At 43.4% G+C, this 288358-nt stretch overlaps 1 protein-coding gene and 1 non-coding gene across 2 annotated transcripts; one reads left to right on the forward strand and one right to left on the reverse strand.

Annotated features, from left to right (window-relative positions):
- Positions 1-32174: 32174 nt before the first annotated feature.
- ADAMTS18 (ADAM metallopeptidase with thrombospondin type 1 motif 18) lies at positions 32175-188546 on the reverse strand. Its single transcript, XM_066242865.1, has 21 exons — positions 188407-188546; positions 107323-107609; positions 104817-105010; positions 104483-104566; positions 101033-101192; positions 99525-99630; positions 95601-95738; positions 92609-92762; positions 84829-84924; positions 79256-79404; positions 72885-73057; positions 69038-69168; positions 68106-68229; positions 67172-67416; positions 50788-50929; positions 48229-48355; positions 44639-44843; positions 42435-42620; positions 39800-40012; positions 35973-36120; positions 32175-33736 (listed from the first exon to the last, which is right to left on the reverse strand). Exons 2-21 carry the CDS (start codon positions 107582-107584, stop codon positions 33621-33623), a joined length of 3153 nt encoding a protein of 1050 aa, XP_066098962.1. The 5' UTR covers positions 107585-107609; positions 188407-188546; the 3' UTR covers positions 32175-33620.
- On the forward strand, positions 163727-163802 carry TRNAN-GUU (transfer RNA asparagine (anticodon GUU)). Its single transcript has one exon. It is a non-coding gene; the product is annotated as a tRNA-Asn (tRNA).
- Positions 188547-288358: the final 99812 nt, after the last annotated feature.

The following is a 288358-nucleotide window of genomic DNA, read 5'->3' on the forward strand; positions in this document are numbered from 1 at the left end:
GGACCAATTTTGTGCTTCTCTGTACCTGGTGCGATAACTGTGGAAGTATGTATCCAGTGAGATATTGACATGTGTATAGTGTACTTCTGTGAGAGCAGTAACTTTATCCCCCCTTTACACTGTAGGCAACTGACTCTTAGTGTCTCTACTTAGTTACTTCTCCATTGTCATAAACTGCCTAGTGATAGAAAAGAGATTCAATCCCAAATGTGGGTTGATTCCAAATACATACTTGTTCTTTCAACAGCCTTTTCCTGCTGCTTACCCTACAACACGGGAACCTTCGAATCTCTAAAGAAATATTCAATTCTCTGAAAGAAATTTAGTGTCACGTGCAATCGTTTTTTCTTTTCCAGATAGAATACAGTTGCATTAAACAAAGACTTTTGCCAAGTGCTAAAATAGGAACTTTCCTATGAAGGCAGGTTCTAGTTAAGAGAAATGTAGTATGGACTTCTGGCTTACTGCGAATTCACAGGAGCATTGCCTAACTAACACACCATGTTTTGGAATCACAGTTAACACCTTTAAAAGTTCAATTACTATATAAATTTTAAAACAGAGCTACATGAAAATGGCCGTGCTTGTTCTCTAAAATGTTAGTAAATAACATAAAATCAACTGCATGTTCTCAGGTTGGGGTGAGAGATGAATGAATGCCGACCCAGAGATCTCTTTCGCACAGGCTGCTGGGGGCTACACTGTAATCTGCACAGTGAGTCTGTCCAGTAAATCTAGACACATTTCCAGGGCAGTAATAAAGGAACAAACATCCTAAATAATGGATGTGATCATTTTCCTCTACCCTAGCTTGGTCAGATCATTCCTGGCAGTGCTAAGATCTTATTGCCACATTCTGGCAAGGGGACTAGGTGGCCTGGTGAGGGGATCAATAAACACTTGATGAACTGCTGAGATATATAAGCGGAAAATCCTTCCCACACATGACAGGTGCTAAACTAAATCTGGGCACACAACAATGACTGGCGCAAGCTCTGTCCTTGCCTTGTCGAACCTTCAGTCTGATGGGAAAACAGTCTGATGGGGTATAAAATGTATTATAACAGGAGAAAGACCTGGGTGGGTGGTCCAAAGCCCATTAGGGAAGCACCTACCCCTACCCCAGAGAAGACTTCTCAGAGAAAGGTTGTCTAATTTGAGACCTGAATAGTGAATAGGAATTGGTTAGATAAAGAGGGTGGGAGAGAGTGATGATTTTCCCTGGAAATAATCTACTTTCCCATACACAAAAGTTCTTGTGACTTTCTATATGTAAATGATCTTTCTGAAATAGCAAGGAAAATGTCTTGTGTGTCTGTTATCTATTGCTGCCTAACAAATCAGCTCAAAATCTTGTGTCTCAAAACCAGACCTTGTATTTGCTCATGATTCTGTAGTTTGGACTGGGCTCAGCTGTGCGGTTCTTCTCTTGGCTCATCTGGGAGTCACGCAGGGGCTGCTGCTGTCATCTTTTAGCCTGACTGGGGTGGATGATCCAGATGGCTTCAGATTTCTGGCAGTTGGTGCTAGCATTCTTTTGGGGGTACTTTGTTTCCTCTCTACTTGGTTTTGCATCCTTCAGTAGGATAGACAGATCTTTCTCATGCCAGCATTTCAAGAGGATGAAGAGGGACATTTCAAGGCACCATGAGGACTGGACTGTAGAACTCACATAGTATCATTTCCACCACATTCCACTGATCTAAGCATATAAGGAAACAGACTCCTACTGTTGGTCAGAGGCACCACAAAATATCGTGACTATGTTTTTCAGTCTACTTCAGTCATGCTGAGAAAACCCAAACTAGTCTTAATCAACATGACTCCAGAGAGGTGAAGCTTGAAATCAGACTTTAAGGATGAATAAGATTCCTTAAGGAGAGCAGAGGAGGGCACAGTATGCCAGGAAGAGATAGGACAGCATGGCTGAATTGTTTGGAGAAGTTTGCCGGGTTTGGTGTCAAAGAATGAGGCGCAGTGGTGAGAAGACCCAGCAGCAGGAGGAGACCATCATTCCATCTAGCACTGTCCCCAATGCACTGTGCTGCCTGTGAAATGGTCAGTAAATATTGACCCTATCTGGAGAAGCATGAGATCATGAAGGGCCATATATGATCAATATAAGAGTTCTGCAAGAGAATATTGACATCAGGGGGATCGAGACGGTGAGTTTTGTTTCTGTAGATCTGATATGTCGTTTCACAGACCCTGCATAAAGTAACCTCAGAATTATTTCATTCCTATGGATCAGGTTGGGCCCTGAATTATTAATCCCTGCTATGTCTCCCGGTTGGAGCACTGCTGTGAGTCCTGCCTCGTTTCGGTCCTGTTACTTCACTGGGAGTGGTGGAGAGCGCTGTGCTTTAGCTGGCTGCAAACAGTCCTTCTGGCTTCCTTGCGGACCCTGAAACCAGCGACTCAAGACAATTATGAAAGCACGTGGACTTCAGCTTCAGGGCAGAAGCCACCGAAGCCAACATGTATCTACTGCCAGTTGGATATCCACGAACCCTCCCCACCCCCCATCTATCTTCAATCAGTGAGGAGAAGACATGTTATTGCTGAGCGACCTTTGAGAGGAAGAATTGAACAGCAATCAACTTTTTAACAATCAGGCCAGAATAGAGGTGACTTAGATCACCAAAGGTCATATGATAGCCAAATGATCTAAGCCACTGGGGATGGAGCAAACGTTTTCCCCACATATTTGGTTGTTCTGTGGGCAAGAACAAAGCATGACTGAAAATTAAAGTTGCAAGCTCTCTTCTTTTGAGCAAACCTTTGTCATTTTTTGAAGCGGGCTGGCAACCCACCTAGCCTTTATGTTCAGAAAGTCTTTTGAAAATCAAGTAGAGGCATGTCCTAGAAGCCATAGCAAGCATAACAAGTGTCTTCCGCTTCCTAAGTATACCCCCTTTGTTCCTGTCAACCCAGAGGAGCGTCTGTAGAAATACCAACCAAGAATCCAGCCATTCTTAATAATTGGCAGTTGGGGTTTACGTTGTTCAATCAACCTTAATGCTGGCAAAAAATGACTCCTTTGTTTTGCTCTGGGGAGAAATAGTCTCTTAGAGGTGGTGGGAATAAAGACCTGTTGATTCAACACAATTTTTTGTGCTAGATTAGCTAGACTCGACAGAGGGACATGCCCCTGCGCCTCAGGTTGCCTATGTTTTGCTAAGATAGGAAGGATTCCCTCAGGGACCGACAGGCCTGGGGCTAATTATGCTGTAGGGTGAATTCATCACTAAATCTTTTTCGCTAACAAAGACAAATGACCTCATACATTGTAAAAGGCCCTAAAAAATTAGGTGAGTGATTCTAACTTGCAGCCAACACATGAACCCAAAGTCAGCAGATGGCAGCCCGCCAGAGAGGCTCCTCATTGTTGGTTTGCATAGACAGAGATGAAAAAACTAGGCCACCATCGTGGGGCATGGAGCTTCGGAGATCTTTCCCGTACCCTGAGCTTCACTCCAGTCCTCAGGAGGGAGCCACTGCTATTCCGTTCACGGGCGAATGAGGAAATCGTGGTTCAGAAACTTCAGAATCACAGACTCCAAAGAGTTTGTATACTGGCCGGTTGGCTCAGCTGTAGAGCGTCGGCCTGGCGTGCGGGGGACCCGGGTTCAATTCCCGGCCAGGGCACATAGGAGAAGCGCCCATTTGCTTCTCCACCCCTCCCCCTCTCCTTCCTCTCTGTCTCTCTCTTCCCCTCCCGCAGCCAAGGCTCCATTGGAGCAAAGATGGCCCGGGTGCTGGGGATGGCTTCTTGGCCTCTGCCCCACGCGCTAGAGTGGCTCTGGTTGTGGCAGAGCGACCCCCTGGAGGGGCAGAGCATCGCCCCTGGTGGGCGTGCCGGGTGGATCCCGGTCGGGCGCATGCGGGAGTCTGTCTGACTGTCTCTCCCCATTTCCAGCTTCAAAAAAAAGAAAAAAAAAAAGAGTTTGTATTTTGCAGACAGAGCTCTTAGCTCCAATTCTGTCTCAACTGTTCAATTGCTTATAGAGTGATATGGAACAAATTTTTAAATCTCTTTGAGAGTCAGTCTCCTCATCTGTATAATGGGGATGATAATACCTACCTCATAGGCTTATGACAACAGAAGAGAATTCATTCACAGTTACACATAAAATACATGCACCGCAAAGCATTTATGAAGCAAAGAACTAGTTTAGCTTCTCTGTGTTCACACTTTTTCTTATAAAATGTGGACAACAATAACAGCTGCTGCGATGTTTGGTTGTGGAGTTTAAAGCTGATAATGGTAGGGAAAGCCAACCAGTAAGCACTTTGATTGTGATAGTAGTGACTCTCCTATCCCTCGAATGAGTTGTCCATCATGTAAGGTCCACAGCCCGGGTCCAGCCCCAGAAGTTCTAACTTTATGTTTGAAGGTTTTTCTATTGTGAGAACAGAACACAGAATTAAGGGCAAGGATGGGAAACAATGTGAAATCCTAAGAGATGGGATTTCCTGATGGCAGAAAAGACTTGAGCAACTTTCAAGAGACAATGGAAGTGTGGGAGGGCTAGGCTAACGCCTTCCTGTTGGCCAGGATGGGGCCTCTCAGGATTTCATCAGGGAGGCTCAGAATGACATTATGTTGCAAGACTTGCATCACCTGTGTTGGTCATGGGACAGAATTAGAGAGCTATCCTGTATGGAGTGGGGTCTTCAGCTCACGTCTGAGAGAAGGGTCTCTGCGGTGATCCAAGGGGAACCATATCTTTTATGATGTCTCCCTTTTATAACTTCCTCTTTTGGGGTAAGAATTTGGGGGGCCATTATTTATATCTGTCTTAAAAAGTGTCTTATCCTTTATATTATTTATTTCCTCATTTCCCATGTACTACCACTTGCTCAAGGTCAAATTGCTGGTCTGGAGAGTTTCTATTTCCTTAACCATGAAACTGGTAATAAGAGTAACTATCCTTTAAGTTTTTAATCAAGATGTAAGTGAATGCAGCTAAAACCCTGAGCTGTTATTAGTCACTGCCTTACTAGTTATCGATAACTCCATTAAACACCCATTAGAGCTATAACAGAAAGAAAGGATTTGGTCCTTTGGTTACTGTCTAAAGGTCTAGGTTGGAGTCCTGGTTCAGCTGACTAGTGTGACCCAAGGAAAGTCACCTTCTCTCTCAGATGTGTACTTTTTTTTTTCTCATCTGTAAAACTAGGATATTGGAAAAGGTCAACATTTAAAGGTATTTTCCAAGAAGCATTCATTATCATGAGATGGTCCTTAGAATGAAAAGGCGTTCAGGGGACATTCAAGTCTGGGAAAATTTGTATCTTACGTTCCTTTCCTAGAAATTGTCAATGCACACGAGCCTAGTAAAGACCCCGCAGTAAAGGAGTCTTCTAGGAATGAACCCTGTTTGATTGGGATTCAAGTTTCCCAAAGTCATTTGACCTCGGGACCCATTTCTCTCATAGCAACAGACTCCTTTCCCACAGATTATTTTTTGGGACATGTTGAGCTAGGTAATCTCCTAAGAGCTTTTTCAACTCTGACAATCTTTTCTCTCTGCCAGCATACCTACATCTGATGTTTCTATGGTTTCAGCAGCAGGTACATGCGGGGTTATTCTCCTTGTTGGTAAGGGCCATATCTGTTGATCCCAAACCATGGGCACAGGCAACTGGCAGGTTTATTAGTTAGACAGAGCTGCCTGGATAAAGTACACATCATCAGTGTGTGCACAAAGATGATAATAGGCAAAATCTAAAATGCATTCTGCAGCATTCTTATTGCTCCTAAAACTGTTTGAGTTCCCTCCCTGACCCCCATTCCCTGGGCAGCTTTTTCTTCCAGAACTGTATCCCATTTTTCTCACCCAAATGGAAAGAAAAACTTGGAACCAGACACCTTTCATTGCTTTCTGAGTAGCTGAGCCAAATCAGAGTGATGGTCTGGAAACCAGAAAGTTTAGATTCTAGTTCTGCCTGTGCCATGAACTTGACCTTGATGAGGAGCAAGTCATCTGTCCAATCGAATCTGCATTTCTCTGTCTAGAAGGTGAGAAGTTGAGTTAGATTAGTCTCTGTGTTCTCACCCAGCATGAGAAGTGGTTTCTTCTGGATAATTGGCATCCGAAGGCTGCTTTGGGTCCAGCGGCCCCACAGTGTGTCCCTGCAGCCTTCTGTAGTAGCCATTGCATTCTGTATGGTTTACATTAGGCTCTCTGCACCAACAAGCAATAGCAGGGGATGGGAACGGCTCGAGCCCATCTGGCTCTTTTAAAAGGGGCTGCACTTCACACCCCACAGGCCACACCCACATTGATGTCATCTTCATTCTTGGGGAAGATGCTGCCTCCATCTGTTGGGACAACCTGTGTCCACTAGATCAGTGGCCTGGATTTTAGGGATTTGAGTGTTTTTCTTTCTCACTGCCCTTCCCCCCCCCCCATATTATAACAAAAAAAAATTACAAAGACAAAACCTAATTTAAGTTATGGGAAGGATTTCACTTAAATCCACAAAAGCAATGAGAACCAGACCTGGGCCTGCAAGTAGGGCCAGACACAATGGATCCAATTAAGGCATGCCGATCCGCTTCAGTTCGGAGGTTGGAGATGGTTCTTCCTTCTGTGGCTCTATCCGGCCTTACCACCACTTACGCATGATTGACTTGGGGGAGCTGAATGCCGTGAATGTGTACATTGGCTTCTGTTTCTCCGAAATTGTGCTTTAAAGGAGCTCACATTCCTCGAACTGTTGAGCACGGAGATCTTCTCTTCAGAAAAAGCCTCCACAGTGTTGATGGTGAGGTTGTTTTCAGTGTTCCTCTCCCTGCTCCATGGGTGATCAGCTAACTAAGACATGCTGGGGGCTTGTCTGGATCACTCAGTAACCTCCTGCCACCCCCAGGAAGGGGGTCGTCTCTATACAGCTGCAGGTAGAGGAGCATCAAAAACCTGGGATGTGTCTCTGGGGGCTCAGTGATTTTACCACCCTGTGACCCTGGGCCAGATATTTAACCCCTCTGGACCCTGCTCAGCTTCCCTTTCTGTACAGTAGAGCAGATAATCCCTGCCATGACCCCTCCTGGGAGGCTCTACTGGGACACCTCTTCCTTCCCACGTCCCCAGTTTTCTGTACAATATGGGTGGACTTTCTTGACTGGGTCTTACTTACTCTACCTCATTCTTAGTGTCTTTGATGCTTGGCAAGGGCTGTCCCCTCTTCTGCTTGGTGACCATGCATTCATTCTTCCAGATTCAAATAGAGTGTCTTCTGTCCAAGTAGTATTTTTGTGACAGTCCAGGTTAGACTTCCCTGGTCTGGACCCCTCCCTGTATTTACATATGTCCGAGCACTTAAGAAACCTGAGGTCCATACTTGTGAGAGATGTGTCATATTCGTCTGCAACGGTATGCTTCCAGCATCCCATCTCCCAGGTGGTGGTTCAGTGCTATTCTAGGCATATCATAGTTGATGAAGACACATGAAGAATGTGACTTGCTTTTACACACCAGTGATGAGAAATATCCTACTAGTGAGCTGAGTGAAGGGGAAAAAAAATCTTGGTGACAGACTCCTATGAACTGAGGAACATTATGTATTCCACCTCATTTCACCTCTTCAGATTCTGATGATGTACGCGGGAGCTATGGGATTTGAGAGGGCAAGAAATTGAATCTCAGAGAGTTTAAGTCATTTAGTCTGTCAGATCCTTTGGGAGCAGACACTGAAATGGAATCAACAGTTCAAGTGGTTGTGTGTGTGTGTGTGTGTGTGTGTGTGTGTGTGTTGGAGGAGTGAGCTTTGACGAAGTATAGATCGACTCAGCAGGGAACTTCAAAGTAAAATTGTCTATTAGGGATGCCCCACATTGAGCAGAAATGGTAATGAAGGTACTGTGGCTGGAAGGTCTCAGCTACCTGTGTTGCTTGTCATATGGAATCTGAATGTCCCAACAAAGCCATGGTTTGAAAAAGTGGGTCAGTCTGACTTTAGAATCCAGTATTTTGTTTTGTTTTGTTTACTGTACTACACTTCTCAGAATTCAAGGGCCTCCTAGTTCATATCCTGACACAGTTTTAAAGATCACATGAATGACCAAGATCAGTACAGTACCAGCATAAATATGGCACTCGTGTTTGAGTCCCCCTGAAAAAAGAAGATAGAAGGTGACCTTCTCATTCACAATCTCGCTTCCATTGCTCTGTTTCCTCTCTTTCAAAACTGTGTCTTGGCAGAACCTACGGGGATCATATGATACACTGAATGATTAAAAGTTATTAAAACCCCAGATGATTGAACCTACTGATTAAGCAACTGTATGGACAGCCAAATCCTTTAACAGGACCCCGCTGGTGGCCAAGTGTTGTAACCCTGGACTGGAAAGGCAGGGGATTTATACAAGCTGGAATGCTTCTGATGCTTCCTCTACCAGAGCTTGGGTCGAGCCAAGTCTTGATTAACCATGACCTCATGTTCATTATAGACATCCTGGGACTGTAGCCTTTCAACCACCTCCATCTATGGCCACTTGAGGGCCATCAGAGTGGGATGGCATGGGGTCTATTATAGTATGCACTCTCCGAAGTATTCAGAAAACTACAAATCAATACAAAGCTTTAAATACAAATCCAATGCTTTAAAATAGTTTCAAAATAGGATGTCAGGTAGAGAGACAGACACGGGTTCAGCTTTTCCTCACATGATGCTCCATTTGGCAAAGCCAGGTCTACGAATGGTAGCAAGGGTAAAAAGTCTCAGTCACTATAACTTTGCAGACTCCCAACCTGAAGTTAATAAGTATCTCCAGGGTTGGAGCTCAGAATCATAGCTTTATTTTACTGATGTATGTGAGTTCGTCTCACAAGAGTGAGCAGACTGGTAGCAGGCCCTAGAATCCTGAACCCCATCCAAGTTCGTGTTGATCATAAGAGTTCTAGTCTCAAGGTCACCAGTTCTTCCGTGGGAGAAACAAGCCTACAACCCAGTCCAGTAGACTGTCAGATCTATATGGAATCATACAGATCTTCCACATGTTGATGGCTGGCTCAACTGGTGCTGAGTTTTCCAACCCTGGAGATCTTCAAGCAAGAGGCAGAAAGGTCATCTGTCAAGTAGGCTGTGGATAACAGTCTTGAAGAGGGAAGGAAATTGGAAACCATAAATTCTCTTGCAACGCTGAATGACAGCCTCTAATAAAGGGAGACGTAGACAATCCAGTAGAAGAGAGAGTTCACTACAATTCATGCCTGATATATCTGCCCACACCTTTCATGATCTAGTGTCCAGGCATTTACTGTCCAGCTCACAAATTCAATGCCAGCGCTTCATTGCTAATATCAACAATAATCCCTTTTATAATTCTCTGTGGTTCACCCTGAATACAAAATCTTTCCAGTTAGATCTCTCCCTTTCCCCTTGTACCCCCATCTCTTACTGTTTTCCTTCTTATATCAGAGCATAAGATAACCATAAATGCCACCTATATTGGCTATCTATTAGAGTGTACCAAATTACCCCCAACATGGTGGCTCGCAGCAATCACGGGCGTTCAGGAGTGGTGAGCTGTAGGGTTCTGGTTTGAGGTCTCTCATGAGGTTGCAGGAAAGAGGTCGCGCAGGTCTCAGCTCTGTGAACACTTGGCTGGGGAATCTGCTTCCAAGATGGCGCTCTCACCTGGTTCTAGCTGTTGCAAGGAGTCATGAGTCTTTCTTCCTGGGTGCTTATTCCTGGGCTGCCTGAGCATCACCAGAGCCAGGTGACTGTCTTTGACCAAGTGTGAAATCCAAGTGGGCCCAAGACAGACGCCACAATATGTTTTTATGGCCTGGTCTTGGAAATCACACACACACAATTCTGGCAATGTTTTGTATGTTACACAAGTAAGCCTTTGTCAATATGAGAGGGGACTACACAAGGTCACGAACACTAGGAGGCTGCGATCACTGGGGGCTTTCTTAGAGGTTGACTGCTGCACTAAAAACTTTGAACATGCTGTTCCTTTTGCCTGGATCACCCTGGCCTCTTCTTTACTTAGGACTCTCCTATGCATCCTTCTAGAACCATCTCTAATGCTACCACCTTTGTGAAGTCTTCTTTGAATTCATTAAACAGAACAAATATTCTTTTCTGTTTTCCCCTATTGCACATATTTCTATTAGGCTATTTCTTATAAAAATGCATTTTATTTCAAAGTACATTTTTATCTCTTCACCAAGAGACATCTAAAAGTGCCAATAGGCATGTAAAAGAAAGAGCCATGTCTTACCTAGTTTTTTAAATATCATTAGGTTAAGTTTTGGCAAATAACAGGTACCTAGGAAATATGTCAATGAATTAGTATCATTCCCTCCCCTCATCTGATTATCCCTCATTCACTTTCAGGGATCAAAAGTAATGCTAAAGAGGCAAGAACGCACAACAGCAACTAAGATACAGTAAAAGGCACCAAGTGTTATTTCTCCTTTAAACCCCAAACTTTATCATTTTAATAAGAAACAACCTTCTATGAGGAAATGTTGAGCTAAAATAGAAATCACAACTGTGAAAGCAGAAAAAAACCTTACATATTCTATTGCCCAAATTTCTCCTTTTGGAAATGGGGAAAATTGAGGCTTGATTTTAACAAAAATTTTTCTGGCAGAAACTAGAAAAGAAGGTTAACTAACCTTGTTAGGAAGAAGAGAATTAGCCTGACCGGGTGGTGGCGCAGTGGATAGTGTCGGACTGGGATGTGGAGGACCCAGGTTCAAGACCTCAAGGTCGCTAGTTTGAGCGTGGGCTCATCTGGCTTGAGCAAAGCTTACCAGCTTGGACCCAAGGTCACTGGCTCGAACAAGGGGTTACTCAGTCTGCTGAAGGCCCACGTCAAGGCACATATGAGAAAGCAATCAATGAACAACTAAGGTGTCGTAACAAAAACTAATGATTGATGCTTCTCATCTCTCTTTATTCCTGCCTGGCTGTCCCTGTCTATCTCTCTCTCTGTCTCTTTAAAAAAAAAAAAAAAAAAAAAAAAAAGAGAGAGAGAGAGAATTAAATGACTTGGTTAGATTTTTTTTTCCTGTTTTATCCCTTTCATAATCCAACATCTTTAATTTCATCTCCATGAGTCTTCCTTGAAATAAAGCAATTAATGGATTGAGTCACAGGGGACAAGGAGAGCAGATGTTAACTCCAAAACATGAAGCAAAATCTCGGGCACAGGTAGAGAAGGTTCTTTAAAGAGAGAGCGAGAACTTGCAGGAGGCCATCCACCTCTCCTCGAGCTTCTGTGTTCTCCAGCCTTGGTGGAGAATCCTAACTTCCTGAGGGGGGGGGGATTTTCTCTGGAGAAGGAAAAATAAACACCATAGTAAAGGCTTTCCAGGTAAGTCCTGGAGATTACCCTTCAGCAATGAAACTCCCTTTCTTGTAGGAGCGGGAAATCCAGAACACTGGAAGGGGAACAGAGAGAGAACACTGCCTTTTCCAAATCGATCTTCAGGGTAAGTTTTATTATTATTATTTTTCTCAGAAGAGATCAGGACTCAGTGATGCCCCTATGTCATTCCTCTGTGACCTCCACTATCCAAAAGAGATACAAGTCGTTTCTTCTTGTCAGGTTTATACCAATATCCATGTGGGTTTTCAGATGTTCCTGAGCGAAGAGAAAGAGAATAAGGTATCTGTGAACCAGAGATCTCTAGTGGCCGCTGCACCAAACTCACCAATAAGGTGTAGGCAGGGCATTGGCTGCTCGCACCATAGCAACAGTGACATCCATCTAAACAGGTTTGCATTTGAGTTTTCCAACAACAAGCTCCCTGAGAACCACTTCCCCCATTCTCATTGTGTCCCATGCCACCGCAGCAAGTAGGATTTGGCACAAATGTTTTTAATTTTTGTTTGTTGAACCCACCCAGGGAAGATAAATAAATTGCTTTAGCAATTGTACTTTCAGGCCGCTTACACAATAGGCTGAAGTCATTCTTAGATTTTTCAGTGAGAATAGAAACCATCGTAAAATTATGGAAGATTCAAGGGCTTGGAAGAGCCCTTAAATGACTCATCTACAATGTTGTTGGAGTTGGACCAATAGTTCCCAGCCCTGCTGAATAAGAATAACCTGGGGAGCTAGCAGCTTTGTGTCAAATCGGTGTAATTAGAATTTCTGGAGGTGAGGCACGGGCATAATGTTTTTTACATTCTCTCTGCATTATTATACATTCAGGGTTGAGTATCACAAGATCTAATCATATCCTGGACACCAGGAGGATATAAGAATAAAACAAGTTCATCCAGAGGGTTACCTCAGAGCAAAGTTTAAACTCCACGTTTTCTGTCTTCCTTCTTTTAAAGGCACCATAGTGATGCACTTAGTAATTAATGCGCTAAGTAATGCTACTTAATTCAGGGAACAAAGACAGTAAATCTTAAGATATCTAAGTAATGAACCTCGGCCATCCAAGATCCTCAGTGACCAGAATATTGGGCTCCAATATGTGTTGATAATTGGGCTGAGTGTATTATGTCTGAGAGGCAGAAGAGTGCGCAGAATGCACACTGGGCTGCAAGTCAGGTAGAGCTGGGCGCCGGTCTCGGCTCTGCCGGAGGCTAACCACGTAGGCTGGATGCATTCAGTCTAGAGCTGTGGTTCTCTATGCAGGCTGTATACCAGAATCACCTCTGGAAGCTTAAAGAATATAGAAGCTCCGACTCTCAGGTATTCTCATTTAGACGATCTACAGTGGCTCAGGAATATGATGTTAGAAGATCCTCCAGTGATCCTGATGTCCATCCTTAGCCAAAAGTCCCTGGCCTAATGACGGCCAGAGAACTTTCTTTTTTTCCGTTCTGATATTCGGTGGGGAAAAGATTTCCATGTTCTGGTGCATGCTACGCTACTTCAGCTTTCTTTTTTCCCCTTTTTTTACAGCTTTATTGGGATATAATTTAAAAGCACACAGTTTATCTATTTAAAATGTACAGTGCAATGGTTTTGATATGGTCAAAGATATGTGCAATCATCACTATAGCCAATTTTAGAACATTTTCCAAATCCCACATGCTTTCTCAGTCACCTCCCAGACTCCCAGCTTCCCTCTAGCCCTAGGCAACCACTAATGTGTTTCTTGTTTTGTTTTTTTAATTTTTTATTTATTCATTTTAGAGAGGAGAGGGAGTGAGAGAGAGAGAGAAAAAAAAAAACGAGAGAAAGAGAAAGAGAAATGGGGGAGGAGCAGGAAGCATCAACTCCCATATGTGCCTTGACCAGGTAAGTGCAGGGTTTCGAACCAGCAAACTAATGTGTTTCTGAATCGATAGATTTCCCTATTCTGGACACTTCCCATGAATGGAGTCATATGTAACCTTCTATGAGTTACTTTTCCATTTAGCATAATGTTTTCAAAATTCCCGTTGCAGCATATGTCAGTACTTCATTCCTTTTTATGGCTGAATAATATTCCGCATAAAGGTGAAACTCTACTTTAGTTAACCCTTCTTCCATTGATGGACATTTGGGTGGTTTTCAACTTTTGACCATTAGGAATACAACCTGCTAATACTAAATAACAAAGAAAAGGAAGCCTAAACAGAAAAATAACAAGCAAGAAGATTGAAGCTTTAGTTAAAAACCTCCCAACAAAGAAAATTCCAGGACAGATGGCTTCATGGATGAATTCTTCCAAACATTTGACAAAGAAGTAATGCCAAACCTTGTCAAACTCGTTCAGAAGTTGAAGAGGAGGGAACACGTCCAAGCTCATTTTACAAGGCCAGCATTACCCTCATACCAAAGCCAGATAAGGACACTATAAGAGAAGAAAATTACAGGCTATGTCCTTGATGAATATGGACGAAAAAAAAAATCCTGAACAAAATGCTAGCAAACTGAATTAAACAGTGCATTAAAAGGATCATACACCATGATTAAGTGGGATTTATCCCTGGGATGTAAGGATGGTTCAACACATACAAATCAACAAATGTGAAACACACATTAACAGAATGAAGACTAAAGATTATATCATCCCAATAGATGCAGAAGCATTTGACAGACTCCAACATCCTTTCATGATTAAACAAAACAAAACTATCAGCACATTAGTCATGTAAGGAATAGACCTCCACATAATAAAGGTTATATGGGACAAACGCAACAGCTAACATCATACTCAATGGTAAAAAAAAATATTCCAAGATCAAGAACAAGGATGCCCACTCACACCATGTCTATTCAACATAGTACAGTACTGGAAGTCCTCGCCAGAGCAATTAAGCAAGAGAAAGAAAGAAAAGGCATCCAAATTAGGAAGAAAAGGGGTGAAATTGTCTCTCTTTGCATGTGGCATATTATAGAAAGCCCTAAAGATCCGACCAAAAAACCTTTCAGAACTACTCTACAAGTTCAGTAAAACTGCAGATACAACATACAAAAATCAGTTGTGTTTCTATACTAACAACAAACTATCTGAAAAATAATTTTTTTAAAAATCTCATTCACAATAGCATCAAAGAACCACAATAATTAGGAATCAAATTTAACAAAGGAGGTGAAAAAAATCTATACACTGAAAACTCTTAAGACATTGATAAAAGAAGTCGAAAAAAATACAAATGAGAAGATACCCTGTGTTTATGTATTCAAAGAATTAATATTGTGAAAATGTCACTACCCAGGGTGATCTATTTATATATAGAATCAATGTGACCGCTATTAAAATACCAATAATATTTTCACCTAAATAGTAAAAAACAACCCTAAATTCATAAGGAACCATAAAAGACCCAAATAGCCAAATCTGAGAAAAAAAGAACAGCCAGAGTCACCACACTTTCTCATTTTAAATTATATTACAGAACTATAGTCATCTCAACTGCCCTGTGCCAAAATTTGTTGAATCTTTTGCCTGCTCAAATCTACTACTTCTCCCTGCTTCTAATTTTTTTCTTCATTTCAGTTATTGAACTTCTTAAGCTCCTGAATTTTTTACTGGTTTCTTATTTCCATCTTTTTATTGACACATTCTCTACTTGGGACACCCTTCTCATGCTTTACCATCACTCCTAGTTACTTTATTTCGTTATACATGATTTCCTCCCCCTATTCTTGAAGTCTTTGAAATAGCAGATTTGAAACTTTTGTTTACTAAGTCTGACCTCTGGGTTTCCTCATAGACGGGAAATGAAAGGAAAAGCAACTCACCCCTTGGCCACGTGCTTCTCCGCACTCTGGCTCCCCTCTACAACGCTCTGCTCATGTTTTCTTTCCAGATATTTTGGCAGGTGTTTTTCATAATTTGTCCAAAGCTCGTCTGTCTCAGAGTTGGTCCTTAGAAGGCTTCTACCATGATCCTATAAGTGGAAGCCACGTGGCAATTTTTAAACATATCTTATTATTGGCTTTTTTTTTTTTTTTTAAAGTGGGCTCTTCTTTCTTAAGTGGAAAGATTTTTATAACCTGAAACAGACCTGTATTCTAAGCCCTGTAATGTCACATTTTACTGTTTGACCGTAGGTGAATTACTTACCTCTACTGAAACTCAGTTTTCTTGTCCTGTAAAGGGAGGAAATGGTAATAAGGGATTTGACATGAGAATTAAAGGAGAGAGGGCTGGTGAAGTGCGTGCCTGGGGCAGGATCTGGCACGTGATCAGGGCTTTGTAAATGTCAGCCTGCTTTTCTCTGCACAGCAGGGAAGGTTTTGGGAAAGAACTCCACCAGCTGCTGCTTCTCTGGCTACTTCATCTAAAGGCAGTCTAACCGACATCTGAATTATCCGGGTTGATAAGATTATCTAGATCACCGCTAAATCTCCCTGCCACTTTGTAGTGGGGATACTGAGACACCTAACTCCCAAACGTCATCTTCGAAAAAGCAATCCTTACTGAGGAGCCCTGAAAGCCTCTTTGTGCTAGCACACAATACCCAGAATGTGCCTCCCAGATAGACAATATGGTAAGGCAGCGCATTAATCTCCCCAAATCCTATTTCATGTCTTCCGGGCCTTGCAGCGGGAGATAGGTGGAAACAATCGATCCATTGAGAATCACAGGCTGACCCCCAACTCAGACTTCTACCTGGGTGCGTAAATTTGGATGGAGAACAAGTGCTTTGGCCCCAGCCAAAGGCTGTTTCCTGTTCCCCGACTGCGGCTGGCTGCAGTTCAGTTATGAACTCCGCTAGTGAGACTGCCGCTGGAAAAGACGTTAAAGGTGCCCACCCAGTTAGGATTTAATTGTCACCCAGGAACCAACTTTCTCCCACTCTGGGGAGAGGAGGAGTTTGGCAGCTGGCCATTCCCAGGCTGCCAGCTCCCAGTCCTTTGAGGACCTCAGCCCTGTACCTGTGCCAGGGGGCTGGCAGTGGGCGGTCAGATCCAGCACCTCAGGCAATCTTGGCCACAAATGGACTCGCTTCTCACTGTGTTCTGAAAAGATTCAAACTTGTCAAACTCTTCTTTTATGCTTCTGATCTCCTTCGTGGTTGCAAGAACATTCTGTGGCCCTCTCCACTATGCTTTCTCTTTTCTCCCCTTGATTGTCCTTGTTGTAGTTACCATTTGTGGAGTATTAGTGAGTGCCAAGCCTTCCTGCTCAGTGCACCATGCCTTATTGAATATTTGGACAGTTTTAGTTACTATGGTTACTCCTGACTAGGTCAATCACTAATAAATGAATGACACCTTGGTTGAGGGTCTTCCCATGATGGAGGGGGCAGTACATTTCTGGGCACCTGTGGTTTTCTGTGTTGGCAGCTGCAGCAAAGTTGTTACTGGCCGCAAGAGCCTGACCTTGGAGAAAGACGTGCAGGTGCTGGGTCTGGGAGTGAAATCACACCAAACACTGGTGTGCAAGAAAATGAGGCCCTGGCCTGTTGGCTCAGCGGTAGAACGTCGGCCTGGCGTGCGGGGGACCCAGGTTCGATTCCCGGCCAGGGCACACAGGAGAAGCGCCCATTTGCTTCTCCACCCCCCCCCCTTCCTCTCTGTCTCTCTCTTCCCCTCCCGCAGCCAAGGCTCCATTGGAGCAAAGATGGCCCGGGCACTGGGGATGGCTCCTTTGCCTCTGCCCTAGGCGCTAGAGTGGCTCTGGTTGCGGCAGAGCGACACCCCGGAGGGGCAGAGCATCGCCCCCTGGTGGGCAGAGCGTCGCCCCCGGTGGGCGTGCCGGGTGGATCCTGGTCGGGCGCATGCGGGAGTCTGTCTGACTGTCTCTCCCCATTTCCAGCTTCAGAAAGATACAAAAAAAAAAAAAAAAAAAGAAAATGAGTGAGGGTTCCAACGACCATGTAGCTCTGCTACAACCATTCACCTTTCTGCTTAGGCCTTGTTTTGTGTTTTTCAATGAGGCATCTTGGTTAATGGCTGGCCTCATCCATGAAGCATAGGCCCAGTGAGGGCAGAACTCTCATTCTCCTCATCCTTGTCCTATGTAGCACTGGTGGCGCAAACGTTGCTGGGTAGACGATTAAATGCCGTTCCTAGATTAAGAAATTAAGGCTCAAAGGAATGAGGTGACATTGTCAGTGACCAGATGAGTCTTTTGGGGAAACTCAGGATATGACTTTGAGGTTTGTGTGGATACAAGTTTCTTGCTCTTAGTCAACATCATCGTGTCTCCATGAATCCAGTGTCACCATAGGAAATGTCTATGAGCTGCGGCTCCTATGCAAAACTGGGGGAGTTAATAATTTCACATGTTGTGTTAAGATTCAGACAACTACAGAAATTCAGATGAATGTATGGGAAATACAAAATATCTCCTTGTGCACAGCAGGCTTGCATTAATGTTATTATACCATCATCATTATGTCCCACTCATTCCTATTGCTAGTCTTTGGGAACCCAAGCATCTTATTACATTATTATTCCTGATTTTTCCAACTGAGTTCTAGGAAAATTTTTATGAAAATAAACAAAACATTTCAATTTCATCAGCTAACTCTTAAAACATAGATTTAAAGAAGATTCAATTTATAGAATCCACAAGATATTCAAGAACACCGCCCAAATAACTTCCCCAGGTATATTGCTTTTTCTCTATTAATGCATGGTGTAGAGAAACGAGAATAAGATCAAATTAGTTTTTCCTTGCCTCCAGCCTTTCTAACTTCAATCTTGTCATATATCTATTTCCCCTCTTAGGATGCAAGTGGCTACAAATACAGACGTAGCTGCTCCTGTCAAACTCTTGGAGTAGGCTAAATGAGTAATGCATAATGTTCCCATTCTCTAAATTGTTTTCTGTAACCAGAGCTCAGAACTCTGACAATGCTTCCCCCTCGATTCTTATCCGGTATACATAGTCTTGTTTCTGACAGATCTTTATCCTTCAGTGACATCACAATAAAAATGAAGGGCTTGTTTCCAACCTGGTCCATTTCTTCATATGACCCAGTCAGCAGCAGGAGGATTTGATTATTACTGTCTCAATTGTTCTGTTTGTTCTGTGTTTAGTTGTTTTTTGTTTTTTTTTTTTTAACACAATAAGCATAGTAAATCAAACGACTCTTCACTGGACATATATGGCCATTTTAAACTTATTGGTTCATGATTTGATTTGTGTGAAAATGTGCTTACTGTCTATATTCTTAACAGTAATACTGTGAGTGTTTCTCCTTTTTGAAAGGGTTTAGGAGATCAACTTAGAAAGTGTTTTAAACAAATGCTAACATTAAATATATCTTTTTCTTCTCAATGATTGAGTTAAATAATCACAGAAGGGAACTTGAGAAGCAGCCTCAGGTATTGTAGTGCTTTTTTTACCTGCCTCTACAGGGCTATCTTTCATAAGTAACTCTGTATATAAAATACGATTTGATTTTCTGAATCTCTAACTAGATTATAAACTTGAAGAGGCAGAGATTGTATCTGTTTAGTTCCCCTATTTATTATCAATTTAAGAAATGGTAGGTAATGGTAATATTGTATTAAACAAGAAAGACTCCCACCTTAATTCTAACTGTATCTTTGGTACCAAGCACAAGGTCGAAGTTACCATTCTGTAGTTACTCGTTGTGTGAAATAGCAAATGAATAGTTGCCCTTTCCATAATCCAGGTTTGTATGGGGTCCTGTATTGTACCAAGTAAATATCCCCAAGGGGGTGTGAACAGTACAGGAAGAATCGGCACTACACAAAAAAATTCCTGTGTGACCCTAGGTGTGACCACAGACAGCCCTCATTTCAAGCACATTTCTTTTATTTAACGAGCTTCATTGAGATGTAATTTACACGTCATAAAATCCACTTAAAGTATCCAATCCAATGACTTTTAGCCTACCGTATTTACAGAGTTTTCCAAATTGTAGTAGCCTTCTTAATTCATGGCAAAGGGCAAAGCAATAGTTCAGTTTCCTGAAGAATACCAGACTTTTGGGAAAGGGAAGGGTTGGGCAGTTTTAAAAATGTTTACTTTCATGAGGTCACCTTTACCCTACACAGAGGATGTATGAGAACATTTTTATGCTTCTTAGGGTGCTAGGGCATTTCTTCTAGGGGAGGGGAACTTAAATTAATATTATAGGTATCCTACGAGCTTAGTAATGTTTCTTATTAGGTTTCAATTTCAAACTCACTAATTAAAATTGTCTTTAAACTCAGTGAAAGTGAAAAATTCGTATTTTATGAGACAGTGAAAAGTATATTTACATGAAAATCATTAAAACCGACTTTATAACTGGACTTACCATGAATTCTAAGTAATTTTAGGAACGCTCCTCAGATGTTTGGGTCTCAGTTTCCAGTTCGTTAATTTGCAAGTGGACCACTTGCTCCCTAATGTGATTTTTTTTTTTAACTTTAGAAGGGGAAAAAAACACATCTGCAGTCTGCATGACCTTGATTAGTATATGTGATATTGAAAATAAGAAAGACTAAAAAACAAGCTTTATCTAATATTGACTGGAGTGAATGTAAAAGTGAGGAATTAAAAAAACAAAACTCAGGAGTATATGCCCATGGACCAATACCCGATTGTTGTGTGGATAATTATCTGTATCTTCCAAGTATCAGGTCCTTTGGATCAGGAATAAGGTCTGTTTCTATGGTTTCTATGCTTGGATTTCACCTGGGAGTTGTTGCTCAGTAAATATTTGTTGAAAGAATGAATATACTGTATTTGTGATAGGAAAAAATGTAGAAAATTTAAGCAGTAGAAACTACAAAAGGATGAGTGTGACTCTGGATGTCAGAGATTTTTAGCATGAAAATAAATACTAACCTCTAAGAAAATGTGAAACCCTGAGCAGACCTATTTGCAGGTAATAAAAGCCCTGGAGACATCATAAGAAAGGAAGAAATTTGTTGAATAGAATAATAATTCTTGTATTGGCTTAGAACTATGCAGATATATAAATAGACATGTTCATTTTATTTATTTTCAATTAAATGTTTTTTCAATTCAAGTTGACATCTAATATTAGTTTCAGATGTACAAGTCAACTAATGACTTGACATTTATATACCTTATGAAGTGATCATACCAATAAGTCTAGTAGCCATTTCTCACCATACATAGTTATTACAATATTATTAGCTAGATTTCTTATGCCGTACTTTCCATTCCTGTAACTATTTTTGTATTTTTCTGAAGCTGGAAACGGGGAGGCAGTCAGACAGACAGACTCCCGCATGTGCCCTACCAGGATCCACCCGGCATGCCCACCAGGGAGCGATGCTCTGCCCATCTGGGGCATCGCTCTGTTGCAACCAGAGCCATTCTAGCGCCCGAGGCAGAAGCCACAGAGCCATCCTCAGTGCCCAGGCCAACTTTGCTCCAGTGGAGCCCTGGCTGCGGGAGGGGAAGAGAGAGAGAGGAAGGAGAGGGGGAGGGGTGGAGAAGCGGATGGGCGCCTCTCCTGTGTGCCCTGGCCGGGAATCGAACCCGGGACTTCTACACGCCAGGCCGACGCTCTACCACTGAGCCAACTGGCCAGGGCCTCCTGTAACTATTTTTATAACTGGCAATTTGTACTTCTTAATCTTGTTCACATTTTTTACCCATTCTCACAACCTCCCTTCTATCAGGCAACCAACAAACTGTTCCCTGTCTTTGTTTCTGTTTTGTCTGTATATTTAGTTTGTTTTTTTTAGAGTCCATATAAGCAAAATCATATAGTATTTGTTTTTCTCTGACTTATTTCACTTAGTGTAATACTTTCTAGGTCCATCCATGTTGTCACAAATGGTAAGATTTCATTCTTTTTTAATTACTAATATTTTATTGTATATGTATACTTCTTTATACATTTGTCTATTGATGGACACTTATGTTATTTCCATCTCTTGGCTATTATAAGTAATGCTATAATAAACATAGCAGTGCGTATGTCTTATTCAATTAGTGTTTTGGATTTCTTCAAATAAATACTCACAAATGGAAGTGCTAGATCATAGAGTAGTTCTAGTTTTAATTTCTTGAGGAACCTCCATATTGTTTCCCATAGTGGCTGCACCAGTTTACAAACCTGCCAACAGTGCAGGAGGGTTCCCTTTTCTCCACATCCTCGCCAACACTTGTTGTTTGTTGATTTATTGATAAGAGCCATTCTGACAGGTGTGAGGTAATATCCTAAAAAATTGCAGTTTTAGTTTGCATTTCCCTAAACATTGGTGATGTTGAGCATCGTGTGTGTGTGTGTGTGTGTGTGTGTGTGTGTGTCTAACAGAGAGAGGGACAGACACGACAGGAAGAGAGAGAGATGAGAAGCATCAATTCTTCATTGTGCCACCTTAGTTGTTCATTGATTGCTTTCTCATATGTGCCTTGACCATGGGGCTACAGCAGGCCGAGTGACCCCTTGCTCAAGCCAGTGACCTTGGGTCCAAGCTGGTGAGTTGTGCTCAAACCAGATGAGCCTCTGCTCAAGCTGGCAACCTCGAGGTTTTGCACCTGGGTCCTCCACATCCTAGTCCAATGCTCTATCCACTGTGCCACCACCTGGTCAGACGAGCATCTTTTTATACATCAATTGGCCAGCTCTTATGTCCTCTTTTAGAGAAATGTCTATTCAGGCTTGCTATCCATTTTTTTAAATTGGATTTTTTTATGTTAAGTTGTATGAATGTCTTATATATTTTGGATATTAACCTTTTAGTCAATGCATCATTGTTAAATATCTCAGTAGGTCACCTTCTCACTTTTGGCTCTATTTGTTTTTCTTTTTCTAGTTCCTTTATGTGTAAATTTAGATTGTTGGGATTTGTCTTGTGTCTTGGGGTAGTTCTGTATTGTTATGCATTTCTGTCTTAGAACTGCTTTTGCTGTATCACATAGATTTGGAGTCATTGTGTTTTCTTTTTTTTTTTTTTTTTTTTTGTCTCAAGATGTATTTTGTTTTCTTCCTTTAATCTTGTTAACCTGTTCACTTGTTCACTGTTTAGTAGCATGGTGCTTAGCCTCCATGTTCTTATAATTGATTTCTAGTTTCATAGCATTATTATTGGTGAAGATGCTTGATATGATTTCAGTCCATTTAAATTTATTGAGACTTGTTTTGTGGCCTAATATGGTCTATCCTGGAAAATGTTCCATGTGCACTTGAAAAGAATGTGTATTCCACTGCTTTGTGGTAGAATGTCCTAAAAATATCAGTAGAGTTCATCTGGTCTAATGTGTCATTTAAGGCTATTGTTTCCTTATTGATTTTCTGTCTGGACGATTTATCCAGATAAATCATGTCATTAGGGTATATAATAAATATCCCCTACTAGAACTATATTACTGTCAATCTCTCCATGTCCACCAGTATTTGCTTAATGTATTTAGGTGTCCCTACATTTGGGCACAGATGTTATAAGTGTTATAGCCTCTTGTTAAATTGATCTATCATTATGAAAAGCCCTCCTATGTTTCTTATTATAGCCTTTGATTTCAAGTTTATTTGGTCTGATATAAGTATTGTTTCCCCATCCCTTTACTTTCAGTTTTTGTCTTCCAATCTGATGTGGGTCTCTTGTAGCAGCATATGTATGGGTTCTGTTTGTTTTATCTGTTCAGCCATTTTATGTCTTTTGATTTGAGCATTTAATTCATTTATATTTAAAGTAATTATTGATAGGTATTATTTGTTTTCTGATTGCTTTCGTAGTTCTCTGTTCCTATCTTCCCTTGCTCGTTTCTCTCATATGTTAATGACTTTCTATAGTGTTGTGTTTGGATTCTTTTCTCTTTATTTCTTGTCTGTCTTTAAGAAATTTTTAGTTTGTGGTTACCATGTGCTTCCTATATACTAAGTTTATGTTTATAGTTGTCTAGTATTTTAAGTTGATGGTGCTTAAGTTCAAGCGTATTCTTTTTTTTTTTTTTTTTAAGTGAGAGGAGGGGAGATAGAGAGACAGACTCCTGCATGTACCCCAATTGGAATCCACCCAGCAACCCTACTCTGGGGCCAATGCTCGAGTAAACCGAGCTATTCTCAGCACCTGGGCCAATGCTTGAAACAATTGAGTCACTGACTGTGAGAGGGAAAGAGGGAGAGAAGAGGGAGAGGGAGGGGAAGAGAAGCAGATGGTTACTTCTCATTTGTGCCCTGGCCAGGAATCGAACCTGGGCTGTCCATACCCTGGGTCAATGCTTTATCCACTGAGCCAGACAGCAGGGCAATTCTTTTTCCTTTTTGCTGTTCAGATTGGGTGTTTTGTGCTCCCTTGACTTTCAGAGTGATGATTTTGTCTTTTGTTTCATTTAATCTGTTGTTGATTCTCTCTAACTTATTCTTTATTTCAGGCACAATATTCTTCATTTCTGACTATTTCTTTTTTATATTTTCTCAATGAGTCCATCTGTTCTTCCCCTAAGTTTATTGAGCATCTTTATAAGCAGTGCTTTGAACTCTGTATCTATGTAGATTGCTTGTGTTGATTTCATTTAGTTCTTTTTTTGAATTTTGTCCTGTTCTTTCATTTAGAACATGTTTGTCTCTTCATTTTGACTGACTCCCTGTGTTTGTTTCTATATATTAGAAACAAACTGGATGGGTAGATCTGCTGTGTCTCCCAGTCTTGACAGAATGGCCTTATGTAGAAGGTGTCCTATAGGTCCCAGGGGCACAGTCTCCCTGTTCACCTGAGCTGGGTGCTCCATGGGTGTCCCCTTTGTGGGTTGTATAGCCCTCTGTGGTAGCCGAGTCTTGATCAGTTTGATCAGTGTACATAAGTGGGTAAGGTTGACTCTCAGCTGATTGGCTGTGATGTTGGTGTGACTATCTATAGTGGATGAGTTATTGTGCAGGGGCTGACCCCATAGAATAAGAGTTGTTTATGCAGGACTCTGGTGCTAGCTGAGTCCATCCTTCAGGTGTGTCAATTATAGTGCTTACTGGGTGGTGCTCTGGTGTAGTCTGAAGCTGGCCATTGAGTTCCTGAGGGGCTCCAGTGCAGGCCAAGGCCAGCCAATGCTTGTGCTGGGCTTGGGGCCTCTTGGAACTGCAAAGTGATCTGCAATGGGTTGCTTCTTCTCTGGGCTTAGTGGTGTGTGGGAGAGGCTATGCTGTGAGCTGAGGCCAGCTGCTGCACGTGCTCAGCTTATGGTCTCTTAGTTGAAGCTATGTCCAGACCCAGACTGGCTGCTCTTTTGCCGGGCTCGAAGCCACCTGATGGGATGTGCAATGCAAATTGAGTCTGATCGCCATTTGTGCCAGGCCTGGGGCCACTTAGCAAGAGCTAGAGGGCACTCAAAGGCTGGCTACTGCTTGTTTGGAGTTTGTGGACCTTTAAGAGATTTTGGGAAAGTTTGCAATGCAAGCTGAGGCGAACTGCTTATATGGAGGAATTGCTGAAAGAGACGGAAGACGGACTGGCTAGTTGGGTGAGTGGGATCTCAGGGAATCACCAGGGCGGAGGAAAACAGCATTATCCAGGTTAATGGAGAGCTCAGATTCGGCTCCCCTATGCACTGGGCTGGCTGGATGGGAAGAGAGTTCAACAAAGGAACAAATGGCACCTAGTAGTTCTTCCATTTCCAGAAAGAGCTGCCCCCCCCCCCCCAGCCTCACCCTGGAGATAGTCGAGTTCCTCCCCGTCCTTCCGTGGCACGATTGAGCTGCTGCGCCTGTGCTGGAGCTACAGGGAGTGAGTTTGTGAGCGAGTCTTTGATGGTCCCTTTAAGAGAAGCGCCTCAGTCTCTAGCATCCCTTTGTCTTTCCAGACACTGTCCCTGCTGGTTTCATAGCCACATGCTCTGGGGTCTCCTCTTCTGGCCCTGCGTTGTGAGGCCCAGATTGAGGGGTGAGGCTATGACCCCTCGCTCCTCCAGGGGGACCTCCCCAGCTGAGATATCCCTCCTGGTTCTTAATCAACACACTGTAGGCGTAGGCGTGGGACCTGCCTGTTCTGCAACTCCGCCCCTTCTGCCAGTCTCCTTGCTGCTGCTTCTTTATCTCCTTAGTTATAAGACTTCTGTTCAGCCAGTCTCAGGGGCTTCTCAGTGATGGTTGCTCTACAGTTTAGTTGTAATTTTGATGTGGTCATGGAAGGAAGCGAGCCCCGAGTTTACCTGTTCTGCCATCATATCCAAAAGTCCAGACATGTTCATTTTAGATACTTTGAACCGATCTTTAAAAGAATCCTGTAAATGAATGAAATTAACCATTAAGCAAGGACAATCGAAGACCCATAACAGCACCACCAACCATGAAATAAACTTGTTTTTACTTTAGCCTGGCCCAAAATCACCAGCCTAGCATCTCTTCCCTATATTAGCAAAGATGTTGTTTCCTTTATCTTTCACAGTACAAAAGCTGAAGTCACTATTTTCATTCAGTTGAGTCAGGAGTCAGCCAGCGCATTTCTGGCCATTTGTAAGGATGTGAGAGTTGGCCTGATTCACAAAAATGATTAATTTACCTCTTGGCATCTAATCACTGGGCAGGAAATGGGACAGGAGCCTTCATTCTGCCTTGACTCTGGGTCTCAGAAGTGTGCGTGCGTACACACACACACACACACACACACGCATGCACACTATCTCTGTCTCTGTCTCTCTCTCTCGGGTCCTGGGAGTAATTTGTCAGGAGACACTTTCTGATGGGGATTTCACCAGTTTTTCTATTGCCTGCTTTTTCCTTTAAAACACACACTCACACAGTACAATAGCTCTTGCATGTGGGTGTTTGACTGAGAGAAATGACCCAACACAACTGATTCACTGCCCATCAAACCCTGCTACAGGCTACTGATGTGCTGGAGAGTGAGAAGAATCAGAGAGAAAGATGACAAGGGACCTGGTCCCACCTGTGAGTCCTCCTCTTGACCCATTATTTCCTGCCCGTGAGTTTCCCCGGTGAAACATCATCCATGCAGAGGGTGAGACGGGGCCATGGCCCCTTTGTTGTTAGCTAAGTTTGACCCAGACCACCTGGGAGCTGCACCAGGAGGTGTGTTACCAGGAGAAGTGCCCCCCTACATAAGGCAGGCAGGCCCAAAACACTTCTTCATTTGCCTGAGACCAGTGGTTCCAATACTCGCTATTCCTTGAGAAACTTGAATGCCTTTTAAAATATAAATTCCCAGGCCCTACCCCAGGCTTAATTAATTAAATTTCTGAAATGGGGCCTGGGAAGTGTTTGTAAAATGATCCTGTGGTTGTAATGTCACTAATTATTTAGAAACTATTGTCTTGAGATTCACTCCAGATCCAACTTGCTTTCAAAGGGGATGGGGCAGGGGAGAGAGGACCCGCTTTCTGAGAAAGGGGAGACACTGAGCCCCACAGTATATGGAATGAGAATGCAAGGACAGTGGAGCTGGCGAGGCCTTCATCCAAGAGGGGGCTGCCCTGTGCTTCCTGTGCGCCAGTCACATAAAAGAAGAGAGAGGCGGGAGTCAGAGAGAGACATGTCTGGGCCTTGTCTGTAGCAGGAATCGCCTCTGGCCCTGGTTCACCTTCAAAGACCATCTCCTCCAAGGGCTCTGATTGCTAACTTATTCCAACAAAAATGCTCCCTTTCGTACTACACACCGGTGTTAGGAAGTCTTGTAGCCGTGGGGATAGAGGGTTAAACAGTGCCAAGTGTTCGGTTAGTGTTTTCCAGCATGCAGTCTGGGCCTGGCGGTGCAACACGCGGTCACGTCAGGAGGTCTCCTGACCTGCGGGGCAGAGGCAGCCCAAGCAGGGAGGCCAAGGCCGTGCAGGCAAGAAGAGAAGAGGGGGGAGGGTAGAAAGAAACAGAGGGGCCTGCAGAGAAACGGCCTACAGGATTTCTTCTCCCTCGACATTGGTTCCTCTTTCTCAACCCAGTTAGGATGCTGGACACACTCCTTGAACCTCATTTGTCCATGAAACAAACCAACAATTCTATAAATTATTTATACTTTTTGTTATTGAATGACCTATGAACTCAGCTGTGACCCTTACTAAACACAGTTCAGAAAAACACTTAGAAACATCTTGCAAGTGTCTCTTCATACTATTCAGACAGGATGAGGGTTGTGCGTGGGTAAGGCAATTTGCTATTACTTTGCAGAAACTAACAAATAACTGGACACATCCAGAAAAATATACTCTGGATATTGCTCTTGATGGCTTCTCTACACAAAAATTGGTAGAACAAAAGTCATATCATGATTCTCAATGTCTACCTCTATCAGCAAAGGTACAGTTAGTGCATATAATTTGCCTTTTCTATGTACAAATACAAGGTGGGATTCAAGATAAAAATAATCTTGACAGAAAAATTCCATCTTTATCCTAGTCTTAGTGATGCTAAATGGAATATTTCTGAGGAACTCTGAACTTAGTTCACTTATTTTCATTGAGGATTTTTTCAGTATGAATTCTGCAAGCCAATTCTAGTGTCAATGTTTTACTTTTAATAAAATTAACAATTTGAACGTGAATAGTATTTGACAGTATTAATTTAATAGTATTAAGTTAGTGGGCTTACGTTTATAGCTACTTTCTATTTATGGCAAATATAGATTTTCCATTTAAATGGGTTATAAAAAGTTTTGCTTTTAAAATAATTTATTAGATCAAGCAATTTTTTTTTTTTACTTAAATAGATAAATAAGAAATTTAGCAGTGGTGTTTTGTGTTTACAGGGAAACTCAAGATGACAGTAAATGAATGACAGCAGTTTGAGAATCACTTCTCCCTGTGGTCCGCCCTGGAGGGGGAAGACGAAGTGACCCAGATCCAGGGTGACTGACACAGAGTTACTTCCAGTGATGACCCCAGCATCACTGGAGGCTGTAGAGGTGTTGAGGGCTTAAGATCTTCTAGGGGAGATAAAGTAAGGTAGACAAAACATGACATTCATATATAGCAGGTCCTCGAATAACATTTGTTTTGTTATAACCTTGATAAGATGCTGTAGGAACCTACCTCTTGTTTATATCTATCTGCCTGTGGTGAAACTGGCTTCATTATGTGTCATTTCACTTAATGGTGCAGAACCTATTGATGATATTAAGTGAGGACGTATGGTATATACTTTTCATTCCTAAAATAATCCCATAAGTAAATGGCCTTTTCTACACTGTATTTAGTAATAAGGGGTTCTATGCTGGTACTTCCCTAAACTATTTCTTGCATGGTACACGCTGTTGTGAGATCATCCTTCCCCTCCCAGTTAGAATATAGAATCCGTACCAAGAGCACTGTTCCTCACTCTCTCTTGCTTACTTGCTCTCTTTCTTGTTCTCTCTGTTCCTAATGGACTTGGCGTTGTGGGCTCCAGACTCTCAGATTCTGTTGCTCAGGAAACACGATCATCCCAGAGAGAAGCAGTTATTAGAGGATAAAGACAGTTACGCAACAAGTCTTTAAGCATCCTTTATTGAAAAGACAGGCTAAGTGGGAATTCATTACCTCCCATTCCCAATTCCCTATCTTAAATCATCCCAGCTCTGCCCATAATTCTTCCTTGTTAAAGCATTTATCGCCAGATCCTCTGCACAGGCTCGAGTTCTAAGGCCTTCATGTCCTTTTCACTCCATCTCTCCCAGAGTGATGCAGCACAGCAACCAGAGAATGATAACACTGGAAGTCCAGTGGACCGGGTTTGAACCCTGACTCATCACTCCGCCGCCATGTGCCCTTGGGCCCAGCGTCAGATTCCAGAGTCCTCCTCTGCAATGGGAAGAGAATGCTGTCTTCTGAACTGGGTTTTGTGAGGATTAAATGCGAGAACACATAGAAGGGCTGGCACCCCGTAAACACTAACATATGGTTATTTTTACTAATATTTACTACCAAAAGGTATAAAGATACTTTCTCTTTTCTGCCATCTCTACCATTCTTAATGGAATATATATATATATATATATATATATATATATATATATATATATATATATGTATATGTAGGGGAAAGTACTTTTTATTCGGGTCAATTGAATTCACTTTACCTGGATAGTTTCTTTTCTCCACTGATCTGATGATTCAAAATTTGAAAAACCTGAGTAAGAAATGTTTTTTTTTCTTTGTTTGGTTTTTTAGTTTTAAAAGAATTTGAATGTTTATTAGGGTAGTAAATTGATGATTACACAAGGATTTGGTGTAGTAATCACTAAAAAGTATTGTCCATAAAGTGAGTAAGCATGGCCTACAAATCCTGAGCTTGGCACAATTATATGCTAATTTCAGAGACTTATGGATAGGGGATTGTGGAGTACTGAATTCTGGAGAAATAAATTCACTACAAGTAACCTGGAGCGGGGCCCACACTTTAGAGTAAGAAATTAGAAATGAACTTCTCGGTCTTTGATTCTCTTTCTTTTGAGATTGCTGCCTTTGAGGTTGATGTCAGGGCTCTGGGCCTTATCTCCAATTATCAGGCGCTGATCCAGGGAGACCAGCCAAGGGAACATCTGACACTTTCTTTCTTCTTTCTGGGGTCATGTTCTTCTTTCGTCTTTTAAAAAAATATTGTTTTTCAATTATAGTTGACAAATATTATACTGCTCACAAAAATTAGAGGATATTTCAAAATGAATATGAAGCAATAAAAAAAAGCATTTGATTTTTTAAAATTAAACAAGATCATCAGAAAAGCAGACAAATCAAAGAAAGTTGTTTGATTATGCAAATGAGATGCAAAATCAACTTTTATTTATTTTTTTCCAACTTTTATATCATGGGTGAAAATGCACTATACAAAAGGTTGAAAATACTAGAGTATCTGCACGTTCCCTCACCCCCTAATTTTTGTGAGCAGTGTAGTTTCAAGTGTATGACATAGTGATTAGACATTTATGTAACTTATTAAGTGATCAGCCCAATAAGTCTAGTACCCGTCTGACAGCATACGTAGTTATTACAATATCATTGACCCTATTTGCTATGCTGTACTTTATACCCCTGTGACTATGTAACTGCCAATTTATACTTCTTAATCCCTTCACCTTATTCACCCATTCTTCTAACTTCCCTCCCATCTGGCATCTATCAATTTGTTCTTTGTATCTATGAGTTTTTTTCTTCATTTATTTTTGTTTTTTTTTAGTTTCCACATAGAAGTAAAATTGTATAATATTTGTCTCTTTTCATTTAGCATACTACCCCCTAGGTCCATCCATGTTGTCCCCAATGGTAAGACTTGATTATTTTTTAAGGCTGAGTAATAATCCACTGTACTACTTCTTTGTCCATTCACCTATTGATGGACACTGAGGTAGCTTCCATATCTTGGCTGTTAATGCTGCAATGAACATATGGGGTGCGAATATCTTTTCAGGTTGGTTCTTTGGGTTTCTTCAGGTAAATACCCAGAAGTGGAATTTCTGAATCATATGGTGGTTCTATTTTTAATGTTTTGAGACCCTCCTGACTGTTTTCCACAGTGGCCGCACCAGTCTGCATTCCCACCGACAGTGCACGAGGGTTCCCTTTTCTCCACATCCTCATTGTCACTTGTTTGTTGACTTATTGAGGATCGCCATTCTGACAGATGGGAGGTGATATGTCATTGTGGTTTTAATTTGCGTTTCTCTGATGATTCATGATGTTGAGAATCTTTTCATCTGTCTATTGGCCATCTGTATGTCCTCTTTGGAGAAGTGGCTATTCAGGTCCTCTATTTTTTAATCAAATGTTTTTTTCTTTTTTTGGTGTGAAGTTGTGTGAATTTTTAAAAATATATTTTGGAGAGTCTGGATGTATCTCTTCTAAGATAATAGGTTGTCTTTTCATTTTCTTGATGGCTTCCCTCACATGCAAAATATTTTTAGTCTGACTTAGTCCTATTTGCTTATTTTTTCTCTATTTGCCTGATGAGACATATCAAAATACATATATACATATATATACATGTATATATTATATATATATATACACACACACACACATACATATCTCACTATGAGTGATGTCAAAGAAGCTACTGCTTATTTTCTTCTAGAAGTTTTATGGTTTTGGATTTACATTTAAGTTTTTAATCCATTCCTGAGTTTACTTTTGTACACGGTATAAGAAAGTGATTATTTCATTTTGTTTTTGCATATATCCGTCCTATTTTCCCAACGCTATTTATTGAAAAGGCTGTCTTTACCCCATTGTATAATCTTGCATCCTTTGTCAGAGAGTAATGGACCATCTAGACATGGGTTTATTTCTGGGCTCTCATACAGCTTTTTCTTCCTTCCTTCCTCTCTTTTTTCTTTTTGCAAAACCCATTTTACCATAACGACTTTCAACTAGAAGAAAAAAGAAAACCAAGTACATTATGGTAGGTTTGTCTAACTAACTTGGCTCATTTCTATAAATGTTTACATGACAGTACAGAAAGTTCATTTAGTATCCTAGTAAATAAGTCTATTTCATCCCAGTGTTTTGACAGTTTCTGATTTTCTCATACACAAATAGGAAAAATTAATTGATCTTCCCCCCTATTTGTTTTCATTGAGAAATTAATTAACAAACTTCTCACTAATTTATTCAAGAACTTAACAAGTTTCAAAGATAAAGAAACAGAACACTTTATTATAAAACTTATAAAATAATTAAATATTACACATATATTTTGACTTTTTTTTCTCTATAACCCATGGTTTTATTCAACACTTTTTCTCAGAATTTAATATTACTCAGAGAAGCAAGTGAGAACATATAACAATAGGCTATTAATAAATTAATTTTTCCATAAAATAATAAAATGATAATTATATAAACAAATAACTTGTAATTTTCCAGAGGGTGGTGGTATAGAACTTTTTTTTTTTTCTGATGATAAAATGACCACTGCTCTAGGCCAAGAGACTAGTCTAATCATTTCTCTGAGATTCGGGACTGCATGATTTTAATTAGAATGGGAACAAAGGATGCTCTAAACTTCATAACCACTGTCTAGTTGGTTGTGCTGAGCTGGCAAATTACTGTTGGAGCTGAGAGTCTTTAAAGCAGTAAAACTGGGTTCTATTTGTCAAACAAATTGAGGAACAGAGGAGAATTCTATAAATACATCTTTTATAACCATGTCTCAAAAAAATTACAGAAGGACCCAGTCTTGTAAGTTGCTTTGGTTTTGGCAAAATAGTGTGGTGTTTTTGCAATTGAGAACAATTTTAAGCTCATTAGTGCCAACCAACAGCTGGCTTTTGAAGACTGAAAATATCATCTAAAAGATTGTAAAATACTCTTATTCATTGAATGGTTTTGGCATATAGTGATTTATTAATATTAACATAGCAGGAAGACAGATGGATTTTCCTATTGCCACTATGACTTTTTCTTGTTAACTAAATCCTAGGGCAAATTTAAATATGTCAGTTGGTAGGGGAAAAACCACAAGTGGCCTTTAATTTTCCAAGCGGCTATGATAATAAGCAGGGAGCATTACAAATAATGGTCTCCTCTCCTTCAACATACTGCTATTTGGTTATTTAATTCCTCCTAGATTTTTACCAGAAATGAACATTTCACCAATTCTGATTCCCAAAGAGCGGACCCGGGGATCCTGTCTAGCACCAAAAGTTACGAGGTTGATATAATGTGTAGGGCATCAATATTTACCTTTCTTATGAGCTTTTTTTAATTTTATTTCCAGAGTGTGAATTTCAATTAAATGAAAGTCTTCAATAGTCCATGTTGCCCTGTTTTTAGAATATTCCAAGGAACACTCTTCAAGTTGTGAATTTTAGTCTTGGAGACTCTCTATAAGCGGATTATACTTTAAACAAAATAATAAAAACAACACACGCACACTAAATAAACATGACGTGAAGCTTGCTAGTCCAGCAGCAAGCATGAACATGAGCACCATTTGGCTTCTTGTGTAACTCCTGGTTTGGGCTGTCCCCAGTTTTAGTCAAACTGTGGACTCCAGGTAAACGTTCCATCCATGTCCGATTCCTCCAACTCTTCAGTCCATGACCCGAAGTCTTCAAGGACCATTTCAAAACAGATGTCTTTGCCACGAAACCCTTTCAGCCTTTCAGATCCAAAAGGGGATGTGTCCGAAAGCTAACCAGATTCTCATTTGGACAAAATGAAAAGTTGACGTATCTCGGTGAGTCATCGCTTCTTTTCATGTAACAGTGCAAACCAACGTTTTTATGTTCTTAGGTCAGATTTGTCATCTCTTCCCATTTTCAAGTGCTTCGGAGTACCATGTGCTTTGGGGAACTGAAAAAGAAGCCCATCTGTTCCTCAGAGCTGGCCCCCCAACACTGCAAGCCGCTGGAGAGCTGTGCGGTCTTCAGCTTGCCATCCGAGAGGCGCAGGCTGTCAGCTCTTCCTTGTGCATGACTTACAGCACTGCTTGCCGTAAAACTTGTGGTTGCAGACCCCGTGCTGAGGAACTAGGTGACACCAGCTGAAGAAATCGACACAGGTTGGGTCCTCTAAAATGAGAAAACAGATTTAGCATGTTAGGAGAAAGCTCAGTCTCTTTTCTTAAAGATCAAAGACCTTGGGTCTCCCTGTTCTTCTGAGTGGTTTTTCTTCTTACCCATTAGGACTTTGGTAGGAGGGCGGGGAAAGCAGGATGAACACATCAAAAGAGACAATAGCCATTAGCGAAGTTTAAACAGGTGGAGGAAAGTGGACGGTAAGAGAAAAAGTCCTGTCCAGCCAGAGAGGATCTGATCCTCCCCGAGGAACCTGGAAGGTACCATTTTGCATCCTAGAGAAGTACCTAGAACAGCACATTCAGAATCGCTGAAGGATCTGGCTAAACCACTGGTTCTGATCCAGAAGGTCTACAGGGAGTGCTGGGACTCTATTATTTCTAACAAGCATACAGGGGAAGGCTGATGGTGGTCCCTGTGAGTTACTGTAGGGAAGGAGCCTACTGGACTGGGAGTTGGGACACTTGGATTGGAGGCCCAGCTGCCACACTATAGGTTGAAATACATCTCAATTTGCAGCTAAATGCATTTAAGTCAACAACAGTCCTAACTTCTATAAAGTAGGATAACGTGATTATCAATTGGAAGCAGGACATTGTACATCAGGACTTTTTACCCAGGAGGGCCTCATGAGATACAGCAGCCACAAGGAGTTGTAAATACATGTCTGAGGAGTGAGGGACCAGTCGTTTCACTGGACTCTCAAGGGTTTTTGAGGTCCACTGTCTGCGTATTCTCATGCATAGCTGGGGTGGTTTGCCCCTCCTCTATACAAGCCATAAGTTGCTTTTACCTTCAACTCTCCCAAACCGCCCACAGCCCACCCACATCTACTGACCTGCCTTCTGAATTCCTCCCTCAGGGGCCCTCCACAGTGCCTGTGGTCACAGCATGTGACCTTCACTCTCCCACTGCTCCCAATCTGTAGTCTATCTTTCTATGATTCAGAACTCCCTAAAGTTCTTCAAGCCTTGGTTCTTCTGCCTAAAATGCTGCTTACACACACATATCCCATCTCATAGTAGCCCCAGCAATTCTTTGAAAAATTGAGCCTCTGCCCCAAACTGTCCCCTTTGCTCCCAGCCACTCAGAGTAAAAGGAAATTCTTACACTGGCCGACGAGACCTCAGGACCCAGCTCCCACCATCCTTGTATGGGTGGCTGCATCTCAAGCCATCTGATTCGGGGTGGAAATCAGAAGTCACTGATAATGAATCAAGGAGGAGGTGGTCTGGAAAAGTATGACCACTTGCTCAAAAATGTGTGTCTTTTTCTCCCATAAGCTTTCTGCTGAGAAAGGCTGCAGGTCTGTAGACTTCCAGCACAGCCTAGAGGGGTTCCTGCTCTGAACTTCCACTGTGTTACTAGCTTCCTGGTCTTGAGCAAAGCCTCAGACAGGATAGTGGGGAGAGCCCAGGATGGGAAAGTGATGCCCAGAGCCTGGAGCCGAGGCTCTAGAAGTAGATAAACAACAACATACAATAGAAAGAGGTGGGAAGTGAGGAATCTCCTGAATCCGATTCTCCACACATTGGGAAGTGTAGGGGGAAGAGACCGGATAGTCTTAGAAAAAGCTGTGATTACATAGAAAGAACCCAGCAGGTACATGATTCTTCAGCCCAAAGAAATCTGATGAGGCTGAAAAAATACTTCCTGGTGGTGGTTGTCAGATTACTTTGCAATAAGTTGCACATGCAAGGAACGGCATCATTCATTCCTATAACTGACTCTCCCATTTCCGCATCGGCACGCGCTGCACTGCATTTGGATCTAAGAAAAACACTTAAGCTGCCGTCATAGGACAATACATAGTCACTGTAATCGACTGTGATTCACCTATATATCTGCTCAAGTGAGACGTGAGCTCCCTGCAGGCAATTCTGTCCCCTCTTGCACGCCCACTGATAAAAATAAAACTCTGGCACACAATGTTTACTTCTTTATGTGTTTGTCCAATTAAAATTTAGTTTAGAAAAATGGACTTGCAAGATTACCAGTTCTCCCTTTTGAAGTAAGAATGAATAACTGAAGTGCCTTTTCATGGAATTACAGAATTAAATGTTCCCTGCATAGGAGATCATTGAGCAGGAATTGCCTGGGTGTGTGCCTTGTACCCTTCCAAGGAGCACGGTTCACAGACTGTGATGTGACTGGCACCCCCAAGTGGGGCAGGTGTTTGAAACCTTCCCTGAGGACCAGCAGAAGTGACTGGAGGGTGGGGTCCTTTTACCTCTCTTTTCAGGAGCTGGGCAGAAGTTCGTATTGCAGGCTCGCATCACTGGAGGCTTCTGTCGGAGCAGACAACTGGAGGAAGGCCGGCCCTGCTGAACGCAGTGGACAGATCGGGTCTGGACCCCTCCTCCACAGGTCACCGTGCACTGCGCGAGAGGGGAGGAGGAAGGAGTCAGACACTCGGCTGGCTGCTAGCCTTTTCACGTCGGCGACAGCAAAGAAAGGCTCTCCTTGCTTCGTGACATGACCAAGATGCCTGCTGATAGCCACAGTCGTCCAGAGCCAGGTACGTGTGCTTGTGGCCCACAGTCTCATCTAACCCGATTAGAAGGGTCTTGGGCTCATGCTTTCTAGCTCACCTGTGTGCGCGTCTCCCAGTTAAGTGACTCAAAGAAAAGAGAGCTTCCAGAAATACAGAAGCTGCTGTAAGAATGTGGAAGCAAATGCAGACACATCTAGGCAATTAATCATAGTAGTTAAAGAATTCTTAAAAAAAAAAAAATCTCTGCAGATGCCATTGCGGAGGGGATCATTTAAAACAGGGGTCTCAAACTCAACTCAGCATGTGGGCCGCAGAGCAAGATCACAGCCGTTTCGGCGGGCCGCACTAGGTCTACAAAAGGCAACTGTTACGCAACACTTTTCTCACTGCAGTTGAAAACAAAAAAAAAATCAGTACAACAAGCACAATCGTACATGCAGTTTACTCAGTGTCACAAAACGACCAGAAACTGTAGTTCGCATCACAACTGCTGTTAACTAAGCTAATATCTAGCTAGGATGCTAGAGAAATGAAAAATACAAGTAGGCCCCTAGGCTTACTTAATTTTATCCAAAATATTTTGAACTTCGTGGATTAGTCTGCGGGCCGCACAAAATTGTTCGGCGGGCCGCGAGTTTGAGACCCCTGATTTAAAACCAGGACAGCAAAAAGAAACCGTACTCAGCTCTGGAATTACATACGCCCTCGGTGCCCACCCAGAGGCCTAGTTAGCATGGTGACTCTGGTGCTTCCCAGAAATCAGTGCTATCACTGTCCAATTAGAATTTTTTTTTAAAAAAAAATAGATGACTAACAAGAACTGTTGATGTTCTTAAGTTTTCATGTGAGTCTGAACAAGATAACAAATGGGGTTCATAACAAGAATAAAGATCGGGGAAAAAGACACATTTAAATTATTTTTTGCTTTTTAAAATTTGCTATGTTACAGTATTATTGCAGACAGGCGAAGATCTCATGTTGGGCAGTAATCACTGTCTACACTGGTATTTGGGATGAAAGATTACCATATTTCCCCATGTATAAGACGCACCCTTTTTTGAAAAATTTGGGGTCTAAAAACTGGGTGCGTCTTAATCAGTGGTTGTAGATTTTTTTACTTTCATTTCTTGCTTTTTCGCGCTTGTTTTGGCGCTCATTGTTGAAGACAGTGATTCGTCATCAGACACAGATCAGGACAAGCTAATGCAGGGGTCCCCAAACTTTTTACACAGGGGGCCAGTTCACTGTCCCTCAGACCATTGGAGGGCCGGACTATAAAAAAAACTATGAACAAATCCTTATGCACACTGCACATATCTTATTTTAAAGTAAAAAAAACAAAACAGGTACAAATACAATACTTAAAATAAAGAACAAGTAAATTTAAATCAACAAACTGACCAGTATTTCAATGGGAACTATGGGCCTGCTTTTGGCTAATGAGATGGTCAATGGGCTCCTCTCACTGACCACCAATGAAAGAGGTGCCCCTTCTGGAAGTGCGGCAGGGGCCGGATAAATGGCCTCAGGGGGCCGCATGCGGCCCGCGGGCCGTAGTTTGGGGACCCCTGAGCTAATGGATGGGAGTTTTGACAGGGATGAGGAAGAAGTTGTATGAATTTTATGATGAATAAAACTTCAGTTCAATAACTTTATAGAATACATTTTTTTTCAAATTTCAGGCCCCAAAATTATGGTGCATCTTATACATGGGGAAATATGATATGTTCAGGTAGAAAGAATTTGAGTTTGTAATTAGCCCCAAATTCAAATATAGCTGAGTGAGTATATTGCTGTACAGGCCATTATCAAATCGCCTATAGCAGGAGCTGGCAAACTTTCCCTGTGAAGGGGAAGATAGTAAATGTTTTTAGGCTTTCTGGGCCATTTGCAGCAATTACTCTGCTTCTGAGGCACAAAGAGGCGGGGCCCGGGGGTGGATTAGGCATGCTGGCAGCTCCTCACTGATCTAAATAACAGATTTGGAAGTTGATTTTTACAAGGTTAAATGAGTAAACTAATGATAAAAGTTTCAAAAGCAATCATAGCAATAGGTTTGCATCCAGTACAGGTAACCACGTAGCTCATTTCCTTTCCTCCATATCTCACTTCCCGGCTCTTCCCAAACACACACACGGCTGACTCTCCAACAATGCAGGGTGAGGAGGATGAGGAGGCCTCAGTTGAAGACCCGCATACAATCTGACTCCCCCAAAACTTAACTACTAATAGCCAACTGTTGACCAGAAGCCTCACCAATAACAGTCAATTAACACGTACTTCGTGTGATGTGTATGGTATACTATGTTCTTAAGATACAGTCAGCTGGAGAAAAGAATGTTATGAATGAAATCATAAGGAAGAGAAAATACAGTTATAGTACTTTTGAAAAAAAATCTTGCGTAACAGTTGGGCCTGCACAATTCAAACCCATGTTGTTCAAGGGTCAACTCTGTATACATACATGTATACTTACCAGTCAGAGGCATATACACTGCTCACAAAAATGAGGGGAGCAGGGAACCTGCAGATACTCCAGCACTTTCAGCCTTTTGTCTACTGCATTTTCTCCAATGAAATAAAAGTTGGTTTTGTATCTCATTTGCATAATTGAACAACTTTCTTTGACTTGTTATTTGCTTTTCTGATGTTTAATAAAAAAAATCAAATGCTTTTTTTAATCGCTTCATATTCATTTGAAATATCCCCTAATTTTTGTGAGCAGTATATATATATATATATATATATATATATATATGCAAATATGTGTAAACATAGAACACCCCCCCCCCCCCATGTTTCATGGTGACGTGTGGCAGCACCTCGCTCGCCAGCCAGCTCTAGCCTGCGCCACCTCTTGTTGGGACGCTGCAGGCCCCAGAACACAGCTGTGGATTTCTGAGGACATGCTCTTCTCTCAGACTTAGCATCACCTGCTCCTCCCAGGAAGAACCAAACCGATGTGACCAAACTGCATGTAAGTCTTCCGAGGAAAAGGGTGGCACTAACATCTGATGAGCTGAAAAAGCTGAGGCATCCCAAGCTGAATTGCTTAATTCTGAGCCTTACCCACCTCACCGCAAAGTAGGGATGAGAACACCCACTTAAGACCACTGAGAGGCCGGGAGAGAAAAGCGAATGCATGAAGTGTTTAGCACAGGGTATGGCAACGGTTTGACAAACATTAGCTGTTACTGTTCAGACATAAAAACCAAACGAGTCAAGGCTGAGCAGTCATCATAGAATCTAGACGCCCCCAGTGGTGGGTGTAATAACAGCGCAACTGTGAACATTAGCACTATGGGACAAGCCAGGTACTGAGGACTTATGTTATTTACTCGTGAAGAGCAACAACAAAACTTGCAAGATTGTATCTTGTCAATTTCTGAAATTGAGCCTCAGACATGATGGGACCTGCCCAGGCCACACGGGACGTGGAGGCGACCAAGGGGCCCTGCCGGAGCTCTTTACACTTGGACAGGTCTCTAACGGCAGCCCTCAGTGGACCGCCTTTTTTTTGAATCTCACTTAAATACAAACCCCGTACATCTGTGTATGCTAACCTGTTGCCATGGCGATGAATACCATCCAGCTGCCACACTGTACACTGGACGGGCTGGGCAGGCCCCTCGGTTGCAGGTTTCTTCCAAGTCCAGGTTTGGCTTCTTAATATTGCGGCATCTTCGCTCCGGGAACGTTATCAGCTTTCCCTGGAAGGGCTTCTCGCCGCATTTCAGGTCCCTCTTCCTCACGCCCGGGCCACAGGTCGCAGAGCACTAGGGGCCGGGAAAGGAGGCGTGAGTGTGCAGAGCCCACCGCCAGGTCTGCTCAGCAGATGTGTTCCAGCCTAAGGACGCACCGTCCACGTGAAACTACAGGGACTGGACGATGGTCCGTCAAGCGCGCGCATGCACGCAAGGAGCCTACAGATGTGGCACCAGGCCCCTCGTGCTACAGGCGAGGAAACCAAAGTCACAGAGCGCAGCAGCACCGTGAAACAAAACGAGGCTCTGTCCACTGTCCCTACAGATGTGAGTGAGGCCACGTCCACACAAAGATGAGGCGGCCGAGGGCGGGGTCAGGGCCTCTAGGTGCTGTCTGTTTGGATGTCCCCATCTAGCTGAGGCCTGAGGAGTTGGGAACCCGTGCCAAGAAGGCAGGGCACAGCGGTGAGAGTTAGAGGCTCCTGAGTGGGAAGAACGACCCCATATATACATTATTTTTTACCCTGCCTCGCTCCGAGATCTCTGAACCTCTGAGAGAAAACCTGATACTGTGTTATGACAGGGGAAAAAAAAAGAGAAGGATGGAGACTGATGAACGTAGTATGAGAAAACTTGTGTTTAAGTTTTTTAAACACTATTCTGGGATAAAGTGCAGCGCCATCAGTGTAACAACCATAAACAACAAAGGATGACACTGACTGAAGCCCTGGCTGGATAGCTCAGTTGCGTTAAGAGTGTCATCCTGAAGCACAGAGGTTGCTGGTTCGATCCCTGGCCAGGGCACATACAGGAACAGATTGACTTTCCTGTCTCTCTCTCTCTCTGCCTCTGTCACTAAAACCAATAAATAAATAAAAACCAGAAAGGATGACCCTGAGCCTCACACTTCAGCAGCTCTAGGGGGAGGGACGGGTGCTGGCTCCATTGCAGACGAGGGCAGAGAGGCTTAGCCACGATCTGCATCAAGGCCAAGGTCACACCTGTGGTAAACCCTGAAAGCTGCCTTCAAACAGGGTAGGTCTGATTCAAGCCCAAGCATGTAGCCATTAGGGTTTTAATGTCTCTTAAAGAAAAGGAGTGAGGACTAGAGAGATGAACATGCCGCTCTGTCCTTACTGTTTAGGCAGGAAAAGGGCGCTGATGGGGAAGAGCCAGAGGCGGCTGAGATAGAAACCCCTCCTCTGCTGAGCCTCACTGACCGTCCCTACTGCTGGCCTCTCCTTTCTCTCGGCATCTGTCTTCCTCACCAGGTGTGAACTCCTGAAGCGCAGAGACCGTCTCTCAGGTTCCCGAAGTCTACTTCTGGCCTGGTTCTTTGCTCACGTTTGCTGTGTCTGTGAACTCAACTGAGCTTCCAAGCTAGGAATCCAGGAGGCGTCTTCCAGTCCTGCCCACCTATTCCTGACGGTACCACATGGCTGCTCTTGGAACTATCAAAGATATTGCTTCTCTCCAGCCCTGAAATACTTGCATCTTTTGTCTTAACTACAGGCAGTCCCTGGGTTATGAACGAGATAGGCTCAGTTGGTTTGAAAATGTGTCAATACATACAGAAAGGTAAACATATTATGTTAACACAAACATCTAAGTTGCACTTAATAGGCACCTGTTCCAACTGACATACAAATTGAACTTAAGAACAAACCTGTAGAACCTCTCTCATCGTCACCGGGGACTGTCTGAACTGTGATACCCGTGCAAGCGCCTCCCCTGCCTCTGGGCTTCTCCGTTTTGCATGGACTCTCCTTCTCTCTAAAATGAAAGCCTGTTTGTCCCACTTCTTTAACATTTTCATTGGCTCCCCAATACTGAAAGCAGTGGTGCCGGTCCGCCGGAAATTCCGTGCCCTGATGTTGTATGATTATAGTCTATAATCTTCATACTACATCAGGGTGGTTAACTCTTCCGTGGATATGCAGTTGAAAAACACTGGTGTAAAGGATATATTTCTCATCTGTTACCCGTGGCCCTCATGCTCTGTCCCTGATGACGTTTCCAGCTGCACCGTGCCCCGTTCCATCCTGACCAAGTGTGGCAGTCTCTCTCCCGTGTCTGGGGGAACCTCTGTCTGGAACTCTTTCCCAGCTCCACCTCTGCTTGATTCCTGATCCTCCTTTAGGCTCAGACTCCTTGGAAAGGCTCTTCTGACAAGGATTCCTCCCAACGGCGGGCTGGGTAGACCTCCAGGTGTCCCATGGAATGACACACCTCTGTCACAACAGTCCGCATGCCTTTACCCATGTTCCTATATGGAGCTTTAAACCTCCACTGCCCAGGTGCTACCTGATCAGTGTGATGGGTGCTGTATCCATATTTGATAAAGAAATCAGGCGGGAAGGATGAGTAATTAATTAGAAGGTACCTGGTATGTGCGTGTCGAACTCAAAGAAGCTTTGAGCACCGGGATGCTGGGGGCTGAGCTGAGCATTAAGAAAATGGAACCCAGAAGCCAGCGGAACATCCAGACTCCTACCTCACTCCACGAAGAGATGACCCACTGCAGCCGGGTGTTTTTGGGGCACCGTCCCAGCACACAGCCCTCCTGCGACTCTGGCCTCGGGACACGGGCACACAGGCTCTCGGGGAGACCCTCGGCCAGGGGGGCGCTTTTACACTGCACTTCCCGCCTCCTCACCCCACGCCCGCAGGTCTTGGAACACTTGAGAAAAAAAAAAATGCCATGAGCAGTTTCACATGATTTTCAATTTCTCAGACATACTTAGTTTTAGCAGTAAAAAAAGACAAGATTAAAAAAGAAAAAAAAAAATTTCCATGTGAAAGCTGGGGTAAACTCATGAACCACGGCTCCTTGTCATGGAAAACGCCCCCGCTCCCTGTACCCACGCCCGCCATGCAGGTTTGGCTGAAACACCTTTTCATGAGAAACGCCCCCACTCCCTATACCCACGCCCGCCACGTAGGTTTGGCTGAAACAGCCCTTTGAATTCTCCTTCTGTAAACGGTAACTCCTAACTGCAGAGACACACCGGGCTCAACACCACATACTACTGAGCTTTAGCCTCTGTGATAAATGAACCCAGGCCCTCATTCTACAAGGACACCTAAGGATGCTCAAAGACATTCTGCCCCACTCTAGTCCCCTAACACAGTGGTCCCCAACATTTTTTGGGGCCACGGACCAGTTTAATGTCAGAAAATATTTACACGGACCGGCCTTTAGGGTGGGACGGATAAATGTATCATGTGACCGAGACAAGCATCAAGAGTGAGTCTTAGATGGATATAACAGGGAATCTGGGAATTTTTAAAAAATAAAACATTGTTCAGACTTAAATATTTATATAAATAAAATGGAAATAATATAAGTTATTTATTCTTTCTCTGTGGACCGGTACCGGTCCATAGCCCGGGAGTTGGGGACCACTGCCCTAACAGACTAACAGAACAAAACCTTATTCTCAATTCTGACCTCTGTTGGGGACATGGTAGTACACTGTGCAACTCAATTAGAGATCAACACCCTCCACAAGGTAATGTGTCCTATGGTAGGCATGACTGAAATGCAGTCAGGGGCTGTTACCTGGCTTCATAGTTCAGGCGGTCAAACCCCGGAATTTTTATTACTATCTCCTAAAACTGTCTTGCCATCTGTGGCTTAGCAGAGCCTGGGCTAGTTCAGAGCCGAGTTCTCACCCTTGGACAATTTGGACCAGATCATTCTTGTACTGGGGAGCTGTCCAATCCCTACCGTAGGATGGTTATCTCACCAGCAGTAACCCCCCCCCGCCCCCCACCGCGACAATCAAAAATGTCTCAGGATATTGCCAAATGCCCACCCCCCCGCCCAGTTGAGAACCACCGAGTTGTAAATGACAGGTAGTTTTTTTGTTTTTTGTTTTTTTTGTATTTTTCTGAAGCTGGAAACAGGGAGAGACAGTCAGACAGACTCCCGCATGCGCCTGACCGGGATACACCCGGCACGCCCACCAGGGGGCGGTGCTCTGCCCCTCCGGGGCATCGCTCTGCCGCGACCAGAGCCACTCTAGCGCCTAGGGCAGAGGCCAAGGAGCCATCCCCAGCGCCCGGGGCCATCCTTGCTCCAATGGAGCCTTGGCTGCGGGAGGGGAAGAGAGAGACAGAGAGGAAGGAGGGGGTGGGGTGGATAAGCAAATGGGCGCTTCTCCTATGTGCCCTGGCCGGGAATCGAACCCGAGTCCCCCACACGCCAGGCCAACGCTCTACTGCTGAGCCAACCATTCAGGGCCGACAAGTAGTTCAATGCTTCTTCCAACTTTAAAACTTTGTACCTTTCACTGGGAGTTTGTGATGAGAGCAAAGTTCAGGCCCAACTGCTCTCTGGATTCCTTAACCTCACCTCTTTCATTGAAGCAGGAGTTGTAATCCTTTTCCTGCCTCATTCCGTGTCTTTCCTATTGGCTTTGGAGAACTCGGGAGCTAGTTTCACCTGCCAGTCCTCTGCCCCGAGAATCCTGTCTGGCTGTGCTCCAGAGTCTAGCCTGCAAGTCTGCTTTGGACTTCTAAGGACTCCCAGAAACACTGATTAAAATGCCCCCCCCCCCCCGCATTCCCTCAGTGTGTTTCTCCTGAAGGTGCAAACAGCTGAGGGCCTCTTGGGAAGCGAAGATACCACCTGTAGTTTTGTCACCTTTGTTTTCCATGGGGAACAGGACCAATGCCCTCAGTCTGTCCAGTTACCTGAGACCAGGCCCCGAGGCTCCACTCTGGTGGGCAGGCATGGCCGTTGCAGACTTGAACTTGAGTGGGTGTGCTCACTGGGCAGAGGGAATGCAACACAGCCGCCTCCTTTTGGAAGGGCTTCTTCTGGACACATTGGATCTTGCGGCTCTGCTGGCCCCCCGCGCACGGCCGGCTGCACACGCTCCACTCGCCCGGCTTCCAGCTGTCAGTGGCAAGTGACAAGCACAGTTACTTCCAGTGAAGCCCAGACTGGGGCTCGTGACTTCCAAAGCCGTTGCTGCGAAAGATTAACCACCTGATGAAAGCCGGTGGGCCGGTTTTAGACCCAATGAGGGCAATTCACACTAATCTTTTATAGATGCTGAAGCCCGCACGAATGTGGTCCAATCACGGGGAGTCACATTCAGTCACCACAAGGTTCTGGGGAAAAATACATTCCTGCTCTCTGAAGAAGCAGCGTGTGCCATTTGGAAAGCTGAGCAATCCATTCATTCAGCCAAATTTCTCAGGATCCTAACTTTGGTGCCAGGGACTCTGCTAGGCACTGGGGTTGGAAAAAGGAATGATACAATGTTCTTTCCATTAAGGAGCCTACACCACAGGGAAGTGGCAGATGGGTGAGCACATCAAGACAACACTTTCTGATCATTGCCACAATATCAGTTAATATATACATGATGATAATGCGATTAATGGAAGTGATCAATAAAAGGTGTGTGTGTGTGTGTATGTGTGTGTATGTGTGCGCACGCGCAAGAGAGGTGCATTCCGAGGAGGTCTCACAGATGCAACTCCCAACGAGGCAATTCCCCCAACTACTTTTCTGGTTAGTCATAAAATTTACTGACGGCTTAGAGCTATAACCTTATTTTAAAATTGCCAGGCCACCTTTTTCGCAGCAGTCTGAGACTTGGCTTATATTTGAAGGGTAACCAGCTGAAACTATTAATCCTTTTCAACAACTACTTTTGGTTCATTGAAATTCTGCGATTTGAAGGCCTAGCATTAATTAGAAAGCTCTGTCAGATGTGGTCGTTAATACACTTGAATCAGCGCGGCAATGTCTCAAGCTCGGCTTGCTCTACCAATATTCTAAGAAATGAAACATCAAAAATGTGTTCTTGTTCTATCTTCACATTCCCCCCTCACCCTTTCTAGTCCTGTCGGTTGTTTCTCTGGTTTCCCCGTAAGCCTGACATGTGAAATTAAAGCCCTTTAGTCCAGAGAATTTAGAACGTGCATCCAAAAATTTTACATCTTCTTCACCATTGTATAATTCATATTATTTACAGATTGTATCAAGTAAAATAATTTCTTATGTTTGTACAATTATTTGTTCTAATAATGAGATGTAAAGAAAACATTATGAAATCAGTAGCTTTAACCTTTGTCTATAAAAATGTTTTGGGGGGGTGTCTACAAAATTTGAGTTTTTTTCCTTTATGTGGCCCTTGTAAAAGGACAAGAAAAAGCATAAGACAAACAGACTTCTTGCAGGACAGGCACGATGCTCCACGCCTGGGCTCTAGGTTCGCTCTCCCCTGGCCTCCTTCCCTACCCACCCCAACCTCAGAGCGTCCATTCCTCCCTTAGGGCTTTCTCTACAGACTTTTTATTTTTTTTAATTAATTAATTAATTAATTTTTTACAGAGACAGAGAGAGAGAGGGATAGACAGGGACAGACAGACAGGAACGGAGAGATGAAAGCATCAGTCATTAGTTTTTCGTTGTGCATTGCAACACTTTAGTTGTTCATTGATTGCTTTCTCATATGTGCCTTGACCGTGGGGCTACAGCAGATGGAGTAACCTGTTGCTCGAGCCAGCGACCTTGGGCTCAAGCTGGTGAGCTTTTGCTCAAACCAGATGAGCCCGCGCTCAAGCTGGCAACCTCAGGGTCTCGAACCTGGGTCTTCCGCATCCCAGTTCGATGCTCTGTCCACTGTGCCACCGCCTGGTCAGGCTCTACAGACTTTTTAAATAGCATGTATCTCACTGCATCTCAGTTATTTCTTCACACATCTTCCACGTGGCTGTGGGTTCGCTGATGGCAAGAAGTACAAGTTATTCACTTCCATATCCCGGTCCTCAGCTCAGAGCTGGCTCACATTAAGTGCACACGGGCCCTGACTGCTCCATGGGAAGAGTGGCGTTAGCTCAGCTCAACTCTTCTGTCCTTCTCAAATACCATTGAGTCTAAACTTTATGTCTAGTATATCCCTAGGGAAGAAGAGTCCCCGAGAGTCCCAGTTATTAGAAAAGAAAGTGAGACATAAATAATAGGGTGAAGAAGAAAAGAAGGCAACAAAGGATCCTGGCAGTGACTGAGAAGGGCTCTTCTACTTTTAAATACCCACTGAACCTGTTACGGCACAGGGTTATCACTTCTGCGTTGGCTCATCAGGAAAGTCCTAGGAGTTGGCTGGGACCCAGGCTTTCTCCCTTCTCATGGACGCAGATGTAAATGGGGTCCCTTTCTTTGGTTGGCTGAGATAACCAATGATGTGAAGGAGGTTTAAAATAAGAAAACATCAGCTTGCCATTCAAACCTACAAATCCTACATGTACACACACACACACACCACCTAAAGGAGAGATTACTCCACAAGGGTCAATAACACTGTCTGGTAAGGTCTTAAAGACATATTTCTTAAAACCAGGTATTTCTTAGCAAAAGGGGAAAATCCATTAAGAGCCCCCAAATTTCCTTCTCTTTTCTATGTTTAGGATATAGCTGACTTCAGATTCTAAGAGAAAAACTGGGCTGACAGTTGGGCATATGGGATTGGTAGATAGCTAAAGCCCCACACAATTATGAGAAACATACTATTTAAAAAGAAAAAAAAATACATGTATGTGTATAAAAGGATTGTGTAATATTACTGCAATACCACTAAAAAAACACTACTTATTAAGATGATCTGAAACATTAGCTAACCCAACATTGCTTCAGAAAGAACTTGGTCAGTTCTATATAAATACATTTGGCAGAAGATAAATCACACAAGAAAAGACTCCCATTTGGCTGGGACGATTACTTAAAATTATTGTGCAAACAATAGTGTGGCTAAAATCCATCCAAAAACAAACCCACTGAGCTCCCCATAGGTTAGTATCATCAGAAGCAAATTACCACTTGGCCTCTTACCCCTTTCTTTTTATTTTGTGTCTTGCTACTGTGTAATTTGCATCTGGGTTTCATGGTTGGCATCGTATTATGATTTTTAAGTTCTTAGACAACTATATAAAAGTTAAGCACACAGCCACATGTAAATTTAACTAATAGAGGAATCTGTTATTTGAGTATCTGTTTGATTTAGTCTCTATGTAAAAGTTAAAAAAAAATACCTTTATATTCTAAGGTTAGGTTTGCATAGCCAGAGTTGAATGTCTAAAGCAAATTTGTGATTTTCAAGTTATATAGTTTAACCTCAACTACCTTCTTCTATTACATTTTTGGGCATTCTGTCTATCTTAACATTACTTTTGATCAGAAGCACTGACCTATGGTCTTTAATTATCTCATACCAACAATAAAGGCATATAAAGTCCAAATGTAACCAGAAGGACATTTCCAGATGACTTACTAGGCAGGGCAGGAGAAAGCATTGCATACTTTGGGCTCAGTTGCTGGCTTGGTTCTTGCATTGCAGAATGAGGAATTGACTTGAGTATTTTGATCTCGTAAGCAAATGGCCTTTACACTTATGTAACCTAATAAGACAAAAGTTATGAAGTAAAAAGTATAGATAACCAATTTAATTTCATTTCCAGATTTACCTTCTGACTTAACAGGAGTCTGATATTTTATTCAAGATACAGTATCCATATATTGTGTGAGAACGCCTCCTTTTGATAAAACCTGCAACTCATTTGATCGCATTCCCCCCCAAGATAATAGTTTTCATATCTTAATATTTTTAACATGTAGCTTCATTTTCAAGGCAGCTGTGGGTTCCAGAATCACACTGTGATACATACAACCTTTTGAAAGCAGGGCTGTTGTAAGGGAAACATCCTACCAACTTGCGCTAACATTGCACACATCAAATGGAAAATGTTCTTCAAAGAAATACCATTGGTGATTTATGTGTGGAAACACTAAGGTTCTGCCTTTCCATGAAGCATCTTCTACTTCCGTAATGGTCTGATGGATATACAACAAAGTGGAGCTCACTGAATATGTATGGATTCGTACCTGTTAGCTAGAACTGTTTTGTTTGTTTGTTTGTTTTTAAGCAGCATCCTAAGTCTTGCTTGCAATGTTCATTTCAGGACCTCTCATCAGAGGAATAAATTTGATGAATAACTATCTGTTAGTTATCTGTTAGTTCCCTAAATAGGAATTCTGCCTCCTCTTTGAATTGCTTGTATTTACATGGTGCTTTTTCTTAAAATGAATCTGAGAAGCAATAAAAAGTCACCCCTGCTATTATGATTAGGTTAGAGGAGGTTTGCCTTCAGGAGGCACATAACAAAACCATATCGGGAATCCCTCAAGTTAAAGAGTTTACTTCCAGAGAACTTATTCATTTGAACTCTTCTTCTCATATGCCTCAGACACATTATGGCCTGTGGGTCACGTGAAGGGGTTGCTAAGTCAAGGCAAGAGGGAATCCCACAATGCACTTCTCCAGCATCCTCCCGTTGGCTGGATTCATTCCCTGTAGATGGAAGAGGGATCACCGCTCTCCTTCCCAAGAAACTGTGCTCTCTCTGGAATACCAGGAAGTCATTGCAAATGACCTCAAAGAACACTAGATGTGTGAAAAACTGCTCATGCTCCAAAACTAAGTAAAACAGTGTAAAGATATGTCTATAGAAGCAATTTTCAACCGGTGTGCCAGAAGAATTTTTAAAATACACAATACCTGACTATTTTGTCAGGGGCACTGACCTCTTTTCCTTTAGATTGTCTAATTAAAAAAAAAAAGACAACTAACACAATAGCCATCTGGTGTGAATGAATTAAAATTATACCTATTTGTTTTTTGTCACATCAGCAAAAATATATATTTTGGTGAGCCGCAGACTCTTAGTTATTTATGTGTGCCCTGAGATAGAAAAGGCTGCAAATTGCTGGTCTACAGCCTGGTTTCTGTTCTGAAAAAATAACAAAAGGATACATAGGGCATGTGACTGAGAAGGTCAAACCCACGTGTTCTTAGGTTTGTGTAATGAAAGGAATAGAATGATACAGACCAAAGTATTTAACGTTGGCTGTTGATGATTAAGGGATTATGGAAGATTACTTTTCTTCTTTATAACATATTGACTTTAAAAATGTTTATCAGTAAAAGCATATTACCTTTTAAATATTTAATTTTTTTAAAAAAGTATTTTCTCATGTTAATTAGCACGAGCTCCTGAAGAAGAGGCGTTACAGACATAAGAATGCCTTCATTTTCTATAATTCTGCTGTCTCTGGTTCCCAGATGCCTTGTTTGCCAAGTGCAATGGGCAGAGTTAGGAAAGCCACTGTCACCATGTGCTCTGAACATGAGGACATGAGTGCCCAGCCACTTTATGGACTTTTATTCCTTTTCCCAAGTGTGACAAAAACTGATTAATAAAAAAACGTGATGTTTCTGGATCTCAATAAAATGCCAGCCTTCCAGCTGATGAGAGGATAACCTGTTTTTCCCTCCTTACAAGGGCTATTTCTCAGAGCTAATCCATTTCCCTCTGGGAGGCTGTGACCTCAGCCGTGAGGGGGGTGGAGTGGCACAATAGCCACATTTTGGAGCACGTCTACAGTCTGCCTTGCATTGTTCTCACTTCTAGAACTCCCAGTGGGGGGTCTTTACCAAAAGAAAAGTCATGGTTGGGAGAAACTAAAGTATAAGCTGAAAAATTAAAAATATATATACAAGGACATATGCAGATATTCTTATATTTATACATAGATTCTATATCTTTCCCTCCTGTAAGTTTCTGATGTATAACATTTGAGTCCTGGTTGTGGCTCACTTGAGTTTTGTAAGCATCAGTTCTTTTCTACAATACTACTTGCTTTTTACAGTGATGTTTCCCATAAGAGACAGTTCTTTTCTTGCTTATTCAACCCCTACAATTTAAAGAGGCCCAGAGTGAAAGAACCTGTTTTAAGGAGAGACTTGGAAGATGGAATTTAGAAATCCCCTCACCTCCACCGCAGGACATGGAGCAGTCGGACTGCACTGTGCTCCAGGCATAGGTGGGTCTCTTCGTGGCTGGCTGAGTGCCGTTCATGACCTTGGGAAGCGCGTACTTCCAAGCGATGCCCGGATTTTTGCCCTGCATCAGAAGCTGGACAGTGTAAGATACAAATCAGAGACCAAGATGCAGGTCAGACCCTGGAATTCCAGAAATCTCACTGAACATTTTAAAGATATTTGTATGACATTTTGACCTTAAACTTGGTTCACATCATGGTTCCCAAGTATGTTTTATGTTGATTTAATGTTTTCCCATGACGCTTTAAAATGTGTACCGCCACACCATCAAAAGTGTGATTAAGATAAATGCATAGGGAAACATGACTTGACATTTGCCACAAGCCCCAAGCCCTCAACTCTAGGTACAAAATAATTGCATTAATACACCAAAAGTTGGGGTTTTTTTACATTATATTAAAGGAAAGGTTATATTATGAGGTCTTAACCAAATAGAATGTGTCTGTTAACTGTGTACCAAGATGAGCAACAGATAAGACAGAAATATGATAAGATTATATATATACACATGTGTGTGTGAATGGATCTAACCTTAAAAGGGCAAAGCCTTAGGATAAATCTGATCCTGTAAGATCTGACTACTAAAATAAAAATCATTTATAGGCACATTCTAGGGACCAGGCACCTTGCTGATTTTTTTTCTGTGCATTATCTTAAAACATAGCTCTAATTAACCACTTTATAATGGAGGTGTCTACTTTTTCACTGAAACAAACAAACCTGAGAAGACCTTGTACAAATCACACGGGTGAGGAGTGAATGAGCTTAAAACAGAACTTAGGACAACAGAATGTGTCTAAATGCTGCAATGGGTCACCTTGTTTTTGGTGGGCGAACATTATTCGCCACCCTTCCCAATTCTCTCTTAACTACCCGTCTCTTCTCTTCTTTCAAGCTCCAAGCATGAATATAAATAGCTGCTTGTCTCTGCCCCATGAGTCTTGTGGAAAATTCTTTACCACCAGCACTGGGTATTTATGCCTATGAAGCAAAGCAGATTTCCAGTTAAAAATAGAAACCTTTGGCTCTATCTCTGTCTGGTGGGATCCCACCTCAATTAAAGTTGGGTGAGTGGCAGCTGTTCAAGGACCTCCATTAGACCAGACCACTCCTTAGGATGCTACAATATGGTTTATACTTTGTGATTAGCTTAAACGTATCCAAAATTATAATGGCTTACTTGAAAGATTCCATGGTGTGAACATCATCTGTTGCACAACAAAACAATTTTTTAGGTGAGAGGAGGGGAGATAGTGAGACTCTAGTGTGTGATCCAGCCAGGATCCACCCAGCAACTCCCATCTGGGGTGATGGTCAAACCAACTGAGGTATTTTTAGCACCTGAGGCCGATGCTCGAACCAATCGAGCCACCGGCTGCAGGAAGGGAAGAGGCAGAGAAGGAGGAGAGGGAGGAAAAGAGAAGCAGATGGTCACTTCTCCTGTGTGCCCTGACCAGGAATCGAAACAGGGACGTCAATACGCTGGACTGACACTCTATCCACTGAGCCAGCTGGCCAGGGTCCAAAATACATTTTGATGCTTCCCAGAAACAACCAAAATGTTAATGATGGGTCTTTGTTCCCCTCACCCCCATCCAAAACAAAAAACACAAAAATAACAAACAGGGAGCGCTATTAGTATAGACAAATACCAAATTCTCACTAGTCCCCAATGAAAACCTTCTTAGAGCTAAGGTTCTAGGAGCTTTTTAGTTTTGAGAGCTTTTCAGTCTTTGTTTTTCTTATTTTTACAGCTAAATCATGCAACTGTTCTTAGAAGCATGTGTCCAGTTGTGTCATAGCATTCCAAACATTTTGAATAAACAGTATGCTTTCCTTATTTGAGATTTTTGCAGTGTTTCCGTAAATGTCGTTGTGTGCTATTAATGAAATAGACACTCCAGCGCCACCCCCCCACACACACAATTCAACTAGAATTTTGAGAGCTTTCTTATTTTTTTACACTCAGTAGATAATCTTGATGGTCACTGATTTCTCAACTCAATTTCTCCTTCAACTAAAAAGTAGTATCTCCGATGCCACATTTTGGGTTGCTGTTTTATTTCTGCACCAGGAACGCAGAGATCTCGTAGGGGAGAAGATAGTGCAGGGCATCACATGCACATGGAGTAAAAGACAAGCGGCCCTGGCCGGTTGGCTCAGTGGTGGAGCGTCGGCCTGGCGTGCGGGGAACCCAGGTTCGATTCCCGGCCAGGGCACATAGGAGAGGCGCCCATTTGCTTCTCCACCTCCCCCTCCTTCCTCTCTGTCTCTCTCTTCCCCTCCCGCAGCCAAGGCTCCATTGGAGCAGAGATGGCCCGGGCGCTGGGGATGGCTCCTTGGCCTCTGCCCCAGGCGCTAGAGTGGCTCTGGTCGCAACGGAGCAACGCCCCGGAGGGGCAGAGCATCGCCCCCTGGTGGGCGTGCCGGGTGGATCCCGGTCGGGCGCATGCGGGAGTCTATCTGACTGTCCCCGTTTCCAGCTTCAGAAGAAAAAAAAAAAAAAGACAAGTGAACTGCCTAAGGGTGAGAGTGAGCTCAGGCTCATGGGGCAGGATGATATTACAATACAGTGCAGGAGCATGACGCATGCGTGTGTGGAAGGCATATTCAGCTGTATGCGGGATAAAGAAATCTCACTTATCTCCTCTTCCTAGGACCACCCATTTCCCTCATTCACACTAGATCCTGACTTCTGCTGCCAAAGGGGAAAGTGATCCCTAATGGAAATGCAAAGAAAATTAAACTTTAGTTCTTGCTCTGGGGATTTTCAAGGACTTCTATTCTGGTGATTTAACACATTTTCAAAGGGCATTTAACATATACTCTGCTTTCATCTTTCAGATAGCTTGTAGGACTTAAGCCATACATGGCATGTGGTTTTACTGTGAAACATTTTAAAATGTTGCCGTGAACAGCAGAATGCATTTAAAGAAAATTAGACTGTGAAGATCAAAGTGTCATCACGATTGAACAAACAGAACCAACGGGGATGTCAGGTTTCTCCAAGTCTCCAGGAAAGCCAACCATAAAAAAATTATCAAAATTATCCTGCTACTAACACGACAACTGAGACAATCTCCCCATCAAACCTGCTTCTGCATCTACACACACACACCTCCTCGCCTGTGACCCGGCGTGCCCTGTCCTGACTCTGCTGGGAGTCCAGGTTGTCCCCACGCTCCGGTTTCCACCTCCCTCGCCTGTGGCAGGACATCGCTACTACAGCTGACCTCTCTTTCTTGAGCCTTACCTAAAATTCCCTATCAGTTGGATCATTCCCATGATGCATGCAAATATGATATTATAGCTCTTAAGAAAAAACTTACCCTCATATATCCCTCCAGCTCTTGTCTCGTCTTTCTTTTTAGAGCAAAAATTCCTCAAGAGGTGCCTTTAGTCTCTGTGCCCATGTGTGTCCTCATTAGCCCGTGACTCCTTTCTGTCACGTGTCCCTCCCACCACGTCACCGAAGCTGCTCTTTCACGAACGCCTTGTGATGTTCAGTAGCTGATGGACCTCATCTTACTCAACCAGTCACCAGCATTGGACATGGTCCATCACTTCCTCTTTTCTTTGCCACCAGAGACTCATTTCTTCAGTTCCTTTCCCAACTCACTGACCTTCCTTTCTAGTCTCCTTTGCTAAGTTGTCCTCATCTCCTGACTATTCAATACCAAAGTGACCTCCAACCTCTGGACCATTTCTCTTATTTATCTGAACTCTCCCTTCTAGGTGACTGCATCTAGTCCTGTGATTTTAAATGCAACCAACATTGGTGACAACAACCAAATCCCCTAATTCTACATCACTTTCCAACAGCACGTTCCGCAATGATGACAATACACTATAATCCTGCCTTGTTCCATAGGGTAGACACAAGCCACATGTGGCTACTGAGCACTAGTATACTAGCGTGATAGAAGAACACTAGTGACCTTAACCATGCATGGATAGTGCTTGCCATATAGGACAACACCCCTGTCAATGAACCCTGTTTTCTGACTTCCATATTCATATGTTCACTGCCTACTTGGCATCCATACTTGAATGTTTAAAAGGAGTATCAACATCCCACACTGAATTCTCAATACTTCTCCCTTTTCTTCCCAATCTCATAAAATGGCAACTCAATTCTTCTAATTGTTCAGACCAAAATTAAAAGTTGGAGGCACCTTGATCTATCTTTTCCTCACACGCCATAGCTAATCAGTCAGGAAACAGTGTTAACTTCACATTCAACGTATCTCCGATCCGGCCAGGTCTCCCTTCGTCTATCGTCACTGCTGCTGCCCCAAGCCACCACCACCCCTTCTTATGTCCCCGGTCACGGCTCTCTCTCGATGAGGGGAGGCATAACCTCCAGCAGAGGAAGTGATGCAGGGCCACACAAAAGTAATACAGTCCCTCAAGAGGTTACAGAGTACCATGAACCCACAAAAAGAAACCAAACGCTGCTGTAAAATGGGAGGAGGGGGGGTGTCACATGACGGAAGCAGCCATGCCACTGTCATTTAATTAATGCAGCATTTTGGTGGATGATTTCATCAAAAAAGCCACAGAAACAATAAAACAGAACTTAAGTTTTGGTTGAGGGTTTGTATTCCTCTCAAAGGACAAACTTCTATACAGAGTTTCCCATCTGCCTTCCTTCATAGCTTAAACAAAAGTATGTCAAGATCCCTTGAAAAGTAAAATTATTGAGCAAAAACTAAAAAGAGTAGCAAACAGACTAACAGCAAGAAGGCAATGAATCCATTTCGTATATTATCAAGGTAATGAGAAGTTTACTTACGTAGCCAAAGCAGGCGAAGAATAACTTACACAATTTACTGCTATTGTTCGTGGGATTATGCAACTTTAAATGACTAACCATGAAACACATAGAGCTGGATATCATCGTATTACTGTTATAGTTTTATAGCCGATAGCATAAAGGATATATTCTTATACTTTGTTGAACATCTTAATGCATTCAATGAATGCATAAGTAAATAAAAGTCTCATTTAAAAGAAGAAAATCAAATGAGTCAAGGCCTGACCGTAACATCTGTGCAGCTGTAAGTTCACATATAGAGTTGTATGCGTGCTCACTCACATACACTAAAAAACAATATTTGTATAAACTAGCAGAAAGCTGATATAAGAATTTATTTTAGTAACTCCTCCTAAAAACCTCTGAAAGATAGTAATTATTTAAACAAATACAAACCAAGACGAAATATATATATAATAGAAGACGAGCATTGCCAATTGTCATATTATTTGCTTTTCGAAGATGAGTAAGATCTATCTCTGTTCTTTTCTTTACCTTGTATTGAGCACAATACACAGGAATAGTATTCTCTCTTAGTTTTTTCTGTTTTTACTATTTCCTTTGGAAACAGACTATCTATGTGATGAATAAAATAGTTTCAAAAAGACTCTACTTGCCTGACCAGGCAGTGGTACAGTGAATAGAATGTCGGACTGGGATGCGGAGGACCCAGGTTCAAAACTCTGAGGTTGCTGGCTTGAGCGCAGGCTCATATGGTTTGAGCAAGGCTCACCCGCTTGAGCAAGGGGTCACTCAGTCTGCTGTAGCCCCCTGGTCAAGGCACATATGAGAAAGCAATCAATGAACAACTGAGGTGCCGCAACAAAGAATTGATGCTTCTCATCTCTCTCCCTTCCTGTCTGTCCCTATCTGTCCCTCTCTCTGTCTCTCTCTGCCTCTGTCACACACACACACACACACACACACACAAAGAATGGACTTAAAAAAAAAGAAAGAAAACCCAATCCTATTCAGGAATGGCTACATGATTTCTGGGGCTCAGGGCAAAAATTAAAATGAAAAGCTGCTTATTTAAAACAACTAAGAATTTCAAGTTGGTGACAGCACAGCATTAGAGTAAACACAGGGCCCTCCTGAGCACGAGGTCCTGTGCGACTCTGCAGCCTGGTATTCTAAATATGGCATTGCCTGCTCTTCCTAGATGAAGACCACAGCCCCCAGTGTGGTGGGCTTGTTTATACCTTCATACCTCAGAATAACTATGGCCATCATCTTGACCCCAGTCGGCCCCCACCAGGATCTGGGAAGGAGCAGGACCACGGGCGACGTGTGATAACCGCATAGCTGAGATTCTAACTGTGAATGTTGGAGAACACCCCTGGGACAATACATAATTTGAAAATAATTCCCATCACTCACATCTATTTTACAACATGCTCAGTGACTTTGCCAGGAGCAGTCCATAACTTCTCAGAGCACGAGTGGAGGACATAAACGCCCCGCAGGTCACGGGAATGCCACACTGGCCCCTTCCCACCTCCGACAGGTTAACATCACAACGGCGTGGCTCCTGAACCAACCCACACTGCGTGTCAGACGATACAGCTGTGCTGCTCAATGTACACATTTGGAAAGACCGCCAGCGATTCAGTCTACTTAACTGGTCGTAGACCAGAGAATTTTCCAGCCAACTAGCACTGGGTCTCTAATTTACAGTTGGCAAGCAACCTCCTTAAATGCTTCCAGGTCCTCGGTAGAACTGTTTAATGTCTACCTTTAACACAGGAACCACCTGACTTCAGACACAACACTCAGCAGCTTTGACCACAGGGTGCAGAGCTATAAAATTTACAGCTTCTTAAGCTGGAACACCACCGACGGGGGCTGGATTCTACAACCGCCCTCTGGAGGCACGGGGGGGGGGGGGGGCGGGGGGGGCGGTGCAGCTCCTGCTCAAGGGACACAGCGTTCAAACAAAGGACGGGCGAGTCATTTTGGGGAAACGGGCTTCTTTCTTTTGCTCTCATGTTTAATTTCTAGTGTTAAAACTATAAACGACCAACCAGCTTTGTATTTGGTTCTAGGCCCTTGGGTGGGGAGAAATATATAAATATATATAATATATATAATATATATATGTCATATATATTATATATATCATATATATATCCTATTTCTTCTCTAGAAATCAAAGAGTTATGGAGAGGCTGGAAAGACTGGTTTTTCATTTAATGTGTGCTAGAAAGCATGTTTCTTATCTTTAGTAATGCATTTTTATTTTTATTTTTTGTATTTTTCTGAAGCTGGAAACGGGAAGAGACAGTCAGACAGACTCCCACATGCGCCTGACCGGGATCCACCCAGTACGCCCACCAGGGGCGATGCTCTGCCCACCAGGGGGCGATGCTCTGCCCCTCCGGGGCATCACTCTGCCGAGACCAGAGCCACTCTAGCGCCTGGGGCAGAGGCCAAGGAGCCATCCCCAGCGCCCGGGCCATCTTTGCTTCAATGGAGCCTTGGCTGCGGGAGGGGAAGAGAGAGACAGAGAGGAAGGAGGGGGTGGAGAAGCAAATGGGCGCTTCTCCTATGTGCCCTGGCCGGGAATCGAACTCGGGTCCCCCGCATGCCAGGCCAACGCTCTACCACTGAGCCAACCGGCCAGGGCCTAGTAATGCATTTTAATGCTTACAAAATACTAATAGCCATACTTACCGCATGCCCGGCACCATACTGCACATGTAGTATCTCATTTGAAGTTGATAACATTATGAGGAAGGTAAAATGCTATTAATGTTCCGATACTGTAGATGAATGAACCAGTAAACCAATGCACAGGATCAGGGAGCTGGTAAACAGAAGCACCAGACTAGAGTCTCTAACGTGGCCTGACTCCAAAACTCGGCCTCTTAATTCTCGCGACACTGCCTCCCCAACTATGAAACACGACGTCTGCGATCCTAACTTAAAATTCTGAAAACGGTCTCAAATGTTGAAAAGGTTTTGTCACTAGGATTCAAGAGCATACTACGTATGCTGTGGGCCTTGTGCTACGGGGTTCGAACCCTGAACATTTTATTCCTTGAACAAGCAAACATCTGATTTAAGCATCCCTGACTTTTCATCTCCTAAATCCATTTTCGCCTGGGTTTGTTTAGATGTGTTATTTAACCACTGCTTTAACAACTGACACGCGATGTACTTTCTAGATTGGCCCTTCCCGATAAGTCACGAACTGCGCCACGTGTTCTGTGCGCACTCACGCTCCTCCGGGAGAGAGACGTCGGTGATGCGGGTTCGCGTTTGTGTACGTTCTTGCGATTGTTGGAAGCCCTGGTGATGTGAAAAGCCAGGCTGTTGTCGTTGCCTTCTCGTTTGCGTCAAAGCTTGAAGACAGAGCCGATGCCCTCCCTGCTATTACGTGTGAGTGAGCCGGACCTGACGAGAGACAGCCACGCAGAGGTGCGCACGGGGACTGGCAGGGACGTCTGCTAGGCAGCTTCAAAGGTGCGGCTGACACACTGAACCCCGGCTCCGGCTCTGATTCAACTCATCGACATTCCTCAGAGTTCAGTGAGGAGGAATAGTGTCCTCCCACCCGTCACAGAAGTATTTGCCGTGAATTCACCGCGGCCGACGTTTCTAATAGAAGATGGCACTCTCCAGACAGACCATGTGGCATCGCCAAAGCACCTCGGAATTGTCCCCTGGAGTCCGAGAGTTTCTGTTTTTAATCATCTGTTCTGAATTAATTCTCCATTATGTCTCTGCCTCTTCTGTGTTCTGCGTCTTCACTCAGCTCATGCTACTTGGCTAATCTTCCCCTTACACTGAGTTTATCTGGAAGCTCGTCTTCACTCCCTGCAGCTCCTCTCCCTGGGGGGAGTTCAGACAGCAGGGTCACGGGGAAGGAGCTAAATGAGAAGGTAATGCTCTGTCCCTGGCGCTCACACACTGTCATCTCACTGATCTATGTGCCCGTCCACCTGGTCTTCTGCCCCTCTATCATCTCCGTTTGCCAAAGAGCGGAAGAAGTTGTTTATTATAGTAATTTTCTTTAGATGTCTCTTTCTGCCTTGAAAGTGGCCCGTGGTTAACCTATTTCTCACTTACTGTCATTACAAAGGCCGCTGTCCCGTTCAGCATCAGGAGTCTCCCTTGGTACCCTAGTAATTGGGGAGGAGGTTTCAAAGAGTGAAACGCCCCTTTTGCCCCTTTACAGAGAGGGGAAAGAAAACCTTCACATACAGGAGTGCTTTTCAAGACTTAAAAAAAAAAAAAAAAAAAGGAATCCTGTAAAAACACAGGTGATCATATTTCAGTCTTAGAATAGCAACCTGTGTTATCATGTCATTCTGAATCACCGTTAATCAAACAGAGATGAAGTTACTTTATAATGAAACACTCATGATGAATTTTCTCACCCACCCTCCAACTGCATAACAGTTTGATAGAGAATGTGACTCATTCATTGTTTAGTGTGGGGGGGGGGAGAAAGAGACAGAAGCAGACAGATGGAGAATGAGGGAGAGAGAGGGGAAGTGGAAGGAGAGAAAGAATGTGGGGAGAGAAGAAATGGAACAGAAAGGGGAGAGGTGAGGATGTAGGGGGCAGAGAGAGGGCATCAGCTAACAAAATGGCTCATCTTAGACAATTTTGAAGAATGTAGCGTCTCTAAGTAGACACCTTGGCTAATTATGAAAAAAAATGTTTGTGCTCTTAATTATCGTTGTCAAGGCCCCCTAAAGTTACATATTAAACAGGCATTTCGCATGGTGCCTAACCAAGGAAGAGTCAGTGGCCTGACATGACTACAGCAATCTCAAAATGGAAAAAAAAAAATCAAGTTTTTAGCCACACTCCAAAGGCCAGTGAACATACATCAACTTCAGATTAAATGATTATTTTCCAACAAGGCATGTGTAAATTTCAACTCTGATCTTCAGTTTTCACATTTCTGTCACTTCAAAATTTAATTCCTTACACTGCACACACATGCACACACACAATGTGGGGTGTGGAAGTAACATAGACGTAGTTTTCCTTGATCTTCCCAAACACAATGAAATAAATAGTGCAGTGGACTATATATAATATCCTAAAGACTACTGAAATATAAACTAACTCTTAAATCTTTCAAATAACTGACAAGTGCACTAGTTCGATGAGAAAGTCCTCAGACTTTATTTCAGGATTATCTTGTGCGGAATGAGTTGGCTAAAAGACATATGTGGAAATTATCTAGTTTATAATAAATAACTGTATCCGTGGTGACCTCAGAAAGTGTATGATAGCCAAATCAATACTGACTTCTTTTGGTGCTGGGGAGGGGGGTGTGTGTGCATGTGGATGAGGTGTTTCTCCCCAGGCAATGCAGAAATGTAATACAGCGTCATAAAAAAATTAGCTCCTTTTCTCCAACTCACTTACATATATATGTGTATTTCAAAATAAGAAGTTGATTGGTGGACTTAAATAATGCCTAAACATTGTAAGATCTGACAATCATATAAATCTTCGGTTACCCCTCTGAATTTCCCTTGGTGACCAAGGAAACTGACAGGGCCAGCTCTGTTTAAATGATCACACAGCCCTTGCACGTGTTGAAACATGCAGAGCCAAGCTTCTCAGGCGAATGGACGCTTATAAGGAAGGCTGTATGTTAAAACTGGGTGGGCATACGACTCAGTGATAAAACCAAAGGTCTGTTTTCCATTTAAACTGAGCTTCCCTATGAAGATGTTCTATAAAGCTTTGACATATAAACACAACCAGAAACACAAGACCCTTTTATTTGGTGTCAGGCCATGCATTTTTTTTTCCCCCTTGGAGTTAACTGACAGCAGTCAATCACCGCCCCCCCCCCCCCCCAGGATGGCAGCACAAACTGCCTTGCACTAGAAAACGATCGGACATAAGCAAAAAGGATCTGGGAAACCCACCACCTGGGAAGGCAGATGGAGGGGGCGGCTACTGTGAACTGGTCAGTGACTTCTTACGCGTAAATGATTCACGTGGGGGAAAGGCAAGCATTTTAGCAACCATGTTAATTCCTCAAATGCGATTCAGGAAGATCATATTTCAATACTTGAAATGCTAGTCACTGCACCCAACTATAAACTCTACGCAGTTCTAAGACTAATCCTAAAACATGACGAAATCCCGTGGTTTTGTAACTGTGTACTTTAGAGGTCTGGGCTTTTTGGAGGACTCCAGATCACAACTGCGGCTTGAGACAGAGGGAAAGAAATGGGGTGAGAAGAGGCAGGCCTCTGGGCCTGTCCCTCCTGACTCTGGTCAGAGACACTCTCCTGTCATTCAATTTGTATGGATCACCTTTACATATGATTTTTCAATTCGGAAAGAAGATTCTACTTTTTAAATGTATCAGTGAATTTTATCATTGGATGTCCTTCATCCAATAAATATTACTGGGAGCATCTACCATGTTCTAGGTACTATGGCAGCCCTGGGAGCTACAAAGATGAGTTAAGTCATTCTGCTAATATATGCTTTCAGGTGCTATTAAAGTGCTTAAGGATAGTGCTCTAGGATACAAGGGAAGACATTAGTTTAGCATTAGTTTGGGAAATCATTTCCCAAATGAGAAAATTGGAACCTGGATAGTTTCAGTGACTCATGCAAAGACGCACAGGGTGGAGCACAGAAACCCGCAGTGCCAACTATGTCTACTCATGCTCTCTGCTCGAGCCCACATTGCTTCCAAAGGAATGGGATCCAAGATCCAAACTCACTCTTTACATCCGCTACAGACCTGAGGCATAACTCATGCCTTAGCCACTGGGCACTTCCCACGTCTGGTACAAGGCACCCAATATGTGTTTAATTTCTTCTTCTCAGACATCAAGAGAAAGCAAGCAGAGGAAAATTACTTTGAAGGTAGTAACCTAAATCAATACATACCAAGGTGTTTGAAGATGGGAACTAGGTAAGACATTGGGAGGACTGGATTAATATAGATAAACGGGCCTGACCTGTGGTGGCGCAGTAAATAAAGCGTCGACCTGGAATGCTGAGGTCGCCGGTTCGAAACCCCAGGCTTGCCTGGTCAAGGCTCATTTGGGAGTTGATGCTTCCTGCTCCTCCCCTAATATCTCTCTCTCCTCTCTCTTTCTCTCACTCCCCCCTCCCCTCTCTAAAAAGAATAAATTACAAATAAAATAAAAATATCAATAAATGAGACAAAAATAAGGACATTATCCTTAAAAGGCCACCCTCATGTGTTCTGGCAAATATACGCTTCTGCTGAATTTTACACAATAAGAACTCAGTGAACACGCGAATATTTTTTACGTGGCCAAGAAGAGTTTTCCTTCACAGACGTATACTTTCTGTGGATGGAACAGCATCTTTTATTCTGGTCATTCCCACATTTTGTCAGCATTCCACAGGATTGTAAAACACATTCAACATTTTTATATTGGCGTGAACATATTTTTGGCTTCCCAAGTATTCATTTTGGTTCAATTCATAGTTGTGTGAAAAGGCACACAACTATGAACTTGAACTTCCTTTAAAGAATGCAGCCACGGACTACTTGGATATGGATATACACTCTAGTTTTGGAAAAATGTAATTTATTGCTTACTCTGATTTTCACTTTTTCTTAAAATCACTGCGTTATATTGATTCAGGAGAGGTCTGAACGCATGATAAAAAACTGGCCTGAAATGTGATGGTCTCCTGAGAGGAATAAAGTAATTTAAATATTAAAGTCATTAACCCCACTATTTTTAAAAGATAAAACAGACATAATACTAGGTCACTGGATTTGATTTTTTTAAAGCTCCTAGCATATTTGTAAGTTTTGAATGAAACCATAACGCCTTTAAAAATACAAGTCATTTGTGTCCAATTAATCACTTAAGTTTCCCTCTAGATTGCTCTCAGACAGGTCACATTCCTAGGACATTAATTCAAGCTTTCATTGATTCTATAAGTAGAGTGAGTGCAGAAAGTGTGGCTTCATAAAGCAATAGCTAAGCAAACGTGACCTTACCCCACTGCAGTGAAACTATGATTTTTGTATTGATAGTGATATTACTGTAGTTCTTATTTTTAGTAATAAAGTAGTCAAAATTAATTTTTAAAATATATTATACATATCTGATTGAACCTGGGAAAGATTTTTATAATTTTAGCATTTTATTTAGATCGATCTAATATTTCCCCTTATATTTTAATTGGGTTTCCCCCCCCCCCCAAGGTGCTGCCTATATTTGCAAATGGATATAGATGATGAACTTGCCCAGTTTGGGAGAACCCCATCACCAACTGAGGCCATCCTTCTATGTCTCAAAAATAGCTCCTAAACATCAGGAAAAAATTGTGAACAGCCCAAAGAGTTCATTTTCGCCAGAACTAAAAGATATTAGATGCATAAAGCTACAGAGTTATGCTTAGAGTAAGCAAAGCCCAGATGAAAATTCTCAGCTGGAAGCTGGCACAACGCTCAGGGGCGGTGCGTGTCGATTATCCGGTTCACTCGGTCGGCATGGACGGTGCCAGGGGACGTTTGGGGCGCTGCGGATGAAAGCCAGGAGGGGCTCCGTGGTTCTGCTGTGCACTTGCTGCCACTCTCGCCACACTCTTTGTTGTGGTTTTCCTACAGATGATGCATGTTTAACGGCAAACCTTAAATTACCAACAGGACTGTCAACACCTACTGGAATGGCTTTGTGTTGATGCACAAAACTGGAGAAACAACAACAACAAAAAAAAAACGGCTGCTTGTCGCGAAGGAGTAAAACACACATTTCTCCCGAGGGATGAGTTGCAAGTGGCTCGGACGGCTCGCAGCTGCAGCTGTGAGGGACACTGCACCCCGCTTCCCCGGTCGATCTCATTTTTCAGCCACCAAACCTGGTGTGCGTCCGTGTGCTCAGAGATGAAGCAGAGACCTCCCCAAAACTGAGGAAGCCATGTGGCTCTAAAACACATGCCGTGCAAGCTGAGTATATATACCTCCCGACTGAAAATACACCTTTTCTAAAGGATAAAAGAAGATGTTTGTGGCTTAGATGCTGGATAGAAAGGAAACAGAGCAGACAGACACATCTAAAAAAAAAATAGTTTGAAAAAATGCCTAGGAATCCTTACTCAGAGAGATCAACTCCTGGGCCTCAGGTCTAATGAAGGTGCGCGTCAGGGGCTGAATTCTCCGTTGAGTTCCAACCAGCCTAACCTCCGTCCAGTTGGATCGGAGGTCCTATGCTCATCCTCTGAAAGGCCTCAGCGGGCTGGAAGAAGCTGGAAGGATGTTTTATGCTGACAGCTCATCTCAGGGTTAGCATTGTGACATCTCTGAGGGCCCTTCGGTCACCCGGACAGAGCAGATAGAACCGAGCACCTCAAGTTTATAAGATAATGGAAAGTTAACTCACGGACGGGACCTAGGTCCTAGTTTACAAACTCAAACACTGCTCTTACTGGGCCCAGAAGTTACTTTTTCTTAAGGGATAGCAGAAAGCTATATTTTCAACAACAAAAAAGTAAGAAATCACCTTACATTAAAGTACTGATCCATCTTGTTTTAATATGCAGATTGGGGAGCTGGGTGTGGCTTGTGGTCAGCAGTTTGCTAACCCTGGTCTGAGGATCAGATTTACAAAATGTATGTGTGAGGTGCTCAGAAGGCAAAATGATAATCGTGCTTGTAAACACTGAGTGCCAAGTACTTTGTAAACACTGAACCTATCTTAAATTATCCTTCCAATAGCCCTAACAGTTAGCTGGTATTGTTGGCCTGTTTTACAAATGTGGGTATTAAGTGACACAGAACTTAAGAAACTTGGCTGAGCCTGACCAGGCGGTGGCGCAGTGGATAGAGCGTTGGACTGGGATGCCGAGGACCCAGGTTTGAGACCCCGAGGTCACCAGCTTGAGTACGGGCTCATCTGGCTTGAGCAAAATAAAAAATGCTCACCAGCTTAGACCCAAGGTCGCTGGCTCAAGTAAGGGGTTACTCAGTCTGCTGAAGGCCCGCGGTCAAGGCACATATGAGAAAGCAATCAATGAACAACTAAGGTGTCGCAACGAAAAACTGATAATTGATGCTTCTCATCTCTCTCTGTTCCTGTCTTATTGTCCCTATCTATCCCTCTCTCTGACTCTCTCTCTCTGTCCCTGTAAAGAAAAAAAAAAGAAACTTGGCTGAGTGTACAGCTAGTTAACTCTTAGCCTTATGTGTACAGTATCTGACTCAGAATCCAAAATTACAGGTGGTCATTTTTTTTTTAACTTTCTACTTATTTTCCTCAGTAAATGATTAAGGCTAACACTTTTAATAATAATAATAATAATAATAATAATAATAATAATAATAAACAGTATGATTATTATTGAATTAAGCTAATGTTGCCCTGAATTAGAAGAGCAGTATGGCTGGACTGAGCGTAGCTAATCCCACCCCGTAGACGGGAAAGACCTAGGCTACAGTTTCCCCGGGCTTTTCCCTGCACTGGGTGAGCTAGGCAAATCCCATTATGCTTTCTTCACACTTCATTGCTTATTTTTCTGGTGCATCAGGGAGGTAGGTTTTCTATCCCAATTCTGTGGGTGAGAAATTGCAGCTCCAAAGGACCAACGTTGAGGGCCTGGCTACGTCAGCCCTCAGCAAGTGGGAGCCAGTGGGAACCGCGCAACCTGAAGCCCTGAAAGTGAATGGTCCGCCCCATCCAGTGTGAAGTAAACATTACGCGGACCAAAGAAAATGCACACACAATCGTCTGCAAAGTCGTCGCACATATGTTGGCTGTTTTGATATAATTATTACTCATTAACTATATTTCTTACCTCTAAGAAAATGACAACCTACCAAAGTGAGGTGGTTTGCTGTAAAACAAAACAAAACAAAAAAAAACGACCCACAAAAGTCAGGTGCTTTGCTCTGTGATTCAAACTTGCTTGGCACTCAAGTAAGTGTCCTTTCTACTCTATCACTGCCTCCCGGGCCAGTAGACTTACGTGGTGAGTTGGTACAATGGACCACCCAAATGGCAGACATAGAGAAATTAGAACAATGTAAAAAGTATTTCTGTAGCCTGGCCAGGGGTGGCGTAATGGATAAAGCCTTGACCTGGGATGCTGAGGTTGATGGTTCGAAACCCTGGGCTTATCCAGTCAAGGCACAGACAACAAGCAATCAATGAACAACTGAAGTGAAGCAACTATGAGTTAACACTTCTCGCTCTACCAACCTACCCCTCTGTAAAATCAATCAATAAAAATCTTTAAAAACATATTCCTACTCTATATACTCCTTAGCATTCAGGACAGCCTCGTATAGCAGAGAAAGGTTGGCATTTAAATATGAAAACCATACATTTTCTTGGAGCCCCTTTGGATTCCTGCCCCTTGCCCCCGAAATGGCATTGCTGTTTTTTTTCCCCTTTGCACTCTGGCATTTAACCAGTTAGGAAACGTGAACTAGAAGGGCCGGAGTTCAGCCAGCTCAAGGTGGGATCATCATTATACACTGAGCAAGAGGCACTGAGAACTGAAGGAACAGAAGGGGCTTACTTCAAAGACCAGCGTCTCGTTAGTGGGTCCTGGTGCGTACAGACGTTCCGGGCGGTTGAAGGTGCGCTGGTATTCAAACACCGTCCCAGCGAAGGGGAAGTCCCCGGGCCAGTCGATGCTCCAGCCCCCTGTTAGGTAATACTTTTGATGGAGGCTTCGGACTGCGAGGTAACTGGAGGATATCTGCAGTTCCTGGATCTCAATGCTTCGGGCCCCCGCCGGAATGACGACGACTGGGTAATATTCTAGGCGGAAAGAACAGAACATTTCCGGTTTCCATTGAAGGTGACCAGAGACGCTCAGAGACATGTAGTGGCCATTTTTTATAAAGTGGGGTTTCTGAATCATTCACGGACATTCATTTCTACTTTTATGAAGTGAAAATGATCAGTCATTTCATTTTGCAAGTGGTAGGAGCCCCAGAGAGATATATGTGGCTTCCCCAAGCACTTGTGTGTGGATAGAAGCTACTCGTGAGACGCAAGAATGCTTCCAATTTTTCATCTGCCTACAAGAAAATTAGAGCCATGTAATCACAGTGATATTCAAAAAGCAGGGCTCAAGGTTTAATCTTACTAAAGATGTTTAGATAATTGCTTCAAACATTACAAGGGTGTATTATCTAACTTTCATAATAAGTTCTTTGTTTAACAAATGAATGTAGGGCATATGATAGCCTGGTGAGCACATTAAAAGTGCCAAGCAGAAGAATATTTAACACGTCTAGATGTATGTATTGATAAAAACACTCCTTACACTGAAAACCCATCTGTCCTCCCTAACTCTTGCAGAAATGTCAAAAGCCATCATCTTCCATGTGTCAGGTAGCCAGGTAGAGGCTCAACCACATTTAGCATCACTTGAACTTGAACTTGCTCAGTCACAAAAAATGTGTCCCATCAGTAACAGCAAAGAAAACAGCAGCCTCTCTTACCATTTGCTTTATGCTGGTTGAGGTACAGGCCTTTGTAAAACTTGCAGGTCGAATTATCACCTTTGCAAATACCACATGCATCAGAAACTGCTTTAGAGCCAAGTTCATGATCACATCCCACCGGCTGTGACAAGAAGGAAAAAAAGTGAAAGAAATCAAAGGTCGGAGAAGCCAGTGGCTGAGAATTTTCCTGTATTTACAGAACATTAGGAAAGAGGGTCAGCTATATGGTTAAAAGCACAGGGTCAAGTCAAGTGTGACTGACTCGGGGATCAATTCCTTCTTCTGTCATTACTAGATGGATGCCTAGGCAGTTATACAACTTATCTAGGCTTCGACTCTTCATCTGTAAAACCAGATAAAAAGTCAGCATTGCTACCAAAGGCAGGTGACCTTACTTGGGCCCAGCTCTACTAGTGAAACGTAAAAATGCTACACACACACACACACACACACACACACACACACACACCCTTAAGAGATCAAAGATCTCTCAATTAAATTAAAAGAGAAAGGAGATACCCAAACAGAAAACAGAAATAAATAGTAGTACTATTTCAATTTGTGAGGTTCTAATCATATAATGTATATACTTAGTGAATACGCAATAAAAGTTCACTATTACATACATTCTTATTTAATATTTACAACTACTAGGTGAAGTGGTGTGTATTATCTCCATTCTATATAGATATAAATGGAGTAAGAAGGAAACTACAAAAGCAGATGGCGGCCATGCGGCAAGGAAGTGGGGAATTCGAAGACAGTCCTCATGTTCAATCTGAAAAGGTTGACCTTGAACCCTCTGTCACCTGCTTTTCTGCAGACAGAGTCTCTGGCCACACGCCTCACACATCTCACACTCACACTCACACTCGATAGGAGGAAACACAAGCATGATCAGACATCCCAAAGCAGAAAGTTTCTCTTACTTCACAAATCCCATCAATACAAACATCATTTTTGTTTGGGGAGCAAGGAGTTCCGTCCTTCACCTTGCTGGACATTGCGAAAAAAAACTCGAAGTTCTCAGCCTTGCAGTACAGTCTGCAGCGGTCCTCCTCTAGAAGCAAGGAGAGCAAGACAGAACACGGTCAGGGGAGATCGGGGAGAAGGACACGGCCGAAAGCTAGCAGGATCAAAACTGAAGAAGTTATTTACAGTTTGTGTGTGCTTATGCATGTGGCTTTAAAAATTATGAATGCCATTTAGTAATCCATATAAAACTGCTTTAACATTAACATGTCTGGTTTTTTTAAATTTTTGTAATCCTTAATACTAGCCCCGATACACAGGTGGGGATATCTCCTTGGGTAGCAAATATTTGAGGCTTCACAGACCCTATGGCCTGCCACTGACAATAGATAAATTATGGGGTGTTTAAAGTTCCAATAAAACTTTATTTTTATATTTATTTTTTAAATTCTATTTTTCAATTACAGTTGGCATTCAATATTATTATAATACTTCCCAGTATATGGAACATTGGTTAGACAATTAAATAATTTACAGAGCGATCCCCGATATCTCAGGTACCGACCTGGCAACATACGTAGTTATTACAATCTCATTGACTGCAGCCCCTATGCTGACTTTACATCCACGTGGCTATTTTATAAATACCAGTTTGTACTGTAAATCCCTTCACCTTTTCACCCAGTCCCCAGCCCCCCTCACCTCTGGTAACCAACAGTCTGTTCACTGTGCCTAGGGGTCTATGTTTATTCATTTATTTTGTTCTTTTAGATTCCACATATAAGAGAAATCATATGGTATTTGTCTTTTTCCAATAAAACTTTGTTTTTGTTGCTGCTGCTGTTTTTAAAAAAGCAGGTCTGATTTGGCCCACAGGCTTTAGTTCGCTGACCTATGATTTAGAACATGGCTTATTTCAGATATTTCTTCAATCAATTAAGAGAAAAAACTTTAGGCATTTTAGAGAAAAACAGAGCTGAATCATGTCAAGGAAGAGGAGGCAAAGAAACTGAACCTACAGGCTACCACTATGTAATTGTATTGACCACTACGTGTCTGGGAAGTTTCTGGCATCAAAGGCAAAAAGAAAAAAAAGTATTATATTTATAGAGCTCTTGTTATTGGAATGAAGCTATTAGGCTAATTTCTCACACACAAAGCATCCCTTTAAGCCAGGAACCCCAGATGACATTTCTCACGAGACCTGAAGCAGGCAACACTGTGTGATATCCCAGACAACAGTCTTACAACAAACATGTAAACAGTCTACAAATAGTTGTGCTTCAGAAAGCCTCTCAATAAAGGACAAGGCCAAAAATGAGAAAGAAGTTCAATTATTAGGTTCCAAATATGCAGATGTCTGGGTGGCTTAAATTTTTTTCTCCCACCTAGAGATTTTTTTTTTAATAGCAGCTTTATTTAACACCTGCTAATTTGCTAATTTCTACATGTGAAATGAGAGAGACAGAATTAATAAGTTCTAGAAGTGTTGGGGGTGTTTCTGGTTTTCTGTTTGTTTATTTGTTTAGCACAGGTTCCTGAGCAAGTTATAAATTAGTTCATGAGAAACACACAAGGAAAAAAATCTCACTACCGTAAGACAAAGATGGCCTGCATTTATGAATGTCATCCCTTATTTTTCCCAAACTCATAAAAGTCGCAAGACCTTCAAATCATGATCAGTCTTTTCTGATCTAAGTGTCAAAAGGAGAATGGGGAGGAACATGGCCTTCATTTTCTGTCTCCTCCCACAAGGATTTGGGTTCCCAAGGCCAGGGTCTCTGTTTTGCCCAATGAAGTTTCCTCTGCATCAGGCAGGGTGTCTGCCATGCAGTAAACGCTCAGTGAACAGCTGTTGAGGGAATGAATGGAATGGCATGCTCCTTACTCAGTAAAAACTCCCAACAAATTTAGTCAAAGAACTTTGAGACCAGAAAACATCTTATAAGTTACAAAGTTGATTTGCTTAACTTCCTCTCTCTCTATATATATTCAAGATAGAGCCCATTTAAAGAATGATGATAATAATCTATTAACAGATTCCATAAACACGATATTTGAATGAAAGATGTCATGCGGGAAAGGTCAAGGAATGCCCAAGATGGCAAAGCAAAGAGCAGAGGGGAAATGAAAGAAAGGACAACAAAGTCTTGGAGAAAGAACCACAGATAGGAAACATGGAATTATGGAAAAGTACTGCCAAGAGAAAATAAATCTTCAAGTATTAGATTTGAATGCAACTGTTGCTATTCTATCTAATTGTCCACTAGGACCTGTTGTAGCCTTCCTAGGCGATTACTCAGTTGATAGAATGCCTCCGGTGACGAAGAGCTTACAGCTCATAAAGGGACATACAGTATTTCCAGTGTGGACAATTGATATTTATCTAGTCATTCATTCCAAAAGTAATAAATGAGTACAAAGTACTGTTCTTCCATGCTGGAGACATAAGCATGCTCACAACAGACAAAGGTTCCATCCTTGTAGAACCTAAATTCTTATGGAGAAAGAAAGTAATAAATAAATGGCTGTACAATTACAAATTCATGCACTGATAAGAGATAATGAAGAATAAAGCAGATTAAAGGCTCAAGGAATAACACAAAGAAAGTATATTTTGGAAAAGCCAGCAAGTCAAGTCTCTCTGAAGAGGCGATACAGTTAAACAGTTCTTAGCCCTTAAATTAATTCTACCTGCTGAAACAATTTTAAATAAATCTAAATCCCCTTCTATTCCACAACTCTTTGAATTTTTGAAGGCAACCAATTTCTTTTCTACAGGAAACATCTATGTCGATTCCTCACTGCTTCCTCCTAAGACACAGATTGTAGAACTTTCCTGTCTGTCTTTGTGTTTCGGACACTCATGACCCAGAAACAGATCGCTGCTCCTACAAGGGCTGGGCTGGTGTTGAGTCGAGTTGCACTACCATCTTCTTTGTTCTAACAATGTCTCTAATTACGTTGGCTGCTTTATGGTCATTGAAAATCCAGGTTCATTTTGAGCTTTGGCAGTCTTATTTCCCATGAGTTGTCCTTAACTTTAGTCTCCTTCCATTGTACACACGTGCAGCTGGCTTCCCATTTATCCATTCTCAAGGGAGCATGGGTGAGGTCTGATGAACCAAATGAGTACACATATAATGGAGAGGAAATAACCGGAACAGTGACAGCTTCTTCTGCACATTACATTTGCATTTTATAATAATTAAAATGAATGTTTTGATACTTAACCAAAATAAAAACAAATTAATTTGAAATTAAAATACAAACCATTACTTTAAGTTATAACAAGTACTAAGACCCTAGTACAAAAATATTTTTTATTCGTGTGTGTGTGTGTGTGTGCGTGTGTGTATGTATGCGTGCATACTCTGCAAACAGGCCTTCCCATGCCTGTAATCATCTAACGTGTCAGTTACTGAGTATGGTGTCTCAGTGGGGCATATATGGTTTCACGAGTTTTGGTCTGGATAATTCATACCAATTTCAATTAACATCCCTGGGAGACTTCATTGCTGAAATGTCAAAGGTAAGTTTAGAAATATAAGTGCATTCCAAACACATGAATACTTTGCCTTTCAGATGTGGGAGACAAGGGGTGTCTTGTGAAAAAAAAATAAGTGTGTAAAAATAAACAAAACCTATGGAACTGAATTTTAAAATGGGCCAGGGTGGGTCTGGGGGGACAAGAGATAAAAACAGAATCTCTTTCATATAGGCAGCGAGTTCTTCCATGTGGTTCAGTCACTTTACCGTCCACATAGAGGCACATTTATTGGAAAAGCACAGAGACCAAATTACCTTCCACTTTAGTGTAGGGTTTCCACTGGTAGAACCATCCACGAAAAGGTTTGCTGTTATACTCTGCACACTGCTGGGCTCGAAAATCCAAGCTATTTTCATTACAAGGGTTAATATTGCACAGCTGATAAATGCGGCTAGAACCCGGACAGAACTTGCCACCATACTGAGGTCTAAAAATAAAATGAAAGAACTTTAATGCTAGCAGTCAAAGGGCTCACAGTCACACAGGATAATAAAAGGAACCATTCAGATGAGGGTTGTCACAGGGTACACAGTCTATTATGAGAATGGAAGCACGTAGCAGACAACTTATCACATCCCCTCTCGGATCTGTGGCAGACATAACTAATCAATCAGAGCTTATGCTTCATTTTATTTTTTGGAGGAGCCTGACATGTCCTCAAAATCCCTCTCAATGTAGCCCTCAGGTAGCCACTACCACTGTTCATCCATTGAAATTGGAGGGTTAGATGAAACTTATTTTGTCATCTCTGATCCAACGTCTACATTTTGGCAATTTCCTTAAAGACAACAGCATATTCTTAATACTCATTCTATCACCTTATGTGTTAGAAAATCTGTCAACACATATCAACGTTCTTATTAATGTAGACATGTGCTACCCACACAAACACATATACCCCCAACACTGGCATCAAAATTCTTCAAATGTGAAGAATTTGTCCACTTTTGTCCCATTTCTAAGCACCCACCTTCCTATAGGTCTCCCTGTACCTGCTGCTATTCAGAAATTCAGGACACTGGGGAGAAAACAAAAATCTCATCTGCCATGTTTTTCCAACCCAGCTTTGTCAGTCACTGAGCTGATATTTTGATTACTGTCTGACTCTTGCGTGTTCTATTCTAATTGCTCCTAAACTCCAAGGCAAAACATTCCCTTGTTTTCATCTGTACAATCGCTTTTTAACTTTGCAGGTGGCCTACTCTTTTCCTGCCAAGCACGATGGGAAATGAATTTCAAGAGTAGGGAATCCCATTAGAACATAAATAATTAGGATCTAATGGCAAGCTCTTTCAGATCTTGGTAGGCAGGCTGCAAAGAGCCAGAAAGCAAAATAAAGAAAAAAGGAGCACAAACCACACTGAAAAATCACCAATCGCATCTTATCCAATTCAATCTGGGCACAAAGCAATTGCTTCCCTTTCTTTTCCACTTTTTTGTAGTTTTCTCCAAAGGCTAAAACCCAATGATGGATCAACTCACACCATGCAAACATATAACATGAAAGAAGGCTTCAGGTTAATAAATTTACATGATTAAAATTCCTTGTCCCTTTAGGAAGCACAAGAATGCTATAAGACACCCCTGGAGTTGCTTCAGCATATTTGATCAAATCCTCTTAGAACTGCATGCGAAAATGGATTCAACAGAAACGGGAAGTGTCATGCTGCCAGATTCAGATTTTTCTGCTATTCAAAACATTCTGTTGTAACTACTTAAACATCCAGCAGTCATTGTGCGAGATCAAATCCCTGAGGACTTCTTAAATCATCATCTACAAAGCATTTAGGAAAACTTTCAAGTGGCCTCTGCCAGTCTTCCTGTTGCCGGTCACCTTTGCAAGGCAAATCTCAAACTTTCTCAGTGGAAGACCCTCTGTCTGCGATTTTACAAATAGCTCTCATTTTAGATGCCTTAAATGCAATAAAAAGAAAGAAGACCACATGTGTTGCTTTTTCAACTCAAGAGATTTTCACATGGGAAAGACTTCAAAACTCATAGAATGGTCTCTTCATTCGACAGAGGAAGAAAAACATGGCTGACAGAGCTCATCAACATTGCGGCATGAAGGTCACATGGCCAGAGGAGAGCAGAGTCTCTGGACTCTGTATGATCCCCTGCCCGCTCCATCCACCCACACTTCACTGAGTCGGACCACGGACCAGGCATGGAACAGGAAGGGAGTAACACCCAATGGTTGGGGAGAGGGCTTTTCTAATGAGCCTGATCTGGGATGAAATATTCTCTGCCTCTTTCCAGCTTGTCTGTAGGCAGTTTTATTTAACCTTTTGATCTCTAAAGTGGGGGCCACTGTGACAATTAATCAAGACAACATTTGTATAGAATTTAGAGCAGAATCTAGGGCCCGGTTAACACAAATATATCATAGCTATTTTCAGATGCTTTCTACTTTTAATGTTTGGAGAGAATTTGGACTTTTCCATCAAACCCACAAACACAGGTACATTTTTCTGCAGCTATGCACATAAGCGTTAGGCTAAATTAACTGAAAAATTTATGATGACATCCCTTGGTAGAATAAGCTCTTTAAGATAAAAAACAAAAATATAAACAGAAAAAAAATGTCTAGGCATATGATTTTGTATTTGTATTATTTGTCTATTATAAAATTTGTGTTTGTATTAGACTATTATAAAATAGAACTATAATTTGTTTATTGAGCGAAAGAGAGAAGGGGTGAAGGGATAGAGAGAAAGAGAAGCATCAACTTATTCTACTTAGCCTGTGCACCGTTGATTGCTTCTCATATGTGCCCTGACTGAGGCTCCAAGTGCGACCTTGAGAGCCCTCGGGATCGAACTGGTGACCTTGGGATTGAGCCAGCCACCTCCATACTCCAGGATGACACTCTATCCACTGTGCCACCAGCCAGGGCTAAATACGTATACCCATAATTTTGCTTCTGCATAATTTATCAGGTCCTCCCTATAAATAGTTATAATATTGGCTGGCCGGCTGATATTAGAATCGTTTGGGGTGCTTTGGTAAATACACGTAGACACTCTCAGGCCCCTCCTCCTACATTTTTCATAAGAACATATAATGAAGAAAGATCTGGAAATCAGTTTTTTAAAGCACACTTGGTGATTCTGACAATCAGCTGAGCCTGGAAATTACTGGTTGGGAAAAGAGCCAGATATTTGATTCAGCTATTATTCTGGAGCTATGACCCTGGTGGCACATTATTCTTTCTCAAACAGACTCACATTTTCGGAAAGTTCTAGAATATCTTAACATGTCTAATTTCCACTATTTTAATTTCTCTGTTTTCTTAAACAGGGTTTATAGGCATTTTACTAGGCTCCCTTAAGTGTAATAATTAAATAGTCAGGGAACTAGGAGAAACATCAAAGGATTAAGGCTGACTATGGGCTCATGGTATGACCCTATCATGACCAGCTTGGTGATGCGGGCAAGAACTGTTGCTGTGAATGGTGCCTGCCACCTGTTACCCTATAAAATAACTGAATTAGACCACAGGTTACAACTCACATATCTGTTCTAACCTGGTTGGGAGCAAAAGCCTGGAGAAGTGTTTGGAGAAGGTTCTTGAAGGCTCAGTAGAAAATAGGACTTCGAACAATTAAAAATGTCTGCCACAGACATGGGAAAAATAAGCCAGGGCTGTCGGTACCTGGGACTGGCCGCTCCAGAACCAGGTAACCTATAAACTCCTGCAAAGAGGGAGAGCTTGATACAAACCCATGAATCGGCCAGAGATAATTTCAGTTTGTAGGAAACAAAAATATGTTCTGGGAAAACCATCACTGTGTGAAATAAAAAGCTCAAACTGCTTTCACATGAAAAAAAGAAAAAGAAAAACGGCTAGGCTGAATGATGTGAACAGACCAAATGCCTAAACTGAAGGAAGAGAGAAATCAAGAACTTGAATTGGGGTGGGGGGAAGCCCCCGGACTACTACGAAGTGAAATAAGAACAGAGAACAGCTAATTCCATTGTCCTGGGATAGCTGATCGCTTACTTGTTTTCTTTGTGACTTCAAGCTTAAATCTAGCAAATGGTACCCTGATTAGCCTTAATCTTGTTTAAAATTAAAACTGCACCAAGTGTAACTACTTTAGTGATGAACTCTCCTATTAGGCATCTCTAAAATTACAATATAATATTTCCACAAATAATGCCCTTATACAATGAGAGCACTCGATCCCACAGATATGGGAGAGATTTTCATTTAAATCTCAGGGGCATCATTAGTGCACTCTACCAGCTATTAAATTAGATGATCTATTTCTTTCTTGGGAAAATATCGAGATTGTAAAATGCCGTGATGTATGAAAACCAGATCCATGAAACACACTGCAAAAATAAAGAGTAATATAATGAATTTTAACAACTCTATCCAAGACATGGGCTATGCTCAAAGTAGAGGAGGGTGGTTTTAATAATCTCATAGAAATTGTCTATGTATCTATCACAAACCTCTGTACCATTATACATAGTTGCTGGGTCTGGTTGGAGTAGTCAGTCCCAACTGATGGCTCTGTCCCCTACAGGACATTTGGCAAGGTCTGGAGATATTTTTGGCTGTCACAACTTGGAGACTGGGGGCAGGGAGATTGATCCTACTGCCATCTAGTGGGTTGAGGGTAGGGGTGAATGCTGCCATGTCCAGGACCAACCCCCACACCAAAAAATTTTTTCAGCTTAAAATGTCAATAGTGCCAAAGTTGAGAAATCCTACATTAGCCTGAGATATTCCAAAGAATGCCTAACCAACCACAGTCACTCTATCTCCTACCCTCTCTTGTATTTTGGAACAAATTGGCCTTTTGATACAGCTCAGCCTGCTCACTTACACAAAGTGTCATTTGTCTCTTTAAAAATTTGCTTGGGCTCTAATTTTATTACTTATTTCCATTCTCAGTCTACCAAACGTTTATGCAACGTTTACAACCTGCCAGGCACTTTTAAAAGGCACTTTATAACTATTAACTCAGTTGATGAAGGTACCATCTTTATCCCGTTTTTACAAACGAGGAATCTAGAGCAGGAGAGTACATTGCCTATGGCCACAGAGCTGGGAAGCGGCGAGCCAGGAGGCAAACCCAGGTTATTGGGATTAAGTCTGTGTTCTTATCTCCCATGCTATGGCAGCACTCAAATCACATTGTAAAATTAACTCTACTATTTTCCAACGTCCCATCACATTCTCCCTGCTCCATAGCATCCTCCACAATCCAGTTTCATTAGTAACTGTTACCCTGTGTTCTTAATGAGTTTTAAGATGAAATGATGAAAACCACATGGACTCCGGAACCTTTGTGGCATGCCCAGTGGATGCTCCTCAGTGTGTTAGACATTCTACAGATGCAATTTTTAATCCTCCCCAAACCTTCAGAGGTGAGTATTATTATCTCCATTCTATATACAGAAACCCAAGCTCAGAGTTCATGCAATCTTCCCAAAGCCACACAGTTAATCATTGGCAGGCCGGACGTTTGGAGTCAGATCTTTCTGTCTCCCAAGCCTGGGCTCCTTCTACATAACCATGCCAGTCAGGAAATATACCAGTGTTTTCTGTGGGAATGGGAGCCGAGGAAAGTAACATCAAACAACTCCTTTACACAGCACAACCTGTAGTTCAGAACCCCAGGATTAGGCTGAGAGTGCCCACAGTTATCATGGGCCAATTTCTTTTTCTTTTTTTTTTTTTTTTGTATTTTTCTGAAGCTGGAAATGGGGAGAGACAGTCAGACAGACTCCCGCATGCGCCCGACCAGGATCCACCTGGCACGCCCACCAGGGGGCGACGCTCTGCCCACCAGGGGGCGACGCTCTGCCCACCAGGGAGTGATGCTTTGCCCCTCCGGGGCGTCGCTCTGCCGCGACCAAAGCCACTCTAGCGCCTGGGGCAGAGGCCAAGGAGCCATCCCCAGCGCCCGGGCCATCTTTGCTCCAATGGAGCCTTGGCTGCAGGAGGGGAAGAGAGAGACAGAGAGGAAGGAGAGGGGGAGGGGTGGAGAAGCAGATGGGCGCTTCTCCTGTGTGCCCTGGCCGGGAATCGAACCCAGGACCTCTGCACGCCAGGCCGACACTCTACCACTGAGCCAACCGGCCAGGGCCTATCACAGGCCAATTTCAACCCACAGATGTTTTGCTTAATCCTAGCATTTTTTTTTTATTATTATTATTTTAAGAAAAATTGAATTTGTGTCGATGTTTTAGAATTTGGGAAATTTCACACACAACATTTTTTTAGAGTGCTGGTTTCTCTTGAAAAGTCAGGCAGATCTGTCAACACGAGTTGATGTGTACATTCCTGCAAGGCAAAAATCAGCATACTCTCTCCAGTTCATCAGTTTGAGAGAGAGACACGCTCCACCAGCCAAGCCCGTCTGTCCCACAGCCTCCCAGGCATGTGGCTGTGTGACTGTAGCCTGAATTTACCTTCAGAAAGCGGCTCGAACCATTACTCTCCCCAGTGCACACAACCTCTAGACACAACAGTGGAACCCTAGTTGATGGCTATGAACTATGACCCGGAGAGAAGCAAGCTGCCCTTAAGAACAAAACAGGACCAGCACGTTACTGGCCGCAAGGTGAATGAATGCCTTACAGGCGCCGACTTCCCGGGGAGCCTTACTTGGGGTTGTTGCAGTGTCTCTCTTGGTACTTGACTCCTCCACCACAAGTTCGGGAACACTCTGACCACTTGGACCAGGCGGACCACTGGCCGTGGATGGGCCGGGGCCCATGCTCCCCGAACTTGACACACTGGCCTTGCCGACACCACTGTGAAAAGAATAGAAGACATGTGTCCTGTCAGAAACCACCTGGGAATGGACAAGGGGACGTAGACAGCTGCACAGGAACCGGAAAAACGAGTCTGCCGGCAAGCGGGGGTGGGGAGGTGCAGCTGGGGGTGGAGGTGGGGGGTGGGGGGATGACACCCCGACGGAATTCCTTTGCTGGCTGCGCTGTGCAGACAGTGGTAAACCAGGGCCTTTGGAAAGGCAGATATCTAGAGAAAAAGGGCGCCTGTCCCTGACAGATGCTCTGTGAGCTGTGGGGGTACAATGCTCAGACAGGGTCCCAACCCACAGAGGAGGGAGTCAGAGCAGAAAAAGGACAAGAGAGGCCCCTGTCCATTTAGGAACAACACTGCGCGTGGAGAGCAATTTGGATCATGCGCTCAAGGAAAACCAGTTTTCAGATATTAACAGAATTCCTCATTCCGAACGGATATCTCATCCTAAGATACAACTACATGTATATTTTTGTTTATTCCACCTACAGAACATTTCTTATAAAACTGGATAGCTAGCCTGCCTGACCTGTGGTGGCGCAGTGGATAAAGTATCGACCTGGAAATGCTGAGGTCGCCGGTTCGAAACCCTGGGCTTGCCTGGTCAAGGCACATATGGGAGTTGATGCTTCCAGCTCCTCCCCCCTTCTCTCTCTCTCTGTCTCTCTCTCTCCCTCTCTGTCTCTCTCTCTCCCTCTCTCTCTCCTCTCTAAAAATAGATTAAAAAAAACTGGATAGCTTTCGGTCTAAGCTCACTGTGCTTTTAGAAAACACCTGTTAGGTTACATAAAAGGTCCCTACTTAGGACTCCTGGATGACTGGGAACTCCGAGTGTCTTTTATGAACTAGCTTTGGGTCTCCCGATTGTCAGTGATCGGCTCCAGCCTGGGTGAGAATGGTTTTCAAATGCTAACCTCTTTGTTTTTGTTTTCTTCTATGATGAATTCCAGGCTTTGCTGGCCATCTCTGCCCTGGGGGTTGCATTAACCTCTCAGAGTGGTTTCTCTCCTGTGGTGCTTTTATTATGAGCACATTCTGCATGGCTTACCATACTGCACACTTTTCTGAAAGCCTCTGCAATCAGGTCCAAAGGGTTGGGGTTTGGGCCGTGCCCGGTTCTGCCGAGGAATGGGGGTTCGGTTACAGAACTGTGGGGAGGCTTGACTTTCACAATGCATTTGGCTTGTGGCTGTTTGTTGAGCTGCCAGTGCACTTTGTCTAGGTCAAGATCTTGCTTCCTGCCTTCAGAATCTTCATGAACTGATTAACTCTTCTGTTTACAATTCTTCTTTCCCTTGGATTAATGGCCATTTCAGAGTTTACATGAAATCATATAACGCTGTTGAGGACTTTGAGAGGGAACCAATCTGTCATTGAGGATCTTGTCTACCATAAGCACGAATTTGAATCTCCCTGACCAGGAGTCCCCGGGACTGTCCTGGACAGACCTCAGTGGCTGAGACAAAATAACAGCCACAACAGCCCACAACAACAGCTACAGTGTATGAAGTTGCTTCTATGTGCTCCAAATGGTGTAGACAGGGGAAGGAGGGAGGACTTCCTTCACAGTGTCTAATGTAATCCCTACAAAGCATTCAGGGGTCAATAACTATTTTCTGGATGAGAGAAATCTAGATGTGGGCAACTAACTTGTCCACAGTCACACATCTAGCTAAGGAAGGGGCTACACAACTAGCTGAGGCTGGATTTAAATTCAGCAGCCAGGCCCTGGCCGGTTGGCTCAGCGGTAGAGCGTCGGCCTAGCGTGCGGAGGACCCGGGTTCGATTCCCGGCCAGGGCACATAGGAGAAGCGCCCATTTGCTTCTCCAACCCTCCGCCGCGCCTTCCTCTCTGTCTCTCTCTTCCCCTCCCGCAGCCAAGGCTCCATTGGAGCAAAAGATGGCCTGGGCGCTGGGGATGGCTCTGTGGCCTCTGCCCCAGGCGCTAGAGTGGCTCTGGTCGCAATATGGCGACACCCAGGAGGGTCGCAACATGGCGACGCCCAGGATGGGCAGAGCATCGCCCCCTGGTGGGCAGAGCGTCGCCCCCTGGTGGGCGTGCCGGGTGGATCCCGGTCGGGCGCATGCGGGAGTCTGTCTGACTGTCTCTCCCTGTTTCCAGCTTCAGAAAAATGAAAAAAAAAAAAAAAAAAAAAAAAAAAAAAAAAATTCAGCAGCCAAAACTCCTAAACAGGACACATAGACATCTCACCTCAGTGGCAAATTGCTGACCAAGGTATCTGAGCTCTGATCTAATTTCTTTTTTAGAAATGTGGGTTTTAGATCTATTCCAACCCTTTAATTACTTTGACTCCAGTACATTGACAGTCTCCTCTGGGATCAGGAACATATAGGAATATATACCTATACACACACAATCCACATGTATCTATAAAATTCTATATATAACATGTAAATATGAAATAGATACACATACAACTTTATCCGTATAGCTGTATTTCTAGCACTGCTTCTAATTTCAAGTGGAATGGCCATGACTGGCCAAATGTCTTTTATGATCGACAGCAAGTACAAACGTTTCTTTGCACACATCATTTAGACAAAAGAATGTGGCTTTCACATCCTCACATACTACTGAACATTCATGGTACAACTATCATTGAGGGACCAGGGAGGGATGGGAGAAAGATGGGGAAGGATTCAGCTGGGTTCCAAATCATGCAGAAACAAATAAAACATGCAGTAGCTCCTATCCTGCAAGACACTCGAGAGAAAGCATGAGTAAGATATAACCCTGGGCTTATGAAGTTTACCATCTAATAAATAGCCAGTTACATCCCCCTGTGCGGGGAGGCTCAGAGAACCATTGATATGAATGAGGAATAGTGATGATGGATAAAACTTATCAGAATGCCTCCTGCTGAGGTTGGCCTTACAATTAAGGTCTTTCCCCCAGTAAATCTCTCTCTCTCTCTCTCTCTCTCTCTCTCTCTCTCTCTCCATGGTCTGGTCTTTCGAAGTAATGGGGCGGGGAAAGTGGTATTAGGACATCTGTTTTCTAAACCCTGGCTTGATTTGTCTCATGTTTTATTAGCCGAAGTCTAATCCAGGGGCATTTTCCTCCCACTGGAACTAGACTTCGAGTATATTTATGTAATAAACCTTAGACCTATGCCATTGTGTACTTATTTTTCCTCATTCATTATATCACTCTTTTCTTATACATTCCTTTTATATTTAATGCTGTTGCTTTCTTAGTGACAAAAATTCCTATAAATTCGCAAGTCGCAAGTTCTAAATTTTGATGCTTTAAAAATATAAATGACCAGAGCAGTACCTGTATTTCCAAACATTCAATTAATTCCTTGTTTTGTGCACAACTAAACACATCTATGCATGGTTTCAATGAGAATCCTTATTGTGATTTCCCAAGACAAGTGCCTCCAATTAAAAATTGCATGTAATGCCTCAACGTTTTTGTTTTTGGTATTTTTTTGTGACAGAGACAGACAGAGAAAGGGACAGATAGGGACAAACAGACAGGAAGGGAGAGAGATAAGCAGCACCAATTCTTCATTGCGGCACCTTAGTTGTTCATTGATTGCTTTCTCATATGTGCCTTGACTGGGGGGCTACAGCAGACCGAGTGACCCCTTGCTCAAGCCAGTAACCCCATACTCAAGTTGGTGAGCCTGTGCTCAAGCTGGATGAGCCCACACTCAAGCCGGCAACCTTGGGGTTTTGAACCTAGGTCCTCCACATCTCAGCAACGCTCTATCCACTGCACCACCTCCTGGTCAGGCAAAAAGATTTGCAACTTTTAACATTTTTTTTTACATTAAAGAAAGTAAATGTTTTAAAAGTTGAGGCATTACAGCCTGACCGGGCAGTGGCGCAGTGGATAGAGTGTTAGATTGGGATGTGAAGGACCCAGGTTCAAAACCCCGAGGTTGCTGGCTTGAGCGTGGGCTGGCTTGAGTGTGGGATCATAGACATGACCCCATGGTTGCTGGCTTGAGCCCAAAAATTGCTGGCTTGAAGCCCAAGGTTGCTGGCTTGAGCCTAAGGTCATTGGCTTGAGCAAGGGGTCATTTGTTCTGTACTGGCCCCCTGGTCAAGGCATATACGAGAAAGCAATTGTTAAACTAAGGTGCCGCAACGAAGAATTGATGCTTCTCATCTCTCTCCCTTCCTGTCTGTACCTCTCTCTTGACTCTCTCTGTCTTTGTCAAAAAAAAAAAGTTGCAAGTCTTTTAAGAGATGCTACATAAATGACTTAAGAAATATCAGAAAGCAAAATCTGACACATTTATTTTTGTGTGTGTCTAGCCTTGTCTTTGAGAGTCTCCTGCTCATCCAACCAAAGAACTTCAGTTCAAATTCTAACATCTGCCTTGGTGCACCCACTCATTGTAGTTACTCTAAGCACACGCCTGATCCCATGCAAGATTCACTTCTCATTCATTTTGGGCCTTGATAGTAATTCTGTGCTTAAAGACCATGTGTTTATAAAGAAAGTTGGAGTTTTGGTTTCCCCACTAGACTGTGAGTTCTTGAAGAGCTAAAACTGAGTTTTCCTCATCTATGTCTCCCCGGAGCTTCTGGTCTCTGATATCTGGTCATCAGGAAATTACTGTGGAATCGAATTCACTTTCAATGACCAATTCTTCTATGCAGGCTTTTGCTGCCTCAAGAGAGCCACCAAAGGCAGAGATCAAACATCTGTAATATTACATGGTCTTTCATCAATCATTGCTCTCTTTATCTTGGACTTTCAAAGGAACACCCCAAATCTAGACCACTTCCTGGACTTCAAGTGTACCTTCCCCTCTGGATTCTATGGGGAAAGGGAAAGAAATAGGGAAGCTAATATGGGAGGGTTCTTCATTCAAAACACAAAAATCTCCCATAACCTCCCATAATGGAAGTGGTTCTGAGGGTGGAAGGCACTGGCCAGCCAGAGACTTTCTGGTACAATGGAGATGGGAGATACGGCTTTCTTTTCAACAGCATCACTACGTGTGGTGGGTCTCTATCGGGCATATCATCAGCACTATGACCAGCCCCTTAGATGGAGGGACAGTCTTTTCTTTGCTACTCAAAGGACCCTCTGCTCCCTGAGGCCTTTCTATGCTGAATCAAGTTTAAAAGGCAAACAGGATATAATGAAACCTACCAGCTCACTGAAAAAGAAAAATTTTTTTTTGACCCAAACCTCCATCTAAAAATGAAAAATAAAGGCCAAAAGTAAAAAACAAACAAACAAAAATATCTCCTTAAACCATTGAGCCAACTGGGTTATGCTAGCATTGAGGTTAATAATAGCTATTGGGTAATGCTGGTTAATTTAAAGAGAGGTCAGGAAACATATGCAGCCAAGGCCGAGAGAGTTTGGGTTCTACACTTCATCAAGTTTCTAGAACTAAAAAGCTAACAAGTAGGCAGTTTACCATACTCAAGCCACAAGCGGTTCCTTCTGCGGCAGGCATAAATTTGGTCTCACACCTATGGCCCACTCGATGGCACCAAAGTGACTTGCAAATGTCCTGAAAAGAAAGAAGGTGTTGGTAAGGGTGACAATACAATACAAACAGAAGTATCCAAAGCTTTGTACACATATGATATATATTAAAGTGGCTGAAATGAGACATGGACCGGAACATGGAGGCGAGTGAAGTTGGTAGTAGCGAGGTAACCAGTAGTATGTTCTAACCAGTGACGTTTCTCTACTACCCACGTATCAGTGTATGTTTAGGAATGACTGGGAAACATCAACAGTTGATTTAGAGGTCATTTGGCTTAAAACAGAGATATCTGGTTTCCAATAACAACAAAAACAATATGACAACCAGTGAGGCAGAATCGACCAGACTGTAAATAGAGCCTGATTCAGACCCTTGTCCTGGAATGCCAGGTTGCATGACCTGTGGGTTTGTCATAGCAGCCTGTAAATGCCATTTCTTCCTCTGGGAAATAGTGATAAAATTAGCACTTCCCCGATAGGCTTCTTCTCAAAGATAAACAATGCACACAATCACTGTCATCCCCTTCTTTATCTGTACAGTAATTTTCAGGCATTCAGACAATTTAGTTCCCATGCTAGACCTACAAAATAATGAAACTCCCATGCTAGAGGGTGGGAGGTAGAATATGCCCCCTGCCAACAATCATGCCCTCCTAATCCCTGGAAACTCACTACGTGAGGTTATACAGAAAAGAAGAATTAGAGTTATAGATAGAATGATGGTTGCTAATCAGTTGCCCTTGAGATGGGGAGACTATCTTAAGTTTTCCGAGGGGACCCAAGATAATCACAGGGTCCTTAAATGGGGAAGGCAAAGACAAAAGAGATACAGGGAGATGACGGTGGGAGGAAGAATTGCGAATGTTGCTGGCTTTGAAGATGGAGAAAGGGGCCATGAGCCAAGAGATGCACGAGGCCTCTAGAAGCTAGAGAAGGCAAGAAAATGCCTTTTCTTCTAGAACCTCCAGAAGGAACACAATACTGCCAACACCTGACTCATGTCAAATGTCTGCCTAGTGCGACTCATGTCAGATGTCTGCCTCCAGATCTCTAAGAAAATAAATGTGTGTTGTTCTAATTCACGAAGATGGTAGAAATTTATTATATCAGCCACAGGAAACTAACACGGTTACTTATGCCTTTAGTGGTGGACACCAAACCAATTCCTCATAAAAACTCATTTGCATGAGGAAACTGAGAAAGCTACTGACACTTTCAAAGCTGCGAAGTCATCATGTAGCTGGTAGGCAGCAAAGGCAGGACTCCAAACGGCCTGGTTCCAGAGTGCAGGTCCTTGACCACTGCTCTGGTCCTGGATTTGCCATCAGTAGGTGTGAGAGAGCTCTCAACTCCTCCAGGCCTGAGCTGCCTGTCTATAAACTAAGGGACTGAACCACACTTCCAGCTCAAATAGTAGAAGCTGCTCTTCAGAAACACGTCGCTCATGGAACGTCCAAATCACCAAACGTCCAGGTGATTCCATTTGATCTGCTACCTTCTACTGACTAAGGTAGAAGGGTGAACACATACATTTTGGGGAAAATATTAACCACCAAGGAGGACACAAAATGATTTGCATGGTCACTTGTTGGAACTCTGAAAATTCACTGAACTAGGCGCCCCCAAGTCCCCAAGCAACCCGGTTCATATAGATTTCAAAGTTGGAAAATACGGCAAAGAAATGTTCAGAAACATCTCACAAAAAAGTTTCCCACATGTCTGAGAAAAGAAAGCACCGGGAAATCAGAGACATGCGCAGTGAATCTGCTCTTGTAGACCATAAAATCCTTCATTCCCCCACACACACCTTGCCCCCAAAGAGGCTGGAAAGATATTCAAGACACTGCTTGGGGACACCACTGCCAACAGACAGGCACCACCCCATTTGGAGATTCTCAAATCTCCAAACAGCTCAGGAGACACAATATGTAAAAGTTTCCCATGGAAATGAACCTGCCAACGACATGAGCAGAAAGCATAAGGCAGCCTTCCAACAATGTTGAGTCCAGTGTGCCATCTCTGTGTGCCACTATACTGTGTCACCTTGGGTCTCAAAAGGACAAGTGAAAGGGGGAAAAGAATAGTCTTCATCAAAATGGAAGCCTGGGATGTAACCACTGCAGTGAGGAAAGCCACAGTGAGAAAGTCTTTCCAAATTACATTGTTTTCCTTCTCACACCCAGGAGGAAGCCATAATGCACACCCAACGCCAATGTGACAGCTGCCAAAATGACCCAGGAGCAGATTGGAGCAGAGCGGCCAGAGTCTGCGGCCAGTGCCAAGCCACAGGGCCGAGGGAAAGGGGCAGCTGGAGAAGACTAGGAAAATAAATCAAAACACAAAAACATGAGAGCCCAGAGTGAAAGCAGGCAGGCTGTCCGAACACGGCATCCTTTTGTGGCAAAGTACAGAAGTCAAATGTAATTACAGCCAACTGCCTGCTCTGATGACCACAAGAGCCCTCGGAGAAAGCTCCCTTTCAAAGTAAGCAGAAATGAGGGTTGGCACCTTTCTTTTTTTTTTTTGCTTGTTCTTCCCTCCCCCCCCCAGCCCACCCCCCAGAATATTCCACTAACTTTTCCTTATCTGTAATTCCCTAGACTTAAGTCATAATTGGAGGGAAAAAGAAATAGCCACCGAGACTTCGAGGACTCCTCTGTGATTTTTAAGAAAAGAGTCCCAGTGCCATGCATTATTCTGTCTTGTCATTCCTTCGTCATCTTCTCCAGTTGTGGTCCAAAGGTCAGCTGTCTCTTCAAGGAAAATGTGACATGCTAAAAACATTCGTGGTCTTTGCAAAAAATTTTAAAAAGCATCTCAAACTCAACACATCCAAAACAGAGCTCCCCATCTGTCCCCCGAAACCTCTTCCACATTCAGCCTTCTCCGGATCACTTTACGACACTGCCGTACTGGCAGCTGCTCACCCAAGAAATTCCCCATTCATCTCTGACTCCTCTCTTTCTCCCCAGCAAGTCCCTCCTGTTTCCTTGAGGTGAGAGGAGAAGGGGACAGGGGCAAAATCCTCCACTTTATGAAAATGGGATCCCTAAAGAATGTTTTCTCTGCTTAGCATTGAAAATCCAATAAATAGCTACTGAGTATTTGCTAATATGACAGCTGTATGCTTGGCATCGCAGACATCTACTGGGACAAGAGACCTACACAGACAGTTATAATACAGTGTCACAAGGTTATGACGGTGACATACAGGGTGGAGATGGAGCCCAAAGAAAGGAATGTTTAAATCTCCCTGGGGAATAAAAGAAGGAACACTTGAATTGAATCTAGAATGGCAATAAAAATTGATTCGACAGTTGTCACATGGATGACAGCTTTCTAGGATGGGAAGTATATATGCAAAAACTCATAGACATCAGAGCGGGAAATGTTTGAAAATCATACCAGGAACCAATATAGTTGGAACATAAGTCCCTGGGGAAAGTTAACAGAAATTGAAATGTGATGTAAATTTAGTAGATTACAAAATAAGTGTGATTTAGATACTAGAAAGTTCATCTTTCTTCTCCATTCTTTGATGCCGATGTCAACTTTTTTTGTTTGGTTTTTTTGTTTTTGTTTTGGTGAGAGTGACATAGACAGAGAGAGAGACAGAGAGAGGGTCAGATAAGGACAGAAAGACAGGAAGGGAGATAGATGAGAAGCATCAATTCTTCATTGCGGCACCTTAGATGTTTATTGATTGCTTTCTCATATGTGCCTTGACCGGGGGGCTACAACTGAGCTTGTGATCCCTTGCTCAAGCCGCTGACCCTGGACTCAAGCCAGCAACCTTGGGGCTCAAGCTGGTGACCTTGGGGCTTCAGACCTTAGTCCTCTGAGTACCAGGCCAACACTCTATTCACTGTACCACTGACTGGTCAGGCTGATGTCAAATTCTTAAAAAAAGAAAGACATGCCTATCCTGTTATATTTGGCATGCCTTTTCCTTTGAAGAGAATGCTCTCTAAGGTGATGTACCCGAAAATATTCAGGAGAATGCAAATACATTTCCCATAATTCCTATCCTGCTTCAAACACTTTTGGCGTGTCTATCATGAACATTTACTGAGCTCCTGCTATGTGACAGTAATCATGCTGGCTACTGAAGCACAGCGTACAGGGCTGGTCATTTCTGACACAGTAAAATAACCAGCATGGAAACATTGGCCAGTCTTTTACAGAGCTTGGGGCATTCTGACAAAAAGCACCAACTCACTCACTGAGTCAGTAAACAGTGAATAAGCATATAATAACCAAATGCAGCTCCCCCCTCCTAAGATCTGTCCAAAAAGATCTTCAACCATTAGCCAGACTAACTCATTTTCTTGAACATGTTGAAAGAGAATAAATGCCCAGCTTGATATGCTGAAGAGACCCAATAGGAGGCTGGGAGAGGCAGGAAGACAGGACAGGTGATAAGAAGAGCCAGCCCCATGCCCTCTGACAAGGATGCCACCGGCACATGATGGTGATGATGCTACTGGAGATATAAGGAGAGCAAGAAAACCCTTATTATTTATTGAGTGTTGAAACTGTCAGAAAGGATGAAGGCTCCCAACAGAGAAGAATTATTATCGTTGCCTATAAATGTGGACATGAAAGCTGAGAGGAGTCTTTTGTTCAGGGTTCTAGGAAGGGGTGACATCAACTTGTAGTTGCTTCACTTTAGTTGTTCATTGATTGCTTTCTCATTTGTGCCTTGACCGGGGGGTTCCAGCTGAGCCAATGACCCCTTGCTCAAGCCAATGACCTTGGGCTCAAGCCAGCGACCTTTGGGCTCTAGCCAGAGACCTTGGGATCATGTTGATGATCCTGCATTCAAGCTGGCAACCCCACGCTCTAACTGGTGACCTTGGGGTTTCAAATTGGGGACTTCAGCATCCCAGGCCAATGTGCAATCCACTGCACCACCACAGGTTAGGCATTAAACTCAGGGTTACCTAACTCCAAAAAGCCAGATGTATGTATGTATGTATAAAATTTAAGATTGCCTACTTCAGTAGCTCTCCACCTGGAGCATGCATCAGAATCACTTAGAGCCCATGTTCAAACACAGATCGCCAGGCCCTACACCAGCGTCTTATTCTCTCGGCCTGGGGTGAGGCCTGAGCATCTGCATTTCTACCACATTCTAGGTGATGCTGATATATTGCATCTGTGGGTTTGAGAGGACACTTTGAAATTTTTCTTTTTTTCCTCTTTTGTTGCTTCTACGCACTATGCAAAACTGTTTTTCTAGGAGGAATAGAAGGGGAAAAAAGGCAGTAAGGAGAAAAGGTCAGAAAAGTAACATAATGATAGGACAATGAAGACCCTGAATAGAAACTTCACCATTCTCTTGTGTTGCTGGGCTCATCTAACCTGTTGGGACCAATAGGACAACAGGAGATTTTGTTGTTTTGAAAAGCCCTCCTACAGGCAGGCATGTATTTATGGTCCTCAGAGATGTAGTCATGGTTTAATTTATAAGTACGTTTGGGAATAATACCAAAAAGTTGGCCGGGGGTGGGAGCTAGATTTTCTACATTCAGGATCCACCTACCAGCCCTACCTTCTCTAACGTACCTTACAGTCATCTTCAGTGGTCTCTCCCTAATCCAATCTCCCCGCCCCTCCACGCAGTCCCATCTCTGTGCCTCTCCTTATTTTACTCACTCCTTTAGTCTGCACTTTCCATTTCCCTTTGCCCCGCTTCCCAGGGAAGACCGTCACACCGAGACGCTGTCTTTCAAAAACATGGTGTGTTTTGAGAAAAAAGATGTATAGTTTAAGAGTGGCTGTTTAAGCCCTGCACACTGTCTGACACAGAACAGGCACCCACACATGTTTCTCGGATGTATGGTCCTGAAGGAATGAGAGTAATTTTAGAAACTTCCTTTGAATGTCTAAAGAAAATCAGACTCATTACCAATTACGCATTTACCACATAGTAAGTGCTTTATAGATATTTGATTAATGAATAAGCTAGTGAATCTTTTAAGAATGAAGTGACCAGGAGACAACAATTGCAAATATTTTCAACAGTGAATGGCTACTTACTTCTGCCAAATCCATCAACTTAATATGCAATTTGAAATAGTTATAAATTTGTTAGTTTATACATATCATACAGGTCCATGTACCATGGAGAAACACACCCCAAAAAAGCAACAAACCTGTAAACTTTTCTAATAGTTATATATTTAACTTGTATTATAAAAATATGTCATCTCATATCAAACCTGTGATTTAATGGTTATTTTTTCCCTAGGACTGAACTTACTTTTTTTTTTTTAAGTGAGTTGATTTATAGAAAAGCAACAAGTGAATAATAAAAAAGAGATACAACACAACTAATGAAGGTAACTGTTAATGACTGGATGTTAATGACCGAAGTGTAGGAAACACTGGTGGTAACTAACAGAGAGACAGAGAAGGAAGCCTGACATCGGTGTGGACGATGCGTTTTACTTAGGCTCCACCATTTAAAAGTTTTGTGACTTTAGGAAAATTAAATACTTTCTCTGAGCTCCAGGTATAAAGCGGTGCTAATTCTCACTTCTAAGGTTTAGGGGAAGATTGAAGAAAAATAATAGAAGTCTAAGTAAAACACCTTATGTGGAATAGAGGCTCACTTAGCAACTGCTCCAAATGATAGTAGATGGTGGTAAATGAGGAGAAAGTAGTGATGACGGTGGTGATGGTGGCAATGATGGTGACAATGATGGTGGCGGTGATAGCAGTCACAATGGTAGTGTTGATGTTGATGGTGGTTGTGGTGCTGTTGGTAATGATGGTGGTGGTGGTGGTGATAGTAAGAATGGTGATGGTGGCAATGATGGTGACAATGATGGTGGCGGTGATAGCAGTCACAATGGTAGTGTTGATGTTGACGGTGGTTGTGCTGTTGGTAATGGTGGTGGTGGTGGTGATAGTAAGAATGGTTGTGGTGGCTGTGGGTGGTGGGTCAAGAAAGAGGAAGAGTAGGAACAGAGAAGAGAAAATAAGCCAAAGAAACTCCATGATCTCCCTGCCTCCAGACCTAGGATTTCCATGTTTCTCTTGGGTACTAAGAATAAACCAACTAAAAATAAATCGACTTCTTAGTGATGTTGAGACTATCCGCGATGAAGTTTTTGATCAGCTGGAACAATGCTTCTCCCATTTCTACATCTTTGACTTTTGCTTTTCCCCATCTATCTTCCTCGAAATACTGAACGGAAGACTTGGCACAAATATCTGAGGGGTGCTCAAGATACACTTGGAATTTTTACATATCAAAAACGGTTGGCTGTCATCAAGAGTTTTTATACAATCTAAAAGGCACATGCATGTATTTGGGGTGGTGGTTATTTCCAATATATCACATTAAAAGGGACTATGAACACAATGATACTGAAAAAAAGAGATGAGTAGTAGGGAAAGGCTATTGTACCCAGATTTACTACTTGTGATAAAAATCTCCGTCTACAGCAGAGGAATGTTCGTTGGCATTATGAGGCAGTCAGATGGTATTAAAGCCAGGCCTGGTCTATAGGGGATAAGACTGGATAATTCATTGATGGTAAAATTGCCACTCAATTATCATGCCAAACAACTGACATTTTCGAGATAACCCAGATGCTAACCCTTGGCCTTAGCAAACTAAATGTTTATACATCGGTTAGGTATATAGACACATCCCAGGATCTTAATGTTAAGTTTCAAACCACAAGCAAACATACCTTCACAAAACCGAGGCTGCACAACTTGGCTTTGGCTCCAAACTGCCACTTGCACTGTGTGTCAGCATCATAAATCTGTCCTGGTAGTTTGTCCGGATATTTGTACTGTCCTGTTTGCTTGGGCTCATCCACCAAGCACCCAGCCTGAGGTGTGCTGCAGTGATAACACAGCCTTGTTAATGACCTTGTTTATCTGGAATCGACCACTTAAAGAAACACGCCTCGGGATGCAGTCATGCAAAGGAAAATATAATATAACGTGGCTAAAGAAACGGGTATATGCTTCAAGTTAAAATGGATATTCATTGCAAATAGTGAGTCCTGTCCTGTCGAAGATGAAACTGACACAGTCATAAAGGGTTTCACATGGTACTGAAGTTCCAGCCATCTGAGTGCTGAGAGATGGGAAAGGTCAATATATTAGACAACTCTCCCCGACAGTCTGTTCAACAAGTGCCAATGAGTTTTTATTGCGTGCCTACTCTGTGGACAGCATGAGGCAGGCAGTACAGGCATGGAGTGAACCAGACAGGGACAGGGCCTGTCTTCAAGGAGCTGAGAGTCATGCTGTACTATTTACAGATAACAGGGCAGTAGTCAAAGAGGTGCTCTACCTCAAATGAGCTTTCCAAGTAAAGAATGAGTAAGGTTTTCGAAAGAAATCAAGAGGAAGGTCGCAGAGGGGTAGGCATAAGGCAGAACAACTTCCCTGAGGCGTGTTTCACTGGGACATGCTGAGAAAAAAAATCAGTTTTCATAGCATGGATATTCATAGAGAGTACCTTATCTTCACTGACTTAATTAAGCTATGATATCAATGAAGGTAAAAGAGCATGTGGTTACGTGGAACTTTGGGAGTTAGACAGATGGGGGTCATAGTCAACCAGGCAACTCTTACACATATCTCTTAAGCATCTCATTTCTGACAACAATGTCCATGAAATATCTTGTTATTCAGCTCAAACAAGAAAATGGAAAGTACTTAACACAGCAGAGTAAGCATTCCAAGTTTGCTGCTGCTATTATCACCATCCCAAAGCATTTAACTATAGCAATGATGCAACTTCACTAACGGGGTGGGGCCAGTGTAGGTTTACAGTTGTGAGTAGGTGACACAGAGTTTATTCTTGTACTACTATTTATTAATTACTGTATTATATTTCATCCGAAAAACTGTAAGCCAACTTTGGTCTCACTTTGTATATTACATTGATCTTGATGGATATACTACTTATTGTCACATGGGATAGAAAAGTTAATTTCAGGCCCCAAATCATACATTTAAAACTGAAAAGAAAATCTTTTCTGTAACAAAGCTGATTATTAGCAAAAGATTTATCAATTTGTCACTGTCTTTCAGGACATCTGTTAGCTATCTCAACATATAATTGGCTTTGCCTATGCTGTGTATATTGCTAATTCTGTAAACATTTTAAAAATATAATAAATTTAAAAAATAATAATATGCAGTGGTACAGGTTAAAAAAAAAAGTAGTCTCCCCTAATCTGCGGGAGATGTGTTCCAAGACCCTCTGTGGATGCCTGAAACCTCAAATTGTACTGAGCCCTGTATATATTATGCTTTTCCCTATGCACACCCGCATGAAGTTTATAAATTAGGCACGGTAAGAGATTACCAATAGTAACTCGTAATAAAATAGAACAATGATAATACACTGCAGTAAAAGTTATGTGAATGTGGTCTTGCTCTCTCAGATAACTGATATGATAACTAAGACAGCTGCTAAATGGCTAATGGGAAGGTGGCACGGACGGTGTGAATACCCTGGACAAAGGAATGATTCACTTCCTGAGCAGAATGCAGTGCATTTCACCACACTGCTCAGAGTGCTGAGCAGCTTAAAACTTATAAGTTATTTATTTCTGGAATTTTCCGTTTGATATTTTTGGACGATGGTTGATTACAGGTATCAGAAACCACAAAGAAGGGGAGTCTCCTGTATCCATATCAATTCCCACAAGAAAGTTTGTTAGTTTCCCTAACAGGTGGTCAAAGGGAGATGGGATTAGAACCAGAGAGTTCTTATGAGTCAACATAGATTAATAGGACACAGGTACATGCATATAAAATTATATATATTTATAGATTATAATTATATATATAAAATATATATATAATTATATATATAATTATATAAAAATATATAATTATATATATAAAATATATAATTATATATATATATGTAACAACCATAGTGCTGTTACAATGGTCAAATAGTCAAATATATATTATAGCTAAATAAAAATTAAAGGAAACTTTAAAGAGTTTTAACTTTGGGTTCATCCTTTAATATGAATCAAGTAGTGCAACCTTGCTAAAATTATTAGCTTTTTACTAATGTAATCTAGGAGTTTTTCGTTATCAAAATATTTTACATAGTTTTCATCCCCTTTGGGTATCAGCCAGACATATGGCTAGCTCTCAGCCATTCCAAACAAAATAGCCAATCAAGACAATCTCCATTCATTAAAATCATGCATACCATTTTAGCATTTTGTAATACTCTTACAACCAAACTGATAAATCAGATTAAAATAATTAGTCATGGTAAAAAGACAATATATCTAGCAGTATCTGGAGATCACAGAGGAGAAGTAGTTACAAGCACAGATCTTGGGGTCACAAAGACCTAAGTGTGGGTCTTATGTTCATGTAACTTACCAGCTGCAGGACCTTAAACAACAAATTATCCTAAGAATCCATTTCCTCAACTCTAGAATGAAAAAATAATAGGATTGCTGTGAGGACTGAATGAGGCATCATGTGGAGAGCATCTAGCACACTGTTAGGCCTTTGATCTGTTTTCTTCATCCATGACAATATCATCACCATCATCGGAATGTGTCAGCCTTGCTGTTCACTGGGAGGTCAAAAGATATTTCTACAGCATATCTGTTTTCATACCTCCTAAACACTGTTTGTTGGCCCCACTCTGAACCTGGGAGCAGCCCTGGCTTTGGCTTGCCTTACCTAAGGAATTTCTTGAGATACTGCCGGCTACATGAAGACCATGAAAATATCCCGTTGTTTCCAGTCAGCGTGGGAGACATGATGTTGCCTTCGGCCTTTCTGCAGGGATTGCCTTCTCCGTCGTGAATCATGCCAAAGCTGAAAACAACAACAGAGCCTCCGAGAATCACCATTTCCCCAATCATAACCAGAGGAAGGAAACGACACACTGACCCTCAACAAACGCAAGTGAGAGAGTTATCAAGGTTGTAAGAAAAGGAAAAGATGAAGACGAACAACTACAGAAAGTGCTATGAAATTCATAAAGAAAATTTTAAAGAAGGCTGAGTGAGAGCTTTGCTATTAGTATGTCTTGGCTGCAAAAATCAAAGCATGGTACACCTGGGGCATTTTTTTTTAATCTTTTTTTTTTTTTTTTTTGTATTTTTCTGAAGCTGGAAACGGGGAGGCAGTCAGACAGACTCCCACATGTGCCCGACCGGGATCCACCTGGCACGCCCACCAGGGGGCGATGCTCTGCCCATCCGGGCATCCCTCTGTCGCGACCAGAGCCACTCTAGCGCCTGGGGCAGAGGCCAAGGAGCAATCCCCAGCACCCGGGCCACCTTTTGCTCCAATGGAGCCTTGGCTGCGGGAGGGGAAGAGAGAGACAGAGAGGAAGGAGAGGGGGAGGGGTGGAGAAGCAGATGGGCGCCTCTCCTGTGTGCCCTGGCCAGGAATCGAACCCGGGACTTCCGCACGCCAGGCCGATGCTCTACCACTGAGCCAACCGGCCAGGGCCCTGGGGCATATTTTAAGGGTGAGGAAATTTGGGTCAAGATTTTTAAGCTAAACCAAAGTGATGAGAGTCAAATTCTTTTGTTTTGAACAGCAACATTTTTTTCTTGCTACCAATCTTGAAGGAAGTTTAGAGTGAGTAGGAGGTAGATACAGAGAGAAACTGATCATAAATGGTTTTTGGACTGTTCATGCATAAAGTAATGTGACAAAATTCTCATGATGATCTGGTTATTAACTGAAATCACAAACTCTGATCACAATTAAACTCCCTTAAATCATAAACATGTTTAAAGATCAATGGTTGCCATCTATTGAAGGCAAATAAAGAACTTATTTTGAATATATTTTATTATTTTATTTTTCCATTGATTTGAGAGACAGAGGGGAAGAGAGAGGGAAGAAAGGGAGATGGAAAAAGGGAGAGAGGGGAAGGGAGAGGGGGGAAGGGAAAGGGGGGAAGGAGGGGAGAAGGGAGGGAGAAAAGGGAGAGAGAGAGAATCATCAACTCATTGTTCCACTTAGCTGCTCCATTTAGTTGTGCACTCATTGGTTGCCTCTCATCTACCCTGACTGAGGATCGACTTGTGACCTCAGCGTGCCAGGAAAATGCTCTATCCACTGAGCAACCCAGCCAGGGCCTTGAATGCATTTTATGAGAAAAGTTTGAGTTGCCTCATTTCTAGCAATTACAGAATAAAAATAATTTCAGGTGGTTCACTCCTTAGAAATCATATACATTACACCTAAATTGTTCCCAAGTCTCCTGATTGACAGAATAACTATGACAGGAATGTATACACTCGCATGTGATACACCATAAAGACCCCTGAATTCAGACCATATTAAAGTGGTGGAGAAGAGGAGAATAACCATCTCTGGTCAACTCCAAAAAATTCAGTACACAATAAATTTTTTGTGGTTCTCTCAGGGAGGCCAAGGATAGACAGACATCAATTTTATCATTAATTTAGATTGTTTTTAACCTAATTATTAAAAAGGACGTAATGTGCCTCTGAAGAACATATTTAATGAGATAGATATGACTCCTGGTGGAAATAAATATTTTATTCTGATACAATCTTATTAATATAATTATCCTCTGAAGGTAGCCTTTACCAAATAATATACCAGGTGCAAATTAATAATTATGTTATAGCCATAGATAGCATTCTATTATGACTCATGTCTAAAACTATCCATTTTCCTAGCATTCCTCTTAATATATCAGGCAGGCAATAGCAGATGGCTGTATACTGTGACAGTATCAGTGAGCGGCCCCGCTAATTAGAGGTGGGAGATTCACAAATAGGTCCTTATTAACATCAACATGTACTCAGGGGAAGCATGTTCTCCTCTTCAGCTTTGCCAATTCAATTCGTTTTTACACCAAAGCAGAAAACAGAAGGAAATTTATATATGAAGGACCAGAGGAAAGAGTAAGAATCAGAGGAATGGGGAGTTGAGGATGGAAGATGGGGGATGGGGTGGGGAGAGATTAAAGCCTTTACTCAAAGAAAAACTGGTAAGTAAATTAGCATTTCACTGGAGTTTAATGGACATAAGAAAAACAATTTTAAATTGAATTTTGGACTTAAAATATCAAATTTTCTAATTTATTTTAACAGCATTTTAGGAAATAATACACATTTACTTTAGCACATGTGAAAAGTCATATCAAAATCCAATGAAATGTCTGCTTCAAAATTTACCCTAGAAGGCTATGTTATTTAGGAAGTGGGTATGTATATGTTATATCTGTTCTTTCTTCTAATTCTAGCCATCCTCTTCTCACCCCACCTGGAGAATGTCTTTTTCTTTACTAAGATGCTGGATTTTGATTTTGGTAACTTTAATGCATAACTAAGGGTGATTAAGTTTTTTAATGGCCAGTATTTTGGACTTCATGCTGGTGAAACAAATTTAGACATACGTTTGACATTCATGGATATTTCCATTCCTGCTCTGTACAAAGGGGTCTTGTGCCTAATGGGCATTTTTGCACCACTACCATTCATAGTAAAGTTGGTTCATTCATGTCTAAGAAAGCAGCTGTGTATACACATACAATTCTGAGAAACTGTTAGATAACAGTAATGGTCAAGATTCAAATTTCCCAGAGATAATAAATTTAGCTCATGAGACACTAACACCAAAATATCAAACATAAATTATAACAGTGAAAATAAATGACATTTACTTTTATTTTTAAGTCAGGAATTAATTGGATGCTCTGAACATGAGCATTCGACATAAATACAAAATACAAAGCACCCACACGAACAATCCTGAACTCGTACAGCCAAAGAGCTTGCCCTTGAATTAGTCATTTTGCAAAGCAGTAGGCTTATTCCCATGTAGATGCTGTTCCTCAAATAATATTTGAAAATTCTCTGTGGAACTGAATTCGTATCTCATAAGATTGAATTCATCTCATTTCTCTTAGGTTTCTGATTCCTCATTTCCATCTATATTCTCACAAAATAACGATTTACTGACAGCAATGAGAAGAATATTAAGGGCACGCAATGATGCTAATTAAAAGAATATCGAGAATATGCCTAAAAGTTTGTAAACAATTAACATGCCATTGCATTCTGGGAATTTATATGTCTCCATGATTATTTCCTTAGCATAATAAACTAAAAGTATATTGAGTAGAACATGGAAGACGATAAACGAATGCCCAAGTTACCAGAAGATCCGTTAGACAATTTGCAGTCCTTTTATGCACAATGTAATACTGCGTGGCTACTAAGTGTTGTGTAAAAAGAGCAATGTCAAGCCGTCAGACTGGTGGTGGCGCAGTGAATAAAACATTGACCTGGAATGCTGAGGTCACTGGCTAGAAACCGTGGGTTTGCTCCATCAAGGCACATAAAAGAAGCACTTGAGCTGATATTTCCTTATCTCCCCTTTTTCTCTCCCCTCCCCGCTTCCTCTCTCTGTCTCACTCTCTCTGAAAATCAATGAATAAAATCTTTAAAAAAGAGCAATGTCAACAATTACCTTTATTGAGCCCTTCTAATAGTCAAAGCATTAGTCTAAGCTCCACAGATTTATCCTAATTATTCTACTTAGATCAATAATAATCACTTGAAGAATGCCAATGAATCACCCAGCCAGTTTTCATATAAAGTCACTTACTTATGTCCTGACTCGTGAGCGATGGTGAAGGCCAGGCCGAGCCCTGTGTCCTCATTGATGGTACAGCTTCGGTACTTACTGCACATGCCACTGATGGGGGCAAACCCTATTGCAAGATCAATTGCAAATGTGAGTCCAAATGGAACACACACAGATATGCTCGTAATTTCTAATGTCCTCAAAATATTTTGTACAGTTTTAGTTTAATGAACTCATGAATTTTTTTGTAAGAAAACACAAAAGGTATATAGTTCTTTCTCCTGTTCAAATAGATAAATGCAGTATTTACTATTTTATTTCTTTTTAAGATATTACCATCAGTTGATCCTTCTAACAGCCCTGTGAAGTCGGTCCGAACACTGTAATTTCTCATTTTACCTATAGTACAGTAAGTAACAGAACATTTATATGCCTTGTTTAAGCTCATTATTTGGGTTCAGAGCAGGTGCTGAAATAATAGCTAACCCAATGCAAAATGTTCACTTAACAGTAGTATTAGCACCAAAGCTCCACGTTTATTTTCTCAGAGAACACACACTCTGGTCAATTTCTAAAGCATATAACATGAAAATGCCTAAATAATATGAGTAGATTAACTTCATTTTTTTTCTTACTAAATATAATGTGATAAATATGTACTTCCTTTTCCAAAAACTATTTCCTTCCAAGAGCAGTTGCAAAATCATTCCAGTCAGTCCTTGACTGTATTTTGAACTACACGATAGTGGTTAATGTCTTTTTTCCCAGTTCTGAGTCCTCCTAACGGGTAGAACAAGGCTACGTACCTGGTTAGAATTAAACACACACTTGTGAACCGACTGTACCCACCTTGATGCAGTCATGATGTCAGATCACCCAGGAAGCCCAATGCATAGGCACATATTAGAGGTGGCCCCATCACCATCAATACTGATCTAAATGACCACCAATTCATTAAAATATTGAACTCCTACTTATAGGCATTTGAATGCATGAGAAAACATAGTATAGATGTAAAAGATCTAGTGCTTACTTGCCATCTTATACAAATAGAGAACACCTGAGCCCTTCAAAGGTCAAGTAACTGTCTAAAGGGACACTGCTACCAAAAAGCTCATTTAAGTGCCATGGAGACCAATGAAATTTTCTTCAGCTACCCAGTTCTGCAGTCATGATGCTTATGAAATAAACTACTGCTTGCCTAGTTAAATAATTTATTTCAAGCCTCGGTAGAATCCCTAGCCAGATAGCTCAGTTGGTTAGAGCATCGTCCCAGTATGACAAAGTTGTGGGTTCAATCCCCGATGGGGGAACATACAAGAATCAACCAATGAATGTATAAACAAGTGGAACAACAAATTAGTGTTTCGCTCTCTCCCCCTTCCTCTATTTCTTAAAAATCAATGAAATCAATAACTAAATATTAGGTCTCCTTATTAATGATCATAAGGGCCACCCACCCAACAGAAAGATTCCATACTGAGTTTTTAGCTAACAGCGTGTGTGTAAAGCATCTGTTCATACCATACCTAACGTGTCACAGGGTTCATTCTTCCAGGAACAAATATCAAATCCTGTGAGTAAAATGGCGTGGTCATGCCTCTTGCCGTTCTTTCCAATGAGGGCTGACTGCCACTGACAAAAACTGTTCAAAGACTGGTCTGCATGATGGTTGATCGATAGTCCTCCCTAGGGGAAACCCACACAAACCAGAGTGTGAATTTGTCACAGAGATGAGAATGCTGAATTATTCCATTTCTACAGCCCAACACAGAAACAGCATGATTCTAGGGAGAAAGGTCAGTAGAGGAAAAAATTTGATCTAAGGTTGATGAAAATTAGGAAAAAAAACAAAACCTAAAAACAATTTTGGGCAAATGTTCACAATATTTAAAATAACTACAGTATTTCAGTAGTGTAGTTTATGACCAATTATATTTCTATAACAGATAACCTGATATTGGTTAGTACCCCCTTTACAAAAGCATTATAACTTTTAGAACATAATATATATAAATTAATGGTGATAAAATTCAATGCCTCTTCAATAGAGCATGAGAAAGGTAGTGAGTGTAACTTAGTTACCCCTATATCAAAATTTACAGCAAAGAACTTGGCATACCGTAGGTTAGAATCAATCAACCAACCAACCAACCAATCAAATGAAAGCTCACGGAATGGATGAAAAAACAAAGTCATAAGATTCTAGAGCAGGGGTCCCCAAACTACTGCCCGCAGGCTGCATGTGGCCCCGAGGCCATTTATCCGGCCCCCGCCGCACTTCCAGAAGGGGTACCTCTTTCACTGATGATCAGTGAGAGGAACACAGGATGCATCTGCATCCTATGTTCCTGGAGTACTGTATGTGGTGGCGCAGCAAAGCGTGGCGTCGCTCACGTACAGTACTACTTCCGGTGACATGGGACGCACGCATCACGGCTCCAGAAGCACCTTTCAATGTGCAACTTCAAGGAAAAGGGAAGCTCATCTGTGATACTCAATCACATGTGAAAGTATTTGAAGTAAAATTAGGCCTCCTTATCAAACAAGTAAAGGAGGAAAATTTCTGCCATCTCCCCTTAACTCAAAATCTGTTAGTGAAAAAACCCTTGATTGCATTCCCAAAAGAAACATGTGAATTCACTGGAAAAGTTGCAAAAGGAGTTGCAATTCAGATTTAAAGAGCTTTATCTCCATGAATAGGACATACAACTTTTCTGTAACCCATTTTCTATTGACATTGAAAATGTGGATACAATTTACCAAATGGAACTGGCTGAACAGCAGAATTGTGACTCTCTGAAAGACGCATTCAAGTCAAGCAGCTTGCCTAATTTCTGTGCATCTCTCCCCTCTGAGACATAGCCTAATCTCAGGAACCATGCACTCAAAATGGCAACCATCTTTGGCAGCACTTATGTCTGTGAACAGACTTTTTCCAGAAAGAAACATCTGAAATCTCCAACCAGATCTAGACTAACTGATGCACACTTGCATCACTTGTTACGGCTAGCAGTGACAAATACGGAACTGGACATTGACCATCTCATTTGCCAAAAGCAGGCCCATAGTTCCCATTGAAATATTGGTCAGTTTGTTGATTTAAATTTACTTGCTCTGTGGCCCTGGCCAGTTGGCTCAGTGGTAGAGCGTCAGCCTGGCGTGCAGAAGTCCCGGGTTTGATTCCCGGCCAGGGCACATAGGAGAAGCGCCCATCTGCTTCTCCACCCCTCCCCCTCTCCTTCCTCTCTGTTTCTCTCTTCCCCTCCCGCAGCCAAGGCTCCATTGGAGCAAAGATGGCCCGGGCACTGGGGATGGCTCCTCGGCCTCTGCCCCAGGCGCTAGAGTGGCTCTGGTCGCGGCAGAGCAACGCCCCGAAGGGGCAGAGCATCGCCCCCTGGTGGGCAGAGCGTCGCCCCCTGGTGGGCGTGTCGGGTGGATCCCGGTCGGGCTCATGCGGGAGTCTGTCTGACTGTCTCTCCCGGTTTCTGGCTTCAGAAAAATACAGAAAAAAAAAATTTACTTGCTCTTTATTTTAAATATTGTATTTGTTCCCGTTTTGTTTTTTTACTTTAAAATAAGATATGTGCAGTGTGCATAGGGATTTGTTCATAGTTTTTTTTATAGTCTGGCCCTCCAACAGTCTGAGGGACAGTGAACTGGCCCTCTGTGTAAAAAGTTGGGGGACCTCTGTTCTAGAGGGTAAAGAGAACCTACTCCTAAAATATATATGAAAATGTTTGCTTAAAACTGACTTGGGTCAAGTTGAGAGTTTATAGAGAAGATCTTCAATTATGAATGAATTAGGCTTCAATGTTCTTGAGCACAGCCTAAGAGGTAGGCTAAAGACAAAAGTGTCTCCCAAACAGCACACACCCTTTCTAAAAGTTCAAGAACCACCTGACAAGTTGTAACCTCTGTAGCTCCACACACCCGGGCAATTAGATTAACTTTCACCTTGTCTCTGACGCCCTGCTTTATATAGTCATTAATGGGGTTATAGATGAAGATTTTAAAAAGCCACCACAGGGACTTCAAAAATGGTCTGTTTAATTGGTAATCTCCACCTCAAAAAAATACAGTTTTAACATAAAAACACTACAAAGCCGTAAGTGTCATACAATTTATCACTTTATAACAGGGGTCGGGAACCTATGGCTCATGAGCCAGATGTGGCTGCATCTGGCTCACAGACAAGTCTTTAATAAAAAAAATAATAACATTAAAAATATAAAACATTCTCATGTATGACAATCCATTCATTTCCTACCGCTCATGTTCATGGTTGTGGGTGGCTGGAGCCAATCACAGCTGTCCTCCAGGACAACACCAAATTTTTATTGGATAATGCGTAACATACACGGATCATTGTTTGGCTCTCATGGAATTATTGTACATTTTAAAATATGTGGCATTCATGGCTCTCTCAGCTAAAAAGGTTCCTGACCCCTGCTTTATAATATATTCTGATTTTATAATGTGCCCCATGCCTTTGTCTTGCACCTCACTGTAGTCGATTCAGGGCAGTTAACTATTCTTTGTTTATTCTCTTTAGCATCCAAGATGACGCTGGGGAGACAGCACATTTACCACAAGAATTTTCTGATGATTTCTTTTCAAAATACCCTTTTGTATACACCTAGTATTACTCAGCTTATCCAACTTGCAAAATCTAATTAACCCTTAGATCTATTACCTAATGCATGTTTCCTTATGAAGCCTACATAATATTTATATAATATTTTATGTGTCATTGTATATCTATGCATATATATTATATACATTTCTACATAAATAATTATTTTATGATGATTTGGTTATTTGAATACACAACCCTATTAGATTGTATGTTCCTTGAGGGGAGGGTCAGTATATTTTCAAATTTGAATGTCTAATGACCAGTAAGTACAGGAATGGCACACAGTAGGTGTTAAATAAGCATATCCTGAATGAAGAAATAAATGAAGTTTGCCACTTACAGGTTCCTGCTCCAGAAGAATGAGACTCACCACAACAATGTTTATATCACTTCCAATGGTTCCGTCTTTAAATAGGCTGGAAACCTGTTGGAACAATTGAAGCAAAATATAAATCTAGACATTTCCCATACTGGGGAGGGTATAACCAATGAGAAATGTTTGTATGCATATCGGCTTTAATTTTATCGTGTGTGTGTGTGTGTACAATGAAGCCAATTTCCTTTTTTTCCAATAAAACCACATGGCTACATCTGCTGTTCAATCCACACAGGGCATTCCATGCTTCCCAGCTGCTTTGGAGAGCCAGGAGGATGGATTCTTGACAGTCCCTTACCATGTTCATGACCGTGAGGATGTACGTGGTGACGTTCGCCTTGCCGTGCTTTTCCACCATTTTCTTGTCTGCTACCACAAGGGTTTCCACGTTGAGGCCCTTTTGTGACTTTCCAGCTGACCTTCTGGGCCGCCCTGTGCTCCCGTATTCATCTAGACTGAGATAGGTGTCCTCTGTGGGGGGTTTGGGGGCATCTACAATAAACATAACAGCATTTGGAAGGGATATCAGAACAGGACATTTGGGTGAGACAGAAATCTCAACAAGGGGAAGAGAAGGACTATGTTACCAACACTTTACTAATCTACCAATAAGTGATGACATCAGTGCCTATTCTGGGGCTCTGCACCTAGTTTGTGGTCAAGAATTCATGCAATAGAAGTTTGTTTGAATGGATGGATGGATGGATGGATGAATCAATTCAACAACTCAAAAATGCTCTAATGAGCAAAAGAAAAGCTACAAAAATCAATTTTGTGGGACTAGTCTTTAAAAGCAGAAAATATTCCTTTTATTTTATGGCTAAAAAAACACTACCAACATGGACATCATTCTTCGTATCTGAATTCATAACACTTTATATATTATTTCCTAAATAAAATGTAGAAATACATATCCTGTAGAACACTGCCTGTGTCTTATACTCTTGTTTCATCAACACAAACTTTAACATAGCACAAAGTAAGTGGTCAGTCTGGTCTTCGGCCTGATGTTGACTTAGTTATAGAGGAAACAGCACATCAAGGTGATATTTAAAAGTATAAATACTATAGCAAAGGTGAGGGCACCACCTGAACAAAATGAATACTGGCCATAACCTTTGAGCAAAGCCCTGGACATGCCTGTCAGCCCAGGTACAATCCCTTTAGTGAGTGGACAGTGCCAAGTCCAGGGGGTGCTGGGACAGAGAAGGGCATTTACAAAGCCCAGGACAATACCTATGTAAACTAATAATACAGAACAACTTCAGTATTTAACAACTGGTACTATTATAATAGTGATAGCTGTTCTCCACAGAGTGAAATTTAAAAAGCAAATCATTTAGACGTAGAGTTAAAAAACACAGGTTGGCCACATTGATGAATGACCTTGAGTTTAGCTTTCATATCTCATTGCCACCATGCATATCATTACAATTATTAATACTATTACTCCAGATCCATGCCAAAGATAGATGCTCTAACAGAGGGTATTTCAATAACACCCCAACTGCAAAAATCAATTAAAAAGGTAAAGACACTATCTTTCATTATTTCTCCCAACCAACATCTCAGTGATAGAAGTTTCCCTTCTCCAGGGGCGGACCCCTCACCCGGCTGCCTGTCCGACTCACATGCCACTCATGGCTACTGAGCCTTTGAAATGTGGCTGGTGGCAATGGAGGGAGTTAATTTTACATTTCTGTTTTCATTTAAAAAGCAATACTTGAGGCCCTGGCCGGATGGCTCAGCGGTAGAGTGTCGGCCTGGCGTGCGGAAGTCCCGGGTTCGATTCCTGGCCAGGGCACACAGGAGAGGTGCCCATCTGCTTCTCCACCCCTCCCCCTCTCCTTCCTCTCTGTCTCTCTCTTCCCCTCCCGCAGCTGAGGCTCCATTGGAGCAAAGATGTCCCGGGCACTGGGGATGGCTCCTTGGCCTTTGCCCCAGGCGCTAGAGTGGCTCTGGTCGCAACAGAGCGACGCCCCGGAGGGACAGAGCATCGCCCCCTGGTGGGCAGAGTGTTGCCCCCTGGTGGGCGTGCTGGGTGGATCCCGGTCGGGCGCATGCGGGAGTCTGTCTGACTGTCTCTCCCCATTTCCAGCTTCAGAGAAATACAAAAAAAAAAAAAAAAAGCAATACTTGATTCAGTTATTTAAAAACGTAGGCATGTTTGGAACAACTTGACTATATAAACCTACTTTTTCAACCTTCAATTTTATGAAGTCTAAATACAGATTAAGTATTTCTGGTGAGAGTTTATCATCTGAGTTGAAACGATGCTCTAAGTGCAAAATAAATACTAGATTTCCAAAACTTAATGTAAAAAAATAGTAATTTGTTACACTGATGACATGTTAGCATGCCCGGGGGTCCAGCTAATTCACTGCCACTCCACTCTGGTGCCAGTGTCCTTGTTTTCTGGAAAATTGCTCCTTCAAATCCTCAGGAGAAACACCCAATCACACCTGAGGATTCACCTCTGATTTTTTTATTATTGTAAGACTGGGAACTTTTCTCATGAGCACAAACACAATATTAAAACCTGTGACTAAAATGCAAGAGATGCTAAAAGAACAACAACAACAAGAAAAGCATAAAAAATCTTTTCTAGTGTATCCAAGAAAAATTGAGACTTGATCACCTAGTGTTTGCATGACAGGGATGATGTCTGGACCATCTCCATGACTAATTTCTGGGGGGTACTCATTGTAGCCCCATCTTAACCTGCAAAGTCAGCACACCCAATATCACGCAGGAAAACCTATGGAGGGCCCACATAAGAGCAGAGTAAGAAAAAGTTTCCTTACATACATTTCTTGCGTCGTCCACAAAAATGCTGCTTTTGCAACCTTCGATGGTGATTCCCTCTTTCTTGACTCCAATACGTGTGGGGAGCGTGACCTGGGGTATGACCAGGATAATTCTGGCTAGAGCCCGTGTAGCCATGGTAACGCCGGACCGTCTCCTCAGCGGTCCTTTTGTACAGTACGTGAGGATGGTGGCCTGCAGGCGAGCTGTAGTTGTGTTCCTGGGCCAGTAGCTGAGGTAATGGCGAGATGAGGAATTCATTTTTTCGTGTCCTTATTAGACCTGACTAGAAAGCCAAACACAAAGCAAATGTTAACGATTCCCGGCAGGCCTTTTTTATGGGTTGATTTTCAGCAACTGTTTATTGACTACTTCCTGTGCTAAATGCTTGCACGCATCACTTTATCTGTACCATTAGCAGCTGCAAATCTTATCCCCCTTCTACAGATGAGGAGACCGAGGCTAAGATAGTGAGTGGGAAAGTGAATATTCAATCTGTGGGAAAGAAAAGCTAATTTTCCCTCTATCCTTCTAGGTTCTTGGCTGAGAACCCCCCTGTAATAAACTGACACATTCACAGGAGAAAAATGAACAGATGTTTACTAACATATATGCCTCCTGTCGACATGGGAGATACACAGGAAAACTGAGTTAACTCCTGGAAATGGCCCAAGCCACCACCTTAAATCTGTTTCATTGGAGGGGTGTCTCGGCCAAGAACCTAGGAGTGAGAAGTTGGCACAATACAGCCAGAGAAGGCATTCCAGATGCTGCTGGCACGTCTTGCTCCTTGAACCTTGGAGAAGTTTGAACTGGACAGTGTAACCTTTGGACTGAGCCAAAGCAACATTGTTTTCTAAATGACTGTTTGTAACACTAACAGGAAAGCAGACATCCTGACCACGGGGACTGCTCATTTCAGACTCTCTGAAGATAGAAATCAGTGATCAGCTGTGTTAGCTAAAGAACAACTCAACTTGCCAGCACAAGAGGGATTTCTGTCCTTTCTTCATGCCATCACTTCCCTCCCTGCGCTCACAAATACCGTTCGCCTTCACCCCGTAATCAGGACACAACTTGGGTTTCTGCCCGAATCTGTGCTCCAGGACGGCAATTCTGTGACCTTAAACAAACATGTATGGCCCCTCACTTTGGCTTTCTATTTTTAGGTTACTAAGGAATAAAGAGAAAATGACTTCTCCCCGACACACGCTGAAAGGAGTTTGCACACACTTCTTTCACCACAATCATCTTCTTTAAACTGGCTTGGCTTCCTGGTACTCATTGCTGTCTCAGCCTAAATACCATCTCCTTGGAGAAGCTGCACTCATGACCCTGTTTAAAACTGCCCTCCCCACTTCCAGATGATCTCAGGCCACAGACTATTTGCTTTAGTCTCTCTTCAGGGAAAAAAAAAAACAAAACAAAACAAAATGCAGCCTTCTCCGCACCACCTTTGACACACGATTTGAACGTACACTGTTCAATGGCAGGAGCCTCGCTGGCAACCGGGTGCGCGCCAGGCGTTAGCTGCCAATCAACATTGATTAGTCTGCAAATGCTTATTGAATAAGTGGGTTAAAGGAACTCAGAGAGGAGGGAATGCTAAGGGCATGCCAGCATCCCCCACCCTGTCCCTTTGCAGATGAGAAACCAGAGCTGGGAAGTGACGTGTTCAAATTCATAAGAACCAGGAACTCCCCCCACATTACAGGTGGGAAGCCAGGAGCGCTCCGTGCAGTCCCTTGTCTAAACCTCACAGCTACCCTGCATCAATCTCAGCAGGGCCCTCACCTCTTCCAAGCTGCATGAAGACAAGAAACACCACCTATGGTCCCCAACAGTGAACAAATGTAACTGTTCTTGAAAAAAAAAAAAAAAAGTGAATTATCTTTGAAAGCCCTCCAGCCTTAGTAACTTCCTAACTCGGTTAGACTTATATCAAAAGCATAAGCCACTTGGTGCCTTAACTGGACTGACCAGTTTGGAAGCTTTCCTTTCTCTGTTTCAGATTGTGTAGGCGGCTCAAGGGCAGAGAGGAAGCTTCCCTTCTGAGAAAGCAATACAAAATAAATGGTCAGGCGATACTGGGGCAAACGCGCTGGGCCCAAACAGCCCTCTATTTTTCAGTTCGGAATGATGACAAAAATCTAGAACAATTTATCACAAAACTAGGATTTTACAGTGCTGGATGTTAAAGAAGAAAAACATTCTTGGGGGAGGGGGTTAGTTTGATAGAAAACAAAATCTAAACCAAATAAATACCTTGTAGAGTTGAACCATATAACCCACTGCATCCAGAAGGCGCGCCCGTGTATCCGCAGAATGGGTGAAGCATTTTGAGTTAGTGAGCACAGGAGATGTTCTGACGGCTCCCTGCGTGCTCTCAAAGGATTCTGATTAAATGGGGGAAGCAGGAATTAAACAAATAAAAAGATTTCAAATGGGTATGAAATATTCCTTTGTGTCATGTATGAAGAAAAAAAGCCGGGTTCTACGAGAGAAATTACTGGAAAGAGGGAAGAGAATGGAAAACCAACTTGAGAGTGGGAGGCGACAGGACGCTTTGCTGAGAATGGGCATTGATTGAATGGAGACCTTCTGAAGCCCTTCCGTGGCTCAGGCAGGGAAGCCTCTATAGCATGAAGAGACCAGCAACTCAGAAGTAAGGAGGGGAGGAGCCGGTGAGGGAGGGGAGAAAACAAGAGGCTCAGGGGCCTGCTAAGAAGGGGAATGAGCGTGAGGACATGCTTAGGCTTCCCCTAGGCTGGAGAAGAAAAGGAAAGGGCCCAAGTCCATGAAGATGCGGGTGCCATTAGCTGAGAGCTGCCCCAATTACCCACCCAAGAGGATGCCTTTCCCTCCCAAGACCAAGCAAACCAGAGAGAAAGAACTGGCTGTGTCTCCTTCTGGATCAAAAAAGGTCTGCTCACAATCTTGATCACCCCCTAAATGCTCAAGCTTTCCTTGTTTCAAAGACGTAGGTAGAGACGCAGTCATAGAACTTAGCCGCTAAGTTTAAAAACTGAATGGATACTGACCAAGAGTCAATATCTAGTCAGATCCTATGTTACCATTTTATACTTTTACAAAGGAGATACTATATGTTAATATGTTTTATTTGTTAGTAGTTGTTTCTTCTTTTAGATTTAAGTGGCCGGAATAATTCACAAAGGACTCATGTCAGGTACAAATCACACTTCAGGAAACTCCCCTTAATTTTTTAGAAAATAGGTCATATTTAAACTCTACCAAAGGCTTTTGAAATAACAGAAAAAAATGAGATGAATTCCAGAAACAGATAAATTAAGTGGTAGTATGACAGCACAACTATTTTTTTTTAAAGTTCAGAGTGAACAGCCTTAATGAAAAATAGGAAGCTATAAGCTCCTCAAAGCCAGGGTCTATGTGTGAAGGAACTTGTACCCAAGCACTTATACCTGTTACATAATGAAGAACTAAAAGACTCAATGAGCCTGACCAGGCAGTGGCGCAGTGGATAGAGCGTTGGACTGGGACGCGGAGGACCCAGGTTTGAGAACCTGAGGTCACCAGCTTGAGCGCCAGCTCATCTGGTTTGAGCAAAAGCTCACCAGCTTGGACCCAACGTCGCTGGCTTGAGCAAAGGGATATTCGATCTGCTGTGGCCCCACGGTCAAGGCACATATGAGAAAGCAATCAATGAACAACTAAGGTGCCACAACAAAAAACTAATGATTGATGCCTCTCATCTCTCTCCATTCCTGTCTGTCTGTTCTTATCTATCCCTCTCTCCGACTCTTAGTAAAAAAAAAAAAAAAAGACTCAATGAATTAATGACATTTGCTGAAACTGAACCAGAACTTCAAGTGAGATAATTCATCTTAAAGCAATATCTTGAAATACTACTAAAAAGATCCCCATGGGCTGGATCATTATTCTATTTCTAATCTTTGTAAAGACTAACCAACAGAATAACAAAGTAGCCCCATGAGGCTGGCTAGAGAAATATTGTCAAAGACATGTATTTGTGGCTAGCAATAAGTTTAAAACATTATCATTGAATAATGTCAATTATTTTTTACTTTAAAATTTTGACCTGACCTGTGATGGCACAATGGATAAAGCGTCGACCTGGAACACTGAGGTCGCCAGTTTGAAACCTCGGGCTTGCCTGGTCAAGGCACATATAGGAGCTGATGTTTCCTGCTCCTTCCTGTCCTTTCTCTCTCTCTCTCTCTCTCTCTCTCTCTCTCTCTCTCTCTGTGTCTCTCCCCTCTTTAAAATGAATTTTAAAAAATCTAAAAACAAAACAAAACTATTTTTCACCTATCTCTGACAACAGCACCAAAAAATATTGACTTCAGTCAAGACATCACATGTTTTAAAAGAAAAAAGCCTATTATTTTGTCCAAACAATAGCACTAAAGAATAATTGGTCTGTGGTCCACCATGTGTGACGCCACCACAAAGGAGACCTCTCAGTTCAGAAGAAGCAAAAGCTTCACGTGTGGTCAATATAAAATGGGAGCCTATGGTCCAGGAGTTGGGGAGGGAGACAATATATCCAGGAAATGAAAGAGTAAGAATTAAGGAAAAGACTGAGAAAACATCTGGGAAAAACTATCGGCATGAGGATGTTTTAGGATTTTGTCAGGAGCAGCAAAAATTAAGATAAAATGAAATGGCACAAGATAATGAATGAAGGGAAATGCTCAATATTAAAACGAGACCGTTTAAGGGTAAAATTTAAGCTCTGCCACTTGCTAGCTGGATTAAAGCACTCTAAACTCCTGTTTGCCCCCACCCAATCTGTGAAATGAGAGTAAAAGTATCCCTCGCTTAGGGTTTCTCATCAGTTAAATAAGTGACTATTTATTAGGCATGGTGCTGAATTGTGAATTGCTCAATAAATATTAACATAAAAAATAGAGACCACAGTGACTTTTAAAAAGAAAATTAGAGACATGAGAGAATATAAAAAATATTTACCAGCTCTGGCTGATCGGCTCAGTGGTAGAGCGCTGGCCCTGTAAGTGGATGTCCCAGGTTTGATTCCCAGTCAAGGCACACAGGAGAAGTGACAATTTGCTTTTCCACCCTTCTCCCTCCCTATTCTCTCTCTACCTCTCTCTCTCTCTTCCCCTCCTGCAGCCATGGCTCAATTGGCATTGGCCCCAGCGCTGAGGATGGCTCTATGGAGCCTTTACCTCAGGGGTTAAAAATAGCTCCATTGTGAGCATGGCCCCAAATGGGCAGAGCATTGGCCCCAGGTGGCGGTTGCCAGGTAGATCCTGATCGGAGAGCATGCAGGAGTCTGTCTCTCTATCTCCCCTCCTCTCACTTGGAAAAGAAGAAAAAAAAATCATTTACCAGGTCCCAGGTGAGACCAAGCAGAACCACATGGACCAATGATCAGACTTAGGAGACAAAATCTGACATTATTATGCTGAGAGCACCCTGACACTGATAATGTCCTCAGTTCTCTCTAAAGCACACAATTCTAAGGAACTGAAATATAACTTTTTGCCGTCTGCATCTACATGTTGAAATGATTTAATTGATAACTAGGACAGGTCCTCACACACGGACATAGACTTTGTAAAAAGAATATATGTTCAGGATTCCCTACTGTCATAGGGTGGAAATTTCTTATACTTTGGGAGAAAAAATATAATATATATGTCAACAAAACTCTATCATTTCCCATCTATTCCAGTAGAGTTATTAGTGCCAATAGGACTTACCATAAAAATATGATTTAGAAGATGTATGTTTTCCAGTTCATGCACACACAAAAATTGTCCTTCAAAAATCTGAAAAGCCCAGTCAGTCCATGTTTAACCAGATACTGTCAATCTTCCCAAGTCTCCCCCAGCCTGGTGAGAGAGGGGGTCAGGAAGCTCACAAGAGCCATAAAGCATCTCCAGGCCTGCAATGGGGAAGTGCCCCTTTCATCCTTGTCCTTATCTCCTGGGGAAGTCTGTAAACCTCTCAGGTGCTCAAGTCCCGGACTGGTAAAAAGGGAATAAAAACAGCACTTCCCTCACAGGATTTTTTAAAGGTTAAATGAGTTCATACTTTCAAGTGCTAAGAACAATGCTTGACACAGAGAAAACACTCCATCCATGTTTATTCTTGTTATCATTATTGTGGTTAATTATTTGAGGGAACAGAGCAGAGAAATCCTGCCTCTTTCTAACAGTGTGTTTGTTATTGGAATGTCCCCCTTCAGTTGGACCTACAGTTTTGGGACATGGCATAAGGGTCCTTTCTATGTACCGTGAGAAACAATGAAGGGACTAAACAAGGTTTGAAGACCTGAAGTATATCAACGCAATTCTTTTTTTTTTTTTTTTTTGTATTTTTCTGAAGCTGGAAACGGGGAGAGACAGTCAGACAGACTCCCGCATGCGCCCCACCAGGATCCACCTGGCACGCCCACCAGGGGGTGATGCTCTGCCCCTCTGGGGCGTCGCTCTGCCACGACCAGAGCCACTCTAGCGCCTGGGGCAGAGGCCAAGGAGCCATCCCCAGCGCCTGGGCCATCTTTGCTCCAATGGAACCTTGGCTGCGGGAGGGGAAGAGAGAGACAGAGAGGAAGGGGGGGGGTGGAGAAGCAAATGGGCGCTTCTCCTATGTGCCCTGGCCGGGAATCGAACCCGGGTCCCCCGCACGCTAGGCCAATGCTCTACTGCTGAGCCAACCAGCCAGGGCCAACGCAATTCTTAGAAATGTAACTGAACTTAAAGACAGAGAAGAAATCATAATTTTTTTATTTTATTTTTTTATTTTTTTACCTCGGAGTCACTGAACCTAAAAATTCTAGGTTGTAGTTTTGATTTGTTTGTTGGTTTGTTTTGATGGGTACGAGAGAGACTGAGGGCCGGTAGAAAGGAAATTGCTCAACTACTCCTCTTAAATGACCCAATTTGGATCCATAATGATCACAGGTCAAAATGCTGAAATCCAGCCTTCATCCATTCTGGAGACCCAATCTCTTACCCACCTGCCCTCCCCTGGAAATAGGCAGCACCATGGGGAACAGAATACCTTGGGTAGGCCTTCAAGAAATAAGTGGATGGCTATTGCTCAGAGAAAAAAATGCCACGTGGACTTTCTGGAGAAGGTGGCAGAATGCACCAGGATCGTGGACTAGAACTCTCAAGTTATGTGCTGGTCGTCGGTGTAGACGGCACAAGTAAAGGCCCGCCTCTTCCCAGTGAGCACCTGAGCAGATCACTCCAAGGTTGTTCAACTGTGCACTCTGCCCATGGTACAAGGCAATGGCATCACCAACCAAGATGTTTATCCAAGTGACCTCTGACCAAAATGAGGCAGAGTCTCTATGCATTCTTCAGTCTCTATGGCTTTCTTTTCTTTTTCTTTTTCAGGTGGGAGGATGAGATAGTGAGGCAGACTCCCACAAGTGTTCTGACTGTGATCCACCCTGCAACACTGGGGCCGATGCTCAAGTACCGAGCTATTTTTAGTGCCTGAGGCTGATGTGATCAAACCAACCAAGCTATCCTCAGTGCCTGGGGCCATGCTTGAACCAATCAAGCCACTGGCTGTGGGAGGGAAAAAGTGAGAGAAGGAGGAGAGGAAGAAGGAGAGAAGCAAATGGTCACTTCTCCTGTATGCCCTGACTGGGAATTGAACCTAGGACATCCATATGTCGGGCTGATGCTCTATCCACTAAGCCACTGGCCAGGGCCCTCTATGGCTTTCTGAGTCACATCAATAGCAATGAATTAGGAAAAAAATTCTTGCTTCAGAGCTTCTTAGAAATGTCTGGCTTTTTTCTCTTTCCTAGCTGAGAATTTTCCTTTTTCAAATACTCTAGTAGGCTCAACACAAATTATCCTCTTCTTTAATTTATACTAACCAGTTTTGGCTCCAAAGCAATATTAGCCAACATGGCTTTGACCATATGCAATGGTTTATGCTACTGACACAAAGATAAATCGTGTTGGTCCCTTCTTCAAAGCACTTGAACTATAAACTGTCTGTACGGGTACAGATTATGCCATTCCAGTGGCTCTTAAAAGATATTCATAACATACTGATGAAACTTATTTATTTGGCTAATTAACAATATTTCTATTGAAATAAATACTTAATGACTTCAACAGCCCAAATCCCATGAGACCAGAATACAGTGGCTCACAACTCAACATTCAGTTGAGAGGTGTGAGCCGATTCTGTCCAACACATGGCTGTGGCCGTTCTCAGAAGGGCATATACTTCTAAAAGGCTCTTTTTATTTTTTAAACAATGTGTAAATATCGAAATAGCTGGCGTGTTTACCCTAGCTGATTGTATAAATTTTAGTATTAATTTCAAAAAATTTAAATCCACAAGTGCTCATAAATGCACATGGTTTTGATAAGCAGTCAAAATCTATGTTTTACCATTTATAAACTAACCCAAAGAGTTTAATCATGACCAGCAAATGTCTCTCTCCTTTTCTCCCCACCCTCCTTTACTGTCCTCCACCTGAAGGACCAGTTCTTCACTGTCTCCTATGTACCAGACACTGTGCAATACGTTCTAACTGCAAAATCTTTTCTGACTCTCGCAATGGTCTGATTTGATAGGCACTTTTATTAAACTGTCTGTATCACACAGACTTCCCTCACTCTTCAACACACAGCCCATTAGGATTCAGGAAAAGTTCCAGAAACACTGTTATTGAAATAACTAAAATTGACTGAGAAAGAACTTGAATGTATTCATAACAAAAGTAAATAAATATATGAGGTGAACGCAATGGGGAAAATCTTTCCGTGATATAGATGTATTAAAATCATCACATTATATGCTTTTTACTATTGTACAATTTTGTCAATTAAACCTCAATAAAGCTGAAAAAAGGTAAAGAAAGGTTCCAGAGAGGATATGACTTTTTTTTTTCTTGGCAGAGTAAGTTAGAAGCCCAAATAAATGATTCTTAAGAGATGACTCCTTAAAACAAAATATTGGGCTGGCTTAATGCAAGTGCTAACCTCCTGTCAACTACCTTTGGCTGAAATACCCAAAAACTCACACCCTCTAGGAATGAAGGCCAGGGTCAAGTTGACACTAAAATCACAGTCATCATCTTGGCTTCCCCTCTTGATTTCCTTTCCTTCCCTTTCCCTTTCCTCTTTTTTTTCTTTTTCTTTCTCTCTTTCTCTTTCTCTCTTTCTTCCTCTTTCTCTCTTCCTTCCTCTTTCTTCTTTTCTTTCCCCCCTTCATTTCTTTCTTTCTTTTCTTCTTTCTTTCTTTCTTTCTTTCTTTCTTTCTTTCTTTCTTTCTTTCTTTCTTTCTTTTCTTTTCTTTTTCTTTCTTTCCCTTTCTTTCTTTCTTTCTCTTTCTTTCTTTCCCCCTTTCTCTTTTCTTTCTTTCTTTCTTTCTTTCTTTCTTTCTTTCTTTCTTTCTTTCTTTCTCCTTCTCTCCTTCCTTCCTTCCTTCCTTCCTTCCTTCCTTCCTTCCTTCCTTCCTTCCTTCCTTCAGAGAGAGGAGGGAAGATAGTGAGACAGACTCCAGCATTCATCTGGACCACGATCCAATTGGCAACCCCCATCTGGGGCCGATGTTCAAATCAACTGAGCTACTTTTAGTACCTGATGCTGACACACTTGGGCCAACAGAGCCATCCTCAGCAACCGGGGCCACATTTGAACCAATCGAGCCACTGGCTGTGGGAGGGGAAGAGGGAAAAGAAGAAGTAGATGGTTGCTTCTCTTGTGTGCCCCAACTGGGAATCAAACTTGGGATGTCCATCATCCCAGTTTGATGGAATCAAACCTGTGGATGCCAGGATGATGCTCTATCCACTGAACCATCCAGCCCAGGCTCCCCTCTCAATTTTCATATGAAGGGGAGGGTGTTCAACAGTACCATCAAGAAAGCTCCTCCATGGATCTTTGGTTCAATTATCATGAAGATAATTGGTTCAATTGCTCTCTGGAATGTGGCCTTATTGGACATTACTAAGCTAGTTCAGATTCACCTTGCAACGCTCTAGTTTTCTCCCTTCTATTGTCTTGCAAGAACTTGCTGGGCATGACTGGGCTACTCTGCTTTGCAACAGCCAAGACATGTCCTATATGTCAGAGGTCCTCCACATGTCTTTGAGAGAGTAACAACTTCTCCCCTTTTCCAATAGCTAAACATGCCCTGGCAATCAACAATGACAGCTGTCAAAGCTGCATGGCATTTTACCAGCAGTTTGATCATGAAAACGTTCTCTTCTAAGGAAGACTAGGGAAGGTGCTATTAGACAGACTTGTGTCATACCATCTTCTTTGCTCCAGCCTTTTTCTTGAACATCAGATCATTTCAAAGGAAGCTTAAGGAAGGATTTCATTTGGAAAACACATGACGGCCATAATGGCTGTTGGTTAATTGGGAGGGACCAAGTCAAGATAGCTAGCATGTCTGGATTTAATAGAAACCAGACTTTCCACGAACTTCACATGGGACCATGCAGCCAGTGTTCCCCACTAGATCATTCCAGGCTTTGGTGCTGTGTCTGCTAATAACAGTCCTTCTTCATCACATGTCATGTCAATATGCTCTGGAAAGGGGTGGGTACATGTTAAACGTCTGGGAGAAAACAGTCATAACAATATCCATCTAAGTTGTGTTCTTTTAATGTCAATTTCAGAATCCAAATTTATGCTCCCGACCTCAAATTCTCACGTCCCCTAAATAACACCCTACTGAATGCAGTATTATGCAGTCAACAACACTTGACAAATTTCAACGTCCAGTTGATCTCTTGAGCTCCCAACTCTGTCCTTCCCTGTGTTCTGATGCCAGTTCTGCTCTGTATCACCCCAGGCCTACAATAAAGCCGTGGCCTCCTCTCTCATTTCTCTGTGGGCAATGCCCACCCTCCCTTGCTCCAAACTTATTTCTTTTAAAGCATCCCTTTGAACAGGCCACATTTATGCTGCATTATTACAAGATTGAGTGCCAGGACAAGAAATACAGATTTCAAACAATGTTGCAGTCAAGTTCCATCTGAGTCCAGCGCCTGGTTGCTTCCCCACCCATCCTCTACCCTTTCTACTGAACTCAGGTTACACCGGCTCCATCACTGCTCCATCCACGGGACAGCCAAGCTCCCACCCCACGACCCTTGTGACTGCTGTCTCCCGTGTCTAGAACAGCGATTTTCAACCAGTGTGCCACAAGAATTTTTAAAACGTGCAATACCTATTTAATTAGGGGCACTACTCCCTCCGATTGTCAAATTAAAAAAAAGAAAAAGACAACAAGCAACACAACAATAGCTTTCTAGTATGGATGAATCAAAATGATACCTTTTTTTTTTTTTAATCTCAGATCAACAAAAAATATTTTTGGTGGGTCACGGAATTTTAGTCATTAGTTTATGTGTGCCATGAGATGAAAAAAGCTGAAAATTGCTGGACTGGAAGTTCTTTCACACTCCCAGGCAAGATGGTAGCACAGGTAAAACATGTTACTCTCAGCTGTGGAAGTCCCCCCTAAGCAGTGAGGGTTCCCAGCCCCACATCCAGCCTAGGGTTCCAGTACCAGGAAGAGATGTCCCCAAAACTTGTGGCTGTAAAAAACAATGGGAGTTGTGGCAGATGTTCCTCTTAAAGGGCCCGCACACAGAGTTACTTGGACTCACTCCCTCTGGGCTCCAGCACTGGGCAGCAACTTGAAAGGAGCCTGCGACATATGAGAGAAACTGACTTGTCCGGCATCAGGATGAAAGGGGGGCAGTTTTCTCCTAGACAGAGGTGTTGGCAGAAGCCATTGTTCCTCTGATGAGCCCTCCCCCTCCACAGAGCCAAGATGGGTACCCTGTCTGGGACTCCATCAACCTGGCTTACACTTCCCTGAGACCCTGCCCCACCCACATTTCTGGCCCATCCAAGCTATTTCTATTGGCTTTTCTATACGAATAGGGTGTCTTAGCTCATGATGCTCTCTAGATAGTCCTAAAATCTCTCAAACAAGCAGTATCTGGCCTTGGTTTGCAGCCTGGCCTCACCTGGGCACTTCCAAACCCAGCACAAGTAGCAGCCGTCTGAAGATTGTTCAGTAGCTTGTGCTGGGTGGCCCCAGGCAGAACATAGACGGTGGCTGACCTTTGCCTGCAACTCCTGGGAGGCCCTAGAACTACACACCATATCAAAGCATCACTATCCAACCACGTCCACAAGCAACACGCTTAAGGGGTGGGCTCAGTGGGCATCAGAGCCCTGCTGAAATAAGTCCTGTTCTATAGGATGGGTACCTGCACAGAGGTTTTCCCACACTGGTCAGAGGTCCGTGGTCACAGCCAGTGCTTGCAGTAGACCAGCCTGGGAATAAATTTCTCCCGTTGATGTGCCAACAGCAATCAGGGCTCAACTACGACAGGAGGGTGTACACAGCCCACACGGGGGGAGGTACACCTGGAGCACCCAGCTTGGGTGACTGGGAAGACTGTGCCACTGGACCCTACAGGCCACCTACCACATTAGATCACTCTACCATGCCCGGGAGATGTAGCAGATCTACCTAAATACATAGAAACAAACACAGGGAGGCAGCAAAAGAAGGAAACAAATAAACATGTCCGAAATGAAAGAAAAGATACAAAGCTTCAGATAAAGAACTAAATAAACTTAGTGGAGACAAGCAATCTACTAGATGCAAAGTTCAAAACACTGGTTATAAGAGTGTTAAATGAACTTAGTGAGAACTTCAACAGCATAAAAAGGGACCAGTCAGAAATGAAGGATACACTAATTTAAATGAAGAATAATTTATAGGGAATCAGTAGAATAAATGAAGCCAAGAATCAAATCATCAATTTGGAATATAAAGAAGCAAAAACCACACAATCAGAACAGCAAAAGGAAAAAAGATACCCCCCCCCTACACACACACACACAATGAGGATAGTGACAACTTCAAAGATATCAACATCTGCATCTGGGGCTGACAGCAGGAGAAGAAATAGAGCAAAAATTGAAAACCTACTTGAAAAAATAATGACAGAATATTTCCCTAACTTGGTGAAAGAAAATACATAGAGTTCCAAGTAAGATGAACCCAAAGAGGCCCATACCAAAACACATCATAATTAAAATGCAAAAGGGCTCTGGCTGGATAGCTCAATTGTTTAGAGCAGGGGTCCCCAAACTACGGCCCCTGGGCCACATGCGGCCCCCTGAGGCCATTTATCTGGCCCCTGCTGCACTTCTGGAAGGGGCACCTCTTTCATTGGTGGTCAGTGAGAGGAGCATAGTTCCCATTTAAATACAGGTCAGTTTGTTGATTTAAATTTACTTGTTCTTTATTTTAAATATTGTATTTGTTCCTGTTTTGTTTTTTTTACTTTAAAATAAGATATGTGCAGCCTGACCTGTGGTGGCGCAGTGGATAAAGCGTCGACCTGGAAATGCTGAGGTCGCCGGTTCGAAACCCTGGGCTTGCCTGGTCAAGGCACATATGGGAGTTGATGCTTCCAGCTCCCCCCCCCCCTTCTCTCTCTCTGTCTCTCCTCTCTTTCTCTCTGTCTCTCCCTCTCCTCTCTAAAATGAATAAATTAAAAAAAAAGTTACTTTAAAAAAAAAAAAGGTATGTGCAGTGTGCATAGGGATTTGTTCATAGTTTTTTTTATAGTCCGGCCCTCCAATGGTCTGAGGGACAGTGAACTGGCCCCCTGTGTAAAAAGTTTGGGGACCCCTGGTTTAGAGCATGATCCTGATACACAAAGGTTGTAGGTTTGATCCCCGGTCAGGGCACATACAGAAACAGATCAATATTCTATCTGTCTGTCTCTCTCCATTCCTCTTCTCTAAAATTAATCAATTAAAAAAAAAGTTTTAAATGCAAAAGGTTAAAGACAAAGAGAATCTAAAAAGCATCAAGAGAAAAGCAATTAGTTACCTACAAAGAAGCTCCCATAGACTATCAGCTGATTTCTCAACAGAAACTTTCCAAGCCAGAAGGGACTGGCAAGGAATATTCAAAGTGATGAAAAGCAAAAACCTATAACCAAGATTATTCTACCCAACAAAGCTATAATTTAAAATAAAAAGAAATATAAATATTTCCCAGGGGGAAAAAAAAGCTTAAAAATCTTCATCACCACCAAACCAGTATTATATAAAATTTTAAAGCATATTCTTTAAAATATTCTTATTTGAATGGTATGAGTGCTTTTGCTTTTGTTTATCTTGGCCAACACAGACTTCGGTTATCTGCAAAGCCCAAATTTACTACATATGTGTTAACTCTACAATTCACTCCATGCAATACATATTTAACTAAATAATACACATAAGTTTTCTGAATTTGCTGATAAATTTATTTATGGACAGTGTAAATTTATGACTGAAAATAAAAGAAACGTGTTCAAATTGGTAAAAAAAATATTCTTTAAGAAGAGGGGGAAAATATAAATATATGAATAATAAAATGGCAATAAATGCATATTTATCAACTGATTAAATCTTAAAAACAAAATAAATGAACAAATAGGGAAAAAAAGGAATGTTCTTTCTCCAGATACAGTGAGGTTACTGTGTTTAGATTTTTTCCCAAAGAACACCTTTTCAAACTACCCTATAAATAAAGTAAACCTTGCCATTATCCACGTCAGTCAGCTTTATTTTTCTGTAGAGCCTTTATCATTACATGATGGTGCATCATGTAGCTGTTGGCTTGTGTGTTTATTGTCCATTGCCCCTAATTCACTCAGTAAAACTTGGGGCTTGTGTCTATGCTGCTCATTTTTTGGTTACTCAGAGTTTGGCACATGATAGGTGCTCGTCAATATTAGTGAAATTATAAAAGAGCTAGAAATAAAGTAACATGCCTGGAACTAAGGGAGACAAAAACAAGCAAGACATTGATGCTTGCACTTAAGAACACTTCTGCAGTAGGAGACAAACATAACCAATTAATCAGACACATTATATCATTTTCCTGATTCATCATTCTGATTCACACATCCCTGAGTCCATCCTGGACTTTGCCACAGCTCTTATCAAGAAGTCTTTTATTGGATGTGAGGGCGATCTGGCTGCGACATCTGTCACCCCATTGATCGCCAGGGTTGATTCGGCTGATCTGGCTGGCTAGGCGGGTGTCCCCTTCCTCCCTCACCGCTCCATGTGCGTCCCTCCCGAAGCTGCACGCTCGGTCGAAGAGGACGACCTTCCCCGCTAGAGGAGAGGACCGTTCTTCCATCAAAGGTATACGAGTAGCTGCGCTCCCCTGCTAGAACCTCCAAACAAGTCTCAAGAAGTCTTTTATCCACTCTGCTTTTAATGTAAATCTCTGGAAAGAGGAGAGATGGTGTACTTGACTTTGGTACTCAAATGACATTGGCATGACATTCAAATCATCCTGAATAAATGAGGGACTCTACAGAACCCTATGAGAGTACAAAGTCAGGGCAGACCACCTCTGAGGATAATATTCAAATTCTTATACAGTGAGGAATGGCAGAGGGCTTTGAAGGAAAAAGCCATAAGAACCCAACTATGTTATAGAAAACTGGCTGGACCCAAATTATAAGGACTCTCTGCTTCCTGTAACAGAGAAAAATAAACTATTTTGACACTTTCTATTTTGCCTGGTATTATCTTGAAATATGCCAAAAAATTTAGAGAAGACTGGAAAATTATATAATAACCACACATTAGCTAACATCCAGTTTGTTGACTGTTACTATGCCATCTTTGCTTCAAATATCTTTTTTAAATAGCCTAATTATTATAGATATAGGTATTCAAGTATGGAAATCTAAACTTTCAATATGCAAATAAATAGAAGCATTCACTGAACTCATGGATAGGAAGAATTAACGTCATTAAAATGTCCATACTACCAAAGGCAATCTATAGATTCAATGCAATTCCTATCAAAAAGACCTATGGCCCTGGCTGGTTGGCTCAGCGGTAGAGCGTCGACCTGATGTGCAGGAGTCCCGGGTTTGATTCCCGGCCAGGGCACACAGGAGAGGCGCCCATCTGCTTCTCCACCCCTCCCTCTCTCCTTCCTCTCTGTCTCTCTCTTCCCCTCCTGCAGCCAAGGCTCCATTGGAGCAAAGATGGCCCGGGCGCTGAGGATGGCTCTGTGGCCTCTGCCTCAGGTGCTAGAATGGCTCTGGTTGCAACAGAGTGACGCCCCAGAGGGGCAGAGCATCACCCCCTGGTGGGCATGCTGGGTGGATCCCAGTTGGGCGCATGTGGGAGTCTGTCTGACTGCCTCCCCATTTCCAGCTTTGGAAAAATACAAAAAAAAAAAAAAAAAAAGAAACCCACAATACTAATTCAAAAGAATATATGCACCCCTGTGTTCACTGCAGTGTTATTTACAATAGCCAAGATATGAAAACAAACCAGGTACCCATCAATAAATGAACAGATAAAAATGTTGTGGTACATTTACACAATGGAATACTACTCAGCCATAAAAAGAACAAATTCTTACATCTGCAGAAGCATAGGTGGACCTAGAGCCGTGATGGCGAACCTTTTCATAAAAACCACCCACTTTTGCAGTGCTGGTCAACCTGGTCCCTCTCACCCACTAGTGGGCTCCCAGCTTTCCTAATTGGAGTTTGGTTGCTCCACTACTGCCCACCATGAAAGCTGGAACGCCCACTAGTAGGCAGGAGGGACCAGGTTGACCAGCACTGCAAAAGTGGGTGGTTTTTATAAAAAAGTTCGCCATCAAGGACCTAGAAGGTATTATGCTAAGAGAAATTAAGTCAGAGAAAGACAAATAATATATGATTTCACTTATATGTGGAACCTAAAGACCAAAATAAACAAAATTAAAACAGACTCACAGACACAGAGAACAAATAGTTACCCGAGGGGATGGGGTTGAGGGGGATGGTTGAAAAGGTGAAGGGATTAAAGAGAATAGACTGGTACTTACAAAACAGTCATGGGGATGGCAAGTGCAGCATAGGGAATATAGTCAATACTATTGCCATAACAACATATGGCGCCAGGTGGGTACTGGAACTATCAGGGGGAACACTTTGTAACGTATACAATTGTCTAACCACTATGCTGTGCACCCAAAATAATACAAAATATGAATGTAAACTGTAATTGAAAAATAAAATTAACAAAACACCTCTCAGTATTGAATCAATTACAGTGAGTATTTTCATATAAGATTAGTATCCCTTGCTATCAAAAACTCTTATTCCCCGCTATCTGGAAATTAATAATCAATATAATATTGGTGTCTCTCGCTGCTTAAATTCTCACTATTCAAATTAATTTGGTTCTTGAGTTTGGACAGAAAGGAATTTATATAGTTGATGCTTAATATACATTTGCTAAAAATAGTGATTTTCCTAGAAGGAACAGTTGACACACACGGGTCCTGTGGCTCAGCTGGAGCTCCATAAACAGTGTCTATTTGCAAGATCCTGGAGCAATCAGTTTTGAAGTAAATAGTGCTCCTCCCATTGCCAAGGCTGCTGCCTGCTGATACAGAGCATGAGAAAGACATATGTTTATACTTGTTTCTGTAGTGGTGATGGGTTATGTCAAGCCCTCCGCCCTACCTTGCCCTGCCTACCTTGGAACAGACAGCATTCATTTTTTAAAAAGGACAGCTGGAGCTGGAAGCCATGCCAGTAACCGGCTGTCAGAGCTGTAATGAAGTATACCACGTAGCGTCCACCCATTGGGTAGCCGCACCAAGGGGCGTGGTGACGGACTGGACTTCCCAGGCTCTCCCAGGGGTGGTGTAAAAGAGTCAGAGACGAATACCATGTTGGAAACGGCTGGTCTCAATTTTCCTCAGTTATTTATCTTCTCCAGCCCCTCCTCACTCCCTCCCTGCCTTAAGGTAAAACCAAGGAAAATAATCACGGGATTAGGGGATGTAGGCAATCATGTACTTCGTCCTCTGATTTTACAGAGAAAGGAAATGGGATTCAGAGTGAACAGACATTGCCCGAAGTCTGACAACTGTTCAGCAGCAGATCCTGCTTCCTAGCATTTTGTTTCTTCGCCTACTTATTGAAGAGATTAGACTGGATACATGAAGGGCCCTTCTACTTCTGGAACTCTAGTCTTTTTATGAGCTGGGATGACATGCAGGTGATTAACTGGGATACAAAATACAATTTCTGCACAAGACGGCAAGCTTGCATGAGGGCCCGGTACATACGAAGCAATGGACGTGTTTCTTGATGGTGCTGGGTGGCACTGGACCTCAGGGAGGGGCCTGAGAACCCATCTTCAACCTGGCTGAGTAGCAAGTTTAAAGTGGTAGACACTTGTACCCAACTCAGACCTTCACAGTCTAAATTTCTAGTTTGAAAACCAATCTTCTAGAATAGACTACGAACTGGTGCCTACAATCTTCTAGAATAGACTACAACCTGGACCATGGTAGGATATCCCTCACCACCTCAGCATTGTATTTTTTGATTGATTGATTGACTGATTGATTGATTTTAGAGAGAGAGGAAAGGGGAAACGGGGAGAGAGAGAAGGAAATATCAATTTGCTGTTTCACTTATTTATGCATTCATTGGTTGTTTCTCATATGTGCTCTGACCAGGGATTGAGCCTGCAACCTTGGTATGTCAAGACAATGCTCTACCCAGTCACGGCCCCAACGCAGCGTTCATAAGGTATAATTAATAAAAATTGTATATATTAAGCTTTATATCATGTTTTGATATACATACACATTGTGAAATGATTACCAAAATCAAGCTAATTGACATACCTACTACTTCACATAGTTGCCATATATTTTGCCTATGTGGTGAGGACATATAAGATCTACTTTCTTAGCAAAGTTCAAGTATATAGTACATGTTAGTCAAATAAGTTTGTAAATATATATGTTTGCTTGCTTATAGTTTGCACTGGGTGTGGGAGACAGGCTGTAAGCAGGCAGGGTTCATATAGCCTAAGGCTTAGTTTTAAGACTAAACCTTTCCCACTCTTCTAAGATCTTTTCAACATCCTATTAATACTAAGATCTTCTCAAAACTAAGCTTTTCCCCATACCCTAGACTGCTGCATGATGTGTGGTGGTGCACTCTTATGAGGAATCCCATTTATGCCTCAGATAAGTGGCTTTGTATCAAAGACTTCCTTATTTGTACATTGGCTAAAGGCTTTAATTTCTACATTATAAAATAAGGCAGACTGGGGGCTCTATCACTCAGATCCTGCCATCAGCATTGCAGAGGAGAGGCAGCCAAGATGGCAGAGTGCTGAAGGAGAAGCCAGTTTGTGCAGAGTTTGTGCAAAGAGGAGATAGGGAACAGAGGTGAATAAGGCTGGTGAGGCCTTTGATTCTAGGAATACTTGGATGAGTCAGTGGCTTTGGGAGCCCTGAATGGAGAGGGAAGTGTTTTCTCACAGTGTGTATTTCTCACCCACTGGGTGGCGTGCAAGCTAGGATTAAAGGTAATGGCCTACCAGTTCTTGGCTCTGTTGTTTCATTACGGTCTGTCTGAATCAAATGCGAACCTGCATGGGCCAGGCAGCTGTGATGGTGGCCGCGGCTACTAGCTTTAAAGTACAGCATTAAGTATAGCATCCATGCTGCACATGAGATCTCTAGAAAATACTCATCCAGTGTAAAGCCAGTAGGCACGGCCACCATCACAGCAGCCTGGCCCATGCAGGTTCACATTGGATTCGGACAGTCGGTAAAGAAACAATGGAGCCAAAAACTGGTGGGCCATCATCTTTAATCCTAGCTTGCACCCTGCGTGCAAGTAAAACACACACTGGGCTCCAAAACCCACTCATTCAGTGCTCACAAAGCTACTGACTTATCCGAATTTCCTAGAATCAAAGGTTTCTAGCTCACCAGACTTATTCACCTCTGTTCCCCATCTCCTTCCTTCTCCTTGCACAAACTGGCTTCTCACTCAACACTCTGCCATCTTGGCTGCTTCTCCTGGCCTCCTCCACGTGGCCTTTCTCTGCTCTCCTCTCTGCTCTCTCTTCTAATACTAATCTCAGGAACTAAAAGAGCAGGCTCCTGTTCTGCCCTCATTTTATAGTGTAGAAATCAAAACCTTTAATCCAGTATACAAAATAAGGAAGTCTCTGATACAAAGTCACTTATCTGAGGCATAATTGGATTGTACCACCCCACATCAAAAAGGGTGGGAAAGGCTTAGTCCTAAAACCAAGCCCCAGGCTACAACAGCCCGCCCCAACACACATTAATATCACCTGGGCAACAGGCTTCCATGTGGGCAGCGCCATCTTTAACAAAGCGAGCATAATATATTTTATCTGCCCAACACCTACTTTTTGTGATCAGAATTAGGGGATATTTCAAAATGAATATGAAGCAATAAAATATCCCCTAATTTGGGGGAGCAGTGTATTTTGGGTATTAACCACTTATCAGATGTATAGTGTGCAAGCATTTTCTTTCACTCCATAAGTTGTCTTATCACTCTGTTTATTGTTTTCGATGCTTGTTGTTCAGGTCGCTTTTTAGTTAGACGCAGTTCCATTGGTCTATTTTTGCTTTTGTTGTCTGTGCTGTTGTGGTCATATTCAAACATTCATTGTCTACCAACATCAAGAAGCATGTCCCCTACATTCTCCTGTAGTTTTAGTTACCAGTTGTATGGCCAGTAGTCACTGCCATCGCGGCCATGCACTTGCAGGTTCCCATTAGATTCAGGTAGATGGTATAAAGAAACAATGGAGCCAAAAAATGGTGGGCCATTCCTTTTATTAAAGTCTCGCACTGTGATAAGGTGCCGAAGAATTGCAAAAATTAACATTAGTTGATTTTTAGAAGGAAGAGTCAGGCCCCCTTACCCCTCCTTTCTAAAAAGAAAAAGAAAACCCAGAGAAAGACTAAAGGGGCAAAAGTTAGTAACTAATCATAGTTTAACTACAGTTCTCTGGAAGGATTGAGGCCACTACTTGCTAGACAACAAAGAACTTCTTCTTCCCCTTCAGTAAGATCCTTTAGGAGATGATGTTTACATATCCTACACCGATTTTAACTCTTCCTCCCCTCCTGGAGTCCTGAGAGTAAGACTAAGGAATCACAAGGCCAACTCCCCCTTGCTTGTAAAACCTGCATTCTGTAACATTTTATATACTTTCTAATAATCATCCCTTTTTGAAATCCTTTATATGTATAAAAACTTGTAAACTAAATAAGTGGGGACTAGCTTGTTAGGTTTCCAAGGGTATTTTCATTTGACCTCTCTCCTTATCCTAAGCTAACCATTTCGCTATGAGGACAGGGATGGGAGGTAGACACTAGAAGATTTGGGAATGTCTTTTGATATGTAAAATGACATTTATTGCTACTGTGTTGATACATAAAAAGACATTTTTCACTATTGTGTTATCTTGTAAGTTTTAATATTTAGGAATGTTTTTTCCTTTCAATAGATCCTATAGATGAATGTTGCAGACTTGTTAGTAATTAACTTTTGTGTCATGCTCCCCAAACCTGTATGTGATCATGTCTACATAACTAGCCTCAGAGCTATATTCAAGGCTGCACGATTTGAGTTAGCTATACCCTGTGTAAGTCATATGAAGCTGGCTTATTAATAAATCTCCTCCTAAAACTTCTTCTGTATCCTGCCCTGGTGTCTCTATGTAACCCACGGAATTAAGGTACGCTACTTTATAACAGCACCGGCAACAAGCAAACACACAGGGAAAACACTTCCCTTTCACTGATTCAGAGCTCACAAGCCACTGACACATTCTCTGTTCCACAACGAGGAGAATCTTCTCTGGTTTCTCCTGGAATCAAAGGCCCCACCAGTCTCAGCAGAGTTTGCAAAAGCCCCTCACCTCTGGTTCCCCACCTACACACCTTCTCTCTCTCTGCAAAGGCATGGCTTCTCTTTTTCTCCTCTCTCCTTTTCAAAACATTCTGGTGTGAAAACCTCTCCTCCAGCAAACATTAGCAAGACAATGGCCCTTCCCAAGCAGGAAGGTAATTTGCAATTTCACAGATCACATACCTGGCACTGCCCAGCACCATTTTTTAACACTAAAAGTGAGCAAACTCAAAAAATACAAAGTTTACAAACTCATTTGCCCAACACCAGTCTTATATCCAGGTCTTTAATTCAATTAGCTTAGCTGTTGTGAAGGTATTTTTCATGCATGGAACGGTGGTTGAAAGTGATGTTTTTATGAGGAAACACGGCCTGGAAACTTCTACCCCACCATCTTGCTGACATTACTCCCCATCTGTAGATTTTGTGGTTCGACTCTGTGTTAAAAACTCTGTTTTTCCACATAGGGATTTGAACGCAATATTGTCATTTCATTCAACTTTTCAAGAGAAGTCAGAAATTCTGTTTTGTGGATACAACTGCTGGGCAGCAGCCAAGGCTGCCCCCCAAGGATATCTTCTCCAGTTCATCACAGTCCCCACCCATCCCCACTGTCCCACATCCCTCATGACTAGTCTGGTGACTGTGTGTTGTAAAGTAGTGTACCTTAATTCTGCGGATTATGTAGAGACACCAAGGCATAATACAGAAGAATTTTTAGAAGAAGATTTATTAATAAGCTGGCTACATCTGACTTACACAGGGTATAGATAACCCAAATCATGTGTGTGCAAAATAGCCCTGAAGCTAGTTATATAGACTTGATCACATATAGGTTGGGGGGAAAGGAGGGGGAGAATGACACAATAATCAATCATTAACAAGCTTACAACATTCGTCTATACATTTCTAAATATTAAAACTTACAAAGTAACAGGCTGTTGGGCAGATAAAATGTATTATGCTCACTTTGTTAAAGATAACACGAGGAGGCCATCGCCCAGGTGATATTAATGTGTGTTGGGGTGGGCTAAAGGCAGGCAGAATCCTTTAGCCTGGGGCTTGGTTTTGGGATTAAGCCTTTCCTACCCTTTTTGATGTAGGGCGGTACAATCCAATCATGCCTCAGAGAAGTGACTTTGTATTAGAGACTTCCCTGTTTTGTATATTGGATTAAGAGTTTGGATTGCTACACTATAAAATGGGGACGAAGTGGGAGCTTGGGCTCTTGGTTCCTGAGATAATCATTAGAAGAGAGAGCAGAGGAGAGCAGAGAAAGGCCACGTGGAGGAGGCCAGGAGAAGCAGCCAAGATGGTGGAATGCTGAGTGAGAAGCCAATTTGGGCAGAGTTTGTATCTGGGATAAGGAAAGGAGATGGGGAACAGAGGTGAATAAGTCTGGTGAGCTAGAAACCTTTGATTCTAGGAAACTCGGATAAGTCAGTAGCTTTGTGAGCACTGAATGTGACTGGGTTTTGGAGCCCAGTGTGTATTTTTACTTGCCCGCTGGGTGCAAAGCTAGAATTAAAGACTATGGCCCATCAGTTTTTGGCCCCGCTGTTTCTTTGCCTACTGTCCGAATCCAATGCGAACCTGCATAGGCCAGACGGCTGCTGTGATAATGACCCTGGCCGTAGCTCCTGGCTTTACACAGGCACTGGCCAGTTGGGTCAGTGGTAGAGTGTCGACCTGGTGTGCGGGAGTCCCAGGTTCGATTCCCGGCCAGGGCACACAGGAGAAGCACCCATCTGCTTCTCCACCCCTCCCCCTCTCCTTCATCTCTGTCTCTCTCTTCCCTTCCTGCAGCCGAGGCTCCATTGGAGTAAGTTTGCCCGGGCGCTGAGGATGGCTCCATGGCCTCCGCCTCAGGCGCTAGAATGGCTCCAGCCGTAACAGAGCGACGCCCCAGATAGGCAGAGCATCGCCCCCTGGTGGGCATGCCAGGTGGATCATGGTCGGGCACATGCGGGAGTCTGTCTGACTGCCTCCCCGTTTCCAACTTCAGAAAAATACAAAAAATACACAACAACTTACAAAGTAACACAATAGTGGTGTCGTTTTCCATATCAAAGACACTCACAAATCTTTTCGTGTCTACCTCCCATCCCACATTTCTTATATCAGAGACAGTCTTTCCTTCCTTTTTTACCTGTCCAATCTCTGAACTTCGGTCCCAGTGCTAACTCCACAAATGGAATTACTGGCCACAAAGTATCTGCTTATGAATGAAGAGACTAGATTGAGCAAAGGGAAAAAGAACTGGGCCTCAGAGCCTGGACTTGGATTTAAATTCTGACTCTACACCTTAAAATTCTTGCAACCTTGAGCCCTTTGCATTCCCCTTCTCCCCCACTTAGCCTTAGATTCCTCACTTCTAAAATGAGAATGACATAGAAATGTTTTGTTTTTCTTTAGCATTGTTTGGGATTATATCGGGTAAGGTACACTGTTTGGTGACAGGCATCCGTTAAGAGATCAATAAACGGCCCCTGCTTGCGTGCGGCAGGTAGATAAACATAGCTTTCTTAGAAGGTTGCAGCAGAAGCATAGTTTATTTACCTTGTAAAGTCTGTGAGTTTGCAAATATTTGGTGCCTTCATGCAGAAACAAACTACAGAAGCCTGCACATGGTAAACATTCCTGTTCCGTGAACCAAACTCGCCTTCTGTAGCATCCAAATTACTCCTCCAAACAGATGCTGGGGAGGGAGGAGGGGCGCCTGGGGGCAAAAATAGCAAAGGACCATTTGCATTAAATTAAACCAAGACCCTCCATCCAGATTCCACTTCAGAATGACATAAATAAGATAGGATGTCAGGCAAATGCATACATATGCTGTTAACTCGTTAACATGTAACAGAGGGATTAATTAAGTATGCACAGCGATCTCCAAGTTTTTCCTCCGGCTCTCAGAGTTTCCTTGGCTTACCCAGTGGTCATGCAAGCTCTCTTCCTGTTACAAGTGTGGCAGGAAGGCGGGGGGTGGCTTTCTTCCCAAATGTTGGGTCACTTCCATCTGATGTCAGTGGTTACACATTTAGTCTGTCATGGGTCATGGATCAGTTCGCAGAGTGATTCGAAAACATCAGATGGCTCTGGCCACACTTGTCCTAGGTTAAGTTATACTTCTAGTATGCACAGGCTTCCTGCTTACTGATAAAAACAGACAACGAGGTGCTTTAAGCATCTTGAAGCACATGAGTCAAGTGTGCGCACAGGAAGACAGCGCTATCCTAACAACCCAGAGGCTCAGGCCTCCTATACTTGGAGGACAATGGACTCCACCTCCCAGTTCTTCTACTTGAAGGGAAATCATTTGCAAGTGAATTGCTTTCACTGTCCTGTCTCTCCTTTCATCAGAGATCACAGGCTGTGTGTGTCGGTGGTTTACCACATTCACGTTAGGAAAATCAGCAGCTGGATGCTTTCTTTAGCTTCTGCCCGTAAAAACAAAAGTTTTGTTTGTTTCGACAACCATAGCTGAGATAACATGTGTACTGAGATTACAGCTAACCATCTTACATTTATCCATCAACAACCAGGACGGCGAGTACAACTGTACCTTTGCTCCCTGTAGTTTGTTTATGTGCCAGGTGACCGAGGCCCTCCTTTGGGTGCTGTGGAGCCACCTACATGGCTCATAGGGACAGACTGCCTGCTCTGATGTTCAAATTCCATCTCTCACCACTGCGCCCACCCCCATCTGCGCCTTTAATACTTCCCAGGCAGGCAGGCTTTGCTGCTGTTCTTTAAACTTGCCAAACCTGTTTGGGGCTTCCTCCGGTAGGAACACTGCAAACCCCAAGCCCTCTGTGAGGCTGAATTCACCTTCTCAGGAAGGTCTTCCCTCCCCATCTAATTCAAAACACCCCTCCCGACATCACACTTGTGGGCAGCACTGTGGTCATGACATGGACTGGGACCAAAAGTCCGGGTTCCAGTTCTGGCTCCACTGCTTGTAAACCTGTGACCCTGGTAGAGCGACTTGACCCTCTATGCCTGGGTTTCCTGAAGATAAAGGAAAGTCAGAGGCTTGTGCTGAGCATTAAGGGGCCTCGATACATGGAAACCACCTGGAACAGCGTCCGACATTCAGTGAGGGCCTGGTCGGTCTACGTCACTTGCCACTTCACGTCCTGAGAGTATAGTGTTTCTTGGCTGATGGATTATTATATCTTTTCCCAGTAGCATGTGGGGTAGCAGAAAGAACGAACCTTGTATGTTCTTGTACCATTTTTTTTAATATGTAAATTCTCGGCAGCAAGAGTAGCGTCTGATACTTTTGTGACAAGTCCCCCTGCACTCATGAAGCTGGCAGCAGTCAACTAAGTTAAGAAGTCATTAGGTGGAGAACCAGGGATGTGATTCAATAAAAATAAAAACAAGAGCATCCCACACTTTGGATTATCTAGTTCCACAAAATGTATATAAAACTACAGCCTATATACGAAGAGTTTGGTTTGAATGTGTTACCTTGGGAGGATGGGGAGGAACCTGGGGTTGCTGGAAGAACTCCCACCTGACAGCATGTAACTCATTCAATAAATACGGAGTATTTCTCATGGGCTAGGTGCTGACCTGGGCCCTGGGGATGAGGAAGGACGCAGTTCTGCCCCTACGCCTCCGGGTGCAGGATTCCGACCAGGGAGAGCAACAGCTAAGCAGGCATCACAAGACAGCCTCCTTCTGCCCTTCCCGCCGCCTCCCCAAGGAGCTTGGGAGATCATGGAAGGGGCAACGGACACATTCTTAGAAAGACTTCTTAGAAGAGGGAATAACTAAGCTTCGTCTTTCATGAGGCTGGTGTCAGCCAGGTGAGCGGGGGCGGAGGTGCGGGGATCCAGGTGAGGGAGCAAAGGTGAAAGAGAGAGAGAGGCAGGCCGCCTGCAGCTATTTGATTTGTCAAGCATAGAATGGTTATGTGCACTGGCATGCAGGTGCTTTTGAGAGTAGAAAGTGGCAGATTTTTTTTAGAAGCCCTAAATACTAAAAAGATCATATGTACCCACATGTAATTCCAAATAAAACATCATTAGTAAAACTTAACATTCCCCTGATGTTGAAATAAGAGTTTTACAACTAAAGCAAAAAAAGCCATTATGTTTATTAAAGCTAAGGACTTTGAGCTTTATCCGGAGAAAAAGGGAGGGTTATCAGGGGTTTAATCCTGAGCGGAGTTAATGTGGCTGCGATGGGGAGGAAGAACTGATTGAAAGGAGACTGAGAATTTCATCAGAGGCTACTGCTTAGGTTTCTGCAAGAGAAAATGGCAATGGAAATTAAACAAGGATGGTATAGACGGACTAGAATACACCAGTTAGAAAAAAAGAAGACTGTAGACTTACAAGGGTTTAATTATTGGGTATTGGTAGTTAAAGTAGGTACTCAGATCCCTTTTGGAGGCAAGGGATTGATCAAAGATGAAAAGAGCCTTTGGTTTTATTTCTGTCACCCAGCCTGCTGACTTCCTATAGACAACCCTTTCAACCCATCAAATCTATACTGTCCAGTATGGTAGCTACTAGTCACATGTGGTTATTGATGTCTAAATTTAATTCATTAATATGAAATAAAATGAAAAGTGCAGTTCCCTTAGTGACAGTAGCCACATTCCAAAAGCCCATTAGTCGCATGTTGCTAGCAGCTACTATTATCAGCCAGTGCAAAGCTGTATGGGCTGTACCACGGCACCATCCTTCCACCAACTTTAATAGCTCATCCACTATCTTGTGCACTTATATTTTGTTTTCTTTTTTAAGCTAAAAGATCTCAACCTACCTGTAAAGACAGGGCTTTTTATCTACTTACAAGCATGAATTAAATGTCATGGAATACATGCATTTGGAAGAGAAAGGAGGCAGGATTAGAAACTGACTTTTCTTAATTCCTCAAAGTTTTAGAAAAGACTAAAAGAAGCTTGCCTCAAACAAGCTGGAACCTAGTAATGTCAAACAACAAGTAATTATGTAGGTGTTCCTGATAGAGTACCAACAGCCAGGGGGAGAGGGAGGAGTCAACAGTTAGGTTCGATTGATCTCCCTTTTAATACCTGCAAAGAGCCTTAGGAACAATCTATTATCTACTGGGGTTAAAAATAATGAGAATTATAGTATCTTAAAACAGTAACAAAAACAACAACTGTCTATGGTTTCAAATTGAACAGAAAAAAAAAGGTACCCAGGAGGACCTGAAGATGGCAGCAGAGTAGGAAGACGCACAGACTCCCAGCTCACACTACTGAACTGGATTAAAAACGAATTTAGGAACAATCAGCATGAAAAACCAACTCTGGACTACAAGAAGAGCTCTCAAAAACTAAGGAGCAAAGAAGAAGCCACAACAAACCTGGTAGGGGAGCGTCTGAATCTCCCCTGCTTACAGGAATGGGGTGGGGGTGAGGCTGAGAGCCCAGAAGGGCTCTCACTCCAAGGAAAAGAGCAGAAAATACTGCTCACAGCCACTTGCCTGGTGACCAGGGAACGAGGTGTGTTGAAAGGGCCAGCTTGTCTTCCAAAAAGAAAGGGGAGAGAGAGACAGATGGCGAGGGGCAGAGAAATGCAGGGGACGACCTGAGAAGCTGACTCATCCAGTGCTGGAGGTGGCCATAGCTGTGGGAGGGCCTGATCCTTCCACAAAACAAAAAGACTAAAGTCATTCTGGGTCACAGATCTTCAGACATCTCTCCAGCTCCAATCAGTGCAACAAGATAAAGCTGAAAACAAGTGGGGAGGAGGGGCAGTAACTCAGGTCTCCATGGAGATCTGAGATACACCTCCCCCTACTGAAGGTGAGAAAACACCCTGCCCCCAGAGAGAGAAACTGGCAGAAGAGGCCTTCAGAGTCTCAGGTTACACCCACCACATTCTGGATACAGTTTCAAATAAGCCCCCTGCTGAGAAGAGTAAACAAGACTATCAACTGTTAAGAAAACAAACAAACCAAGACTTCAAAGTGGCCCAAATCCGAAAGTGGATTACAGATAATAGCTGATGCCAACCCAAGAAGACCTAGAAATAACACAATTGGAAACTGGAGGCAGACAACACCAAGCCTAGACTCAACCAGCTCTACAAACAAAACACCCAAACACACAGAAATAATTAGAAGACAGAGAAGTACAATCCAAATGAAACCACAAGAGAAACCTCCAGGAAATGAACTCAGTGATATGGAAATAGCCAAACTTCCAGATGCGGAGTTCAAAATAATGATTGTGAGGATGCTTAGGGATCTTAGAACAACAATGGATGGTCATTACGAACACCTAAAGAAATAGCAAGTATAAAAAAGGATATTGAATTATTAAAAAGAATCAGTTAGAGATGACAAATACAATATCAGAAATGAAGAACACAATGGAAGGAATTAAAAACAGGATGGATGGAGCTGAGGATTGAATCAGTGAGTTGGAGGACAAGTTGATTGAAGGCATGGAAGCAGAGAAGAAAAAAGAAAAGAGACTCAAAAAGTCAGAGGAAACTCTTTGAGAGCTCTGTGACAACATGAAGAGAAATAACATCCACATCATAAGGGTTCCTGAAGAAGAAGAAAAAGAACAAGGGACAGAGAATTGTTCCATCATATCATAGCTGAAAACTTCCCTATATTAATGCAGGAGAAACTCTCACAAGTTCAAGAAGCACAGAGAACTCCATTAAAGAGAAACCCAAAGAAACCTACACCAAGACACATCATAATTAAAATACCAAAGCTAAGTGATAAAGAGAAAATATTAAAAGCTGCTAGAGAAAAAAAAGGCTATCACCTACAAAGGAGCCTCCATAAGGATGACATCAGACTTCTAAACAGAAACACTTGAAGCCAGAAGGGAATGGTAAGAAATATTCAAAGTAATGCAGAACAAGAACCTACAACCAAGACTACTTCATCCAGCAAGGCTATCATTTAAAACTGAAGGAGAAATAAAAAGCTTCCCAGACAAAAAAAAAAAAAAAAAACAACTCAAGGAATTCATTACAACCAAACCAATGCTACAGGAATTGTTAAGGGGCCTGTTGTAAACAGTTCAAAGTGGGAAAAGAATATAGCAAAAGAGGAATACAGCTTTAAAGAATAAAATTACAATAAACAACTACATATCAATAATAACCTTAAATATAAATGGAATAAATGATCCAATCAAAAGACATAGGGTAGCTGCATGGATAAGAAAACAGGACCCAGCCCTGGCTGGTTTGCTCAGTGGTAGAGTGTCGGCATGGCATACAGGAGTCCCGAGTTCAATTCCCGGCCAGGGCACACAGGTGAAATGCCCATCTGCTTCTCCACCCCTCCCCCTCTCCTTCCTCTCTGTCTCTCTCTTCCCCTCCCACAGCCAAGGCTCCATTGAAGCAAAGTTGGCCCGGGTGCTAAGGATGGCTCTGTGGCCTCTGCCTCAGGTGCTAGAGTGGCTCTGGTCGCAACAGAGCGACACCCCGGATGGGCAGAGCATCCCCCCCTGGTGGGCGTGCTGAGTGGATCCCGGTTGGGCGCATCTGGGAGTCTGTCAGACTGCCTCCCCGTTTCTGGCTTCGGAAAAATACAAAACAAAAAAAAAAAGAAAAGAAAAGAAAACAGGACCCGTACATATGCTGTCTACAAGAGACACACCTTAAAACAAAAGATGCACATAGACTGAAGGTAAAAGGATGGAAAAAAACATTTCATGCAAATGGAAATGAAAAAAAAGCTGGGGTAGCAATACTTATAGCAGACAAAATGGACTTTAAAACAAAGGCTAGAGTAAGAGATAAAGAGGCCACTACATAATGATAAAGGGAGCAATCCAACAGGAAGATATAACTATTATAAATATCTACGCACCTAATATAGGAGCATCTAAATATATAAAGCAGACTTTGATAGATATAAAGGGCGAGATCAACAACAATACTATAATAGTGGGGGATTTCAATACCCCACTAACATCACTAGATAGATCCTCAAGAAAGAAAATTAACAAAGAAACAGCAGACTTAAAGGACACACTAGATCAACTGGATTTAATAGATATCTTCAGAACCTTTTACCCTAAAGCAGAATATACATTCTTTTCAAGTGCTCATGGTACATTTTCTAGGATAGACCACATGTTAGAGCACAAAAGTGGTCTCTACTAATTTAAGAAGATTGAAATCATATCAAGCACTTTCTCTGATCACAATGGCATGAAACTAGAAATCAACCGCAACAGAAAAACTAAAATTCTCAAACACATGGAAACTAAATAGCAGGTTATTAAATAACGAATGGATTAAGAATGAGATCAAAGAAGAAATAAAAAAATTCCTAGGAATAAATGATAATGACCATACAACAACTCAAAATTTATGGGACATAGCAAAAGCAGTACTGAGAGGGAAGTTCATAGCACTACAGGCACACTTTAAGAAGCTAGAAAAAGCTCAAATAAACAACTTAACCCTGCATCTAAAAGAACTAGAAAAAGAACAGCAAGTGAAGCCCAAATGTAGTAGAAGGAAGGAAATAATAAAGACCAGAGCAGAAATAAATGACATAGAGGCTAAAGAAACAATACAGATGATCAATGAAACTAGGAGCTGGTTCTTTGAAAAGGTAATCAAGATTGATGAACCTTTAACTAGACTCACCAAGAAAAAGAGAGAGAGGACTCAAATAAATAAAATTAGAAATGAGAGTGGAGAAATAACAGTTGACACAAAAGAAATACAAAATATTGTAAGAAAATACTATGAAGAACTGAATGCCAAAAAACTAGACAACCTAGATGAAATGGACAAATTTCTTGAAACATACAATCTTCCAAAAATCAATCTGGAAGAATCAGAAAACCTAAACAGACCGATTACACCAAATGAGATCTAAAGAGTTATCAAAAAACTCCCAACAAAGAAAAGTCCTGGGCCTGATGGCTTCACAAGTGAATTCTACCAAATATTCAAAGAAGAACTAACTCTTATCCTTCTCAAGCTATTTAAAAGAATTCAAGAGGAAGAAGACTTCCAAGCTCCTTTTATGAGGTGAGCATAATTCTGATTCCAAAACCAGGCAAAGACAACACAAAGAAAAAAAATTATAGGCCAATATTCCTGATGAATATAGATGCTGAAATCCTCAACAAAATATTAGCAAACTGGATCCAACAATATATGGAAAAAATCATACTCCATGATCAAGTGGGATTTATTCTGGGGAGGCAAGGTTGGTATAATATTCGCAAATCAATCAATGTGATTCATCACATAAACAAAAAGAAGGAGAAAAACCACATGATAATTTCAATAGATGCAGAAAAAGCATTTGATAAAATCCAGCACCCATTCATGAGCAAAACTCTCAGCAAAGTGGGAATACTGGGAACACACCTCAACATGATAAAAGCCATCTATGACAAACCACAGCCAACATCATACTCAATGGAGAAAAATTAAAAGCAATCCCCTTAAGATCAGGAACAAGGCAGGGGTGCCCCCTTTCACCACTCTTATTCAACATAGTCCTGGAAATCCTATCCACAGCAATCAGACAAGAAAAAGAAATAAAAGGCATTCAAGATGGAAAAGAAGAAGTAAAACTATCATTATTTGCAGATGATATGATATTGTATATAGAAAACCCTAAAATCTCTGTCAAAAAACTACTGGACCTGATAAATGAATTCAGCAAAGTGGCAGGATATAAAATTAATACTCAGAAATCAGAGACATTTTTATACACCAACAATGAACTGTCAGAAAGAGAAATTAAGGAAACAATTCCCTTCAGTATTACAACCAAAAAAATAAAGTACCTAGGAGTAAATTTAACCAAGGAGACTAAAGACTTGTACTCGGAAAATTATAAAACATTGATAAAAAGAAATCAAGGAAGATACAAACAAGTGAAAGCATATACCGTGCTCATGGTTAGAAAGAATAAACATCATTAAAATGTCTATATTACCCAAAGCAATTTATAAATTCAATGCAATACCAATTAAAATACCAATGACATATAATACTTTAAAGATATAGATCACATATTCCAAAACTTTATTGGAACTAAAAAAGAACACGAATAACCTCAGCAATCTTAAAAAAGAAGAATAAAGTGGGAGGTATCACACTTCCTGATATCAAGTTATACTATAAGGCCATTGTACTCAAAACAGCCTGGTACTGGCATAAGAACAGGCATATAGATCAATGGAACAGAACTGAGAACCCAGAAATAAACCCACAGCTCTATGGACAACTCTTTAATAAATGGTGTTGGGAAAATTGGACAGCTACCTGCAAAAAAGTGAAACTAGACCACCAACTTACACCATTCACAAAAATAAACTCAAAATGGATAAAAGACTTAAATGTAAGCCATGAAACCATAAGCATCTTAGAAGACAACATAGGCAGTAAGCTCTCTGACATCTCTCGCAGCAATATATTTGCTGATTTATCTCCATGGGCAAGTGAAATAAAAGACAGGATAAACAAATGGGACTATATCAAACTAAAAAGCTTTTGCACAGCTAAAGACAATAAGAACAGAATAAAAAGACAAACTACACAATGGGAGAACATATTTGACAATATGTTTGATAAGGGGTTAATAACCAAAATTTATAAAGAACTTGTAAATCTCAACACCAGGAAGATAAACAATCCAATCAAAAAATGGGCAAAAGAAATGAATAGACACTTCTGCAAAGAAGACATACAGATGGCCAATAGACATATGAAAAAATGCTCAACATCACTAATCATTAGAGAAATGCAAATTAAAACCACAATGAGATATCATCTTACACCAGTCAGAATGGCGCTCATCAACAAAACAACACAGAATAAGTGCTGGCGAGGATGCGGAGAAAGGGGAACCCTCCTGCACTGCTGGTGGGAATGAAGACTGGTGCAGCCACTGTGGAAAACAGTGTGGAGATTCCTCAAAAAATTAAAAATCGAACTGCCTTTTGACCCAGCTATGCCACTTTTAGGATTATACCCTAAGAACACCATAGAACTGTTCCAAAGGAAGAAATGCACCCCATGTTTATGGTAGCATTGTTCACAATAGTGAAGATCTGGAAACAGCCCAAGTGTCCGTCAGTGGACAAGTGGATTAAAAAGCTTTAATACAAAAAAAAAATTTTTTTTTTAAATTTAAAAAATAAAAAGCTTTGGTACATATATACTATAGAATACTACTCAGCCATAACAAATGATGACATCAGATCATTTACAATAACATGGATGGACCTTGATAACATTATACGAAGTGAAATAAGTAAATCAGAAAAAACTAATAACTATATGAATCCATACATAGATGAGACATAAAAATGAGACTCAGAGATATGGACAAGAATGTGATGGTAACAGGGGTAGGGGGTGGGGGGGTTTAGAGGGGAGGGGGCGAGGAAGGAGAGAGGGGGGTGGAGGGAGGGGAGGGGCACAAAGAAAACCAGATAGAAGGTGATGGAAGACAATTTGACTTTGGGTGAGGGATATGCAACATAATCAAATGTCAAAATAATCTGGAGATGTTTTCTCTGAACATATGTACCCTGATTTATCAATGTCACTGCATTATAATTAATAATAATAAAAAATGTAAAAAAAAAGGTACCCAGGATTTCACTTTAGAGCAACTGATAATGTCACTTGCTGAGTTTCCAAACAGTCTCCCTAAAGGATTCATATACATCACAGGAGAGGTGGCATGGTGATTTGGACAAAGCTGTCTCAACTTTGAGAAATGCAATTCATTTTGCTATTAACAAAGAAAATAGTTCCATTGACTGCCTATGTTCACAGAAAATCAGTACCAGAAAAATGATCCCTGCCATGAAAAGGCTACCCAATCATCATACTGGAAACTAAGCAAAAATAATGAGAATCATTGAATCAAATTTTTGACCACATACTATGTCCTAAGCACAACTGGTAACATTATGGGAAAGGAAGCATTCAAGGTCAAGTGATATTACCTTGCTACTCTGCTCAACTCTTATCAGCTCCTGTCCAACTCAGAATAAAAGTCGAAATGCTCATCATGGTCTATACATGGTCATCATGTTAATTTCATAATTTGCATACTCTGAACTCACCCATTCTTCTTTGACTTCACTTCCTAATGCTCTTCCTTCACTGAATCACCACCTCCTACACTGGCCTGATGGCTCCTCTTACATATGCCAAGTATAATGATCCCACAGAGGGCCTTGATAAGTTCTGTTTATTCTGTTCAGAACACTTGCTCCCCATCTGCCTCACACCCTCATTTCCTTCCGGCTCACGTGTCACTTTCAGTAAGACCTTCTCCGACACTCTCTATATGAAATTCCTCCCACACCACTCCCCATGCCCATCCCCCTGCTTTACATTCCTTCATAACAACTTTACCTGCTGATAGATTATAAATGAGTTTGCTTGTGGTCCATATTTTCCCACTAGAGTGTACGTTCCAGGAAAGCAGAATCTTCTATTTGTTCACTGCTGTATTCCCAGTGCCTGGCCCATTCCTGGCATAGACTGGGCATGAAAATTACTTGTTGAATGAATAATCTCTGTCCTTGTTGAATGAATAATTACCTTTTTAATCCTAGATGGCAAATCCCTCTGCATTGAGTACTAAAATTATATCTTTTTGATATAATAACAACAACGTATTTCATTTACTATTGAGTTTAATTGGTCATTAAGCCAAAGTGGAAATATAAACTATTAAATTCTATTCTAGGCTGACTTGATGAATGGGCTGGCAAAGAAACTTTTAGACAGCATGGAGAGGTCATGATATCTAAAAGAGTAGGGAAAGGTGTCATTAAAGAAGTAAAAGGACCAGAATCAGGAAACAATGGGTACTATAGAAGGGCTGATCACGATTTCATCAAAAGTCAACCACATTTTAAAGTATAGCATTTAAAGCACGTTAAAACTGAAAGGGCTACTTTCTGGTCAAGATGTCAGAATAGGTAAATACTATGTTCACCTCCTCACATGAACATATGAAAATTAGAATGCAATTATACAACACCGTCACTGAGAATCAACTGAAGACTAGCTGAACAGATTCTTAAAGCTATAAAGTAGAAGCCACATTGAGACTGGTGGGAGGGGTGGAGATGTAGAACAGTGAAGTCCCACATTCATGGTATGGTGAATAAGAATCAGGAGGAATATCCTGGCTGTGGGAGTCCCATCTGAGGAGCAAGAAGTCCTAGCCTCACAGTGTGCTCCCTAGTGCAGGGCACCAGTGCCATGAAGTAGAGTCCCCTATAATATCTATCTGTGAAAACCAGCAGTGACTATGTTCAAGTGAGATGAAATACTGCTTGAGATGTAGGCACCGCAGGTCTTAAAGAACCAGTGCACAGACTTGCTCACTCACAAACACACTCACCCTGGACTCCAGAACTGGGGCAGGTGCTTGAAAAGTGCCAGAAACATATGGTGAGAAACTGAGTTAACTATCTTCAGGGTTAGGAATGGAGGGCAGGGGTCAAGGAGGCTCTCTCCAACAAGTATGTACTCACAACCCACAAAAGGGACTCAGGTGAACAGGGAAACTATACCACTGGGCCTCAGAGAAAACTTTCTACATAAAGCCACTCTGTCACACCTGAGAAAAGTAGATCTACCGATACACAAGAAAAGACACATGGAGTCTGTCAAAATGAGGAGACAAAGAAACATGTCCCAAAGGAAATAACAGGACAAAACTCCAGAGAAATAAAATTCAGATAAGCAATCTACTAGATGCAGAGTGAAAACACTGGTTATAGTATGCTCAATTAATTTAGGGGAAGAATAGAAGAATTTAGTGAGAACTTCAACAAGATAGAAAACATAAAAAATGAAATAGAAAACACATAAAAAATCAGAAATGAAGAATATAATAACAGCAATTAAAAATATATTAGAGGAAATCAACAGCATATTAGATAAAGCAGAGGTCTGAATTAGCCCTCTGTAAGACTAGGTAGCAGAACACACCCAATGGGAACAGCAAAAAAAATTTTAAAAAAGAAAACAATTTTTTAAAATGATATAATTTGAGGGACCTTTGTATAACATCAAGTATACCAACATTTGCAACATAGAGGTACCAGAAGAAGAAAGAGCACAAGAGAATTAAAACCTATTTGCAAAAAAAAAAAAAAAAAAAAGGCTGAAAATTTCTTAACCTGGTGAAGAAAATAGACATACAAAATGAGGAAATAGATAAAATCCCAAATAAGATAAACCCAAAGGGGACCACACCAAGGCACATCATAATTAAAATACCAAAAGTTAAAGACAAAGAGAGAATCTTAAAAGAAGCAATAGAAAAGAAGTTATTTACATACAAGGGAGCTCCCATAAAGCTATTCGCTTGTTTCTCAACAGAAGCTTTGCAGGACAGAAAAAAATGGCACAATATTCAGAGGGACAAAAAGTTAAGACCTATAATCAAGATTACTCTACCCAGCAAGGCTATCATTTCTAATTGAAGGAGGGCTAAAGAATTTCCCAGACCCCACTCCAAAAGCTAAGAGTTTATTACCACTAAACCACTATTACAAGAAATGTTAAAGGAATTTCTTTACATAAAAAGATTAAGGTTCTGGCTGTTGGCTCAATGGTAGAACATCGTCCCAATGTGTGGACATCCTGGGTTCGATTCCCGGCCAGGGCACACAGGAGATGTGTTTATCTGCTTCTCCACCCTTCCCTTTTCCTTTCTCTCTCTCTCTCTTCCCCTTCCACAGCCAAGGACCGATTGGAGCAAAGTTGGCTCACGTGCTGAGGATGGCTCCACTGCCTTCACCTCCAGCACTAGAATGGTTCTGGTTGCAATGGAGCAATGCTCCAGATGGGCAGAGCATTGCCCCCTAGTTGGCTAGCCAGGTGGATCCTGGTCAGGCACATGCAGGAGTCTTTCTCTGTCTCCCCACTTCTCACTTTAGAAAAATACCCCCAAAAAAGGATTACAAGTATAAATATAAAAATATAGAAAAGAAAAAATGATCACTGACAAAGGCAAACCCTTAGTAAAGGCAGTGGATCAACCAACTATAAAGCTAGTGCCAATGTTAAAAGGCAAAAGTAGGAAGACTATGTGTAAATACAACAAGTGAAGGGACACACACATACTCAAACACATTAAAAAATAATAAAACATAAAATTGGAGGAGGAGAGTAAAAACTAGTGATTTTAGGATGTGTTCAAACTTAAGTGACTATCAACTTAAAACAGACTGCTATAAATATAGCTTGGTAGAGATAAAACACATGGTAACCACAAACCCCAAATCTAAAGAGATATAAAAAAAATAAAGAGAAAGGAATACAACACAACCCTATAGAAAAGTCACCAACATATTAAAGGAGAGAGCAAGGGACTAATAAAGTAACAAAGAACTACAAGAAAACAATTATAAAAATTAATAAAATGGCAATAGCTACATAGCTATCAAGAATCACTTCAAGTGTAAATGGACTAAATGCTCCAATCAAAAGACATAATGATGGCTGAATGGAGAAAAAAACAAGACTGCTAACAAGATACCTACTTCAAATCAAAAGATACACACAAACTTAGGGTAAAAATATGGAAAAAGGTATTTAATGCACGTGGAAATTTTTAAAAAGTTGAAGTAGCAATAGTGATATCAGACAAATAGACTTTCAAATAAGAGACAATAAAGGGCATTTCATAATGATAGAGGGATCAATCCAACCAGAGGACATAATTCTCATAAACATTTACACACCTAACATAGAAGCACTTAAATATATAAAGCACATGGAACATTTTATAGGATAGACCACATGTTAAGTCACAAAACATGACTCAGTAGATTTAAGAAGACTGAATTCATATCAAGCATCTTACCCAATAACAATGGTATGACACTGGAAATCAATTACAAGAAGCAAACTGTAAAACACATAAACACATGGAGGTGAAATGGCATGATAAACTAAATAATTAACATGTTAACAACTAGACCAAGGAGGAAATCAAAACATACCTTGAGACAAATGAAAACACAAAGGCCCAACTCTATAGGACACAGCCAAAGCAGTTCTAGGAGGGAAATTCAGAGCAATATAGGCCTACCTCAAGAAACAAGAACAATTTCAAACAACCTAATGCTACACCAAAAGGAACTATATAAAGAAAAACAAAGACCAAAGTGAGCAGAAATAAGGAAATAATAAAGATCAAAGTGGAAATAGACAAAATGAATCTAAAAGAAAAAAATAGTGAAATGAAACACTGGTTCTTTGAAAAGATAAACCAAACTGATAAATCTTTAGCCAGATCCCTCAAAAAAAGAGAGGTCTCAAATAAATAAAATCATAAATGAAAGGGAAGTAGTGAGAGCTAAATACAAAGGATTTTTTTTTCTCTGTATTTTTCTGAAGTTGGAAACGGGGAGGTAGTCAGACAGACTCCTGCATGTGCCCCACTGGGATCCACCCAGCACATCCACCAGGGGGTAATGCTCTGCCCATCTGGGGCGTTGCTCTGTTGCAACCAGAGCAATTCTTATGCCTGAGGCAGAGGCCACAGAGCCATCCTCAGCGCCCAGGCCAACTTTGCTCCAATGGAGCCTTGGCTGCGGGAGGGGGAGAGAGAGACAGAGTGGAAGGAGAGGGGGAGGGGTGGAGAAGCAGATGGGTGCTTCTCCTGTGTGCCCTGGCCGGGAATTGAACCCTGGACTCTTGCACACCAGGCCGACGCTCTACCACTGAGCAAACCGGCCAGGGCCACAAAGGATTTTTTTAATACAACCATTATATGACAACAAATTGTACAACCTAGAAGAAATGGATAACTTCCTGGAAACATACACAGTGCCAAGACTGAATAAGGAAGAAAGAAAAATCTGAACAGATTGATAACTGCAAACAAAATCAAATCAGTGATCAAAAATACTCCCAACAAACAAAAGTCCTGGACCAGATGACCTCACAGGTGATTTTTACAAAACATTCAAAGAAAAATGTCTATATTTTTCAAACTCTTCCAAATAACTGAAGAGGAAAGAAGGCTCTCAAACTCACTTTACAAGGCTAGGATTACCATGATAACAAGGCCAAAGGCAAGAAAGGAAGGAAGAAAAGGAAAGAAGGAAGGAAGGAATTTTGTTGCAGTTATCAATCTGTTCAGATTTTTCTTTCTTCCTTATTCAGTCTTGGCACTGTGTATGTTTCCAGGAAGTTATCCATTTCTTCTAGGTTGTACAATTTGTTGTCATATAATGGTTGTATTAAAAAATCCTTTGTGGCCCTGGCCAGTTTGCTCAGTGATAGAGCATTGGCCTGGCGTGCAAGAGTTCAGGGTTTAATTCCCAGCCAGGGCACACAAGAGAAGCGCCCATCTGGTTCTCCACCCCTCCCCCTCTCCTTCTTCTCTGTCTCTCTCTTCCCCTCCTGCAGCCAAGGCTCCATTGGAGCAAAGTTGGCCTGGGCACTGAGGATGGCTCTGTGGCCTCTGCCTCAGGCATAAGAATTGCTCTGGTTGCAACAGAGCAACACCCCAGATGGGCAGAGCATCACCCCCTGGTGGGTGTGCTGGGTGGATCCCAGTGGGGCACATGCGGAAGGAAGGAAGGGAGGGAAAAAGAAAAGAAAAGAAAAGAAAAGAAGAGAAAAGAAAGAATTATAGGCCAATATAGCTGATGACATAGATACAAACATTCTCAACCAAAACATTGGGAAAGCAAATTTAGCAATACACTGAAAAGATCATACCCCATGATCAAATGAGATTTATTTCTAGGATGCAAAGTTGGTTTAACATTCTAAATCAATTAACATGATACAACACATAACAAAATGAAGGATAAAAATCGCATGATCATACCAATACATATAGAAAAAGCATGTGACAAAATTCAACATTTACTTATGATAAAAAACTCTCTCCAAAGAGGGGATAGAGGAAGTATACCTCCACATAATAAAGGCCATATGTGAGAAACCCATAGCTAACATCACACTCAATGGTGACAGCTAAAAGCTTTCTCTTTAAGATCATGAACAATACAAGTATGTTTACCTTCACAGCTTTTATTCAATACAGTATTGGAAGTCCTAGTTACAGCAATCAGACAAGAAGAAAAAATTAAAAGTATCAAATTGGAAAGAAAGAAGTAAATTTGCTATTCTTTGCAGATGACATGATACTATATACAGAGAACCCTAAAGATTTCACAGAAGAACTACAAAATAGATGAATTCAGCAAAGTAATATACAAAATAAATATTCAGAATTCAGTTGCATTTCAATATACTAACAACAAGCTATCAGAAACAGAAATTAAGAAAAACAATCCTATTCACAATTGCATAAGAATAAAATGCTTAGGAATAAATTTAACCAAGGAGGTAAAAGACCTACACTCATAAAACTGTAAGACATTGAAGAAAGTAACTGAAAAAGATACAAATAAATGAAACAATAAACTGCGCTCATGGATAGAAAAAATTAACATCATTAAAATGTCCATACTATCCAAAGCAATCTACATATTCAATGCACTACCTATCAAAATATCAATGGCATTTTTCACAGAAGTAGAACAAAGAATTCTAAAGTTTATATAGAATCACAAAATACCCCAAATAGCAAAGCAATATTGAGAAAGAACAAAGTTGGAGTTATCACACTACCTAATATCAAACTATATTACAAGGCTATTGTAATGGAAACAGCATGGTTCTGCCATACAGGCACATAGATCACTGCAACAAAATAGAGTTCAGAGATAAACTCATACCTCATGGTCAATTAATCTATGTCAAAGGAGGTAAAAATATACAACGGGGTAAAGGTAGTCTCTTTAGTAACTGGGACTGGAAAAATTCAACAGCTACATGAAAAAAAAATGGAAATGGATCATTTTCTTATACCAAATACAAGAATAAACTCAAACTGGATTAAAGACTTAAATGTAAGACTGCAAATCATAAAATTCACTGAAAAAAAAAAAAGCAGTAAACTCTTTTATATCACTTATAGCAATATTTTTAGCTATGTCCCCTTGGGCAATGGAAATAAAATAAATAAACAAATAAATAAATAAATAAGACTATATCAAATTAAAAAGGTTTTGTATACTGAAGAAAATCATTAATGAAGTAAAAATTCAACCTGCTGAATTCATTATGGGAGAAGTTATTCACCAATGATATATCCAATAAGGGATTAATATCCAAATTATAAAAGGAATTTATACAACGTAACACCAAAAAACAATCATTAAAAAATGAATAGAGGACCTGAACAGATATTTCTCCAAAGAGGACAGAGAGTTGGCCAATATGCATATGAAAAAATATTCAACATCACCAATCACTAGAGAAATGCAAATCAAAACCACAATAAAATAAAATATCACTTCACATTTGTCAGAATGGTGATCATTAATAAATCAATAAACAATGAGTGTTGGTAAAAATTTGAAGAAAAAAATAACCTTCATGTGTGGGATTGTAATTGTGAAGCTACTGTGGAAAAAAGTATGGAGTGTCTTCAAAAAATTAACAATAGACTGTACTACTATTTGACCCAGCAATTCCACTTTTAGGTATTTATCTGAAGAAATAAAAAACACTAATTTGAAAAGATATATGCATCCCTGTTCATTACAGCATTATGTATAATAGCCGAGATATGGAAGCTACGTAAGTGTCCATTGATAGACAATTAGATAATGAAAATGTATACACACACACACACACAATGGGTAGGACTCAGCCATATCAAAGAATGAAATCTTGTCATTTGTGACAACATGGATTGACCTAGAGGGTATTATGATAAGCATAATAAGCCAGACAGAGAAAGAAAAGTACCACATGATTTCACTTATAGGCAGAATCTAAAAATGAAATGAATACACAAACAAAACAGAAACAAACTGATAGATACAGAGAACAAATGGATGGTTTTGAAGTATGAGGGAATTTAAGGGATAGGTGAAAAAGGTGAATGGATTAAGAGTATAAACTGCCAGTTATAGAAACAGTCTCAGGGATGCAAAGTATAGCACAGAGAATATAGACTCTGTGTGTGTGTGTGTGTGTGTGTGTGTGTGTGTGTGTGTGTGTGTGTGTGAGAGAGAGAGAGAGAGAGAGAGAGAGAGAGAGAGAGAGAAATGAGAAGCACCAACTTGTAGTTGCATCACTTTAGTTCATTGCTTCTCAAATGTGTCTTGACTGCAGGGCTCAAGCCAACGATCTTAGGATCATGTTGATGATCCTGTGCTCAAACCGGTGACCCCACACTCAAGCTGGTGAGCCTGCGATCAAGCCGGCAACCTCAGGGTTTCAGAACTGGGACCTCAGCATATCAGATCGACACTCAATCCAATGCCCCATCACCTGTCATGCTATAGTCCGTAATTTTGTAATAACTACTTACAGTGACAGATGGACACCAGACTTATGGGGCCAATCACTCTGTGAGGTATGTGAATATGTAATCGCTATGTTGAACACCTGAAACTAATTAATATATAATAATATTGTATGTCAATTGTAATTGAAAAATATATAAAATATGTACAAATAAAACTGAAAGTGCTCCCAGTGTACCATGGAGGAGAAAAACAGTTGTCCAGAGGATGGCGTGGCTTGTGTGAGGTCATAGAGTGGCTCAGCTCTGCCCTAGAGCCCATTGTGCAGCCTTCCCAAGTCAACCACACAGTTCAGCACAGTCTCCACTGCACCATGGGCTTAATGCAGGGGTCTCAAAATAAAAGGCTGCCTGGGGATGTGCAGTTCACCCCACACAGGGAGCCGGCAGGGGCTCGGCAGTTTGCACTGAGATCACGCATAGACCAATGGAGTCTTCTAAACCCTGAGCTGCTATAAAAAAAAAACAGCCTAAAAAAACACCTGCAATGGGCCAGGCCCGTTATGGTCCAGTGACCTCTAATGTGACTCTCACTCCAGGTCCATTCTTTCTTCCAATATCTCTGACACTGACAAATGTCCTGGCTATGAACCCTGCATGTAGCCCAATGGGATTATTGCTATGGAGATATCTGATTCACGTTAACAGGGCTTCACATGATTAATGATTATTTTGTTTGTTTTTTTCAAGACCATCAACTTTCTTATAAAGATTCCCCCCCAGAACCCATTAAACTTGATATCACTGTACATTAAAATACAATCTGAGCAGCCATTTGGGTGAAGCGTGGGGGGAGGAGGATACTGATCTTGCTTCCAAGAGATTTTTCACTTTGCAATAAGGTTCCTGCACTTAGGTGTTTGTTTATAAACTATGCATTGCTTTGTATGTGGAGACAGCCCACAGTCTAGAACAGGCAAGGGGTTAGTTAAGACTGGTTTTTACATCCTGGTCACAGGTGACCTTTCTCAGGATGTTCCATCTTTCTGAAATTCAGTAGTCTCATTAAAAGAAAATGAGAAAACAAAAACTTTAATTGGGGGAAATGATGTCAGAATTAGATATTTGTCTAATACCCGGTACATAGAAAAATGTTATTAGGGTTATTATGAGAAACAAGTTTGGGAAGAAAGCAAATATGACAGAGGCATTAACTTCATGTCTAAAGGAACTGACCAGTATTTTATAATGCCCTAATTAACAGAAAGGAGGAGGAAACAAGGTGTACCAGAGATTAAGATAAAGTGCATTTGATTTACCTTTAGAATAAAAAACGTTCCCCTATCATCAAAAAGACAACAAATATTGGTGAGGATGTGGAGAAAAGGGAACCTTTGTGCACTATTGGTGGGAATGTAAACTGGTGCAGCCACTATAAAAGATAGTAGGGAAGTTCCTCAAAAAAATTAAAAAATAACATATGATCCAGCATAAATATTCACTTCTGGGTATTTTTTCTAAGAAAATGAAAACACTAATTTGGAAAAATACATGCATCCCATGTTCACTGCAGCATTATACATTAGCCAAGACATGGAAACAACCTATGTGTGTGTCCATCAACAGATGAATGGATAAAGAGGATGTGGTACACACACACAACGGAATATTACTCAGCCACAAAAAGGAGATCTTACCATTTGCAACAACACGGATGGACCTGGAGGGCATTCTGCTAAGTGAAATAAGTCAGACAGAAGAAGACAGATATCATATAATCTCACTTATATGTGGAATCTGAAAAGTTAAAAACAAAAAGCCAACTCATAGATACAGAGAACAGACTGATGGTCACAAGGTAGGGGTGGGGTACAGAAGAGAGGGTGAAGGGGGTCAAAAGTATAAGCATCCAGTTATAAAATAAATAATCCATGGGAGTATAATGGGCAGCATGGTGACTACAGTTAATACCGTATTGCATATTTGAAAGTTGCTAAAAGAGTAAATCTTAAAAGTCTTTATCACAAGAAAAGAGTTTTTTAACTATGCATAGTGACAGGTGTTAACCACACGTTGTGGTGATCATTTTGCAATCATTCAATCATTATGCTGTGCACCTGAAATGAACATAGTATTATTATATGTTAATTATACCTTGATTTAAAAGAAATAAAAATCCTAGAGCTTAAAAAAATTCCCACTCAAAATGTGACTTGCAAGAACATTTTCAAGAAAATACATAGCTCAAAAAGTAGGGACTTCTGAAATTCTTGGACCTGAAATTAAAAACTGTAACTAATTAATATTAGCATGGGATTTCCTCCTTTATTTCCCAAACTGCCACATTTTATCAACATCATTTCATAAAATAAAAAAATAGGCCATTGTGTCACCAATAGGTAACAAAGAATAGGTACACATACCCAGGTATGTATATATGTATGTATGTATGTGTGTATATATATGCACACATATATATGTACATTTAACAAGTAAATGCAAATTTATTTTTTATTCTCTTTGCATTGAAAATCAAACTTAAAAACACATATATGTCTTTTGGGAATTATAATACAACAGAAATATCTGGCTTGTGGGTCCAAACACACGTAAGTGCCAACGCTGCCTCTTGGGAGCTGGGGAGCTGAGGCCTGGCCTTGGAATCCCCTGGGAGCCCGGGTTGAGTCTCCTGACAGGCCACACTCCGTGACAGCCAGTGACTCATGAGATGTGGGACGGTCCTTCAGCAACCGTGTCTTTATAAGCTCCACAGGTGCACCATTTCAGTCCTCCTCACCCTTGGGTGTACAGCGAAGCTGTAAGGTGACATGACCATCTGCACCGAAGTCACAAACCCGTTCCCTTCACTGTGTCTGTCCAGGCTCTGAACATACAGAAACGTGTCGGCACAGGAAGCTCTGTCTGCCGGTGGCTGGTGACCACACGGATAGTCTTCCCTTATCAGCCGGGCTTCATGCCAAGCCTTCTACGGGTTCAAGTCGGGTCTCAGGAAACAGGAAGCCACAGTGCCAAAGGAGATCTAAGGACGGCTGGTGAAACTGACCTGGGGAGAAACTAGAAACCTTACCTACATTTTCTTTCTGACTCAATTCGCAGTTGTGAATGTGCTCTGAGATGAGGACAGAAGGCAGGTAGCGGGAGTGCGTTGCAGAGAGTGAGCCCCGGTTTTCTGAAAGCCCACCCACCAAAGTGCCTGGGGTCTGGCCCCGCCCACTTCTGCAGCCTCCCGAGGAGCCGGTCTGCAGCCGCCTGGCCAATGTGGCTCCTCCACGCTGGTTTCCTTGGGTCCTCCAGCCACACTGCGTTTCCTGCTCTTGCGGAATGAGGCACTCCCTGGACCTACTGTGCTCTTAACCTAGCCAAGGGGTCTTTCTGTCACCTCTCAGCTTAGTCGCTATTTTCTTCAGGGCTGCCTTCTCTTAACCCCATCCACCAAGCCTGCCTTCCTTGCTCCCACGCACCTTTCCCTTCAAGCGCTTACTAAAGTTGTAATTGTTTCTTTAATGGACATATCCGCTCCCACAAGATCATCAGCTATAAATCCCGCAAGGACAGGAACATACTTTTTAAAAGGCAATCACTCCATCTCTAGCACCTACCAAAGGCCCAGACATGGACCAGGAGTTAAATAATAATAATAATAATAATAATAATAATAATATGGTGGAATGGACAATTATCAAACAGGACTCTGGAGAAGCTGGAATTGAAAAAGCTTTTAGGCAATTTTAGATCCACTCTAGAGAAATGTGATTGATGACTACTATTATTATTACTACCACCGTTACTCCAAGTACCAGTGTGAGGAGGAGTACTTCCAAACATTTATGAAGCACTTTCCACTACGAGCCGGGCAGGGTGCCAAGCTGCTTAATCTTTGTTAGTTCTCATAACAGCACTCCAGAGTAGGGAGTATGCTATTAATGTTTTGTAGATGAGGAAACCGAGACTCAGCCAAAGTGAAGCTACTTGCCCAGGGCCACCCAGCTAATATGGGAACATGGAAATGCCAAGATGGTCACTAGCCATTTGACTACCAGGCCAGAGCTACGACAATCTGTGTATACCTCTCCACCACACTCCGTTGGAGTCTTACACTGAATCAAAGAATTTTTCATCTCCAGACATTCCAATTGGGTAAATAAAGCTATTGCCACTTGACTGCAAGGGAAGTCAAGAGGTTAATCGACTTACTGTGTTAGCCATAAAGGGAAATTTGAAATATCAGCAGAAAAAAAAATATCAATATGGCTTCAAACTGCTGCAAATTAAAAACAGATCACAGCCTTTTTACAAAAATATGACTACATTTCAGCATAAAGTCATTTAAAAATAACTATTTCCAGACACCATATGGGTTATGTACCAGTTTCACATGATTAGTATAATTTCTGAAGGAAGTTGTTATCAGAACCACAAGGTTGAAAAATCATTTTAGACCAAAACCGCAGGAAATATTCAAAGGTAAAAATCTTAATGGAAAAACAAATGCTGAAGGTAAGACGACTGGTCAAGAGAAAACCTGCAAAGAGCAAGTCCTAAATTCCAGCACACGAGGGAAATCTAGACTCCAAGAAAGCTTATGAGAAACAGAGATCGGTTTATTTTGTAAACCAAAGTCGCAGACTAGGTGAATTCTGAAAACGTTATTGTTTTCAGAGCACTCACATTAAAACGATAGCCCAGTTTTGTCCACTAACCTTGTGCCAATCTGCATTGCTTCTCAAGATACTCATAGTATTCCACATCTAATACTATTATTACCACAAGTAAAGAATAAAGAATAGTTTTAGATTCTGTTCTTGACGTGGGAAAAAAGAAAACTCAACCATGTAGAAAAGAGGCACTTTGCACATTTATTTATTCCCACAGAAGTGAAATTTACAGGAAAAAGCGGCAGATCCTCATTTTTCCAATTTCTAAGTACAACTAGAAGAGGATGTCAGACTCCCCAAATGCTGTGGCTGTTATGTTAATACATCACGTTAACTTTTCTTCTCTGTAATTGGTTTCAACATCACCATCACCCAGCAGATAATACATTAAAAAAATGCATAATTAGCTCCATTCCAAAGAGTGTCCTTCCGTTAACAAGTGTAATAGATCCATCTTGACCAGATAAGTAGACCTTGTAGAATTTGGAGTCACTAGCATGTTGATATTAATCTATTCCAAGGAACTGGGTAAACTTGCCACCCTACAGAGCATGAGGAAAAAAAAGAACAGGGTTTATTAAAAAGATCCCCAGGAAATGCTGCTATTAAAGGCACCGGTGGTTCCACACTGATAACAGAGAGAGACATGCTTTGTTTTGTCCACCTGGAACTTCTTACAAAAATGTTGGATTGGTCACCCACACACAACATGGGAAGACACTGCATAGTGTTCAGATGCATGGCTTGTCTGGGAAACTCAGAGAAGCTAGTGACACTCTGTCCCATTCCTGAGAAACCAGAGGTGACAAGCAGCTCCCCTCATTGGATGAGGACCCTGCCCCTGCATGCCACAGATCCTTCTGTGCCCTCTTCCGTGCATCAACGTTGTGTTATTTCCCTGTGTAGTCTGCCTGGCCCCAGGATTTGAACTTGAGACACTAGATGAAAAGAACAACAAGGGCAAGGAACCAGGAAGAAGTAGTCAAAAGAATGGCAGGAAACCAGAGGGAGCTGCAACAATCTCATATTCCAAGGAAATGCAGGGCTTCCAGAAGGCCGTGATCAGAACTGTCCAATACTTTTGACAGCCGTGTCCCAGCTTCAACAAAAAGGAGAACATGGTGACTGGTCACAACAGTTTTAAGGCATTGATCTAGACCTCAGTTTCTTAGTGGCTGCACTATTGAGATTTTTGGTGACTTAAGTCTTTGTGATGGAGGGCCGTCCTGTGCAGTATAGGATATTTAGCAGCATCCCTGGCCTCAACCCACTAGAACCAGTAGTTTGCCCCACACTCCTAGATGTAACAATCAAAAATGTTTCTAAACATAGCCGAAATCATCTACGGTTGAGAATATTGTTCTAGGTAGAAAACAGATAGAAATGGGTTATGAAGTGAAACTTCAAAAACTGAATAGAGGAAGCATTTACAATACGTAGTATCTAGAAATTTAGGTTTGATGAAGTCAGGGAATGATTGTTCTATCCTGAGTATAGTCGTCTCCCATTATCTGCGGAACTCACGATCCAAGACCGTCAGTGGACGCCTGAAACCACAGATAGTCCCAAACGTTGTATATACTATGTTTTTCCTAAACATACATATCTATGATAAAGATTAATTTATAAATTAGACATAGGAAGAGAAATAAGAGCTACTTAAACACAAGCCCTGGGATGCCTCAATAGTCGATCTGATAACTGAGCTGCCTACTGATTGACTAATGGGAGGGAACAGCCTCCACGGTGTGCAGACACTGGGCAAAGGGATAATAGAATTCAACATGCTGCTCAGAATGGCGCACAATTTAAAACTAATGAATTGTTTATCCCTGGAATTTTCATTTTTAGAACCACAGTTAACTGCAGGTGACTGACCCATGGATAAGGGGGGGGGGGGGGGAACTACCGAATACAAGAAGGTAGCTTCTTTGATTATGTCCATAAAACTAAAAATGGCATGAAGCCATCTTATACTGGTCATCCATACTCTGACTTGCTAAGGCATCTCTTCTTTGGGGCCAGAAGCCGCACTTCTTGGTGGGAACATGCCTTTTACCTCACTGCCTTTCCATGGGGTTCAAGTGTGAGATGGGCCCACCACTAGCTTTTGAGGCTGTGCCACGGAACTTGGGTTTAGAGACGAGCCCATCTTGACCCATGTCAACACACTGGCCAATAAGGGTCGGCCCTGTGCACTTAGCTGGATCTCATGGGGAAAAGGCTACCTTTAGTCTGAGATGTTCAGCTGGAAGGAAGTAGACCAGGACTGCTTGTGGTCACCCTTGACACGTGGGGAGGGGGCGGGGAAGCCTGAGGAAGAAGCCAACACAGAGGAAAGCAGACCCAAACAACTGAGAGAGACGGAGTCCGCTGGCCTCGTTCAGCACCTGAATCCCACAGAGCCAAAGCCAGGCACTCCTTCTTCCCTTAGATCAGGTGAGTCAAACTTTTCATTCTTGAGATGAAAGCTTTAGGAAACCTAGTAGTATTCTGAACTAAGTAATGTCTGCTGCTGTTTCTTAGAGATTCTTCTACTTGCTGCTGTGAGGATGCTGGAATAGGGCTTGGTTTCTCTGACCTCAGTTGCCTCAGTCATCCTCCATAGAGTTGTCTTGGGCTGCAAGTAAGGATATGCCGTCAGGCAGGAACTAGAGTGGCTAGGTTATACCAAGCGCTCGGTACATAACACATGTCAATAGTTACTATTCAATATCCAATCATGACTTGATATACATATTACTACTAATAATAATTCAACAACTAATTTTAATAAGCTTCCCCAATTCTGTCTCTGAAACAAATTAATTACAGATAACTTGGTTATCTGCAGTCTGGACTCCTACATGGATCTATCTTTAAGATAGTGGTTTATATGAATACCTGGCCAGGCATATCTCTCTTTAAAAGAAATACAAAGACTTTCTGGTACCAAGAAGTATATGGTAGCACTGGTTAGAGTGAATCGATGTCTACAGCCAGATCTCTCAAGTAAGATCATAAAATTTAAAGTGGAATCTCTGAACCTGCCCAGTGGAAAACCCACCACCTGATGTAGGAACCTTGAAGAAGTGTCCTGTGAATGCTTGCACCACATCCCCTACTGCCGCCTCTGGCTTCAGCCCCAACCACAATGGACTCAGACCTACAGCCAGCTGACCACGTCCCACCTCGAGCCAGTGTTGCGTATCTTTGCACATCTGCTCCATGGCTGTCCTCTATGTCATAGGCCACTCAGCTTCCAGCCCAGCACTGAGGATGGAGTGAGTTAAGACCCCACGGCAACCCTCAACCACTGGATGATGGGCCTCAATAAAAGTCACCCTTCAGGGAGAGTTCTAGGAGGCATTTGTGTTTTTCCTTTTTTTTTTTTTTTTTTTTTTTGTATTTTTCTGAAGTTGGAAATGAGGAGGCAGTCAGACAGACTCCCACATGTGCCTGACCGGGATCCACCCGGCATGCCCACCAGGGGCTGATGCTCTGCCCATCCAGGGCATCACTCTGCCACAATCAGAGCCATTCTAGCGCCTGAGGCAGAGGCCACAGAGCCATCCTCAGCGCCCGGGCAAACTTTGCTCCAATGGAGCCTTGGCTGAGGGAGGGGAAGAGAGAGATAGAGAGGAAGGAGAGGGGGAGGGGTGGAGAAGCAGATGGGCGCTTCTCCTGTGTGCCCTGGCCGGGAATCGAACCCGGGACTCCCACACACCAGGCTGACGCTCTACCACTGAGCAAACCGGCCAGGGCCATTTGTGTGTTTCTTAAGATATCTTGGCAGAACTGAACTCACTGTGTCCCGAGAAGAATCCTCTAGAAAGCACCCCAATACTCTTGTTTTTCTGTTCTTATCATACTTTCCCTGCCTGCCCTCTCACTTCTGGGGTGATCTACCAAATAAACTACCCAAAATAAAAGGCACCCAAATCCTTGTCTCAGCTTTTCCTTGGGGAGAAACGGAATTAAGACAAGTAGAGGCACAATAATCCAAGCTAATCACAGCAAACATGTTTACTGTGTACTGGATGCCATTTCCAGAGCTGTACTTAAATTAATTCATCAGTTCTTTGAAGTAAGATACACTTTTCATCCTGCTTTTGGTATGTGGAAACTGAGGCACAGAAGACTTAGGTAACTTTCCACCAAATGGTGGAACCAGTTTTTGAACCTGGTCTGGCTCCAGAGCCTTAATCACTATTGTACTGTCCTCATCAGACAACAGAATTCACAAGTTGTATCTCGTTCTAGGATGGTGGACAAAGCACAGATATGAAAACTTTAGTTATATAATGATACATTCAATTCCCTAAGTTTCCCATTACAGCACAAACTAGGACCCACCCAGAGTGGGCTGTTCTACCGGGTGATGCCCAGTCCGCCCACCTGTGACCATTCTCGTCCTCTTCTGAGAGGCAACCCTAGAGACAGCAGGGTTCATTATCGTGACAGTGCTGGGGACATCTTTCTAAACAGAGATTCTAACACAGAGGGGGCTCTTCCAGGCTCCTACAAAGCCGAGTGTGGCAGAGAAGATTCAAGCACGAGCAGTGAGAACGAGCCCACTTTTGAGTATAGGCTGAGATTACTAATGGGACTTGAAACTCAGACAGTCCATTTTAAGTCCCAGATTTAAGTAGAATATAAACAACTTTAAAAATCAACTCTCAGTTGGAGAATGTTTATGTGCTTTCTCTTCCTTTGGATATATGAACTTGCATTTGATCAACAGGGATAATTAATCTCAAGACTAACAGTAGAAAATACAAATTTTACAAAACAAAGACTTGATTAGCATTTGTTGGCACCCCTCAAAAACAAAGCTTTAACTTTCCGGTTATTTTACAAAAGTAGCCTGACTTAAGAGTTGCCTGGCTCAAGACCAAGAACTCTGGCCATGGTTGAATGCCCCAAATTCCTTACCTCTGCATCTGGCTCCCTCATGGGAAATGCCCCAAAATGTCATAAAAATACAATCTCTGTCAAATACACATGAAGCAATTACTGGGCAATCACATGGTGGTACAGCATTAATAATTATTACTTTTATAATCATCATTATAAATCATAACAAATAAACCAAGTATGTTAACTTCTCATTGAGTGCCAAGCACTGTTTAAACCTCTCTTTAGGCATTAACCCAATCCCATGTTCATTGTAACAATGAGACACATAATAATAATGTCAATTTTTATAATCAAGGCAATTGATACACAAAGAGAGTAACCTGCCTGATGTTATATAGATAAGAGGAAAACACAAGAATTGATCGTAACAGGGTGTTGGTACCTTTAAGAGATAGAATGACATCAGTCAAGAGGGACTTTGTCTTTGGGCTAAGATTTGATATTACTGGAAATAATAATGCAAGCATACATTGAGAATGCTTTCTTTGAGTCACCTCATTTAATCCACATAATGATATTTGAACTCAGGGAATATTTTATCCATATTTGGAGGAGAAAAAAAAATGAAGGCTTAAGCAATTTAAGCAATGTCACATGCTGTTAAGTGTCAGAGACAGAATTTGAGTTTGGGGTTGTTTACGTTCGGAGCCTGTGCTCTCATCCCACTCCATGCCGCTACAGGAGGACATACGAGGCTGGGGAAGGGGGTGCAGGTCTTTGGGACCCATATGGTTAAAAGTCAACAACAGTCTCCTTGCTTTGGAAGATCCAGGTCCCTCTGCCTGGAATACAGCCTGTTGCTGAGTTAGGACCTCTAAACAACATCTAAATGCTCTCCATATCTCAGTTAGGGGAGACAGAGTCATTTGTGTCATCCAAAACATTTTTAGATGGAGTACCTGTGCATGTCAGATAATGAGAAAAAGCAGACAGAGTCCTGCCACACAGTTCTCGTGGTCTCGTGGGAGAGAGAAACAATACACCAAGAACCACACAATGGAGTGTACAGTTACAAACGGAGATGGGTACTTTGAAAGGGAGAGGCATGGGGCTGTGAACGTGTAAACCAAAGGGACCTGAACGGATCCAGTTTGCGGAGCGGGCTTTCCTGAGGACAACTGAAGTTACATGGGGAATTCTTTCTTCAGAGTATGACCTCTGAAAATTCTTCAGATGCTGCTGCTTGTAAATCAAAAGCCTTGGTCTTTAAGAACCCAGTGTCTGTTTGCTCACAAGAGGAGTAAGTAGAGAAGCAAAAGCTACAAGTAAATGAACCAAGAGCTTGACTGAGTTCTGCATTCCTGTCGTAACATCATTAAACTACCAGAGGCAATGGATGCCTGTGACCAAAGAGGGACTTTCTCAGAGAGAAAATAGATTTTGAGGATAACTTTCTCAGGGTTATAAAATATTAGGTTTGGGAGAAAATGCAGGCTTTGACTGGTTGAATCAATGGTAGAGCGTTGGCCCGGCATGTGAAAGTCCCAGGTTCGATTCTTAGTTAGGGCACACAGGAGAAGCGGCCATCTGCTTCTCCACCCCTCTCCCTCTCCTTTCTCTTTCTCTCTTTCTTTCTCTTTCTCTTTCTCTTTCTCTCTTTCCCTTTCTCTTCCTCTCTCTCTCTCTCTCTCTCTCTTCATGGCTCAGTTGGAGCAAAGTTGGCCCCAGGTGCTGAGGATGGCACCATGGCCTCGCCTCAGGTGCTAAAATAGCTCAGTTCTTGAGCAATGGAGCAACACCCCAGATGGGCAGAGCATCGCCGCATAGGGGGCTTGCCAGGTGGATCCTGGTCAGGGTCCATGCAGGAGTCTATCTCTCTGCTTCCCTGCTTCTCACTTAAGAGAAAAAGAAGAGAAAATGGATGTTGAGTGTAAATCTCAGTTCCAACCTTCTATATTATCACATGAGCCCAAGGCTTCTTTATGAGTTAATAACTGAACCAATGACAGTAATACACCAAGGAAATAAAAAATAAATCATTGAAAATGGACTGTAAACTCCATGGCTAAATATTTTTTTAAAATCAACATAGGGAACAATAGCAAACATGATTTGACCCTCCAATGCACGGCAGATGGGGTGGTTAGTAATGCCGGAGTTCTTCGTTTGCCTTGCTCCATCTGTCCAGTAAAAGGCTATAATGCTCCAAGTCCAGTCCAGGTCATCCTGTCCATGCACAGTCTGACGTGGCTCTTACACAGTCCGGTCTGTGACCCTTAGCCCTGAGGGAGACTGATTCGATGCCAGGCTCGGAGACTGCAGGATTACGCTCTGGTCTCTTTCCTCAAGGAGTTAGCTGTTTGGTGGGGATGATGGCCACGTAAATGGGTCACTGCAATGCAGCATGATGACAGAGGTAGCCCTCAGAGCACAAAGCGTGACTCCTTAACTCAGTGTGGGTGCACCAGAGATTTCTTTTGTGAAAACGATGTTTGAATAAAACCCTAAGAACAAGGCCAGAGCCTCCAGAAAAATGTTTTCAGCACTGCTGTTCATCACCTTAGCCACTGGTAAGGAAAAAAATTCCAAGTAGTTTTGGGCAGACAGATCGGCTCTGACTTTAAAAGTGACAGTGATATCCAGATGTGGGGAGTGCAAAGGAGAGACTCAGTTTAAGACTTTGTCTCGAAGCAGCATTTGGCCACCCCTGCACCGACACAGGAAGAGAGAACCTGGGTGCCTCAGTGGGGTGCTGACAGCTCAGAGAATCCAAATTTGAGTATAGACGAGCAGCTCTTGGGCACAGGCATCCCAAATTGTGTGTGTGTGTGTGTGTGTGTGTGTGTGTGACAGAGACAGAGAGAGAGAGACAGACAGGAAGGGAGAGAGATAAGAAGCATTAATTCTTCATTGAGGCACTTTAGTTGTTCAGTGATTGCTTTCTCATATGTGCCTTGACTGGGGGGCTAGAGCAGACCAAGTGACCCCTTGCTCAAGCCAGCGACCTTGGTCAAACCAGATGAGCCCTCGCTTAAGCCGGTGACCTCAGGGTTTTGAACCTGGGTCCTCCAAGTCCCAGTCTGATGTCCTATCCACTGTGCCACCACCTGGTCAGGCGCATCCCCAATTTTCAATCCTGAATAAAAATCAAACGGAAACAGTGGAATTCTTTTCAATGTCTTGAGTACCTCTCTAACCTACTGGGGAGAACATCTTGTAATGTCTGATTCATTCAGGCCCATAACAGCTCTCTAATACTCAAGTCTCTTCTTCCGCAAAATTGTAATAACAATGATCCTCAATAATGTGATCATAAAGACACAGCCGAATAACAGAGTAAAGCACTCAGAACACATTTTAAAAAATAAGAGAACACTGTTATTATCAATTGAAAGAAAAGTACAGTATAGTGCTCAAACTATATGAGGCCCTGGACTTAGAAAGACATTTTTTAAACTTACTATATGTAAAAGGAATTCTGATGGGGAATAAAGTATCCAGCACCTTCTTAAGTAAAACTCTTCATAAAAAATAAAGTGACCTCACACTGCAAACTGACGCCGCCTCTTTGTCAATACCTGGGTGGCTGGTCTCTCAGTTCCTCACAGTGCCAAGCATAAAGCAGGTGTGTGATGAAAGTTTATGGTGGCTGTTCCCACCATTCTCAAACTTTCCTTTCCTTTTGTTTCTAAAATGTCCTTAATAACTCAATAGTAAAACAATACAGACATAAAATGAGATTGTCTTATAATAGCAGACCATCCTTCATAATAACTAGATAAGATTTTCAACCTGCAGGCCCTGGCCGGTTGGCTCAGCAGTAGAGCGTCGGCCTGTTGTGCGGGGGACCCGGGTTCGATTCCCAGCCAGGGCACATAGGAGAAGCGCCCATTTGCTTCTCCACCCCCCCCCCCCTCCTTCCTCTCTGTCTCTCTCTTCCCCTCCCGCAGCCAAGGCTTCATTGGAGCAAAGATGGCCCGGGCGCTGGGGATGGCTCCTTGGCCTCTGCCCCAGGTGCTAGAGTGGCTCTGGTCGCGGCAGAGCAACGCCCCGGAGGGGCAGAGCTTCGCCCCTGGTGGGCGTGCCGGGTGGATCCCGGTTGGGCGCATGCGGGAGTCTGTCTGACTGTCTCTCCCCGTTTCCAGCTTCAGAAAAATACAAAAAAAAAAAAAAAAAAGATTTTCAACCTGCAAAACACATCTTTTTGAAGATATTAAATAACTATCAAGACATCTCAGACCCTAAGGGTCAAGACTGCAGAGGGAAGGGAAAGGCAATTAGGTGAGCTGAGCTTTCAGCTGTATCACCCCCTTAAGGCTTTCAATGAGGAATCCAAACAAACTGATTTGAAGCCATTGCAAAGAGACAGAAACCTAAGCATAATTTTCTGCCCACTCAAGAGACTAGGAAGATAGAAACTTGAGCTTCAGGCTACCAAAATATCCACGCCGTGAGGGGCCCACATCCTACAGAGAAGAGAAGCACAAAGAATGAACCCAATGGTCCAGAATGCTTCTCTCTTTGAGGAATTTTCTACTTGATAAAGGGTGCTGATTCTTAGACGCTGAGCAGAAAGTGACAAACCCAGAGTTTGAGGGGGCCAACCCAAGGTACTGATAACTTCATAGAGAGGTAAGAAGAAAATAGAGTTCAGTAACCACCAAGAAAGATAACTGGTCAATGCCTCCAGTCTTCAGTTGAGACCGCCTGAAGGAGTGTAGCTTAGGTATAAGGGGAAACATAAGACCACACTACAGAAACTGAAGCTCATCCTCAAAGGAGCAGATTGGATCAGAGTGATATACCTGGTACCCTTCCCTATATGCCTCAGCAGCTAAAGGCTCATCTGGAATCTCTAATTTTTCATACATAAAGTTCACCATGTAATTAAAATCACAAGGCATAAAATAAACAGGACCAAAGAGGGAGTGAACCCCAGTGAACTAGAAAGAGGTCCTCAGGTGAAGCTAATACTGATGCTACTAGCCACTTCAAGTAACTGCGGGTAGCACGCTCAGGAAGACAACTAGCAGGTGAGAAGAATTTCACTAGAAAAGCAAAACTTCTTTTGAAAGTCCCATTTTAGAATGGAAGCTATAACAGTTGAAATGAAGAACTCAGATGATTTCAAAAACATTCAGATTCCGTTGAAGGGAGGACTGATGTTTTGGAAAACAGGTCAGTAGAAAATGTACAATACACACGCTATCGGCAATTTGAAAATTTGTGTGTGCCCTGGCCAGTTGGCTCAGTGGTAGAGTGTTGGCCTGGCGTGCAGGAGTCCCGGGTTTGATTCCCAGCCAGGGCACACAGGAGAAGTGCCCATCTGCTTCTCCACCCCTCCCCCTCTCCTTCCACTCTGTCTCTCTCTTCCCCTCCCGCAGCCAGGGCTCCATTGGAGCAGGGTTTGCCTGGGCACTGAGGATGGCTCCGTGGCCTCTGCCTCAGGCGCTAGAATGGCTCTGATTGCGGCAGAGCATCGCACCCTGGTGGGCATGCCGGGTGGATCCCGGTCGGGCGCATGCGGGAGTCTGTCTGACTGCCTCCCCATTTCCAGCTTCGGAAAAATACAAAAACAAAAACAATAAAAAAAGAAAATTTGTGTGTGATACCTGTGCGGAGTGTCAGAAGAGGAGATGAGCCTGACCAGGTGGCGTAGTGGATAGAGGGTCGAACTGGGATGCAGAGGACCCAGGTTTGAGACCCCAAGGTTGCCAGCTTGAGCGAGCGCTCATCTGGATTGAGCAAAGCTCCCCAGCATGGACCCAAGGTTGCTGGCTCGAGCAAGGGATCATTCGGTCTTCTGAAGGCCCGCAGTCAAGGCACATATGAGAAAGCAATCAATGAACAATGAAGGTGTCACAACGAAAAACTGATGATTGATGCTTCTCATCTCTCCATTCCTGTCTGTCTGTCCCTGTCTATGACACTCTGTAAAAAAAAAAAAAAGAAAAATAAAAAGAAAAAGAAAAAAAGAGAAAAAAAGAAGAGATGAACCAACAAAAAGCAGACAAAACATCTGGAAATACAATGGCCAAGAGTTTTCCAAAACTAAAAATGACTTCAAGCCAACTCTGCCGGAAACATTAAAAAGAAACCCAAGAAGTTTAAATAAAAAAGAACACACATAGGCACATCTATCAGTGACAGAGTCATTGTAATGGTTCTGTTTGAGAGGAGGCAGCATAGGGACTGACCACAGGCAGAGAACAGCTTTTGAGGGGCTGGTGACATTTTATATGCCGATCAAGGGGGCAGTGAAGGAGTGTGGCCACTTTGTAAAAAATTAATTGAGCTTTTTATACCCCTTACAAGGGCATCTTTTTATATTTATGCTATTTCGATGAACTGTTTAGAGCAGAAATGGAAACATTCTTTAAAAAGGGCAGAAGCGGTATGCAGGATTTCAGAAGCACCTTGTCAACTGGCCACCTTTCCGTCAAAAAAAAAAAAAAAAAACGAGACTACAGCGACATTGCCTGAAGCCCTGTCCAGAGATAAGAAACTGCATTAGAGTCAGAAGTAGCCTTTCACAGGGGAGAGTAACAAAAAACCTGTTCGCCTAAGCTGATGTGACAGGATAAATAGTATCACAGACACACTGCTCTCAGTAGCTGACTCAACAGCCAGGGCTGACAGATTTACAATGGAGCACTGAATCCTCAGATCAAAAACCATGTGCTCTGTTTGGGGCTGGGTGACCTACAGTATACACCGCAGCCCTTAAATCAACAGGTTTATGGCATTTACGGTGAAGCACTCTGACAGGTCTGCTTCATCAAACAAGCCCTGTCTTGACTCTGAGCTCAGCTAAAAGCTGGGCTATCAAAGGCAAGCATTTGCTAACACGGGAGGGAAAACGCTCCTTTTCTGTTCAGATCCTTAATGGAACCTTTTCTTGTGCTTTTGGGTTAAAAGGGGGGAAAAAAATGGTACAGATGTATAGAGATGTACGTGGTCTTTAAGACCTATCAGTGCTAAAGAAGACATTTGTTCAAAGACTCCGGAGTCCCTGTTAATGTTACCCAGTTCACCCCTCAGTGTTTGTCTGGGTTGTATCCAAGTGGCCCACATAATACCACTTTCTTGAGGGACGATTACACAAACCACAGCACACAGCCGTTAAATATGGAGGCTCTATCATAGGGTCCTTTATTAAACGGTTTAGGCTAAAATCCATGTCTAAAAAAAAATCAGTATACCTCCACACATTCTATAACATGGCTCAGGAAACACACGTTTACATGCCCACACTGAAAAATTTTATTAAACGCTCTCCTTAGATAATAATCCGGCACCGTCTCGTCCAGAGAATTTAATGCTACCTTCTTACCGATGGTCATCATAACTGACTGAATTGATCCATGACCCACTCATTCATTGGCTGCAACTCAAATGCCGAGGAAGAAATCTCTCTTAAAAAAAACCCCAGATTTTCTGTTTTTCAAAGGTGTGAGGTGGACTATCTTTTTTATTTCACCAATTCTCAAACTTTGCTGAGCATGAGAATGATTGGAAGTGCAGATTCCAAAGGTCTCAATCCCAGAGACGGAGACTAGGAGCCTGACCGTGGAGCGAGCACTCCTGCAATGCACGCACAGGGAGACTGCAGATGGCAGTGAGATAAACGCTTCTCTAGCCGCATCCACTCAGCTTCAGATGAGGTGAGGCCCAGACTAGGGAAATGATTAGCTAGCAAGGGCCTCGGGGCTAGAACCAAGTCTCTTGGCCCCCAGACCATCTGCAGGTATCCGGTGACCTTTCCCCCTTCCTTTAACCTCTGTTGGGAAATGGAACCCTAACACTGAGCATGAGCAAGCAGGAAGATTAATAACATTAGCAGTGAGCTAGACCCAGACCCAGGACTGAGCGCCAGTAGCTGAGAACACCTTCCTTCTACCCCACACGGCAACAGAATGTGTTCAGCGCAATCTTTCCACACCTTCCTTTTCAACCTCAGACCTCAGAATGTGGCCAACAATATAATATAATATTCTGGCCTTTCAGTTTCTCCCTGTTTACTCAGCACTTTTGGAAGAAACTGCCATCATTTCACACTGGCTCACTTACTACAACTGAAACCCCTATTTCTCTACAAAGTGCCAATGGAGCACAAATATCCACAGCCTACCATTCTGGGGTGATGAGCTGGAGGGAGGGGGCAGCGGCAGGTGCTCACTGTGTGCGCTTGAGGATCCTGGAATACACCTCCCACCCCGGGCGCTCACACCTGCTGCCTCTCCTGGGGCTGCTCTTCCCCAGCGGGGCCACAGGACTGGCTCCTTTATGTCCTTGGGTCTCTGCTCAGGTGTCTGTTCATCAGGGAGACCTTTCTACCACCGAAAATGCAAGAGCCAGCACTCCCTCCCCAGCCTTCTACCCGCCAGCCTTTCCTCCCTCCCCCCCCCCCCCCCACTGAATAGCACTGTGACCTTCTGACAGTCTCTGTATTCATTTGTTTGTTTGTTGTCTGTTCTCCTCTCTGCCTGAGATCAGGGACTTTTCCTCTTTATCCACTGCTGGCTCTCCTTTAGAACACATCCTGGCAGATAGAAGGCCTGGGGAAATTACATGTTAGATGATTAAGACATAGAGGCTTGCTCTCTCCAAGGCATGGTGGTATGTTCTGCATGAAGAGTGTAAGACTGCCGCGACCAAAAGAGACAGGTAATCTTATCCAGGTGTTACTGATGAGGGAAGTAAGACGCACAGGCGCACATACGAGCTCAGGCCGCTCAGGGCGGCTCAGCTCCCAAGCAGCACAGCTGTCACTCACACTGGAGTCAGTCTGATGCTAATGTCCCTCCTCCGGGCCGCAGCGCCAGACTGCTTCCTGGACACTTCCTGGGTGGCACTCCATGCATATTTGATAATCGAGTATATTCATTTGGACATATGCTTAATATTTACAATATTACTTGATCACATTAATTTGTAATTAATATAGAATCACATATTTGTATATATTTATATCTGAAAACATATACCTGAATAGATATATTTGAAGAAAGTGAGCAAACAAGTTGTCGGGCGCTGGGACAGATCCTTGAGCTACAATAAGAAAAAACAAGTAAAGGCAGCACTCGGGCCCTCACGACACTTGCCCTCTAGCTCGAGGGACAGACATTACTGAAACAGTCACGTTACTAACAACAAAAGCACAACCAGAGTATGTGACGAGAAGAAAAGACACAAAATCAACTTTACCAAAGGAGAGTGAAAACACCCTGCAATGGTTATTTTATTAAATCAACCATGGGGATGCCCAGATAGCTGATTACACATGATTCTGGGTGTGTCTGCGACAGTGTTTCGGCATGAAATGAACATCTGAGCCAGTGGACTGAGTAAGGCAGGCTGCCCTCCCCCGTGGGGGTAGGCCTCACCCAGCTGCTGAAGGCCTGACTAGAATGAAAAGGCTGAGTAAGGTTGAATTTGCACCCTCTGTCAGTCTTTGAGCTAGAACCTTGGTCATCTGCTGCCTTCAGACTCTGCCTGGTCTTCCCAGCATGGGACCTCCCGAGTGTCCGATTCGCTAACTGCAAAATTAATGCATGTGTCAATTCCTTATAATGATTTATCTGTATAAGTAATGTTATCCTATATTATGTATATTAATCATGCATTAGATACTAATTACATATCAATATAATAGGTAATACACAGGCACTGGTCTGTCTCTCTGGAGAACCCTAATACAGCCAAGTCTGCCACCAGGTCTAGGAAGAGAAAGGGGGTGGCACCTGAAAAGCAGCCACCACCATTTCTGGGGACTGAGAATGTCTCCTTCCCTTCTGTAGAATAACAGCCACCTGCTCCTCACTTTAGATCTTTCTAAGGAACCCCTCTTCTTTCCTGGCCTAAAAAAGCCAGACTCGACACAGGATTCTAACATTAGAATCAAAGCCAGGCAGCTCTACCCGCCCAGCCGGGGCATGCAGCACTGCAGGGCAGATGTGGGGAAACTCCTCCATGGGCTAACTTCTCCCACCAGCCTTGGTCGACATTGCCACCAGCCAGGAAAATTGGCTCAGACAGCCACTGGAGCAGAAAGACAGTGAGTTAACTAAATATTCTGATACAGTTAATGTAATCCTAAATCAGATAGCAAATAGAATACATTTGTGAATGTTCACAGATTTAGAATATTTTTGCCACTGAATACCCTCCTTATTAGAGAATTTTATAATAGTGTGACTTTAGCTTTTACTGTCCTGACCATAAGTATTTATAAACTATACTTTGCTTCGCTGTTTCAATCTGTTAATTAGTACACTAAGAAACTTATTATGAAAAAAAAAAACCCAGAAAGATGAGAATTAACAAAGTTTGATTTTTCTTTGTTTGTTTGTTTTTTAGAAAGCAAAAGTCAAACTAGCAGAATCTGATTAAACATAATTAGAAGAAAATCCGGCCCTGGCTAGTTGGCTCAGTGATAGAATGTCAGCCTGGTGTATGGATGTCTCAGGTTCGATTCCCAGTCATGGCACACAGGAGAAACAACCACTTGTCTCTTCCCCTCCTCTCCCTCTCTCTCTCTCTCTTCCCCTTCCATAGACATAGCTCAATTGGTTCAAGGGCACTGGCCCCTGGCGCTTAGAATGGCTCTGTGGAGCCTCCACCTCAGGTGCTAAAAATAGCTCAGTTGCAAGCATGACCCCAGATAGGGGTCGCCAGGTGGATCCTGGTCAGGGTGCATGCAGAAGTCTGTCTCTCTATCTCCCCTCCTCTCACTTGCAAAAAAAAAAAGAAGAAAAAAAAAAAAAAAGAAAGAAAATCGATGTGTAAATTCTGAAATTTTCAAGACATAATCGCCTTCATTTATTTTCAAATATTCAATATGGCCTTCTCATTTTACTTTTGAGTTTCACTATCAGACCTGCACCATGTTCTGTGTAACTGGATAAATGTGAGGCATCCAAACAAAAACATCAAACTGTCCACAGCAGAGAGGAGTCACAAGAACAGCGAAGATGCTGTGGAAATCCTGTTTGGAAGACAAGCCCTATTTGTAAACTAGTCAATAAAGAGGGACTCTGTTCTGCCTGTTTGTTTTCGCTGCCCAGGTCAGGGAAGTCAGGATAAGACGACCAGACTGGCCTTGTCCAAGCCAGCAGCTACCCGTGGGCACCCAAAATGTGGCTAGTCTGAGCTGAAACTGCAGTAATTGTAAACTCCACACTGGATTACGTGAGATAAAAGTATCTCATTAATAATTTTTGTATGGATTGTATTTTGAAATATTGTCGATATAGTGGATTCAATAAAATACACAGCTGACTCTTGACAATGTGGGTGGTAAGGGGTGCCGACCCAGTGTTCAGTTGAAAATCCATGCATAATTTTGTAATACCAGCATGACTTTCACCTGCCTTTTTACTTTATTTATTTATTTATTTTTTAATTTTTTTTTTTTTTTTTTTTACAGAGACAGAGAGAGAGAGTCAGAAAGAGGGATAGACAGGGACAGACAGACAGGAACGGAGAGATGAGAAGCATCAATCATTAGTTTTTCATTGTGCGTTGCAACACCTTACTTGTTCATTGATAGCTTTCTCATGTGTGCCTTGACCGCAGGCCTTCAGCAGACCGAGTAACCCCTTGCTGGAGCCAGCAACCTTGGGTCCAAGCTGGTAAGCTTTTGTTCAAACCAGATGAGCTGGCGCTCAAGCTGGTGACCTCAGGGTCTCGAACCTGGATCCTCAGCATCCCAGTCCGATGCTCTATCCACTGTACCACCGCCTGGTCAGGCTTTACTTTCTTTTTTAAATGACTACTAGGAAATTTTAAATTACGTATGCTAGCCTGAATTATATTCTATCAGACAGCACTCTGCCCAAGAGAACAAGAGATGGAATTCCATGCATCATAAAAAGGAAAAAGAGGATTTCATGAAGGGGGAGGACCATTTCTGTTGTCATTATTTAAAAATAAAACTCCATTGCACACTAAAATTAGATTCACTAAAATAAACATCTTCAAAGATGCAAAATGAACTGCATATGAATGTTGAGCAATGTAATCAATCCATAAGCATTTTTGGTTTACAACATTGCCCCACATGTCATCGTCCAGACAAATCAAAGAAGTCAATTAAAAGTGGTTACAGTGTGTGAAGTCATCCTCTAAGCCAACTGTGGTGTCTCCCTCTCCCTCCAACTGCACACTGACAGGGCTCACTTGTATTTGCTGCTTCAGAGCCATCTGCAGTCCATAGTGAGGTGTGTAATAACAAGACAATTGACAGACAGAGTAGTGAATCAACAAGACATATAATGCATCCAAGATGCCCGGGCAGGAACAAATATTGAGATGCTAGCTGCAGGGAGGCTGTGCAACGGGGCACTGCACCCAATCAATGCTGATTCACAACGTGTCCAGGCAAACTGCCATTGCATTTACCTGCTGCCCACTCCATGCCCCGTGCCCTCATTGCCTTACTCTCACCTGCTCCCTCTAGGAGATGATGAGCGTTTTGCAGAAAGTGTCCAGAACTTGTTTATCCTTCTCGCTGTGAGGACTCCCATTTCAAAATGACAGAAACTCCAGTTAAACTAGATTAACTTAAAAAGGGGGTGGGGGGGGGAAGGGTGTCTATAGTTCATATGATTGAAAAGCCCAAAGTACTTTAATTTCAGGCCCAGCTGAACATGGAGACTGGGATGACCCTATTCGCAGGTGCCAGCAACTCCGGACTCACACCCCATCCTCTTTCTTACCCCTGATTTTTCCTATCCCAGGATTGGATTTTATTGGCTCTGATCTTGTCACATGGTTATCCCTGAACCAATCTGTATTCCAGGGTATCTGGTGGCCGGACTGGTCACTATGGAAAACATGCAACCTCCACCTAAATCCAAAGGGCTTGATGCAGAGGTAGGGAAGGGAGGTCCCTAAGGAAATCTGCAATGTTTTTACCAAAAGACTAGGGAAACAGAAGCTAGCCAGACAAAAAAACTATAGATGGCCTCTACCATCTCTGAATCTCCGTATCTAATATGCACAAAAAAAGATACCCAATTAACACATTTTTTCAATAATAAATGAATGCATGCATAAGAAATATCCAAATCATGATGTATTCCAAACATAGAAATAACCTACCTATTTCTAAATTACCAGGATGCTCATTACATACATTCATGTAACAAATGTTTACTGGATACCTACTGTTTGCCAGGGACTCTTCTAGCTGCTGAGGGGACAGCATTGACGAAGACCTAGCCAGCCAAGGAGCAGACAATCCAGAGGGAACGGTGGTGTGCACAAGATAATAAGTGAGTTGGGTACTATTTGTTACTTGAGTGATGAAATGTATGAAGAAAAATAGAGCAGGGTAAGGGGGTGGGGGGTTGACAGGTATCAGGGGGAGAACTTTCTGCAGTGATGACATATGCATAGAGAACTGAGGTGCACCGGAAGTGAATGAAGGGACTAGGTGAGTATTTTGGGGAAAAGCCTTCAAAGTGCAAAGTCACTGGAGTGAGGCACCTGGGACACTTAAAGGCGGCAGAGGCCGTAAGGGCTGGGCTGGATGTATGAGGAAAGAAGAGAGCGGAAATTACACCAAAGGGGCCAGATCACATAGGGCTTTGTAACCCACAGTAAGAAATTTTGAGTATATACGATACACGCTTTGGGCAACAGAAAAACCATTAGGTGGTGGAGAAGAAGGAGGTGAAATTTACTATGAGAAGAAAAGATTATTATGGGGACACAGGAGATGAAAAAGAATCGTCAGCCAGGAGGCTGTTGCAGGAACTAAAGGTGAGAGAAAGCAGTGGTATAGATCACCATGGTCACAGCGGACGTGGTAAGAGGTGGTCAGAATCGGGTATATTTTGAATTGACCTATGAGCAATGAAATTTTCATGGATGCGTGTGTGAGATCGCCAGGTATCTATCTATATAGCTTCACAGGCTGACCCAATCACTCAAATTGCTTGTCCATCATATGAAAAATTAGTCTCATCACTCCCTTAGTTGTGCTGTCACGGTGCTTTAAGCATACCTTAACTCCAATATTAACTGTGTTGCACTGTCCTTATGCATTTTTACTCCCCACCCTCCCACTGGAGTATCCTAGAATTTAGGAACTGTATTATCACTTTTGAATATCCATAGCCTATCATAGTACCAAGGTATCTAGTAAGCTGGGAATAAATGTTCTGGATTAGAAGAATGGGTAAATGGGCGATTGAGTGGATGGGTGGTTAGAAAAGAGGAAGAAATACAGTGAAAAGAATGAAGAAATGTGAAGCATTTGGTTGCTGAGAGCTAGAAATATACTACAACTTGATCTCAGCCAAAAGGTTGAGACGTGATAGCTAGAAATATAAGCCCCAAAGTGACCTTGACTTTGATTACCTGGTATATTTATAGAGGTTGAGTAATTTAAAGGATGTTGTAAATTATATCAATACCAGTGTACTTCTTACTCTTAGATGCTGGGTCTGTCTGTCTGAGGAAGGGATGACAGAGACAGGTTAAACGATCAGGTCAGCTGGTGAGTCTAAGCATGTGAGAGAATTAGGTTCCTTATCTTGCATTCCAGTTAAAACAGAGCTCCTTGTCTCTTCAAGTACGGTGAAGAATTTATGGATTTACTAAACGTGTAAATCCCCCAACTACATGCAGTAGAAAAAGAAATCTAATGTATCTTTTGTAAGGTTCTCGGGCTTGAGCACACATTCACAGAATGCTGAGACCATGCCCTCTTTCACTCCCAGGACTGCCCACCGCCCCTCTCCTCCAGGTCAAGAGAACACACAGGACACTGAAATTTTATCTATACACAGCTACAAACCCAGAAATAGAATCCACATGGTTAGGCTCCCTCCCTCATAAGCATGCATGAGTGAATTTTATTACAAATACTTTGTGTATCTCTGTGTCTTCAGAGATCCAATTATTTTCAGCAGTCTGGGTTAGCTTGCTGTGAAATTCAAACGCAAGTCCACATTTTGAATATATTTGCAGCTGGTTTCCCTGTGGCCACCCAATCCCTGTCCAGCCCCCTCCCCAGGCACTTTCATGCTCCGCCTCCTCAGCTAAATTCCTCAAAAGTAGGTGAAGTCCCTGAAATCATTCTTCCTAAGGACACTGTGATAAACAGCAAGTATGCTCTGAACAAAAATAAATTTACCTAAACACCTTCTATTAAAGAGGTCAGTTTATGCCTGTGCTCCATCTATGGTTCTCAGCTAGGGACAGTTATGTCCCCAGGGGACAGTCGGCCACGTCTGAAAACACCTTTGGTTGACACTGGCCTCTAGTGGGTAGAGATGCTAAGAATCCTGCAACGCACTGGCCGGTGCCCCACAAGAACCCATCCATTAAGTCGGTAGTGCCCTGTGGAGAAACCCAGGGCTAAATACAACACTTTTCCTAAGCCATTTTAAATAGTGACTATCTAAGGACCCCTGCTCTTGGTGGATCTGTTGTCCCACCTGCTGCATGAGGTAGCATGAGTGGTTAATGGATGATTTAAGATGACCATGACTTCCAGACCAAGAAGAAACTCATTAGGTGTTCACACCCACCACAGAGTAAGCACTGTAGCAATTTTCTGTATTCATTTTTTTATTGCTGGGTAACAGATGACCGCATCTCTATAGCAGCTTCTAAACAACACGCATTGATCGGTGCACAGTCCCACCGGTCCGAAGTCTGGGCACAGGGCGGCTGGGTTCTCTGCTCAGGGTTTCCTAAGGCTAAAATCAGGGTGTCAGCCAGGCTGCATTCCTTTCTGGAAGCTCTGGGAAAGAATCCGCTCTGGAGTTCATTCACATTGTTGGCAGAACTCAGTTCCTTCCAGTGGCCGGGCTGAGGCCCCATTTCCTCGCTGGCTGTCAGCTAGAGGCCACTCTCCGCTCCTAGAGGCCACCTGCACGCCTTGCCACGTGTTCCCCTCCAGCTCCCCGGAACAGATGCCAAATCCCTCTAGCTATGAACCTATTGGACTTTTCCCGATTCTCCATGATGAGGTGAAACCTACCTGGAAAATCTTCCTTTCTTAAGGTCAGCTGACTTGAAGCCTTGATTCTATCTGTAAAAGCCCTTCCTGCCTAACCAGGTGGTGGCACAAGTGGATAGAGCATTGGACTGGGATGCGGAGGACCCGGGTTCGAGACCCCGAGGTTGCCAGCTTGAGCACGGGCTCATCCAGTTTGAGCAAGGCTCACCAGCTTGAGCCCAGGTTCACTGGCTCAAGCCAGGGGCCACTCGGTCTGCTGTAGCCCCCCAGTCAATCAATGGACAACTAAGGAACCGCAACGAAGAATTGATATTTCTCACCTCTCCCCTTCCTGTCTGTCTGTCCCTCTCTCTCTGTCTCTGCTATATATCTATATAAAAAAATAAAAAATAAAATAAAAAATAAAAAAGCTCTTCCTGGCAGGACCTAAATGAATGATTGAACCCTTGGGAGAGGGTGTGTGTGTGTACCAGGGGCCCAGAAGCCTGGGGCCAACTCAGAACCCTCCCTACCACAATGTGTATGTGGCACCATCGTCTCATTAATTCTCACAGCTGCCCTTTCAAGTTTGCTTTTCCTTTATCTCCACTTTATAGACAAAGAAACTAGATTCTCAGATCGTCTGATAACGTCCCACAGCTGGGTGAAGGGTACGTGCGAAACCTCTGTATTAGTTTCGCGACTTCTTGTGAGTATAAACGCTATTTCAAAATAAAACTGCCTTCAAAAGGAATAATTTCACCAACATTACATAACTAGCAAGCGAAAGAGACAGGCTTCCGAAACCCCGTGCAGGCTCACACCCTGCCTCCTGAAACTACTGCCTCCACAGCAATGGCGTCTCTGAAGCCCCTGACATTTATCTAGACCAGCAGTTCTCAACCTTGATGGCCTTCAAGCCAACTGGGGACCCTTTAAAGAATACAGATGCTCAGGCCCCACCCTCAGATGTTGTGCTTTCATGGTTCTGCAGTGGGATCCAGGCATCTGCATTTTTTAAAAATTCCGTACGTTAAGAACCACCGATCTAGACATTATTTAATCATAAATGAGTGTTAAATACGTATTTGTGCAGAAATTAGGATTTACTTTCCACACCAAAGGAATGTATTAAAAAGAATGGAATTCATGCACAACAATGCATTTTACTGGAAAGCAAGACGCTGCAAAAGCCCGAGATAAAACCAAGACGTCGGGAAACACATTCAGCAATGCAGGGAGTGAGTGTGCATTGAGCTACTTTCCGCCACACCTCTGTGCTGCACAGAACAGACTTAAACTCAATAATTCAGGTGGAACAGCCTGACCAGGCGGTGGTGCAGTGGATAGAGCATTGGACTGGGATGCGGAGGACCCAGGTTCGAGACCCCGAGGTCACCAGCTTGAGTGTGGGCTCATCTGGTTTGAGCAAAAGCTCACCAGCTTGGACCCAAGGTCGCTGGCTTGAGCAAGGGGTTACTCGGTCTGCTGAAGGCCCGCCATCAAGGCACATATGAGAAAGCAATCAATGAACAACTAAGGTGTCGCAACGAAAAACTGATGATTGATGCTTCTCATCTCTCTCCATTCCTGTCTGTCTGTCCCTGTCTATCCCTCTCTCTGACTCTCTCTCTGTCTCTGTAAAAAAAATAAATAAGGAAAATTAAAAAATAAAATAATAATTCAGGTGGAACAAAAAGTTGTGTTTTGTTACTTATTCACAGAGACATGAATGTGGGGGTCACGCTTTTTCTGCCCCTGGAAAGGGCAGGGAAGATAGGAAAGAGAGGCGAGGCAGGCACGGTAGAGCCACGGAACGAACCCACAGACACTAGCCAGCAGCCTGCTGGAGGAGACCCAGTCAATCATCGGAAAGATAATCTCTTTTACTAGCTTATCTCAATCCCTTTCAAGTGCCGTCGCCCGAAGAGGGCTTGTGCCCACACCGCCGACGTCCAGTAAATTAGTGATGTGCACTATATAATTTATATTAGAAAGCGTGCCCCCTTGACTCGAAATGGGAATAAGGGCAGCAAAAATATTCCCAAGCTCAGAAGCATGAATAAGCAATCAAAAGAATTCAGCTGAAAATGAAATCCTTAGATACATCAAAGGCATCCCTTCAGGAGAGGTGAGCATGCTGTCCAGACAGACCGCTCTCGCCAGACTTGTATTATGGTATTTGAGAGGACTGTGCCCTGTAATTGGATAGAAAAACCGTGGGAACGAGCTTTCATGGGAATAACTGGATATAACTGATGAGGAACTCCTGGGTTTGTGGGCTGAGATATGTAGGAAACCCAGGCAAATATACATATTTTGGGTTACGAAAGCTTTAGTGTGCAGTGCTATCGTTGGGCCTGTCCATAGTTAGTTGGACTTCAGTACGATTTTTTTCTTAAATTGTTTATTTCTGATGGTGGAACACCATTCAATATTTTTTAAGAGCTTTTTTTTTTAAGAGTTTTGTTGTTTTTTTGTTTTGTTTTGTTTTTTTGTTTTGTTTTTTTGTTGTTTTTTTTTACAGAGACAGAGAGTGAGTCAGAGAGAGAGATAGACAGGGACAGACAGACAGAAATGGCGAGAGATGAGAAGCATCAATCATTAGTTTTTCATTGCGCGTTGAGACACCTTAGTTGTTCATTGATTGCTTTCTCATATGTGCCTTGACCGTGGGCCTTCAGCAGACCGAGTATCCCTTTGCTGGAGCCAGCGACCTTGGGTTCAAGCTAGTGGGCTTTTGCTCAAACCAGATGAGCCCACGCTCAAGCTGGCGAGCTCGGGGTCTCGAACCTGGGTCCTCTGCGTCCCAGTCCGATGCTCTATCCACTGCGCCACCGCCTGGTCAGGCAATGGTGGAACACCATACAATTTTACCAACACATATGCTCTGCGGGACAAAACTATACTGACTTAGTCTTAGGCTCAAAGAAAACAAAGATGAATGAGCTGTCAGTAACTGCACGTTATACAATCAACATAGCAAGAGTGATATTGGGTGACTAATGTCAATGTCAGCAAACAAATTTCTGGCCACAGCTAATGTCCCTTATGTGGTCGGCACCTCAGCTTTTCACAAAGGAGGTCTCTTGGTCTCTTCTTTCTTTCTCTCTCTCTCTGTCTATGCTTCCCTCATAAACTATAGAACTTCATGTTAACTAAGAAAATCCATATATATACATGATTTAGTAACAGTAAAAAAACCCTAAAAACACATTATTCATATTAATGATTAAAACTGCAGCAGTTAAAAGAATAAGATAGATGTGTATGTAGTTATAAGAAAGGAACTCCAAGATACATATTATTTTGAAGCACCCTCCCTGCCCCAAAATGCTCCAGGAGAAGCTTTAACTAATTAATGTGTATGCTAAATACATGTGTGTGTGCACACCACAGAAATAATAAGTTCTGGTTTCCAGAAGAGCTCAAACTGATGGATAACTGTGGAGAGGGCAGTGCATCACTCCACACCTCCTCCTGTGCATTCATTCACATGGCAATACGTAAATTAAACTATAATGGTAGCCTTATTCATAGATGGCTTGAGTGTGGCCCTCTGAAGCTTACAGACAGGTGAGAGAGCAAATAAAGCCCAGACACCCAGACCCTCGCTGTCATGTATGATATAGGCGACAACTGAGATGTTATCGCTGAGTAAGTCTCACGAGATACCAAGCATCAGGGAAGTGGTCTGAGTGCTCTCTGGATCTCAGAAGGTCCTGCATGCAAGAGGAAGACTAGCAATGGCAGGCTGCTGAGAGACTGAGGGGGGCAAAAACAGAGATGACATCACTGGGGACCTTGGATCCAACTTTGCTGAAAGCTAGCCCTTCTCACACAGGGAGGGATGAATTAGAAAGATTACTGCAGAGCCAAAACAAAAAATTATGTTTTTTGATGCTTAACCTAGCTGTAGGTGGAACTATTCTATTTGCAAATGAAAATTCCTATAAAATATAAATATAAATAATCTCTACATTTTGACTATACACTAGCCAGCCCTGCCTGCCCCCTTAGCATACATACTGCCTAACGCTAGTCAGAGCACAGACAGCCACACTTACACAACGTGATGCATTTCACGAAGCAAAAGCAGTTTTCCAGAAGAGGTTCCAACAGTCCTCCATTTGCTCTGCTGGTCTTTTGTAGACACCTTCAGGACACGGGTTCATAGTCACCAGTGAACGTGGGAATCACTTATGAAACTTTTCTTTCCTTTATGCAAATGGACATCCAGTCTCTACCCAGGATCTACTGAATTTGCAGGGATGGGGCCTAAATAGATGTTTTTGTGGTCTTTTTCCAAAGTGTCCAGCTCTTTTTGAAGTGGATGGAGAAAAAAAAATGCTACTTCAGACCTTGAATACCCATATGCCACTGGCAGGAAAATATTATCAAGGCCAAGGTCTGGGTCTCAGCTGACGCTTCTCTCCACGGCTCCAGTTTTAATAGCTCTCAGTAAGTGCTCATAGATAGAAATGATTCTGATTGTCTAGGCTAAAACATCCCTCCCTGTGGGTGGTAAGGAGGACTGGCATGAGCCGATTTTGAAAACTCCTTTATGGATGAAGGTCTGTGCCCTGGCCAGTTGGCTCAGTGGTAGAGCACCAGCCCCACATATGGAAAATCTGGGTTTGATTCCCAGTCAGGGCACAACAGGAAAAGCGAACATCTATTTCTCCACCCCTTCCCCTTCTCTATCTCTTTCTCTCCCCCTCCCTCAGCCATGGCTCGAATGGTTTGAGCAAGTTGGCTCTGGGCGCTGAGGATGGCTCCACAGCCTCCCCTCAGGCACTAAAATAGCTCAGTTGCTGAGCAGATGGTCAGAGCATCACCTTGTAGGGGGTTTGCCAGATAGCTCCCGGTCAGGGCTCACAAAGGAGTCTGTCTCTCTGCCTCCCTGCCTCCCATGCCTCTCAATTTATCTTTTTTATTTTTTTATTTTTTATTTATTTATTCATTTTTTTTATTCTTTATTTATTTATTCATTTTAGAGAGGAGAGAGAGAGAGACAGAGAGGAGAGAGAGATAAGGGGGAGGAGCTGGAAGCATCAACTCCCATATGTGCCTTGACCAGGCAAGCCCAGGGTTTCGAACCGGCGACCTCAGCATTTCCAGGTCGACGCTTTATCCACTGCGCCACCACAGGTCAGGCCCATGCCTCTCAATTAAAAAAAAAAAAAAAAGCCTGCAATAATACCATTACTCTCTCATTACCTCTGTTAATATTATCACTAGGTGCCAAGTAGTAGTGTTTTACCTTCAACTAAGCATCCATAAACCCTGCAGGGGGCAGGGTACTGCTATTATCCCCATCCTAGCAGTGAAGAAATTAAGCCCAGAGAGGGTAAATCCTTGAACCTGGGTCATGCAGTTAAACAGGGCCAGAGCTGGGACCTCAGGGCTGCCCTCAGAGCCAATGCACCGCACTGTTTTAGCACACATACATTCCTCCACATCTTTATTTGTTGATACTCTTTGATTCTTCACCTTTCTCCCATTTTGTTTCTTCAGAGTTGAAAAAAATGTGATCACTCTCTCTGCAAAACTCCCCACCGTTCTCAGTGGGATGATGGCGAACACCCAAGTGCTCTCTTCCTGTCCCAACCGCGGGAAGAGTGTCTAGGGCGGGAACCTCTTCTGCCATTTCCTTCCCAGCCCCTCTCCTTGGCCAAAGCCAAGAACAATCAAGTGCGTGCCAGGCTATGTGCTCATTGAAAAAGGGTCACAATCCTGCAAAAGAGACTGCGCTACCATGGCCACTTTACAGATGAGAAAACTGAGGTGCAGAGGTCAGAAGGTTGGGGTGGGGTCTCATGCTTCATTGGCCATCGCTAACAGGCAGAGAGCACCGAGAAAGGACCAGTCTTTCTCCCTCCCCCGTGAGCACCCTTTAACTCAGCCTTGGGGGAGTTTTGCTACAAATGTTGCTAAGAGCAGATAATTGTATTCACAAACCATGTCAAAAGAGGGCCTATGGGAGAGAGGCAAAAACATCTTTTTATCCTCGATGAATGGAGTAATAACCCAAGAAAATATCTTTGATTTAGATCAGCCTGTTTACACAACCCAGTCTAATCCTTAATTTCACGTGACCCTCTCAAGTGACTGCAAAGTTCCAAAGGGGGGTCTATGTAATTCAGCAAACCCCTGCTAGCTAACAAGGCCCCACAAAGCCTCAGAGCCAGCCTGCCTGTCTGGACTAAGGTCATTTAACTTCAGCCCTTTTATGAATGGAAATCAGCTTTCTAAAGACTACCAGGCAGGCAGTGACCAGCAACCGACAACTCAGGGGCTGAGCCCTCTGAGTCATAAACTACTTCTGAAAAGGGGAGATCAAAGCGTCCCTACCACCTATTGAAACCCAACTGCTTCCATAGTTCCTCCCAGGGACCAGGCTCTGGAGAATGGGTCCCTGCCGTCACCGTCTACAAAGGCCACCAATAGGAAAGATACAATAAGGACATTATTAGGGCAGCCAGCCATGGGGTAGAAATGCCACTTACGGTTTAATTGTCGGGGTCAAAGAAGAGAGAAAGGAAGGAAAACCAAGTGACAAAAAATTAGCACATCAGAATCGAGGCCGGAGGGATCGTGGGGCAGTGTTGATCACCGCACACACTCCACTCTGAGCCCCTGGGGCCGTGCGGAGGCTGGGTCCCCCTCCACGGAGACTGGACAGGTGATACCGAGAGGAGCAGCACAGCAGTCGGCCACTCTTGCCAGCTGGGCCCCTCGCTGAGCTCATTAACTGAAGGTAAAGTACTGATGCATTACAGAGCTGGGGGCAAATGCAGTTAGGGTACTACTAGTTCACCTGTCTTTTCATTTGATCTTCATGTTGTGAATGGCGCTTGGTGTGGAGTCTCTTAATTAAGGAGTACATTTGCCCAGCTGGAATATCTAGGGTATTTGATTTATCGGGAACCAATAAAGTGTCAATAACCTTAGACCTAGGTATTGCTTTTTTATGGTAAACCACAGAACCCTGACAAGTTGTTGATGGAAGTATGGCTTAAAAAGTGAGAGATTAAATTAGTATCAAAATTCCACCCTTTGGAGCTTCACAATGCACACTGGCATGTTTAAAAGGTGTGAAACATATTATAGAAAACACACTTGCCTAGTTGCATTTAAATTAAACATTTCCCTAACTATGTGGGAACAGATCGCCTAGAAACTATTTATATACTTACATGGTCATAAAACCCTTTTCTTCCTGAAGTTAGAAATCAATACGTAATAGTATAATATCTCTTTAAGGAATCACGGTTTTGACAATTTTCTTGTTACAAGACTGCAAAGAGATGCTCCTTGAAGAAAAGTTTGCATGATCAAATCAATTAAAGCAACTCTAGGTTTAAACAGAGTCAAACAAGTATCTTTAATGTAGGACATTTCTGAATGATTAATATGCTAATGTACATTCATGTTAAAGCTCCAAGAGGTGGCATTGGGCACTACTTTGACCATGCTGCCCCCTTTTCCAAAACCACACCCTATGAACTCTTTGTTCCAAGTATCTATTGAATCATAGTTTGGTTAAAAACAAAACAAAATAATTTCTAGGTCTAAAAATCACTGCTCAGTTCTCCCACAGAATGAAATCCTATGAACTGGAGTATAGCACCTGTTCTGTTTCCCGTTTTATCCATTGTTCTCTGGACAGTGCCTGACATAACAGAAGCTCATCAATAGTTTTTATTGTTGTTGAATGAAACAATAATTCTGTGTGTCACCTCTCCAAATACACTTCCACTAAGTTTCAAAAGTAAGATCTGTCAAACCACCAACAAATCAAATTAAAATCATTTTCCTGAAATGTCCAAGGTCTAAACCCAATGGCTCTCTACCATTAGTATACAGTCAAATCACTTGGAGAGTTAAAAATATACATTCCTGGCCCTGGCCGGTTGGCTCAGCGGTAGAGCGTCAGCCTGGCGTGCGGGGGACCCGGGTTCGATTCCCGGCCAGGGCACATAGGAGAAGCGCCCATTTGCTTCTCCACCCCAACCCCCTCCTTCCTCTCTGTCTCTCTCTTCCCCTCCCGCAGCCAAGGCTCCATTGGAGCAAAAGATGGCCCGGGCGCTGGAGATGGCTCCTTGGCCTCTGCCCCAGGTGCTAGAGTGGCTCTGGTCGCGGCAGAGCGATGCCCCGGAGGGGCAGAGCATCGCCCCTGGTGGGCGTGCCGGGTGGATCCCGGTCGGGCACATGAGGGAGTCTGTCTGACTGTCTCTCCCTGTTTCCAGCTTCAGAAAAATACAAAAAAAATAAAAATAAATAAAAGCTAAAAAAATATATATATACACACACACACACACACACACATTCCTGGGCCCAGTTTCCCTGACTTTCTGCTGTGGGGCAAGAAATTCACAATGTTAACACCTTAAGTGATGCTAATGCATTTGATTATACTCTGAAAATCACTATCCTAATAAAAGGGATCACGGGGTGAAACATTTCTGGGAAGGTATTTTAGATCTCCCAGTATGTAAAAAAAAGATGCAGGTTTTTTCTATCATCACAAAAAAATTAATAAATATTGGTGAAAGTTGGCTGAAGTTCAATAGCAAGATGAGTCTCTCAATAGCATGGACTTCCTGGATGTAATGACCTTCCCATCGCTGTGATTGTCAAGAAAAGGCAGAATATGGTAGAAAGGACACACATGGCAGGTGGTAATATAGGTTAAGTTAATCTGCAAACCCAAATACCTTCATAGAGTGTGAGGCAGCCAGATGTAGGGGGCAGTGGTGAGCTGGACAGTGCTTGCTCCTAAGTAAAGGCATTCGAAACTTAAAAATAATCACCACAGACATAAAGGCAAGCAGGATTCACTCAGGGAAGGTCACAACTCCTGTTTTATGAATTACTCCAAGTCAATAACTGCCTACTCAACTACTGAATAAAGTAAAACCTGTCAGTTGAGAGGAATGCATTTTCAGAAAATATTTTAAGAGTAGAGTTTAATTCTGACTTATTGAGAAAAATTTCCTTTCAGAGAAACCCCAGCTGGAGTATGCATGTATGCTTGCATAAGAACTTATATTTTGCTGTTATAATCCTTCCGACCATTCGCACTCTCTCCTGGGGTTTCCCTAGCAGCCAAGGTAATGGTTAGCTTCCCTATTGGTACTATATTATCCAAAGGTGACTTGTTACTTTCCTATTGCACACTGCAAGCACAGTAGGAGATTGATCTAACCCTACAGGTGTTCTGATGTCAGTCACCCAGCTCCACTCTTGGAAAAATACTGGTGTAGAGACTTCAAGTGGAAGAAGCTTCATCTCCTAGTCTCATTCTTCTCATCAGTTTCTGTCTTAAGAAGAGCTGCTCATCCCTTCTAGCATGTGGACTTTGATGTGTCTCTCCGACAAACACATTGGAAGGATGTTGTCTTTCTCCTGAACTCTTGAATCATTTACTATTCTGAATCCATTATAGTAGTTGCTAATTAACTTTAGAGAAAGTATTAACCCTTTGTTTGGCCAAAGAAGCTGGGCCATGTCTGTGGGTTTCGGGTAGCAGAAAGGATGAAGAAATTCTTCCTTCTAACATAATTATTTCCCTCCATCCCCATTTCTCAGTGTCCCTCATGAAGAGTCCCCTCAATGTGATACCTTACGTGATCCCACAGTGCTCACTGTGGCTATTTGATAGTTTCATAAACAGATCAATGCATTGTTAGAGTCAAAGCCATAACGATGTTAAGTTGACAAAGGTGCTTTTGCTCAGAATTCCTGTTTCTATTCACTGTGAAAGGAAAAACCACCACAGCTTAAGGTGAAAATATAGTATTTGTTGTCCACGTATGATATAAATAAAGAGAATATACAAATGGCCAAAAAGCATAAGAAATGATCACTTCAACAACCATCAGGTCAATACAAACTAAACTCATCACCACTTCAGATCCATCAATAAGAGTGGCTAAAATGGAAAAGATAGACAATAGCAAGTGTTGGTAAGGATGTGGAGCAACTGGAACTCCTCACACACTGCTCATGGGAATGTAAATTAGTGTAACCACTTTGAAAAGCTGTTTGGCAGAATCTACAAATGCTGACTATACACATACCCTGTGACCCAGAGACTTCAGTCTTAGGTATGTTTCCAACAGAAGGTGCCCATAAGTTCAACAAAAGGCATACAGAAGAATAGTCAGCAGTACTCTTCATAACAGCCCTAAACTGCAACAATTTGAATGTCTGCCAATAACTAAATGGAAACATTGAAATCTTGATACAGAGAAATGTTGTATAATTCTACTTATGTAAAATATTAAAGCAATGTGAGAAGATATTGGTTTCCTATGGTGGGTAGTGACTGGAAGGGGACATGGGGATCTTTTAGGGCACTGATAATAATCTTCGATCTGGTTGGTGGTTACCAGGGTGTGAACTTTTTGAAAATTCATTCAGCCATACTCCATGATTTTTGCATTTTTCTGTGTATACACTGCATTTTAACACAAGGTTATAGAGTAGCATCTCAGCTTCTCAGTTGTGGCTCTGTCCTCTTTCTTGTTTTATTTTCTTGTTGTTGAAGAAAGCCTGGGTGTTTTATAAGGTCATGGGGAAGTAATGCAATGTGATAAGCTTGATTTTCTCCCTATCCCATGCTAAATGGGTCCTGCCTGGACCAACATATTGGATAATCAGAGGCAGATATTTAGAGATAGCAGTGGTTTTAGAAATCATTTACATGTTTCAGGAGAAGAAACTGAGGTCCAAAGAAACAAAGTTAATTAATACTATGTTGAACAGTGGCACAGAATCTGAGTTTCATGATTCTGATTTATGTCAGCCTTATCACAAGCAGATGAGATTGTAATTACCTCTTTCACGTCGGTCACAAAGATGATAATTTACTTGCCTCATTCTTATGTGTTCAGTGATCATTTGCTCTCTCTGTTCACAAGAAGCTCTCCTCCTTAGGAGAAATAACTCAACATCTAGTTACATGAGACAACAGATCAGATTCCCGATCACTCACAGAAAGTGGAATCCTGGGAAAACTCAACACAAGGAGACTAAGTTTTGCAGGAACTAGAATACACGTAAAGCAATTACTACCTGCTCAAAACAGCTATAGCACTTTCCATGTAAGAAGTCACTTAATCCCTCAGTGCTAAGACACAGAGATTAGTAACTTGCCCAGATCTTACTAATAAGTGTTGGTATAAGAGAATGATCCTGAACAGACTGCTCTTATCCACTGTGTTATATGGAATGGGAAAGTTTAAGCCACTATGATGGGGTACCTACACTCCTTCTGAAGATATGAGGACACTGGACTAGACAGAAGAGAGGGAAATACGGGGGTGATGCCCGAAGAGCAAGAGACTACAACAACAAAACAAAAAAGCCAAGAGACATCTGTGCTTGTGCACGCAAATGTATGTGTGTATAACCATGCTACGATAAACAGGTTATTAGAGAGCCATATCGATCATTCAAATGAATCAAGCTTAGTTGCTAAATCTTTATTTTGCTCTATTACTTTAAAGGTTATACCAAAGAATATCATTAACTCTGGTGGTGATGAAAGATATTAGCAAACTTTCAAGCCACAATATGAGGGAAAGAGTTCAACAGTCAAGTTTCAACTAGCCAGGAACACGGGAGTCCTCACTCAACGACACCCAAGGCACTCTTGCTTTGTGTCATGATGGACGATGGACATGACTAACCATGTACTCAACTGGGCTTTCTCACATTTTCCTTCTAATCATCCAGAGCATGACCAGCATGTGTCTCCACAGACACACACACACCAGTTCAAGACACTTCTCAATTGCAACACAGAATGAAATCAACCCCAAATGCCATTTAGTGCCTCATATATTTGATTGAATTCTGAGACAAGTATCATTTACACCAAATATTCTTGGCCCGGAGCTCAACAAATGAGGATCACATGGAGGGGGAAGAGCACTTGTCCCAAATGCTTCTGAGTGCTCTGCTTCCCTGGATGGCACGCTCAACCCTGCCAGCCCGCGAACACATCACACTCGAAAAGGACGTCTTCCCCGAGCAGAACGTGAACCGATCAGTTCAAAGAAAACAAAAGGCCTCCCTTCTACAGTGAAGGTTGGGCTTAACAGGGCTGCTGAATGCAATTCCGCACTGAAATACAGTTTTCCTGTTTCAAAGCAATGTAGAGGCATGCCGTTTGTTAGATTTATATAATGCCTGGTCTCCCAAGACTTTCCAATGCGAATGGCATCCATCAAATTAATTTCCTTGGGGATCGTCTCAAAACATGGAGCATGAAGAGGCCCAGACCATTAAACATCAAAAGAATGTTCTAAATGGTAATTAAAGTTCTATTATATTTTCTTTTTTTGGGAGCAGATTAGATTAATTCAATTGAGAATTATTAGAAGTATCAAAGCTGACAGTGTTGAATGGGTCACGTTGGCTGGAAGAGCCTCAAATACCGCAGACATCTGTTCATTCAAGTTCCACAAAACGCATGCGAAAGGAGGAGCTGACTCCCAGTGCGGGTACTTACCAAGCCGGCACAGGTCGACACAGCGACAGAGGAAGAGCTGTCATTTCTGATAAATCCCTGATAGAAACATCGCTGCACCCTGGGTCCCCGAGTCTCCGAAGCACCATCTTTTCCAAGTACCTGGACAATAAAGTGACTGCTCAAAATCGCCGAGGGCTTAAGTTCTAAGTGGAGTTCCTGTCCAAATGCTGAAAATCGGTAATGCAGGGAGCTGCTGGCACTCAGCGCTGATCGCTTTCTCCTGCCGCTGTGCAAAATGTCGTGTGAAATATATGACCCGCCCGCGTCCACTTCTACCGGTGTGACAAAGACGTAATCTGCAAGGGGAAAGGTTTAGCTGTCAGCACCCAGAGCCCACAGTGCCACCCATCACTTCCCAACAGGCTGGCAAAGAGGTAGCTTTGTTCCTACAGCCATGTGTCCAGATGAGATATAATTCACAGCTGCTCACGAAGAGGAGAACCCTGTGGTCTTTACAGCTAGCGCTGCCTCAGTTAATTCCTATCAAAACTGAAAGTCAAGCACACTCTTGATGAGTGTCAAGAATGTTTGTGGAAGAGGCCACAAACTCTCCTGGTCTAGGGATGGACTTTTTATATCTCAGCCGCAGAGTCATTCATTCATAAAAGAAATTGTTTTGGGGATGGAGACAGAATAAATATAAAACTATCAAAGTAAAGAAGTGGGATTTTTTTCAAGGAGATGACTATCTTTGTATTTAACCTATCCTGGGAGCACTTAGTGGGGAGGGGTGAAAAGAATTTAACTTTCAAATAACTCAACAGTGCTGAGTAACCAGAGAGAGGAGATCTCAGAAAATGAAGCAACCACAGTTTCCTATTTGCAATATTAATTAAATGCAACAATAAAACTCCAGAACTCGTAGCAAGCTCAACATTTTACTATGAGCTTTCACAGGGACGATCCCATTTAATTGTAAGCACAAAGTATACAGTGGATGCATAAAAATGCTTCGACGCTGTCAGAACTTTTCCTACACAGCCTGATGTTGAAAATTGCTCAGACATGTTGTCAGATCAGGGACACCTGGAAAGGCATGTTTAGAAATACCTTCACCGTTGCTCCCTAGAGCAGCACTAATTGCTGCTTGTTCCAGTGGGGAGGAGCTAAAAAACAATTTGCTGCTTGGGAAAAAAAAAAAAAAAATTGAAGCCAGCACGCTGCTTTCTATCACAAAACATTGAAGCTGAAAAGTATCATCCCACAGAATGATTTGGAATATGCCCTCTGAGCATTAGAAAACACTCTACTTTCCAGTTTCTAGGCACAGAATGGGAAACTAATTTGGAAAGTGTTTAGAAAGATTCTGAATAACTAACAGACATGTTTGAGTCACTCGGGTCCTTGGTTACAGGAGAAGGAAAAGAAAGAAATTTCCCTTTTCCCAGAAGAGTCAACAACTAATATATATATATATATATCAATAAATATGATTACATTTGAAAAAAAGGAAAAAAACCCAACATGTCAATATTAAACTGTTGTCTCCCGGATGACCCATGACTCTTACTGCTTGAGCAAATCTCATTGTTACAATATTCTTTATGGTCCTGCCTCTTGCATTCTCTCTCTGACTCCTTTAACTACAAATACTATCAAATTGACATCCTAATCAAGAAAAATGTTCTTCTCCTCTCTTAACCTGAAGAAACAGAGCAGGTGTAAAAAAAAAAAAATCTCGCTTATGACGCTTTACAGGTACCTGGCTTTTGATTAAAGGCAGCTTTTTCCTAGTGAAAAACCTTGTGACAACCATCCCTGACACATGCAACACAGTCTCTCCGAGAAGTTGTTCTCCGTAAGAAGTTGTTTCTTACCTCCTTGTCCAGAACCATCTGAAATGCTGCCTGTTCTTAGCTGGGAGGCCGTGTGGGAGCCTTGTCCTGACAGCCTTTAATGGAATGAGCCTGAAAAGCCGCTGCCACCACCATCACCGCCACCACCCACCCGCCCAGACACCTGCCACTAGTCTGTTTTCACGGGGAGAATGAGCAGGCTGATGGTAATATTCAGTCCTTGATGGGAAGAGGCGAGAGCTGCCTGTAGAGAATGACCTGATCAATCACCTCGGGGGGCTGGCTATCGATGAGTTCCTTAAGGGCGGTGGCTGGAACAGAGGGGACATGCAGCCATGTGACACAGATGGGACAATACAAGGTTGTTTTTAGAAATGGCAGCCAGCCTGTCTGGTTGGACAAAAGGTGAATTTCTAAAGAGCTAATTCCTGACTCTCTCCTGTTTCCTCATTCACCCACCCCCCGATACAGTCCCTCTCCATGACTCTGCCATTCTTCTGTCCCCTGACAGGAGAAGGAGATAACCCTCAAGGCTAAAATGGAGAGAATCTGGTTGGACATCAAGGTCTTGCTAGACACCCTGGATCAGGGAGCAGCTGTTCTGTAGCTGGTGGGAACCTGGAAACAAGGATTTTCCTTCTGGGCACCATCAAGAAGTTAATAAATGACAGAAGTGAAGTGTGTTCTGGAGGCTTTCAGATGGGAAAACTTGGAAGAGATAAAGACCCCAGAGACCTCAAGCTATCTTCTTGACTCTAAAAGTGGTCTCTGGTAATCCAGGACCCCAGGGCTACGAAATGGAGAGAAGAAAGGAAGATAAGGAACAGAAGTGGAGAGGAGATGGAGGAGGAAGGAAAAGGGTTCATATTCTTTCATCCCCCACCAAGAATTAGTCTCTGCCGGCTTTCCCAGGAGGAGGAGGAAGGTGCCTTTTGAGATCAACCTAGTTGATGTCCATTTCCTTTCTAATTTCTCACCGCGGCACGATTTTTTTTTTTTTAAACAAGCCATCTGTGAACAAGGGAAAGTATTGTTTTCTCATTTATGTGACTTGAAGTTTGAGGCATTGATTCTTTTTGATAAGTTCAGAGTCCTTGCCACATCCCTCCCCCCCTCTCCAAACAGGAACCATTTCCAAGAGGCACACGCACCTGCCACGTTGGGGGCTGGGGGTGTGTGTGGAGGGGTGAGCTTTCCTACCCTTTCCCCCTCTGGGAGGGAAGGAAGGGACAAAGTGACTGGAAGGGCCCTTCTAGGGGTGGGGGATGGGGGTGTCAAATACGAACCATCGTTTAATCCGCTGCCGCCGCTGCCGCTGTCACTGGCTAAGGCTGCAGCGACCGACGCACAGCAGAAGCAGCACAGCTGAAGCGCCTGCAAGAGAAAAGGTGACATCGCACGTGAGGGGCGCGACGGAGCTTGCACCTGGCGCCCCCTGCCACCCGTTCTCGGCGCGCCCCTCGGCGGGCACCTGCCTTGGCCACGCGCCCCAGTCCCGCCGGAGCCCACGGCGGGCCCGAGCCGGTGGCGGGGAGGGCGCACGCGAGCAGGAGGGCGCACTCCATGGTCAGGTGCGGGCGCGGCGGCTGCGGACGGCGCGCATTCTCCCCGCCGCCCCGGAGCGCGGCGCTCCAGGTGCGGCGCCAGGTGGGAGCCGCCACCGCCGCTCACATCGCGGGCCGGGCGCGCCGGGGCCTCCCCGCCTCCGACCGCCTGCGCGCCCTCCCTTCTGCCGGCGCCGGCTGCGGAGCTGCCGCCTTTGGCTCCCCGCGGGGAACGGGGGGCTCCCCGCGCCCGGGCTGGCGCGCGCCTCGGAGCGCAAACGGCCGGGGGACTCTGTCCGTGCCTGCCCGTGCGCTTGCCCGCCAGTCTGTGCGTCTGTCTGGGTCTGTGCGAGCGTCTGAGGCTCCCGGGGAAAGCAGCGCCAGCTGGCTCCCCCAGTGCGCCGGAGCCGAGCGCCCGCCTCTCCACCGCACGGTGATTGGCGACCAGCGGCTCCTGGGCCCGTCCGAGCCCCCGGGCTGGTGCAAGGGCGTGGGATTCCCGGCTTCGCGCCGAGGGAGGGGGAGGCGGGGGAGGGGAGGCTGGGAGAGCGTGAGGGGGAGGGAGGGACCCACCGCCGAGAGAGGGAGCGGAGCGCCCTGGGTCAGGCTTGGAAAACGTAATTTAAGCGCACGAAGAGATGAGCTGAGAAAGGGGGAGGCTCAGGTAAGTGGCGCGACTTCTTTGCTGCCTGTGCAGACTTCTCGCTTACAAGACTTCTGAGCCGAGAGACAGACAAGGTGCTGAGCGTGCTCAACACCTCCCAAGTGCCGGGTGCTGTCCCCTGCTTTATCTCACTTACCTATCCTTGCAAAGGTGGGGTTTATTAACCCCTTGATAAAGATGAAGAAACTGGGCTCAGCTGAGCTCAAGATAGCCTGGCCAACGTATTTCTAAGCTAGCAAATCCAGGACCACCTAGATGGCTGGAACCCTGAGCCTTGTCTGTCTGTGGCATGACTGAAGGAGACTAGGGTGGTGAGCGCACAGTAGAGTACACAGATGTATTGTAACGGTGTACATCTGAAATTTATTTAATGTTATTAACCAATGTTATCCCAATAAATGCTTTAAAACACACACACACACACACACACAGCTGGCTGGCAGTGGATTCACTGCTTGTTCTGGATCTTTCTTCTTTGAGTGACCATGCTTCCAATTCCTAAAACCTGAATCCTGGCCCCAGACAGCCCAATCTGCAGGAATCAGAGGTCACAAATGGTGCTGCGGCCCCACGGGTGGACATCCCATTTGCTGTGTGCGTGTTCATTTACTCCACACATTTATTTGATCCCTATGGTTTGCAGTGACGAACCATACTCTCACAGGCTAGTGCTAAAGGCTCTCATAGGATAACTCAACGATACCAAGACTGAAAGGATCACAAATATTCTAAAGCAAAGCATAGGCCACTAACTTAGAAAGAAAAACAGCAGACTCTCATTTAGTTGGTGGGAGGGAGGAGGGAATAAGAGTGTGTGTAAAGATGTCTCTTCCGAGGGAGCATTTCAGAGAAGACCAAAGGGTGAGTGAGGGTCAGTGTTATAAGGAGAAAAAGGAGAAAGACCTCTACTGTTCGGAGAGGCTGTGGGCACAGCAAAGGCGAAGGTCTTGAAACAGGAAAAGTGCTTGACCTGATGGAAACGTTACAGGCTGGAGCGAGAGGCAGAAATAGATGCTGGGCCGCAGAACCTTGTTGGCTGAGGCAATGCGCACGCATGTGAGCGTGTGTGTGTGTGTGTGTGTGTGTGTGAGAGAGAGAGAGAGAGAGAGAGAGAGAGAGAGAGAGAGAGAGAGAGGGAAGCATGTGTAAGAGGCAACATATCTCCACTACACATGATGCGGCTCTCACGTGTGGATGTGGCTGGAGGTGCTGGGCAGAGGGGAGCAGCAGGAAAGAGGGGAGCAGCAGGAAAGAGGGGAGCAGTAGGAAAGAGGGGAGCAGCAGGAAGCTGTTACTGGAATCGTGGTGAGAAATGGACCAGGGTGATAGCAGTGGAGTGGGCATAAAGGTACTGAGGTGAAGATGAGGTTCATGTCACAGCTTACAAGTGACAGCTCACAGGTTTAGTCTGTTCCATTGGACGCGGTAGTGAAGAGGTGACCCTGGGCTGTATTGGCAGACAGTGGCACAACTTCTGCCCCCGGGGAAAGCTTTTTGGAATGACCTCACAGTGACAAAATCCAGTTTAAACAAAAACACTTAGCTTTCCGTGCATAATCTGTTTAAGCTCTGCGGGCTCTGTTTTATCATCTATAAAATAGGAGGGAAAGTAATACATCAAAAGAGTATCCCAAGGATTTATTTATGGTAAGGAGAGAAAGACACCTAGTAATTCTGTAACTTCATAGATTCTATGTCAAACTTTACTGTGCACAGAAGTCACCTGTGCTGCTGGTTGACAGTGCAGTTCCTGAGCCATGAGCCATGGAGACTCGGATTCAGTAGACTTGGTGCCAGATGTCCCTGTGGAGCAGTCCTTTTCTCCATCAACCTAAACGCTTATAGCCTCTCATTCACGAGAACAAATATTTGTTGAGTCCTCCCCCTTTGAGGGACTGGAGGCCTTCTCCTGAACCTAATAATCCAGGAGCCCCACCCCCCATTGATTTTTCAGCTCTTCCCCCATAAACCTTTTGCACTTGGTAGATCCCAGCCCCCCGAGGATTGGTATACAAACCAAGACCCATATCTCACATACTAGTAGATCTAGACACCAAAATTTCCAATTCCACTCATTTGCAGATGACCAGATCCAATTTCTTCTGTAGAACCAATACACAAATACTGCAAAGCCGAAACTTCTGGAATGATTTCGTACCTTTCAATATTCCAGGAACTGGCCCTGCAATATGTATAAATTGTCTCTAGATGGTGACAGAGAGTCATGAGCAAATGGTCCAGTCTTTCAGTTATGAATGGCAAAGGAGCAGCCACCTCTAAGTTACCTTGGATATATAAATCTTAGCCGATTTTAAAAATATAACTCTAAGTCGGTGTAATGAATCTCTGAAATTCACAGTCATCTGTCTCAGCCCATTCAGGCTGCTATAACAAAATATCATCAGCTGGGTGACATATAAACAACAGAAATGTGTTTCAAACCAAGGTCAAGGTTCCTGCAGAGGGCTGTCTGAGGAGAGCCCACTTCTTGGCTCATAGCCTCCTTTTCACTGTGTCCTCACTTGGTGGAAAGGGCAAAGGTACTCTTTTAGATCTCTTTTATAAGATCCCATTCATGAGGGCTCAGCCCCAAATATCACATTGGGGATCATGTTTCAACATACGGATGGGGGGAGAGATACAAATGTTCGGTCTATCGCATAAACCAATGAGGAAAAAGGAAAACAAGATCCCTGTTGGGCTATATTCTGTCAAACATAGCCCAGAGTCTGGCACCGGGCGGGCAGTCAGTAAGTATTTGTTGGAAGGAAGGAAGGGAGGGAGGGAGGGAGGGAGGGGATGGGAAATTCTGAGATGGAGAGATTGCACCATTCAATCTTAACTACGTTAAGAAAAATTTCCCCTTTTCCCCTCTAAAATCAATTGTGCTTTGCTTCTTTTTACACTCACATAAGTTTAGACTTCTTTTTCCCCCTAAATAATAGGCCTACAGTCAAATACCTCCTCCTGCCCACAGCAAGAAGTAAATGGCAAACCCTGGTATTTATTCCCTTTTTCTTCGGTTTTTGCCCCATCAACATGCAAGTGTCTCTTCCGCAGAAAGAAAGAAACCTTTAGCCCTCCGCCTGCCTGCTGACTCGGCTGTGATAAGCAGCCTCTCCTCCCCCTGTCCTGCCCACGCAGCGAGCAGGGGACACTGCCCTTCCTCTGCTGTTTTACAGCCGAACTGACTGCTTCAGGTTTTATTTCACAGACTCGTGCCAGTTTCCTGTAGAAAGTATTTTCACGTCCAAAGAGAAAGATATCCAAAGTCATGCATCCAAACCCAGCACAGGGTGAAACAGAAGCAGAAAATAAGGCTTAGCTTATTTCAACCCGGGAGCCAGATCGAAAAAAAGAGATGGAGACGCGTCGATGTCCTTGGAGGGACGCCTTCGCGGCCAGTGTGCCTCAGAAACAGGTGCGGTTAGCGACACAGTCCTCAAGAACAGAGGGGAGAGGGTGGAGAAGGACGTGCGAGATGACAGAGCAGCAGGTCCCGCCATTTTCTGTGTTCTTTAGAGATGACCCATCCGGAAAGATAAGCCATTGGCTTTAGCACACAAACTGTAGCAAAATTCAAACGAGTGACATGCAGCAGCTTTTGTTTTTTATTTGTCAGTGACCCTGCAGGAAGCAGAACCTCTTGACAACTAGCTTTGGAAATACTGTCATCAAATCCAGGCAAGGAATGGTCAACCGTTCTCCCTCTTCTCTTCATATTTTCTTCCCGTCCTTCATTGCGCTTTCCCAGAACGCCGACATGGGTTTCCTCCTGTGCGGCCCGTGCTTGTCTGGCTTATCTGTGTGGTGAGGCTCCCTCTTCTGACCTGTCTACAGGAAGAGGCTTCTTCTGCTCATCTCGGCTCCCCTCCATCTCAGGCTCTGGCTACATGCTGCTTCCCTGTTCTATTGTTAGTCTGTTCCCAAGTCCAGCTCTCACAAGTTGTTTATTTGCCCGGGCCTAGAGGCAGTATCTGAACTAGACTACTTATTTCCATAAATGAACCCAAGGCCGAGTTCTGAGTTCTCTGCACAGTGGAAGCATGGAATACAGACCTTGCAAAAGCTCCGGAAGGGATCAGGCTGCCTACGAGAGGGACATGGCCTTGGCTCACACCAAGTCTTCTCTCCTCATTCTCCACCGTCACTCTCTCATCACTGCACAGGCTTAGACACCCGCCTCAGCGATTCCCCCAACTCGCATCTCTAACACCAGCCAGTCCGCCCCACACCTGGGACGGCCAGGATTGGGAACTACCACTGCTAATCAAAACCACCTGTGGGATTGTTACAACTATGTTCTTGGGCATCCCGCTGAATATTCCAATTAAGTGGGTCTGGGATGAGGCCCAGACATCTGTCTTTTAACCAACACCTGGGTGTTTCTGATGTAACTAAACACATTACAACCCGGTAATTGTGGCCCACGGTACTTACACCTCCACTTGAATGCCAGAACTACTTCCTAGTCAATAGGATTTACAGCTTCTGGGATGCCTTTGACTCATGTCTTATTCATGGAGAAAGCAACGTATAATAGGACAGGCCTGGGATTGAATCCTTGCTACCGTGATGAACTGTAAGTATTTGTTGTTTAGATTTGGGGGTAGCAGAGGGTAATTTGCCTTCTAAATGTTTCTATCTCCCTTCTAGCTCCCTTTTTCGGGTTTAATTCATGTTATAGAGCTGCCCAGACACACAACAATGCTATTCATTTTAGCAAAAACTATTGGCCAAGAGGTGGGACCTGGACTCAAGTGTGGCCTATCAGAACGTGGGAGAATGAACCCACCTTGTGGCTGAGGCTGTCACATACATGATTAAAGTCTGGAGTTGTCAGCGGCCCTCCTCCTGGGCTGCAAGAAGAAATATGTACATGGAAAAGTATGAAAGGAAGAGGAAAATCCACAGCTTTCTGTCTGACACCATGGTTCTTGTACCTTCTTCTAGAATCCTTGAAATCGCCCCCATTCAAAACAAGAAACCTGTCTCCAACCCTCTTCCCCCCCTTTACGTTGGTCTGTGTTGAGTTACTATCACTTTCACCAAAGCAATCCTAGTACTTTTTTTTCTGGGTGACATTGAACACAGAGTCTTAAGGGGCTCACCTCTCGTACAGGGAAGATAAACCTTGTTGCACATATTTTTGTTTCCGTGAGGGTTGAATGAAGCAACATCCATAACATGTCTGATGCACAAGCGGGACCCGCCAGGGCTTGGTGAATGATAGCTGCCCTCCTCCTTTATGAGCTTCCCCTGACACTTGTTCCTGAAGCCATTCCACTTCCAAGGCTGTGAACGCTTGCTCGGACATGGAAGCCATCTGTGTGTGCTTTCACCCAAACTCCAGGATGGACCCCAGTGTTTCCCGTCTGACTTCAGGACCACAGGCCCCGGACCCAGCACCTGCATATATGTTAGAAGATGGTGCGTCCCACTCCGCCCAGGCACATGAAAGTGGCCAAGAGTCGGAAGCTATGCCGATTAGGACGAGAGTGTCCGTTTTGGGCTAATGATACCCTTTTTGTGGACTGGATTTAGAAGCCAAGGGTCCGACAGGATTTCATTGTAACACCTACCCAGAGAAGGCACAGCCCTTCACAGTGTCCAGCTTGGGGGCGACCCTACTGTCTTAGGCTGTCCCTTAACTGGATTGGGCCACTGAATTCGGAGCAAAGGCTCACCCCACCGACTGCAATGAACTGCGTTACTGGTTCTAGATTACCAACCTCCTCCTTTCCCCTTTCCGCTGGACAGACTTCCCCTGTGTTCACTCTAGTTCAGGACGCTCGTTCGACAGGTTGAACTCTGCAGGAGAAGGTGATGCAGGCTGTCCTTAGTCACCCTTCACTTCCAGCCCTCAATTTCCTGGAACTGTCCCCACCAAGACCAGAAGCCAAAGGGCAATTTCCTAATCATGAAAGGACAGTAAGCTCTTCGACAATAAAAACAGAGAAGCATAGGCCCTGGCCGGTTGGCTCAGCAGTAGAGCGTCGGCCTGGCGTGCGGGGGACCCGGGTTCGATTCCCGGCCAGGGCACACAGGAGAAGCGCCCATCTGATTCTCCACCCCTCCCCCTCTCCTTCCTCTCTGTCTCTCTCTTCCCCTCCCGCAGCCAAGGCTCCATAGGAGCAAAGATGGCCCGGGCTCTGGGGATGGCTCCTTGGCCTCTGCCCCAGGCGCTAGAGTGGCTCTGGTCGCGGCAGAGCGACCCCCTGGAGGGGCAGAGCATCGCCCCCTGGTGGGCAGAGCGTAGCCCCCTGGTGGGCGTACCGGGTGGATCCCGGTCGGGCGCATGCGGGAGTCTGTCTGACTGTCTCTCCCCGTTTCCAGCTTCAGAAAAATGCAAAAACAGAGAAGCATAAAGATGTAGGCACTGCTCCTTTCACTCAGAGAAAACCATTAAAAACGTTTCAGAAAGAGAGAGAGGGGGGCAGAGCTCTTAGCAGTGTTTATTTTTAAATAATTGCAGCATTTGAAACTAACCATCACTGCCTCCTTCTCAAAAACCTCTCACCTCCTCAGCTTCCTGGTCATTCCTTTGTCCTGTTTTTCTTTTTCCTTTTTCCCTTGTGTTTAATTTTTACTTATCAGTGATTTCCCTGCCCCTTTTAACATCCCTTAAGCATTGGTGCTTCCCAGACTTCCATTCTTGTCTGTTACCTTTCCTCATAAAATAATGTCTATTCTTGGACATTTAGATCCCCTCTGATTTGCTTATGACTCCCAGATCTGCAGCTATTCCACCACAAAGCTCTGGCCCAAGCTCTAGACCCCTTTCCAACCACGTCCAGAGCGCTGTTAACTAGACATGGCAGAGGCACCTCAGACTTGAGGAGGCAGGAGCCAACCGTAAACCACCCACATCTCTCCAACTGCCCAGAATCCAGAGCTGGGAAGTTTGGGAGCCTCCCCTGAATGTGGGCGGTGAAGGGAAGCAGAGAGGGGTCATTTGGCCACCACACCTACTTTAAAAGAGCCTCAGAATCAGCCCCTCTCATTGCCTTAACTCATGCCACAGTTCAAGCTCGGGGCATTGGTTAATGACCCTTTAAGACTAGAAATGGAAACATCTCCAAAGCAAACCTCTCTGATCATCCTGGCTGGGGTAAGCACAACTCTTGTTCCCACAACAACCCACCATTCCCTCCGGCCCCTGTTAGATAAGTGAGGCCTGCTCCCCCAACCACTGCAGCCTTTTCAGCAGCCTGGGACAGAGCGCACCACTGTCACCTTTGTGTCCCATCCCAAGACCAGAGCTGGCACGTGCACATTTGGAAATACATTGACTCATGACCTCACGACCCAGGAGGAACCCGGGGAGACCGCTGAGACAGGCGCTTCTCAGCCCCTCCTGTAACTCCCGCCTCCTATAGGGAACACATTTCACAGCTGAGCAGGTTCCACACTTGCCTGGGAACCAGCTCTGGCTGTCTTCATTTCTTTCTACCCTTTCCCTGCATCATTCCCCAGCTTGGCCTCATTTCCATTCCCTCCCACACCCCCTCACCCACCGTGGTCTTTTGCTCCTTCCTTTCCTAACTGAATCATATGTTCTTGTTGTTAAATTAAGTCTAAGTGCCTCGAGGCTTGCCCTGACCATTTTAGCCATACAGTTCCCTACCTCCGCAGCTGTTCTCAACCTGGGTATACAACGGCCAAATCGTCCATCTCGCCCCCCCCCCACCGACCCCCACCAGAGATTCTGAGAGAATGGGTCTGAATGCACAGTGGGGATCTTTTTAAAGCCCCCCTGGCTCCAAATGGCTCTCATATGCAGCCAGTTGGGCCATCCCATTGTCTAGAGCAGGGGTCCCCAAACTTTTTACACAGGGAGCCAGTTCACTGTCCCTCAGACCGTTGGAGGGCCGGACTATAAAAAAAACTATGAACAAATCCCTATGCATACTGCACATATCTTATTTTAAAGTAAAAAAACAAACAAAAAAAAAACACAAAAAAAAACAGGAACGAATACAATATTTAAAATAAAGAACAAGTAAATTTAAATCAACAAACTGACCAGTATTTCAATGGGAACTATGGACCTGCTTTTGGCTAATGAGATGGTCAATGTGCTCCTTTAATTGACCACCAATGAAAGAGGTGCCCCTTCCGGAAGTGCGGCGGGGGCCGGATAAATGGCCTCAGGGGGCCGCATGCGGCCTGCGGGCCATAGGTTGGGGACCCCTGGTCTAGAGCCTCCATGAGTATTCAGAGTGCAGTCCCCAAACCAGCGGCATCCACGTCTTCTGGGAGCTCATAGGACACGCAGAGTCTCAGCTTGGCCTCGACCTGCTAAACATGGACCAGCGTCAGAGAAAGATCCCCACGTGACTGCACAGTCACCATTCAGAAGTGCCGCAGTAGAGTCACACAGATGGCACTTTGGCACTAACCGGGTGAACATAGAACGTTTCCTGCCCTCAGTTTATCCATCGACAAGAGGGTGCTAAGAACAATAGTCTCACAGGGCTGTAGGGATCACTGTGGGCATCAGGTTAAGTGCTAGACGTGGGCTAAGCACTGGATAAGTCGCAGTAGCCTCGTTATCATCCTCTCCCCGCCGCTGTCAACCCCCTGCCCACTACGGTCCAATGGGCAGAGCACACTTTATACTCTTGATTCCTAGGATGCTGACTGCCATTATCCTGGGAAGCACAGACAACAGGAAGCTCGCAGCTGCTGCATCCACATCCAAATTCAACATTTCCATTTCAAGCATGCTGCGATGTTGCATTCCTGGACTTATCCGCGTCATCCGAAGCACCACCGTGACCTGGCCTTCCAGACACCCTGTCTTCCCGGTCACACAGTCGTGTTCCCCGAGTGCAGGGCACAGCCCATACCCCGTTACGCAGGTGATTCGTTCCAGAAGCTGCACGGCGACTCGGCCCCACCGCACTGGAGGCTGGCGTTTCCACGAGACGGCAAGGCACAATTTCAAGAGGCAGATCATTTAAAAACAATTATTGGAACTCAACCGGCTTTTTGCAAGGAATTAATTTAAGGAATCCAAGGTGCCAGAGGGATAATAGTAAAAGGGATGGGAGGGGGGTATTTCTTATTTTTAAAGCAGTCTGGGATCTATTTAGAGAGGTTCCAAACATCAGGGGTTGTGTCCAGACTGCAACCTAATACTTTATATTGCTCTCCTTCTGTAGAGTTCTAGCTCCCCCGTGATTGGATGGAGTCTCTCTGAAAAGCTAACATTGAACTGGGACATAATAACAGCCTCGGGACATCAGAGGCGCTTGTGCCTGCCCAGCAGTACTGGACATTTTTATGTGCATTACATTAAGAGCTTCCCTCTCTCTCTCCGGACAAAGAAGGGAAGCGCTTCCATGGTGGGTGGCCCCAATTAAACCCTGTGCCTAGTGAGTTTCCGCGGAGGCTGACTGGACCGCAGCCAGGCTGATTAGAAAGCAGGTACCTCAAATGGCCCAGCGCTGCCATAATGAAAAAGCCCTGGAAAACTGCTAAATGACACAGAGGAAAATCGTTACAATTGAACACCCCCCCCCCCGCCCTCCCGCATGCTCCTTCGTGCCTGAAAAATGTCCACTTCTTCAGAATTGCCTAAATATTGCTTTGTCCAATGAATTAACTGTACAGTAAGTGAAGGATCTCTCTCACACACGGCCCTGAACACCAGGATTTAATTATGAAACACTTATTTGGTTTAAAATCACATAGAGAGAATGTAGTTAAACCCAAAACAAAAACAACCACCCAACCCTTAACCAACGGATCAGTTGCCACATTGTAGATATTATAGAGATTTGATAAGTAGATTTAATATGGAGGGTATGCAGATATTATGTAACTTAAAAGGAGCAAAAAAGGACCAAAAAAAGAAAAAAAAAACCCTCAAGGACATAGACAAGAGTGTGGAGATGGCTGGGGGAGGGGGGAGGTGGAGGAGGGGATGGGAGGGATGAATGGTGACGAACAGAGTTGACTTGGGGGTGAACACGATAAATTTGGTGGACAGAGATGTGTTGTAGAATTGGCCACTTGAAACCTGTATATTATGTTCACCAGTGTCACCCCAATAAATTCAATTAAAAACTAGCAATAAGTATTTATGGTGACAAAACCAATAAAGCTCTTTTTGAAATCATTGCAAAATAAAGGAAAATATAATGAGAGAGCAAGAATAATTCATCATAAACCCATCAAAGAGGACCCACAGATAACATGCTGTCTTCCATCCGCAGATCCTACTTGACATTGTTGAGGGTGCCGTGTATGCTCTTCCGTGTGCTGCTTCATTTAGTATTAAGAGATGGAATATGTTGCAGCTATTAAAATTTCTGGTACTTCACTGTTAATGGCTGGGCCATAACCCACCAAAGGAGTGTAATGTAATACTTAGCAAAAATTGAGAAGCTCCCTACGGTGGGACAGCTAAGCTATACCGTAATAGCAGCAGCAGAGATGTGTGCACCATCGCCCCTAAAATGGGGAAGGGGGGGACTAATACTCCCCGAGTTAACCTGGGCAAAACACGGTGCCAGGCAACATTTAGTAGGGTTCCTCATTCGATTCTCCAACAACTCTGTAAGGGAAGTATTACTAATCCCCTTTAATTGATGTCTATCCTTGACAGCTGAATTCACTGGCCCAAGGTCACGGAGTTAGAGAGGCATGGTCAGCATGAAGACCCAGGTCTCCGTTCTTACTCCCCATCCATTTGCAGACACACAGCAGTGCAGTAAAAAGGACATGAGTTTGGAGTCCGAGTGTCCAATGAATACGTGTTGCATAAATACATTCTCTTGTGCTTTAAATTTCAGGGGTGCTCTCACTCATAAACCTGGTGACTGCACCCACAAAACATCAGATTTGTAAGCCTGTACCTCTTCCCAAGAGCTACCATTTTAAATTCAGTTCTACGTCTAAAGAATATTGTAGGTTTAGTTAATAATGTAGAACTAAGAAAACAGAAGCACAAGGCATGTTTCTCAGAAAATTATGTTGCAGGAGAGAGAGAGAGAGAGAGAGAGAGAGAGAGACTCTGCTTGGGTTGAGAAAGGGACAGTAGTCCAATAACAATGACAAAGTTACTCCCACTAATTAATTGCTTACTTGGTACTTGGCCAAGCACTATGATCATTTAAAGAAAAGAAGCATCAAAGTAACTGCAAAATTGTTTCCTAATCTGGGAAATGAAAGTAAGAATGTCAAAGGCATAAAGAAAATGGAAGTCCCGGCCAGCTGACCTAATCTGGAGGAGTGGTGGGGGAGAAATGGGAAACTGGCTCTGCTGCTTCCCAGAAACACGCGTGAGGGCCATCTCGCCATGCTTTCCTGGGCAGCAAGCTGCATCCAGGCCAGTGGGCACAACCCACACCCAATCGTGCCAGCAGTGGTTTCAGATTTCCAGGGAGCCTTACTATGGAAAGAAAAAATAATCCCTGTACTCCTGGAGTCACCAGCAGATGTCCGTGTAGCTGTCGCTAGAGGCTTGACCGGACAAGACTGCAGCAGGCAATGGCCTTGTTTGGAATTCATCCTAACTTTCACAATTTGCCAAAAAAGGACCATCATAATTCACATGGGCTATCTCTTGGTGTGAGAATACTCACCCAGGCAAATCATAGGCCTGATCCAAGATGGCATTTACTTGCTTAAATTATAGGGGAGAAAAATCAGAGAAGCAAAAACCATTTACAACAGCCCTATGACATAGGTATTATAAACAGCAATCAATAAACTCTAAGCTATAGAGTTTAGAATATAGATATAGATATAGAGCTATAGAATATAGATTATAGTCCTTCTGAACCTTTCTTACTCCATCTTTCTGTAAGCTCAGTTCACCCTGTCCCTTAAATGTGGATACAATCGTCATGTTCCCTAAGTCCCTCATATTATTGAAAGTCTAGTGGCCTTGCAAAATTTGAGTGACTTCCTAGACATCTGTTCCCTCACATTCCTCCCGGTTCCCACTGAGCTCTCACCATCACCAGCTCTCACCTCTTCTAATCGTTCTTCTGTCAACCATCAACCCAGACATAGAGGACAACCTCTTTTGTTTGCCCCACACCATTCAAGAAAGGCATTTGTGTGTATAGCAGTTGTTACTAAAGTTTGGAGATTCAAATGCCAATATAAAAAATAAATAAATTCCCAAACTTTAATAACAACTGGTACACACACAAATATATATGTAATGAATGATGACAAGTCCCACTACCTGTCCTCCTGCAAGTCCCTCCTGCAAGTGGGAGGCCCAGGAAGGGCAGTGGTGGAGTTCAGTTCAAATCCAAATGCTTAAAAACCAGCAGTCAATGGTGGAAGTCCTAGTCTAAGCCTGAATGAAGGCCAAAGAACCAGACACTTTGATGTCTAAGGACAGAAGATGGATACTCCAGCTCAGCAGAGAAAAGGAATTTACCCTTCTTCCAAATTGGGGTTCTATTCCTGCCTCAATGGATTGGGTGGTGACCACAGGCATTGGTGAGGGTGCTCCTCTTTCCCTCAATGTACCCATTTAAACATCCCAATGCTAGTCTCTCTCAGAAACACCCTCACAGACACCCAGAAATTATGCTTCACCAACTGTCCGGGCATCCCTTAGCCCCGTCAAGTTGACACCTAAAATTAACTGTGGTAAGGTACCAAAAAGTTGCAAAATTAATATTGATATTTTAGGAAGAAAGGTCAGGCTTTCTGTCCCGTCTTTTCCTTGGGAGAGGGGAGGAAAAAGAATGTAGAAGCTTCCTGACTTACAAGGACAATGGGTCATTTAGTTTTAACTATAGAATAAAGGTTGTCTGAGAAACTTCTTTTCTCTTTCAATGGGAGAGAGAATTTACATACCACCCTACATTGATTTTGGCTCTTCCTCCCTTCCTGGAAGCCTGAGAGTAACATACCTCCAGGCAAATGAGGCAAGATAGACACTAAAAGATTTGTAAATGTCTTTGATTGTATTACCTTAAAAGTTTTAATGTTTCTATAGATTCCCTAGACAAATGTTATAAGCTTGTTAATAATTATGTCATGATGTCATGCTCCCCCCAACCTGTATGTGGTCAAAGGGTATATAACCAGCCTCTGAGATGTATTTGACGCACATGATTAGGGTCTGCAATGCCCCGTGTTAGTCATATGCGGCCGGCATATTTAATAAATCTCCTTTAATAAAACCCTTCAAAATTCATCTGGACTTGGTGTCTCTACATAAACCTGTAGAAGTGAGGTATGGTACTTTACAACATAACCATCACAAGTACACACAACATAAAATCTACTAGTGGAACCATTTAAAAGCGGACGATTCAGTGGCATTAAGTGCATCCACCCTGTTGTGCAACCATCACCACCATCAAAGGGGTTTCCATCACAGAGGTCTACACTGATCTAACGTTATCAGAGAGCCCTTTTCTTACAAGCCATTTGGCCGCCCACCATGTTGCCGAAGATCTCCGTAAACCCAAAGACGTTCCCTTTTTCTCCCGCCTTTGTGCAGGACAATTTAGCCTCCACCCCCTGTCCAGTTCCAGGCCTCTCTTAGCCTGTCAACCCACTCCTGACATGCTCCTCAGTCCTTGCTTTACTCCTCAGTAGCACGGAGTAGCGAACACAGCGCTGATGTTGCAGATCCCCTTTCTGAGCACCCAGGCTCCACAGGTGAAAGGAAACTGGGAAGTGACTGATTTCCGCATGACGAGAAAGAGTGCCATTTCCGCTGGAGGCAGAGATCGTAATCATCAGTTTAGGCTTCAACACACACGTTGTTGTTTCTGTCCATTTCTAAACTATAAAGGCATGTCTTCTCATCACCAGTTCAGATTGACCTGATGGGTCTGTTTATTAAGGTCAATTTAATGGGCCATAGTTGCCATGAGTCTGGGCTTGGATTTCTCCATGGGAAGCTTTCAAGTTATCCCAACCCTGCCAAAATGGGGGGATGATGGTGATGGAGGGAGACCTGACTTGGGGTGGGGAGCACACAGTGCAATATACAGATGACGTGTTGTAGAATTGTGCCCCTGAAACCTGTATAATTTTATTAACCATGCTCACCCCAATAAACTCAATTAAAAAAAAATAGGTTGATGACCTTTCTCTGTGCTCTTTCATTGTACCAGGATAAGGAATAAATGTGCAAGAATCTTAGGGGTCTATCTGTGCGAAGAAGAGCAGAGGAGGAGCCAAGGAGGCTGAGAAACCCATCAGACCATAATGTGGGCCTGACCCCCAAGTGAAGGAAAGAAGGAAGGATGGTTGAGTGGAAGCATCTTAGACTTCCATGTAGTATAAGGAACGTTCCAGAAGGCCACTGAAGATGCCTAAGCCAAAGCCATCCATCAGAGGAGCCGCAGGTCTCCTAGGAATGGGCCCAGCTTAGGATGGCTGCTCTCCTCACTCCTTGGCTAGGAGCCGCCCACCGGAAGTGTGGCCTTGGCCCAAACTCAGCAAATGGAATTCAGTGCAGGGCAGCTGGACGCCTCGGTCGGTTACCGTCCCTGCAGTTGAAAGTTTGTGAGGTCTTTTCTCACGACCACCACACTAGGTACTTTCTAATGTTTCACAAAACACGTACAAATCCTCTGCCTTCAATCCAGCTAGACATGCACCTACCCAAACACATGCCACTTGGGCAAACAGCTGTCTTTGGCCTGCCCTCTGAATTGCGCTCAAGCATGTTTGTGGGACTAGCTTCAAGCCAGTGAGCTCACCTGCTTGTAGGACATGTTACACACACCCTTCTGTGTATAGCTGACCTGCTCCCAATCCACCCTCACCTCCCTCCCAAAGTTCTATTGTTTTGTTTTGTTTCACAGTAAAGCCTGTGTCTTAGCTTTGATTGTCTGACCCTCCTGTTTCTTTCTGCAGCCACTAGGCCTGGGATAATAAAGTATAAACACTGTAACCATGTGTCAACAATCCCTTCGTGAGCTGAGCACTAAGCCGAGGAGGCAGCTCAATTGTCATTCTTCTCCTGAGGGTCCCGCCCATCCTCCCCAGGGCAGTGTGAGCCGTGTGAGGGGTAAGCCTGTGCCATGGGACCCTGGTCATCCAGCTGGGACATGAAATAGTGATTGAACAGGACAGATGGAGGTGAGAGGCATTCAGGATCCTACCTAAGTGCTCTGTAGGTGGCCGCAGGGCACTTGAATCACATCCAAGAGAGGCACCTGGCTCCAGGCTGGCGTGGAGCCAGCTTCAGAGGGTAAGCTTGCTGTGAATGACGGTGTCTGGACTCAGTTCATGCTTTACTGCCGTGTGTCTCTTTAAAACTAATTCCTCAGTGAAAGACGTTTGAAACCTAAGCCTCCTCGTCCTCCCTTCCCGTTTGACTTTCAGTTGCAGGCACTTGTTTCTGTTGAGGATCCGGAGAGTCCTGCTAGTAAGCAAATCCCTACTGGAAATGGAATCCCTGGGCAATGCCAGGCACAGCTGTTAAAACTGGGAAGCTTCTCCCCGGTCTAGAAAAGAGCAAACTTGTGTCCATCTCCCACAGCCTCCGAGGCTGTGTGTGCCTCATGCAGTAAATGGAGAAGGGATGATTTCTCAAAAATGTCTGCAATGCACTAAGACCTCTCTTCCAGAAATACTTATGGGCCAGCAACCTGGTTCTCAAAGCCTGGTCCCCAGACAGCCAGGAGGCAGCAGCACCTTCAGGAAGCTCATTAGCAATGCACATTTCCCACACACCCACACCTACCAAAGCAAAGCCACTGCTTTGGAGGCAGGGACCCAGCACTCTGCTTTAACAAGTTTTCCAAGTGACTAGGATCATCACAGAAGTTTAAGAATCCCTGCTCTGTGGATATTGCTTTTTCACCAATCACTAGAACACGAGTCAGTTTGTTTAATTCTGTATGAATCCTATCAAGCGTAACCACAGTGTACAGTACTTAATCAAACATTTGTTGAACTACTACTATGTACAAAAGGCCTCTCTGATTCTGGACTAAGCTCTCTTAACCCAAAACAGGAGGCAGTTTGGGAGGTCTTTCTCTCCCTCTAGCCAACAAATAACAATTCTTCCTTCTTGTTGGGAAAAAAAAAGTTAAGAAAGACCATATAGTTATGTAAATAGATAAGAAAATTTTGTAAATTTGAAGGAAAATATAGTGTCAGGTATCATAATCATTGCTGTTAAGCAAATGAAAAATGATATAAATAGAAAAACTAGAATGGAAGAAATATGGTAGAAATTTTAGAAACCAAATCCAATTATTTCTGTGCCATCCTCATATTCCCCCTTGTTTCTTTCCTTCCTTCCTTCTTTCCTTCCTTCCTTCCTTCCTTCCTCCCTTCCTTCCTCCCTCCCTTCCATCAAATCTGTATACCACCCAAACTATTTACTTATTTTTATGTAACTTGACCCAGTTTACACATTTTAAAATTTTATCTACTGACCAGGCGGTGGCACGGTGGCTACAGCGTCGGACTGGGATGCGGAGGACCCAGGTTCGAGACCCCGAGGTCCCTAGCTTGAGCGCAGGCTCATCTGATTTGAGCAAAAGCTCACCAGCTTGGACCCAAGGTCGCTGGCTCGAGCAAGGGGTTACTCGGTCTGCTGTAGCCCTACGTTCAAGGCACATATGAGAAAGCAATCAATGTAAACAACTAAGGTGTCGCAATGAAAAACTAATGATTAATGCTTCTCATCTCTCTCTGTTCCTGTCTGTCTGTCCCTATCTATCCCTCTCTCTGACTCTCTGTCTCTGAAAAAAAAAAAGTATCTAGTGTGAATATATTAATAGTTTAAAATATTAAGCTATAATTTTTTTTTTTTAATTCTATGTGCTCCGAAGAACCTTCCGGAGGGCCAGCAATGGCATGCATTCCCCATGTTGGAGGCTCCAGTTAGAATGACGGGGAATGCAGGGAGAAGACAAAAGAAAGCAAACAATGGCCTGGAGACACGGTGGCTCCGGACCTCTCATCTCCAGTGTCTTGTTTTCAGCTTCCCAAGGAATCCCCATAGGGCACGACTCGGTTGCCTGGGAAACTCTGGTCCCTATAACCTGACCACATGTCATCCTGTGACATATGGAAGGGCTCCCCAGTCACACCAAGGATCTGTCATAGACATGTCACCCGGCATCGGAACGTTTTGTGTACAAACGAGCTCTGCATTTAAAATTCACAAAGTTATTCATCAGGAAGAGAAGGTTATCACGAAGTAAAATGTGAAATTCTCTAAATTCAACCATGGATTTAAGAACATGTAACACCGTGGTCTCATGTATACAGGGAAAAAAAAATGCAACAAAGCCCAAATGGTTAGCTTCAAAAAAGGGAAACATCTAGGCAGTTCTGCTAGAATGTCTTCTCTGTGGTCCAATTAATCAAATCGGAATGGATGCAAAACTGGTAGCCACTTGCCAAGCCTGCAAAAAAAATGTCTGATTCTGATTATTAAGTAAACAACTCCCCCCCCAAAAAGAAGCATTATGGAGAAAGACAAACATTTTCTTCCCCTGAATTGCAGCATTTTGAACTCTCACGAGTTGGTGGTAGGAAAAGACTAAACTAGCTAGAAATTGAGGCCAAATCAAATCATATTGTACTCCGAACATAAAATATCAAAGTGTCTAAATTGCCTCTTAAAAATTTAAGTGTTGTTGCTTTGTTTTACATTTTAAAGAAAATAAAGATGACACATTCTTGGATGGTAAAAGTTTCGGTTATCTATTTCTTTACAGAGTTTTCTAAATTAGTTTTCTCTTAAATGTGAAAGCTTCAAAGCAAATACTACTGAATTTAACTTTGATTTCATAATCCTTCTCATGATCCTTTGTGCCATAAGTCAGGAGACTGGTTTAAACCGCCTCGAGGCAGCTGGTGTCGGGATAGGAATCAATAAATAGGTTTAGGTAGTGTTCCAATCCTAACAACCACTTACTACCTGTCAGGGAACATCCCCCTCTCTGATCTTTATAACCATCGTATGTAAAATACTGACACTTCTTATGGTCGTTGAGGACATAAAAGAAATAGTGCAGTGAGAACTCTCTGTAGTAAGACATTAAAGAAAAATCTGGAAGGAAACCCGTCAGGTTCTCTACCCTGTGGGAACGTGTGTATGTGTGAAGTGTGTGTTGGGAAAGGGGATTGGTACCTGGCGTGAAGAGGAAATCCCACTGTGTATTTTACATACTTCCAAACTATTTGTCCTAAAATGGACATGTCTCATGTATAAATGTGAGTGATTAAAAAGACATTTAAGACTAAAAATAGCATGCCTGACCAGTAATGGTGCAGTGGATAGAGCGTCGACCTGGGATGGTAAAGTCCCAGGTTCAAAACCCCAAGGTTCCCTGGCCGGTTGGCTCAGTGGTAGAGCGTCAGCCTGGCGTGCAGAAGTCCCGGGTACGATTCCCGGCCAGGGCACACAGGAGAAGCGCCCATCTTCTTCTCCACCCCTCCCCCTCTCCTTCCTTTCTGTCTCTCTCTTCCCCTCCTGCAGCCGAGGCTCCACTGGAGCAAAGATGGCCCAGGTGCTGGGGATGGCTCCTTGGCCTCTGCCCCAGGTGCTAGAGTGGCTCTGGTTGCAACAAAGCGACACCCCAGAGGGGCAGAGCATCGCCCCCTGGTGGGCATGCCGGGTGGATCCCAGTCAGGCGCATGCGGGAGTCTGTCTGACTGTCTCTCCCCGTTTCCAGCTTCAGAAAAATACAAAAAAAAACCCAAACAAACAAACCAACCCCCCCCCCCCAAGGTTGCTGGCTTGAGCACAAGGTTGCCGGCTTGAGTGTGGTATCATCAACATGATCCCATGATTGCTGGCTTGAGCCCAAAGGTCACTGGCATGAAGTCCAAGGTCGCTGGCTTGAGCAAAGAGTCACTGGCTTGGCTAGAGCCTCCCTGTGAAGGCACGTGTAAGACTCAATCAATGAACAACTAAAGTGATGCAACTACGAGTAGATGGTTCTCATCTCTCTCCCTTCTTGTCTCTGTCTTTCTCTCTCTCTCTCTCTCTCAAAACAACAACAACAAAGCAAGAAGACAAAAGGTGCCCATGGGAGGAATTCTTGATCCTTGACTTACATCCTAAGCCTAGTCTAGAATGGCTGGCACTTGGCCAGGGGTGAACTTGATTATAACAGCTGTTCAGTGGAGTAATAGGAAAGGCACCTCAGATACTGGCCTATTCAAGCCTCAAACTGCTTGGTGAGTTTGAAGCATTAAAAAGAAAAAGAGGTTCTGGCTGGTGGCTCAGTGGATAAATGTTGACCCAGAATGCCAGAAGTCATGGGTTCAACCCCTTGGTCAGAGCACATACAAGAAGCAAGCAACGAGTATACAACTAAATGGAACTAGGTGAAATAAGGAGTTGATATCTCTTTCTCTCTCTTTCTCCCTCTCTCTCATCAATGGGAAAAACTTTTTTAAAGAAAATGTAAGTCACTCTCTTTTTTTTTTTTTTTTTGTATTTTTCCAAAGTTGGAAACAGGGAGGCAGTCAGACAGACTCCTGCATGCGCCTGGCCAGGATCCACCCAGCACGCACACCAGGGAGCGATGCTCTGCTCATCTTGGGGCCTTGCTCTGCCGTAATCAGAGCCATTTTAGCGCCTGAGGCAGAGGCCACAGAGCCATCCTCAGCGCCCGGGCCAACTTTGCTCCAATGGAGCCTTGGCTGCGGGAGGGGAAGAGAGAGACAGAGAGGAAGAAGAGGGGGAGGGGTGGAGAAGCAGATGGACGCTTCTCTTGTGTTCCGTAGCCGGAAATCAAACCTAGGACTCTTGCACGCCAGGCCGACGCTCTAGCATTGAGCCAACCGGCCAAGGCTCACTCTCTTTATTATAAGTATGATCACAATGTTATTGCTATCGATCATTAACATTTATTGATTATTTTACTATGATCTAGAATTGGTGCCTAGAATTTTGTTAAGTGAATGTCTCATTCGATGTTTGTACACTGTTTGAAGAAGGCATTATTATCACTCCCATTTTGCATAAGGGACAGTGATGCTAAAGAGATTAGGTAAGTGATCTATGGTCACAGGGCCTGCAAGTTATAGAGCTGGGAACTAAGCTCCAAAGTCTGGACAGGACATGGGATTAAACAGCAGGAACTCACAAGTACTGAAGCAGAGATGTTGCCAAATTGGTCCTTTCTGAATGTACTTGAATTCCTTGTGGGCTTGGCTTTCAGAGTCAGAGTTTTTAGCGTTGGAAAGGATCGTGGAGGTCTCTGAGCTCAACCTCTTTCTCATGAAAAGAGTAAAGAATCTTTGACCAATTCTCTGCTCAAATAGCTTTAAGTAAAAAAAGACACAAAAAACAAAAAAAAAATCTCGAGATATATGTGTGTAGATCTTTGTACTGTTAAACAATTCTAATTACAACTCCTTTATTAATTTAAGCAGGAATTTGTTGCTCTGTGAAACTGCAGCAAATGCCTTCATTCTTGTCTCTGGAAATCCATGCAATTAAATCTGTCTCCTCTTCCACATGCCAACACTTGAACTATGTGAAGACAATGCCTGTGTCCCCAATACATTCAGATTGTTTCTCTGGAGAAAAAAGTAGTTTACGCAACTGAGTCCTACACTCAACTCTCAGTTTGGCCTTTTGCTAGTCACCAATCTTTAAGCAACTTCCTTAAATTCAGAGTCTCAGTCTCCTCATCTATCAATTGGTGAACACACTACCCACAGCATAGGACTTTTGGGGGGAAAAAAAGGTTCCAGCATCCATAACGCCAGGCACAGAATAAGAATCTAGTGCCTGTTGGTTTTCTTCCTCTTTCACCGTTTTGTTGACCTTCCTCTGATTTCTCCTTAGCTATTTTTTATGAACACAGGCTCCCATCTAGACACAATACTCCAGAAGTACCTTGATGCAAGGGACAGTAGAACTGTCAGATCCCATGACATAAACACTCTGATTTTAAAATTTAAATGTCCTCTGCCAGCCCTGGCCAGTTGGCCCATCATGTGGATTTCCCAGGTTCAATTGCTGGTCAGGGCACACAGGAGAAGTGACCATCTGCTTCTCCACCCCTCCCCTCCACCTTCTCTCTCTCTTCCCCTCCCACAGGGGCTCAGTTGCAGCAAGTTGATCCTGCGCCCTGAGGATGGCTCAGTGGCCTTGCCTCAGGCACTAAAATAGCTGGAGAGCAACAGAGCAACAGCCCCATATGGATCCTGGTCAGAGCACATGCGGCAGTCTGTCTCTCTGCCTATTTCTCAATTAAGAAAAAAAAAGTGCTCTGCCTGACCAAGTGGTGGCACAATGGCTAGAACATTGACCTGGGACACTGAGGACTCAGGTTCAAAATCCCAAGGTCACCAGCTTGAGTGCAGGCTCATCCAGCTTGATCACAGGTTTATCTGGCTTGAGTGTGGGATCACCAGCTTGAGCACAAGGTTGCCAGCTTGAGCATGGGATCATAGACATGACCCCCATGGTCACTGACTTGAGCCCAAAGGTTGCTGGCTTGAAGCTCAAGGTTGCTTACTTGAGCCCAAGATTGCTGACTTGAGCAAGGGATCATTGGCTCAGCTAGAATCCCCTAATCAAGGCATATATGAGAAAGCAATCAATGAATAACTAAAGTGCCACAACTACAAATTGATGCTTCTCATCTCTCTCCCTTCCTGTCTGTCTGTCCCTGTCTCTCTCCCTCTCTCACTCGCTTGCTAAAAGTAAATAAATAAATACAATTTTAAATGTCCTCATCATTCCAAAGGTCCACACTGGCCGTGGAAATGGAGAAAAGCAATTAGACTTCTTTTCCCTGTTTGCTAACCAAAATCTAATGTCTCCCATGGTAAACTTGCTGACTTTACTATTGGCCCACAAAGTTTAAGGCTTCCTATTTTCCCAATTACATTCCATTTTCTAATGTTCAAATCCACTGTTCCCGCCCATTGGCTTCCTTGTGTCTCTTGGTTCCGTCCTTTGTGCTGTTAGCAATCCCCTCCCTCCCCACTTTGTGGTGGCTGAAAATGTGATAAGCATTCTTTCAACCCTAGTCGCTGATAAAAAATGACAAACAGGACAGGGCCAGGGAGTGATCCCCATGTCATTCTGCTGCAGACCTCCCACCAAGCTGACAAGAAGTCATTAATCACCCTCGTCGGTCATCTATGACTGTGTTCAGCAGTTCTACCCTCTCGTTCCCATGTCAACATCCTGCACACACGACTCTCGGGGAAACTTTATCAAATGCTTCTCTGAAACCAGGATGCATTTGTCCCCTGGTCCATCGGCCTCGCAGTAAAGCCACCACGATAGTATGTGGAGAGTCACTTTGGCACAAAAACACAAACCACATTAATTTCAACACAGATTGGTAAATGCTCGCCCATTAGTAATCCTCAGGCTCTTTTTAAGGAAAGATGACTTCTCTCAAAAAAGATGAAGTCACTCCTTTGGTTTATAGTAGTGACTTCAGTAGCCTCCATTTTGGAATATCTGGGTATTTTTAATCTAACGGAATCTCTGTGATTCTCTAATAAAATTCAAAAGTTACAGAAAATTATGCTAATGAATCTTCAGACCCTGGAATTGTTTTCACAAGCTCAGAAGGAGATATCCGCTTTTATGTATGTGATCGCTATCTTCTTCCCTAAGAAAGTTTCCGCTTTTCAAATATTCATTTGATCTTTTCTTTGCTGTTCGAAGACAGAGTCACTCAGCGTCACGGCAGACCAGCCAAGGCGAGGACTGGACATTGTGTGAACAAAACCTTATTCTTTGATCAAACAAGTCTTAGCTCTTTTTCCTATGCCATTTCTAGTTTGTTATCTTTTGAATTGAGAAAATTAGTTTACAAATCTTTTTCAAAATCTTTGTATTACTTTAACAGATTTACTTCAGCCCAGTAAATAAAACGAATCAGCCTTTATTTTCAGGCATGCATATTTCATATTTGGCCTATTCATAATCATTGCTATACCTTCACATTTGTATTTTTAAACTAGTATCAAATATATTCTTGTTTGTGCTGTTACTTATTTTTGTTGTTGTTGTTACTTATCTTAGCGGTAACATTTAAGCAAAGCTGGATATATCAGATGCCCAGACTATAAAGTAGATCTTAAAACACTGGAAGTCTGCCCTGGCCGGTTGGCTCAGTAGTAGAGCGTCGGCCTGGCGTGCAGAAGTCCTGGGTACGATTCCCGGCCAGGGCACACAGGAGAAGCGCCCATCTGCTTCTCCACCCCTCCCCCTCTCCTTCCTCTCTGTCTCTCTCTTCCCCTCCCACAGCCGAGGCTCCATTGGAGCAAAGATGGCCCAGGCGCTGGGGATGGCTCCTTGGCCTCTGCCCCAGGCGCTAGAGTGGCTCTGGTCGCAACAGAGCGACGGCCTGGAGGGGCAGAGCATCGCCCCCTGGTGGGCAGAGCGTCGCCCCCTGGTGGGCGTGCCAGGTGGATCCCGGTTGGGCGCATGCGGGAGTCTGTCTGACTGTCTCTCCCCGTTTCCAGCTTCAGAAAAATACAAAAAAAACCCAAAAAACAAAAAAACACTGGAAGTCTAATAAGTATATAACTTCAATTTAATTTTTGTATAAAAATGAAAAAAAAATCTTGTCTATACTAGTAAAGTATTGCTTTTTATCTGAGTTATTTCTTTGATAGCAATTCCCCTGAGACAGAGAATTGGGTCAAAGTGAACCAATACTTTCATTCCTCGAATGTATATTCCCATTTCTGTTTAAAGTAATTTATAGTGCTGCCACTCATGCGCAGATATGTTCTTTAAAACTACACTTGGGTGATATGCTGTTAATTTTTCAAGTGTTCTATTCTCATAGAAACCCTTCTCCCTTGTACTTATCCCATCAGGCCTCATATTTGCGGCCCTGTAGATATTTAGGCGGTATACAAGTTGTGACATTTGTTATAACCACTTCCCCAGTGGTAAATCAAAAAGAAAACTGTCCCGTGCAGTTTGATTCCTCTCCTTTTAAAACACCGCAGCTAGATCCTGTATTTGGGCACCCTTACTTCTTTCTTTCTGTCATATCCACCCATCCCTTTCTCAGAGATGTTGCCTGGAATGCTAACTGCACGTTAAGTATGAAACCAACAAGGACAGCTCTCAACTTTGAAACATGCATGCTCAGTGTTGTGAAGCAGCTTTCCAAATTCACAGAATGTATCCGTCCTAAAACAAATACCAAGAACATGCTGATTTCAAGCATGGTGACTGCTTTGGTACTAACCAAGATGGGTGAGACATGACCCTCATATTCAGAAACATGCAACTGATGAGGTATAACAAAGATAGGGTGGGAGGGAGAACAGCACCAGAAAAGGCAGATGATAAAAAATGCCCTGGCCCTGGCTGGTTGGCTCAGCGGTAGAGCGTCGGCCTGGCGTGCAGGAGTCCCGGGTTTGATTCCCGGCCAGGGCACACAGGAGAAGTGCCCATCTGCTTCTCCACCCCTCCCCCTCTCCTTCTGCTCTGTCTCTCTCTTCCCCTCCCGCAGCCAAGGCTCCATTGGAGCAGAGATGGCCCGAGCGCTGAGGATGGCTCTGTGGCCTCTGCCTCAGGTGCTAGAATGGCTCTGGATGCAACAGAGCAACACCCCAGAGGGGCAGAGCATCACCCCCTGGTGGGCATGCCGAGTGGATCCCAGTCGGGCGCATGTGGGAGTCTGTCTGACTGCCTCTCCGTTTCCAGCTTCTAAAAAATGAAAAAAAAGAAAGAAAGAAAAAGAAAAATGCCCTGAGTGAACAGAATGTGATGGTTAAAGATTGGAGAAATGAATTTGGGATTTAAAACTTCCTTCTAGGACAGGGGTCAGGAATCTTTTTGGCTGAGAGAGCCACAAACGCCACATATTTTAAAACATAATTCCATGAGAGCCATACAATGACCCGTGTACGTTATGCATTATCCAATAAAAATCAGGTGTTGTCCCGGAGGACAGCTGTGATTGACTCCAGCCACCCGCAACCATGAACTTGAGCGGTAGGAAATGAATGGATTGTAATACATGAGAATGTTTTATATTTTTAACATTATTATTATTTTTATTAAAGATTTGTCTGCAAGCCAGATGCAGCCATCAAAAGAGCCACATCTGGCTCACAAGTCATAGATTCCTTACCCCTGTTCTAGGAGCCTGAAGGGGTAGTGGAGTTCATGATGGTTAACACCTATCAAAGCTCTGTAGAGACATCTTTGCTGCTCAAGTGAGAAAAGACTGCCCAAAAAGGCTGGTTTCTAAGGAATGGGAAATAAACTCTCTCCACAGAGAAGGCTCGTCTACTGTTGGTTTGTAAAAGCTGAGATTGTGCTGAGACATGCTATACTTTGGGAGCTGGGGGGGGCATTGCAGTGATTTTGGGGCATGTTTGCTTTGGGGTGGTGTTTTTCCCAAGGAGAAGGGTTTGGTCTGGGCTCCAGAGGGACTCTGAAAACTGGGCATGTTCCTTGCAGTCCTGCAAGGGTGGTATGTGACTTGTACACTGAGTCACCACTGTGTTGTGCCATTGAGCTCCAAGGGCTATGGAAGTCATTTTGTCATTTGGATACTCATTGGGTGTGCCCACCAAAGAATAAGCGTCTGCATCTTCTCCTCGGCCACCCAGAAGTGCCACGGTGGCCAGCCCTAAGTCTGGAGATGGGAATGTTCCCGTGGCATTCCTTCCAGGATGCTGATCAGGGTGCCTGCCACCTTACCCAGCAAGGAATGTTGTTTATTGATCTTAAGTGATTCTGGGAACCTACATTCCAGGGCAGCTTGTCAAAATACTGGTCAAATTAATATGTCATTTGATGACCCCCCTCATGGCTGCCTAAGATTCCATAAGTTTGATACATAAATAAATATAAGTCACATGCCCCCCCCCTTTTACCCTTTATCTATTCTCCCACTAGTAATAAATGATTGGGCAGTTCAACTGGGCTGATTAAATATATAATGCAAAGTGCAGGCCAGTGGTGCAATGGATGATACATGTGACTTTGAATCAGAAATGTTTAATACAATTTGTTTCAAAAGGAAGTTGGGAGGCCTGGGTGCAAATTTTGACTCTGCTGCTATGAGCAAGTGGGACGGATTCAAGTGTGTGGTTTCCTACTCAATGAGATTGAATTTTCTCCTAGATCTTTAAATAACTGGTCCTTTCTAATTATTCAGGTGTTGTCTGAAATAGCAATCCCTCAGAGTGGGCTCTCCTGATCATTTCATTTAAATCTATTCTGGTATTTACTTTTTAAAATTTTACATTCACTTTATTTCTCACCATAGCCCTTGTTACTATCAAGTATTATCTAATTTATTTTATTTTCTGTCTCCTTTAACAAGAGAGTAAACCCCATGTGGGCAGGAACCTTTTCTGTCTTATTTATGTAGTGTCCGGCACATTGGCTTCCCTAGGGCAAGCGGTCGATCAATATTTGTTAAAAGCAAAATGAAATAAATGGGATCTGGCAACGAATTCTTAGATATGACACTGTTATGGGATGATTTGTGTTCTCTTCAAACATTCATATGTTGATGCCCTAACCTCCAGGACCTCAAAATGTGCCCATCTTTAAAGAGGTAATTAAAGCTACACGAGGTTGCACCAGTGGGTCCTGATTCAACACGACTGGCATCCTTACAAGAAGAGAAAATTTGGACATGCAAAGAGACAGCAGGGATGTGCACAGGCAGAGAAAGGAGCAGGTGAGGAGGCAACAAGCAGCAAGCCACCTACAGGCCCAAAGAGAAAGCTCGGAGAGAGCCAGAGGTATTTCTGTTACAGCGAAGCAAACACCAGAGGCATTTTACTAAGGCAGCACTAGCAAACACACACAGACTCCAAAGCCCATGTGACACCACCAACAAACACATAAACTGGACTTCATCAAAATGCAAAACTTCTCTACACAGGGGAACATTATTAAGAAAGTGAAAAGATAATGTATAAAGTGGGGGAAATTTGCAAATCATATATCTGATAAAGGTTTAATATCCAGAATATATGAAGGACTTCTAAAACTCAACAACAAAAAAAGTCTAATAACCCAATTGAAAAAATGGGCAAAATACTTGAATAAACACTTCTCAAAGGAAGATATATAGATGGCCAATAAGCACGCGAAGAGATGCTCAACATAATCATTAGGGAAATGCAAATTAAAAATAAAGAGATAGCAATTCATGTCTACTAGGATGACTATAATAGAAAAATGAAAAAATACGAAGTGTTATGAGGGTGTAGAGAAATTGGAACCAGCATACATTGCTATGGGAATAATGTAAAATTCTGCAACTACTATGAAAAACTGTGTGTGATGGTTCCTCAGAAAACTAAACACAGAATTAAGTTCCAGCAATTCCACTATTAGTCATATATTCTAAAGAATTGAAAAGAGACTCGAACAGATACTACTTGTACACCAATGTTCAGTGCAGCATTATTAACAACAGCTAAAAGGTTAAACCAACCTTGAGTCTATCAACAGATTAACGGATAAACAAAAGTGGTATACCATACAATGGAATATTATGCATCCAGAAAAAGGGACACAATTATGATACATGCTACAATGTAAATAAACCTTGAAAACATCATGCCAAGTGGAATAAGCCAGATAGTGTATGAGTCCATTCGTATGAAATATCTACAATAGGCAGATTTGCAGAGGCAGGAAACAGACTAGAGATTACCAGGAGATAGGGAAAGGGAGAATGGTGAGTTATTGCTTAATGCCTACAGAGTTTCTTTTTGGGGGTGATGAAAAGATTTTAGAAATCGTGGTCATGGTTGCACAACCCTTTGAAAGCAATTAATGCCACTGAATGGCACACTTAGAGATAGGTACAATGGTAAATTTTGTTTTAACATGTTACCACAAAGAAAGGGAAAAAAGTTAAGTGACTGAATTATTTATAACACCATTCTTTATCTGCTCCCAGATTAGACTTTTATTATCAGTGGTTATAACTAATGCTATATTTAAGAAGCTTTATTTTTCTACTTGGATTTTATTTTTAATATGAGCTTGGAGGCATATTAATATAATTCTTATGAGTTGGGAACTTCTGGCCCGGCATATCATTCTTTCTAGGAAGCAGGCTTACAAAACACGTGTTTTGGGGAACCCCCCCCCCATAGCCGCAGACTTGGTTAGGCTCCCTGTGAGAAGCTTGGACCTTCCCCTAATGCTCATTCACACCGGTACCCCTAGTATAGTATATTACATGTGGTGCGTAGTAGGTGCACCATAAAAACTTACTAATGGGTGGAAGTAGTAAATGTAGCCAGAGTATCCTAAGTCTTCGAAGGCATCATGACAAACTATAGCAATGTAGCTTCATATATAACATCAAACTCCCTCATCAAACCATCAAATTAGAGTGAGCTTTCTCTTTCCACCTACAATATAGGCATTCTCCAGCAAAGATACAGTCTTTTATTTAAGTTTCAAATCTTCCTCAAAATAGCATGCGTTTCTTTGAGTTACTATGGGTAGAAAAAATGCCCCAGGTAATTTATTCAAAATTCCATTAAGGAACCCTATGAAACTCTTTCCCTCCAAACATACATAGTCTCAGGATACTTGTGTATGTGTGTGTGCACATCTGCATTTAAGGAGAACATAAATGTCTTCTAAACATCACCTTTCTGCATTGACAACGCTCTGAGTTTCCGCAGAACCAAAGCATATGTGACAGAATGAAGGGCGTTCGGAGGGGTGGGGACAGCAGGATCATCCTGGGGGATAACAGCAGCTGAATTCAGATTTCAGGGAACAGACCGGAGCAAGTTTGACTCTGGAGATTAAGCTCCCTCCTCAGCAAGAGTCCAAGGAGCTCTTATTCGGCAACAGTAGGCGTCTTCACCTCTGAGCTCCAGTCTTTTTTTTTTTTTTTTTTTTTGTGCATAAGTGGAATCATTAGACCTATGCAATTAGTCTTGGCAAGGGTTAAATGAGATGGAATAAAATAGGTCCCAAATTCAGGCATTAATGAAACTATTCTTACCACTACCACCATGTCTTCCCCAATAAAGGAAATGAAATATCTATGTGTCACACACAGGGGACTACAGATCCCCATCACCAGGACCTCCATGCCTCATCGTGGGACATAAGCTCTCTGAGCTGCTGGACAGCCCCTGGTCTGGGAGGAGCAGCCACATTCCCAAGGGTGGCTGTCTCACTATCTGTATGAAGCTCATTAACTATCAACAGCATTTGCTGTTGTGGGGAGGCAGTTAACAGCATCCTCCTTCTCGAGTGCCCACCATTGCACTCGGATATTAAAATTTGTTTTTTGAAAAGAAGAGCAAGGATTTTCTACCACGTCTCTGTCTTTACACGTTGCTGCTGTGCATAGTTTTTACCTCTGTGGACTTGCCCACAGACGTTTTGCGTGGTTAGGCAGGGCCTGACTTTGGTAGTCACGTGTGTATATACCAGGGGTCCCCAAACTACGGCCCGCGGGCCACATGCGGCCCCCTGAGGCCGTTTATCCAGCCCCCACGCACTTCTGGAAGGGGCACCTCTTTCATTGGTGGTCAGTGAGAGGAGCATAGTTCCCACTGAAATACTGGTCAGTTTGTTGATTTAAATTTACTTGTTCTTTATTTTAAATATTGTATTTGTTTCCATTTTGTTTTTTTACTTTAAAATAACATATGTGCAGTGTGCATAGGGATTTGTTCATAGGTTTTTTTATAGTCCGGCCCTCCAACGGTCTGAGGGACAGTGAACTGGCCCCTGTGTAAAAAGTTTGGGGACCCCTGGTATATACCCTTTGCCAGGTCTCAAGAAGCTCAATTTTCAGAGCAGTTAGAGGGTGGCCTGTACAGTGCTTGGTGCTGCTTGCTGAGGCTCCTGTTGCTCACTGTCCAGGAAGTAATGGACAGGACCGGCATTGTTTGAGAATGGTTTATTTTTATGGAAGACCAGTAAAATGCTTGCACCAAAGCAAACAGTGACCGAAAGTACAAGGTTCCTGCCCTCTGCAAGACATCTCTCTAGTGGCCAGGACTGATCTAGCCTACCTAGGATGAAACTGTTTAATTGGGCCTCTAGTTAGGCACAGGACCATCTGCATTCCCCTTCCCCAGCGCAGAAAATGCGAACCAGGCACCAGGCACTGCTAGTTCTGTCCTGGAGATGGTTCTCAGCAGTGTGTGAACAAAATAACAATGGAATCTCCCAGCGAACATAATTGAAAAGGACTCACTTTCTCACTTGCTGATTACATCCAGGGGAAGTGTTTTGGCTCAGAATGAGTCTGTCTTTGATACTTCTCTGGTAAAAAGAGAGATTAGCAAGTATTAAGGAGAGAACAAGCCTGGGGCTAGAACCTTTGGCAGCCAAAAGTATCTAATTAGAAGGTAATTGAAAAGAAAATACAATGAAAATAATACAATGTTAAAAAAATTCTTATGTGGCAAATGATAGGAGAACTCCTTTTTAAGTATTTTTATTTGGAGGAAAATAAGTGAGTTGCTTTAAAGACAAATATTAAAGAAATATTGGTACACGGGGTCCTGTTGGATACGTCCCAAGGGATTGTGAAGTTTCTCTATAATCTACTTCTTGCCCTTTACTTCCAACCTTTGGGTAGAAAACACGGGGAACTTGGAATCTCCTGAAAATTCTACGTGCCATGGAACAACGGTCTCTGAGCTGTTCTCTTCATTTCTAGAATCATAGCTTGTTTTCATTAAAGAATCTCTAAGGTTTCTTTAGCCTGTAACTGCTCACATTTCAGATGAGACCACGGGGGCTCAGAGAGGTAATGGAATTTGGCCAAATTCACAGGGCTAGTGAGAGGCAGAGTCAGTACAAGGCTCCGGGCTCCCTGTCCGCCATCTGCTGAGCGAAGCTGCCCAAGGTTTGGGGCAATATTCCACCATTCTCAGTTCCAAATGCGCTTTCTTCCTGCGAACTCTAGCCTGTAGGTATTGGCCAGTTGGGACAGGAGGAGCCTCAGCTTGCCAACTCTGAGGCAGGGACCATCTGGGATGTGAGAAAAATGTGTGATGATGACCTCAGGGATGAGATGACACCAGCCACAAAGCCACTGGAGACCTGACAAGTTCCGTTCTTCCAAAGAGCTTCCTCGTGGTCTCTTCCTCCCCAGGACATGGGAGTCTACCCTGTGTTTACTGTTCCCACAGCCCAGACCCAGGGTGGGCCTTCTGAGATCGCTTCCCAGCCCCTCCCTGTCTAAACATGCAGCCCCTACTGAATTCCCTCCAGTCGACCCAGCAAAACTTCCCCGAAGCTGATAAAAACCAAACCCCATTGTAGCAAAAGCCAGAAGTGTCTGTGTCATTTTGTTTATTAGATTTGGTCCCATGGATAGTTGAGGGCTCACGTACTTTTTAACGACAACCAAAATCACCGTTAAAGGAAACTGCTTCCTGGCCTTGCTTGTCCAAACAGGCATCTGCCCACCGAGAGCAACAAGCATGTGATTGAATCGTGGATGGTACGTACACGCACCTATCAAAACTTGCAAAGATGGTGCTGGTCCACCTCCCCCCCCCTTTGGGTTTTTCTTTTCTCTTTTTGTAATCAGAGCAACTGCAAATTCTACAAAGTCAGGCGCTTTGGTGTTGCTGAAGGAAAAGCACACAGACTTGTTTCAAATGAATTGATTCAGCAGGAGTTGCCTTTCAGTTTTGCTAGAACAACACCTGAGATGAAACAGTGAATCTTTTTGGAAACTTACGTAAAGGATATTCCACCTCAGCCATCTCCATGGCGCCCTCTTAAGTGAAGTGAACACAGATGGGAAGTCCTTAGATAAGAGACTGGGAAGACAGCTTTAGAAGAGGAGCAGAAACCCTGCCACCCCACCCCACCCCCAACCTCTGCTCTCAAATGCATCTTCCACCGGCTCTTCCATTCTCCAGTGAGACACCCGCATGGAAGTGCCGGATACAGAATGGAAACTCATACCGGGCTGTCAGTGACTGGTCAAAGGTCATTTTGTGGGGACAAGCACAAGGGCAAGACAGGACAGTGCTTAACAGCATGGCTTGGGAAGTCAGGCTGCCTTCATCTGAGAATCCTGGGGCCAACACTAAGCAGTTCTGAACTTGAGGCATGCAACCTCTTCAAGCGTCTATTTCCTCATCTTCAAAAGGGATTCTATTACAAGATCTTCCTCACAGGCTGCGGAAGAGTATATAAAACCCTTTGAATGAGCCTCTGGCTCTGGCTCTGGCTGGGTAGCTCAGTTGCTCAGAGCATCATCCTCATACACTAAGATTGTGGGTTCGATCCCCAGTCAGGGCACATACAAGAATCAACCAATGAATGCATGGATGGGTGGAACAACAAATTGATGTTTCTCTCTGTCTCTCCATTTAAAGATCAATAAATGCAAATTTTAAAAAGAGAGAGGGAATGTTCCTGGCTCTAAGCTTTTATGGTTTCAATATTCATGTGCCAACAATAATAAAAATTTTTAGTAGTTTTTGTGCAAGGGGCAGCCTTTAATTACACTAGGGTCCTAAAGTCTGTATTTATAGTAGAATGAGTAGAATCTTCACCCAGCCCAACTCACTGATTCACGGGATCATACAACTGGGACGTTCAACTACTGGCGTCAGGCACTACGGGATCTGGAAGTCACGAATGACTAAACGCTGATGGTCTCCTTTTTCCTGATGTATTACCCTCATCTCCACTGCACTCGAATTCTTAGCTGTGTTTCTCTTGTATCTTATCCTCTCCTACTGCACTCAAGTTTCCTCCCCGTATTTTGAGAGCTGGCTCCCAGTGCGCCCTGATTCATGCCTTCCAGTTCTCTATCCCAGAAGACCAAACCGCTTTGCTTTCAGCCCTAGATGAACAAAGTCCTGGGGCGGAACGTGCCATGCGCCAGCGTGGGGCACAGAACGGAAGGCTCGGCCAAGCGCCAGGGTTAGGACAACGTGCTCCTAATGATTGACGAGGTCTGCATTAGATGCCCAGCCAAGGGCTGGCTGCCCCACACTGCATGGAGTGCGGCCTGTCCTTGGAAGAAAGAGGGGTGTTGAGGGAAAAACGAATTGTACTCTTTCACCAGTATGAAATTCTCTCTGTCTCTCTTTCTCACTTTTTAAAGAGAGAGGACGGGAGATAAGAGAGACAGATTCCCACATGAGCCACAACCAGGATCTACCCAGCCATCTGAGGCTGATGCTCAAATCAGCAGAGCTAGCCTCAGTGCCTGAGGCTGACGCTCAGACCAATTGAGCTATCCTCAGCACTCTAGGTGATGCTGGAACCAATCAAGCCACTGGCTGCGGGAGGGGGAGAGAGAGAGAAGGGGGAGAGAGAGGGGAAGAGAAGCAGATGGTCTCTTCTCCTGTGTGTCCTGTCTAGGGATCGAACCCAGGACGTCTACACGCCGGGCCAACACTCTATCCACTGAATCAACTGGCCAGGGCTGAAATCCTCTGCGTGGAAAAAACATATTCCTTGATGGTGCTCATTAGGGTAACATGCCAAAATTTCAGGGAAAAAAAATTAAGTATATCCATTTCCAATCTTTTCTTTATTATCTTAATTAAAGTGTTATCACCCCCTAGTTCCGTTCATTTGTTTCTGTTCAACTTTGAGACCCACTGAGCTAGGAGGTCCTTTGCTATGAGGAGGGGGAAAAAATGAATGTCACTGGTGTGGTCCCTGTGTCTGGATCCTATGTTCACATTTCCAGCCTGACTTAATTTTCACACCCTAAAGGAGCAGGGAGCTGGCCTACAGTGTTCCCAAGAGCATTCTGTGGTTTTATCTCAAGCCTAATCCCTGTCCTCCCCCACCCCTCTCCCACCCCAGAGCATTCTAAGGGACAGGAATGCACAGCCCAGGGAATAACAGAAACAAGGATTTCCAAGAGACAAGGTCAGGATGAAATCTGGGCTGTACCAATTACGAGCTGCGTGAGCTTAGACAGGTTAGTTTACTTGTCTGAACCTCGCCTTCCTCCCCCCTAAGTGGGGGTAGGGCTAACTATTTCAAAGGCTCATTGATAAGATTAATTAAGACATTGAGAAGCATAGCTTCTGCTTCCAGACAAGCTAGATTAACAAGATTTACCCTCCCACCTGAAATACACCAACTAGCAAAAAAAAAAAAAAAAAAAAAAAAAGAGAGATAAATCATGTGGGAAATTATTTTCAAGACATTGCACATGAAGCAATAAAATATAGTGACTCCCAAGCGATGGAAGGAAATAAAGCTACCGCTACGGCTGCCCCAGCTTGCTTCTTTGAAAAGGTTGGCTGTCTGCGGGGTGATGAAGGGGAACCCAGTGAAACCTGAACGGCTCTTTGAGTTGAAGAACGGAGCTGAGTGTCCAGGGAAAGCAAGGTAGCTTGAGTATGCAGACCACCGTACGCGGGGCCGAATTTTGGAGGGAAGAAAGCTGAACTCAGAGAGCACCCCAGAAATCAGCAGATGGTCTTCCGTGAATATTCAGCAAAGCACTAATCAGAACATGCCTGTGAAGAAAGTACTCAAACAAGTGAAAGAACCATCTAAAAGGATGAAAGGAAATCCTGTCTGGGCTTCACACAAGGCCAGGAATAACGCCTTGGACTTCAGCTAGAACCCGTACTTCTTGGGGGAAGAGAGCTCAGGGAGGTCTTGCCTCAGCAGCTGGGAAATAATAAGCTCTAGACAGCCTTGCTCCAGGTCCGCTTAGGAAATCACAACCGCGAAGACCCACAATGATCAGACTGCTTCCAGCTGACTTCACCGCATCCCCCCCCCCCCCAAAGCTCAAAAGTATTTATAGGAATATAAAAATATCCATCACCCAACAAGGTAAAGTTCTCAATGGCTAACATCCAAACATAAGCAGGCATGCAATGAAACCAGAAAATATGACCCAAATCAAGAATTATCAATAAACTGAAACTGACCCAGAACTGACACAGATGTTAAAATTAGCAGACGAGGACATTCAAACAATTATGACTGGATTCCAGATGTTCAAAAGCTATGTTTTAACTGAAGATGACTTTGACCTTAAAAAAAGACATAAACTATTTGAAAAAATATTTTTAAAAAAGGATTCACACTGAACTTCACGTGCTGAAATCTACAGTGTGGAAGACGACAAGCTCGCCGGAGGAGACTGATTCCAGATGAGACATTACAGGAGAAGAGATTAGTGAACTTGGAGCGACAGCAATAGAAACTATTCAAAATAAAACCCAGAGAGGAAAACAGAATTAAAAGAATGGTGTCCTGTATATTTGAAAGTTGCTAAGAAAGTAGATTGTCGAAATCCTCATCAGACAAAAAAAAAAAATTTGTAATTATGTATGGTGATGAATGTTAACTAGACTTACTGTGCCCTGGCCAGTTTTCTCAGTGGATAGAATGTCAACCTGGCGCATGGACATCCTGGGTTCAATTCCCAGTCATGGCACACAGGAGAAGCAACCATTTGCTTCTCTCTCCCTCCCTCTCCCCCTTCTCTCCCTTTTTCCCTCCTGAAGCCAGTGGTTCAATTGGTTTAAGTGTGACCCCAGGTACTGAGAATAGCTTGGTTGGTCTGAGCATCGGCCTTAGGTGCTAAAGATAGGGTGGTTGATTTGAGCACCGGCCCTATACGGGGTTGCCAGGTGGATCTGGTCAGGGCGCATGTGGGAATCAGTCTCACTATCTCCCCTCCTATCATCTGAAAAGAAATAAACTTACTGTGATGATCATTGCACAATATGTACAAACATTGAGCCATTAGGTTGTTTAACTGAAGCAAATTAAAACAATTTTCAAAAACAGCATCAGTGAACTTAAAGACACGTTCAGGCTACTAAAAGTATATATAGTTATCTTTTGCGAAGGAGAGGCTAGGTGGAAACAAAAAGAATATTTGAAGACATTGTGGCCCATTGTTTTTTGTTTGTTTGTTTTTTCAAAATTTAATGAAAACTGTATACCCTCAGATCCCAGAAACTCAGTGACTCCCTGAACACAAGAGATACAAACAGAATTATATGAAGGCCCATCTCACTCAAAATCTGCTCATATTAGTCAAAATCATAATTAAAACCGGCTTAAAACCAGTGATAACCAGAGAATCTCAAAAGCAGCCTGGGGAAAAGAGACATGGTATGTGCAGGAAAAGTAGGATGACGGTGAAAGCAGCCTTCTTGTCGGCAGTGATGTGCGCGAGAAGACAGAGAAGCAGCCCAGAGCAGCGAGCAGGCCACGCTGTCCTGACGCTCTACCAGCCGAAGGGCTGACCCGTCTGGAAGGCAGCAGCTGGCTTGCCCACCTGTGGGGAGGGTAGAAAAGGAAACAGAGCTTGCTCTCAGGGACATGACTTGAAAAGTGCATGAGTTTCCTCTGTTCATACCCATCTGCCAGAACTGAGTCCCGCAACAAACCTGGCTGTGAGGTATGCCAAAAATAAGCATGGTCCCCAGACTCAGGGAGGACTACTGCTTAACATAAAAAGAACATGGACAGTCTATTGCGAGGTGACTACCAATATCAGCCACACTGCCTAATTCCAACCTATTCTTTATTCAACCCCTACCTTATTTGACCAATTAGCAGCTGTGGGGTACCCAGCAGGACGGTAAGCTCCATGAGGATAGGAACCAAGTCAATCTGGTATCTATCCTGCCCAAGACCTGTTTTTATTTTGTTTTGTTCTTGTTCCTCTCCTCTCCTCTCCTCTCCTCTCCTCTCCTCTCCTCTCCTCTCCTCTCCTCTCCTCTCCTCTCCTCTCCTCTCCTCTCCTCTCCCCTCCCCTCCCCTCCCCTCCCCTCCCCTCCCCTCCCCTCCCCTCCTCTCCTCTCCTCTCCTCTCCTCTCCTCTCCTCTCCTCTCCTCTCCTCTCCTCTCCTCTCCCCTCCCCTCCCCTCCCCTCCCCTCCCCTCCCCTCCCTTCCCCTCCCCTCCCTTCTCCTCTCCTCTCCTCTCCTCTCCCCTCCCCTCCCTTCCCCTCCCCTCCCTTCCCCTCCCCCCTTCTCCTCTCCTCTCCTCTCCCCTCCCCTCCCCTCCCCTCCCTTCCCCTCCCCTCCCTTCCCCTCCCCCCTTCTCCTCTCCTCTCCTCTCCTCTCCCCTCCCCTCCCCTCTCTCCTCTCCTCCCCTCCCCTCTCCCCTCCCCTCTCTCCTCTCCTCCCCTCCCCTCTCCCCTCTCCTCCCCTCCCCTCTCACCTCCCCTCTCCCCTCCCCTCTCCCCTCTTCCCCCCTCCCCTCTCCCCTCCCCTCCCCTCCCTTCCCTTCCCTCCTCTCCCCTCTCTTTCCTTCCTTTCCTTTCCTTCCTTCCCTTTCCTTTCCTTTCCTTTCCTTCCCTTTCCTTTCCTTTCCCTTCCATTTCTTTCTTTTCCTTTCCTTTCCTTTCCTTTCCTTTCCTTTCCTTTCCTTTCCTTTCCTTTCCTTTCCTTTCCCTTCCTTCCTTCCTTCCTTCCTTCCTTCCTTCCTTCCTTTCTTTCTTTTTATTTTTTTAGTTTTATACTGTTTCTATACCTTGTTTTCCTTTCAACAACCTTATCGAGATTTAATTCACATATCACACAATTCACCCATTTTAAGTGTACAATTCAATATATTTAAATATTTATATATTCGCAGAATTCTGCAACCCCGACTGCTATCTAATTGCAGAATTCTGCTGCCCCCAAAGAGAGCTCATATCCCTTAGCAGTCACTCCCCATTTTCCCCTCCACTGTTTCAACCCTAAGAGACAAGTCATCGACTTCCTCTGTTTTAAATGCATGAAGAAGCAACAAATCTTAATCTCTAGTGTACTCAATAAATATAGACTGGACTTAGTTGAAGTCTTTTTTGCTGTCATCACACATTTTGAAGTTCAAGATTCCCTCCACAGATTTTTCAAAAACACATATGGCTATCTGGTGGACTTGATCATTTTATCTTGGCGCCCCCCAAAAATAAATAAAATCCCACTCTCTGGCAGCTGGCAACTCTCTCATTTTAGCCCTACCACAGACATCTGTGAAGGGAATCACTGTAGCTCCCATTTTACAGATGAGAACACTCGAGTCTGGCTCTCCCTCAACAGCTGGCTAGTTTTGAAAATTATTCACCCATTTGCTCAACACACATCTGTCTGAATCCTCAGCATTAGCCAAGCAAAAAAGGCATTACCTCTTAGAAAATGTTGTCTTAATAGGGCTGATTCTGGCTGGCTGGGGTGTGCAACCTGTTATAGAAACAATATTTGTTTTTGCACTGAACCATTAGTCTGCTGTCTGATCTGCCTGCCAGTCACTCTCCTGTCAGGCACTGTGCCTGTGCCATCATTTCCCCCAGATGACATAAATATCCACACCAATACTCAGAAGAACTGGACATCCTCACAGACAAGAATTTTCCTGTTCCTTAAACTGTTTCCCAGCTTACTCTCACAGTTGGCAAGATGCCTCCGTTGAATCACTTGATATTCTGACTTTTCTTACAGCAAACTTCACAGACAACCAGAAGCACAGACACCCTCTCCGCCTGTGTGAGTCCTGGGTACACGGAAACATGAGGGCGTCCAGGGTTCTGGCTTCTCTTCCAGGTCCTCACAGTTCAGATCTCTGCTTTATTTTAATATAGCCCCTTAATGTACCAAAATGAAAATAAAACTTGTTTCAAGTATCTATTTTATAGCTCCTGGTCCTCTCCCTGAGCCACAAAGTTGCCAAGTGTTGCCATCCGCGCTCTCTCCTTCCCAACCCGTCCCCTTTAGGAAGGAAACAATGGTCTTGCCTTGCACACACCTTAGAGAAAGGATGGAGGAAGCAGGTGAGGCTGCCAAGGGCAGGGGCTGCCTCAGAGCCTCAGGATGAGTGGCAGGATGGGAGAGGGAGTGTCTGGGCTCCTGTAGACTTTGACGTTTTGAAGGCATGTGGAAGGCAGCCAGGGAACTTCAGATACACTCACCCTGTAATTGATTATTCAGCTGCGTCTCAGAAGGACACAGTTTGGCCTGGGCTGACAGCTATTGTTTCCTCTCGCTGCCTTGAGGGGTGGGAGCCAAGGCAATGTAGGGCAAAGATGCTGCCTTCTGGGAACGGAGGTAAGAAGTCATCCAGCACGTGAAACCTATTGTTCCGATATCTGCAAGCCTCCTTTTCATCCAGTCTGAGATGCGCAGTGGTGTGACATAGAGCCGGATAGGAAGGAAGGGAGCCGCTGATGAACGGGTAGAAGAGAAAAATACAAGAGCAAATACTATCAAATCGAAACTTTTGTGGCCTTAACACTTCTTCAGTTCTTTGTGGGTGGATAATCTGAATAAATTCTAGTTCCATGTGTGCACAAGTGTTTTAAGACAGTGAATATTAATCCTGCCCCGCCAGACTTTTACTCCACCTTTCACTTATTTTCAAATATGCTCCTGAAAGAGCTTATGAAATGTTATACCACTGCTCCCCTCAATACAATTCTGTTGTTGTTGTTGTTTTTTGACAGATGAACAAATGTCTATGATAATTTTTGAGTAATAACTTCCATTGGTTGTTTTTCATGCACATAATGGGCAAATATTTCTAGGCTGGGAGAGAAAACTTAGAAACCTGCAGGACAGAGATGTAACTTGGTGCGCATGAGCACCGGGGGAGCAGGGAGAACAAGGGAAGGTCTGTATCAGACTGTCCCAGGGGGAAATGCATGCATCCACTTAAAAAGATTTAAAAGTTATTGCACTGCTTTAGATGCAATGGTGTTCAAACAATTTAATCTATTGGGAAATTCCAAAGGATTAAGCTGTTTGTACTTATTAGAAAGGAAATAATGTTGACCTCATAATAACTTCCCATTCACAGATAGGCACACTGATTCCCAGAGTCACTTACAAAACACAGCACAGCTCGTGAAAGTGGCACACCTGAGACTTGAAACCGAATATACACTCTGATTCCTAACTCAGCCCCCTTTTCCTGATGTCCACATATTTGGTGACTGGAACACGTTTGGTGTCTGTCCCCATTATCTCTCCACCAAAGAGAGTCCCCTGAACAGCAGTCGCTGTGCTACGGAAAGTATTCAAGTATTTAATAAATGTTATTCATTTATGCCAATCATTGTAGTAAGCATTTTATACCTCATTTAAACCTCATAACTTTACTACTACAACTTGGGTACTATTATCACCTCCATTTTGAAGATAAGAAAACAGGTTGGGAGAAGTTCAGCATTTTGCACCAAAGTCAAACAGTGAGCACATGGTTGACTTGTGACACTTGAATGCAGGATCCATATTCCCAGTTAACTGGGACATATGGACATTTAGGATCACAGCTGTTTCTGTTCTCAAGCAGTTCCGGCCCCGCTTTGCCCAGTTGGAGCAGAATTTGGCTATTGTTCCTTCTGAGCGCTCTGACAGGGAGGTGGACAGCCTCAGCACGCAGTGAGCTGAACGCCGGACCCGGGGACCGAGCAGGTGCAGCATGTCCGTGGAGGAAAGGTGCCGCTGACCCACGGCGAGGCCACGGACCCTCTCCAGAACTGGGTGTCTGTGAGTCTCACGACTCGCTTTCCAGGCCTCGCCTCTTGGCTGTTGATCTGCGACTGTTGGCTTATGTCACTTGTGTCTCTCAGACTGGATTGATGTCACCAAGGTATAGGTGGCCCTGACCACATTGCTAAGCTGCCTTCCCAGGATGTGTGAATTCTGGAGAGAAGGAGTTCTCAGAGTTTAATGTTTCTTTTTCTCAATCTAGTGAATCAATCCGTTCACAGCATCAGAAGGGCAGGAGTCCCAGCTGGTATGACCGCTTGACCGGGGGCTTTCTGTAGGATGCTGAGACCACACAACAGGGAGGGATCCGTGCTGGGAAGCCGCCTGCCACACCACGACCCAGCAGCATGCCGACAGCACCGGTTACTTGAACAGGAAAGGGTTTGGTTAGCAGCGAAAAGGCACCTTCATTTTGACCCATAAGAAAAACTAGAGAGGGCAGGCGCATTGCTGCATGTCCCACAGCAAGCTGGAGGTCAAGCTGGCACTAACACTTTGGCTGGGACACACCAGGTCGTCCTGAAGGCTCCCTTCACCCATCGATCCGGCCATCCGACAAACTCCGAGCCAGGGTCTCCTTTGCCGCTGTGTGTGCGCAACGATGGAAACGTACAGATGAGGCTCCCATCCCCCGCTCTGCGAGCTTACAGTGGAGCAGGCAGAGAGACACGTAGCTGACGATGACACTAACCTGATTAAGAGATGAATATATGTACCCTGATTTATTAATGTCATCCCATTACCATTAATAAAAATTTATTAAAAAAAAAAAAAAAAGAGCCATAACGGAGACAGAGATTTTAGGGAAGCTCAGAGAAGAAAGGCTAAATGTCCAGGGCAGTGATTGTCAACCTTTTTTGAGCTGTGGCACATTTTTTACATTTACAAAATCCTGGGGCACACCACCTACCAAAATGACACAAACTGACACTCTAACACAGTACATATTATACATATAGTTAATAATATAGTTCCTAAATGTATTTATACTCACACCTGGCCATGTCTCACGGCACACTGGTTGAAAAACCCTGGTCCAGGGGAGGCGTCCTGGGAGGAGTGACAGTTGAACTCAGCTTGGCGGGACGAGGAAGAGTTTGCCAGGTGACCCGGCAGGAGACAGGGAGGCGGCAAAGGACATCAGCACAGATAGGCAAGAGGCTAAGTGGAGGCAAGAGGGAAAGCCTTCGCCTCACACAGACGCTAAAGACAGAGACAGCAAAGCTGAAAAAGCAGGAACGCCGGCCGGTAACCAGCTCAGGAAAACACTGGGATGCGGGCCTCTCCAGGGGACCTCCTGCAGCGAGGGGTCCATGAAAAGGCCCTCGGTCTGGTCCGGACTAACTGCCTCACAACAACGCGGCAAGGCCAGGCACCACTCGACCTAACTTGCCCATCGCATTTCACGCCGGCGTTTCCCTCTAAGATGGTTGTCGGCATCAAGAAGAAAAGTGAAGAGCCCCAAGCAGGAGCAGGACCAGGGAAGCACAGCATCTTCTCAAACATACTCTTCTGCGGGGGCAGCATATGGGCGCGGTCAGAGCCATATATAACTTGGCGACAGCAGCGGGGAAGCCGAGACCAGCGTCTGGAAAGCCAGGAGGCGGGCTATGGAAAGCGAGCCGTGGGCCAGAGCTGCTGGCACCACAGGTGTGCGATGTTAGTGACGCCATCGGAAGATCCAAGGGTCCTTCGGAGGGAGGGCATCCTTGTCCGTGTAAAAGGCCCATTTCAAGGGGGTCTGAAGATGCCATGGGGGCAAATACACATCCTGTGGTCAGGGTGGTGCCAGAACGAACAGCTCCCTGCCCGCACTGGGCAGGCCCACAGACCTCAAGGCACTGACATAGCTGAACGGCCTCCCATCAAAGCTGTGGCATGGTGCCACCAAAGCCAAAATGAGGAGTTTGCAGTTCCAGAAGGGGTCACATGTCTCTCTGAGGAGAGAGTGACTGGGTTTCCTTTCTCTTCAGCATTTATCTTGCCTCGACATGCTTCATTTTTTTTCCCCCAGAAGATTTGCTTCAGGTCACCCAGAGAGAGGAGGTTTCTCTTTTTTTCTTTCTTTCTTTCTTTCTTTCTTTCTTTCTTTCTTTCTTTCTTTCTTTCTTTCTTTCTTTCTTTCTTTCTTTCTCTTTCTTTCTTTCTTTCTTTCTTTCTTTTTCTTCTTCTTCTTCTTCTTCTTCTTTTTTTTTTTTTTTTTTTGCTTAACTCAAGATTTGGCACAGACAACTGGAGCGGAATAAGTTTCGAAAGATTCAAACTGTGGGGTCTGGAATGACCGGCCAAAATCATTGGACATTTTTCCATACAAATTCAATGGCTACTCTCAAGGCATTAAGAAGTCTGTACTTCCTTATAATTATTTAATATATATCATTATTTGGTGCATATAAAAAGCTACGTAACTCCCAATTTTAAATACATACACACTGTGATGGTTAACTTCATGTGTCAGCTTGGCTGGGCCACGGTGCCCAAATATTTGGTCAAACGTTGTTCTAAATGTTTCTTTTAATGCATTTATTGGATGTGATTAACAGTTTAAATTGGTAGACTTTGAGTAAAGCAGATTATTCTTTGTGATGGGGGTGGGCCTCATCTAATCAGTTGAAGGCCTACACAAACAGGAATTCTGCCAGCGAGCTGCCTTGGGGCTGGAAGTGCAGCTCTTCCTGGATCTGGAACCTGCCAGCAGTAGACTGCAGATTTGGACTTACCAAACCTCTACAATTGCATGGGCAAGTCCTTAAAAGAAAATCTACCAGCCTGACCTGTGGCAATGCAGTGGATAAAGTGTCAACCTGGAACACTGAGGTCACAGGTTCAAAACCCTGGGCTTACCTGGACAAGATACAAATGGGAGTTGATGCTTCCTGCTCCTCCCCCCTTTCTCTCTCTCTCTCCTCTCTAAAACAAATAAATAAAATCTTTAAAAAACAATATCCCTTTTGACAGATAAGATAGATGGATAGGAAGGAAAGAAGAGAGGGAGGAAGGAAGGGAGGGAGGGAGGGATAGAGGGAAGGAAGGAGGGAGAAGAGGGAGGGAGGGAGGAAGACACATCCTGCTGGTTCTGTTCCTCTGACTAATACACACACACACACACACACATACACACACACAGTCATACTAAGTGCTTCCTATATGTCAGGCAATATGCCAAGTTATTTATATTCATTTACTCATAAGCGCTTAACAGTCCAGCTATTATTATCTACCATTTTACAAGTGAATAAATTGACACTCAAAGATTAGGTAACTTGATCAAGCTCTCAAGAGTTTACAAGCGTCAGAGAGATCTAGGATTTGAACTCAAGTCCAACTGACGAAGAGCCTGTGCGCAATTCCCACAGCGATGACAAGGAACTAGGCAAAATGAAACGAATTAAGTGGCAGAACACACGAAGGGAGAAGGCCCGCGTGTGCGGAATCGTCTCCCAATAAACAGCACCAGTGAGATCATTCACAATCGGAAAATACAGGCTGCTGGAAGACACAGAGCGGCCCCGGCCAAGGCCAGCGCAACCCAGATCCTCTCTCCCGTCTCTGCCCATTCCCCGCAGTGCTTTGACGGCTTCTAGCTGACTCTGGATGTGCCCTGGAGGGAGAGAAAATCCATGGCAGCCCGAGAGGAGGGCAATTAGGTTTCACATTAGCTTCCCCCATGACTTCATCATTGACTGTTTCTCTTTGTGGAAATATTTTAGAAAATTAGCCCAGACAGATTTCTGGAATACATGGGACTTGGATTTTTTTTTTTGATTTTTTTATGAAGAACATTCCATGGAGAGACAGCCTAAATGTTGACTCATCAGAGGCAATATGTTCTCGGGGAAATGCTGATAGATGCTAGAAGTTGAATCTTAGCTCTGCAGTTTTAATCTTGTGGATATGGATATGGGGCAGTTCCCCAAGATGGTCCCCAGATCTCCAATGTCTAGCTTAGACAAGAATGGAAGAGGACCACAGTCAGCCCCACCTCCTCTAGCCTTCCTCCTTTCCCTATTCCTCCTCTCACCAGCCATGCTCTGAGCTTTTCCCCAAACACATTTGGCTGCTGACCTGACTGGGAAACCTTCACCCGGCTTTGACTAAGAGATAATCTTCACCACTCCTCTGCTGAGAAATAACCGGCCCCGGGGTATTCAAGGATGAAGTCATGGGAGCATCTTTGTACCCAGGGACAAGCATTCAATTCTTTCAGCATTCGCATGCCTCCCCATTCTCCATTAGCTAGGACAATCGGGGTTGACCAGTGTTCCCCCTCGCCCTCCACGGTGTGAACAGCTCTTTCCAGCCTCCCCCACATTTTCCACTGATGTGTTTGCATCCCCTACGTGACTCGATGCTCTCCAACTTTGATTCGGTTGTGTTTTTATTTCTCCCTCTTTACAGTCTGTAAGTAGTCCCTGATGGTGTGTGTATGTGATTTCATATCACGAGAATGGTGTGGCCATAGCAATGAGGCATTAGGGTGTATCATAAATCAACCACAGTTTGGGGAAATGATGACAAGTGTGATTTATAGGCTATTCCAGCTCTGATTTCCATAGAGCTATTCTCTGATTCACAGATATTCCTTGGAGGAGTGAGAAGGAAAAGAAAGTACAGTGTGGGTGGTAGGGCTCCTTCTCCAGCAGTTCACAATAGTCATCGTCTCCATATAGGAAAGCAGATATTTATGCTTTGCAATGGATGCATGTTCTCCATGGCAACAGGGAAAAACGGTCAGAGCTGGAAGAAGTGAGTCAACCAAAGATCATTTTCCCTTGACCTGGGGAAGACTAAGCTTGCATCTTGGTCAAGAGAATTAGACAACTGCCAATAATTTATAGCACAGTAAATCCCTAGAATGTATCTCACTGATAACATGCACATTGAATGTATAAATGTTGATGATCACCTTTTGTTTACTTTTAACTGAAAGTAGACAATGAGGCTGATATTAATGAAAGGGACTTCTTTTTCTACATATATGACTGCTGACCAATTAGCCTTAAGTAGGGTGAATGACAATTTCTCTTCCAAACCAAGATCTTTTGAAGAGGAAAAGGGGGGGACTTTTTATTTTATTATTTTTTTTTAATTTATTCATTTTAGAAAGGAGAGAGAGAGGGAGAGGAGAGAGAGAACGGGGAGGAGCAGGAAGCATCAACTCCCATATGTGCCTTGACCAGGCAAGCCCAGGGTTTCGAACCGGCGACCTCAGCATTTCCAGGTTGACGCTTTATCCACTGCACCACCACAGGTCAGGCCAAAAAGGGGGGACTTTTAATTATCCCAGCCAACTGGAGCAGTCCCTGGCAAGCTGGAGACTGCTGTGAGCCTGACGGCATGTCATGGAGATCACTGTGTCATCTGCCTCATCGCTAGACCCTGAAGAGCTGGGATCAAGACATCTTGGTTGTTTTTCTTGAGAGCCCATTTTATTCTCTGCTAGGGGCTAAGAAGATGTTTATATTAGTTGAATGACATGTGGATGTTTGAAATAAATTCACCCAGATACCTGGTATAAGATAACTACTCAATCAATTATATAAATAAATGTTTTAAATATTAAAATGAATATCATCTATCACAGTGTAGATGACCAGCATCTTTGGCAGACAATGAAAGTCAGCGGTTTAGACGGAGGACACTTTATAATTTTTTATAATATTCTCACTGGACCTCTTATCATGCTTTTAAAATGTCATCTTACCTAGAACCCTAAGAGGTAAAAGAGAGAAAAGCAAGTAGGTGTGTGCAGTTTGGAAGAAAGCTCCTTAGCACGTGCAGTACCCCAAATGCACGGCTTCAGATCCAAATACTCCACTTGAAGCAACATTCAAACACTAAAACGTGAGGAAAAAAATGTATCAACTAAACATGATTGGAAAAAGAATCCCTGTGTTTAAGAGCATTAAGAGAGAATCAAGAAGAACATTTGGCATTCACTAGGCTTTTGGTTTTCTGTGAAGTTCAATGCATCTGATGTAACAAGGGGCGTCGTGAGTGATTCCTCCAGCTGAACTTCAGAGACAGAACAGAACAGAAAGAGGAAAAGACGACCGCTGTTCGTGGCACTTATCTGCACATTCCTTCAGACCCAGGGAAACGTTCAATGCAAACCAGATTTTCTGAATGAGCTCTATGATATGTTCCTGAAACTTCTCCTTGTGTCTGGCCTTGCCAAGTCCCTGCTTCAACTCCCTAGGTTGTGTTGATAGCAGTTGTTCTTTGTGATATTGGCTGAAATGTAAGTAGGTGCTTCCATTTCAATGTGATCCCAGAAGATTTCACAGGATGTTCCTGTTAGGGGTTGTTGAGAGTTGGAGCGAATGCTGGGATACATCGACTCATTCTATGAGCAGCTTCTTTCCCGAGCTCCACAAAAGCCAGAGCTGTCTGCTATGGGTCCATGCTAACCTCATAACCAGGCCACACCCAGAAACTTGCCAGGCTCCATGTTCCAGGGAGAAGATGGCCAATGGCAAGACCACACTGGGTTTCTCTTCATTCTCACTGACTTGTGTCTATCTCAGTGGGCCCTGGAACACCACTGTATTAGATATCTATTACTATATAACACATTGCCACAAGCTCAGTGATTCAATGTAACACGCACATATTATCTCACAGTTCCTATGAACCAGGAATCCAGGCCCAGCTTAGCCAAGCCCCCCCCACTTCAGGGTCTCTCACAAGGTGCCAGCCGGGGCTGGGGTCTTATCTGAAAATTCAACTGAAGACAGACTGGCTTCTGAGCTCACATGGCTGTGAGCTTAGCATCTACTTCTGGAAGACTGGTGGATTGATGGCCTCAGTTCCTATCTGGCTATTGGCAAGAGGTCATCCTCAGAACTTTGTCATGTGGCCTCAGCATTAGGGCAACTCACAACATGGCAGCTTGCTTCATCGGAGCAAGAAAGCAGGTCAGAGAAAGAGAATGGGAGACAGAAATCACCATCTTTCACAACTGGACCCAGGAAGTGACATATCACCAACTTTGCCATGTTCTGTTGATTAGAAGTAAGTCACAGGTCCTGCACACTCTCAGTGAGATATTATACAAAAAGTGAGGACCCAACTCCAAATACCATCCCGTAGGAAGTTGCTTCCATATATGAATTTGGGGGTGGGGTTCATTTATGAGCCCACCTCTGTTAGAGACTTATTTGAAGCAAAGGAAAAACTAGGAAGTCAATGCATTTCCAAACACAGCATTGAAGCCCCTCGTCTCCAGCCTCCTCACGCCTCACTCCCCTGTGTAAGCCTTTGCTGTCTCCTGAAACATACAAGGCCACCAGGCTTCACGGCCTTTGCACCTGTTCCTCTCACTACCTACACAGCTCTTCCCTTAGCTCCACCAGGTCTGTGGCTGAAATGTCACCTCTGCTCAAAAGTCTAATCTGAATACCTGTTGAACAGTTAATCACTGAGCTCCTACTACGTGGTAGGCTCTCTATGGGACACCCCCCCCCAAAAGTAAACAAGAAAGAAAACATAAATCTGTGACCTCAAGAAATGCTCTATTGAGTAGAACAGACAAATAAACTAGCCCTCGGCACCAGAAAACATTGACTATGAAAGAGGTAAGGGCAGGGCCCAGAAGCAGCGGACTTGGAGGGGTAGCTTAGGTGGTAGAAACCCAATCATCTGCCCATATTTTGAAGCCCCACACTCAGCTTGGCACAAAACCCCTTTCCAAGCAGTCCCTTGCCATCTCTCTTTTCATTATACAGTCCAATCACAGAGAGAAAAGAAGGTCCGACATGGTGTCCATGCTGTGCCTGTCCATTCCCTGTCCAGGTGCCGTTCCCGCTGCTAAAACCGTCCCCTCTTGCCTGCTGCACTCACATGCATACTTAAAAGAGTGAAATCAAACGCTGTCCCTGTCTTGGTCTGTTTGGGCTGCTATAGCAAAATACTATAGACTGGGTGATCTGAGCAGCAGCCCTTTATTCCTTACAGTTCTAGAGGCTGGGAAATCTAAGCTCCAGGAGCCAGATGACAGTTCTTGGTGACAGACCTCCTCCCGGCTTGCAGACAGTGTCCTTCTCACTGTCCTCACGTGGCAGAGAGGGGACATTCTGGTGTCTCTCCTTTTTTTTTTTTTTTTTTTTTTTTGTACTTTTATGAAGCTGGAAATGGGGAGGCAGTCAGACAGACTCCCGCATGCACCCAACCGGGATCCACCCAGCACGTCCACCAGGGGGCAATGCTCTGCCCATCTGGGGCGTCACTCTGTTGTGACCAGAGCAACTCTAGCGCCTGGGGCAGAGGCCATGGAGCCATCCTCAGCGCCCAGGCCATCTTTGCTCCAATGGAACCTCGGCTGCGGGAGGGGAAGAGAGAGACAGAGAGGAAGGAGAGGGGGAGGAGTGGAGAAGCAGATTGGCGCTTCTCCTGTGTGCCCTGGCTGGGAATCGAACCCGGGACTTCCGCACGCCAGGCCGACGCTCTACCACTGAGCCAACCGGCCAGGGCCTCTCTCCTTCTTTTTATAAGAACCCTAATGGGAGCCTCCTGACCTGATTTAAACCTAATTACCTCATATAGGATCCAACTCCAATACCATCCCGTAGGAAGTTGCTTCCACATATGAATTTGGCGGAGGGGACACACATACTCAGCCCATAAAAACCTGTTTTTAAGGTACATTCCCCAAATCCCTAGGAACTTAAGCAGCCACACTCACTGTGCCTCCGTAACCCTCTGTACTTACCTTGAGAGGCACACACAGCATGTATTACTGCAAACGGGACTCTTATAAAAACCGTGAGCACCTTGGCAGCCGACTAAGGGTCTTCACTGCTGGCCTCAGTGGGTTCAGGGCGGGGGCACCCGCAGTGGGCGTGAACACATAAGACGAGTGTGTGAGAGCACAGGAGACCCTTCCCTAACTCTCCGGCCGGTGCTCACTCACCGGGATCTTTCCTCTCCGCTCATGTTCACTCCAGCTGAACCTCCACCTGCATCTCAGCAGGGACGTTTGCAGGACCTGTAGCTGGTGAGAAAGTCCCAACGTGTTCATCCAGAGAGTAGAAACCTGAACACCAGGTTCAGGTTTTGAACCCCAGTCTGAACTGGCTATATCAGTTTTCAAAAGAACATACATTCCAGCATGAAAGTCAGGGAGGAAAACAGCGTCCTCACACAGAGAAGGAGGTTTGCCTCCGTGACTCGCTCTGCGCGTCAGGGCGGCGTCCTCGCTGCTCGGACACCCAGGCTGGGCCGTTCTCACGCTGTCACCAGTGTTCTCAAAGACTCTGCTTTATATCAAGGTTCTCTGTGACCTTTCAAGCACAAACCTATAGGACCGTCGTATTTTACATGCCATCTCCGATGTAGTTCAATGTAGTCAACACTACATTGTTGACTAAATTGTTGACTAAACACTACATTGTTACTAAATGTCTTTTCTAACATTTAAAAATAAAATATAATATGGGCCCTGGCTGGGTAGCTCAGTTGGTTGGATACGCCAAGGTTGTGTGTTCGATCCCTGGTCCAGGGCACATACAGAAATCAACCAGTGAATGCATAAATAAGTGAAAAAACAAATTGATGTCTTCCTTTCTCTTTCTCTCTCTCCCCACCCCTCCTCTCTCAAATAAATAAATAAATAGAAAATAATTTTAATAAAATAGAATATGATTAGGAAGTCTTACTACATGAATATTTTCATCATTTTAACCTAGTTCCTAATATTGATGGTGATAATAACAATAGTGATAACAGTAATTGCCATATTGAGCATTTATCATATGCTAAGAGTGCTCGCTCTTTGCTATTTTGTTCTCTAAAACCATCTGAGGTTGATATAACCCGCATGTTCTGCAACTGAGAAAATTTGGGCTCCAAGAAGTATCTGAAGGTGATCGGAGACCATCTAAATGGGGGGAGGGGGCACAGAGGGGACTCTGCTCCTAGCTGACTGTTGGGCAGAGGCCACCCTCAGCTTCTCCAGCCCTTTCTGCCTCCTGACATCCAAGCCTTGGGATGAAGTCATTTGTTCCCAATGAGAAATGAAGTAAGTGCCCCCGAGGCTGCGGAATCCGCGAGTCACAGCCACACTAAGATAGTAAGTGATCAATAACGGTGTCCTTTTTGCGGACGTATTTCAACAAAAAGGGGTGAAAAGAACAACCGATGATGGGAGGAACATGGAGCCAAGGATTCTGGGTGACTACAGAGGAAGGGAGGGACCATCCCTTCCCCGACTAGACAATGACCCAGATGACTAAGGCTTGTTAGGACTGAAGGTAAGAGCGGATGGATGATTGCGACATCCTCCTATAGTTTGGTCCTGCTATTCATTCCTTCATTCTTTCTTCCCTTTAGCGAGTGTTGTTGTGTCCGTCCACGGTACAGGATTAGATGAAGTGCCTAACTCAACAAATATACCTCAACATCTCGTGCTGAACTTTTCAAGAAACAAAATAGTTCAATAAGTTACTGACAACCTATTTTATTTCTATTCTCGTGGCTAAAAAAAATCTGTCCTTGTGTTATTTAATAAAAAAGAATAAACCCATGTAAATAATTCTTTCACAAGATTACAGGACCTCAGAGTAGATCTCTGTGGGGACCGCTAACTCTCACACCCCTTCGCTTTGTATAACTCTGGCCGCTTGGGCCCACACCAGGCTCTAGGACCAGCCCAGAGACATTGACAAGGGGCTTCCAGGAGCCTGCAGTCAAACACTGGCTGACCTGGCTCTGCTCAGAGACCCCGAGGTGGGTTATTGCCTGTCCTCCCCTATGACCTGGCACTCACTGCCTGGCACTGCTCTGATAAAGGCAGGGCCTCTCTGAACTGGGGTGCGCCCTTTGTTCTTCCCGAACCCCCTTTGGAAGTGGGTCCTCCTAGTTGTCCAGCCTCTCAGTTGCCAAGCACCTGCTTGCATTTCCTGGTATTCTTTCTTCTCTGGAGAACACATGGTGTGATGTGGGAGCCACTGTCACGTCTCCTGCTTTCACTGAAAAAATAAAAATGAGGACACGTACCCTGGCCTCAGAGCTGCTTTAAACAAAGTAAAACTTCATTCTGGAAGTGGAGAAGCTTCTAGTTACTGAAAGGTTCTGAATGAGACTTCTAATATTCTAATACCAAAACCATGAGAGATCAGTGAGTAATTGCCAGTGCTGGTCTGAAACCCCACAGAACAGACATTCTACATGTGTGGCAGAAGAGCAAATGCCACGAATGGCAGGTTTTTCTAGAAGTTGGAAAGTAATCAATGTCCATAAAACTTTGAGTCATACAGATTCTCTTCATTAAAAAAAAAAAAAAAAGAAACAACTCATCCTCAGGTTCTAAAATAGAATGTTCAATAGAGAGATGGATGGATGGATGGATGGATGGATGGATGGATGGATGGATGAACAAATGGGTGGATAGATAATTGATGATTAGTTTTGTTTCAATGAATAGCATTTTCCTTCTCCATCACTACCAGTACTCAGTCATCATAAAAAGGGATCTGACACTAAAGATCGGCTAAATATCCGAGAAGAGATCTCCGAATAAGGAGTGCATCGTTCTCCCCTTGAGCACTCACCCAGCAGCGTGGTAGTAAGGGAGCTGAGGAGAGAGAGGCTGTTCTCACGGAGCGGGTCCACTCCGCATTAGGAGGTGGGTGAAGTCAGAGCACTCGCTATCAGCAACTCTCTAACTCTTGGAATCTGGACACCTCAAGGAGCTAAAGGTTTCATTTGTTTTCCCCGCCTGGGAAATCGAAAACAACAGAAATGAGCAAAGCAGAAGTAAACCCACTGGGAAAAATTCAGCTTCCTATACTCTGAGAGCCAAGCATGGCGGAGTGCCTCTGAGTGACTCCCTCCCTCCCTCCCTCCCACCTCGTCCACTCCTCCAGGGGCTGGCCAAGGCCCATGTGGAGTGAAGAAAGGCACGACTGGCTGGGAAGGCAGGAGGGAAAGGTGCTGTCAGTGAGTTATAGCCTGTCCACAGCACAGGCGGCTGCTAGGGAGAAAGAACCTGGGAGGCGGCCCTGGGAAGGTGAAGATGGTGCAGAAAGTAGGTCAAGGAGGAGCAGGCTGGGGGTGTGGAGGGTGTTTCACATTAGATAGCAGTGGGGAAATAGAAGCATAAAGGAATAGACACACAGGTCTTGGGATATGAACTCTACATAGAAGTCCAAAAATCACCTTGCTTCATGCTGAGAAGTTGGTCTGCTCATGTGTCTTCTGTCACGATGACATGTGAGTTTTCTTAAGGAGTCCCGAGAGAAGCTTGGGAAAGCAAGGTTCCGTTTGTACTGCTTTGCTCAAAATATGTCACATCTTCAGGCCACCCTCTGCCCTGGTACCCTCTTGGCAGAGACAAGCATTGAAATAAAGTTTATGTACCTTTCCACTGACCCATGGCAAGAATGCAGTCACACCCTGGCTGGGTGCTCAGTTGGTTAGAGCGTGGTCCTGATACACCAAGGTTGCGTAGCGATCCCCGGTCAGGACACAAACAAGAATCAACCAATGAGTATAGAGATAAATGGAACAAAGAATTGATGTTTCTCTCTCCCTCTTCCTCCTTCTTTCTCTCTCAAACCAATTCACAAATTAAAAACAAAAACAAAAAGAATGCAATTACATGCCAATTCAAACAAACATAGGCAGCATTCTTTACGCACCTATTATGTGCCAACTGTCTTTTCATCGTGTGAGGTAGGTATCCTTATTCCCACTTCACAGATGAAAAGACTGAGGCTCAGGGACAGAGAGCCAGCTGCCCATGGGTCCAGAATGAATCAGAAGCAGATGGAGGTTTGAACACCAGACACCCCAGCTACCCCAAGTTCCAAGGGTTGTGTTCTTGCCATCCTACTCCTGGTTCTGAATTAAAAGCAGGAGAGGGGCAGAAAACAGGGATGAGAACTGAATGGCATGGGGCAATGTGTAAACTATTACTAGTACCCTGTCATTTTAACGCAAAGGAGGAGTAGGTAATTGCCCACGAGTCTTACACGTTCCTGCCTATCTTGTGAGCAGAGGCTCTGACTGCCTTTGTTATTATACTCCATCTCTTCAAAGAAGTCTAGCCAACAGGCTTGGAAGAAACAGTGTCTCTCTGGGGCAACAGGCTTAGTGCAGCTTCTCCAGGCTTCCGATTCCTCCTTTGTGACACACCCTACGACTTGGGCATGTCACCTGGCCCTCTCTGCATATTGCCTGTGGGAAGCAGGGTAAGGGTAGCTGACACAAACCTGAAGCTTACGCTGGTTGCCGTGCCAGGAGTAATAAAGTCCTCTGTCACTGATCCAGGACTGTCGCGTCTTCTGCCAACATCCACGAAACCTTGGCACACTCACTTGTTAACTTGTAAGGAGGGTAACATCTCAGACTGTGCCACCCTGGCAGCTTCCTAGGAAAGCAGGCATTTGCCAGAGAAACCCAGACCAATATCCTCCTACTTGTCTTCTGCCACCAAAACAAACCCTAGATGTCCTTGTGTGGCACACCAGGGAGCATTCCCGTATCTTGTGCATCTGCACGCAATTCACCTGAGGAAATATCTCAGATGCTAACAAGCTATTCTCACCAGGCCCCAGTTTCTGAATGAATACCTAAGCTGCCATACACCTCTAATACAATAAGGGTACTTAGTGCTTAAGGATGGCAGATACTTCACCATGGCCGGGTAGCTCAGTTCATTGGAGCGTGGTCCTGATACACTAAGGTTGTAGATTCAATCCTTGGTCAGGGTACATACAAGAATTAACCAATGAATACAAAAATAAGTAGAACAACAAATGATGTTTTTTTTCTCTCTCTTTCTCCTCTCAAATCAATCCATTAAAAAATTATTTAAAAGGTGTTCTTTTTAACTGGCAGATACTTCTGTGAGCCACAGGTACATTATTTCAGTGAATCTGAAATAAGAGTGATTGCTCTCAAAAAGGTAAGCAACTGCCTGACCGGGCGGTGGCGCAGTGGATAGAGCCTCGGACTGGGATGCAGAGGACCCAGGTTCGAGACCCCAAGGTCGCCAGCTTGAGTGTAGACTCATCTGGCTTGAGCAAAGCTCACCAGTTTGGACCCAAGGTCGCTGGCTCAAGCAAGGGGTTACTCGGTCTGCTGAAGGCCCATGGTCAAGGCACATATGAGAAAGCAATCAATGAACAACTAAGGTGTCGAAACAAAAAACTGATGATTGATGCTTCTCATCTCTCTCTGCTCCTGTCTGTCTGTCCCTATCTATCCCTCTCTCTTTGACTTTCTCTCTGTCTCTGAAAAATAAATAAATAAATAAATAAATATCCCTTAAAAAAAAAAAGGTAAGCAACTCACAGCGATCACACGGTCTATCTGAACCCACGGCTGCCATCAGCACCTGGGAGACTCCCCTGCCAACAGCGGGCTCGTGACTATTCTTGAAACATATTCCCTTTCAATTCTTTAAAAACTATGTTTTAGACAAAGAACTCTGTGCTAGTAAGAAGAGGCGATTGCTACGCAGGGTGAAAAAAATAAACGTATTTAGTTAATGAGGAACACTTGTTCAAGCAAAGAAGCACTGTGGGGCAAATGAAACTTTATTATTATTTTTCCTTAATTAGTTGAAGTCCACATTAGGGTAATCCAAACCTCCCCACAGAGAGGATGCAGTCTGCATAACCCCATTCCCCACCCCCTTTTTCAACTGCAGGACATATGAGGACCTGGGAGTGACCCTTTCCGAAGAAGACACGGTGCCAATGAGCTGAGGCCACGAGAATGCCTGTGGCCAGGCCAAGAGATGTAACCACCTCCTCGGGTCACGCCGCTGTCAGAACCAAGGCCAGGCTGCAAACGTGGGCCTGCCCACTGCCATGGGTACCAGGCCAGCATGGCTGCCATTCTTCCAGTGGCCCCGCCTTCTGACAAAGTCCACTCTGGAGAAGAGTCACGGAGCCCCTTCTGGAAGAGTGGAAAGCATTCAGGTGCCGTGGTCACAAAGGTGGGATCCCTCTGTCGCTGGCTGAGGGACTCAGGAGAAGCCCCTTAACACCTCAGACACGGTTGACTTAGGAGCAGGGGTTCTCAGGTTCAGAGACCACGCTCAGCAGTACAATTGTTGCAGTGAGGAGTTGCTGCCTCAGTTTCCCAGGGCTTCCCTAGTGTACAGAAAGAAATCGGGGCGCTGGGAACAGCTGACATTTATTCCCTCACAGTTCTGGAGGCCCGCAGTCCACACACAATGAAGGCATTGGCAGACCATGCTGTCTCCTCTGGTTTCAGGCGGAGGCCGACGGTCCTCAGCATTCCCTGCCTGCAGCTCCGCAGCTCTCTGATGTGGACCTCCACGCCCATGTGGTCTGCCCTGGGTGTCCCGGTGTTCACCTGGCCTTTCCTCTGTGTGTGTCTACCACCTGTCTCTTCTCCTCTTCTTATGAGAACACCAGTCATATTGGACCAGGGCCCACTCTACTCCGGAGTGATCTCATCTGTATTGATTGACTGATTTGAGAGAGAGAGAGAGGGGAAGGGGAGGAGAGAGAGAGAAAGAAAGAGCGAAACATTGACTTGTTGCCTACTCATCCATGCATTCATTAGTTCATTCCTGTACATGCACTGACTGGGGGTTGAACCCACAAGCTTGGTGTTCTATCATCAGGATGATGCTCTAACCTAATCAGCTTAGCTACCCAGCCAGGCCTGACCTCAACTGAATTTACATCTTAATTATATCTGCAAAGACCCGATTTCCAAATAAGGTTCCACTTATAGGTACCAGCGTTTAGGGCTTCTGTGTATATATTAGGGGGACACGATTCAACCTACAACACTTAATAATGATGAAGTGCCCAAGTTTATGAGCAATATTGTTATCTTGCATCTCATCTAGTAGAAAAAAATCAGAATACGCTCATATCTACACATTTTGTATTTGTTCCTTTTTCAACCACACTCCAGGCACGCCAGCCTCCCCTCACTCCCTTAAGCACATCTTTCTCATCTTAGGGCCTCAGTTCCTTCAGCCTGAAGTATCCTTTCCAACACCTTGCATGGCTGACTCCTTGTTCTTCAGAGTCTGAACACCGCCTGCTCTGTGAGGCTTCCCAGGGTAACTCCTTTATTCTCCACCTGAGTCTCCCTTGGTAACACTCAGTTTCTGTGTATTATAATTGTTTCTTTGTTCAAGGACTATCAGCTCCCACCTCCCAGGTGGGTAAGCTATATGTGGGCAGGAGTTTTAAGTCTGCTTTTCTTATTCTTTCTTACAAAGGCCAGCGAATACCTGGACCATGTAGAAATTCATTAAGTACCCATGGAGTAAGTGGATGTCGGGAGGAGATGTTTTTATGAGTCAGAGAAAGTGAACGCCCTTGGCAGCCAACCCTGGGCTTGGCTTCTACCTGGGGAGTGTGAGCCCTCTCTTGCACGTTGTGCATCAGTATTTTGGCTGGGTTAAGAGTGTGGGCATTGGAGTTGGACACCTGGGATCCTTCCCCATAGCTCCTGTGTGACTCTCTGCATGTACTTGGCCTCTCTGAGCCTCTGTATAATGTGGATGTGCAGTTCTGACCTCATAAGATTATTGCGTGATGTTCATTTAACAAACACGTAGTGACTGTCTTGTTGGGTGCCATGACGAAATTGGACGAGACACAGAGGGGTGCCGAACACAGGCTGTGGCCACGTTGAAGGTTTGAGTAAGTGGCTAAGTGGCAATTTTTCTCAGTTGAATGTTAATAGGTGAAGACAGAACCAATGAGGAGATCCATCAGGTGTAGTATAAGGATGGCCAGAGAGACCAAATGTCCTCAGCATCTTTTCTTACTGAAGGTGCCCCACTCTGCCCACCCCACTGAGACCAGAGGAAGCTCCACTCTGTCACTGGAGAAAAGAGGGTGACAGGAGACAGCAGGAAAAAGAAAATGAGGGGATATCACCCAAGTGAAACATCATTTGCCACTGTTCTGTTGGGGGTGGCAGGGGTGGCAGGAAGGTTGGCACTGTCAACTGCAGAGGTACCAACGCCACCAGGCAAAGGTGAGTGCTGGGAAGGTGGCAGAGAGAAAAGCACAAGCTTGAGAGTCAACATTAAGTACAAATCCCAGGGGTCACTCACATGCAGAGGACGAGGCAAAGAGCCATATTTAAAGCAGAGGTTCACGTGGGGTGACATGGAACACTCACTATGTGCCGTATCCTTTGCTGAACAGTCTACCACAATCCTCTCATCGACTCTTCTAGTTGGGCATTCACATCCCCATTTCACAGATGTAGAAACCGGATCCTGGGAAATTAGTTACATTTCCCAAGGAACTAACGTCCGCCTGCATTCCCTCTGCTCTCGGCACTGCGCACGCCTCCCATGGCCAAGGCTGCTGGGTGTGCGGTTTCTGAACCACGAACAGGTCAAAGTCATAACTGGGCTGTTGAGTGTGCAAATGTCAACATGACCACTTCTATTTCATCCCTTTTTATAGGGCACAGAGTTATTTGAGTTTATAGGCACTAAAGACTTTCTGGAATGGCACTGGCCTCTTATAGGATTCCAGACCATCCAAACCATGTTCAGGAGATACCGTTTTACCTTTGGGAGGAAAGAAGGGGAACACTCCGTGCAGCGAGGCTAGCCCAGGGCTTCTCTGCCTCAGCGCTGCTCACATTTGGGGCTGGATAACTCTCAGTCCGAGTGTGCACTGCCGGGTGTCTGGCAGTATTCCCATCCTCTGCCCACATTCTAGCAGCACTCCCTCCCCCAGTTTGTGACAATGAAAAATGCTGCAGAGATCGCCACAGGTCCCTTGGGAGGGGGCTGGTCAGAATCACCGGATTGTGAAACAGCAAACTCAACAAATAGGGTTCAGATTCTTCCGTCTACAACTGTTGTGGCTTTGGGAAAGCAACACTTTCTCCTTGAGACTGTTTTCTCAGGCAAAGGGTGGAGGTATTCATTCTTATTTTTGAAGGTCATTGTACGTGAGCCCTCAATAGATGCTCAATAAGTGCTCACAAAAATAAGTTCTCATTCTGTACGACTCCTGAGGAACTTTTGTTATGCTCGCCTCTGGGAATCGTGTTTCCTTTATCCCCGGAGGAGGGACAGCATATCTTTAAAAACCGGTGCTGCGCATTCCACATAAACCGCTTGCTTTAATACTTATGAATAATGTCTATCTCCTTCTCATCTTTCTAAACTACTTTATTGAGGTCTGACTGACATACAAAGAGTTATACATATTTAATACACACAACTTGATGAGTTTGGAGATAAGTATCAAGAATGAAACCATCACCACAATCTACGCCATAAGCATATCCATCACCCCCCTAAATTTCCTTTTAATCTTTTACCACAGTCCTACAAGGAAGGTGATACCGTCACTATTTTAAAAACAAGGAAGCAGATTTAGACACGGTAAGTATTTTACCCCAAATCACACAGCCAATAAGTGGGGTTCTGACTCTACAACCCAAGATAGTTCCTAGGATCTTGTCTCCCTCTGCATGTAACCAATGGGCACTTCTCCACCGCACACTGAGGACAGGGTCTCTTTCACTAAGTTCACAAGGAAAAAGAAGCAATTGCCTGAAGGGGGATGGATACATTTTACATAAGGGGAAGGGAAAAGAAACACAGAAGAGGCGTGTTTCTTTCATCTGAAAGGTTCCGGAAAGCTTGCTGACGGAAATGATACAAAGAGAGTGATGACAACCAATTCGGAGGGATCGGTATTGGAAGAGGGAAATGGCCCAGATAAAGCAGACAGGGTGCATCCTCCCGGCAATGGGAAAGAATGCGATGGAGGAAATTCAAAGGGGATGAAGTTTTCAGGGCAAGGGGAGGAGAAGGAAAGAATGAGATGGGAGTCAGGAAGTAAAGGGATGCGCCTGACTGTGGTGCTCAGAGCGCTTCCTTTGGGTCAGGGGACTTCTTGAATGTTTCCTCTGTCCTGCTTCTCACACGAACCCCCTACACTCTCTCTCTCTCCAGTGGTTTTAGCAGGATAGAAAGGACTCCATGTCCTCACGGAACCTGCAGCTATGGAGCTGAAATTCCACCCGACAGCAAGGGGCAGTGCTGCCACGATAGAGTTGACCTGTGGGTGACCATGGCCTTGGGCCAAAAGACCTATGGAAGACAGATGAACAAGACTGCCGCCCTTTGTACGGGACCTGGGAGAGACCTGCACCACCAGGCTCTCCACAGAAACCTGCAGAAAAAAGCAGACGCCCCGGCTCAGCACACAAAGCAGGGGTGGGCTCCTGACAAGCTGCCGTGGGGGAGGCGTGCCAGCTTGTGAGGCTAGAGCGACACCAGGATGACCCTCAGCACCGTTTTACGAGCCCAGCTCCCCGCTGACCTTGGACGCCTGCCGAGGCCATGGCTTCCCGAGGAAGCAGGATCCTCGACAGCACCCTCAGCCCATTAGGGGTTTGTCATCATGACCGGCGGGCAGGCCGGCTGCCCTTTCCCTCACATTTTAAAACTCTCAAATAAGGAATGTTAATTGCATTTCAGACTTGAGAAACCTAAACTGTCCATCTGGTTGTTCTACAACGTATACATGTAGGAAATGGTCACTGGGTTGCAGGCACGCCTCGTAGCTCCCAAACCTTGGACATGGTGGGTGCCTGGTGAACGGTGGGGAACAGGAAATGAAATTGTCATCTCCAGGGTAGCATAAAAATATGTCTTATCCCTCCTTACTTTTCACAGCTCCAATCCCCACTGATAAAAATACAAGGCATTCAAAATATCTATGGGTTAATTATTCCCGAAGGATACTGTGTGCATTTGTTCTCACTTTGAAGAAAGCAAGGCAAGCTGGAAAAAGACTGCTTCAGGGAAAGAGACAGTAACAAGACTGGAAGTTAGAGAGGTCCGTGGATAAACGCATGTACGCACGCGCACACACACACTTGCATACACACTGAAGCCACATATTATTCAAGTGTAAAGTTTTTAAGTCACCACATAAATAACAGAGATCATCTGTGATGCAGAATGACCCTAGAAAAACTCCCTAAAGGAGGAAGAAAAGAGGGAGGAATAAGAGGAGCAGCAATGTTTTTGTAACGCAGCCTGAGATGGTTTCAAGGAAGCAGAGAGCTTGGAATTGACAGGTTGCTGGCTGTTAGGGACCAGGGTGCTGGGACAAAAGTGATGGGGGAGGGGGAGGGGGAGGAGGGGGGAGGAGGAGTGGGAGGAGGGAGGCCCGAGGTTCCCCTAGATTATTCGATGTTGCCCAGTCAAGCTTCAGAAGATGAGATGGGGTATTGGAGTTTCCACTGCCTGTTTCCCAATCTCTACTGATGACCAACACAGTCAAGTGAGTGCAGGCCTAATACAAACGTCTAGAAGTTTCTATAGTTAAAAAACAAAGATCACACTACCTGGCTTCAAATTATACTATAGAGCCACAATAATCAGAACAGCATGGCATTGGCAGAAAAACAGACATACAGACCAATGGAACAGAATTGAGAGCCCGGAAATAAAACCACATGTACATGAACAAATCATCTTTGACAAAGGAGCCAAAAACACACAGTGGAGAAAAGAAAGCCTCTTTGATAAATGGTGCTGGGAAAATTAGAAAGCCACATGCAAAAGAATAAAACTTGACTACAGTTTGTCACCCTGCACAAAAATTAATTCAAAGTGAATCAAAGACCTAAATATAAGATCTGAAATAATAAATTACATAGAAGGAAACAGGTACTAAACTTATGGATCTTGGTCATAAAGATCACTTTATGAATTTTACCCCAAAGGCAAGGGAAGTAAAAGCCAAAATAAATGAATGGGACTACATCAAACTAAAAATCTTCTTCATAGCAAAAGAAACCAACAACAAACAAAAAGGCAACAACCAAATGGAAGATGATATTTACATACAACAGCTCTGATAAGGGGTTAATATCCACAATATATAAAGAACTCACAAACCTCAGCAACAAACAAGCAAACAATCCAATTAAAAAATGAGGAGAGGACCTGGATACTTCTCCCAAGAAGACATACAAATGGTCAACAGATATATGAAAAGATGCTCATCTTCTCTAGATACTAGAGAAATGCAAATAAATCAAAACTACAGTGAGATACCACCTCATACCTGTCAGATTGGCTGTTATCCACAACAGGTAATAACAAGTGTTGGAGAGGTTGTGGAGAAAAGGAATCTTTATTCACTGCTGATGGGAATGTAAACTGGTACCAAAATTATGAAAGAGAGTATGGTGGTTCCCCCCAAAAATTAAGAATAGAGCCACCATATGACCCAGCAATCCCTCTACTGGGTATATACTCCAAAATCTCAAAAATACTGGTATGCAAAGACACATGCACCCCCATATATATCACAGCATTATTCACAGTCACCAAAAGATAGAAACAACCAAAGTGTCCCTCAACAGCAGATTGGATAAAGAAGATGTGGTACATATATACAATGGAATACTACTCAGCCATAAGAAATAACGATATATTACCATTTATGGCAACACAGATGAACTTTGAGAACATTATACTAAGTGAAATAAGTAAATCAGAAAAACCTAAGAACTGCATGGTTTCACACACAGGTGGGATATAAAAATGAGACTCGCGGACGTAGATAAAATAAAGTGGTTACCAAGGGCAGGGGTTGAGGGGGAGGGGTGTAAAAAGGGACAAATATGTGGTGACAGAAAATAATTTGACTTTGGGTGATGGGCGCACAACACAATCAACAGTTCAAATGCCATAGAGATGTTCACCTGAAACCTATGCATTCTTATTGATCCGTGTCACCCCATTAAGTTTAATTTTCTAAATAAAATTAAAAAAAACAATAATAGTAAAGGATGATTCTTTTGTAACTCTGTAGGACAGCTTTTAACGGGAGGTGGTAATTGGCCGACACTGGGGGCTCTAAGATCTACCTGACCCTCTCTCATCAGGAAATGCACAGGAATTCTGTATTTATTTTCAGGGCTTTATCATCCCCTGGAAATCCATCCGTGGACCTTTCTATAGAGATAAAAAGGGTTGCTAAGTAAATGAATTGTGCGTAGAAATAGCTCTTTGAAGTAAGTAAAATTCTTACCATAAACTTCTAATCTGTTTTGTTTCTTATGGATAAGTCCCCATTTTGACAAAGTTACTAGGAAGGCTTATTGAACGATGGCAAAGAGTCGCCTCTGAGATTTTCCTTCTCCATTAGGTGTCAATGAGTAAGGCTGCAGATGGAGTTTCAGGGGATCGGAAAGGTTACACCGGTTTCCCCGGGGGAATCTGGACAAGACATTTCTCCTTCTTGAGCGGCAGGCGCCTCATCTATAAAATGAAAAGATTGTGCCGTATTATCTCTAAAACTCCTTCTGGCACATGAGAAAAATGTACATGTACATCCCAGACCCTCCAGATGTTCTGATAAGCCTTCTCCGCAGAGAAACCCATAGTTAAATGTTGATATTTACTTGAACAGAGAGCAAGATCTTTCTGCAGACCAAGCAAGAATGAACACAGGCTATTGTTTCAATGGAGAACTGAAAACAAACCAGTTGTCTCATTTCCTCTCACCCTTTGCTTTGAGAATTAAAAGCTATTTTTAGATTTAAAAATTCCTCAAAACTACTAATAGTGGTAGAAAATTAACCATCACAGAGTGCAAAGGTCTCTGACAAAGAACCCAGAGAGAAGGTGGGTGTCCGTGTCCTCCAGGTTCCCCTGTGGACTTCGTCACCCCTTCTATCGACTACATAGAAGACCTGACCAAACTGCACAGATGAGGACAGGGGAGCCATCATTTGTTGGGGATTATTACAGGCCAGGAGCTGTGCATATGTTGTTTCATGTCTCATATGAATTGTTTGGATGCAGAAGAAATGGAGATTTAGCGGTGACAAGAAACTTGCACAAAATTATCTAAATCGAGACTATCAGAATAGAGATGTCAGCCCATATCTATCTATTCCCAAACCCCACGTGCTTTTCCGTAAACCAGATGCCTCCAGGAAGATCTGCTCTGTGACCATCACAAAGATGTTTCTGTATCTGAAAGCAAAGATGTCCGAACATTTAACACGTGACCCAGATCTGTAAAGGTCCAACGTGACCCAAAGAGCCACTGCTGATGACTACAAAGACTAAAGCAAGGGCTGACACTGAAAAGCTCATTTTGGGGGGAATCACATGGTGTCACTCAATGATAATAAAATGCCATAGCAAAGATGAGAATTTGGGCCAGCCTTTCCCACTGACCAGCTATGAATCCTTTGCCTTTAAAATACAGAAGAATGGTATCCTTAAACCCCTGTCCTCACTGAATCTTTGTGATCAAACAAAATAATATATGCAAAGACATCTTTCCAAGAACCGAGTAGTTCTTTATGAATGTAATGTTTGGGAATGAATAACGTGCTGTCGGGATCTTTAATACCAGCCATCAGTTCAGGGAACTAGAACGCAAAGCAACTTAGTTTTACATTTGTACCTAACTTATATATAATTCACCACGGGTTGTATGTGCATTACTATACCCACTAAAGAGTAAAACAGGAAATAAGAATAAAAGTGCATTCTAAGTACTGTTCCATTAGAATAGCCATATGCCCCCTGACTAGCTAGAGTCCCAAACACAAGTTTCTAGTTTCACCCAGGAGACAAACTTCTCTGTTTACTTCAGAGTGAACTTCTTTTAGCCTAGCTCATATCTCTCTTTAATGCCTGGTTTTCAACCATCAAATTGTAGTAAGAATTTAAAGTGAGGAGCTCCCTGTCACATAGCTAACAAGTGGTGTTATTGTTCAAAGGGAGGTCTGCTCAACTTAAAAGGTGATGCTCTTTCCATAAATGCTACCCGGCCTCCTAGAGCAACAAAGACTAAACATGAGAAATAAAGCTTGAAATTCCACTTGTCTGATTAATACAGAGTGCCTATCTGGAGATTTATGTTTGTTTTTCTACTAAATAAATGGTAACATTTCCCCAGCCAAGAATACATTGGGCTAATTAATAACAGCTTTCTTTCAAAGTCTACTAGACAGAAAAAATTCTATCCCCTGGGACCTATCCCTCACACAGGCCATGGATAGACCATCTCAAGAGTCCCTCAGTAAGAGAGTCCTGAGAGTAATCACACATTGACATACCACTGGCCATTCACACCTTAGCAAAGATTAGCACTGGTGAATCGTCAAGCAGAAAATAATATGGATGGAATGAATGGCGGGAGAAGGAGACAGAGAACAGGAAGAGGAAGGAAAGGAGAAAGGGCGGGAGGCAGGCAGGAAGAAGGTAAGGAAGGAAATCTTGAGAGGCTAATCTTTTCCAGGCATGGGCTAGGTAAGATAAACATTGCTTCATTTACCTACATACAGCGTGAAGTCTTTTTTGTTCAGTATTTACTATTTATCCAAATATTTTAGATCAACTTGGTGAGCTATCATTTACAGACAGTAAAAGACAGAATTTGATGAGTTGATTATGTCAATAAGTATCACTATAATTATGATGTAGAAGATGTTCCTCACCTTAAAATCTTCTCTCCGTCTTTTCCCCAGCCAACTCTCCTAACTCCAGATTCTGGCCATCACTAATCTGATTTCTTGCCACATATATTTACCTTTTGGACACCTCACATAAATGTAATTGTACAGTATGTAGCCATTTGCCTCAAGTTTCTCGCTTAGCATACTGTCTTTAAGCATTACTCATGTTGCAGTATTTTATTCCTTTTAATCTGAATAATATTCCCTTTTATGGATAGTCCACATTTTCTTTATCCATTCTTCTGTTGATGAATTGTTTGCACTTTTTTTTTATTATTATTACTAATGAAGCTGCTGTGGACATTTGTGTCAAATCTTTGGGTAAACCTGTGCTTGCGTTTTTCTTGGGCCAGCACCGAGGAGTGGAATTGTTGGGTTGTACAGTAAGTGCATGTTGCACTTTTCAAGAAATTGCCAAAGAGTTTTCAAAAGTGACTGCACCATTTTACATTCTCATCAGTGATGCTGCGAATTCCAGTGACTTCCCATCTTTGCCAACACATGTCAGTCTTTTTCATCTCAGACATTTGGTGGATGGGTAGTTGTGTCTCATTTTGGTTTATTTGCATTTTCCTGAGGACTAGTGATGTTGAGCATCTTTTCATAGGTTAATTAACAGTACACATATCTGCTTTTGTGAAGTGTTAGTACAAACATTTTGCCCATCTTTTATTAGGTTATTCATATTATTATTATTGAGTTATATAAGTTCCAAAACATTCTGGTCACTAGTTTCTGTCAGAAATATGTATTTTGACATTTTCTTCAAGTCTGTGGCTTAATATATTTTTTTAATTATCTGAATGGTGCCTTTTAAAAACCAAACATTTTTAGCTTTCATTAAGTTTAGTTAACCTTTTAAAATCTTGTATGGTTTGTGATTTTTATGTTACATAATAAAACTTTACCTACACTCAGATCACAAAGACTTTCTCCTACATATTCTCTTCTAACCTTAGGTTTTACGTTAAAGTCTATGATCCTAATCAATTTTTGTATATGGTGTGAGGTAAGGGTCAAGGATTTTATTTTTTTCCTCATTTAGATATCTAACAAATGGTTTACTCTCATCATTTTTTTAAGAAAAGGTTATCTTTTCTCCATTGAATTATCCTAGTACCTTTAATTATATGGATCTTGCATTATATTTGATTGATCTATATATGTCTATCCTTATGCTAATATCACATTGTCTTGGTCCCTACAGCTTTTTAGTAGGTCTTAAAATAACATAAAGTAAGTCATCCAACTTTGTTCTTCTTTCTCAAAATTGCTTTGGCTATTTATGGGTGTAGTTTACATTTCTATATTATAAAATTATAAGTTGGCTTGCCAACTGCTCAAAACAAAAAGCCCACTGGGACTTTCATTACTATTGCATTGAATCTATAGATCAATGTGGAGAGTTGTAAATTGAAGAGATCTTCAAATACTGAACTTTCCAATTCATGAACACATTACATTTCTTCATGTGTTTTATTCAATTGTCTTTTTAAGACTCTGGATTACATCCTGCCTTAGACTCAGGTCTAGAAGATATATCTAAGTGAGCACTGAACCCAAAGGCCTCATTCTATGTCTACTAAAACATGGTATTTTTTTTTCACATGAGTGCCTACTCTTTCTTTTTCACCCAGCTAAAGAAAAAAATGTTTTGATGATCAATCCAACTTCCTCTTCCCTACTTTCTTGCTCATCAGAGGCTAATTTGAGTTACGCGATAAAGTCCTTAAAAGAAAGATACATAAAGAAAGAAATGCCAAGTGTATCTGAGGTAGAAGAGAACCCTTCCCTTACAGTGTGCATGTTCATGCATGTAAACACATACCTGAGACACACGCAGACCCCAGCCCGGGAAATTAAGAGAACGATGCTGAAGTGCACGAGGAGAGTGGCTGGAAGAGGAAATAGGATGAACAGGGTAACTGCGGACTGGGTCTTTGGATCCCCTTCAATGTCCTTCAACAGATGCCCATGCCGCCTGTGACTGTGAACTGTGATGCCTGAAGTTGGTGTTGCCACAACACCGAATCATGTGGGTGCCTGGATTTGTAATGAGGACTCCGCATAGCTGAGGGAATTAGAGCCCAGCAGAGGTATGACTTTACTTGACAGTAGAGCAAAGCACAGCAGGGTCAGACACGAGTCCCAGGCTGGCCTTGTTATGAACATTAGTTGGTCCCAGATGAGTGGAGCCCGATCCCTGCCCTGCACAGGCCGTCCCACCTCTCACCCCTGCAAGGAACCATGCTTATAGACAGTGGTGACACAGCACATGTCACATGACCCTCATAGCACTGAGTAGCAGTTTTTTCATGACTGGTTAGTTTCTCTATAGACAAAGGTAATAGGCAGTAGGTATTGGTATGTCTGTTTTGGTTATTTAAGTATCAAAATATTTGTATATGTGATAGAAACAAGTGGCTTGATACATAGCCATTTCCTCCAAATCTTTTCCCCATCCTGTAGAGCCTCTAACTGCCCAGCCGCCTCTAACGACGTCACATGATCCAGCAACAAAGGGAATAAAGTTTGGCATGGATGGCCCCTAGTCCCAACCGTAAGGACCCTAAGGACATGGCCCACATCTATTCTAATTGATGTCCATGTAATATGAGTTGTCAAATATTTAAAATATCATCACTTTCTACAGAAATGTTTTAGAAGACATTTGATTTCACAATACCCATTTTCTTAATATTTCTGATCCATTCTCATAGATACTCTCTCTTACCTAGAATATAAGTGAGCTCTTCATGCTTATTAAAAAGCAAAACCACATAACAGCCACCATCTTTTATTAAGTACCTACTACATCCTGACTTTTTATGGACGCAATCTCTTATAATCCCCAAAGAAACCCACAGCATAGGCATTTTTGTCCTCATTATATAAGAGCCTGAGGCTCTGGGTAGTTAAATAAGTTCCTCAAAGGCAACATCTGGGTCTCTTTCAGTTCAAGCCTTTCCATCATGCCTCATCATTTCCCCTGATCTGAGTAATGAAAGCTGTTCAAAATAAATTCTCGGTTAATAATCTGAGACTCATCCGCAACCATTCCAATTCATTACTAAATGATAACCACCTCTCATTTGAAGATGTCATCTCCACTGTGTTTATCAACTCATGATAAAAATATGAAAGCACCCAGCCTACTCTGTCCAGAGCCTGACTGCTTCTCACTCACTCCGGTGAAGACTGTAGTCACACGGGCTGGGAATGTGAAGTCACCAGCTGTAAGCCTCACACGAATAAAAAAGACCCTTCCTTTTTGCACTCCAACCTTTACATTCATGTTTTTTTTTTTTAATTTATATTCCCAGCCGTCATTATTTCATGCTTTTATGCTCTCTTGTTATACAAGAATACATAGATTTAATACAGACAGGCTTTGTCGCAGTAAGAGAGCTGGATTTAGTGGTTTCTAGGGGGGGGAATTATTTGGGATAACTAATTGAAACCAAAGTGCATTGCCATTCCTTGCCTGCAACAATAAACACTAGGTCTTCAAAGGCCGACCAAGTTTCCAATGGTTCCCAACAATAGCAGTTGTCATTTTCAAATGCTGGTCCCTTTGAAACGCCAAGTGGAGTGAAGAAAAAAGTGTGTGCTATTGCTGATTAGACAGGAATATGACTTGCAGAGGCCTATGTGACTCTCTTGTCTGCAAATTTTCTGCCCTGATTAATTACAAAGAGTGCCAGAGCGTGTTGACGTTAGTTAAAAGCATTTGCTCTTTCTAGCCTGTCGTTATACCAGAATTAAGGATTTCTGTGTCGAGGTGAGGTCAGGAAGGTTCAGATCTGTTTTCCACTGATAAATCTTTCTGTCCCATAAGGATTAAAGAAACCCGAGGCTTTCATATGTAAAACTAATACATGATCGCCTGTGTGTATATGTCCCCATGATCAAAGAGCTCTTGGCCAAGTGGGAATGCCTCAAAGAGATAATAAGTAATTTGTTCACTGCAAACATTACAATTATCTATCCCTCTACAAAGTACTGAGAATAAATTCTCTAATCAGAGTTAATTAGCATCCTTGTTGCTTTGGGTTTAGCAGACTAGTTCTCTTAAAGGCGCACGAATGGGAAAAATTACATGCCTTTTCTGAGCCAACTTCTTAAACTCCTTCAAAGTTACTCAGAGTATCTGTCCACCAATTAGCTCAACCCATATACTTCATTTTGATGAAAATCAATTGGACAAAATTCACTAAGATCTTCCCTATTTTCATTTACTCCTCCATGCTTTTATTTGTTGACTCCCTGCTCTGTGCCAATATAGACTTTTTTGAGGGCTTGGTGCCCTCAAATTCACAATACAACATGGGAGTCCCTAAAGAGAAAGAGAGGAAACAGAAATGGCCTCTCTCGGGAGGTGATTGGTTTGGAAGAATGAGTAGGAATTTTGTAGGTTTGTATGAGAAAGAAGGGCATTTCAAGAAATGTATACAACAAAGTCGTGTGAAATGCTAACGATGGCAGCAAATATTCTTTCAGAGATATGTGCCATAGGCTGTGCAAATTCTAATTTATTTAATCTTCACCAAAAATGCTCTGGAATAGATTCTATTATAATTCCTTTGCCACAGATGAGAAAATGGAGGGCGAAGAAGACTGAATAACTAAAATCAGACACAGAGCTACTTGGAGGTGAAGGCAAGATTTGAACTCAGACCACCTGACTCCTGGGGCCGTATGTTATACCAACAAGGCACGTGCATGTGTACACACACACACACACACACACAGAGGAAAAATAATTTGATTTCTTTAAAGGAATCATGGTCTGTTCGGATCAGTGCGGCACAGACACACCTACTTTTTCCTGCACTAATATACTCTCTGCATCGTAGAATTCTACAAAGAAAATGCAACCATCACCAAGATCTGCCATGGAGCAAAGTCAGGGAGGCTCTTTATGGGGCAAGGGCTGGACTCTGAAGAGTGCCAGCCGACCACCCAATGCCTCACTTTGTTTTACAAAAGAGAATAAACATACTGATGAAGCGTTTCATGCAGCGCCTGATAGGGAAGGTGCCTTCCCTCTCCCCTCGAATCCAGCCTCCTGCACCAGATCTTTTAAAGCCCTTCTGTTTGAGTTGATCCTTCTCTTCTTTTGTGCTATCACCAGACATGGAGGGAATGAGGGGGTCGCAAGCACTGTTTTTTGTAATTGCACTAATAGTGACGAACCATTAGAGTAGACTGTTCTCTGTTCTCTCACTCATATGAAGAAATTCTGGAATTAAAAAATAAACTTTACTGAGATTTGCCTCTACAACAGTGTTTAGTTCAGAATAGTGTTCTCACAGCAATGGCCCAGTGCCTGAGAAGTAGCTACTGTTACATTAGTCATGTTTTTCATGGTATTTTCTTCTTTCATTCTTCCAACCACCCTCCAAGCTATGCAGTAACGTCTCCATTTAATAGATGAAGAAACTGATGTCTATACATACTGCTCACAAAAACTAGGGGATATTTTACTGCTTCATATTCATTTTGAAATATCCCCTAATTTTTGTGAGCAGTATAATTTAGGTGACTTGTTCGCACTCATATACTCCTAGTACTGAAAGAAAGAGAGTGAGATTTGTACCCAGACTTCTTTTTAAACTGTGAATTCACAGTGCTAACCATGTCTTCTCAGTAAATTCTCCATCAGTCTTAATAAATTGAGAAATGGCAAAATTCAGGCCATTTCTTAAGAGAACAGGAGTGTCAACTAAATTCAAAGTAAGAAATCTTAGCATAAAGTTCCAAGCATGCAGGCTAACCTCAAGTTGCATGACATTTGACTTCTTTAAGCATCAGTTTTCCCACCTAGAAGATAGAAATAATATCTTCCTCACAAATACAGATGAAAAGTAAAGGAGATAGTGTGTGTTAACATGCCTTTTAAATCACCCAAGTGGCTTTATTCTCATTATTCGGGGGGAGGGGGGGAGAAGCAGACAGAGACAGAAATTCTGAAGCCTCCTTGAGGAAAAGTAATCATATTCCTTCCTTGGTTTCCTCATTTGGCAAGTTAGTGGTTTGAACTAGGTAGTTTTCAAATTTCTTATCCAGCAGGGGAAGTCCTTTTGCAAGTAAAAGTCCCAACATATAGCAAGGATCAATCCATGTATCTATGCTTGACCATGAAACCTCTCCAATACCCATGACTCTGAGGGTCAGGGTTGGAAAACTTTTGGGCTCAGCAACTGGTGACATTCTAGGATCCAATGGTCCTATGCTTGAGGCTATCCACGTAAAACAGCAGTAGATCCAAAAGCGATACCATGCTCTTGACACCTAAACTCAGCCACAGCTTTCCAAAAGCTGGTCATTGTCATAAAAACAATCCAAAGCAAGTCATCAATGACCATGTGTTCCATAAGTGATCCACAGGTCCTACTCTTTCCAACCTTAGGAGCTCAATGACAATTTCATATTGTTGATCTGCCAGCCTTCCTGTACAGTCATCCTTGATTCTTCCATTTGCCTGGCCCTCTAATCAATCCATCATCAATCTTATGGCTTTTCATCTCCAACATATATCTCAAATCTCTCTACTTCCTTCCATCTCCACAGCCATTTTTCTAAAGTCAAGACAGTTATCTTTGTCCAGAGAATAAAAAATAACTTGTCCCTCCCATCTCCTCTCCACATAGCATCAAACAAATAGCCCTTCATCCCTAACTAGCTCTTAGTTAAAACTGAAATTCCTACCTACAGCTTCCAATACCCACTCCAGACACATCAGCCAAACTTGACTCACAGGCTAAGATCTTTTCCTCTCTCTAGCCTTTGCACTTCTCCTTCCTTCCATTTAGAATATTCTCCCCTCACCTCCTTTGCTGGTGCCTTCATCTCCTTCAGCTCCAGATCAAATAAATGTTCTTTCACATAGGAATTTTTTCTGAACACCTCAAGTTCTTCCCATCTATTATGTAACTTGCCACAACCCTAGTCATACATGGTAATTGTTTGGTGTCTATCTATCCACTAGAATATAAGCCCCATGAAAGTAAAAGGACCTTATTTTCTTCCATTAGCCTTAATTATCCCAGTGCCTGGAACAGTACCTGAAGCACAACAGATGCTGAGTAAACACAGGCTGAGAAACTCTGGCTTAGAATTGCGCTTAGGATGGCAACAGAAAGGCAGGAATACAGTTTGTTCTTTGCACTGGCACAAGATAATATAGCACCGTGGAGGGCAAGCTCTTTCCAACCTTACAAGATGCTCTGCGTACAAGGATTGGGCAGCGGGGTGGAAAAGGGTCTCCAAATATTTTGCCAGGAGATCACTTCATTTTATGTAAGGAATCAAGAGAAAAATGAACTTCAATATACAGAAATTCACTTTGCAACTTCTCTCTTTTTTTTTTTTCTGAATACACTCACTCTTAATCTTTTTGAATGTCAACTGAGACAGTATCCACTACGTGTAGGCTCCATGATATACCAGTGAACATATGGACTGTTCTCCCGATCTCATGAAAACACAAGAAAATAAACCTAAGTCAGTTAACCATAGGAAACATCAAAGAGAAAAAAAAAAGTCATCTAAATGTTGTCTACACTAGATTTTTAAACATTAAGATCAAAGCACATTCTCAAGGATGTTTTTTTTATTACTGTGGCCTATGAAAAGGGTATCTCCAGTAGACTCCCTGTGTTTCAACAGTTTCTCTTGAACACAGAAAAGGAGTTACCAAAATATTTAAAATATTAACAGTCTGTTCATCCAATATCATAATTGTAATATAAACAATTTGTAATTCCTGAAACTCAAAATGAGGGCTAATTTATCAGCTTAAGGTGATTTCATATACATGTCTTCTTTCAAAGTCAGTCGCCAAACCAGTGGTAGTGGGTGATAAGTGCTCCCTTCCCACCACGAAACTGTGAGGGGACCACAAATCAGGCACTCGGGGGAGACTCCTCTCGCTGGGCCCACGGGGGAAATCCAAGGAAAGCAGGGGGCAAAATGACTTCCTACCTCTGAACGCTGACCTGAAATGTACACAGATGTGTCACTGCTGGACAGAGGAACTGGCAGGACGCGTGATCCAGCCAGAGTCCAGTGAACTTCGAGGAGTGAGGAAGAGGAAGAGAGAGGTGACACACGGATTCCAGTGTTTCATTTTGTTCCCCTAATCAAAAACACTTCTAGAAAGCTAATTCACACTCTTCAAAACACAAGTAGTTGACATATCGGGATCATACCAAGCATAGCACAGAAAGCAATCAGGTGTTGCCTGTGTCTCCCGCAGTTGTTGGCAACAGCATACGGTTGTAAAAGAAGTGCCAAATGCATGTAGAAAGCACATGAAAAAAAAAAAACTCATCAACTCTGAGATGATTAGCCAAGACTCTCTCATATGTTGTCCAGACGATGAATAAAATGCGTAACAAACAGGGACACGGGAATGGGTGCTTTCCCTTCGATGAATGGAAGCTTGAATCAAAAGGGCCGTTGGTCATCTCTGAACAAAACTGGGATATGGAAGGTATTGTAAGTTACTTTTCTGCAATGCAAAGGTGTTAGCACCTATTTCACAGGGTAGCCATATCAGTTAAACTAGACACTACATGTAAAGGGACTGCAGCACAGACATGTTCTACAGAATTTTCTAGAATGAATGCAAGTAGGACAAATGGGAGATGTGCTTGCTCCATGTCGCCCCAGAACAGAGACACAGAACTGATGTGACAGTATGAAGAGGAGGGGAAGTTTGGTTTGGCATGGGAGAATGATGGGAAATTTGAGTCATATGTACAACAGGCAGGGGTCTCAAACTCGCGGCCCGCGGGCCACATGTGGCCCACCCACCAATTTTGTGCAGCCTGCAGACTAATCAAACTTTGTGGATTAGTCTGCGGGCCAGTCTGCGGGCCGCACAAAATTGGCAGGCGGGCCGCATGCGGCCTGCGGGCCCGAGTTTGAGACCCCTGGAGAGAGTAGGCTCAGGAATCTAACCTTGTGTGACCTTTGGTAAATAACTTGATGTCTATGAACTTCAGTCTCCTTGTCTATAAACTCGAAATAACATAAGACATTGATCAGCATATAATGAACTCATTAAAAGCAAAATGCTTGGGATAGGTCTTACACATTAAAAAAAAAAAGCACTCAATAAATGTTAGTTTTTATGGTATTATTACTACATATAATTATTATTAGCAAGGACTAGCCAGCACTACACTTATTCGGAATGTTTAGGGAGACGGCGAACTTTCATCATTGGTTGCATTTAACCAGAACCTGGAAACCTACCATTTTAAAAAAGCCACCCCTTGTCTAGAACGTTGCTAAGATTCCACGCATCCCTTGACCCTGGTCATAACTGGAAGCCAAATCCTCACCTGCTGAAATATGCAGGACTTGCAGAATGTAAAGGCCTCCCACTTTAAATTCTCCTCAGAGCCAAGTCATAAAATTGCACGTACTTCTCTGGTCCACTTCTTGGCAGGCAGGCCTTTTAGCATCCTGCAGTTACTCCCCCAGCCTCCGCAGCACTTCGAGGATCTCCCATCACCGTACCTCCTAATAAAGCACAAGACAAATTGGTAGCCAGGGGAGAGAGGTGTCTTGTGTTACATTTTGTGCTCTTCGAACCAGTCCATCTGTGATTTACAGCGCCAGAGAGGGACCGGTTATAATTCAGGGGTGAGGGAGCTGGCTGAGTAAAATGTTGAGAATGAAACGAGAAGCGCCATGTAGCAGCGGCACACGCGAGAGACCCTTGGCTGTGTTGTCTGCCGGAAGCGGAAGCTAAGAACACAAAGGAGGTGCAGCAGAGGAGATGATGTGACCACGTGACTGACCGTGCGTCGACAGCCTGGGGAACGCTGCACAGGTGCACAGCCAGGTGTGCCCGGTAGACCTAACACCACGCTGGAGACTGGCTGGACCCCGTACAGAACTTAGCCTGTGACACTAATTCTGAGGGGGGAAAAAAAGCCCTCAGTAGATTTTTTTTTTTTTTTGTAGGTCTTAACTTTCCTCTCACATTTCAAGTGTACATACTTCTTTTCAAAACTGGAATCTCCTGGATCTCAAAATTTGGGAAAGACGTAGTAATTTTGATGCTTTCAAGAAACAGTTTGTTAAATGTTCAACCCATTAATTATTATTCTAAATGTGCCTAAGTATCTTTTTTAGCTTTCTCTATTAAAAAAAACAAATTCAACATGGTTTTTTTTTTTAAGCCAGCAAGTCTAAGGAGAAGAGGATATATTTTTTTAATGAAGCTCTAAATTATTTGTCCAAACAAATGAAGATAAAAGCATGCTCTCCCTGATACCAGCTGATTTATCCTAATTACAGCAAGCCATGTTATATCTCAGGTTTTCAATAAAACAGAAGCTCAAAAACATAATGCATAATTTAAGTTCTGTGGTTAAATATTTGCTAGGAACACACATGAAACTCAAAACATAATAGTGAAAAATCCAGGTCTAACTTTACATGACAAAGAAAAAGCTTGTGAGAGGACTCTTGGGGCTGGGTATAGTGGACACTTTGGTCCCTCTGGTCCAGAACAGGTCATTGTCAAGTCACTGTGGGATGTACAGGTTCAGCCTCCAAACCTTTTTTTTTTTTTTTTTTTCTGAAGTGAGAAGCTGGGAGGAGGCAGACAGATAGACTCTCACATGCTCCCAACCAGGATCCACCCGGCATGCCCACCAGGGGGCGATGCTCAGACCCTCTGGGGCTTTGCTGTGCTGCAATCTGAGTCATTCTAGTGCCTGAGGCAGAGACCATGGAGCCATCCTCAGCGCCTGGGCCAACATTGCTCCAATGGAACCTCGGCTGCAGGAGGGGAAGAGAGAGATAGATAGAAGAGGTGAAAAGGTGGAGAAACAGATGGGCACTTCTCCTGTGAGCCCTGGCTGGGAATCAAACCTGGGACTTCCACACACTGGGCCAATGCTCTACTGCTCAGCCAATAGGCCAGGGCCCAGCCTCCAAACTCTTTAAATAGCATTCTGGTGGTTGCCAAACTCCACTAGTGATAGGTCACTGTCTTTGGATGAGAATCAGGAAACTGAGTTTAAATCTCCAAATATGCGCCAAGACCATCCACCATCATATTGAACATAAATGACATCTTCCATTCTGCACTGTCATGTAAGCACTGTGCACCAACCAATTGCACCACTGAAACCCGACATCTTACCTGAAAATGACAATGTGGCCAATCATTCTAAGGATGTTTACATCATTTTGTTTGGTCATGACTTGATTTCAACAAAGTAAAAAATCACTCAAATGTTACTGAAATAACAGGCGGATAAAGAAAGACACTTTCAGGAAACACAGACACTGTCTGGAAGGCCTCCTCTTTATGGGAATTTGCTGAATGTCTTGAACCCTCACTGCTCAAGTTTTATTGACACTGTCATATCTTCATCAAGCAAAAAATGTTCCAACACTTACTATGCACAAGTCACTTACTATGCACTGAACTTCTTCAAGTTCAGTGAGCGTGCTTAATTCAACACAATCTGGGTTCAAGGAATAGTGGAAGAGAAAGAAATGCAAATAACTGAGACAGAAGCAATTAAGTGACTCTGTTAGCCCAGGGAAGAGAGTGAAGTATGCACAATGGAAGTCAGCCTTGGCATTTTGATTGGATCCTGCACATGAAGAAAAAGACCAGCGGCCTCACCTCCCACCCCAACCCAGCCCCATTCAGAGTGGAACAGCCTGACTGACAGCCACCTAGGGGTGGATCTCCCAAGAAGAGGAACAGAGGGACTAAAGGATCCAAGTGGCCATGGAGGGAAAAAGGAGAGAGAAGTTGGAGCATTCTAGAAGGGCTCCTCTCTGACCAGAGGAAAAGGCTAGTCCATGCTACACAGCTCAGGCCCACGGCAGAGTGGCACTGGACAAGCAGAAGGGCATTGAGCAGCCGTTCTCACCACACATTCTATACAGACTGGAAGGTAGGACCTGAACTGGAAATAAAATGGCATTATACGTCCTGTGGGTGCCATATATGTACTTAATCAGAAAATTAGGTAATGGAAGGAAGCATTCATTAAGTAAAAACCCAAAAGCTCTTCATTCATTCATTCATTCAATAATAATTAATTTGTGGAAAGTGCCAGAAATACTAAGAGCTGGGACTCTTCCCCTTCCCTTGTCTTCAACACAGCACAAGGGAGTGTGGGGAAGGAGGGAGTCAGAAGCTTGTCCCCGAGCCTTGCCCCACCCCGGGGGAGGGATCAGCCAGCAGCACAGTGTGGGGTGAGACAACCTCATTTCTTGGGGGCTGAAGTGGGTGAGATGAGGGATGAGAGAAGGCAGGAATTTGAAAGGAAGATGCAGCCCCTTTTTCTGCCTCATTTCGTCCTCCCCACACTGCGCACATCCACCACGAACCTCAGGTGACAATATCCCTAAATATTTCTCATGTGGCAATGGACCTCAGAACAATCAAGTTGAAAAATAAAATAAAATAATTTGTTTAAAGCTATTTACTTTATTTGTGAGTTTTACTTAACAGTTTTGTCTAATCATCATACAGCCTCAAAACCTGTTAGCGTAGTAATAGCTTATGATTGAATATGTTTATAATTTGCAAAAGGCTTTCCTAACGAGATCACCCCTTTGAGCCTCGGAACTGTGGAAGTTAGCTGACTGTCCGTACAGCCGGACAGATCTGGGGGCTTGCGGTCCAGGGGCGTTAAGACGTCCGTTTGAGAGCAGGCCGGGCTGTGCATTCGCCACACTGGTAAGCTGTGTGCTTTTCCCTTTCCTGTGCTCCTCCACTGAGTGGGCACTGGCTGCACAGAATCACAGCACCAGCACCCATCTTTGCACCCTGAGTCCTGCACTCATGTCATACTGCCTGATATTCCATAAAGAATAGAGAAATATGAGAGGCAGTGATCAAAAAGGGCAGTAGAGGGTAATGATAAAGAGCTAAGCATGGGTGTCAAGCAGATCTAAAATCACATTCTGATTTTTGTGCCTCCCCACTCTTCACGCTGGGCAAGTTAGTTAACTTCTCTCAGTCTGCAAATCCTTATCTCTAAGACGGAGCCAAAACAGTGCCTGCTTCATGATGTTGTTAGGAGGATAAACATTTTTGTTTTCTTGAGAGAGAGAGAAAAGGAGAGGGAGAAGGGAAGAGAAAGGGAGAGAGAGAAGAATCAAATCGTTGCTTCACTTAGTTGTGCCATTGACTGCTTCTCATACATGCCCTGACCAGGGTTCAAAGCAGCAACCTCAGGGTCGAGCCAGCGCCCTTGGGGTCGAGCCAGCAACCCCAAGATTGAGCTGATGTCTGGAACGACACTCAGCGCTCCGGAACGACACTCTATCACAGCACCGCTGGCCAGGGCATGAATTTAAACATTTCAAGCATGCAAACAATGTGCATATATCATCTACACTGCAGGCCCTGTGCTAATGGTCGTTAAAGGAGGACAGCAGATAGAAGCACTAGTAGCACTGCCGGGCTAGAGCGAGCAGCAGCTTTCGGAGCAGCAGTAATACCAGCAGCGGCCATCATTACAGCAGCAGCAGTAACGAGGGTAGCGGCATTAGAATAGCACTAGGATAAGAGCAGCAGCACCGTCATCATAGCCGTACTCATAGCAGTAATGGCAGGGGACTGTGGCTAAGCCCTGATCTCTCAACCCAGTGACATGGAAAGAAAAAGGAGGGTGGTTGTCCCTCAATAAACATCAGCAAACACCAACCAGAGGAGAACATTTCTCTGGGTATCATGTGTTTGAAGTTCCCACTGAGGCCATCCAATCAGAAGAGATTCCAGCAAAAGTAAAAACAAAACAAAACAAAACCTCTCTGATTTCAATAATCAGAAACCGCTAATGAGCAACAATCAGTAAACCACTAATGACAGTCTCGGGTCTCTCCCCATGGCAGTTGTCAGCAGTCTCAGCGACAAACAACAGTCCAGGGTGCGTTGACTCTTGCGACCTAGACATCTTCCCTGTATTGTCTGGGGAAGCCACAAGCTACTGTATAGTCATCACCAGTGCAGTGGAAACTATGGCTTCAAACTCCATTTTCTCTCGAAAACTTTCTGAAAGCACGTGGGACCAAATAAACTTTCTCCACTGAGAAGAAAGTAAAAATAAATGACAGGTCCTTGAGCACCTGCCAAGAATCTTACGCCATGCTGGGTATGGTACCTGCACTTGGCAATGGACTCAGAAGGTAGACAGGAGGGAACCGGAACTCGGGGAAGTCAAGCAACGCAGCCACCATGAGAAAGCTGCAAACAAGCCGGCGTGACCTCAGATCCTAGGTCTTTCTCACTAATTTATGCTGCTCCCTGAAAATGTGCTTGAAAATGCTATTTATGACACATGGCTGTTAAGTCTCATCTCACTCAAATTTAAACACAAGTTCAGCACTGCAGCCATTGGTCCCCAACCCTATGTCCTCACCCTTATTGCTACAATGCTTGCTGGCTTCCCCCTGAATACCTGTCCTCTGGTTGCGGGAGCCAACTTCGCCTGCCTGCAGATGCCCAGCTGTAAGTGCTGGGAAATGAATTCCCTTGGGAACATCTGGCAGCCAGCAACTGGAGGGAGTTTGGGAATACAGGCTCTGGCTGCCTTACTTCCGGAGAGACCGATGGATACCTTTGTCCCACATCTGCTTCCAGGGATGGTCAGTTCCAGTGCTCATAGAGTTCCTGGCTTGAGAACACATGCTTTATGAGCCGTCTTCCCTGCCTCAGCCCAACCATCCACTCCCCTACTGGCGTCTCTTCCCCCTCCCATGTAAACAGCGTTCACTCAAGCCCTTGCTCAGGGTCTGCTTCAGGGGCAGCTCAAAACCATCAGAGCAAATTTGGTGTCTGCAAGAACTCGGTCCATAAATCTTATCACACAACTGTAGGGTCTCAGCCATTTTTCTAAACCTTCTTGTACTGTTTTTTAATTCATTAGAATGATACACAAGTAGTTGGTGCTTCAAGTTAAGTATAATGCATTATCGTCCCAAGTACATTATTTTGAGACAACACTTTAGATTGTGCTTTTTGCAGCCTTTACAACGTCTATCAATTTTTCCACTGTTGCAAGTACAGCAGGATTAATTCTTGCCAGCTTTCTAAAAAGGGGAGGGGGAACTGATCCGAAACATTTTATATCTAATAAAAATCTGGGTTGGGGGAAAAATAAAAAGCTCTCGGCTTTCAAACTGTTTCAGAGTGAAACCCAGCCACGTGAGCAAGCCGGAAAGGATGCTGAGGAGCAGTGGCGGTGGAGGTAGGGCAGGAGGGCCAACTGATCGGAGGTTCGGGCAGGGATGTGTTCATAGACACTCAGGTGTAGGCGGGTCCTTCATGGACCATGGTTTTTCAGGAGAATGTTCTCACCAAAACTAGCATGGGAAAGGACGAAAGGAGAACTTACAGTACAGTACACAGTGTGACTGTAAAGTCATGGTGCACTTTTGACCGGTCACAGGAAAGCAACAAAAGACGATAGAAATGTGAAATCTGCATCGAATAAAAGGAAAACGCTCCCAGTTTCTGTAGGATGATGTGGCAGCATGTGCGCATGCGCAGATGATGATGTAACACCGTGTATACAGTGGAGCAGCCCATGGCCATGCCAGTCGAGATGTGGACGGTACAGAGGAAAGTTCAGTGTGTTCTGTGGCTCATTAAATTGGAATCCGTGACCAAAATGCAATGTGAATATCGGCGCGTTTATAACGAAGCACCACCACATAGGAATAACATTACTCGGTGGGATAAGCAGTTGAAGGAAACTGGCAGTTTGGTGGAGAAACCCCGTTCTGGTAGGCCATCAGTCAGTGACGAGTCTGTAGAGGCTATACAGGATAGCTACCTAAGGAGCCCTAAAAAATCTGTGTGTGAGACCACATCAAACAGCACTGAATAGGTATGAAACTGGGAGAGTTTTCCTTTTATTTGGTGCAGATTTCACATTTCTATCATTTTTTGTTGCTTTCCTGTGACTGGTCAAAAGTGCACCATGACTTTACGGACACACTGTATATATGCCTATTAGGGGTCAGCCTTCTGGGTACTTTACAAGTTCTATTATACCAGCTACTACCTTAAAGAAGATTTCTATGAGGGTCATTACCACGAATGGTATGGATTGGAACAGGGAGCTTAATATAGTAAAGAAGACATTTAAGTGAATGGCAAAATTGAAGTTCAAATTCAAGTGTATTATAGACTCTAAAGCCTGTTAATATCAGCGACCTCCTAGTGTTTCAGCAAGCTTGCATGGAAATTGCACCCCCTCACAGTCTGCAAAGAGCTTCCACTAAAGTTGAGAAAGGCAGCTCCTGACATCTGAGGACAGGAATGGCATTATCAGGCACACCTTGGTACCGGTAAGAGCCTTCTGGCACCTACAGGTTGTGATATATTCCTATTGATTTCCCGTAGCACCAACTCTAGGGAAATGACAGCGACAGAGAAAGACACAGTCAACACTCCATAATCAGGGTGGATTAGAGCGCAGACACAAACAACTACATTGTCCAAATAAAACATGATGATGATGATAATATTCATTTAAAAGAGCAAACATGACCCTTTCCCAGTAAATACAATTGATTGCTACTTTTTTTTTTTTTTTTACCAATTACAAGTGTAGCCTATGCTTTGTTCCACCTGCTTTCTAGATAGAAATTATTAAGATATCTGCTTATAGAGTTACCCTTACATTCTGACAGCACCCAGTGTAGGGCAAAGCCCCACTTCCTAGAACCCTCTCTACAACTACCTAACATAGGCCTGTAATGAGTCTTTGCAAATGCCCTCTTGCTGAGAAAATGCACGATTTCCAATGGTGTACCTTCTCCTGCACTATAACGAGTTAATGCATCCTATTTTGGTCAATTGCATGTGAATTTCTGGTGGTCTTTGGCTGAAGGCCATTGACAGTGTGTTTATTTACACACTTAGCAAGCATGCTCTGAATCAGGCACTATGAATGATACACCTTTGTCTTCTCTCTAGAAATAAACATAGACCCCACCCTCTTTAGGTATATGGTTCAAGAGCAATTTTTAAAATGCAGAGAGAAAATATCAATAGATTTAATAACATAACTCTCCTTATTGAGCTCACACCAAAATTCTAGCGAGCATCGTTTCTAATTGTAATTCCACCATACTGAGAAGAATGGGAGAGGGGTTCTCATAAAACAGGAAAACGAAGGAGAAGAGGACGGAAGGGTAATTATTTAGGGAGTTCCTGAAAGTGTAGCCTGAGGAAAGCACTTGAGATAGATTGAAACTCAGGGGGCAGTAATAAGGGACCAAGGAGAGGGAGAAAAAGAGGAAAGGGCAGTATAAGAGTGTGTGGCTAAGGTGACCAATGTCACCACCAAGAGCAGTTAGAGCTCAATCCCACCTGGAACTTCTGAGAATGGTTTATATTGATTATCTATCCAATGACTGATAGAAACATGGATCCATTCACTCTTATCACCCTTTGGTTGACACTGTCCATGGAGATACATTAATTCCCTTAAACTCACAGGCTTCTCACCCTGGCTTTATGAGGGGCACTTTGTGACATCAGCAAGGGATGAAAAACTCTGGGGCAAAATGTGAACACACTGCACATGCTTCAGGTAAGTCACTGTCAGTGTAAAGTCAGTCCAAATCCACAGGAACTACCCATGGCAGCTGTAATGGACATCAGTGTGCTGGCCACTCACTGTCTTCTGATCACCAGAATGTGGGACCTCCCTGGCCACAACCCCCACCCTGACACACAGAACCTTAGTTCAATATTAAATATCAATCATTCAGTAGTTGAGAAAGTGTCCGATATAAAAATTAGAACCTGACCTGTGGTGGCGCAGTGTATAAAGCTTTGACCTGGAATGCTGAGGTTGTCGGTTCAAAACCCTGGGCTTGCCTGGTCAAGGCACATATGGGAGTTGATGCTTCCTGCTCCTCCCCCTTCTCTCTCTCTACTCTCTAAACTGAATAAATAAAAAAATAAAAAGAAATCTAAAAAAGAAATTAGAGAAGACAAGATAAACAGAATAAGAAGTTACTCTGGAGGAAATAGAGGTAATTGGAACAGAAGATAATTTTAAAGGCAAAATCTTATTAGTGTTTCAAAGAGATTTGAAAATCTGTAATATCCATAAAATATGCACAAAAAAAGAAACACCCAAAAAAGTTAAGAAAATCTCTAAGAAAATAAACTGAAACAACAGAGACAATTTTGAGATATATTTGTTTCCTGAGATATGTGGGAGTATCAACGCAGAAGTTACAATATCCAACATATCATTTTCAAAAAGACAACAAAGAAATGATCTGTTTCTATTTCACCAAGATTTCCCTAGGTGTATATATATATATATTTTTTTAATTTACTATGAGAGACCATTGGCAGAACTTTCCATCTGGAAACATGGGTTAAAAATTAATAAATAAAATTATTAGTTAAGTAAACAAGGAAATATACTCATAAAAAAACTAAGAAAAGCCACTAAACCCAAACAGGAAAATTTGATCAAATATGTGGACATTTCCCATAAGATATATAAGTGGCAATAAGAAATAAAACTTTAATAAATAAAATGTGATTAATAACATAAATGTCCAATCTCATCAGACATTTTTAGAAAACGCAACTTAAAATGAGATTTTCTTTTTTACTTATCAAATAAACTAAGCTTTTTTAAAAAAAATGTCAAAACTTTTTGGCAAAGGAACACTGGAATAGATACTCTCCCTTCTCACGGGAGTGCAAATTGGTACAAATGATCTGGAAAACAATTTTATAATATGCATAAAATCCCTCAACAACAAAACATGCTCCTTGCTTTCCCTAGTGATTTCCCCAAATCTAGCCTAAGAAAATTAAACTGACGTCTCTCTCTGTACTTGGTAACAAAACTATTCACACAGACAGAGAAAGGGGGAAAAAAAACTCAAACAGAGACAAATATAGAAAAATGTTTATTATTTTGGCGTAAACATTGGAAGTAAGCTAGACATCCAACAAGCAGAGCAGTAATTTAAAAACTGTGGCTCACCCATCCAGGCAGCCATCTAAGAGGCGGTTTTACGAGACTATTTAATGAAATGGGAAAGTGTTATTGATAAAAAGTTGGATGAAAGAAAGCAGGATTAAAACTAGTTTATACAATGGATACCAATTAAATTGTATAAGTACATGACACACATATATGAGGAGATATAGCTATCTCGATCTCTATTTATAGCTATAGCTAGCCTGGGAAAAAGACTCTCAAGTTTTAATAGAGAATATTTCTGATTGGTTAGATTGTGGTTAATTTTTATTCTCTTCTTCTGGACCCTTTGGTTTTTTTTTTACCCAACCGCTCACAAGGAGCAAATATCAATTTTAACATAAAAATAAATTAATGTCTTTTTTTTATAGTTGAGTTTTCTATATTTAACTACTTCATCCTTATGAAATTTATTTGGGAGTTTTATGTTGGGATCGTATTAAATGACCAACCAATGAAATCAACAGAGGAAACCCAGGGGTGGGTTTTGCCAGGTCCGTGCAGGTGAAGGAAGAGAGGGCAGAAGAGGGGAAGAAACGACGTCCGTGGGGGTTGGTTCCGAGTGTGCACATTGGGGGGAGGCTGAGACTGCGGGTCCTCTGTCTCCATTCCAAGACTGAGGAGAAGAAAGGCACAGAGGGGAGCCACCAAGTGAGGCTGTCAGGATGAGTGGCCATGCTTCCTCCCCCAGCTGCACGATGTCAGGGGTGGCCTGCCTGCAGCTCCTCACTGCTCCCCTGGTACAAGCTCTCAGGGCTGGCTCCAACACACCCAGATGCACCCTTTTCTTTTGAAATAGAAATGCAGTCAGGTCTCAATTTCATGCAATTTTATCCTTTTTAATAAGCAGTTAAATCCCATTGTAATCTGGCAATAAATGGTTTTTACACCATCGTAAGACTTTTCCGAGAACTGCGCTAAGGACAGATTCTGCACTGTAGTTACGATCACAGCTTAGAAGTCCGTCCTGCCACGTCCTTGCTGTGTGGTCTCAGACAGGTTATCTCACTCGCACGCCTGCTGCCTCATTTACAAAATGGAGATAACGGAAGAACCGGACTCTGGCTTTCTTTATGGACAATACGACTGAGAACAGTGCCTGGAAAAAAAAATTGTTCTATGGAAATGTTTACTATGTAAATAGAAATAAGTGGGAAACTTCTTGGTCATACCATGCCTGCCTCCTCATGTTTGCATTAGGAGACAGTTGCCAGTTACCAATATAAAATAAAACAAACAAACAAAAAGATTTGTTTGTTCATTCAAATACAAGTAAAGAAAAGAAAACCCCATGCAGGGGTCAGCGCCTTTTTAAATGCCAACCCAAAGTCCCAAGAAAGACAGAAGAACATGGTGACTGTTAGAGTCCACAGGGCAGAGTGGACAGAGCTGTCCGGACAGGAGGCCAAGGAGGGGAGCGAGTTCCAAGCAGGAGTGGTTGAGGGGCTTCCCAGGGGCCAGAGCGGATCCCCTCAACTTTGAAGGACCAGTAAATGCTGGGAACAGAGCTCCCAGGAGCTGGCAGGACTGCAGATGGTGTCAATGCAGGGAGGAGATGCATCACCCCTGCCTTGGTGCTGAGGGTCAGGCCACCATTGTAAGAGGCGGGTGGAGAAATCTAGATTGATGCCTAATAACAATAACGGGAGGAGCAGATGGAGACAAGGAACCATTTATGGTGGAAAAGGTTTTATTTGGGGAGAAACACGCACACGCAATTTCAAAAGTGAAAAAAAAACAACAACAACAAAAGATAACTTGTCCAGGGTCATACAAACCCAGATTTGAATCCTGGTCCCTTGATAATCTTGTCTGCCTCTGCAGGTCCCCTGGCTGCCCACTACCAGTAAATCCTAGAGCTGGGGTGTATGAAGAATATGTCAAGATGAGCCAAGGCTTGACCTGCCTGCTTGATCACCTGCATGATTTAGTCACATCTCAGCTGGTCCTCCTGGCCAGTTTTTACATGAGTCTATTCATGGGTTTAAGGCTCCAATGGTATTAATAGTCAAGGAAAGGGAGGATGTGAGAAGGCTGGATAAAATGCTGTCACATACGTCCCCATCAGTGAGGAAATCATGTCAATTGCTATGAAGGATTCAGGCTGTGGCAGCAGAGCGCTGGGCTTGAACCCAGCTGGATGACCAAGTATGTGATGCAGGTATATTCAAACTACAGCCCACAGGCCGCATGCAGCCCCCTGAGGCCATTTATTCGCGCCCCCCCCCCCACCGCACTTCTGGAAGGGGCACCTCTTTCATTGGTGATCAGCGAGAGGAGCACTGTATGTGGCGGCCCTCCAACGGTCTGAGGGACAGTGAACTGGCTCCCTGTGTAAAAAGTTTGGGGACCCCTGTGAGGGTCAGTGAATCTCGGTCTGAGCCTCATTCGTTTCCTCTGTAGTGTCATAACAATCATTCCCATTCCACACAATGGCTTTGTGAGGGTTGAATAAGACAATAGAGCGAGATGCTTAGCTGGGTGCTTAATTAATACCAGCGCCCTCTGGATCCCCTGTAAATGTGTCTCCAAGTTTCTTTCTCTCCACCAGGAGGACTATCCAGGAACCGAGATCCTAAAGGTAACACGCCACTCCCACAGGGGCTGGACTGTACTCAGCGTCCATACAGACACGTCTAAACCAGGTGACCTCTTGAAGACCTCCCTAACCCCCTCACTGAAACTCCCAGTGATTATTTAAAATGACACAAAGAGAAGAACGACAGGACACGAAGACAAAGAATGTTAGTTTTTCTAACAGCTGGAAAAGAAAACAAAATGAAGAAAAATATTCCCCATGAAATTCTTATAGTGAAAAATATAAACCATGTTGTCGTTAACTGGGGTCACAGAGTAAGTTCAAACGGTCCTTGGGACGTTTATACCTTGTGATTGTTCAATAGCTCCAGCGCAGACAGACAGTGTTAATCATTTTCTGATGGTTATTCTGAGCTGTGGCTTTGGCGAGTGAGAAAAGACAAATTCCCAGAGCTGAAAGCTGAAAAGAAACATGGTACAATCATGAGAATTAAGAAGAAGAAGAAGAAAAAGACAGTCCTGGGCTGAGTTATGATACATATATTCCTGGTGTAGTCGTGCGAGGACTTTCCAGCTGGGCACTGCTGGGAGCGTCTGGGCCGAGATTCCCACGGTGGGGACCCCTGCACCCCGGCCGGGGAAAGGAGCGCTGGCCATGGCTTGACCAAGGTTCTCAACCAGGGTCGGGTTTGTTCCCCAGAGGACACCTGGCAATGTCTGCAGACAGTTTTGATGGCCACAAGTCTAAGGGAAGTGCTACTGGCCTCAGGATAGAGACTGACAATGCTGCTTCATGTCCTATAATGCCCAGGACAGCCCCCCCCCACTCCATCCCTGTGCCACCTCCCCCCACCCCAAGAAAGAATTGACCCAGCCTCAAATATCAATAGTGCTGGGCAACACACAAGATTCAACGCCTCAGGCCAGCATCGGGTCCTGAATCTCCATTTCCTATAACGGCCCCCTCCTTCTCAGAGCCACGTGTATGCTCAGACTCCGGTCTACGTTTCCTTTCTCTCTTTCCTCTGATATGGAAAATGTATCATTTGTCAAGTCCGAAACAAACCAGACGCTTTGAAGAGCTTCACAACGCTGTCTACTGAGTCTAGTATAATTTTCTTTTTTTCAAAAAAAGGTTTTTTTTATTAATTGATTTGAGAGAGAGAGAGGAAGGGCGAAGCAAGTGAGAGACAGAAACATTGATCTGTTTCTGTATATGTGCCCTGACCTGGAATCAAACCAGCAACCTTTGCATACTGGGACAACTCTCTAACCAACCAAGCTAGCCAACCAGGGCTCTAGTTTAATTTTTTCATGATAATTCTATGTAGAATCTATGGTAATGAGCCCATTTTATACACCACAAAACTGAGACTCTGAGTGGTTACATAAACTGCCCAACTGGGGTAGCAAAACCAGTCAGTATTCCAACCCCAGGCCTGTGTGATTTCAAAGCATTAGCTCCTAACTGCTCAAATCTTCTTGCAAAGCTTAACCTTACCATCTGGGAAGACCCAGCAGGTCACTGCATATCTCTGAGCTTTGTCCTCCTAGGAAATGAGATAATCCTAGTTTTATAAGGTTGCGAGAGTTCTGTGAGAGCTCAAGCAGATAGTCCCTCGGCGATTACGCCCAGGAATTTCCTACAGTTGTGAGGTTAAAATAGAGGCCCCAGACTTTCTTCTAGTTCTAAGATTCTAGACTGTAGCTATAAACCTTAGCAATTCTTCAGGACTTGACTCAAACCATTTCCCTCTCCTTCCCTGCCCTGTAAACCACAGGTGAGCTCTTTCTATGAAATCCTGGAGTCTTCTTTTGTGTTCCAAGCTCCAGTTAATCTCTGCGTGTTCTGTCAGAGTGTAGAATTCATCCTGAAAGAAATTCACCATAAGTGTCCTGAAATTGTTCTATTGTCAGTTTTTAGGGTCACTCCAGATAGATTATACAATAGTCATAAATGCTTGATAAATACATATTGATAAATTTACTCAACAGGTAAGTGACGGAGGTAATCAAGTTTGATTACGTACCAGGCAACCTCATACACTTGATCTCATTTGAGCCTCATGACAGCTGTGAGGCATCAAGACAACATTACTGACCCTTCCACGTGTCTGCTCCCAACCTTCTGCCTTACTTTGAGGCTGTGTCAGCGGGCTCTGGGTTCTCTTCTCCAGCTATAGGAATGGAAATGAGCCTTTCTAGGACTCATTTTCCACCTCTGATAAATGCAGAGGTTGAACTCAATCAATGGTTCTCAAACTTTGATTTTGATTAAAAGGACCCCTTATTCAGATGCAATCTTATACAGCACTTTCAAATAATAAATAGTAAAAGCAGGGCTGACATGGCAGAAGGTGATCAGGGTGGGTATGATTCTAAGAAGATGGACCTGGGGCCTGATTTCACGCCATCATGGTGGTTTCCATTATTACTATTGTTCTACGGCTAAGTCATCGAAGCCCCATTGGGTACTGGTCATCTGGAAGCAGTCAAACATGGCAGCACCTGACAGAGAAAGATATTTTCCTCAGCATGTGGAGATTTCTCCACTGACTGCATGTTTGACCACCGGGACCTCTCAATTCTACCCATGTTCCAAACTTAGTGTTCAATCTCCATATGTATCACTTAGACAGCATGTGCCATCCAAGGTTTATCCTCCACCAATGGGCAGCCATGATGACCGGCAGCCGCCAGCCTCACTTGCTTATCTCATCTTTCCTCCGCATTACATCATGTCCTTCCCCACCACCATCCATGTTCCTTTCCTGAGGAATCCTCACATTCTTTCTTGTATATGGCCATTCCCCTGTTCCCCAACCCTTGGATAACCTCCCCCTCTTGGAAGGTCCAAGTCTATCGCATCTATAAGCGCAGGCTTCCAAAAGAAAAGTTCTGTTAAGTCTCCCCATCAACTTTTCCAGATAGGATGGTCAGCTTCATGAGTAAGAACAGAAACATTATTCCCTCTTTACCTTCCCTGAATGCAGGAACTAAAAAAAAAGAAAAGAAAGAAAAAGGAAAAAGAACACTCATCCCTTCATTCCATCATTGCTTTGGTGATTAACCACAAAAAGTCCAATTTTCTGGAAACGCTCCTTTTTTTATCTGACTGGTTTCTCCATCAGTCTCCCCCACCTCACTCTGCATTTCCAAGCCGTCCACCAGGAAAACAAGAAAAAAACACGCAGTTACACACAAAGGCAACTGCATCCCATCCATTCTCCCCAAAGTGCAGGACCAGGTCACGTGTGGGGAGATTAATGTGATTCTGAGCTTAGAAATGTGCTCCTTTATGATTATTAATGAGGACGGCTTGGAAGTGAAAGAGCTTTGCAAACACAGCAGTTAAAAAAAATATATTTTCTACCTTGTTTATGAGATACAAACATACATAATTCAGTTCAAGGGTTGAGATTCTCTGTTATTACGTGCCAGGGATTATTTATCACAATTGCAAATAATTTCCCAGTACAAATTATCCTCGTCTTATCATCCCAACGTACTTCCTTTCTACATCCTTCATGTCATGTTGAAATCTAAGGCCATAAAGTTGAAGCCATGAAATAAGTCTTCCTTTGGGTGGCAGCATATGGTGTGTGTTGATTGGGGTTTTCTGAAGCACAATCACATTTACCACTGTCAAGAAGACCGGCCTCCCAACTTTTCTTCAGCTGGTGATTCTGGTGTCTGAAGCCGATAGGAAATTATGCACGCGATAAAATATGAGATTGCGCGAGAGAGACGAAGCCAAAATAAGCAGTCGTCCACCAGAGTGGAACCCACTTTCAACAGCCGGTGCTCCGTGTCCATCACGCTGATTGAAGCCATCCAGAGGTAAAAACATAAGCTTTGAGATATGTGAGACCTAAGATTGGCGGCTAAGGCGTTCCACTCAAAATACAAGATGAACGGCCGCAACTGCGTGCTGGACTGCCTGAAACATGTTGAAACGCTGGCAGGTTGGAATATTTGTGTGAAAGGAATATGAACTCTGATTAGTGAACTTCTGCGAGGGGCATTAGTACATTTTTCTTTATCACATAGGGAGGTTTTTATCAACATCCAGGAAGAAGTAAAATATGTATAAGGAGAAAAAAAACCATCAAAATATATAATTTTTTTGGTGCTTTTATTGGGAAAATAAAACCAGATTTCAAGAAACCTCAATTTAAATATATATATATATATTGCTTTTTAACAAAGTTAGCACAAAAATGGGTCCAAGTTGAGTCTCATGACACGATGCAACTATAGAAAAAAAGTAAGAAAATCAAACAACACGAAAGCAAATAAAAACCTTCTCAATTCCTAAAAGAGGGTGTCAGAAGAATGCTGTGCATTTATCTTTAATAAGGGATTCTATTTAGATGTGATATATCAAATATTTTGAGGTATGTGTCCCTTGTTTTTGCAAAGGAAAGTGTGGAATGTTTCATTTTTCCTTCCACGGAACATATTTTTATGATCCCTCAAACCTTGTTTTTCTGTGCTTTATCCACAAATAGCCTGTCGTTGCTAGGACGCACCGTCAAACTGCACCAGGGGCATGACCACAAGCTCTAAGGCCAAGCCCCGTATTCCTGCTCAGAGAGATAGAATAGGACTTGCTTAAGGTCACCCAGTAGACAATTAGAACAGAAGGCACTGGTCTAGAAGTTATGAGCCTTGAGTTCTATCCCTGGAGCTAATAGGCCCAAGCTCTGCACCTTGAAATAGAATCTCATGAGATCTGTACATTTTCTACCTTCGGAAGCAAAAGGCTCGTATCTCTCCTTGTCCCTTTATGTGTCCTCTGCACCCATGGAATCCTGTAGGCAGTTTTCCCATAAACTTGGACTACACTCCTACAGTATACTTACATCTGGAACCTTTTTTCCTTCCATCAACCACCAAGCCCCTTGTGTCTTTAAAGAGCCCTGCGAAATTTCTTCTCCTGCAGTGAGCCTTCTGTGATGAGGTGCGAGCCAGGACCCTGCCTTCCCATTGCAAGGATTAGCACATGGAGTGCCGAACAGAAGAACACAAACAGAGAGTCAGTTCATCTGGGACCTGACTGGATGTGCTAGAGAGAGGTCCAGCTGCTTAACATCTGTTCCATGGTGTCATATTCTGCATATGTCCTCAATGTCATTGCCTCAGTCTTTGGGACTCATTTAGACCTCCCTATACGGCCATCAGCAGCTGATGTGGGACATAATATGGGCAGGAGAGTCCGCCATCATGCATATCCCTCTATTCTATGTCAACTAGAAATGGGGGACAGCCAAGCAGGCGGCCACCAACATGGCGGGCTTTGCAGCGGATCAGAAAGCCTTATCTTGCCCAATCCAAGATAAGACCCTTAGCAATGACCTAAGTTTTCCACCATTCATACCATTCCTGCTGGGCCTCTGGGAGCCGTGCACATTTGAATAGTATTTTGTGACCCACTGAGGACGATACGGTCTAATGCAGCGGTTCTCAACCTGTGGGTCGTGACCCCGGCGGGGGTCGAACAACCAAAACACAGGGGTCGCTGGTCTAATGGAAAGAGTTCTAGACTAAGGACACATGGGTTTCGATCTCAGCTATAATACATGTGACAGATGTGAGTTCCATGAAAGCATTTACTCTTCAAGTGTCATTTTCTCCTTCTCTAAAATGGAATGAAAAACACTTTCCCTGTCCATCCCACCGAATTGAGGTAGAAATTAAATTAGATCGTGTATGGAAATGCAATTCACCAGCCTCTGATTGAGGGGGAAGAAAGAGTGTGCCTTTGAAAAGTGCACAGTGTGGAAAGCCCCCCGGACCAAGCGTAGTTGCATAACCTGCACCAGATCAAGCAGAGCATGACCCAGACGCTCTCTTTGCCCGCGTCCGGTACCGTCCCTCATCGAGGGTAACCACTACCCTGATCCTAATACCAAAGCTTAATTGTGCCTCTCTTTATACTTTATATGAATGAGATCATGCAATATAGACTCTTTCGCGTCCCTCCTTTCACTCAACATTACGTTTATTAGATTCACCACATGGCCGTGAGTAGCTTTAATCATTTGTGCTGATTGTTGTGTGATATTCTGTTATGTGAATATACTATTGTTTAATCCACGGCTGTTGATGGAACATACAAATGGCACTGCTAAGCGATTCATAAACTTTATAAGAAATATACAAATGTAAGACATTATTATCATTACTCTAAGGCTATATGACTAGAAGACTTGGAGAACTTGGGAGAAAGCTATTAGGAAGAGAAATTATTGTGGGGAAGGTTCAGGATAGGATGTTTTCTGGGTGAAGAGAACACATAGAATGTAAGGTATATTACTGTTGTGAGAGGCTGCCGAGTATTCTAAGTCCAAACCTTTATTTCGGCAAATATATATTTGTGTGCTCACAATAGACCAAATGCTGTGCAGTATTTCATATGATTCTAATAAAACCCTGTAAGGTAGGAAGTGCAGATGTCCTTATCCTGATGCTATGGAACAAAATGGAAGCCTAGAGAGGTGTGTATCAATCAGTTGATGGCAGCGACCAGAGCAAAAACCTTCCCCTGTTCGTTAGTTCGTTCGTTCGTTCTTTCAACAAAGATTCATCAAGCTTTCAGGACATGCGAAACAGTGTGACATGTTACAGATAAAATACGCAAAACGACAGAAGCCCTCATGTCAGTTACACTGTAGTTGCAGTGATGGCTACTGGTCACTAACCACCTAGGTAAAATGAAAATTAGAATGTCACTAAGGGCTTCAAAAGGAGAGAGGCCGGGGTCCCTAGAGCACAGTGTGTGGGTATGGCCGGGGAAGCAGGGAGGCTCTTCAGCAGAACTGACGGCTGAGCTGAGGTCTGAAGGAGCTGGAGTGGAGCACGTGGGGAGGGAAGAGAGGCTATGCTGGGTGGAAGGAGCAGCCCCAGTCTGTGGAAGGGGAAGGCAGGAGTGAGAGGTGAAGGACGCTGGGAAGACACCACACACAGGAGCCACGTTAAGGAGTTTTGTCTTTATACTCAGAGCAGTGGGAAGTCGTTCTCCAGGTAGCCTGGGATGATTCTTAAAATGCCATGAAATTCAACAAGGAAACGTGGTCCATCTTATACTTATTGCACACCTGCTGTAGGAAGGGTACTGACTGCATTTTTAAAAAATAAAGTAGCCTGACCAGGTGGTGGCACAGTGGATGGAGGATCGACCTGAAATGCTGAGGACACATGTTCAAAGCCACAAGGTTGCCAGCTTGAGCGTGGGATCATAGACATGACCCAGTGGTCACTGGCTTGAGCCCAAGGTTGCTGGCTTGAACCCAAAGGTCACTGGCTTGAGCCCAGTGTCGCTGGCTTGAACAAGGGATCACTGGCTCAGCGGGAACCCCCCCACCGCACCCCCCAGCAAGGGATCACTGGCTCAGCGGGAACCCCCCACCACCACTGCACCCCCCCACCGCACCCCCCCCCCCCCCCCGCTCAAGGCACATATGAGAAAGCAATCTATGAACAACTAAGGTGTGGCAACTATGAGTTGATACTTCTCAGCTCTCTCCCTTCCTGTCTGTCTGTCCCCCTCTCTCTCTAAAAGAAAAAATAATAATAAAATTATAAATAAATAAATGAAGTACAGTTGGAATATGCTTAATGGATCTTGCTTGGATAAACTAGAAGAGCCATTGGCCCCCTCGGCAAAACCACTCACTCCTCTGCGCAAGGAACGGGCGGGCAGGTGGCTTCTCTGCCTGAGGCTTTCCGTAGAGGGCTGAGGAGGGGACACTGGTGGGGCAATAAGGATGAGGGGGAGGTTCATCACCCCAAGGTCTACACTAACCCTTGTGACAGTTCTTCTGCAGCCACCTGACCACGACGGCACCTTGGGGACTGCGATGTGAGGTTCTGTTTCCTCAGCAGGATTTGAGGTTTCTCTGGCTGCCAAAGGACACTAAATCTGAGAGGCACAGCCCTGCGGGGAGCTCCCCGGGGACAGGTCAGCGCTGGAGTAGACCCAGCTCATTGCCACGATGCGAGGGGTCTTCGCGTCAGATAATAACGATTTTAAAGTCATCGCTAAGTACTGCGAGGGCCTTCCTCCAAGAGCATGAGACAGCCCTTATGTTTCCTATCAAAAGGAGAACAAAAATAAGGCTCTACAATTTCTCACATTAGAGCTGGTGTCATATACTTCTCTTTTGCAGTGTTTGGCAACCACGATGTATTTGCCTTTTTATTAGCTACATTCTCAAGCCCGGCAAAGGTTTGGCTTTTCAATGTGTTTTGAATTAGACTCATGAAAGCTATAAAAATATATATATATAACTGGCTAGAATTAAGCTAATAAGGTTCTAAAAGACTACAGAACTGCTGTTGTTGTGAGAATTTTTTTTTCCTCCCGTCTGAGAACTCTGGTACCTACATCGCATATATATATTTTCGTGAGGTCACAGACTCTTGGGGCTGGAGGAAAGATTTGAAACCTCCCTGGCCCCATAGCCCATGGCATGTTCTACCCCCCCGCCGCCACCACCATGCCCCCACTGAGCACATTTCTTTTCTCTCTGTTGGTCAGATACCTCCAGTTACTCGTGGGCTATCAACCTCATTGTGGATCCCAACACTGCCGCTCAGTGTATTATAATCCAGCCACGCTTTTCTGATCTTCCCCATGACTATCATATGCCTTGCTGAAAACCAAGAGATATCAGAGCCATAGCACTGCTCTCTCCCTCTAAATAGCTTTATTCTATGACAAGGAAGGCAGAATTAAGCATGACTGATTCTGTTGACTCTTTGTTATCATTACTTCCTTTTTCCAGGTTTCTTTTATGGGCTTTATAGCTTTACAAGTCTCTAAATATTAAGACAGTCACCTGAATTGAAACTGCTATATCGCCTGACCAGGCGGTGGCACAGTGGATAGAGTGTCGGACTGGGATGCCGAGGACCCAGGTTTAAGACCCCGAGGTCACCAGCTTGAGCACGGGCTCATCTGGTTTGAGCAAAAGATCACCAGCTTGGACCCAAGGTTGCTGGCTCAAGCAAGGGGTTACTCCATCTGCTGAAGGCCCGCAGTCAAGGCACATATGAGAAAGCAATCAATGAACAACTAAGGTGTCGCAATGTGCAACGAAAAACTAATGATTGATGCTCCTCATCTCTCCATTCCTGTCTGTCTATCCCTCTCTCTAACTCTCTCTCTCTCTGTCTCTTAAAAAAGAAAAAAAGAAACTGCTATATCAATAGAGGGTAAAAAACCTCGATGTTTGGGTCTTTTAACATCAATCATTCAGTCAACAAACATTGACTGAGCCCTGAAATGGGTGAGGAACCATGTTGGACCTCCGGAGGGCAGAAATATAGGATGTTGTTAGCGCCTCAAGAACTCACAGCGCACAAGGCCCGTGAGTAAGTGTTGGCCATGACAGTGGCGTGGACTCATGCTTCAGGAGAGTTCTGTTCTACCCTGGGAGGGTACTGAGGACAGAAGTGAGGACAGAGAACTCAGCCCAGGTGGTGGCGATGCGGGTGGGCTGGGGAGAGAC

The sequence above is a fragment of the Saccopteryx bilineata genome, chromosome 9 (genome assembly GCF_036850765.1).
Source record: "Saccopteryx bilineata isolate mSacBil1 chromosome 9, mSacBil1_pri_phased_curated, whole genome shotgun sequence".
NCBI classification, from domain to species: domain Eukaryota; kingdom Metazoa; phylum Chordata; class Mammalia; order Chiroptera; family Emballonuridae; genus Saccopteryx; species Saccopteryx bilineata.

Bases quoted from the DNA above. Each gene is read 5' to 3' on its own strand.
- ADAMTS18 (XM_066242865.1), bottom strand. From the start codon at position 107,584: ATGAATTCCTCATCTCGCCATTACCTCAGCTACTGGCCCAGGAACACA. The intron at 101,193-104,482 runs GTAAGTGGCAAA...GGTTTCCCCTAG, and splicing joins TTCTTCTGGAGCAGGAACCT to GGAGGACTATCGATCAACCA. The intron at 50,930-67,171 runs GTAAGCCCCTTC...TACACTGTCCAG, and splicing joins ACGAGACGCTGGTCTTTGAA to CTTCTGATGCAGGGCAAAAA.